This window comes from Lutra lutra, chromosome 4 (genome assembly GCF_902655055.1).
Source record: "Lutra lutra chromosome 4, mLutLut1.2, whole genome shotgun sequence".
Taxonomy (NCBI): Eukaryota; Metazoa; Chordata; class Mammalia; order Carnivora; family Mustelidae; genus Lutra; species Lutra lutra.
The window spans coordinates 30,826,759-31,115,116 of NC_062281.1; the positions used below are offsets into that span (position 1 = coordinate 30,826,759).

The 288,358-nt window shown below is 39.3% G+C and overlaps 1 protein-coding gene across 1 annotated transcript; it reads left to right on the top strand.

Annotated features, from left to right (window-relative positions):
- The first annotated feature begins 9,507 nt into the window (after positions 1–9,507).
- Positions 9,508–164,612, top strand: RSPO2 (R-spondin 2). The gene is made up of 6 exons (XM_047728753.1): positions 9,508–9,938; positions 10,318–10,592; positions 94,708–94,896; positions 114,124–114,267; positions 116,274–116,462; positions 162,744–164,612. Exons 2-6 carry the CDS (start codon positions 10,499–10,501, stop codon positions 162,857–162,859), a joined length of 732 nt encoding a protein of 243 aa, XP_047584709.1. The 5' UTR covers positions 9,508–9,938; positions 10,318–10,498; the 3' UTR covers positions 162,860–164,612.
- Positions 164,613–288,358: the final 123,746 nt, after the last annotated feature.

The following is a 288,358-nucleotide window of genomic DNA, read 5'->3' on the forward strand; positions in this document are numbered from 1 at the left end:
TCTTGTTTTCCTTTTTCACTACTGTATCTTCAGCATCCTTTATAGTGTGAGTATATAGGACTTCAATGATTATTTGTTGAGTGAATAAAAGAATATTTGGAAACAAATAACAGTAGAACACTTCTATATCTTAATTTTGCACTCTTCAGAAAACTTACTAAATCTAAGGTAAAATATTTTTTCTAAAAAAGGGAAAAATTCTCAAAGTAGGAGGACTGCTGTCTAACCCCCAAACTTCCATCTTGGCAGAATATGAGGGAACTTTTCTCTGGGAAACCTAGTGAGAATAACTAAATAAATTATATTTTTATTTCTTTCACAGAATGCTGTAGTCAATTTATTTATGGCCCATTTTTCCTGTATAGTAAATCTCAAGTTGACAAGCATCACCCAAATTATGTGGGTTTTTTTTAAACTCTCATTTTAAAATATAAGCAAATAGTCAAGAACGGTCAACTATCAAGAAAATCCTTAAAGATGAAAAAGACCAAAATAAACACAGAGAAAAGCAGCTGGAATAAATAAGAGTAGGTACCATAGAGAAAATTTAAAAGAAAAAAAAGAGAGTTCTTATAATTTATAAAAATGAGAAGGGTGGGGCGCCTGGGTGGCTCAGTGGGTTAAGCCGCTGCCTTAGGCTCAGGTCATGATCTCAGAGTCCTGGGATCGAGCCCCGCATGGGGCTCTCTGCTCAGCAGGGAGCCTGCTTCCTCCTCTCTCTGCCTGCCTCTCTGCCTGCTTGTGATCTCTCTGTCAAATAAATAAATAAAATCTTTAAAAAAAATGAGAAGGGTGATGGAAAATTCTTTATTATGACTTGAAGGGTAAAGTTGAGGCCATATTACAAAAAGGAGAGAAAAAAGACAGAGAGATGAAAAATAGGAGAAGAAATACAGGAAAATTAAAAGACCTCTCAGACAGATGGGGCGCCTGGGTGGCTCAGTGGGTTAAGCCGCTGCCTTCGGCTCAGGTCATGATCCCAGGTCCTGGGTTCAAGCCCCACATCGGGCTTTCTGCTCAGCAGGGAGCCTGCTTCCTCCTCTCTCTCTGCCTGCCTCTCTGCCTACTTGTGATTTCTCTCTGTCAAATAAATAAATAAAATCTTTAAAAAAAAAAAAAGACTTCTCAGACGTTCAATATTTGAACAACAGGTATTCAAAAAAAGAAAAAAGAGGGGAGCAAACATGTGTGGGGGGAGAGAGATCATCCAACAAAATAACCAAAGATCAATTACAGAACTGAAGGACATGAATTTGCAGGTTTAAAGGGCCATTAAACCTCCAGCAAGAATAATGAAAAAAGATCACAATGAAGTACTGACAGTGGTATTTTAGACTTCCAAGCTTCTGGGAGGGGAGTACAGACAGGAACATAAAAAAGAATCAGTGATTAGAATGGCTTTGACCTTGTCAAAGTGATATCGGAGGGTAAAAGACAGCAGGGTAATGTCTTCAAACTACTAAAGAAAAATAATCTCAATCTAAAATTTTTTTTAAGATTTTATTTTTATTTATTTGACAGAGAGAGATCACAAGTAGACGGAGAGGCAGGCAGAGAGAGAGAGAGAGGGAAGCAGGATCTCTGCCGAGCAGAGAACCCAATGCGGGACTCGATCCCAGGACCCTGAGATCATGACCTGAGCCGAAGGCAGCGGCTTAATCCACTGAGCCACCCAGGCGTCCCTCAATCTAAAATTTTATATTCACCCAAGTAACCAGTTGTGAGGGTAGACTAGGGACATTTTTAGATCACAGAGTCTCAAAAAAATGTCCTCCTATACAAAATTTTTCTTTTCTTTCTTTCTTTTTTTTTTTTAAGATTTTATTTATTTCTTTGTCAGAGAGAGAGAGAGAGAGAGCAGAAGCAGGGGGATCTGCATGCAGAGGGAGAAGCAGGGTCCCTGTTGAGCAAGGAGCCCAATGCAGGAGTTGATCCCAGGATCTTAGGGTGACCTAATGCAGCTGAATGCAGATCCCAGGATCTTAGGGTGACCTGAGCTGAAGGCAGATGCTTAACCAACTGAGCCACCCAGGAGTCCCTATAAATTTTCAAGAAACTCTTGGAGAATGTTCCTCACCACAGTGAAGGACTCACTAGGAAAGAGGAAGATGTGGGACACAGGAAACAAAATCCACCAGAATTAAGAGGGAAAGGAATTCCTAGGAAGATAGTGAGAGGACATCCCAGAATGACAACTGCGTATCTGGCCCAAAGGGTAACCAGTTCAGATGAAACATGCCAGAGCCCTCAAGAGGAACTTCAAGAAGATGAAATTGGTGGTCTACTTGGTATGAATAAACATATTCAGAGGTGATTAAGAACACCAGAAGAATGTTTGCACAGAATTTCTGGGAAGTCACAGAAAACTCTACAGAAGAGAAAACAAGGTACTGATAATTCCAGAGAAAACAAGAAGTTACACAGGAAAGTAACTGTAGTAAAATTTACTACACGACACAGCTCTGAATAACACCAGTCATAATAATGTGACTACTCGACTGATCTAACCATAGGTGAAAGGTGGGGGTGGTGGATGGTGTATAGGGAAGAAAACCAGAGAAAAGGGGAATACATTCTCATTTTTTTGTGTGTGGAAAATTAGTAGATAATATTAATGTTGGCCATGGTTCAGTCAAGAGAACAGATTCACTGGGTGTTACAGATGGTGTTATTACAGAAGTTAGATCTCACACAATTATGAGAGAAACTGAGGAAATAAAGATCTGGAAGGGGAATTGGAGGATCAGGGGAGTCACTAATGTGTCTGACAAGCCAAGCATGCCCAACCACCACAGTACTATGGCAAAGGAGTATTTGAGGAGAGGTCTCTGGAAATCTGTTGTCTTACAGCCTAGTTGTGTAATCGTGGTCCTGGGGTCTTTGAGTCAGCAGGGCCACCAGCAGGAAGAAGAGTAGATGGCTATAGGTAGAAAAGTGAGCTTTACGCTGGTACCCACTGTGTACCTCAGCTTCTGTCCATTATCACATCTTACAACAAAAAGACCTTCTGAAAGTCTTGACCACTGTTTTACTTCTGTCCCCTAAATCTTACAAGATTCCTCTTTTCACCAGCTCTAACTCAAAATCATTACATGACAGGGGATTTGGGGAATACTGTTCCCAACTTAACCCCAGAGACAGAGCAACCCACAAGCACCCATCCTCTTCGTAATCTGGCATCCAATACACACTTCTGTTGACCACATTTAACGTCCAGAGAAAGACAGAAGCAAATACATATTTCCACAGAAGGTGGCACACCTATCCACACAGAAACATACTGACCTTCCCAAAAGAGGATACACAAAGTCTCATATGTTCCTTGATTCATCTTGGGGTGATATTCATTCTTTTAGCTAAGTCACACTCACTATTTCATATTTTGTGGTTTAATACTGTGATAGAAGGTTGACACAACTTACACATATTAGATAGAGGAATAAGAGATGACAAAATGTTGATGTTTGATATTCATATCCAACCAAGGAAGAAATGCTTCTTATCTATTTCTGCAACTAGTTATGTGATTGTAGCTGGCATTTATACCTTCATTTTTCGCTAGGATTGAAATAAATAGGCTGCCCAAGAAAGTCTTATTTGATTTGTGTAATGCAGAATCTTTAGGTCTGGCTTACAGAAACGGAACTTGAGTCACCCAATGCAGAGGTACAGCCCCTTCACCAATCCCAGACTTGAGCCAGCTCACAGCCCCAGAGCTCCATGAATGTAGAGGAGGTCAGGACTCTGGAGCAAGTATCCTCACTGTGAGTCTTTCTCTTTTCCTTCCTCAACAGGACCTGGGGCCATTTACTCAGATGACTGTGTTTTAGGGAAGTGGAAATAACCCAATTTGGGGGGACTGACATTAAATGATTAACACCTAAAATGTCAAGAGATAATGATACATGATATGTTAACTAGTTGAATTTAAACAAAATAAAATTTAAAGTAAAATATCAAGAGAAGGGGTTTATGAAGACTGGTAATGAATGGCATTTTGGCTTGGGTACGTCTCCCAATGGGCCTAGTGCATGCCCAAATTCAAACATGGATGTTTCCTGTTCTGGAATAAATAGTTAAAGCAGACATACTCAACAACTAGAAGCATCCGCATGTTGGTTCTCTGACCTGTGTATCTATTTTTGTATTATCATGTATAAAATGTATGTATTACTATTTTTAAATTTTCTATATTGTTTCAAAGTTTCAGTGGCTTATTAAGGGGAGGGGGTCTGGTTGGCTCAGTTGGTTGGTTAAGCATCTGCCTTCTGCTCAGGTCATGATTGTGGGGTCCTGGGATGGAGCCCCACGTAGTTGTAGTTGGGCCCCCTGCTCAGTGGGAAGCCTGTTTCTCCCTCTCCCTCTGCCTACTGCTTCCCTTGCTTGTGCTCTCTCTGTCAAATAAGTAAATAAAGTCTTAAAGAAATAAAGTGGCTTATAAAAATGCATATAATACTATGAATTAAGTACATTAAATTGAGAAAAACACAGCAAAAGGAAAATAAGACTAGAAACATAAAATGGAGCAAGAAATGAGACTAGTACATAAAGTGCCTTCCTGTCTTATACACTGGCTGATGGTAAGCCACAAATTTGTTCTTGAACAGTAATGCATTTTATTATAACTATAAGTTAAAGACAAACCAATTGTCTAGAAGAGGCATATCTGTTTTGGATACTTGTTCTGAAAAGAGTTCTGGGAAAGGCCTTTCCTGCTCTCAGAGATTACCTGTTCTATTGTTTATCCCAATTAGTATGGCTAATTGAGTGTCAAATAAAACATTCCCTTCATATTTATGAAACTGAGTCTAATTCTTAAAATAGCTAGGAATAATTTTGTGTCTCTAGTCATTAACCAAGGGTAGTAACACTTCATTCTAGCAACCACATTCGCACAGAAAAGAATGGAATCAACACATACTACTTTAGTTCAAAAGAGTTCAGAGCACACAAGATTAAATAAAGGAAATAATTGTAAAATGTCAGGTCAAATCTTGAGTTTTCTCTTATAAGCTGGTCTGACTTGGACTTCCTTTGAAGAGAGCCTCCTGGATCTCTTCCATGAGGATGGAGAACAAAATGAGAAAGAAGCCTTATCACATCAGTCTACAGAAGAGTTCTCAAGTGGGAGAACACAGTATTATTAACGTTTGGAGAAGTCAAATATTTACACATTTTTCAAATGTTAAATAAGTGATTATGGTGTGGCTTTTAAAAACAACAAATTAGCTTAGATAAGGACTGGTCAGTGAACTTGCTGAAGATCTTTCATATTAATTAATTTAATTATTTCATACACAGTATAATACATGAACACAGGCTATCACATACAATTAGCGAAATAAATACTCAGCTTATATTTAATAGAAAAAAATACTATCCATATTGATGCAATAGCAAAAACGCCATAATTTGTTTTGAGGTGATGGATAAATTCTAGACTGGAAGGGCAGGAACAATATCAACACATTTCAACAGTGAGTAACAAAATAGTGGGAAACTTTAAATCTGAGAATATGAACATCTCATAGCATAAAAGATAAGAGAACTCTAAAGCCATTAGCTAATGAAAATGAGAGTTGGGGCCAAAGTCTACCAAATCTGTGAATATCAATAGTTAAGAAAGGTTCAGAAAAATTTAAATCCATTATAGTGTAGTCATATCATGCACTCATAAAATCGCTAATATCTTATGGTTTTTAACATCAAAAAATGTATTAGAAAATTCCCAAATGAAAATTTAAGAAAAATGGCATGGTTAAGAGCTTTTACAAGTATGACACAAACAAGTCTATACAAGACAACAGTGACAAATTTAACTAGCTAAAAATATTTAAAATTTGCAGCACAGTAATTATACACATTAAAAACAAAGAAAAATCATGAAGTTAACAAATTATTTGCAAAAAAATAAAAATACTATGTGTATGTGTGTGTGCACCTATGTACACATATACATATTCTGTATGTTTATATATATATATATATATATATATTCTATAAAACAATATAAAACAATAGTAAATGACCAACAACATAGAGAAAAAGGTAAATAATACCATTGGAGAGTTCATGGAAAAGGAAATAGCTTGAGCATATTAAAAGCAAATAATTTATTTAAAAGAAATAAAAAACTGAAACTGTTGAGGTATCACTGTTTGCCTAGGAGTATCGAGAATGAGAACATGTTGGCCAGTATTTAAGGAGATGGGCACTCTTTTATGCTGTGGTTTGACGAACTTATGTGGGAGGCAAGTTTTAAGAATGCACACACATGAATATCCAACTGTTTGATCCAACTTTGCTACTTTTAGGAATCTATGACACAAAAGTAAAATGAGCCATGAAAAGGTTAACTGAAGCATTGCTTATAACAGGAAAAGATGAAGACAACCTAAATGTTTTTGGTAGTGAGCTGCCTGAAAACAACCATGCAGTGAAATGATATACGATTGTATAAAAAGAACAGCAAAGTTTTTTATGAGCTGATACCAAATGAACTTTAAGATGCATGAAAACAAAATCAAGATGCAGATTAGATTCCACTAGTTGCATAAAAGTGGGGAGAATACACACACACACACACACACACACAAACACACACACACACACATATTCACACACACATTTTCTTCATAAGCACAACATATTTCCGGAAGTATATTCAAAACCTGGAAGGTTATACCCAAATAACTGGTTGTCTCAGAGGCGAATTGACTGGCTGGGGAAGAGCCTTTTCCCTCTATCTTCTTTGTTAAGGATTGAATTTTAGCTGTATCATTGAGTTACAAGTCAGGAAAGTAAAGTACACAAGTTGCCTTCCATCTATAACATCATTCCTCAACTGCCCTCACTTGACCTTCTCTATACCCAATGAGTGGTATGAAGTCAATCTCACCAGTATGTTTCTCTGTAAACAGACACCAGGCACATCTCTATTTATAAAGCTACTTTAATGAAACCACCATCTAAACTCAGTTTGAAGAAAAAAAGCCCACTGAGTCTCCAAGATAGAGAAACTGTGAGCTGTGAGGTTCAACAACAACACATTCAGAGTTTAGAAATGAAAGGAAGCAGAAATATGGGATTAAAGTTAATGATAGTTTAGGATCTGCTTGGGTTGTATTTCTTAGTAGCAAGAACATTCCTGGGTTCTTGAAATCAGGAAAAATATTCAGTGACTGGCAAAAAAAAAAAAAAAAAAGTCTGCATTATCAACAAAGTAGCCCGTAAGAGATTAAGAGTGAGTCTCTCAGTACCCCAAGAACTAAGTGTGACAGATTTTTGAGGTTCAATGGTATCCTCTAAAAAGCACAGACAGACCAGGAGCAAGCACAAGGACAAAGGAATTAAGACTCTTCTTTCTCTCAGAGCCCATTCTCATCTTAAGAGCACCAACCAATCTTCAACAGAAGTTGCACTGTTAAAATTCTTCTTCTTCTTTTTTTTAACAGGAAATTAATCTAGGAGTTCACTAAACTGAAAAGGCTCTCTGGCTTAAAAAAAATTCCAACTGTGCAACCTAAATGATTGAAATTATGGAAAGTAATCTTTGAAGACAGTAGGTTGAAAGTGGTCTGTAATTTAACTATGATTGACATCTTTCTACATTGATTTCTATCAATGAGTTTGTCCTCACACTAGTTAGACCCCACTGAAACAGAAACTTCTTGATAGAAATGGAAAACTGATTGCGAACCAGAGCACGGCAAGGCTAGAAGAGATCTTGTTCCAATTTTCTAAGAATACTGCCAAGGAAACTGAGATTCGGAAAATTACCAAAAGTGATCAAGGGGGTTAATGGTAGAGCTAGATCTACTTGATTTTGTGCTCATTTTGCCTTTATATATTTTAAAATAAGTAAATAAATATTCCAAAAGACACTGATAACCACTGATCTTGAAGGGGTCTCAGTGCTGTATAGAAAGGCCGAGGGCTTATTTAGAGAAGTCTTTATGCTACCATGGACTTGACTTCTTTAGAAGTGCAATAAATTTGGTGTGTGCATTATGTGGGTGGTGTATTTATATATATATTTAAGATGATGGGGGGATATCTACTGGAATATCCAGCCATCATGCTAAATGCTAGGCCACTCCCTAAGCTGAAAATTTCCAGTTGCTTCCAATTCCGTGATAAAAATCAAAGACTCTGAAAACTGAGAAACAGATCCACTGTTCCTGCAGTGTGTTTTGTCAACTCTATTTGTGCCCTGTGGGCCAGTCTCAGGGGCTGAATTTTCTTATCTACGAAATGGGACCAGTGACCTCAACTCAGATTTATCTTGGATGTTCTCAAGCATGCATAAAGGAAATAACACTGAAGTTCTTAGCACATGAATTTTGTTATGTAATAGTGATGTCTGTAAAAATAGTTATGGATAGACAATAATGGAACAGTTCATAAACACTATTCTAATAGTCATATTGTTTCAACACGATTGTGTCAAGTTTCTAAATTTCTGAACATCTGAAACTGAAGACATAGAAAATGAAATTTAAGCCATATGATATGGTAGCATATGGTCATATCTACAAACATTCATACTGTCATGGTTGGCAGTAAAAAAAAAAAAAAATCTTTTGCCTAAGGAGTAAATACATTCATTCCTACAGCAGTGAGGGCAGGACAGAAGATTTCAACAGAAAGAAATTAGGTACCATCAAAAAAAAAAAAAAATCAGGTAGCATCAAGTGTATGTCATGTAACCCTTCATTAAACAGTAGTCCCCAAACCCAGGCACCCAGAAGTTTAGGTCAGGGGTCTTTGAGGGAGGAGGGAAAGGGAAGGATTATGACTGAGAAATACTTCAGTGGAAAGTGAACTTTTCTTTAAAGAAGCAAGGTCCCAATTTCTTGAATCCTGCAAGCAAGGGACCACAAGATTTTGCAATTTTTTTTTTTCCAGAGAAGAAACAAAGTCAAGAAAGAACCCTTGTGAGGACATGCAAAAGCTATTGGAAAACCTCGTTCACTCCCTACACGGAGGGCGCATTTTAATTTCAGCCTTGATAACATCTTCTGTATAACAAAGCCGAGACATAAATTAACAAGTGGCTGGGGTGTATCTTTCGGGATGTAGCTCAAGTTCAAACTCAGTCTGCCAGAAGCCGCAGTCCCGGCAGGGAGCTCTGGAAGGGTGGGCTAGGACGGGTCAGTCAGATCCTCCTGGCCCGGAGGTCAGGGCAAGGGTTGGAACCCACCCGGGGAGCGCCCGAAATAGACGCCTTGCGGGTGAAGTCGGCGGGAATCCCCCTGCCAGTCGGTCCAGGGGCACCCCCACCCCCAGCTTCCTTTTGGTTTAGCCGTGCACTCCAGGAAAGCCCGGAGGGAATTTGCCTGGGGTTGGGCTCGCTGGAAGCTGTCAGCGCTCTTTAGGACCTCAGGGAAACCGGAGAGTTTCTGGCTTTAGGACCCAGGAACTCCGAGGCAGCCTGACATTGATGCCTTGGACCACAGCACCACCTACTTATAGAAGCATCCCGAGCCTCGCCTCCGCCGGGCTGCATCTCTGTCGGAAAGTGCGCTCGCCACATCCCTGCGGCCTCGCGGGAGCGTTCTGTCTGCCATAGCTTGGAAAGGGAGAAATCCTAGCTGTGAAGTGGCTGTGAAGTAGAGCCCGGGAAACCGCACAGTTGGACAGGGACCTAGAGAGTGAGAGCCGGTGGTGCCGGTCGCCCGAGGACCGCACTCACCGGCGGGGACGCAGCATCCCCGAGGCTGCAGACGTGCCTTCCCGCCGCGCTCCTGCTTAGGCACCGCCGGCCCAGAGGACCGTGAGAGCACTGCGGACCCGCGGTGGCCGCCGGAATCCCGGACCTGCCGGGCGCTCCCCGCACCTCTCGGCAAACTTTCCCCCGGCCCACGTGCTAGCGAGGCGCCTCGCTTCCCCTGCCCGGGATGGAGCGCCGCGCCTAGGCTCGCCGCACGGTCCGAGACGTAAGTGCCACGGTGGGCGACCCACGTCCGGCCACCGCGGCCACGGCGCTGGGTAACCCCGCCGTGGGACCTGAGGGCGAGGGGCGCTCCTTGAACCCTGCGCCCTTGGTGCCTTTGGAGCCCTTTCCTTTCCCTGGACTGGCCGCCCCACGCCCTTCCCCGGGTCCGAGCCTGGAGTTCGGCAGGGGTTGCTAATTCACTGATAGTAAATCACCTTTCTCTCCAAGTCGCCCGCAGCTGTGGGCTCGGGGTTAGACTGCCCCGCGGCTCGTGCCAAGCGGTGGGTTCACGCCCCGCTCCCCTCCTTTTAAATTGGGACGCGCTAAGAGGCTGTCTCCTCGGGGCTCTCTCCACTCTGTTTTTCCTCCTCGTCTCTCAGGTTCAAGGTTTGAGAGATGCTGGCCGCTCCGAACTGACCAGTGCGGGAGGCCCCTCTCCCCCGGACTAGTGGCCACTCGCCCTCGGCATCTCTCCTGGCAGCGCGGTGGGCGCCGGCTCCTCTCAGGAGCTATCCCGTTCCCCGACTTTGAGAGGCGCCTCTCCCCCGCCCGACCGCCCAGATGCAGTTTCGCCTCTTCTCCTTTGCCCTCATCATCCTGAATTGTATGGATTACAGCCACTGCCAAGGCAATCGATGGAGACGCAGTAAACGAGGTGAGTCCTGCTCTGCCCGAGGTGCGTGGGGTCGGAGTGGGGGCGGGTCGCGGCGCTAGTGCCGGGGCGCCCCGGGCTCCGCTGGGCCTGCAGTGCCCTCCACCCCGCTCGCGCGCGCCACCGCTCTGCACTTTCTGGGCCCCTGAGCTCGGCCGAACGCTCTTTTCTGTCTTCGGAAGGCGCTGCGAGCCGGAGCGAGACGTGCTGGAGAGCCGGGTGAGCCCGGCGGGCGCTCGGGGCTCAGTGGTGTGGTTTGTGCCCGGTTCGCTGCCCCGCTTCTACTCCTGAACTCTGTTTCGCTCTTCCTGCTTATCCAGCATACACTGTTTCTTGTTCTTCTCTTTGTCCTTCTCTCTTTTTAGTCCTCTTAACCGTCTCCCCGGCAGCTCATCTCTGTCTACCTTCCCCATCCATGTGCGCCCCAGATAACTTTGAACACGGCCTAGATGTGTCTATGTGTGTGTGTGTGATAGCGAGAGAGAGAGCGAGCGCGAGAGAGAGCGAGCAAGCTGAGAAGGGGTACTAAGTCAAGGCGGGGGACCTACATTTACAGGGAAGGGCAAAACTGATTTCTTTTTCTGGAACCCAAGACTATGTGGGATGATTTATTGAACTTTTTGCATTGAGAGCAACTGTACCCGGGTTTTCTGGGGGAGTGCTGGCGTGCGGAGTGATTGTTTTGGGGACAGGCCTGAGTTGCGCTCTCTATATACGTTCCTAAAACTAGCTGGTTCTGTTCTCAATGAAGTTCCCTTGTGGTTTTTAACCGCTCCCTCAATCTCCATCACTTGTGTGCGCTCCGGGGAAGACAAGTGGAAGTCTCCAGAAAGATAACACAGAACTAGCTTTCAGGCAGATTTACTGTGCGCCTATTTCTGAGTCCTGCTGGGGCTGCAGCTAATCCAGCTGCATTTAGGGAAAGGGCCGCTACACACAATGAAGTCTTCTAGGAGGATTTGAACACAACCCCAACACACACACACACACACACACACACACACACACACAACCAGTCCTTGCATTACTGGGAGCATGGAAGGTGCCCAGCAGCCCCTTAGAACTGTCTTCATCTAGCAATTTGGACTTCTGCACCAGTAGAATTTGTCTGGAAGTTAACAGAACTTGTCCCCCCGCCCCCCCCCCCGCCCCCATATAAATGTCGCGCTCGATCTGTGATAGGGTATGCTTAGAACTCATTTTATGGAATCTCCGGTCCTGCACCCAGATTTTGGAGAACGCTCTTCTCGCCCTAACTTTTCACCGCCTTTTAGGACGTCCTTAAGCTGTTGCCACTACCCGGAGGGCTGGAGGTCGGCGGGGCCGGAGGGCCGAGCTCGGGTGACTAGTGGTGTGCGACTTCCGTAACCTCTGCTCTCCAATTGACGCTACGGATCTTTTTTTTTTTTTTTTTTTTTTTTTTTTTTAAAGAAAACAGTCCGTCCTTTCTCTTTTTCTCATTCCTGGCATTCGGAAAATTCTTATTTTCAGAAATCGTTTCGCAGAAAAACACTACAGAGAAATTTCTTTCCAGAGGCCACGAAAGTTTAATGCTAATGGTCGTCCTGAAAAGGTCCCTTTCCATCCTCTCCTCCACTCCTCCTCCCCGCTGGCTCCTTTCTCCGCCTGGTATTTTCTTTTGAGGTATTACTCGCAGATCTGGCAAATTTTGGTTACACTGTAGTCGAAAGTGTTTGGAAAGGCTTTATCACCTCTTACCAGCACAAGGTGCTGTCTACTTGGTTGGGGAAAAACGGAGATGCTTAAAGTTCGTGCAAATAGAGAAATTCCCAAGACGCCTTGTCAGCTGGTTCTTTATTATGACTGACCAATTCCGTAAGGTCTTTCTGATTCCCATTGCCCGTCCCATTGTGGCGGATCGAGGAGGAATCTAACTAACCTAGTGTGGCCCGAGAACTTCACACCGCGGAGCTGTGTCGTAGAGGACATGACAGCACCCCTGCGGCCAGAAGCGGCATTGCAGGCCCTTCCCGGCAGTGCCATTTCCAGAGTTGGCCCTGGGCCTTCTTAGGTATCTAACCCAAAACCTATTCATTTCAAAGCTGCTTTGGCAAAATCTCCTAGCAATTACCCTTCACAGCCCCAAGTGCTGACACTTAGAAACCCAGTCCTAAAGTGTGCAGTGGTCACTTTTGCCAAACCAACGTTTTGATGTAATAAAATTCAACTACTTTCGCTCTATGTAAATTGGTAAAGAAATGGTGTAAAGAAAAAATTTTTTATCAAAAGTTTGCATCCCCCGACCCGCCTTTAACGGACGTCCCTTCCCAAATTTCACGTTTCTGGCTAAAATAACTATGGTTTTTAAAAGTGACCACACTATCTGTGCCAACAAAGGGTGTACTGTGTTTTTAATTAAAAGTGGAACTCCTTGAAGGCCTGGCTAGACAGCACAGGGTGATAGTAGCTTTTCTGCTTTGCAAGGAAGCTTAAGGCTTGCATTGTGAGAGTATTGAAATGAATAGAGATCTAACTCAGGTTGTGTGAATTGCCCCTCTTCACAAACTTAAGCTGGTTTTAATTGATCTCATGTCCACTGATTGGTATGCGCAACAATTGATGTAGAATCAAACAATTGACTTTCCCAAAGGAGGTTGATTTAAATTAGTTCCTTGGTGAATGCTTGACCACTAGCCAAATCATGTCAGCAGTGACCGTTGACATACTAGAGCCTATTGTGGTACCAACATTTCCCCCTTTCCCTTTGTTTTGGATAGTGGCAGTTAAATATTACTTTCTAGGGAGGAAAGTGATTAGGACCTTAAAAAAAGAGTGTTGTGGCTTCGAAGATCAGTTATTTCCTTGGCTTTGTGCTACTGTGTAGGCAGCAGTGATACCAGGATTGGTTAGGCTGATGCCTGTGAGCTGATTTTTTTTTTCTTCTATATTCCATCTGTAAATAATCAAACCTTCACTGTGGAACATTCTCAGAACTCCTTTGGCATTATGTTTAGTCTGCTCTATGATCTCAGATGCTCTATAATATCATTTTCTTAATGAAATAAAATTCTTGGCAGAGATTAGATCATTTAGTCAGTTAAAATCAATTGTATCCAGTTTGGAATAGAGAGCAAATATATCATTTAACTGTATGTTCTATTTCAAAATAGAGCCAGAGGATTGAGAGAGCAGAACGTCAACCTTCCCTAATTTCGGGCAAATCTGGTATGGGGAAGACCAACCTAAACAACAACACGTACATTCTTTCTTCCCCTTCTTTAGAAAACAAAATCCTAAAATAAAAATGTATTTGAGGGGCGCCTGGGTGGCTCACTTGGTTAAACGTCTGTCTTCGGCTTAGGTCATGGTCCCAGGGTCCTGGGATCGAGTCCCACATTGGGCTCCCTGCTCAGCAGGGAGTCTGCTTCTCCCTCTCCCTCTGCTTCTCACCCTGATTGTTCTCTCTCAAATAAATAAAATCTTAAAAGAAAAAAAGCGCGCATGGTCATTATTAGCTACTGTTAACTCCCACTGCCTGTACTAGTCTTGGAACTACGTAGGATTTATCTGTGTGGTACACCGGGTAGATTTGCTTCATTTATTTGAATAGTTGTAAGCCACATTTCAGGTTGAATTACTGAAAGGTGGATAGACAAATCATAACTTTATTATGGTTTTTGGGATTTCTTGAGCTTGGTATGCAGTGACTTAATTTTCTATCTTCCTCCTGTTTATGTGCCTAGTCACATTTTAACCAGGGATCTCTGAAAACTTCTTGATAAAACTCCTTAAGATGCAGTAAGTCTCCCAGATACATAATTGGTGTTTCTGGTTTTGGATGATAGGGGGCATAGTATGACAAATGTTTCCTGCCTAGCCTTTTCCATAGTAAAGCCTTAGCTTCTCCGTCTATAACCTCTCATTTTCTTTAAGATTAGATTTGGCTTCTTCCATGAAACTGAAGTGTTTATCATAAACAGTGTGGTTTGTTTCTGGTAACTGAGGTTGGTGAGAAACCCAAATGTCTTCTCTTAAATGCTATAGGGTTAAATTAAAATTTAATGCAGAGATGTGGAGGTATTTGGCTTTTTGAGTACTGTTAATGATCGCCTATTTCTCATTGGTATTCTTTCAAAAATGCAGATGATAACGTCACATGGAACATATTTACCTACACTTAAATGAGAACGTTTTAAAATACATCTTGTGTATTACATTTTTTAAGTTCCAGAGCATTTCTGAAAATCTCCTCTGGTGTTTAACTTTGCATGTAAATACACTCTTTTCCTCTCTTCTGTTAATAGGCTGTTTTGTCCTTCTAGCATAATTCTGAGTTTTTCTGCTTAGTATCTTACCAGCACACAAAGGTTAAAAAACTGCTGTGTCTCAACCAACCTTTTATTAAGCTACTGAAATTTGGAAGTGATTCAGAATAGGTGATGTTCTCCCAGGCCTCCATTTAATTCTGGTTTTATCTGCTTATAAATCCAGCTTGGGAAGAGTCCAATATTTGCAGAAATCACAAGTTGGAAATGACACTTCTAATTCCTTAATGCAAAACTTTCTCTTGATTTACTAAGAGACTAACTGGTCAGTGTAGGGCTTATCCAGGATACTTTTTACTTCGTTCCTTCTAACTGCCTGCCTTTTAAACCTTCTGCCCTACCCCCCACCTCTTGGGGGTAAGCACTTCTACCCCTCCTAAGTGCAGAAAATAAATGACAGATCATTTGGTATAGTGCTTGATAACCACTCTGCTAAAAGGGGGTGATAAGCCCTGGGATGAAAATAGTTTTAAACTTCCTATTTTTCTGCCCCAAATGTCATCATTTATTGCATTATCTGCGGCAGTCAAGGATTGATCAAAGGTACAGTGTTGCATGTCCATATTTATACATTTTCATAATTTTAGCTGGAATAAATATGGCAGGTGCTAAAGATGGGAATTTATGGAATAAATATGGAAGATGTTAATTAATGCTGAAGAGAACACACAATGCATATAATTAGATCTATGCTCAGGAAGGGATATATAGGTGTATGTGTATTCGTGGGTGTTGAGAGAAAGGGGTTGGGGATGGTATGACTATGCAAATCAGATCTTTGAAACTAAAAAGGATCTTCACTCCCCTTTCCCAGTCACTCTCTTGTCCTCTTTCCCAGACTGGTTGGTGGGACCAGGAAGGCGAGAGGGAATGAGTGAGGGAAGTGTGCTTTTATTTTTCCCAAGGCCTGCCCCCTACCTGTTCTGCTCTTCTCTAGGACCTCTCCAAGCCAGTCCCCCGCTTTTAGAGCATACTGCTTTCCCCCAATCCTAAAATTCTTAATTTCCTTCTTTTTCACATTGCTTTCCAATCTCTTCTATTGTTCTTCACTTGCACCCTTCCTATCGATTAACAATCCTGTTCCATTCACCCTTTAATCAGCTACAATCTGCCTTCTGCAGCCACCACTTTACTAAAGATTTTCTTAACGGTCCTCCTTATATTCACCTCCTTGGGAGGCCACCAGTGTCGAGACAGCCCTCTGGGACTCCTTCCTCTGGAGAGATCTCTCCTTTCCAAAGAAAGTCTTCCTCTGGCTAGTGACGTCCTACTCTAGTTTTGCCCCCCATATTCTGCCCATTTTTATTTGGTCCCCTCATTCAGAGATATAGACTGCTGTTATTTTCTGTTATTTTTTTTTCCTTCAGGGGATTTTATCCATCCCTGTATCTTCAACTGTTACTTCCATGTAAAGTCCTTCAACTCCAGCTTCAAATTATTTTTTTTTTCTCTTTAACTTCAGATTCTCTTCCCCTCTTGACTTCTTAACTACTGCTATATGGATAGATACTCTCTTCCCTGCACACACAAACTTGACAACTCCTTCTGTGCCCTCTCCCCAGTGTGTTCTCTGCATGTGTTTCTTATTCTATTCATGAGGTTTGTATGAGTCAAGGCTAAACATCTCTCTGTAGCTTCATCTTCCCCATTGCCTCTTTCATTGGTTCATTTGGTCTTAGTCTATCTCAGAAAGGTTTAGCTCCACCCCGTCCTTTCCATTCCTAAAGGTACTTCCTCTCTCAGAACTTATGGGCTCCTCATCTCCCAGCACCATCTTCTTCACTCCTACCTTTATGATGCCGCCATGTTGAAGGTTTCTCAACCTCAGATCTGATCACATGACTTGTGTTGCTAAGCCCCAACCCTCCAGGTCTCCACATTGACTGCAGAATTCATGCCAGCCTCTTTCACACAGCATTCACAGCTGTCCCCACCACCTATGGCAGCTCATTTCCAACTTTCCACCATGCTGGAAGCACTACATGCTGAAGTTTACCTGGTTACTTAATTTCCAGGCACATCCCATTTTTTGAGGTTTTTAAGTTGTTGAGCATCTGAATGCCCAGCTGAAGTCCCTGCCTTTGGAAAACACCCCCACCCCCCAACTGGAATTTTCTGCCTTTTTTTTGAAGGCAGAGTCTGTTTTCCCCTCACAGCTCTCTCAGCTTTCTGTGTGATTCTTCAGACACACTCTTATTTTTCCCTTTATTCCAGTTATTTGCCAAATGTCTTCTCCTTCCCCTACTTCACACTCCTCTCATCTCTGTATCCCCAAAGCAGGCCTAACAGGGTGCTTCTCCATGAATGGTGGCTGAACAAAAAGTCATTGACTATGAGATTTTGTTCACCCTGAAAATAATTCTGCTCAGTTCTTTGTACATAGTCAAAGTTTGAATGCATTCTTAGATAATAGGTATAATCTCACTATTTGTTATTATTTAAAGAAAAAAAATTATTGAGATATAAAAGCCTCTCCCACCCAGCTCTCACTTGAAGTCTCTTCTGACAATCTCCAGAATTTCTAGAGCGCCCTAGTGCCCATCGGTGTATCTGTATGCCAGTTTATTATTGGAATGATAGAGCCCTCCACATGGCAGGGGAGTTTGGGGCAGGGAAGGGGAAACTCTGGGGTGGGGTAATCTATATTTTAAAAGCGTTTCTTCTACAGAAAAGATCCACTAGGGATTTTTTTTTCACCCCAAACTTTCTCCAGAGGAATAACCATTTAGGGGAAAAGGAAAGTGGTATTTGTCTTCCTAAAAGGCAGTGATATTAATAACATACATAGTGCAGGAAATGTGTTCAACCTGCATTGCTGTTTTTGTGACTTGAGTATACCAGAACTATGCAGACCAATCAGTGAGAGATGCAGGGCTGGGGGTGGGGTCGTGGTGCATGAGACAGTAAGCTCTTCTGTAGGGGTCAGTAGAGGACCTAGTTGTTTTTGTACAGTACCTTCTAGGATGGCACTGACCTTTCACTATTTGGATGAGGTGCAACGAGTTTGACAGAATTGGAAAGTGAAATTTGATTTTAAAAACTAATAGTTAAGTGTAAAGTAGCTAGAACTAGAACGCAGTTCTGAGTTCCCTAGCTTTTCCTGAACAGAGGACATGTCCAGCATAACTGCTCATTTAAAAAAAAAATCACTTTTGAACCCATTTAGGAGTGTTTTTGTTTTTGTTTTGTTTTTGTTTTTTAAAGATTTTTATTTACTTATTTGACAGAGATCACGATGTAGGCAGAGAGGCAGGCAGAGCGAGAAAGAAGAGAGCCTGATGTGGGGCTCGATCCCAGGACCCTGGGATCATGACCTGAGCCGAAGGCAGAGGCTTAACCCACTGAGCCACCCAGGCATCCCCATTGAGGAGTTTTTTGAAATGCAGACTTTTATTGAGCCTCAGAACTTCTACAACTTCCAAATCATGCTAATAAAATAATATTAAGTATCTGAAGGCTGAGTAGGGGGGTAGCTGAAGTATAGGACCACAAAGGGGATCTGGTTACAAAATTCTTTTTGCATACTCGTATTGCTCATTTTTTGAACATTCTTTTTTTTTTTTAAGATAATTATTTTTGTAAGAATTTTAGGAATCTCTTATTTCTTGTATTCCTGAATTGGAATTTTGTATTGCCAGAATAGGTGTGTCTGTAGGTGTGTGCCCATGTCCACCTGTCAATGTGTGTGTGTGTATTTTTTTGTGTGTACTCACATGCTGTACCATCTTAATAAGAATAACCAATCAAGGTTTGAGAAAAGCTATTAAATATTCCTTTACTCTGAAAATGTAGAGAAACTAATTATAGGTAGCTTTCCTTTTTACCTGGTTGCTTGGGGAAAACCCTTACAATTTATGTAAAAGCTTTCAGTTCTCCTCACTTGAAGGCTCTTCGGGTCACTTACAGAGTTTAGCTTTCTTAGCACATTTCTTTTGAGCAGGGGTTTCCTAACTTAGGGTCCAGATATGGAGCCAGGGTTTTTGTGAGCCCCCTGAAACTAGAAGCTAAAGCCCTTCTTTTTAGTGCATAGAGAGAGGATCTTAAGCTTTCTCTGAAGTCTCAAAATGGCTTTGGTTCATCAGTTTCCTTCAATAGGTTAAGCAGCATTGGTTAAGGTAATAGGAGGTAGACCTTCTTAATTGGCCTGATGCCAAAGGACTGCTTCAAATTGATATACACATTGGTTTTCTAAAATTTTATTTTCCAGGTGTCCGTTTCCAGCCATTTGCCCTGTATATATTACACAGTATGAGGGAAGAGATCAGAAGCACAATCTCAAGACTTCTCTCAGTAAATAATTACTTGGCTAATGAACCCTTGCTCGAGGACAATGGGTGCTTAATTCTCTCCACTCCTCTAAAAAGTCTGTAGAAGTACAAAATACACAGAATAATGGGTTTTTGTTAAAATCCTTTTCTCATATGGTCTAATTTTATCTTAATAATAGAATATAAAATTTTTAGAAATTGCCGTTGCCGTGTACCCGCTGATGACCTATGCTGGCGTTGACAGGACTCCCTTGGATCGTGCCGCTGGCTCACATTGATCAGATCCAGGCTGAACACTCCTCAGTTCAGGTCAAGGGGTCTTCTGCTAGGTGTTTGCTGCTGGGTCAGCACATCTTATAATTTTTCTACCAGGATGGCCTTCGTGTCTCACCTATTGCTGGATGCAACTTGCTAACCAGCCCTTTGGCTATTAAAACTCAGACACCGATAGAGGGCACACTTTGCATTCTTTTCCTTGTACTTTGTTATGATCTGTAGGATGTGTGCTTACTTTGCTTTGTCCCCTTGGTTCCGGTGAGAAAACTACTGCGCTTTCTCCAGTAAGAGTGGTGCTGCGATCATCTTTAAATCCACACAGAAGGAGAAAAAAGGAACAAATAAAGAGCTTTTGGCCTTACTGTTTTGGACCCCTAATCTTTTTGACAAAGCCTCACGGAAAGGCAAACTTAACCAACTTCACCGTCTTAAGATCTGAGAGATAAAGTTTGTGTCCACTTACCAGTGGATTCCAGCTTCTACGTTCACTTTGGAAAACATGTTTTATGAAAAAAAGAATGTTTTCCATGAGGTGAACTCCTGAAAATTCAAACAACTGGTAAAATTTGGAGTTGTCCAGAACAACTGCAAATTGATGCTTACCAATTGTTTGCCAAATTCTTTAATCTTTATCAAGAATATCCTTTTCTTTTAATGAATCTCTCACCTTTTTGTCTGAAAATAATGAAACTTGTCTGATCTTATTTTGAAAATCCAGTTTTTTCTTAAAAGGTTCTCTTTCCTCCTCATGTAATGAGGTCTAATAGAGGATTTTTAAAAAAAATTCTCTGGCTCCTCATTGTTCACTTTTGATCTGCTGTGTTCTAATGCCTCCCTGTAGATAAAATCTGGCTTTAAATGGTGAGGGATTTGCTAGATTATTATGACCTTGCATATTTATCACGCTTTCTCCCCTCCCTCCCCCCACGCCCATCCCAGACCAGTTTTCAGTTGAGTTGAATCTTAGTAGAGTTACTATCCCTGGGACCAGGAGGTGGATCATGTACCCATTGTGCCTCCCCTACCATAGCCTTTTGGAGTAATTATGTTTTGTTTGGTTTCTTTTGTTTTGTTCTTTTCTACCACCATCCCTGGTCCTTGGAGACGGCACTGAATGAAAAACACTTGGCAGCCCAGTGGGTTGAGAAGAATTACACCAGGGCTCCAAGTTTACCATCAGGAAATACAAATTAAGGCAGTTCTGGTCTTTGACTTGTCAAGCCCTCTGTGTAGTCCTTGAAGGTAGAAGAACACTTTGTTAAAATGTAAATTTTTGATACTTGAGTCTTGATGTTCTAGAGGTTTTTTTGTTTTGTTTTTTGGTTTTTTTTTTTTTTTTTTTTTTGGTTTTGGAAGTTGTGTGTGTGTGTGTGTGTGTGTGTGTTTAAGAAGGTCAGGTTATAGGGAGTTTGAGGAACTCTTGTGTGTTCTTGGCTCTTCTAAATAGATAAAAGGAAGTGGCAGAGAACACCTGTAGGTTGGGTGAGCAGAATGAGCAAACTAGCTTAAAATTTCCTGTTTAAGGATCTGGAGTCTTATTAACGTTTTGCGAGAAATTAGGGCTGTCTTATCCATAGCATTCCTTTACTGGTGAAAGATACCTTGTGGTCACTGTCCTTCCATCAGGTTAATATACTAGAGAAACTTTGTTAAAGTTAGGAGACAAAGTAATTTAAAAACTCAAATATTGTTTGATAATGGACGGCTGTGGTTCCCAGGAGCATGATTAGTGGCTTGAGGTTGGTTGGTTATGGAGTTTGGGAAGCCATTTACCACAACTTCTGGTCCATAAATTATGCAGTGGCTGATATGTGACTCTTGACTGAATCCTGTCAGTTATGAGTGATGTTTTTTGTTCTGCCTTTAAATAATACTATTCTATAAAGTGACCTAGGGCTTGGAAATTCTCCCTTGAAAATCATCCAAAATTATGAATTTGATGCAGTGTAGTTATTCCCTTATGTAGAAATAAAATAGTCCTTTGCAACTGCTGCGGGTGATGAACATGATTTGGATTTGGAAATGTCTCAGTGCTAACTGTTGTAAAGTCTTTTGCAAGCTTCAAGTAGTCCTTTTAATTGAATATTGAGACCAAGTTTTGAAGAGATGGGAGAGCCTGGACTTACGGAAAGAAAGAACAGGAACAGGTCGCTCCTGTTTGAGACTTGTGGCCTGGCATGTGGAAAAAAGATATGATAAATCATATTAACTTTTGGAATTAGGGGCAAAATGAAGGAGGCTCATAGGAAAATTCCAGGTGTATACAGGAAACTAATAATAGAAGAGACCCTTGCTTGATAATCACTAGAAATGGCCTTTTTCCAACAACAAGGTCTTTTCTTTTTTCTTGTTTTCTTTCCTCTTTTATTCTTTCTTACAAAGGGTGTTTCTTAAGAGTGTTGTAAAACCAGGGACTGTACTGACTGTAGAGGGACCTCTAAAGACCATTCTCACCACAATGAGCACATCTGTAGCGCATCTGGCATCTACTAGATACTAAAATAGAAATTCTTGTCGACAACTGTTGACTCAAATTACAAGACTGGTTGTAGGCAGAATACTAAACAAAATTACTTCATTAGATTTTTGCATCATATGCCTCTGAGTCATTTTAAATGTTTGTAATAAATAATACTATAGATACTGAAGTTTAATCTGAATTCCTAACAAAGAAAAGAAGACCTATTTCTCAATTCTTACATGAGCATGTCATATAAGTCAATTTCTAGAATGCTTCATTATAGGAAAGCCAGATTTGGGGCGCTTGGGTAGCTCAGTGGGTGAAAGCCTCTGCCTTTGGCTCAGGTCATGTCATGATCCCAGGGTCCTGGGATCGAGCCCTGCATCGGGCTTTCTGCTTACCAGGGAGGCTGCTTCCCTTCCTCTCTCTCTGCCTGCCTCTCTGCCTACTTTGTGATCTCTGTCAAATAAATAAAATCTTAAAACAAAAAAAAAGGCTAGATTTCAATGGCAGCTGTAGCCAGCATGGGTTATACTATACAAATAGTTTATACTTTTTTGAATAGGTCTACTAGACTGGAAGATAAATAAATGCATGATGAAAATTTGTTAATAATAGCTTACACTTAGAAAAACACAATAGGCTTTAAAAATCCTATTGGGAAAGGTAGAGAAATGCAAGTATATCCTCAAATGTTACTTACGGAATTATATTTGACAGAGTGGGGAGTAATGGATTGTCCACTTTGAGGAACATCTCTGGTCTCCCATCCAAGTACTAACCAGGCCAGACCCTGCTTAGCTTCCGAGTTCAGACGAGATCAGGTGTGTTCAGGGTGGTATGGCTGTAGATGAGGAACATCTCTGGTATAGTAAAGTACTCTTCGTCAGCTTTGGAACAATATGTTTTTTTCTTTCTGTTTTAAGATTTTTATTTATTTGTCAGAGCAAGAGAGATAGAGCACGTACAAGCAGGCAGAGTAGCGGGCAGAGGCAGAGAGAGAAGCAGGCTCCCTACTGGACAAGGAGCCTCATGTGGGACTTGATTCCAGGCCCCTGGGATCATGACCTGAGCCAAAGGCAGTCGCTTAAGGTACTGAGCCACCCAGGCATCCCTGGAACAATATTTTCTTAATGATTAGGTTGAAGATGGTTGGTATTACCAGCCACACTTCTGATGATATGAAGTTGTATAGGACATTTAAATGTTGGTTGATGGTTTATAAAAAGATGCTGATGGCTGGGCATAACAAAATGAACTTATAATGAAATTTTAACAGGAAATAAATGTAAGAGCTTTTCTGTTAAGATAAAAAAAAAACCACAATGGAGGACTAGGATGTTGGAGACAAGGGGTTATCGTTGATTTTTGGCTCCTCCTGAGGTTATGATGGAATAGAGTTGCAAAAAGCAATGTGCTACATTAAGAGGAATATTTACCTAGGTTGAAGAGTGAGGCAGCTGGAGGTTCCCAGCCCACACCAGTGTTCTAGATGTCATGACTTTTAAGAGTGCATTGGCAGCACACACTAGAATACTCTATTGGTTTCCTGGGGCTGCTCTAAGTACCACAAACTAGGTGGCTGCAAAGACCAGACTTTAATTTCCACACGTTTCTGGAGGTTAGAAGCCTAGCATTAAGGGGTCAGCAGCTCCATGTACCATCTGAGACTGCAGAGGGGGGAAATCCTTTCTGGCCTCTTGTATCTTCTGGAAGCCCCAGACATTGTTTAGCTCGTGGCTAACTCCAGTCTCTGTTCCATCTTCACATGGCTGTCTCCCCTCTGCTCTTACAAGAATACCAGTTGCATTGGATTCCGGCCCACTCAGATGACCTCATGTTAACTTGATTAGAGTTGCAAAGGCCTTATTTCCAAATATGTCTACACTCCTAGGTTTTGGCGATTAAGACTTCATCTCTTCTGGCGGGGGGACACATTTCAGTCCATAGCAAGCCCTAACCTGTGCCAGACATGTAGGTTCTTAATGTGCTTATTTTCATAACAACCCTGTGGAATAAGTACTATTAATTATACCTTAATAGTATGCATGGCAACAGAAGTGTAATGATTGTGTGCGGCCATCCCGCCTCTCCTAGACCATGTCTTGTACATACAGGAGGACAGTAGTGATATCCCTGGCCTTGGGCACAAAGGGATCCTAGAGGGTGAAGCTGCTTTAGACATGGTTTATAGGGTTTGGACTAGGAAACTTCAAATTCTTTCCCACCTCTGAAGTTCTATGAAATTGTATGAATCCAAAGAATCACTTCAGTGTGTTGCTTTTTCAAATAACCATGACTCACTCATATTGGCTTCTTATTGTTAGGCTGAAGTTGAAGAATCTATTTTACTGATTTCCTATTGAAGTTGACTGAACTCCAAGAGCCGGGAGTGCCCTTGACAGAACATTACTACAGTCTCCATATTGTCTGTGGTATATTGCTTTTGGTGTTAGAGGTGTTTTAAATTAGTTCTCTTTGATTTTGATTGGCATCCAGTATTGTTTTATTCATACTCCTTTGCTATGTATAAAGAGCTAGTAGAACATTATTTTTAATATTCTTGCATTTTGTTTTATTTTAAGATTTTGAGAGCATGTGTGTGCATGAGAGCGAGAGGGCACAGAAGCAGAGCGTGAGGCAGATTCCCCGCCAAGTAGAGACCCTGATACGGGTCTCGATCCTATGACCCAGGGATCATGACCTGAGCCAAAGGCAGATGTTTAACGGACTGAGCCACCCAGTCGCCCCAAAGCATTTCTTACAGGAAAAGCAGGCAATATGCTGAACTCTTCCCCTTGAATTGCTGGAGTTCAGAGAGAGGAGTGGGTGTGTGTTTGGCCAGTGGGTTAACATCGCTGCAAGCAAATAAAAGGCTTTGATTTGTGTCAGGCCATTGCCTGACAGATGGAAGAGGCAAAATAGTTTCTGCCTACTGGAACATTAGTGGTCAAATGACATCAAAACAATCCTTTTGGCTTCTGCTAACAGGAATGAAATGCAAGCCTTCTGCAAACCTGAATTCTATTAGACATCTTCTGATAATGTTTTCTGTTAACAGCTTTCAGAGACACTCCTGAGTGAACATACAGTAGCTTCAGCCTGGTGTAATCTGAGGCTCATTGGGTAGAAAAACAGTACTTTGTGCTACTTAAACACTCTCTGGAAGGCTTAGAAAGGGAGGAAGGAAAATATTTGAGGAGATCAGCTGGATGTTGTATTCTACAAGTAACGTCACCTGAGAAGGATTAAAGTTTCCCCAAAGCTTGACCTGAATGGCTGCTAGCCACTTTGAATGCACTCTCCAAGGCTGTCAATAAATAGTGTGTTTTTGGCTGTGTAGCCTTGAATTTGCAGGCATTATCAAGAAAGGGTCTAGAGTCTTCCGTGGGTAAGTGGCAGTAAAGTTTAAAAAAAAAAATAACATTCCTACTTAGGAGCTACAGCTGGCTCTAATTATGGAATCTTTCCTATATCCATTTAAAAACTTAGCTTATTGCTACCAGTCATGTTACCATTGGTGTCCCTTGTATATTACCCAGAAAAGGATACCTGTAATATGTACACTTAACAGTTTAGTGAAGTTGAAAATTTAATTCACACATGTCTGTGAGAAAGATTATATCAAAGAGTCTGCTAGAGGGGTACCTGGGTGGCTCAGTGGGTTAAAGCCTCTGCCTTGGGCTCAGGTCATGATTTCAATGTCCTGGGATGGAGCCCCATATCAGGCTCTCTGCTCAGTGAAGAGCCTGCTCCCCCCCCCCCCCCGTCTGCCTGACTCTCTACCTACTTGTGATCTCTTTCTGTCCAAATAAATAAATAAATAAATAAAATCTTAAAAAAAAAAAGCCTGCTAGAAATCTTGAACATAAACACCTTTAATACGTGGCTCCCAAGAACAAGCCTGTTGCTGGAGAAAGAGAACACTGTAGATCCCCGCCTCTCTTCCAAGTCAAGTGCCTTTAGGGTGCTTTGAAGAGCAAGGACAGTATCGTGAGCCTACACTGCAAGCCAGGAGAACAGAACTGGAATACACCTGCTGCTTTTACTAATGAAAGATTAAGAATTTTTTTTTTTTTAACCCCTTCAACCTGTATGTTTTCGAGAGAACAAATGAGCCATATCTGCTCATTAGGGCTAGTAGTTCCTGTCCTTCAGACCCCATTTTTCTTTCAGTTGGTTTTGAAAGTTACTTTGGTAATAAACCCCACCTTGTTGGAACACTCAAGTGTTTTGTCCTGGAAGCAAATGGTAAAGACTTGACAGTGTAACAATCACTAACTGGGGAGGGTTTCTTTTTTATGGAGTATAATCAATACAAAATGTCCTATTAGTTTCAGGTGTCCATCATAGTGAGTAGCTATTTTTATACATCATGAAGTGATCCCCACAATAAATGCAGAATTTTTTTATGACTATAAATCCAGTGTCTGTTCATTGTTGGAAATTTGGAAAATAGAGCAATGAAAAAACAAAATGGCCAATAATCCTTCTATTCAGTGATTAACATTTTGTTCTTTTTATCCTTCTAGAAGTTTCCTTCCCATCTATATAAATACAACATTTAAAATCTATATCATAAGCACCTACTTATTCCTTACTATTTCAATGACCTTCTTTATAACATCTGTATTGTCAGTTGTCCACCATGAAACTTAAAACTCCATTTCTTTTGGGCAGTCAGTACTGAAAACTTTTAATGTTGAAGTGTTAACGTTGATATGAACATCCTTTACATCTTTTTCCCTTAGGAATCACATACAGAACTGGATACAATAATATACTATAATCATTACATTTATTGAGCACTTTCTTTGTGCCAAGCATAGTTCTTTATTCTGCATGTTATTTAGTCCTTAAATGATCGTGTAAGGTAGGCTCTATTTTTTTCTAGCCCCTTTACAGAGGAAGACTCTGAGGCCTAGAGGGTAAATAACATGCACAAGGTCACAGAACTAGTAAATGTCAGAGCTAGAATTCCAGTCTAGGCATTTGGATTCCACCATGCTCTTCACCACGAGGATGGAAAGCTAAATCTTTTTTTTTTTTTTTTAAAGATTTTACTTATTTATTTGACAGAGATCACAAGTAGGCAGAGAGGCAGGCAGAGGGAGAGGAGAAAGCAGCCCCCCCCACTGGGTAGAGAGCCCGATGTGGGGCTCAATCCCAGGACCCTGGGATCATGACCTGAGCTGAACAGACGCTTTAATCCACTGAGCCACCCAGGTGCCTCGAAAGCTGTCTTTTGATGCTACTGCCAGTTCTCCAGAATATTGCACAGATGCTAACTTTTTTAGGTGGGAGATGGGATGCTTACTGCCTTGAACTTTAGATTTTGTTTTCATATATATATATGTGTGTGTGTGTGTGCGTGCACGCATATACATATATATACACACATGTATATATACACGTGTATGTAATTACATATATGTACATAAATATCAGGTCATGATCTCAGGGTTGTAGGATCGAACCCCACATCTGGCTCTGTGATCAGCAGGGAGTGTGGCTGAGAGGCTCTCCCCTCTCTTCTGTGCCCCTCCCCGTGCTCGTATGTGTGTGCTTGTTCGCTTACTCTTTCAACTACATCTTTACAACTCCTTTGTTGGATTATTTTTGAGAAGAGAAAGAAGCCTCTCCTTTCCGCCCAAGAAGCTCACTGTTGAAATAGAATATTCTTTTCTTGGCTCCACAAAACATTAACATCCACTTGGTTGCTTAAACCTTTATTTCTCCTTTCCGTGTAATACCTTGGATTTCTCTATGACCCTTCTGTATATTTCGAATCCCTCTTCCGAGTCTGTTGGCATTTTCTTGACCGTTTTATCCCTGTCTCCCTCCCAAAACATGTCGGTAGGCTTCCAGCTGCTTTTCTTGTGGTCCCTTCTCCACTGGGAGCTCAGAGGGATTGCTTATACGACAGAAGTCAGAACTTTTTTTTTTTTTTTTAAGATTTATTTATTTATTTATTTGACAGACCGAGATCACAAGTATGCAGAGAGGCAGGCAGAGAGAGATGGAGAAGCAGGTTCCCTGCCGAGCATGAGAGCCCGATGCGGGACTCGATCCCAGAACCCTGAGATCATGACCCGAGCTGAAGGCAGAGGCCTTAACCCACTGAGCCACCCAGGCGCCCCAGAAGTCAGAACTTTTGGTTCTACCTTTTGTTAATACCTGAAAGAACATCCAAACTCCTGCTCAGATCTGAAGGCTCCGTGTGACCTGGTTTCTGCTTATATCTCCAACTCTCCTTTTGACATCGCAGGCCTTTTGGTCTCTTTCTGTTTCTCAAACCCTCTAACCAATTTTCCTGCCTCAGGACCTTTGCATTTGTTGCTTACTCTGTTTAGAAAGATCTTTCTCCCTCCTTTTCATAACCAGCTCCTTTTCTAGTCCCTGTATCTAAAGCAGCACATTGCCCTCTTTGTTTTCTGCGGTTAAACTGTCCCACTGGGGCCAGGAAAGGGTGAGGCAAGGCGGAGGCGGTCTGTGAGGAGCACAGATCCAAGGTGTGCTCGCCTAAGCCCGAGCAGGAGTGACTCTTTGCATTTTGCACTGTAGGACCCTCACTCATTTCCCCTAGTCCCAGCCCCCTCTATTCTATCACATCCTAGAATTTGTTCTTCTAGCAGAGAACAAAATCCATTTCAAAACCCATTTCTTTTCCCTCTTGAGCTTGTAGCTAGAGTACATTTCCCTTATACCTGCGTGTGACTCTGGGCCTGGGGTTTGTGGTGGGAAGTGTGCAGAAGTGACATATTTACTTCTAAACCCAGTCCCAGTTAGCCTCCTGTGGGAAAGTCTCTATTCTTAAGTCAGCCAGCTCTGTTCAGAGGCTCCCGCCCCACTTCTCTGCCCACCCCCCAACCCCTGTCCCAGGGGATGGCAGGACCACCAGGTAAACAAATGGCCTGTGGAAATCTCCCAGCTTCCCATCCACACCAGACTCTGAGCAAGAAACAGACTTCTTTTGTGTAAAACCTTGGAGACTTGGGCATTTGCATAGCGGGGGTGAATCTGGAGGATATTATGCTAAGTGAAATAAGCCAGACAGAGAAAGACAAATACTGCCTAGCATCACTTATATGTGGCATCTAACAGAAAAGTCAAATTCCGAGAATAGGGTAGAAAAGTGGTTGCCAGGGTGCTGAGGTGTAGGGTAACTAGGGAGAGTTTGGTAAAAGGTCATAAAGTTTCAGTTAAGAGTAAGAGCTAAGGATCTAATGTGGAACATGGGACTATAGTTGATAGCAAACTTCTGTTATAAAAATAGTGTTAAGAGAGTAGAATGTGTTCTCAGCCAAGCAAGAGTAGATAGGCGATGGGTGTGTTAATGAATGTGGTGGGGAGGGTCTTTTCACAATGTAGATGTCTCTCCAGTCGTGTACACTTCAGTAATATTACATATTTATCTGCCCATTACACCTCAGTAAAGCTGAGGGGAAAGCTTGCATGGCCCTCTCCAATTCTGTCCAATCCAAAGCTCCATGTGGCTTTCAGAACAGAAGGTCCAAAGCCGTGGGAGCTTTTCCACACATCGTCAGTGCTCAGTACAATGCTTAGTCTGTGGCAGTTAGGAAAGATTATTTTGAACAAATTATTATTATTGAACAAATTACTAATATTTTGAACAAATTATTTTGATTATTATTTTGAACAAATAAATGCAGGCTATCAATAGTGGTCTGCCAAAAAATCTAAGAATGGCCAAAGAATAATGCAGAGAAGAAATGTCTTCTGGGTTCAGAGGGGAAGAAGTGAATGATTATCTAGAAAAAGAGTTTATGAAAATGGGGACATAAATTAACGCTTAAACATGGGGGCCACGTGGGGGGCTCTGTCGGTTGAGCATCCCACTCCTGATTTTTGGCTCAGGTCATGATCTCAGGGTCTTGAGATTGAGCCCCTTGATGGGCTCTATGCTCAGCAGGGAGTCCGCTTGAGGATTCTCTCCTTCTGTTCCTCCCCCTGCTCACAGGTTCTCTTTCTCTCTCTCTCTTCTTTCTCATCCTCGCTCTCACTCTTTCACTCTTCCTCTTTTGCTTTCTCTTTTTTCTTGCTCTTCTTTCCTGCCTTTTTTTCTCTTTTTTCTTTCTCTCTCCATCTCTTTCTCTCTCCATCTCTCTCTCTCTCCATCTCTTTCTCTCTCTCTTTTTTTAAGATTTTATTTATTTATTTGATAGAGACCACAAGTAGGCAGAGAGGCAGGCAGAGAGAGAGGGGAAAGCAGGCTCCCCGCTGAGCAGAGAGCCCGATGCGGGGCTTGATCCCAGGACTCTGGGATCATGACCTGAGCCGAAGGCAGAGGCTTTAACCCACTGAACCACCCAGGAACCCCTTTCTTTCTCTCTCTGTTCTTTCTCCCTCTCTCAAATAAATCTGGGGCACCTGGGTAGCTCAGTTGGTTAAATGTCTGACTCTTGACTTCAGCTCAGGTCATGATCTCATGAGTTGTGGGATAGTGTGTAGGGCTCTGCACTCAACAGGGAATCCCCTTGAAGATTCTCTCCTTCTACCCCTCCCGAGCTGTGCCCTGTGCTCTCTAAAATCTTTAAAATTAAAAAAAAAGAAAAAGAAAAAGAAAAAAACCTGGACTACTTATAAAGTGGTCTTTACATTTCTTTTCTTTCTTTCTTTTTTTTTTTTTTTTTTTAGACTTTATTTATTTGAGAGAGACAGAGACCACAAGTAGGCAGAGAGGCAGGCAGGCGAAGAGGGGTAAGAGGCTCCTGGCTGAGCAGAGAGCCCAATGCGGGGCTCGATCCCAGGACCCTGAGATCATGACCTGAGCTGAAGGCAGAGGCCTAACCCCCTGAGTCACCCAGGCGCCCCGGTCCTTACATTTCTTACAAATGTTTTGAAAGCCTATACCAAAGGTAAAGCGCAGCATTTTACACTAAAATTTTATTTACTAACAGGGTGTTAGGCTATATCCAATCATTTTTTTAGTTACGTGATTTTAACAAGAAAATACTGAAAATTTTCTTATTGATTATGCCCAATGTATTTGAACTTTTAAGAATTTATTAGTTGATGCAGAGAAGTAATGTCTGCTTTAATTACTGGTAAAGTAAAATTCCTTCACATTCACGTTTGATAGATTATTTTGCTTTCGTAGTGAAGGAAACGTTAGTTTGAGGTTAGGACCTAGTGTATTCTTTCTAGAGATGTCTATAGGCCCTGAGGGGAGAGCATTGTCTGGAATTGTACTGTTGATGATGGGAAGGATTTTTGGTTAAGATGGTTAGGGATTTTTAACCCTTTGATGAGCAGGTTAAGGTCTTTAATTTTTTTGGAAGTCTGGAGATTCTGGGTGTGGAGGAGGATGGTAAGAGGAAAGTGCGGATTGCTGCTAGGGAAGGCCTCACTAGGTTGTGGTGAGGGTAGAGGAGTGAGCGGCTGCTAGCCTCGGTGCCCTCCCGCCTACAAGAACACGAGAACAGGAGGGACTGGAGCAGCGGCTGGTCCAGGTTCTATGATCTATCGGAGGATCCACATAGACAGGCTCAGTACCCAGTTGAGAGTAGAAAGTATAAAATCTGCATTCTCGATTCCTGTTGAGATTCTAAGTCACTGGTAAGTGACCTGACGTGCGTGCTCGTGACTGGTGAGTGTGTGTGCTCTGGCCAGAGGGGCCATGGCAGCTCTCTGCCCCGTCCCCACCGCCCCCCACCAACCCTGACAAGTAACCTTCACTGGCTCTGTGGCAAACTGTGTGAGTGTGTGCATGTGTGTGTGAGAGAGAAAGAGACATGGTGGGAGAAACGTCCTCACACCACACACACACACACCACACATGGAGAGAGACATGCACACCGCACACAAGAGATACTCTCACATACACACTCAGAGAGGCATTCAGGTACATGCGGACAGAGAGGCACAGACACAAACACATACAGAGGCATTCGCAGAGACAGAGCAGCACTCACCACACCCTCAGAAGGAGATACACTCAGACACACAGAGACACATATACAGACACACACATACAGAAGCACTCAGACACAGACACACAGATACACAGCCAAACTCAGACTCACACACATATACAAATACACAAACACACATGGGAAGAGAGACACTCACCCAGAGAGCGAGAGACATACACACACACACACACACGCAGACACGTACACACTCACCTGGGGAGAGAGAATCTCACATGAGTGTATACGCACACAAACTCTCACATACACACACACAGACACAGATACACATGGGTAGAAAGACTCACACATACATTCACACACACACGTGGAGAAAGAGACTCATATGTTCTATCTCACACATATACACAGATTCACAGAGAGACTCAGAGAGACTCACAGAGAGACACTTGGAGAAGAGAGAGAGACTCATGCACACAGACTCACATGCACAGAGACACTCTCACACAGACATTCTCAGAGAGACCCTCACACAGAGGACACTCTCATGCACAGAGAAACTCACATAGAGACTCGTACACAGACTCACACGCAGAGACTCACTCAGAGATACACACACACACAGACTCACAGAGAGACTCACACAGAGACAGACTCAGAGACTCATGTACACATAGACACACAGATACACACAGACTCACAGAGGCTCTCACACAGAGGCTCTTACACACACACACACACACACACACTCAGGCTCTCTCACACACAGAGGTGCTCTCTCACTCTCTCCTTCACACACACACACACACACACACACACACACAGAAGCTCTCACACAGAAACAGTCACTCAGAGACCCCCCCACAGAGACCCCCTCCACATACACACACAGAGACACAGAGAGAGAGACAGACTCAGACTCAAACTCAAAGAGCGAGAGACTCAGAGATAGACTCACAGAGGGAAACAGAGACTCACACACAGAAAGAGAAACGGACTCTCTCTCTCTCTGTCTCTGTCTCTCTCTGTCTCTGTGTCTCTCTCTCTCTCTCTCTCTCACACACACACACACACACACACACACGGAGTGAGAGAATCACAGAGGGACAGAGACACACAGAGATAAACATACACAGAAACACACACACAGACTCAGAGAGACTCGCACACAGGGAGAGACTCGCGGGCTCGCTCACTCGCGGGCTCGCTCACGGACTCACAGGCACAGATACTCTCAAGTGCACACATAGACTCACAGAGACACAGAGTCTCACTCATACACAGGCTCACACAGACACAGAGGCTTACACATGCTTACATACACAGACTCTCACACAAAGAGACCCATCCCCCTTACATACACACACAGACTCACACAGTGACTCACAGAGAGAGACTCACATACAGAGACTCAGAGAGAGAGAGAATCACATACACACCCAGAGACTCAAACAGAGAGAGACACACAGACACACACACACAGACTCAGGGAGAGGGGGAGAGAGACAGACTCACAAACACAGACACGCACACATACAGACTCAGAGACTCACACACAGAGACACATACAAACACAGACAGACCCACACACAGAGACTCACAAAGGGACACAGAGAGACAGAGACTTAGACACACAGAGACTCAGACACAGAAGCTTAGAAAAATGCTTCTACACAGAGACACACAGAGGCTCACAAAAATGCTCCTACACAGAGACACACAGAGGCTCACACAGACTCAGACTTACACAGGCTTACACACATACACAGACACACATAGAGACCTACCCCTACACATAGACTCACAGACTCGCACACACAGAGACTCACACAGAGACAGAGAGACACACGCAGACTCACAAAGAGAGAGACTCACATAGACACACAGACTCACATATGGAGAGAGAGACACACACACAGACTCACACACAGAGACACACACAGACTCAGAGTGATTCACAGACACACACACACACCTGGAATCATACAGAGACTCACACACAGACACACACACATGCACAATGAGAGAGACTGATAGAGAGAGACTGACAGGGAGAGAGAGAGACTCACACACACAGAAACTCAAACACACAGAGAGACTCACACATAGAGACACAGAGAGAAACTCACACAGGGAGACTCAGACACACACACAGACTCACTCTCTAACTCTCTCTCTCTCACACACACACATGTAGACTCTTTCATACAGAGAGACTCTTATACAGAGAGAGACACTTGGACTCAGATATACACATGGACTCCTACACAGACTCACACACACACAGAGACTCACAGACATACACACAGACTCACAGACACAGGTGGACGCAGACTCACACACACATAGAGACACACACACACACACACAGATGGACATAGCGAGAGAGAGAGAGAGAGAGAGAGAGAGACGGACCCATAGAGAGGGGGAGAGAGCGGGAGATGGACCCCAAGAGCGACCAAGAGTGAGCAAGAGAGAGAGAGATGGATCTGGAAAGAGAGACTGCGAGAGAGAGAGAGAGTTGGATTGAGAGAGAGAGAGAGAGAGATGGACTGAGATGGACTGAGAGGGAGAGAGAGATGGACAGAGAGGGAGGGAGATGGATACATGGGGGGAGACACAAACAGATTGGGGGTGAGGGGGGAGAGACAGATGAGGGAGGGGAGAGAGATGGAGTGAGAGAGTGAGGGACAGGGACAGGGAGGGATGGAGATGGACAGGGACAGACAGGGACAGAGGGAGATGGGCAGGGAGAGGGACAGAGGGGGGCCAGGCAGGGACACAAGGATGGGCTAGGACAGGGATGGATGGGATGGAGAGGGACAAACAGAGTGAGGGACAGGGACAGAGAGGGACAGACAAGGACGGAGAAGGAGGGGAATAGGCAGGGACAGAGGAGGATGGACAGGGATGGGGGAGGGGCAGGGAGATGGAGAGGGATGGGACGGGGGACAGGCAGGGAGAGGGGCAGAGAAAGGGACAGAGGGGGACAGACCAGGACAGGGACACAAGGATGGACAGGACAGGGATGGACTGGGATGAACAGGGATAGACAGAGTGAGGGACAGGGACAGACACAGGGAGAGGGACAGAGTGACAGAAATAGGGAGAGAAAGAGAGCCTATTTAAAATAAAGGGTTGGAGTAGGGACACCTGGGTGGCTCAGTGGGTTAAACCTCTGCCTTCGACTCAGGTCATGATCTCAGGGTGCTGGGATCGAGTTCCGCATTGGGCTCTCTGCCCAGCAGAGAGCCTGCTTCCTCCTGTCTCTCTGCCTACTTGTGAACTCTGTCTGTCAAATAAATAAAATCTTAAAAATAAATAAATAAAGGGTTGGACTAAATGGCCCCAAGAATCCTTTCAATGGTAAATTCATATTTCTATTCACTTGGTCCAAACCTTTTTGCCAAAAATTCTACAGCCTCTTAATTACTCCGGAACACTGGTTAGCTCATTTCCCATCTCCGTGACTCTGTTCCACTCTGGCGTAGTGCGGGCGTTGGTGCTCACCTGCTAGGTTCTGTCATGAGACTCAGAGGCTGCACAGCAACCCGCCCCCCCCGCCCGCCCGCCCGCCCGCCTGCCTGCCTGCATTGACCCCCACAAGCTGCGCCAGGCACCGAGGGAGCACAGTGGCCGTTAGCCGCTGCTAATTAGATTTTCCACTGGCTTGCTCTGGATGTCTTCTTGCTCAGAGCTGCAACCACAAGCAAGCCTCTAAGAAATTGTCCATTCACGATTTTGGAAGAGTCCCTGAAATAGTGTCTTTTAAAAATGCATTCTAATTCCAGCGAGCCCCTAAGGTACTTCTGAACTACCTAGGAATTCGAGAAAACATGTGATTTTATTGATCTGGCATCATTGAGTGTGGTGCTGACGAATACAGCTCTGGTAGAAGTTTGCTCAAAATTGTAGGTAAGTTTGAATTTCTCAAACAAAGGAGCTTTTTCCTTCAAACTAGCTGCTTGTGGGGAAGAACGGAAAATGTGTGTGCTTAGAGAAACCAGCATGCTGCTTGCAAAGGTGCAAAATGCACCTTATAGTAAAAAAGTAATGAGTTCGTGGAAACATGTTGATCTAGAGCTCTGAGTCAGCATATGTTCAGTTTCCTAGCTCTCTATGTTACCCAGTTTTACATAAATAGGTTTATTTCCCTGTGAAAAGGAGTTACATTAGAAATATTCCACCTGCTGAAAATCTAAAAGTTTCCTTTATAAATTACAGCATTTTTACTTTTTAAAAATTATACATCAAAAACTAATGATGTTGTATGGTGACAAAATAATGTAATAAAAATTTTTTAAAATTAAAAATAAATAAAAATTACACAAACTGCTACTTTAACATGTACATGGCTTAGTTTAGTAGAAGTTTCCAAACTTAAATTTACTTAACCCTGCTTGTACAATCTGTATGTGTTTAATGTATATGATTTGATGAATTCAGGGATATGTCTACCCCTGTGAAACCATCACCTTTGTCACGGCCACAGACCTATTCATCACCTGCACAAGTTTTCCCCTGCCTTTCTTTGTTATTTATTTTGTGGTACAAAAAGTGGGCATAAGATCTATCCTCTTAGCAAATTTTGAGTGAATTAAATTACATCTTAATTTTAATGCAGTGTTGTTAGCTATGGGCATTATGCTGCTAACAGTAGATTTCCAGAACTTTTGTGCATGTGACTTGAGTACTTAGGTGAGAATCTAGTAGAAACTGCTGACTTCTGAGGCAGGAGTCCTGGGTTCGAGATCCCTCTGGATGGGCTCCACCTCTCACTGTGACTACAGTCCTTGAATCTTTCTAGGCCTCGTGTCAAAAGAATGAATTTGACTCTGTGATTTTTACTCCTCCTTTTGTCTGTCTCTGAAGAGCAAAGTCCCCATGTGATTTCTTCACTTCCTAGGAGGAAATTCACAATTACTTTGTCCTGTCCTCTCAACATACTGGCCCTGATGTGCCTGGGCCCTTCTGTCCTACCCTCCAAACAGTCATGCATTTTCTCTGTGCGTAACTATTTTTACTGATGAGCCTTTTAGGCAATAGGTAGTATATGAAATACTTCTTTTTCAATCATTGGGCATTTCTTAGTACCCATATTTTTTTGTATACAGAAGCAGTAGCCCGTTTAAAAGAAAACAAATTTCTCTGTGCCTTTTTTTTTTTCCTTGCTGCCGGAGCCCCCAACCCCAAACTTCAACTGTACTAAATTTAGAGTGTTGATTTCTACCCCCACAAACTGCCTCTGTGACAGTTCTCAAGTCCACGATTGCCAGTGACACCCTGTCTAGATGATAGTTATAGGCATCCTCTTTTAAGATTCAGGGGCACTTTCAAAATACTAGCTCCCAGTGTTTATTCTCTCAACGTTTCCATGAGTCTTTCTCTGCCAAGTGTGTTATTGGTGGGATCGGGGTACAGTGAGGGGAGCAGCTTTGGCCATTGCTGAAAGCCCTGCAGCATTCTCTAGCTCTTACACACATCCTTACATGTGGTTTTGATTTTATGGTGTAAGAGGGTTCCTCACTTCTCGATTCATTTGCGGCACGTTGCTGGAGCCATCACTGTAATTCATCTCCTGGGGAGAAATCGGAAAGTTCATGCTGGCAAAGGAGAGCCCAGGAGAAAGCAAAGGAGAAACGTTTTCTTTCCCCCAAGCGATTCTGCCATCCTTGTAGGTGTGGGTAACTTTTCTTCCGGTTCTCCTGAAGCATATCGAGCTGCCTTTTTTTTTTTTTCTTCTTTTCCCCCAATGCAGAGGTTGTGAGCTAGGAACAGAAGATCCAGCCCAATCAGGCATTAGGTCCTGTTCACCATTTCCCAGGTAGCTGCTGCTGTTTTCCCGGAGACCGGAGACCGTTTCTTGTATTCATGCTTGCACTCTGTTTCTTGGTTCATTCCAAATGGGATTTGATTAATACCACCTTGCCTTCTTTTGTTATTTAAAAATTCCCCCCCCCCTTCTAATTTTGCTGAACTGGAAATAATCAGAAACATAAATATCCTAAAATAAACAGTCACATACTCACAGCTGAGAATAAAAATTTCACATTTTATGATATTTGCTCCATCGGTCTGCATGTTCATGCTCTCGTTACTCATTTTTTAACAGTTAAACGATAGCTACTTAATAGGATCCTGTGATAGGAGTGACAAATTATTCAAAATGATGAATCTTATTCTTCTGTTTAAAATGAAGCTCTGTAAAATTCAACTATTTTTAAAATTAAGCAGTATTATAATGAAGTGATCTATATCTCAAGTTCAGAATCTTATGAAAGCTAACATTTTAGCACTTGAATATATGTGAGCAAAAAGCAGTTTGTTTTCACTTGGAAGGCTCTTCCTGGCTGTGGAAATTCTATTTGAAAATGCACTAGGTAGAAAACAAATATATCCTGGAAACACAAGTGGTTTGGACAGTGCTAATGATTTCTCAATGTTGACTGAGCATAGTGGAAAAAGTAGGTGGCCTAGTGTTTTTGTTATTTGTTTTCCTGAGATTATAGAATTAGGTACAAGATAGAAAACTTCTTTCAAGTTTTGTAATTCCCAGCTTGGGCTAAAAAGAAAGAAAGAAATTAAAAAAAAAAAAAAGGAATGGAAATTGCTGCTTGTGTTTCCTCTAAATGTCAGGGATTTAAAGGTACAGTAAAGTTTAAGCTATCCCTAACTCTGAAAAATGAGTCCTTTTGGAAAGTCAAGATTCCAGGTAGGTGAAAATGATTGTTTGAAATGTTGGAACTTAGAAAAATATTTTCCCTGACTCTAGTAGATTTTCTAAAATTTCAGTTTCTTTGTGACTTTGATATTCCTAATTTTAACTATCAAGTTCTCATGTAGCCTCGAGGGAGATGTAAAGTTGGATATTGAAAGGGGAGATCCACTTCCCGTCCCAGCCCTAGAGTTTGCTTCCTAGAAGCCCCTCAGGATTTTTTTTTTTTAAGATTTTATTTATTTATTTGACAGATAGAGATCACAAGTAGGCAGAGAGGCAGGCAGAGAGAAAGAGAGAGAGAGAGAGGAGGAAGCAGGCTCCCTGTGGAGCAAAGAGCCTGATGTGGGGCTCGATCCCAGGACCCCAGGATCATGACCCCAGCTGAAGGCAGAGACTTTAACCCACTGAACCACCCAGGCATCCCTCAGGACTTCTCTTATAAGTTGCCTTGAGGCACATAGAGAAAGGCAGGCTGGTGAAGGGGTAGCCTCTCAGGTCTAAGCTGTATGTCCTTGGCAAGTCACTCAGCCTTTCCTGGCCTCCGTTTTCCTGTTAGGTGGATGTGAACAGTTCCTGCCTCCTTACGGTAGTTGTAGGGGTTCGAGTGTGATCCCTCAAGAATGTTTAACATATTACTTAGCAAATAATAAGAACAAAAAAATTCTAGCTGTCCTCCGTTTTCTGCAGAATTATTTAGCAAATACACATAAGCATGTCCCTTATATGTAGATAGTTTCTCTTTTTAATAAAGGCAAATCTTGATGGGGTCAATCCCTTAACTTATCCCATGACTTTAGGTGAGTATTATAAATAGAGTGGACCACAGGCTTCCCCTTAAATTGCATCAGCTTTACCAAGTTATTCTCTGTGAAGCAGCACACTGCCCAGCAGCCTTTCCGGAATTTTCCTTGAGGTGTTTTGAGGGGCATGTATGGTGAAGTGTGCAAATTCTCATTTTAAGAAGATAGAACTTCTGCAACAACACATGAGATCACAGGTTGCCCTGTTTTCCCCTTAATATACTTGGCACGGCCTCTGTCAAAAGCATTAAAAGATTAAAAGGATCAAAGATTGCTATTTAAATATTTTTATTAATATTGAAAGCTTTGAATAGGGTTTTTTGGCATGTGATTAACCTCCACAATCGTTAATAATATTTTGTATCCTGGATAAGGCACACAGGTTATATTAAATGATATTGAAGGGCAGGAAGGTGATAAAAATATTTCTTTTTTTGGGGGGGGGAAGATTTTATTTATTTTATTTGACAGAGGGAGAGATCATAAGTAGGCAGAGGTGGAGGGAGCAGGCTCCCCACCGAGCAGAGAGCCCGATGCGGGGCTCCATCCCAGGACCCTGAGATCATGACCTGAGCTGAAGGCAGAGGCTTTAACCCACTGAGCCACCCAGGCGCCCCAATAAAAATATTTCTAAGTGCTAGTCCTGCTCCCACAAGGTGACCATTGTCCAAGGAACAGCTTCCTGCTTCCTGTGTCCCAAACGTGCATGTTTCTCTCTAGGTGCTGACTCCTGACCTTTTCGTCTTCTTTTCTCTTTACCTGCTTTGACTTTTTTTTCTCTCTAGACACTTGGAATCAATAGTATCCTTGCAAATGACCCGGATTTTTTTTTTTTTTTAATTAAGACTGCGGACTCGGTAAAAATGTAGTGTTTTGTCTGCACACCCAAATGGTTTATTTCTAGAAAGCCTGTATATAATATAGATTGCCCTTGACAATTACATTGGAAAAGGGAATTTGTAGGGTGAATGTTTAAATTTTTGCCTGCTCCATGTGTAATTTGGCAGAACTGCATCAATGCACTGGGTCAGACTTGAATTATGGATCTGAAGTCTGAACCATTTCAGAATATGGGTGTGCCCGTGTGGTTAGTAGTGTAGTATTTCACAACAATGCTTTTGTCTCCTAGGTGCCAATTTTAACCCAAAGGAAAAGTTGACATGGCTGGATAGGAGAGAAGATTGTTCCTTCCTTAGACTAATGGTCTAAAAAATGACCCATGACCATTTTCATTGCCAGTCTGAGTTCTCTTTGTTTTTCCTCTATATATTGTATCCTGTTCACATCTTAATGGTTTTGTCTCCCACTGAATGGACAATTTTCTTCCTTTCTAATCTTCTGAACAGTCTGAAGAAGTACTTGTTAAGTGTTTCATGGTGTATAGCATGAGAAAAATCTGTAATTGTTCTGGATTTGGACATTTCACAAGGCAATCAAACCCCAGATATTATAATCCAAGATAAATGATAACACATTATCTTTGCATTTGTGAAATCATATTATACTGTTCTGCAAATGTACAAACGTTTTCTTTTGCATAAGGCCCCAGGTCGAAATTATGGCTGCTCATTAACAAATGGCTTCCATACTCCGTGAGATGTGTGCAGGCGAGTCTCCCCCAGAGTGGCTGCCGCTGCTATGGCCACTGTCCGGAATAGGGGTCATTCACCCTTTAACTCTCCCTGTCTTGGCTTTTTCCCTCTTCAGGGTAAGAGGTGTTTCACCTTTATTGAGTGTTTACTGTTGTGAACCTGAGATACAGGGGTCCTCTAGGTCGATGAATAAAGATGGCAAGGTAGGAAGGAGGTTTAAAATGGAGCTGTTTTATATTACACAGTTTTATCTCCTGGGGTGCCGACTCTATGGCAATCTGAATGGAGTAAGCAGTTAGCAAATTGTTCACATATTTTCCCCCTGCAACTCACTTAGGTAGATGTAGGGAAGAAAATCTTTTACCATTTAAGATGTATATATCAGTGCGACATACACAGACAAGATGGCTATCTTTTTAATGTCTAGAAAAGGTAACTATACTTCCGCTAAGCTTGTGTGGCAGCTGTGTGTAGAACAGACATGTCTCCCCCGCACTTCATGCCTCACCCCCTAAAGTGTTAATATTTATAAGTTTCAGTATTTGCAAATAGTGAATGAACTTACTTCTTTATAAGCTTGAATGTATCATTCTATATATATAATAAAAGAAAAAAGGAATGAATATTCTGAGAGCATTCAGATTTTGAATCCAGGGATCTAATACACGGGCTTTGTAATCAAGAGAGAAACTTGGGTTTAATTTCTGTTTAAAAAAAAATTGTGTAGGGTTTTTTGTGTGTGTGTAAAACGGGGCTTTTATATGTTCTCAAGATGCTATTGATAATGATTCAAATGTGCTTTTATCCGTATAACATCCCTTAAGTTTTTGGTCATGACAATAATGTTTCCTACAAGTGGTTCTTTGGTTTACTTTTCTCTGGCGCTGACTCACCACGCAGAGACCCCTCTCCTCACCCCTGCATGGACAGCCCTGACCACGCCCCAGCTCTCATGTTCCTCTGCTTAGTGCCTGGCTGTCACAATGAGAGCGTTCAGCCAAGTTGTCATGGTTAGCTCTTTAATTTTCTTTCATATGAAACGTGGGTTGAGAGAATGTTGGCAGGTTTCAGGGTGAGAGGTGCTAAGTCTATTCGTTGGTTGTTGTTTTTTTCCCCCCTCAAGATACTACTTTCCCCCCAAAGTACATTGGTAAAAATTCTAAGCAAACTAAAATAACCATTTCCCTGTAGTCCTTTAGCAGAAAGAACAATGCAATGTTTTAGATAGAGTTTTGAAACCATTTATTTTGTTCCTTATTAGGAACAAAATATGCTGCCTTGTTTGCCAGCATTAGAGAAACAAGGCAGTGAAACAAGATCGTGGGGTTTGGCAAGCAAGAAACGCCACAGCGGGGCTCTGTCTACCAGCCAGCCCAGCCCCTGCCTCTCGGAGGCTTCGACAGGATCTTAGAGTGACAGAGCATTACTGTTCCGTGTAAATAGTGCAAGGATTTTAATCAAAACGAACCTCCCTCTGCAGAGTGAGTACAGATTCTTAAGGTTTGAAGGTGGTCCCGTTGATCAGACACTTGCTGCGGAGTAGCCACTCCTGTCCAACCGCCCTCCCCCCACTCCCCCATCTCCTCACCCCCATCTCCCCACCCCCGCTTCCCTGCGCTGCCCCCGCTCTCCACAGCCTCTGTCTGAGCCGCCTCCGTGCCTCCTCGTGCCGCGCCATGCTAGCTACCGTTTATTTTTCCTGTAGTTTGTGTGTACTTAGTGTGTCCCAGCCCCTGCTTGACCAGTACCCAGTCGTTCACTGCTCCTGGCATCAGCCACTTGCTATGCATTTGGAAGGTCCTAGGCAGTGCTTTAAGGGAGTGAAGGGGTGAAGTCAGTCCTTAGAGCTCGCATGTGACGGGACCAGGATCTCGAACTGGGCCTGACTCCAAGCAAAGCCCTGATGCTCCAGCTGCCTGGTTTTGTTCTGTTTCCCAGGCTGCCGGTCCTTCCCTCATCTGTTACCCATCACTGTTGCCCGGGATGCAGACTAATCCTCCTTAAGAACAGGGCTCCTTACTGCCCCAGGTTTCCCACTTTGTCATTTCCATTCCCTAGGTGTCAGGAGAAAGCACGGTCAGTGGCAAAGTCACTCCTATTTCTGTACAATGACTTTTTCCATCTGTTCGCCATCCATTAACCACACATTTAAGGAACACCAGTACTGAGCCAGCAGGAAATCTGGTTGTAGGCCATAATGCCTCTTTTCTGGAATCCTCTCCTTGTGAAGTCCTTCCTCCCTTCATTTCTCCAGATTTCCTTGGAAAAGGAAAGATTCCTTCTCCTTTCTCTGTGCTCTGTCTTCCCCATTATTTCCCACCACCATTATTGGCCCATCTCCTCCTTTGTGGTCTATGTTCACTACTTCTGCCTTCTGCATGTTGGCACCATGCACGGACCTTCAGGGCATCCCTTCACCATCCTCTGTGAGCCTCTTCTCATGGGTCATAGCATTCCTCTGAACTCAGCACCCATCGGTACCATGTTGGTGACCTTTGAGAACTTGGCTTTGGTCTCCTTATCTCTTCAGTTATTGAAATGACCCTGAACACCCTTCTCATTCTCAGTTCTCAAATTTGCATCTTCTTCTCTTGAATGCAATTTATATGGCTCAACCCTTCTTTACAATTCCTTAATTGACTTCCTTCGTTGAGCTCTTTGTAACCACAGGTCCCTACTTTTTTCTTTTTTTCCTGTCAGCATATCGTATTGGTAGACATTATGTTAGTCCATTTGGGCTCCTATAACAGAATCTCATAGGTGGCTTATAAGCAATAGAAACTTACTTCTCACAGTTCTAGAGGCTGGAAATCTGAGATCGGTGTGCCAGCGTGGTCCTTTTCAGTGAGGATCTCCTTCCTTATGGCAGCCAGCCATTTCTGCCATGTCCTTGTAGCTTTACATGTTAGAGAGAGGGCTAGCCAGGTCAGTGGTCCCTTCTTAGAAGGGCTCCAATCCTATTCACAAGGGTTTCACTCTCATGACTTAATTACCTCCCAAAGGCCCCACCTCCAAATATTATCATATTGGGATTAGAGCATCAACATGAATTTTGGAGGGGGGGTGACAAATTTGCTCCCTAAAAATCACCTTCCAGGCTGTGCTCTTTATTATCTTTTTTTAAAATTTAAATTCTATTAACCTATACTGTATAATTAGTTTCCGATGTAGAGGTCCGTGATTGATCATTGTATGTAATACCCAGTGCTCATTACATCACATGCCCTCTTTAATGTCCATCACCTAATTACCCCATCCCCCCACCCACATCCCCTCCAGCAACCTTCAGTTTGTTTCCTATGATTAAGAGTCTCATGGTTTGTCTCCCTCCCTGATATTGTCTTATTTTATTTTTTTCTTCTCTTTCCCTATGATCCTGTTTTGTTTCTTAAATTCCACATATGAGTGAGATCATGTAATTCTTTCTCTGATGGACTTATTTTGCTTAACATAATCCCCTCTAGTTCCATCCACATCATTGCAAATGGCAAGACTTTATTTTTCAATGACTTAGTAATATTCCATTATATATATATATATATATATATATACACACACACACACACACACACACACACACACACACACACACCACATCTTCTTTATCCTTTCATCTGTTGATAGACATCTGGACTCTTTCCATAGTTTGCCTGTTGTGGACATTGCTGCTATAAACAATACAGGGTTTGTATTGTTTACAGGTACAGGTGCCCAGGTCTTTATTATCTTATTGCTTTCCCCTTTGACCTTTTGGTGATGCAAATCTCAAACTGCTAAGGGGTGTTGCCCACAAGTGGGATTTACTACTTTTTGGAGATCTTTCCATCATTGGTTTTGGACTCTACTGCGTCCTCCTCCCATACCTTCCATATGGTTCTCTCCTGTCTTGGTCTTTATTCCATACTCTCATCCCTCAGATGACAAGCTTGCCACACTTACTTTACCAAGAGGAACAAAGCTGTACACTTAGTGCTCACTAATCTTTTTTTATTTTAACTACACATGTACTTTCCTGATGCCATATGCTGTTCAACTTAAAAACTTCTTGGTTTAGTTACCCATTCTTTTCAATTCACTTTTTCCTACTAGTTCACATGAAATGAAGCCCGTTGTTCTTACCTGTACTTTTGGTCTTCTCTCCTAGCTTTATTCAGATGTGATCTGTTCTGTTTTATCTTCTGCTTCTTATTCCCTGGCACTGCCCCCTTTGACTTTGAGAAGATTTTAAATATCTTCAATATTACATAGAAAATAAAAACATCCTTTGACCTTGCAACCCTTAAAATACAATTTTTGTTCTTGCCATTCCTTTCATTGTCCAACTTTTTGGAAAAAAAAAAATTCCCATCCCCACAAAGTTCTTTTTTCCCATGCATTCATTCTTTAATGTCTTCTAAAATGTGGCAAAGAGAAGAAACCTGATTTCAGTTCATGTTTTGGGGCTTTCCAATATTGCTTGATAACTTTAACATCTCTCCAACAAGCCCTGTATTTTCATTTGTATGCTGGAGAGCTCCACTGTCTTGGCCAACTTGTCTTAAAAGTGAATACTCTGAACGATCTCCCCCAGCAAGAGCTAAACAGGTGGGACCCACAACTCCACACTGTTATCTTGCTCAATGCTGATTTTAATGATAACTCAATTCTCTTCCCCAGGTTGGAAATTCTGACTACATCTTAAAATACTGTCTCTCTTTCAGATCCTGTATACTCTGTATTATCAACACTTGATAGTTTTTGGTTCACAATCAAATCCACCCTTTGTCAAATTTCTCCTCACCAGTGCTCTGGCCCAGATCAATATTTTAGTTGTAATTATTGCACACTTAAGTGATCTTTCTCGATTTATTACCCCCCTCTTTCCATTAGTTTTACACTTCAGATTAGTCTTCCTATGGTTACTCTTTGGTGCTGTCATAATGTTGCTCAGATTTTAGAAACTAATGCCTGGAGACTAGTTTTCTTAGTGTGATATTTCATGCACTGTTTGATCTGGACTCAACCTGCCTTTACGGCCGTCTGAGACCATCAAGTGTTTACTCTATACTCCAACTGAACTTCAGGGTTTATGGTTCCAAAGCATTTGCTTTTGTAAGGTTTTTTCTTTATTTTGTTTTTTGTTTCCTCCCTTCTAAAATGCCTTTACTACTTACGTTCCTTTCTTTTGAAACCTAGCCCACTGGACCCAATTCAGATGCCTTCAGTGATCATACAAGTTGAGAAGTTAATGGATTAAAGCAGGAAATTTTAATTTGTATATTTTCTAATACTTACCCTGCCTGTTAGTGTAGGTGTTTTAATGCCTGTTCATACAGCCCTTCTAATTGAATTCTTTTTAAGGATGCCAGTCATGACTTCTGTTTTTCTATTTTTCAGAAGCTTCTAGCAATAGGCACTCAGTATTACTTTCTTGATTAATCCCTTATTTCTGCTATTTCATATCTGACCAACAGTGAGAAAAGGTAGATATGTTTGGCAGCTCAGTAGGGCCTGGGACCCTCTTGGCTTTGAGGGCAGAGCTGGGCCAGCCCAGTGGAGGCTGGATGGGTGAATTCAGTGCCTCTTCACCATCCAGGTCTTTGTTCTCCTCTTGAAAGGAACTATATGGTAAACCATCTTTCAAACATTTTCCCCCCTCTCAAGCACAGGGAAAACACCTATGAAGCATTCTTTTATCCTAAGCACTAAAGCCAGACTGCTTGGGTTTGAATCCTGGCTTTGTCACTTAAGAGCTGAATAATGTTGGACAAGGTACCTAACCCCTCTGTGCTTCAATTTTACCCTCAGTATAACTGGAATACCAGTACCTCATAAGGTTTCATAAACATTAAATGAGTGAATACCTGAAAAGCATATGAAACATATGCTTTGTTTATGGCATAGATTGCCGTCTCAAATGCAAAGTTATTACTACTAAGCAATGAGGAATTGCTGCAAGAAGAGATATTAGAATTTACGATTTTTACTTTACTTGCCAGATTGTTAAAATGCTATGGTGTTAATACATGAAGTTAAGATCTAGAATCTGTTGGAAAAAAAAAAATCGAGAAACTCTTAAAATAGGAGACCTAGTGAGAGAGAAAATGAAGGAAAATGTCCCAGAAAGTTACAGAAGCTAGTCTCAAGCTTCTTTCGTTGTCCTCTACACCAGTGGGCTCATCAATTGAATGAAGCCGCTCAAGGATAGAGATGGTCGGGGCGCCTGGGTGGCTCAGTGGGTTAAAGCTTCTGCCTTCTGCTCAGGTCATGATCTCAGGGTCCTGGGATCAAGCCCCATGTCTGGCTCTCTGCTCAGCGGGGAGCCTGCTTCCCTTCCTCTCTCTCCCTGCCTGCCTCTCTGCCAACTGTGATCTTTGTCAAATAAATAAATAAAATCTTTAAAAAAAAAATAGAGATGGTTATTGTGATACCCAGTAGACACAGAACACAGAATTTTATCACATACTAGGTACCGGTAATTGAAAACAAAGAACACATGGTCTTGTTTGGGGGATGCTCAGATTGGTAGAATAAACTGGTAAATACAGACCAACATAAAAACCCTGTTGACCAGGTCCAGAGGCTGTGACCTGGGCCTTGCTGCCAAGGGCAGAGGAGGCATCCTAGCAGCTCCATCTGGAAATAGAGCTGGACTTTTACAGAGAAGACAGAACATCTTTTTTGCTGTGGATTTGAGCACATTTTAGTAATAAGAGGTGGATTTGTTTTGTTCGTGGCACAATCTGTGAGGACAGCAAAGCTCCAGTGGTGGTTTACTTGGTATGAAGGGACTGCTAATTGTATCAAGTTGTGTTGTGTTTTGTTTGTTTGTTTGTTTTTTTAATAAATTTGGATTTTAATACAAATTCTTAAAGGTGCTTTTTAATGCTTGGAGGACAGTTTGTACAGATTCACAGGATACCTTTGTCTTCCAAATATATTTAACAATATCAAGAAAAATGTTCACACTAGTGAGTACATGGATAGACTTTGTGGTTCTGAAATCTGAAAATGGTGAGAATTTTCTGGGGAGCATTTAATGACATGGGAGCCTGGGCTCCAGTCTAGAGAAACTGAAACAGATTGTCTGAAGGGGGAGCTCAGATTCTGTGTCTAGGAATCCCAGGTGTGGAAGAACTGTGGAGAAACCAGTGCTTGCTGGAACTTTGGGCTGTTGATGGGGAAATGACTAACTGTCTGTGGTACCAATTAATACTCAAAGTGAGATGAAACAGCAAGAAAACACAAAGTGAGTTGAAACTCAATGGGAAGTATCCCCAAATCTTTGACTTGTACTTATCTGGTCCCTTACTTATCTGAAGAAGCAGCTATGAGAAGCAGTAATTTGAAGCTAACCTAACCATGTAACTCAGAAAAGCTCTCCAGATTAAAGTTCCCTTTCCACTGCTGGATACTCATTTGGTCTTTGTTTCCATTGTTTGTTTGGAGAAGGATCCAGTGTTCTTGTCCCTAACTCCGCCCCCCCCCCCTGCCCCCATTGAGTAATGGGCAAGACATGTGTGGTAGGATTGGTTGCCTGGTGGGAATCTTCAGTAGGTTTCAGTTATTTAATGTAAAATGGGTAGTGTTCGTGGGGGAGTGGAGGAAGCAAAACAGCCTTTGGGGGAAAAGTTGATAATTTCAGTCAAAACATGAAGAAAATAAAACTTAGCTTCTGACTAGGAGTCTGCTTTGTCCTGTCAAGGTTATCTCAAGAAAAAATGTACATATTTTCTAGACCTTATATTTAGGATGCTTTCTGGACTGATTTTCACATAGCTTTGGTCATAGTCTGGTTGCAGCAAATCTTTCTGTACTTCGATGCTGCTGTGGCCCCAATACCATCTCAGCGAGGCTACTGCAACCATTATTAGTGCTCTATGTAAAGAATATGTAGACGTTAAGAACTATTTTAGGGGCATGTGGGTGGCTCAGTCAGTTAAGTGTCTGTCTTCAGGTCATGGTCCCAGGGTCCTGGGACTGAGCCAGTTTGGGCTCTCTGCCCAGTGGGGAGCATGCCTGCTGCTCCCCTTGCTTGTGCTCTCTCTGTCAAATAAATAAATTCTTAAAAAAAAACTTTTTTATTGTGAAGAATTTCAAATAGAAGATCTCTCCATATCCATCACTCAGACTCAACATTTATTATGCTCCCTCTATCCTTTATCTTTTGTTCCTGCCGAAGATTTATTTTATTTTTTTTTAGAGAGTGTGCCCCAGTGGGAGGGAGGGACAGAAGCTTAAGCAGGATCCATACCCAGTGTGGAGCCCCCTGCGAGGCTCGATCTCATGACTCTGAGATCATGACCTGAGCCAAAATCAAGTGTTGCACACTTAAGTGACCACCCAGGTGCCCCCATGCTGACATATTTTAAAGCAAATCACAGATGTTCTATTTTTACCAAGTTACTTCCTTATCTATAAAATAGATTTAGATATATAAAATAGGTTTAGAATCACATTATATTAGATATATAAAATAGGTTTAGAATCACAATGCCATCAGCACATTTAACAAAATTAACAGTAATTCCGCATCCTTTAATATCTATTATAACCAAATTTCTCAGATTGTCTCTGAAAACGGCTTTTAATCGTTTGTTTGAATAGGGATCCTACTTTGGGAAAAGGGCATTTTTAAGGGTGGTACCAAAGATACGTTTAAGGAAACACTTTATTCCAGATATAATTAGAACAAGTGAGGAAAAAATGCAGAACCTCATGGGATTTCTTAAATATTTTGTGGAAGGAACTAACACTTTCTCTCAGTTTTCTGTCCTTGAGGAGCACCATGATCTAGCCCCTGAGAATGAACAATGTGATGCATGTTGTAAACAACGGAAACCGCAGTTTCTGGTTTAATGAGAGATTACTTTTCACATCGCATCCCATGCCCGTGCAGACACAGTGATTTCATGTGCTAAAGTTAGTCCTACAATTACCATTTTGATTGCTCTTAGAAAAATGTACACAAAGAATACAGTGACTCAGCGCAGGGTGTTGCCAGTGGGTTGTAGTTTTTAGCTTTCTGATTATAATGGAACTGCATAGAGAAAGTACAACTTGGTGTTGCCTCTCTCTGCTCCCCATGCCTTTCCACCTACCAGCATCAAGAGTACACCCGCCTGTTTTTTCATCTGTTTTTTTTATCCCCATTTAAAAAATGGCAGCTTTTTGTTACCTTACTTTTTTAAAAATTATTTTTAAAGATTAACAAGGGTCTAGAAAGCCTGGAATATAGTGAATTGCAAAACTCCATACAAGGCCTTGTTCTTAGTAAGTAAGCTTTCCGTTCCTTTGTGACTACAAAGATTCCTAAAGTTATTATTTAAGGAAAATAATGCAGAAGAGGCCAGAGAAATCTAATTTTGAACATAAATTGAGATTCCTGGCCCCTCAGTCTGGGGTAACTAAGTGCTTGTATTGCAAACACGTGAATGGATGCTCAGAGTTGAGTAAGACCTGGCCCCTGCAGTGGAGGCATGCCCCCATCCTCTGAGGGAGAGGGAAGTGTGGCCTGGGGAAGGTGAGTGGTTTGGAGGGGAAGAGGCTGGAGTCAGGGAAGCCACCTAGAAGTTTTCGCAGTAATCTTGGCACAGTTAATTAACAGCTGGACTAGGGTCCTCGTATTGGGAGACAAGAAGAGATGCTTGAGCAATTTAGAAGTATCCTCCCAACTAGGTGACTTACTGGATCTGGGGAATGAAAACATAGTGACCGAGAACTTGTGCTGCAGTATACAATTGAAGATACTGTGTTTTTTTTGTTTTTTTGTTTTTTTTTTTTTAATTTTTTTTTTATTTTTTCAGCATAACAGTATTCATTATTTTTGCACCACACCCAGTGCTCCATGCAATCCGTGCCCTCTACAATACCCACCACCTGGTGCCCCCAACCTCCCACCCCCCACCCCTTCAAAATTCTCAGATCGTTTTTCAGAGTCCATAGTCTCTCATGGTTCACCTCCCCTTCCAATTTCCCTCAACTCCCTTCTCCTCTCTAACTCCCCTTGTCCTCCATGCTATTTGTTATGCTCCACAAATAAGTGAAACCATATGATAATTGACTCTCTCTGCTTGACTTATTTCACTCAGCATAATCTCTTCCAGTCCCGCCCATGTTGCTACAAAACTTGGGTATTCATCCTTTCTTTTTTCTTTTTCTTTTTTTTTTTTTTTTACAGCTTTATAAACATATATTTTTATCTCCAGGGGTACAGGTCTGCGAATCGCCAGGTTTACACACTTCACAGCACTCACCATAGCACATACCCTCCCTAATATCCATAACCCCACCCCCCTCTCCCAACCCCCTCCCCCCATCAACCCTCAGTTTGTTTTGTGAGATTAAGAGTCACTTATGGTTTGTCTCCCTCCCAATCCCATCTTGTTTCATTTACTCTTCTCCTACCCCCTCAACCCCCCAATGTTGCATCTACTCTCCCTCATATCAGGGAGATCATATGATAGTTGTCTTTCTCTGATTGACTTATTTCGCTAAGCATGATACCCTCTAGTTCCATCCACGTCGTCGCAAATGGCAAGATTTCATTTCTTTTGATGGCTGCATAGTATTCCATTGTGTATATATTCCACATCTTCTTTATCCATTCGTCTGTAGATGGACATCTAGGTTCTTTCCATAGTTTGGCGATTGTAGACATTGCTGCTATAAACATTCGGGTGCACGTGCCCCTTCGGATCACTACGTTTGTATCTTTAGGGTAAATACCCAGCAGTGCAATTGCTGGGTCATAGGGTAGTTCTATTTTCAACATTTTGAGGAACCTCCATGCTGTTTTCCAGAGTGGTTGCACCAGCTTGCATTCCCACCAACAGTGTAGGAGGGTTCCCCTTTCTCCGCATCCTCGCCAGCATCTGTCATTTCCTGACTTGTTAATTTTAACCATTCTGACTGGTGTGAGGTGATATCTCATTGTGGTTTTGATTTGTATTTCCCTGATGCCGAGTGATATGGAGCACTTTTTCATGTGTCTGTTGGCCATCTGGATGTCTTCTTTGCAGAAATGTCTGTTCATGTCCTCTGCCCATTTCTTGATTGGATTATTTGTTCTTTGGGTGTTGAGTTTGCTAAGTTCTTTATAGATTTTGGACACTAGCCCTTTATCTGATATGTCATTTGCAAATATCTTCTCCCATTCTGTCAGTTGTCTTTTGGTTTTGTTAACTGTTTCCTTTGCTGTGCAAAAGCTTTTGATCTTGATAAAATCCCAAAAGTTCATTTTTGCCCTTGCTTCCCTTGCCTTTGGTGATGTTCCTAGGAAGATGTTGCTGCGGCTGAGGTCGAAGAGGTTGCTGCCTGTGTTCTCCTCGAGGATTTTGATGGATTCCTTTCTCACATTGAGATCCTTCATCCATTTTGAGTCTATTTTCGTGTGTGGTGTAAGGAAATGATCCAATTTCATTTTTCTGCATGTGGCTGTCCAATTTTCCCAACACCATTTATTGAAGAGGCTGTCTTTGTTCCATTGGACATTCTTTCCTGCTTTGTCAAAGATGAGTTGACCATAGAGTTGAGGGTCCATTTCTGGGCTCTCTATTCTGTTCCATTGATCTATGTGTCTGTTTTTGTGCCAGTACCATGCTGTCTTGATGATGACAGCTTTGTAATAGAGCTTGAAGTCCGGAATTGTGATGCCACCGACTTTGGCTTTCTTTTTCAATATTCCTTTGGCTATTCGAGGTCTTTTCTGGTTCCATATAAATTTTAGGATTATTTGTTCCATTTCTTTGAAAAAAATGGATGGTACTTTGATAGGAATTGCATTAAATGTGTAGATTGCTTTAGGTAGCATAGACATTTTCACAATATTTATTCTTCCAATCCAGGAGTATGGAACATTTTTCCATTTCTTTGTGTCTTCCTCAATTTCTTTCATGAGTACTTTATAGTTTTCTGAGTATAGATTCTTAGTCTCTTTGGTTAGGTTTATTCCTAGGTATCTTATAGTTTTGGGTGCAATTGTAAATGGGATGGACTCCTTAATTTCTCTTTCTTCTGTCTTGTTGTTGGAGGAATGCAACTGATTTCTGTGCATTGATTTTATAGAAGATACTGTGTTTTTGAAAAGAAACAGGAAAATTCATTGGGTGTGTGTGTGTGTGTGTGTGTTTTAATTTTAGTATCTTCACTTTGGAATCCTAGGCAGCCAAGGGAAAATACTCACTGAATATCTAGGATATGTGGCCAGGATACAGGGTAGAAAGGGGAACTATTGATTTGGAAGATAAAGTCATTTATTCATCTATATATAAAATACAACAACCCTAATATGCTAGAAACTACATTAAGGTGGCAGTGATTAAATTTGAGAGTGCCCTCAAGGCGTTAGTTCATGATTTAGTAGGAATGAAGATAAATGAGTAGATTTTCAGTTCACATTTGGTCCATTCCTCTACGTATGTTATTACATGTTTATGATTATGTACAATTTGGCCTATATTTGGTAGAACCAATAGATTTTCCCCCCTCCGTAACTTTCTCTCCTTTCCTATTCTCATTTTCCTTTTTTTTTTTTTTTTCTTAAAGATCTTAATTTTGGAATTAGGACAAGGGTTTGCTAGGTGTTTTACTTGAATTTTCTTAAAGAGGCAGGGTTGGAGTGAGAACATATATTTGCCTTGTATGCGTGTGGCCTGGTTCCTGGAAGAGCACTATATCCAGTACAAGCTGTCGATTGGTATAAGAGGTGACCACCTCCCCACTGTTCCCTCTCCTTCACTAGTCCTGCCAATCTAAGCCACCATTGTAGTTGCTGATCCACTGTTATGAGCAAAGTGTGGGGGCACCAATCCTATTTTATTCTCTCTCCTTACTCTTCTTTTCTACTTGAGCCAGAGATGAGGGAAGCTACTCACTGTCTACAAAAGATTGCAGATAATCTTGTCAGCTTAATGGATCTCCTAGTTCAAGGTCACTCCTGATTCAAGGTTCCTTTTCCATTTATAGGATAGAAGAAGTGGAGAGGGAGAGAGCAAAGATGGAAACAAAGTCTACTTATTACCCCAAGCTTCAATTTTTAGCATTCCCACTGTCAGTACAGATTGTTTTTACATTTTCATTCATGGCTGATCTTGAATTTTGAAGATAGAAGGTTATGATCTTTCCTTCTCTGATTTATATGTCATTTCTTATTCTCACCAGGTGATACTTAATACTTGTATTCATCTTGTTCTGAAAGAGCTTTTGCAGAACCAGAATGGGTTTGGCCTTTTCTTTTAAAATGTATTGATAATCTACTCTGTAGTTTACAAAGTGTTTTTAATAATAAGTAATAAACATAATTTTTTTAAGTTGGTAGCATAATAAGGTCATTTAGTTACACCACAAGAAAGGAAAGCTTATAATGGACTCCTTATGTTTATTCTTATAACTTCCTGAGTCAAGTTTTCTGCACCATATAATGATGATCCATTAGTGATGCAAGATCTTTGGGTTATTTTAAGTACCCTCTTTATAGCCATCATTTGAAGAGAGATTAAGCTGGTGGTAGATTCAAAGCCTATAACCCCATGACTTATAAATAGACTGTTTCAAGTTATGCCTGTCCCAGTTTGAAAATGTAACTTGGATGCATATTCTGTGATATAAAAGAATAATTTAACAATGAAACTGAATTCAGTCCATAGGAGAGTAATTTTTCTTTGGTAGCATGAAAAAGCCATCTTAATCCTTAAAGAATATTGCTATGTTCATAGCAGAATGCTTGCCAGTTCTTCAGGAATGACCTAAGATGATTTCAGTGAATGTTAGATACACTTGAAATATATCCCATTATTATATCTTCAGAAGGAAAACTGGATAGCTGCCAGAAATGTAAAAAAGAGAACCATTTCCTAACAAGGGATGTCTTTCCTTGTTACATTCCTAAGAACAGAACTGATCTTCCTCAGAATTCTCTCTGACTTGCCTCCACTGGTTGGTTTTGGAGCTTCTCCTCTGGTTTTCCATAGGATCTGGTACATGCTTATAGCATTTACCAAAATGTATTGGTTTTAATTTTGTGTGTATCCTTTGTAAATGGAGCATATTTAAAACAGCAGAGGAATGATAAAAGGATTGTGGGTTCCACTCTCTGTCAATTTCTCCAGTTATTTCTGGGCATGTTACCACATGCAGTTACCCTCTGGCATCCATCATGGCTGTCCTCCCTTACTTAGCCACTAGTCAATATCTGCAGCTCATGAAGTCATTTGGGGGCACCTCATCATGGCCACTGCTCATGGCAATGCAAGCACCAGGTGAGACCAAAGTCTACCACTTCCGAAACTTCTCAAGTTACTAACCATCAGGGTATCAGAGCTAGGCTGCTTCCACGCAGAGGTAAAGGCACCCTTCCAAAGTCTACTCCGCTCTACTTATATGAGCCAGTTCTGCTTGGGTGTCTCCACTGTATCCTCCACCAACTCACCCAGCTCTGCTCCCTCACCTTTTGAACTTCAGGAACTGAAATCCAGTTCAAGGGGCTGGACAACATCACAATCTTCCTTGTTTCATCTTTTTATCTGTCCTAGAATCCTCCCTTGCAGAACCCTTCCTCCATCCCATCTACCAAGCAAAACAGACTTGGAGCCGAGTAAAGGAGAGAAGGGTCTTCTTTTGAAAAGTTTGAACTTCAGCTGGGAGAGTTCAGATAACCCTGTTAAATGCATGTTTGTGTTTCTCACTGAACTCTGAACTCTACAAGGACAGGGACTGTCTCTATTTTGGATCCCTGGCACTTAACATAATGTTAAAGGAGTCAGTTAAGTGGAGAAAATTATTGCAGTGTCTTGATGAGACATAATAGTTTTTACAACTCCTTTCAAGCTGGAATAGCTCCCATAACTACCCTCTGCTTCTTACCCATTGAAGAATATTAAATATGTAAATATACTTACGCATGTTGTTTAGGTTCTATTTCAAGTTTTCTTTTAGTGGGAAAAAATTTTGAGTGTTAACCTTTATTTCTCTGGAGTCCTCATCATTCTAGGGAAGACTGATGAATGTTGTCTTGTAGATATTTTGCATTGTAAGAGTTTTGTGGTAGGTAATGCTTCCTTTAAATTTATAGCAAATTAAAAATGATGATTTTTGTGGGATTTTTTTTCCACTCCAGGTGTGGAATATTTGAGTATAGGGTAGTTGAGGTGCTAATTTTGTATGTCCACAGAAATTTTCTTCTTAAAAATACTACTTTAAATGTTACTATGGATTTAAATTAATAATAGCCAGAAATATGCTAGGCACTAGCAATAAATAGCATCTGATCTGTAATCCTCACAAGAATCCTTAGAAGAGACACTGGCAAATTTTGTCCATAAAGGGCCAGAGAGTTTTGGGCTTTGTGGATCCCAGGTCTCTGTAGCAACTCTACATCTGGGGGAAAAAATAAGACTCAGGTGTTAGGAGACTTACCCAAGATGACCCTGATTGTAAACACCAGCTGTAGGATTTGAACAGACTCCATTCTGTTATGATTGAAAAAATATCAATAGACTCCATTCTGTTATGATTCAAAAGAATATCAATAGTAAAATATTTGTATTTACTCATTGGATTAGGAAGAAACACATAGTGTGCTGTGGAGACAATACGGTCAGTTATAGGGCCCTACAGTATAGATGGGGGTGGTAGTCAATAAATAGCATTCCTTTTATCTACCCAGGTTGTGAATGGTGACAAGAAGTCAGGATTTTTATTTTATTTTATTATTTTTTTAAGAGTTTATTTATTTTATTTGACAGATAGAGATCACAAGTAGGCAGAGCGCCTACAGGCACCCCAGAAGTCAGGATTTTTAGATGACAAATCATTTTTGTTACTGGGAAAGCTGATACTAGAGAACACGGTTTTGATCGAGAGTAAAAATGAGCTTCCTAATTTCATTCCTTGGATTCAGACTGCCTAGCCAGCCAGGCATAGACCATGTGTGTGACCACAGGACTCTTGCTTCTGTAACACTTCAGGAATGGGAACAGGAAACAAATCCAGACAGGGAAAGAGGGAGGAGGGTGCTGGTCTTCAATGAGGAGTTCCTTGTCCCTAAATCCTCATACAGAGAACTCCCTTCCCCTTTCCTGCAGAAGACTTAGTGAGAGGGAGGAGAATGTGCGTAGTATCATGTGAATAGATAGCTCTCTGTGAAGAAGGAAATATCAGGAGTGGGGAGTAAGTATCTGTCCTCTTTCTGCCTAACAGAGAACAATTGGCATGAAAGAAAGAATAATTGAGTTGCTTTGGAATTTCCAGTGGAGAGAAATTACTTCCAGGATTGGGGAAAAGGAAATGTTCGAGTAGGTGACATTTGGACAAGTCCTTGCATAATTTTCACTTGGATATATGGACATAAAGGGGGCAGCATGAGCCAAAGAATAGGAGCATCAGAAGCAGGTGCATTTGGAAGGTCAAGCAGTCAGTTACTAGGTTACAGAGCTAGGGTTACAAAATGTCCCAGTATGCCTGAAACCATCATTAGGTTCAGCGCTGAAATTCTTGCATCCTGTGAAATCCCTCAGTCCTGGACAATCTGGGTGGTTGGTTTCTTGAGTGTCAGGTGAGGAACTTGAAACAAAGTTTCAAGTTGTTTGATGGTAGATTATACAGAATGGGTCCATGTATGGCAGGTCACCAGACTTTTGCCATATATAATTATGAGTCTATATGGAAATAGAGGGTTAAGAGGCTGTTGTAGACATTGGGAACCATTGAAGTACTTTTGAAGGATATGAGGGTTACAGTGAATCTTACAGTATATAAATATGTAGAAAGGAGCTTGTATACTATTGAACATAAAACCAGATAAGAATATATTAGGGAGTGAATAAAAAAATCCAGGAGAAGGGCGCCTGGGTGGCTCAGTGGGTTAAGCCTCTGCCTTTGTTCGGCTCAGGTCATGATCTCAGGGTCCTGGGATCGAGCCCCGTGTCGGGCTCTCTGCTCATTGGGGAGCCTGCTTCCTCCTCTCTCTCTGCCTGCCTCTCTGCCTACTTGTGATCTCTGTCTGTCAAATAAATAAATAAAGTCTTAAAAAAAAATCCAGGAAAAAAACCCCAAAGAAATAGGATCCCTCCTTGTTTCTATTCAGCCCTGAGGACAGCTAGTTGGAATTCACTCCCCCAAAACTACGCCTATCCTGATCCATCTCTTCTAATGAGTAGTGGTCTATGTGTTGTATGGAGGTATTAGTGATGCTATAGTGATAGTCACGTTATAATATATAAATGTATCAAATTACATACCTTAAACTTATACAATGCTTTATGCCAATTATATCTCAATCTAAAAAATCCAATGGATAGCAGTGATTGTAATGAATTGTTATAACTGAACTCATGGATTTTTTTTTTTTTAATGTAAGCTCTCTACTCTTTTTCCCCAGATAAAAATGCCTTTGTAGTGGAAGTATACTCAAAGTTTTTTGAAATTATTATTCAAGAATGGTTTTCATTACCTTGATGGTATTGAATGTTCTACCTGCATATGGGAATCCATGCAAATTGACAAGATTGGTAATTCATTTGGCAAAGCCCATTGGGTAAAGTTTGTATGGTGGTTTTTTGTTGGCACTGAATAAACTGGATAAGCCAGATATAGAAGTTATTTGTTTAACAGATAGTTTTTCAATGAAAAACATTGTCTAGATGTTTAATTAGATGTTTTCTCTACTGAGAAATCTAAGAGGAAAATGTAGCATATTTGAGCATGTTGGTCTCTCAAGTAATTAGACTTACAAGAAATATCAGAGGTTTTCATGATTTACTTCAAAGCTCTAGAAAATATAGAAGTGACCAAAACATTTGGTTCTTTAGAAAAACTACTAGCTTCACAAAACTACTTTATTAATTGTTATAGTTTTTATAGGTAATGTTAATTTTGAAATGGATTGTGTATTGCTTCTGCTTTAAGTTTTTATATTTAACTTTTTATTTTAAAATAATTTCAGACTTACAGAAGAGTTGCAAAATAGGACAAAGAATTAAATGCCTTTTACCTAGATTCTTCAAATGGTGTTATTTTACCAAATTTCACACTTGCTATATTATGATACCTATTTTTCTTGAAATTTTGTGAGTAAATTGGTGTCAGGCTTCTTAAAAATTCAACATGTCCTTCCTAAAAACAAAACCTAACTTATAACTACATTCTTTAAAACAAGAAAACTAACACTGATATAATACTGTTATGTTATGTAATCTATATGATTTACTCAAATGTTCTCATTAATGTGTTATATAGTAAGAGGGAAAAATAATCTGTTTCAGATCTAATCTGGGATCATACACTGCTTTAGTTTTCATGATTCTTTATTGTCCTTTAATCTGGACCAAGTTTGCAGTCTTTGTCCTTCATGATCTTAACTTTTTTTTTTTTTTTTAAAGTCTGGTTAGTCTGTGTATAGTATTCGCAATTTGAATTTGTCTAGTTCCTTGTATTAGATTGAAGTTTTGTATTTTTCCTAGGAATAGGACAGAAATGTGTTTTTCTTTTCTTTTTTTTTTTTTTTTTTTTTTTCCAGTGTATCCTATCAGGAAGCACATGATATGTTCTAGTTCTGGTGATATTACTTTCAATTATTTCTTTTTGAGATTAGTAAGTATCTTGTGGGGAAAACTTATATACACATTGATTTTTATGGTATATTCATTCAGTAGCTTTATCTAGTGCCTGAAATGATTATCACTATGGCAATTTTCAAGAGGGAAAACTCCCAATTCCTCACTTATTCTGTATTCATCAGTTGGAATTCTGCAAATAAGTTTCTCTTTTTCAATTACTCATTTATAGCCATACAGATTCATGGTTTATTGTTCTATGGATTATGATCTCTTACTGTTATTTATTCTGTTCAAATTGTCCCAGATTGAGCAACTGGGAGCTCTTCTGGTGTTTTTGACATGTTCCCATCGTTTTTTGAAGACTTCTCTGCTTTCTGGCGTAAGATGTCTCAGGCTGATTTTTTTACTTTCTCTGACCCAGTCTTGGAATTAATAATTTCACCAAGGAGACGTGGCTCCTTTTAATTGAGAATGGTGTTTAGAAAACAAAATCTGGATGCTAGATATGCTTATTGCTATTAGGATGTCATGCTTCTAGAGTTTCTCAGCAAAGCTAGGAAATAGATGTGTGTTTGTGTGTGTGTATATACATATGTGTTTATATACATGTGTGTATATATTAAAAATAATGTCTTCTAACCCAACACTACAGGGGTCATTCTAGTGTTCCCCTCTTTCCATATTTTTAAGTCTCTTTTCTAACTACAAGAAACCTGTCATCCACAATATACTTAACCCTATTTGTTCAGTTCTAAAATAGAACACTTTTAGAGAAGTTGAAACGTACAAGTGTGGAAAACACACCTACTAAGAATCAGTATTTGTTTAGTATTTGTCATTAGCTTAAGGATACATAGTAAAAAATGTTGCGTCCACAATTTACTTGGGTTAGTTCCCCTCCCACTTCAAGGTGGTTCTTTTATTCATTTGAAATTTAGTTAGATTAATTTGTTTGTTTTTGGCTTTTGGAGGGGATGGTGGTGGGAGGGGGTGGTTTCCTCTTATCCTTGTTGTTTTCAACTTACTTTTTGAGTATGAAAAGAAGTGTATGTGCTTGCACACCCTGTCCTTTCTATACTGTTTATGTTCCACTAACTTTTCCATTCCCTTTCACCTGTAGACTGCAGGTAACCAGTCTCACTAGTTTCTGGTTTATTCATCTTCTGTATTTTGTTGCACAAATGAGCAGACATGTATGTTCTTATTTCTCGTTTTTTACCAAGATGTAAAACTGTTACACTTGTTTGGGAGCTTGGGGATGAAGTGGAAGTGTTTCTCCTCCCCAAAGGCAAGGGTGGGAACTTCAAGAAAATCACTTCCAAATACATTAGATCTTCTTTTTGCACTTTGCTTTTTTTTTTTTTAACCTAGCAGTGTATACTGGAAATCTATCAGATTAGAGATCTTCCTCATTATTGTTTATGGCTGCATTGTAGCTTGTTGTGTGGTTATATTATAATTTATTGACTTGCACTCCTGCATATTGACATTTAGGTTGCTTCCAGTATTTTGCAGGGACAAAGAGTGCTGCAAAAAATAACTCTGTGCATGTCTTCAGATTAGTATGAATTTTATTTCATCGAAGTGACTTAATCCAGATTTTCTCCAAAGTTGGAGAAAGTTCTGGAGTGGGAATTTTCTTCAAAGTGGGAGAGAATTCTCTAGTTAAGTATGTGTCGACTTGTTTTCTTCCTTCAAAAGCATCCTAAGTGTATAAAGTTATTAAGTTCTTACTCTTAAACACAGCAACCAACCATATTGGGGCTATACACCATGAAATTTCAGTAATTTAATTCATGTTTAATGTGTGGTCAAAGAGCCCTATGCTTCCTGGCTTTTTATTATCTTGGGTAATCTGAGTAGCTTCTAACGAGAGGTTCTAAAAGAATTTGGGTAACCGGTTTTATAGCCGTAATTGAGACACAGGTCTGCATAACTCCTTCCATCTACCACTTCCTCCTCCCTGTAGAGTATACAGGCTCTCAAGACCACTTGCAGGGCCATGTGCTTTTCCAGACTCATAGTTCTTTTAATACCCGTAGTCTCCTAAACAATGTGTTTTCTAAACACTTGGTTATTAACACCTACTGTCTGTGACTTTAACACAATGTCCTGTTCAGATGGAAGCACACATATTGTGGATTTACAAATAACGAGGTTTATAGGGCTGTTCTGCAACACCTTTAATGTTCCCACTCTTCTGTTCAGCTGTCACCACCTGAGAGGAAGCCAATCTTAATTTTATTTGTACATCCTTTCTCTTAAGTGTTTGCATTCTGCTGGTTTCTTAACTTTTAATCTAAAATCAAAGCATATCATTTTGGTTCAGATGCCATGTGTTGTGCTTTATCTGATCCTCATGCACTTGAACTCAGGTTTCCTTGACAAAGACTCTGTTGTTTCTGGGTTGATTGAGTTTAACCAGAAGCTGGTGTTTTCTAAGCTTCGTTTTTAGAATGGGCTCTGGGGGCAATGTGGCATGCTCCTCAGGGATGTTTAGGTACTATGATGTTTTTCTCTATTCTGAATTTGCTGTATTTGATTAAAGGGATATAATTTTATTCTTTAGCACTGACCATGAAGAGAAGCTCTTCTCACTGTTTCTGAAGGATAAATTAATAAATGGTAATATGAGTACTAAGACTCTGAAAACTTGATGATTGAGTCATTTCATTATAAGGGATCGGTCTACCTCCCTCACTTCCTCTCTCCATCTTTCTCTACTTTCATTCTCATTTTAGTTACACTCGTTATATTCAAATATATCTTCATGAAAGAAAAAGAAAAGCCTGTCCCCTTTCATTACTCTTCTCCAGGCACAGCCGCTCTTATATCAATTTCTGATTCTTTATATGTGTTTACACCTTCATACAAATGGTCATACTTGTTTGGGAGCTTGGGAATGAAGGGGAGGTGTTTCTCCTCCTCAAACGCAGGGGTGGGAACTTCAAGAAAATCACTTCCAAATTTTGTTGCTAAGACAGAAAGGGGAGACGGCCTTTCCTGCCATCATGGGAAATTTGCTTAGGTAGTGCACTGCTCTCTCTGCTATCTAAAGAGAGAGGAGATGAAGATGGAGCCCACCTCTAGAAGGCACTGAAGACAGAGCCTCTGTGTTTGATTATAGGGTGGACGAGGTTAAGGATTATGGTCTCCACAGGACTCTTGCAGCTTGGTGGCAAGGGGGCTGGCTGATGGTTGTACTGGGGGATGCAGTGTGAAACCCGTGTTAGCTGGAAGATGTGGTGTGATCTCTATAAGGAGCACTGAAGCCTAGGGAAGTTGATATGGGTGTTAGCCCTTGCACAACAATGTTCCTTTTGATGATAGTGATGAAGTCATCACTTTTCTTCCTGAGACCATTAGGACCAACCAAAGAAGAGGGATAGAACTGTGTCTTTTAAGTGGAAGATGTAGCCCTTTTTCCTTTGTAGCACACTAGGGAGTTAATGGATCCAACCCCAAGCTGTTGGGGAATTTTCCTGCTTGGGTGTGGGGAGGGGAGAAAAGTATTTATATTCAGTTCAAGTTGATGTTTTAAAGAGGAATGCAAGAACTATAATAAATTTTGACGTTCATTTGTAGAATCTGTGAAGTATTCCTTAAGAGCTGATACCTAGCTAGAGAGTAGAGAGTCAGGAGTGGAAGGGGCAGGTTTGGGGAGCGATGGGAGTTTATTTACATATCCAGGTGAGTCAGGCTGTCTCAGTAAATTGGTTAATGATTTGTTTGGCAAAGGGATACAATGGATTTGCCTTCCAAACCCATGATCTATAAAACATTGTCATAAATTTGCTCAAAAAGATATAGACCAAACTTTACAGAATTTTTCTTCCCTTTAATACTTAATGTTACATTAAATTTGACATATCATGAATACACCTCTTGTTAAATTAGACTGTTTGTTTTGGGAAATTAGGAACCTTATTTTCTAACAAGCCAAGTAAAAGGTATGTGGGCTACAGCTTGTTAGTTGAGAGGCACTGATTGTAGCAATATAGTCCTACCTAATACCAAACATCTATACTAGATGTGAAGCACTGAGGTGGGCTGTGGGCACGTCAGAATGTAGAGGAGATGATACTTGCATTTGAGGAGGTTACTGGGGCAGATGCCAAAAGCTGGTTAATTTCATAATGTGACAAATATAGTAAAAGACAGTTCAGGGACATCTGGGTGACTCAGTCAGTTAAGAGTCTGTCTTTGGCTCAGGTCATGCTTCCAGGATCCTGGGATCAAGTCGTGAATCTGGCTCCTTGCTCAACGGGAAGCCTTCTTCTCCCTCTGCCTGCCCCTCCCCTTGCTTGTCTACTTGCTCTCTCTCTTTTTCAAATAGATAAAATCTTAAAAGACAATCCAGCAAGTCTTGGGGCATATTATAGTAGCCCTTAAACCTTTCAAAGTGATTAAGAGTATCAGAAACAGCTTCCTGGAGATTTCACGTTCCTTTTTAAGTCAGGGAATGATGATACGTAACAGACACAGTTTCCTATGTCCTATATAGTAGAGACAGAATTCATAACTGTTTGTTGAATGAATAAATGAATGAGTGAAATAAAGTCTGAGATGAACCTTGAATTATGAATATAGAGTAATTAGAAAATAAGGTCAAATGGAGGTTGAAGGTATTCTAGGGATTAATGGTGAAGCGTGGAAGCAGAAGCTCATGAGTTTAGGGCTAGTGTTTTGTGTGCGGATGAAATACCAATCAGAGTTGAGATTGGGCTTGGTTTTGGAGTAGTGGAGACTAGAGTGGATTTTTAAAACAAGGGGAGTAATAATATTTTCGTTGAATTTTTATATCCCTCTGGAAGTATAGTGGAGGAAGGATCAGGTGGAGGGGGACAGTTGGAAGCATGAACGTGTATAGGCTTGTGGAAAGCCCAAATTCTGCAGTGAGAAAGAGGGTCATAGAAATGCAGAAGAGGGACTGAAGGGGACATAAGAGAGTGACAGTTGTAGATGTTGGTAACTTACTGTGATGAGGAATGGAAGTCCAGGATGGTAGGAGGAAGAGGTAAGTCCAGGAGGTAAGATGTTAATCTCAGAGATATAAGCAGGAATCTCAGAGATATAAGCAGGAATCTCTTGGATAGGACTTCTGGAAAAGCTATTGGTTTCTTGCAAAAGATGAGAGACCCAGCTGGCATATACCCTTGTATATGGCCAACAGTGCCACACAGTGAATGCCTCCTAACTACCAGAGAGTCTGAGAAATCAGTTTTTTAGCCAAGCATATGGCCTCCTTGAAGAAGAATGGGATCCTCAAAGAAGGGTAGGCAACTAGTAAAGTCTGACACATGGTAGTAGGGTAAGTTACCTATTAGTCTTTCTACCACTAGTGTTAAAGAGCACCAAAATCTATTCTTTTTAAGAACAATTTGAGGAGCACCTGGGTGGATCAGTCAGCTAAGCATCTGCTTTTGGCTCAGGTCATGATCCTAGGGTCCTGGGATTCAGCCCTGCATCAGGATCCCTGCTCAGAGGGGAGCCTGCTTCTTCCTCTCCCTCTACTGCTCCCCTTGCTTGTGCATGCATAGCATGCTGTCTCTCTCTCAAATAAATCTTAAAAAAAATTTTCGAGAAGAACATTACATACCAATAGGGAATTAATTAACCATGTTTGCAAAAAAAATATGATCTATCCTAAACATGCACTCAATCAGCATGTACTTCAGAACTTCTAAGTACTTCAGTAATTCTAAGATGGATGCTGTCCCCATTACCGAGAATAACAAAAAATAAATAAATAAAAGGAGGTGATTGTGGTCTTTGTCACCTAGCTTGATTTGAATGAAAAATATAAGAAGTAGAAACCCTCAAAGGGAAGTTGAAAAGCAGCATGTAAACACATGACTCTAATGTGACTCAGACTAAAAGACTAAGGGAAGCCCACAAAAAGGAAGGGCTACCCTGGAGTGTGGGTCAGCTCTGCAGAAGATCCAATAAAGATGTAAGTTGGAAAGAATTGAGTTTTATTAGTAACAAGAATCAGTGTCAGGTAGTTCATTACAGCACTGTGAGTTGAATCATTTTGATAAGCTTGAAAATATTAGTGACAGTGAGTTTCTCAGTCCAGAAATAACATAATCAAACTTCTATCAAGTTGATAGAAGTTGATACAGCTCTTGGATTTATATTTAAAATGATCTGTATTGCATTGCTTACGTGTAAATATACTACCCTAATCAGTTTTCAGAACCATTTATTTATTTACTTACTTATTTAAATATATTTATTTGACAGAGAGAGAGATCATAAGTAGGCAGAGAGGCAGGCAGAGAGAGAGAGAGGGGGAAGCAGGCTTCCCTCGAGGAGAGAGCCTGATGTGGGGCTCAATCCCAGGACCCTGGGATCATGACCTGAGCCGAAGGCAGAGGCTTAACCCACTGAGCCACCCAGATGCCCCTTTACAACCATTTTAAGCACACATGTGCAATTCTTGGGCTGGCATAAAGTCTGTTTTCTTAAAGTATGAATTGTTAAATATAAAAGCCAAATTCCCTAAATGATAATGTAGGCATGAAATTCAAGGTACTCACACTGATACCCTGTGTCTTTGACACAGTAGCCTGACACAGTGTACTGGCACTGTAGATTCTTCATGTTTTACAGAACAAAAAATCTTCATGTTTGGTAATACATGAACTTACGGTTAATGCTTTATCTGGATTTTCTATCCTGTCCCTACCTCCTTTTCCATTCTTTTTTAAGACTTTGAGACATCTTGGCAAAGAGGAACAAAGAGATTTAATTCTTATTGAACATGAAACTTTTCAGGCCTGGATAATGTCCGTATTTTTGCTAAGTCTGGAAAGTTGTATGTGTCAGCCAACATTGGAACAGCTTGAGAAACTGTCGAAATCATACATGTATTGTTTTGTCTCTTATGTAGGAAAGTACTTCTGTGTGGCCTGGTTTTGCTTGATGTGGTCCTGGTTAATCTGGTTGGCTGCTTGAGGTCTCTTGTGTTGACCTAAGAGAAGTTTGGGAAGTATTGGTTAATATGCCACAGTGTGAGAAGGATTTATAACAAATGCCATGTATCATTAATACAGGCATTCTTTCCATGTAAACCCAATATTTTTTATAAGAATGCATCATGAAAACTGAGATTGATTCCCTCATTTCCCCCTCGAGGAAAATACAAGAACTCCCTCACCACGTGGTAAGGGAGCTCTTGTATTTTATGGTTCATCATAAAATAAGGTGAGCTGTGGTCTGCCTTGAGACTGATTTTCTGCTAATATATAAGCAAAGTCCCCTTTCAGTAGGAAAATATAAATATGAATTCAGAGTATGACTTTATCCACAATTAAGTAAATAAAACCATTATGGCAAATGCTGTATTGTTTTTCTCTATATCAAATATGTTTTGTTCAATTATTGAATGAAGCAAGATACTCTCAAATGAGTCTTCAAATTCTAAAGGTTTTTTGTTACTTTTCTAATTGGTAGCAATTAGAAAAAATCTGGAATTTGCATATAGTGGTATTAACTGCTGACAGTCCATGGAAAATTAACATTTGGCTGTGTATTTCTCTGCCTTTAACTTTGTAAATGCTGTGCAATAGGATCTTAAGTTTTAAATTTCTTCTAATTCATCCCATAAAAGAAAATTTCCTAAGTGTAGGTAAATCACTACAAATAAAAGAATAAGCAGATTTTTGTTTTAAATATTTTTAAATATTTTAAATATTTAAACCACACCTATGGTTTAGAGTCAAAGAATTCTACCAGGCTTGTTTTGAAAAACTGTCCTTTTGAAAAACAAGGACACTCCTGCCACTTCTTCCCCAAGTGGCTTTAATCTCTTTCACTTCTTTTAATTGAAGTATGGTTGACACATAATGTTACATTAGTTTTAGGTGTAGAAGATAGTGATTCAACAATACAATACCTTAGGTTATGCTCACCATAAGTATAGCTACCAGGGGTCACTATACACCCTTGTTACAATACCATTGGCTATACTCCCTATGTTGTACCTTTTATCCCTGTGATTTACTGTATTCCAAACTTTGAACTCTTCTAGAATCTTGGGGGTGTTTATGTTCATAATTCTCCATAACATGCTTTTATTATTCCTCCTCTACTTTCTAGTTTGGAGCATTATGTATTCAGTTTTCACTATGGGTGATAAGAATTTAGCCCACTTATGCTACTTTTCTTGCTCACTGCACACAGTCATATCCGCTAACCGCCATCTTCCCAGCATAGTTAGAGTATAATTTTGGAAGGATGGATACCTCATGTTTATACTCTTAAAACTGTGCAAACACAGCTGAACTACATAGTGCTTATACATCTGTTGCATTTTCTATGCTGTATTACTTGTTTTCTCTAGAGATGGTTTTTTTTTCTCTATATAGGCATCCCTCATTTAACTATAAACTTTCTTCAGTTTGCCTAAATCTCTTACTAGTACCTGAGAAGATACTATTTTATTAATTATATCCTTTTGAAGGAACTTCTTGGGAGAGTTTGATCTTCTCCAATCTGCACTGATTGCCTTACAGCCTCCTTCTTGGGGCTCATCCTGCCATTTCCCTTCACCATCCTCTTAGGTATTCCTTTTGTCTCTTACTTGGGTTTGATGCCCTGTGTCCTGGATTCCATCTTTTATTTTTTTTCCTTCTATAATTTCCTGTTTTTGTGGAACATATCCTTTGTACTCTTTCTGAGTTACTGAAGGATATATATTTTTGAGACCTACATGTCAGAAAAATGTCTTAATTCTACTTTGCAGATGACCATTTTGGATGTTCTTGGATACTTCCTGGAGATCTTCTATAGCCATCTTATCCCTCCCAGATTTCAAACCTGAGGATGAACCTCCCCTCTAACTCTCTTAATTTCCTCTCTGGTTCTTGGGCACCCAAGTGGGTGGTGGAAGTTAGAAGAATGTGCTTCTCCAGAAGAGTACCTTCCCTTTTTGGCAGCTGCACTTCAAAAGTTATCATGGATGCTGATAGTTGGTTTGTGGTTGTCAAAGAGAACTAGAATGGGACAATAGTTATAGTTGTAAAAGTACATTGTATTCAGGAATCCCTGGAATTGAAAAGAGACTTTGGTATAGCACTGACTTCATACAACAAGGAGAAGTGGGTTTTCACAGTTGAGGATTAGGGTAGGAGAGAGGGGTAAGTGGAGACAAATTTAGTAAAAGAGAGATAAGGGTAGGGCAATATTCTTGATAACTTAAAGGATTCTTGCTGAAGGCAGCCCAAGGGGATCAGATATTAAGGGTAGAGGTTGGAGGAATGTGATCAAGTATCAAGGATTGATGAGAATTCTCTCTAAGCTGACTTAGCAGGATTCTTGCCAACACAGGTCAAAGGTCAAGGCCTACTCAAAAAGAGGGCTCAAAGGTGCCTGACTAAACCAAGGGAAAACCTTGGTTGTGGTTGAAGTTTTTGAGACTTTACCATATGGGTTCAGATAGTGGAGAGTAAAAAAAATTCTCAAGGTTAGTCCTTGCAGCACACCAAGTAGTGTCACTTGTTTTTTTGTGTGTGACAGAATATTCGCTTTTCAGCCTCTGGGGGAAGGTCAAGTGTAGAAGTTTAGAATGTGAAACAAAGAATAGTGCTAAGGACATCTAAATAACCTGTTGGGAAGAATACTTTTTTTCCTAAAGAATTTAATTAAATATGTATGTATTTCAGAAGAGGGTGATACAACTTTATATCAAGAAACTATAATTAAAGAGTGTCTTTAGGCTGCTTCTATTGTGGTTCACAAACTAATTTAGGGGTAATGTGGGGCATTTTTCGACAAAGGAGATCTGTAGCAAGCTGGACATCCTGAAGATTTTAATCAGTTTAATTTTAAAGTAGTTTACTGTTTTGTAAGAGTGCACAGGTTCTACTTTTGGCTGTTAATACTGATCTCTACCAGATAGTAGAAGGCCAAGCCAATGGGGAGAAATTTAGGGCAAGCTCTCAAACTTACCTGAGTAAACAGACCTAGAAACAGGCAGATGAATTCATGTTCACAGTGGTGGACAAATATAAGGAAGAAGGCAAAACAAATTAAAAAAAGGTGAATTATAAGTGTGGGAAATGAAGTTTCTAGCTTATATTGAAGTTACTAGTGTTGATGAAGGTTTACAGGTTCCCCAAGAATTTTGACTGAGGTTTTAAATCATCAGGAAATGAATTTTGGAATCAAGCAGAGAGCATTCTCTTATCTTTAAACAAATTCATAGCATACCCACTCCTTGTTACAGACTGATAATCCCCCCCCGAAAGATCCTGTTATTAGAGGAGATGCAAAAAAGATTCTGAAAAGGTCAAGATAGGTGGTGCCTGTGCATGGGGAGAAAAAAAAAACAATTGGAATCTATAGACATGAGTGCTTGAAAGAGATATGGCCATGTTTTTTGATGTTGTGGATATGATAGTATTGATAATAGGAACAATGCCTTGTTCCAAGATTGGGTGAGCAGTGGGAATAGAAACTATCACCTTACCCAACTAGTTATAAACTTATGGAACTGATTACTTTAAGAGGAAGTAGGGGTGGAAAATATAAATAACCTCAAAAATGATTTAACTAAATTTGTGGATTACAGATTCATAATGGGTTATTACAAGGAACTGGGATGTTTTGGGTATACTCCTAACCTTTGAGGTTGACATCAAAGAGCAGCCATTCTCCCCACAGCATGTCCCCTGGTGCCATCATCAGAATCCTGGACAGGAAGGATTGTGAGTCTGATCCAATGTGGCAAGACCCATAGACGCTGATCGGTGCCAGATATGTGTGGGTTGTAAATTTAGGGTAAATTCCAATAGGGTTATAAATTTCAATGAGTGAAAACTTGAAAACCTTAACTTTTATATTTCCTAATCTTTGTTAATTCTCCCTTCTTTAATGTACTCCTAAAGCACATTTTTCAGCTCTTTGGAAGATCTTTTTATTATGTAGACTGTACTTGACTATGATTACCCTTTATGAACTAGTAGTTTCCGACACTGTAGGTTGAATAGGGTCAACTAATAATCCTAGGAAATAAATCTTCTGGCCTTGGGATTTCTCTTGTACACCAACCCATTTTCAATTTGCAGTTTAAGATTAAGAGAATAAAATCGATTCTGCTTCAGTTACGACTTTTGGTTTTTCGATAGAAGGATATATAAAATGGGACACCTGGGTGGCTCCGCTGGTTAAACGTCTGCCTTCAGCTCAGGTCATGGTCTTGGGGTCCCGTGATCAAGCTCCCTGTTGAGGGGGGTGGTCCCTGCTCAGGGGGAGTCTGCTTCTCCCTCTACCACTCTCCTTGCTTGTGCACACGCACGTGCTCTCTCTCTCTCTCTCTGCCAAATAAATCTTTAAAAAATATAAAATTCCAATTAGAATAAATTTTAATCTATTTATAGGGATGCACAAAAATAATTTTAGTCTTTTCAGGTACAGAGATTTATTTTCCACATTACTTTGTGGGGGGCACATAGGGATGTTATATTCAGAACCTTGATCTGAATGCCTTAAAGCAAATGTGTAGGAATCAACAAGGGGCCTCGTTTTAGCATGGATTTGGATTCACCTAGGTGTGGAGTGAGGTCTGAGATTCTGCTGCTTGGTGATAAAGCTGCTGCACATTCTGCAAACAAGCTTGAAGTATTTCTTGCTAATGTAGCACTGAAGCTCGCAAAACCAATCTTGGTTTCAGCTTTCCCTTGAAATATGTTTTTGGGAAGTTTAAGGGATAATTAAAACAAATAATTTGTGTGGATGGGAACCAAATACTCTGTTTGGATGTTGAACTAATCCAGAAATACTTACTTTTTCACCTATTCCGATTTCTTCCATCTCTCTTCCTTTTCCATCTTAAATATTTCCATTCTGCTTTGAAAATGGTGACTAAATGACACAAACATTTCTTGATTCCATTAAATTTAAACACACACATGCCCACACTTTCAGTTCTGTGTACTTTGCCTAATTATTGGAAATAAACTCAATGAAGGGATTTAAGGCTTACAAATGTTCTACTTGGAGGAAATTGTAATTAAGGTTAGTAAGGCCTTCGGGTTCCTGTGTGTATTTTAAGCAAATTAGGATTTTATGTGTCTTTTAAAGAGACAGTAACTCCTCCCTGTCCAATTAGTTCCTCAGCATGGAGGAGCATGCGCATTCAGTGCAAGTGGTTGAAATGGTACATGTCCTTTGTTCTTTTTTTTTTTTTTTTTGGTGTTCCAAAATTCATTGTTTATGCACCACACCCAGTGCTCCATGCAATATGTGCCCTCCTTATCCTTTGTTCTTTAATGTAAATCGCTGATCTAAGTAAGGGATTTGGTTTTTCTCAATTCACATGTGAAACTCTGGATAAATTAAAGTAAAAACTAAGAAATGGTGAGAAGGGGTCCATTGTAATTTGGTATCAGAATTATTTTGAAAACCAAGTTCTTTAAATTCTTTAAAAACCTTTTAAGGCAGAATAATTGCCATTAACCTTTTATTTCCAAAATAGCATCGTTTCCACTGAAAAAGCATTGCTGAAGTGTATAAAGAAGATGGACTTATTTTACCTATTCTTATTGACCATGTTAACATTTTAAGATTTTTGTGTCTATTTTTCTTTTTTTCCCCTTTTTAAAAAAATTTAACATATACTATTTGCCCCAGGGATACAGGTCTGTGAATCATCAGGCTTACACATTTCACTGCACTCACCATAGCACATACCCTCCCCAATGTCCATAACCCAACCACCCTATCCCTACCCATCCCACCCTCCAGCAACCCTCTGTTTGTTTATGTGATTAAGAGTCTCTTATGGTTTGTCTCCCTCTGGATCCCATCTTGTTTCATTTTTTCCCTCCCTACCCCACAACACCCCCACCTTACCTCTCAAATTCCTCATATCAGAGAGATCATGTGATAATTGTCTTTCTCTGATTTGACTTATTTCGCTCAGCATAATACCCTCTAGTTCTATCCATGTCATCGCAAATGGCAAGATTGCATGGTTTTTTGATGGCTGTATAGTATTCCATCGTGTGTGTATGTGTGTGTGTGTGTGTGTGTGTGTGTGTGTAAACCACAGCTTCTTTATCCATTCATCTGTTGATGGACATCTAGGTTCTTTCCATAGTTTAGCTATGTGGACATTGCTGCTATAAACATTCAGGTGAACACACCTTTTTAGATCACTACATTGTATCTTTAGGGTAAATACATAGTAGTGTGATTGCTGGGTCATAGGGTAGCTCTATTTTCAACTTTTTGAGGCACCTCCATACTGCCTTCCAGAGTGGTTGCACCAGCTTGCATTCCCACCAACAGTGTAGGAGGGTTCCCCTTTCTCTGCATCCTCACCAACATCAGTCGTTTCCTGACTTGTTAATTTTAGCCATTCTGACTGGTATGAGGTGGTATCTCATTGTGGTTTTGATTTGTATTTCTATGATGGCGAGTGATGCTGAGTACTTTTTCATGTGTCTGTTGGCCATTTGGATGTCTTCTTTGCAAAAATATCTGTTCATGTCTTCTGCCCATTTCTTGATTGGATTATTTGTTCTTTGGGTGTTGAGTTTGATAAGTTCTTTATAGATTTTGGATACTGGCCCTTTATCTGATACGTCATTTGCAATATCTTCTCCCATTCTGTCAGTTGTCTTTTGGTTTTGTTGACTGTTTCCTTTGCTGTGCAAAAGCTTTTGATCTTGATAAGGTTCCAATAGTTCATTTTTGCCCTTGTTTCCCTTGCTTTTGGTGATGTTTCTAGGAAGAAGTTGCTGCAGCTGAGGTTGAAGAGGTTGCTGCCTGTGTTCTCCTCAAGGATTTTAATGGATTCCTGTCTCACATTGAGGTCTTTCATCCATTTGGAGTCTATTTTTATGTGTGGTGCAAGGAAATGGTCCAGTTTCATTCTTCTGCATCTGGCTGTCTGATTTTCCCCAATACCATTTGTTAAAGAGACTGCCTTTTTTCCATTGGACATTCTTTCCTGCTTTGTCGAAGATTAGTTGGCTGTAGAGTTCAGGGTCCATTTCTGGGCTCTCTATTCTGTTCCATTAATCTCTGTGTCTGTGTTTTGTGCTATTACCACACTGTCTCTTTCTCTCTCTTTTTTTCCCTTTGCTCATTTTTTTGTCTCTTAAATTTCACATATGAGTGAAATCATAGGGTATTTGTTTTTCTCTGATGTATTTCTCTTAGCATTGTATTCTCTAGCTCCATCTATGTCATGGCAAATGTCAAAATTCATGGCACATGGCAAAATTTCATTCTTTTTTGTGGCTGAATAATAATCCATTATAAATGTACACACACAGAAACACACACACACACACACACACACACACACACACACACACACACCTTATCCATTCATCAATTGGAGGACACTTGGGTTGCTTCTATAACTTGACTATTTGTAAATATTGCAGCTATGAACATAGAGGTGCATGTATCTCTTGGATAGTGTTTTATATTTGGGTAAATATCCAGTAGTTTGATTGCTGAATGATAGGGTAGTTCAGTTTTCAACTTTCTGAGGACTTTCTATACTGTTTTCCACAGTGACTGCCCCAGCTTACATTCCCGCCAACAGTGCAGAAGTTTTCCCATTTCTCCACCTCACCAACATCTGTTGTTTCTTGTGTTCTTGAGTATAGCAGTTCTGACAGGTGTGAGGGGATATCTCATTGTAGTTCTGATTTTTATCTCCCTGATGATGAGTGATGTTGAGCATCTTTTCATGCATCTGTTGGTCATCTGTCTTTGAAGAAATGTTTTTCATGTCTTCCTATTTTTAAATTGGTTATTTTGGGTGTTGAGTAGTTTTATAAATGGTAAGTTTTTATTTAAATTCTGATTAATATACAGTGTAATATTCAGGTGTATAATGTAGTCATTCCACACTTCCCATAAAGCATCTCTGCTCCTCACAAGTACACTCCTTAATCTCCATCACCTATTTAACCCGTCCCACCACTCACCTCCTCTCTGGCAACTATCAGTTTCTTCTCTATAATTAAGAGTTTGTTTCTTGGTTTTTCTCTCTTTTTTTCCTTCTATGATCATTTGTTTTGTTTGTTAAATTGCACCAAAAAAAATAGTAAGATCCAAATAAACCTAGGCAAAGAGCTGAAAGGCCTGTATTCTGAAAATTGTAAAACATAGATGAAAAAAATTGAAGATGACACAAAGAAATGGAAAGACATTCCATGCTCATGGATTGGAAGAACAAATATTGTTAAAATGTCACATTACTACCCAAGGAAATCTACTCATTTAATGCAGTCCTTATCAAAATACCAACAGCATTTTTCACAGAACTAGAAAGAAGAATCCTAAAATTTGTGTGGAATCACAGAAGACCCCAAATAGCCAAAGCAATCTTGAAAAGAAAAGCAAAGTTGGAGGCATCAAAATTCCAGACTTCAAGCTTTATTGCAAAACTGTAGTCATCAAAACAGTATGGTACCAGCATAAAAATAGACACATAGAACAGAAAATCCAGAAATAAACCCACAACTATATGGCCAGTTAATCTTTGACAAAGCAGGAAAGAATCAAGGAATCTGCAATGGGAAAAATACCGTCTTTTCAACAAATTGTGTTGAGAAAACTGGATAGCAATATGCAAAAGAAAGAAACTTGATTGCTCTTACACCATACACAAAAATAAATTCAAAATAGACTAAATACCTAAATGTGAGACCTGAAACCATAAAAATCCTAGAAGAGAATACAGATAGTAACTTATTTGGTATCAGCTAAAGCAACATTTTTCTAGATATGTCCTCTCAGGCAAGGGGGGGAAAGGCAAAATGAAACTATTAAGATTATATCAAAATAAAGCTTCTGCATAGTGAAGGAAATTACACACACACACACACACACACACACACACACACACACACACATATACATGTAATGGAATATTACTCAGCCATAAAAAAGAATGGAATCTAGCCATTTGCAATGACATGGTTGGAGCTAGAGAGTATTATGTTAAGCTAAGTCAGTCAGAGAAAGACAAATACCACCTGTCAGAATGGCTAAACTCAACACAAGAAACAACAGGTGTTGGTGAGTAGGTGGAGAAAGGGTGATGTATAGTATTGTTGAATCACTATCTTGCACTTCTGAAACAAATATAACACTGTATGTTAACTATACTGGAATTTAAAGTAAAGTTAAATTTAAAAAAACCCTACTTTCTATGTACACACAGAAAAAATCTTAGAAAAAGACACAAATTTGTAAATAGGATTGTTTTCTTAATTTCTCTTTCTGCTGCTTCATTATTGGTGTATAGAATTGCAACAGATTTCTGTATGTTGATTTTGTATCCTGTGACTTCACTGACTTTATCAGTTTTAGCAATATTTTGGGTGGTCTTTTGGGTTTGGTTTGGTTTTCTTTTTTTTTTTTTAAGATTTTATTTATTTGACAGATAGAGATCACAAATAGGCAGAGAAGCAGGCAGAGGGGTAGAGGGGCTGAGCAGAGAGCCCAATGCAGGGCTTGATCCCAGGACTCTGGGATCATAGACCTGAGCTGAAGGCAGAGGCTTAACTCACTGAGCCACCCAGGCATCCCTTGGGTTTTCTATATATATTATCATGTCATCTGCAAATAGTGAAAGTTAGACTTCTTCCTGGTCAATTTGGGTGCTTTTTAATTTCTTTCTGTTTGGTGAGGCTGGAACTTTCAATAGTATGTTAAATAACAATGGTGAGAGTGAATATCCTTGTCTTATTCCTGACCTTGGGAGAAAAGCTCTTGGTTTTTCCCCATTGAGTCTGATGTTAGCTGTGGGTTTTTCATATATGGCCTTTGCTATGTTTCCTCTAACCCTACTTTGTTGAGTGTTTTTATCATGAGTGGATGCTGTGCTTTGTCAAATGCTTTTTCTGCATCTATTGAAATGATCATATTGTTCTTATCCTTTCTTTTATTAATGTGGTATATCACACTGATTGACTTGCAAATATAGAACCATCCTTGCAACCTGGGAATAAATCCCACTTCATCATGGTGAATGATTTTTTTTTCAGGTATTGTTGGATTTAATCTGCTAATATTTTGTTGAGGATTTTTGCATCTACATTCATCAGAGATACTGGTCTTTAGTTCTCCTTTTTTGTAGTCTTTATTTGGTTTTGTTTTCAGGGTAATGCTGATCTCATATGATGAATTTGGAAGTTTCTGTCCTAGGTTTTGGAATAGTTCGAATAGAATAGGTATTAACTCCTTTAAATGTTTGGTAGAATTCACCTGTGGTGCCATTTGGGCCTGGACTTTTCTTTTTTGGGAGTTTATTTGATGGTAATTGGTCTGTTGATATTTTCTGTTTCTTCCCTCTCAGTTTTGGTAGGTTGAATGCATCTAGGAATTTACTCATCTGTTCTGGGTTGTCCAATTTGTTGGTATACAGTTCTTAATATTCTCTTATAATTGTTTGTAGTTCTGTGGTGGTCCTTATTTCTCCTTTCTCATTTGTAATTTTGAGTCCTTTCTCTCTCTCTCTCTTTTGAAAAATCTTGCTAGAGGTTTATCAATTTTGTTTTTTTGTTTTGTTTTAACTAGTTCCTTGTTTCAATGACATATTCTATTTTTCTAGCTTCTATATCAGTTCTGCTCTAATCTTTATTTCCTTCCTTCTGCAGGTTTTACATTTTGTTTGTTCTTTTTCTAGCTCTTTTGGGAGTAAGGTTAGGTTGTTTGAGATTTTTCTTGCTTCTTGAAGTAGGCCTGTATTGCTATAAAGTTCCCTCTTAGAACAGTTGTTGCTGCATCCCAGAGGTTTTGAATAATTGTTTTTTTATTTTTATTTGTTTCCATGTATTTTCTGATTTTATTTCCTGGTTGACCCATGTGTTGTTTAGTAACATGTTATTTAACCTCCACATATTTGTGGTCTTTCCAGAATTTTTTCCTGTGGTTGACTTGTAGTTTCATGATGTTGTGTTCAGAAAAGATGCACGGTATGACTTGGATCTTTTTGAATTTGTCAAGGCATGTTTTGTGGCCTAATATGTGATCTATTCTGGAGCATGTTCATGTGCACTTGAAAATAATGTGTATTCTGCTGTCTTAGGATGGAATGTTCTGAATATATCTGTTGAATCCATCTGGTTCTGTGTGTGAAAGCTATTGTTTCCTTGTTTTTCTGTTTCGATGATCTTTTGGTATAAGTGGGGTGTTCAAGTCCACTGCTATTATTGTATTGCCAATTAGTTACTTTATGTTATTACCTGTTGTATGTATTTGGGTGCTCTCATATTGGGTCCATAAATATTTGTAATTTTTATAGCTTGCTGGATTGTCCCCATTATTATTTTATAGCGTCCTTCTTTGTTTCTTGTTATAGTCTCTTGTTTTAAAGTCTACTTTGTTGGGGTGCCTGGGTGGCTCCTTTGGTTAAGCATCAGATTCCCGATTTCAGTTTGGGTCATGATCAAGCCCAGTGTGGTGCCTGCTTAAAATTTTCTCTCTCCCTCTCCTTCTGCCCCTGACCCCTCAAAAAAAAAAAAAAAAAAAAAAAAAAAAAATCAGTCTGCTACTAAGTATCGCTACCCTGGCTTTCTTTACACTTCTATTTGCCTAATAGATGTTTCTCCATACCCTCACTTTCAATCTACAAGTGTCTTTAGTTCTCAACAGTGTTTCTTGTAGGCAACATATAGATGGGTCTTGGCTTTTTAATCCATTCTGTCATCCTTTCTCTTTTGAATGGAGCATTTAGTTCATTTACATTAAAAGTAGTTATTAGGGGCGCCTGGGTGTCTCAGTGGGTTAAAGCCTCTGCCTTCGGCTCGGGTCATGATCCCCCGCATTGGGCTCTCTGCTCCGCAGAGGGCCTGCTTCCCCCTCTCTCTCTGCCTGCCTCCCTGCCTACTTGTGATCTCTCTTTCTCTGTCAAATTAATAAATAAAATCTTTTAAAAAATCTTTAAAATCTTTTTTAAAAAGTAGTTATTAATAGATATATGTGTATTGCCATTTTGTTACTTGTTTTGTGGGGTTTTTTTCGTAGCTTTTCTCTTGTCCTTAATTTAAGTTTGAACCCATTTTTTACTCCTCTCCTCTCCACATTTTAGGTATATGGTGTCATACTTTACATCCTTTAATTTTGTGAGTCTCTTGACTGAGTTTTAGATATACTTATTTTTACTGGCTTTTGTGCTTCCTTCTTTTCTTTCTCTTATTGTCTTTCCCTTTCCATTCTATTCTATTTCCCATCCCCTTCTATTCTGAATGATAGCTTTACTGGATAGAATATTCTTGGCTGCACCTATTTCCCATTCAGCACTTTGTCTGTATCATGCTACTCCCTTCTGGCTTGGAAAGTTTCTGCTGAAAAATTATGTGATAGCATTATGGGGTTTCCCACATATGTAACTGTTATTTGGCTGCTATTAATATTTCTTCTTTATCACTCTATTTTGCCATTTTAATTTTATCTTGCTGTGTATCTGCTTTGGTTGATTTTTCTGGAGATTCTCTGTGCTTCCTGCATTTGGATATGTGTTTCCTTCTTCCAAATTAGGGAAGTTTTCAACTATTATTTCTTCAAATAAATTTTCTGCCCCCTTTTCTCTCTCTCCTTCTTGGACTCCTGTAATGTGAATGTTACTATGTTTGATGGAATCACTGAGATCCTTTAAGTCTCTTTTTGTTTTGTCTAATTCTTTTTTCTCTTTCTTGTTCAGCTTGATTACTCTCCATTACTCTGTTTTCTAGGTCAGTTTGTTCCTACTCTTCTTCAGCCTGCTGTTTATTCCATCAAGTGTGTTTCTCATTTTAGTTATTGAACCCTTTATCTGTGCTGTGTTATTCCTTATCTGTTAAGAGTCTCACTGATGTCCTCCATCCTTTTCTCCAGTGCAGTGAGTATCTTTATGATCATCACTTTAATTTCCCTATCAGGTATGTTATTTATATCTGTTTCACTTAGATCTTTGGCTGTGGCCTTGTCCTGTTCTTTCATTTGGTACAAATTCTTCTATCTTATTTTGTCTGAGTCTCTATGCCTATTTCTCTGTGTTAGGAAAGTCAGCTGCATCTCTTATTGTTGAGAATAATGAACTTACAAAGAAGAGGTCCTGTTCCCAGAGCCCAGCACTTCAGGGAGCATCTCCAGTGTGTACTGCATGCACTCTGCTGTTTGTCCTGGCCACTTTATTCTTTAGGCCATATGTCTGTAGCAGCTTTCTTTGTCTGTTGTGGGCAGTGTTTGGTCCCTGGCCTGAATGTGGCAAGTTTTAACTAGGTGTGCTCTGGTCTGCTTATGAAATAAAAGCATACTTCCCCCTTTGGAATTAAGTAACCTTCTGGGCAAAATTTTTCCCAATAAACTTTCACATAATGGTGTTAGGATGGTAAAGATCCTTGCCTGAATTAAATTATTATATTAATGATGGCAAAATGGTAAATCTAATTATGTGACACAGTCATTCAAATGCAAGATTGTAAGATATTGTATGAGACAACTGGGCTAGACTCTAAAAGATCTCAATGTCTAGAAAGATGAAGACTAGTGGATGAAGTATTCCTAATTGAAAGGACTAAGGAAAGAAACTAAGCTCATGGTCTTTGGTTTCTTTCTTTCTTTCTTTCTTTCTTTCTTTCTTTCTTCCTTTTCCTTTCAAGACTTTATTTGAGAGAGCACAAAAGTGAGAGAGATCACAGATGGAGAAGGAGAAGCAGACTGTCTGCTATGGGGGCTCGATTCCAGGACCCTGAGAACATGACCTGAGCCAAAGTCTCAGCCTTTGACTGAGCCACCTCTTTGATTAGTTTCTGGATAGAGGGGGGAAAACAGAACAGTTTTGGAATAGCTGAGGAAATACGAATATAGACAGTATACTAGTAATATTACTTTACCCATGTTAAATTTCTGAGGTCCTACAATTGACCTATTGTATTATTGTGATTACATAAGAGAATGTTATGTTCTATCTTATCAGTTATTAGGGGTGTATGCTAAATTTCATGTAAAGTATTGTTATGCTTGCAACTTACTTTCAAATAATTTATCAAAAATATGTATGTGTGCATTTCCATACTTTTTCCTCTATCCATAGATCTTTGTATGCATAGAGGTAATGATATAATTAGGAAAGAAAGGGAAAATAATGTTTTTTTTTTTAATAATGAGGTTAGTTTTGATAGGACTTACTTTTAGTGACCTATAAATACCAGCATTGATGTTTATAATAATTGTTTTAAATTGTAAGTGTTCACAACCTTTTTGTCCTAAAGACTATTCTAGAATTTGAAGATTTTGAAGTTCAGTTTTCTAATTTACTGAAAATCTAACATTTATCCATCTCTCTTCTTTAAATTCCTATTTCAGGGGGTACCTGGGTAGTTCAGTTGGTTGAATTTTGGCTCAGGTCATGCTCTGGGTCATGAGATTGAGCCCTGTGTTGGTCTCTGCCCTGGGCATGAAGCCTGCTTATGATTCTCTCTCTTCCTCTTACTCTGTCCCTCTTCCTGCCTGCCTGCATGCTTTCTGTCTCTCTGTTTAAAAAACAAAAAAAGTAAAAAAAAACAATATTCAGGAACCAATTTATCAATACTTTTTTAAAAGATTTTATTTATTTATTTGACACAGAGAGAGATCACAAGTAGGGCAGAGAGGCTGGCAGAGAGAAGGGGGGAAACAGGCTCCCTGCTGAGCAGAGAGCCCGATGTGGGGCTTGATCCCAGGACCCTGAGATCATGACCTGAGCCGAAAGCAGAGATTTAACCCACTGAGCTCTGCAGGCATCCCCACTTTCTCAACACTTAAGAATATAATAATTCATTAACCTCTTCCTGCCTGTCTTATATTTCAATATTTAAGCAATACCTGATTTTCCTTCACTTTGAAGGCCTTTAAGTATTACAAAAATGAAAGCAGAAAATAAAAATGTGTCTCTCTTTCATGTAATATTACCCATATCTTAATAGTTAGGTTAACTTTTCCTTTTTATTAATTTTGCTTTAAAAATTTTTCACAAACCCAACTTTTGCTGCCTTTACATTTCTTTTTTGATTATTTTTTCCTTAATGTATCCATGTATCCTTTTGTACATGTTGCTTAAAATGTTTGAAATTACCAGAGAGCTTGCTAAAAAACCATATTGAATTTATAGAACGTTAGTAATTTTCCCCCCCTTTGGAGTTATATAAGTAGATTTTTATTTATTTATTTTTTTTAGTAGGCTCCATGCTCACTGTGGAGCCCAATGTGGGGCTCAAACTCACGACCATAAGATCAAGACCTGAGCTGAAATTGAGTCAGGTGCTTAACCAACTAAGCCACCCAGATGCCACAGTAGATTTCTCTTTTTGAAAAATACCTTCTTAACACCTATTCTAATTTAGAAAAATTGGCTGCAAATCTAAACTTGTTTCCTTTCAAACTTAAAAAACAAAAACAAACAAACAAAAAAAAACAAAAACAACCTTCTTAAAGTCTTCAATTATATTTCTAGAGTCACAGTTCTGTATTCTGCTGTTATAAACTCCATGGTAACATCATACTTCCTGTGTTCTCCACACAATTTTCCTTGAGTCCAAGTTAAGTCCTGAGTGGCTCCTTTTGTTATTTTTGCTGTTGGCTGAAAGATAAATTGTGAATAAAATAAGCCAAGATTTATCAAACCTATTAAACAGTTTTTTCCTCGCATTCCCCAACCCTGTGCATACATCTGGCACATACTTGACTTCCTCTTTTTGGGATCTCCTCCTCCGGTGTGCAAACTTCTGCTTTCTCTTTAACACCCAGCTCCTATTATCACCTGTTTTTTAGCTCTTCCAGAATAAATTAATCTTCCCCTCTACCCACAAATACTTGGTGTCATGCAAATAAAATTCAATTTAAAAACCACAGCACCTTCTTGAAGAGCTCATATTGAACAAATCTAGAATAGGATGAGCATTAAATATAGTTAACAAATGATAGTCCACTGAGTAAAATCCATGATTCCCTACTGATACAAACACGCAGGGAAACAACTGCAGGAGAAGGGCAAGCTCCTCCTGACAATTGAATACACCCTAATCGGTGGAGAAGGAATGACGGAGTTAGAAAATCACCTTTGAGAGCCATCAGAATGAGAGTTGATTTAGGCAAGAATAAAACACTGGGGGGCACCTGGATGGCTCAGTGGGTTGGGCCTCTGCCTTCGGCTCGGGTCGTGATCTTGGGGTCCTGGGATTGAGCCCTGCATCAGGCTCTCTGCTTGGTAGGGAGGCTGCTTCTCTCCCCTGCCCCCTCCCTCGCCCCACCTGCCTCTCTACTTGTGATCTCTGTCAAATAAATAAAATCTTTTTTTAAAAGATTGATACTATAACTAGTATGTCGATTTGTGATGAAAAAACAGGATATTTATCCAAGTTATTGTATTTTTTCCAAAAATTAATATAGAGGGGATAATAGTAACTTTGCAGTGTAGAAAGCTGGGAGACACCATCTTAAGGCATCAAAGTTAATGTTGTGAGTAATACAACCAAATTCATCAGGTACCACTTGGCATGCACAAGAAAGGACATAATACCACTTCATACATTATCCCAAGACTGTGTGGCCAATCATGAGGGAGTATCAGACAAACCCAAATAAACATTCTATAATAACTAACCTATTATTTTCCAAACGCAAGCTCATGAAAGAGGAACTGTTCCAGATTAAAGGAGGCTAAAGAGATGAAAACCTAATGTGTTGCATAAACTTGGATGAGATTCTATTCTAGGGGAAAAATAGATACAAAGGACATTATGGAATAATTGAGTATAGACTATGGATTAGAAAATAGTATTGTATTGATATGGCTGATACAAGACAATGTCTTTGCTTTTGGAAATACATACTGAATGCTGAGAAAATGTAGAGATAAAAGAGTATAATATCTGCTACTTGTACTCAAATGGTTCAGAAAATGTATATGCATATCTGTGTATGTGTGTGTGTGTGTGTGTGTGTATAGATATATAGATATACGTATAGCCCCAGACATGAATACACACATACACATACACACACGTATATATATATATATATATATATATACACATATACATATATATATATATATATATATGTATATATGTGTGTTATTTATTCATATCTGGGGCTATACGTATATCTATGTCTGTAAACACATACACATATAGTTTTGCCACCTTGAGAGTTGCCAAATATTCTTTACAGTTTTCCATTAATAGACAATTTGCTTTTGGCTTTCAAGGCCTGGAGTTTTGGAGAACTGTGGTCAGAGAGCAGTGGCACATGCTCTCCAGATCCATCTAGAACAGAAGTTTCTTTTCTGTGTCAGAATGTTAGTCCATATCTCTCCACTTCAGCACACCTTTAAAGGCTAGTTTTGATCATTTGAGTGGCATCCCCAGCCTTTCTAATTACACAGGTATGCCTGCTTTTTACTTCAAAGGCCCCCTGGCCAGGAGGGCATCTGTCTTCAAAGTCATTGAGGGGAGTGGCCCATTTGCAGGAAATTGTATGGTTTGGGTAGGTTGGTTTTTTTTTTTTTTTCCTTTGAACTTGTCAAGTAGAGATCCCTATTGAAAAAGTGCTGGCCTTTTTCTGTATGCCCAAATACTTTCCATTTGTAATTCTGAAGATCCTCTAACCTCTGCCAGAAGAAACCTGTAAATCAGTTTCCCCATTATCCTTTTCATTGTATCAACAGTGTTCCTCTGAAATCTTTCTGTAGATGACATCTTAATTTTGTTGGTTTATGAGATTTAATATGTTCTCAGATATGTTAGGAAAGACTCCTATGTTAGGAAAGTATAGTGCTCTTAGTGACTAATCATCAAAAGAAACTGGTTATTTTGCTGGAGCTAAAAACAGAGCAAAGGCACAGTGAGCAATTACAAGGGTATAGCCTAATTTGAAAGAACTCTGTTTCAATCATGCTATCATGCATTTTTTTTCTCCTAGGTGCTGTACATGTATCTCTTAATGGGGGGGAAAAAGCATGGCTTTTGAGAGAGCTGGATTCAGATTTGTCACTAACAAACTCTATGACCTTGGAAAGGTTTCTTAAACTCTCTGATCTGTTTATTCACTTTGATAAACAGAAATTATGAGTAATAAGCATGACTTTCAAAAAGTATGAAAGCATGTAGCCTACAATTTATCATATACCGTGTTCTCTTTTTCCCCCCATTTAGACTTTCCTCTTTTTCATTGCTTGCTTCTTTTCTGAATAGACAGAACTTTCTTAGAATGAAAGACTGGTGAACCAGATTTCAAACTGGGTCTAAGGTAAGGATTGCTGTGAGGCATGTTGACAAAGTATTTTAAAATAGAGTGTTTATAAATCTTAAATGCAGGCAATTTAACAATTCAGGACCATATCTTGTGTAGGTCTGGAGATTAAGTAGTGAATCATTCAGATTTTTGTTCATGAATGTGATTTTACCAAGAGTGACCTACATTGAATATAATAAAGCTTTCATTGTTTTTTTTTTTTTTTTGGTTTTTTTTTTTGCATCACAGTGAAGTCTTGAATAATTATTGCATAATGTTTGTCAACCCTAAGGGTTTGCTAGTGTGTTTTTCATTAATGCAACTTAAAAAAATTTTATTATCTTTGTTTGAAGAAACCTTTCTCCAGGACAGTGTAGCTAATAGAGTGTTCATTCTCAAATTTAAAACACAGTGGTATGACCCATGGACGTTTCCACATCTAAAACACATGGAGTCTTTAATCTGGTTAGTTATGACACAGATTCTTCTTGAGGGCTGTGTTTATGACACCAAATGAGCCATCCAGTTTGCTTTCCAATTATTGCTTTAAATTAAAAGTGGAATAAGCAGAAGTTACCAAACTAGTTTCTATTCTAGGATGCAGAATAGTATATGAGGGATTACTCATATACGATGAGAATGGGAACATATATTGAATAGACTTCATCCTACCTCTCCTCCCCTTTTTAAAAACAATTTAATTTATGTATAGCCGGAGTGGGGGAGATTTTTCTACAGGCAATTAGGTCAGATACTATGGCACTCACAGTACTTATGAAGTATGCAAAACTATTTTGAAATAGTGTTAGTATAAGATATACTTAAGTACTTTATGGAATAAAATTCTGGCTCTCTTTGTGAGCAGTTTGTTTTTCTCTATTTAAATGATTGCATTATCTTCTTATGTAAACATGGAACCCTGTAAGAGTGGTGGTTTCACAATCTTCATAAATGTATATAGTTAGATCTCTTGTTGGAGTTACCATTAGCACCAACAGTCTGTCAGCATTTCCATGGAGTTGCTTAAGTATGTCGTGAAAGCCCAAGCCAACACTTGGCACGAGTAATCTGTGCTACACAGCAGTTTCGAGCTTATAGGATCACACACATTCTAACTTCAAGCTTGCTTTTCTTTTAGCCTGAGAATCATTTTATACAGTATGGTTTTGTTTTGTTTTTCCTCTCACAGATTCAAGCAGGTGGCTTATTTTATACAACATATGACTCTTCCCTTGTTTCAAAAACATCATGTATCTTTGAAAAAATGAGCAATCTCAAACCATCTTCTATTTTTCTCTGATTTCATCAACTCATTTAAGTTCTTGGCGTTAGCAGTAGTGGAAGCTGAAGAGCTTGTGATTCTGGTGGGTGGTATCTGTCCACTGTGGTAGCTGAGTTTTGTGATGAGTATCTTCTGGGCCTTAATTGTACACACCCCCATTATCTGTCAGAATTAACATCTAGTATAGGGATATACATTATGATTTTTGCGTCAGAGTTTTAGGGGGTGAAAAGGAATAGTTCTTTTTTTTTTAATGATTTTATTTATTCATTTGAGAGAGAGAGAGAGCACACAAGCAGGGGGAGAGGAAGAGGGAAAGGGAGAAGCAGGCTCCCCAGTGAGCCAGCTGGGAGCTCCATGTTGGGCTTAATCCTAGGACCCAGAGATCATGACCTGAGCTGAAGGTGATGCCCAACCATCTGAGCCATCCAGGTTCCCTGAAAAGGAATAATTCTTATAGGCTTGGCTTCAATTATGGGAAATATTTCATTTGGGGAATTGCATATGCTAAACCGAGGGCTTATGATTTTTTTTTTAATCCAAATCTATATATACATAGCTGCCCCCCCCCATATGTATGGCTTGTCTTTTTACTTAGGGTATTCATGACCATTTTGGAAACATGTTTTTGGAGAATTTTTAAATTCTATTTAATTCTTTTGGGATTTTTCTGTTCTACCTGAGTAGCTCACTCCTCTGCTTTGGGCAGACTGTTTTAACTGCTAGTGATGTCTGTGGCTTGTGAAGTTCCAGATAGGTTTGTTGTGCTCTCAGACACACACATGTAAGGCTCCACATGTATTTTGCAACTGTGTCTTGGTTCATCGTCTTTCCTTGACCCACATTTACTGACTGTTCTGGGCTTCCCTGTGACATCTTAGTTGTCCCACTTAAAGCATGCATGACACACGCCTCATAGGGGCTTTCTCCTTCCCTGCTCCATTGGGGTGGGGGGAGGGAAATTCCTGCCCAGTGAACCACACTATGGCCACAGTTAACTGTGGTAGTAAATGTACTTCTGAGGTCCCAATTTATGAGGATTGTGGCTCCAGTGGCACTGGCGAGTAATGAGATTATAACTGTGGTCATTTTCTTCATTTTTTTCCCAAGTTATTAGCACTTTATGTGTTAATATAAATCTGTGACTCCATTTAGCTCTCTCCCTCCATATTTTAAAGTCTCCTGGTAGCCTTGAGTTTTGGTACAGTGAGATACGTACTTTTGTAAGAGAAACAAGATCATCTCATTAAAGACCTTTAATCCTAACATCATTAAAATACTCGTCTCTAAAGATGATTTCCATATTTGGGTGTGGCCTTATAACTTTTTAGAAATATTATTTTCCCAAGAATTACTGGTAGAGATAAAATCCTAGTGAGTCTTTCATTCTTAGTTATCCTATTTTAGGTGGGTAAAATGGAATTATTAATTATCAAATAATTATCAAACTTTTAGGTAGCCAGTTAATATGGATTTCCCAAAGCTAGTAGTTCAGGAAGTTCATTTTTTAAGCCTTTTACTTAAAAATGTTGTTATCTATTGAAGTCATAAGAGACACAGATATTCTGAGAAATATGGTTTAATTCTAGAAATTATAGAATTTAGGGATTTTGGGTAGAAGTTTGCCTTTTATTCTCAAATTCTTTTCTAGAATAAATTCATGTTAAGTGGACATTTTAGAAATTTATCTCTGTCTAAGCTTTATTCACATTGTTAATTTTAACATCTGTTTTCTTTCTAAGGCATGAGAACTATAATCATCTAGGGTTTAAAATTACTTGTCTTTACATCAAAGATCAGATTACATGTTCCATGATGTTATTTTCTATGAATATTCACAACTTACCATAAAACTAAGTACCCTGAGATAGTCCTTTTTCATCTTGGTGAAATCTTCTGTAACTCCTAAATTCATGACCTTGAGTGCTTAGTTGGGTTTGAGCTTGGTATAGTACCCATGATTAAAGGATTTTTCTCCTAATGCTGCCAAGCCTCCAGTGGGAGGATCTATGCCCAGCTAGATGTGTATACAATACAACAGGCAGGTTTCTCGTTATTGGTGCCATAAGTTTGATCAATGAAGTTGATAGTAATTGTTTATCTTTAGAAATCTTTTGAACTCTTAACCAGCAAATACGGAGTGAGACTAGGGAGCCAACAGTCCATTGTTTAGTCCCATTATTTTAAAATTCAAAATTTGTACCTTTTGTCAGGAATGGATGCCTTCACCAAGAAGGAATTTAGATTTCTTCTTGCTTGGCAAGGGCTAAATCCCAAAACAGGGGAACACTTTTTAAAAGTGTTAGGAGAATATTAGAAACAGATGGGCATTCAACACCTACATAAAAGGCACTATGGGATAAAATGTGGATAACTGGATTTAATTTAACAAAAGATCAAACTTAAAATACCAGGATTCATAAAAAACTTTGCAATTTAAGAGGAACACAAATAATTAGAATTAAGAAATAATATTTATGCTGTTTGTAATCTATATGCTTGTTAGTAATATAGGTATTCTTACTTGGGTTCTGCCTGATAATTTTTCTTGTTCTCTATATCCACTTGTTCCTTTCTGTGTCAAGGAGGTATGTGTAGATTTGTGTTGATACTACTGCCAACACCTTTTGAAGATTTTTAATGTTTTATGTGATATATTTAATCTTTAGAGTTTTGGGTGGGTCTAGATTTAGAAAAAGTGTTTTGGTTGGAATGATGAGGCTCTGGATCTCAGCAGACTTTAGAGTTGGAAAAGTTGAAGCTTACAGAGAGAGCAAATAAACATGGTCATCAAAGCTGGGAATTAAGATCTGTTTATTCACCTGCACACTTGAATTAGATCTCATAGCAATAGGCAGAGCCATTTAACTTATTAAGATCCTAACCAAATAAATTACTATAGTCATGTTTAAAAGTCCATTTTTGCCTGGCTTTAGATACTGAGCTTGGTATAGTCATCATATAATGGATGAAGAAGTTCATGTTGAATCAAGTTATTGATTTACAACTTAGCACTAGCATAGTTGACACTGGACAGTGGTTAATTAAAAGTCTACTTGAGATTTGGGACATGAAGCTTCACATTGCAAAAAAATTACATGTGCTCTTGTCCTTCAGTGTTGACAAGAATTATTAATGGCTAGAGAAGTTTGGGGGATGGGAAGAGCTCTTAGTTTGGATGTGGCTCACATCATTTTTGCTTTAAGAGAATTCCTCATTTGTAGGGTTATAAAGATATCTGATGTGGACTAAGATAAGTATTCCCTGATTCATTTCCATTAAGCCAGTCAATGTTCATGTAAATAAGACCTAGCTTTTAATGATTTTAAGAAAACCTTTAAAAAAAATGTGGAGCATAATTTGTTGACTCTGAAATCTTCCTGGTCAAGATGAAAGTTAGCTTCTGATACATCAAAACAAAACAAAAAGTCTTTAACTTATGTTGATCCTCTTAGTTCTGTAATTCTCTTTTCTCCATACCTGTGACCACAGGGTGTGATTTATGGTGATAAAGAACTCTTGGTTTAACTTTGGAACTAAAATATAGCGTCAGCTTTTACTTATGATGACAGACAGCCTTTTTAAACCATTCTGCTATGTATGTAACTCTTCCAGATTCTGTCTTTACTGATGAAGCTAATTTGGGATTTGGATAACCTCGATAGAATTCTTCAAATCTATAGTTAAATTGAAGAGCAGAAGGCAGCCAGCCGACCCTTCATTGACCTGCTGCAGAGAGTGCTGCCCTGTGGGGCTCCCACGGATGCAGCCCCAGCCAACAACCTCTGCCCTCACCTTTGCCCCTGGTTGCTCCTCTTTAAGACTCGCTCTTTCATGAGAGACCTCAGTTGCTTCCCAAGTATTATACCAGAGGGTCTTTGTTTTTAAGGTGGGTTATGCTCTTAGACAACCCTGAAAATATTAAAACGAGTTTTCCCTAGCTACTGCTCCTCCATGCCAAAGCCATTTTGTCCATCATACAGCTTCCAAGGACTCCAGCTCTTTTCCTCTCACCCAAGTCTTTGCACCCTACCCACCCTCTTTCCAGTTTTTACCCCTTTTTTACACAGAGAAGTTGAGCTGTACCCCAGTTTTTGAAACTTACCTATTCCTTACACCCTGCTCAGGGAACCAAAAATAATGTCAGCATAGAACCTCTTTAGAAGGCAGCTGGGGCAATTATAAATAGTATAGGCTTATTTTCATCGATAATGAAAATGCTTTATAAATCAATGTTATCGTGTCAGAATAAACTATAACCGAAGTCCTACAATGAGCATAATCTCCGTAAAATCAACCCAACACCAGAGTGTGGAGTGAAAAAGAGAGAGGTGGGTAAGGGATTGGGGGCATCATAACTGCCTTAGTGAGAAGAAATAAGGGCCTGAGTTATGAGAGGATTTAGTGGAAAGCAGAAAAGTGAGAGTTGGAACTAACAGTATAGGAGGAGACATTATCATGGAAGCCAGAGGAGGAATAAAACATTCTGAAATGACCCCGGGTACAGGAGTTGTGAGGACCAGAAACCAAGAATGAGGGCTTGAATTAAGGATTAGAAAACTGGTTGTGGTCTTCAGAAAAAGTAGTGTTGAAGATAATGGAATGGGTGGTTGGAGTAAATAGAGGCAGAAGATAGAACTGACACTAAAGCTCACCACTTGACAGAAATTGGGCAAGTTATGATACATTCAAAGTATGGCCAGTTGTGAAAAATACCAATTATGTTATGTATGTATGTATGTATACGTGTTTAGAAAGTGGTCTCCCAAAATTTTATTAGGAATCCTATCTGAGGAAGTATTTTTTCATCTGTATTGATTCTTTTTTTCCTTCACAGTTTCAGATTTTAGAAAATATGGTAGTAAATAAGGAACTGTTTTGGGAAGCATCAATAGGTTTGCAAGCAGGAGAATGTCCATGAAATGGATTCAGCAGGCAGGTAAAAACCATTGAACTTTTGATAGAACAGAGTCCTGGGATAGCCAGGAAGAAGTGGATCTTTTTTTTTTTAATATTTTTAAAATATATTTTTATTTATTTATTTGACAGACAGAGATCACAAGGAGGCAGAAAGGCAAGCAGAGAGAGAGAGGAGGAGGAGGAAGCAAGCTCCCTGCTGAGCACAGAGCCCAATGCAGGGCTTGAACTCAGGACCCTGGCTGGGATCATGTCCTGAGCTGAAAGCAGAGGCTTTAACCCACTGAACCACCCAGGTGCCACCAAGAGGTGGATCTTAAAGACCAGATCAAAGAGCAGTCTTGGCTCTAATTCCTGGGTCTGAGTGCCTTGGCGATTCTTTGTTTTAACTTTTGAAAAGGAGCCAAACTCCTGTTTTGGGATCTCCCTACAAAAAAGCGGGGTTGTGGGTGGGAGCCCAGGAGAAGCAGGGAGAGCATCTTGTGGGACTAAAACCTATATAGATGTGCTACAGTAGCTGTACATATATCAGTGGTTGAATCATTGTAAGGAAAGTTGTGGTATACAGTGTTCTTTGTTGTGTAGCTGCTAGTCTGAATACTTAGGGCTTGATACTGATTTTATATGCAGAAAAATTCTATGGAGGGCAAATAGGATGTGGCCTCAAAGCTAAGTGTTTCAATAAATTGCTGAGTTTTCTATTCTCTAATTTCTTTCTTCTGTGGGTTAGCTTAATAAAATGAAGTCCATGTGACTTAATATATATCTTGTTATCAGTATACCAAGCAAGGTCATAAATATAACTAAAAGTTAAATGAGATTTCATACTTTAGAAATTATATTGGGATGTCAGATTGTATCATTAATTTTATGCCAGGGCTGGAAACAGTATTTTCTTGAAATTACTCTTTTTATCATTAGATGTAGTAAACTCCATAAGGCTCATATATCCATTTTCAGAACCTGTTTCAACATTTACTTAGTATTATCCCACCTTGTACTTCCAATGGATATTTCTGTTATTTCAAATGAAACACAAGCCATAAGAGTAAAGCATATCATAGGGTGAGCATCCAATACAATTTGTGGAATCTTCGAAAGATATGTAATTACAAGTAACGATTACATTATCCTGAAGTTAGAGTATGGCCTTCCTACCCATTTTTTTTAATTCAGATACAATTTGCTTGTAAATTATGCAGATTACTTAAGAAACGCATGGCTTGGTAAGTTTTGTGAATATATATATGTTGTATATCCAATATCTAGTCAAGGTTAGAGCATTTCTGTCACCTTCTAGAATGGGTTAACCGGGGTCTGCACACCCTATACCTGTTTCCATTCATGTCCACTTGGAGCCTCAGAGTATGACCTTGTTTGAAAATAGGGCTTTGCAAATGAAATTAAGGTAAGGATGGATAGGAGATCCTACTGGATTAAGGTGAGCCCTAAATGCAAAGACTGTGTCTTTATGAGAGGCAGAAAGGACACACAGAGATACATAGAGAAGATGGAGTCAGATGGGAGATACACTCCCACAAGGTAAGGAACACTTGGGGCCAGAGAGAAGGTTTCTTCCCTATGGCTATCAAAGGACACATGGCTCTGCAGACACCTTGATTTCAGACTTCAGTCCACAGAACTTAGAAAATGAAATCGTGGTGTGTAAGCCACCACATTGTGGTAATTTGTTAAGGCAACAAATACACCTGCCAAAAATTCCTGCGTACCCCTTTCCAGTCAGTCCCAAACCCTCAGAGGCATTTAATGTTCTAATTTCGGTCACCACAGATAAGGTTCACACGTCCTCGACATCAATTAAATAGAATTATACAAAGTGTGTGTGTGTGTGTGTGTGTGTGTGTGTGTGTGTGTGTGTGTGTGTGTGTGTGTGTGGTTTCCTTTGTTCAATATAACGTCTGTAAGTTTCATTCCTTTTCAGGTATGTGCCAGTAGTTTAATTCTTTTATCATTAAAATACACCATAATTTATCCATTCTCCTAGTCAAAGACATTTGGATGTTTACCTCCTACTCCTATTTTATACATTTACTACATCTGTGGTTGTCATGGGTTTAGAAGTGATACATTACTGTTTCTGTGGTTGCTAACAAGAATTTTAACAAGTACATGTAACTTAAGGAAGTTTCATCTATATTGGTCTTCCTCACTCAAAATGTAGAAACTTTGAATTCTTTGCCTTTGTTTTCCCTCCTTGAGTCTTCCATGTTACTGCTCTTAAATACAAAATATGTATTATTTTTAAATTTTGGAAATTGATTCTTCTTAAAAACTGATAACTTTTCATAGGCATACCAACATATTTCTCATATTTGATCACTGTTGCTTATTACATTCTACTTCTTTGAGTTCCATTTTATTTTCCCTGAATATGCAGTTTATTCTTTTGGTGAATGATTAATAATTTCCTTGCCTTTATTTTGGCTGGAAATATCTTTATTTTGCCCTCTTTCTTTATCATTTAGTTACTTATAGAATTATAGTTTGATAATTTTCCCTTAACAGGTTGCAGGTAATATCCACCATCTGACAGACATTATTTCTGATGAGATGTCTGCTAGAGATAAAAATTCCTTCCTAGGTGATCTGTTTCTCTCTGGTTTGTCTTCATTCTTTAGTACAAATATGCTGTGTTCAGATGCAGACTTGTCTTTACTGATCTACTCAGATCTCTGAAGTTTTCATCTAAAGAATTCATCTCTTTCTGATTAGATCTCTATTATATCTCTTATATGCTCTCTTTGGATATTATGTCTTATGTCTTACTCATGCTATTTTTTTTTTTTTTACTCTGTAGCACTTAATAATCATGTATTAAAACTTTCATTTTTTTTTTTACATGCTTCTTTTCCACATTTTCATCTTTATTGTGTTTGGTGTTACAGTTATTTAAACCTGTTTTCTAGTTAAGTACCTTTCTTCTATTCAATTGTTCATAGATTTTTTTTTTCAGTTTTGGAATTTTTATTTCTTTCTAATTGCACAGTCATTAGGTGATACTGCCCCTCTTCCCTTGTGATTTCTAGTCCTTTCTTTATCTCTTTTAAGTATTCTGAAGATAATCACTTTTAAGACTCTTTCAGATTGTTCTATTATTTCTGACTCTTTAGGTGTGAGATCGGTCTCTCTAAGGCTGGTGATTCTTCCTCATGGAGGTTTGCTTTTCCCTGTGATTGGTTCATTTTGATGTGAAGGTGGCTTTCCATGTAAGTTCCACGTCTCAGGGTTGTAGAACATTTCTTTAGGGTAGTTTCATATTATTTTCTTTGTGGGTTTTCATGGATTGATGTTTTTATGTTAGAATCTTGATTTAATGATTTGATTCTACACTGATACTTTGAACTTGGATCTCATACTTGGATGTATTGCAAATTGGGTTTCTTGTGTCTCATGGATTATAATTTCTCTCTACCTGCTCATCCACCCTATGCTCCTAATCTGTGGTTGAAATCTTCATCCCTGGTAAATTGGGGTGGAGGCTTCTAGTACTCATTTCATGTGCAAACAGCCCTCACAACTCCAGTCTCCATGAAGAGACCCAAGGGTCTGGTGTTCATATGCATATTTCTTGGTCTGGATATAAGACCCTGCCATTCCATCTGCCTCTGTCTGGTCTAACATCTCTGTGAGCCATTCAGTTTCAGCTCGAACTCTGACTTTCCTCTTTGTTTCTAAGTTTGGTTGTGTATTAACTTTATTGGGGGGTGGAGTGGGGGAATATTTAGCATTTCTATGTGATTTGAGTAGGACAAGAGACACTTGTTTTCTCACCATGTTATATTGACCTGACATCTTGATCGTACTCCTATTTGAACATGTGTTTTGTGTTTTTCTCTTACAGCTAGTTATGTATCAAATCCCATTTGCAAGGGTTGTTTGTCTTGTTCAAAGGACAATGGGTGCAGCCGATGTCAACAGAAGTTGTTCTTCTTTCTTCGGAGAGAAGGCATGCGCCAGTATGGAGAGTGCCTGCATTCCTGTCCATCCGGGTACTATGGACACCGAGCCCCAGATATGAACAGATGTGCAAGTGAGCAGTTGATTTTTGTCTATTATTTACTGTTTATGCAACTTAGGGGAACTAAGTTTCAAATTTTGAGTGGGGAAAAAAAGTTGTTTTTTTTATATGCTACAGAAATAGTCTAAGCTTAAACTTCAGTGGGGTAGGATAAGAACATTTTTATCTTTTGTCTAGAAGTATATTGCACCACACTTTTAGGGGCACCTGGGTGGCTCAGTGGGTTAAGCCTCTGCCTTTGGCTTGGGTCATGATCTCAGGGTCTTGGGATGGAGCCCTGCATTGGGCTCTCTGCTCAGCAGGGAGCCTTGCTTCCCCCCCTCTCTCTGCCTGCCTCTCTGCCTACTTGTGATCTCTCTTTGTCAAATAAATAAATAAAATCTTTAAAAAAAAGTATATTGCACACACACTTTTAAAAATATTATTTAAGTGTTTTTCACATAACAAGCGTCTCAAACACAAGCTTGTTAGCAGAACTTTGTAAAGCATATGTAGCACCCCCCCCCCAAAAAAAATCCCCAAGGAATTTAAATATCCTTATATTGGGAACATTCTTGCTACTTCACTACAGAGTCTGTGGCCTCTTTTGCCTTATTTTTTTTTAAATCTGAGTTTGTAATCTCTTGTTTAGTTTAATCTAGAATTTCATACATTCAGGGTTCTGTAAAGCACCATTACTAATAAAAGATGTAACTAAAATATTTAGTTTACCTTAGAGTATTTGGAACTCTAAGTTTAACAACTACAAAAAAGTTATTAAGGAATAGCATTCTGTTCATAGGCATGCAGGGATGATTTTTATCTTTTAATCTAAAAAATCATTTCTAGAATTATTCTCAACTTGTAGGTTAACAGTCGTAATTGGAGTTTTAAAAAAAAGTGAGATGCCATAGAAACATCCCTTTCTTTAAGGAGCTTAAATGTTAGGGCTTAGAGAGGATAAGGAAAAAAAAAATTGACATGGAGTGAAATGACTAATGGGTAAGAAGTTTAACCTTAATTCAGTACACTAGGCTATGTCAGCAGGCAAGCAGTGTGTTATGGGAGTAAGTTAATCATCTCCCATTACTACTGTGTATATGGTAATGAAATCACCCAAAGTCTTTAGATAAGAGGAGAGTTTGAATGGAATCATCCAAAGACAATATTATTTTGGAAGGAGGTAGAACTAACAGATTCTAGAAAGAAGGAACCACACATATCTAAAAATACTGTGATTGGGAGCAAGAAGTCTCATCTAGGCGCTAATGGTATTTTGACAAGACAATTTAATCTACGTTGTTGAACACTTAGGGTCCTCAGTCCCTGCCTATGAAATGTCCTTTGCGCCCGCAAGTCACTGAAACAAGAAAAAATGTCTTCAAACATTTTCGAACACCTCCTAGAGGAGAAATACTATCCTTGGATGAGAACCATTGAGTCGTGTGTGCTTAGTAAGAGGGGTGGTTGGAACTGAGAACTGAGAAAGGTCTTGACTGCTCGGCCAGGGAGTCTGGTTAAGACCTACAGGTTTTGAGCAGGGGAGGACTGCAGAGGTTGCTTTGTTCTGGATGATTGTAGCAGCAGTGGGGGAGGTAAATTGGAGAAGGATAGGAAAGGAAAGAGTGGAAGGCTCCTATAATAACTGCAGGTTAGAAATCGTGTTCTGATGAAAGGTTTGTGGGTAATGAATTCCAGAGCTTTAAATAATAGTATCGGTGGGTCTTAGTAACTAGTTTCAGAGAGTGAAGAGAGAGCATCAGCTTTGATCCTAAGGTTTTAAGGTGAATAGTAGTTTTGCCATCAGCAGAGATAGAAATAGATAGGCTCAGAGGAAATTCAGATCTACTTGTCCTCATGGAATTGATTGGATTAATAATTACAGAGACAGAACTCCAACATATATTAATAGGCTGGCTAATTTTTGCAAATACGTACCTTATCCTTAAGTTGTGTGATTTGGGAGCTATCTAGGAAAGTGTCTCCCATAATTTTTTAACTTTCTTTTTTTTTAATTGAAAAAAAATTTTTTTTAACTTTCATGGAAGGCTAGGTCTACTTGAAATGGATTTCTATTCAGATTGCTTTAGACCACCTGGTTGAGGGGGGTGTGTTAAGGGATCTGAGTCCGTGACTCTTTGGTGCATTTTTTTATTCCACACTATCTGTGCACAAGAAAGAGGAGGTTAGAGTGTAGATGGCTCCAGGCAGTTATTCCAAGTTCTAAGCCTAACATTATATGTCCTGTGTATGGATGGTAGGCTAGCTATATCATGCATTGCTCAACCCTAGGATGTTGATGAATCAAAGGGTTGGCTATTAATAACTATTCAGGGACACTGGTGTAAACTGGGACTGTCCCAGGCAAACTGGTATGGGTAGTTGCCTCCACATTACTGCGTAGTGTCTTTGGAGATCTGTCCAGGCAAGGGTTCACAGACCCATCTTTGGCTAAGTTTACCCATTTTCTTAGAAAGGAGAGCAGTGACTGTAAATCAGCCTTGAAAAGTGACTTTACAAGTGAGAATGAATGGGTTTGCTCTGGTTATACTTACTGTAAGTGAACACAATCAATGTTGGCAGTTTACTGACTTAGAGGAAATCACGACTTCTCCGGTACAAGCAGGAAGGGCTTATTAACAAGACTCCTGTGAATCAAAGTGAAAATGGAAAATTATTTAATTCTCAGTATGACTTTGGATGGCTGTGGTTCTTTCATACAAATGATTTGCTTCCCCCTACGCCCCCCTCCCCGTACTTTGTATATATCCCATTGTTTGTATTCTATTCAGAGGCAAGGAGGCAGAATTAAATTGGAAAAGCTCTCACAGACTTGGAAATTGAAATCCTACTCACTTTCTTAAGAGATTCTTGTTCTATTGTAGAGAAGAAAATTATACCTCAAGCAACAGTAGTTTGACAAAAATTCCTAGAAATGAAACTTGCTCATCTGTTTTCTAATCATTGGAGTAATATTTCAGTTGCAAAACAACATCTTTCTTCTGAAGGAAGACTTGCTCTAGGAAGTGGCTAGGTTTGGCTTCTTGGTGCACATAGTGTGGAGCTTAAAAATCAGACAGGCTTGTGAAAACCAATTCATTAGCCGTTTGAAGCATATTATGAAAAATACATACATGAATGGACAGTAAGAGCCGCCATAGTCTCTGATTCTGTTAGGTGATATTTCTCTCATATTTTTTCCTCATTTATTGACAAACTCATTTACATCATTTACATGAAAAACCTTTATTCCTTTGTTATAAATATTCCATGTAGAAAACTTGGCACATAGACCTTAAAAGCCAAAGGCAAAAATAAAAAAAACACTCAAAGATTACAAAGGTTAACATTTTGGCTTCTATTCCCAACCATTTGTTTCTATATGTATTTATGTCTTTCTCCCCTTACAAATGTATCATTGTTCTGTTTTGTGACTTGCTTTAACTTACTGGATTATGAACATTTTGTTAATGTCATTAAATATGGCTGCACATATCCTACTGAATGGATATATCCTAATATATTTAATTACCCATTACAATTTTTCTTTAGTTTTCCACTAATATAAGCAGTCATATGAAGAATATCCTCATACAGTCCCTCTCACATACACACATGTAGTTTTATACAGTTGTCTGATTTATTTGCATAATAAGCAAAGCTTTAAACGCATTACATTTTCCAGCTTTTCTGAGATAGGTTGACACGTAACCATAATACACATTTTGTAAACTTTGGATATATATGTTGTCAAGTGGCCTTCTAGAAAGTTGTAACAGGTCGCATCTTAACTAGTAGACCTTTTCCCTTGCATCTTACTAACAATGGGTGCTATTGACAAAAAAGTACAAAAATGCGTTTTCTGTTTAATATGCTTTTTCTTTGATGGGTTCATTTATTTTTCACACGAATATTTGCATGGTACAGTATTTACCAGAATCGCTGGCTTTTCCCCCCTCTATTCAAAAAACTGTCTCATTCTTATTGATTAAAAAAGAAAAAAACTTTAAAAGAAAAATCACAAGAACTCCATGTTCAAGATGATAAATGGAGAGTTCAGTGAATTATCACAAAGTGAACACACACTGGCAATCACTAATACAGGTCAAGAGGACTGTTAGCCCCCCAGGAACACTTGTGTTCTCCCTTTCTAGTTACTCCCCTCTCTCCTCCTCCAACAAAACTACCATCTTGACTTGTAACCAAAACAAATATAAAAGAATATTCCTGGGGCACCTGGGTGGCTCAGTGGGTTAAGCCTCTGCCTTCCGCACAGGTCATGATCTCAGGATCCTGAGATCGAGCCCCGCATCGAGCTCTCTACTCAGTGGGGAGCCTGCTTCCCCTTCTCTCTCTCTGCCTGCCTCTCTGCCTACTCGTGATCTCTCTCTGTCCAATAAATAAATCTTAAAAAAAAAAAGAGTATTCATGATGACATTGCCCATATCAACTATAAAATGGAAATAACCCAAATGTCCAAATAATAGAACATTGGAAAAAGCATCATGAATTAAAAAAAAAGTGGAAATGAACTACCACAACATATAGCAACATAGATAAATCTCACAATGTAATGTTGAATGAAGGAAGCCATAAAAATATATATACTTTTACATACATTGTGAAAAGAATTAAAACTACTCTGTGGTACTAGAAGTCAGGATTATAGCTCTTACGTGCATTTAATAAACACCTACTATGTACTGGCTTTTGTACTTGATACCTGGAGATACAATAATGAGGAGTCCTAGTTAGTTTCCGCCCTTGGGTTGTTTGTGGTATAGAGCAGTGATTCTCTGCCAGGCCTGATTTCTCCCTTGGGGGACATTGGGTAAAGTTTGCAGACGTTTTTGGTTATTAAAGCTTGAAGGCTGCTACCAGTATCTAGTTGATAGAGGCTATAAATACTACTACACATTGTACAGTGCACAGAACAGCCCCCTGCAACCAAGAACTATCTGGCCCAAAATGTCGGTAGTCTTGAGGTTGAGAAGTCCTGCTCGAGTGAAGCAGACAGGTAATTAACTCAATGTAGTGTGTGATAAAGGGCGCTATAATTCACTTTTATCCTGTGCCAGATCCTCTGTGAGAGATACATTTTCTCAGTTTTCAAAGAAGAGTGCAAAGTGGGTTGTGGGATTTTTATTTTATGAAGTTACCTAAGCTGGGTGATATTTAGAAGCCCATGGGTGTTTTTAGAATTTTTAGAATTTTTAGATTTATTAGGATTAAGCATTATAGGTAGGAAAAGAAAAGCCCCACGTGAAGGCATGGAGACACAGAAACAGTCATCCGTCATTAAGTCAAAAGCCAAGGGTTAGTCCTGTTGCACTCCTTAACCAGAAACTGCGCTAGTCCCAGTGACGGCCACCAGGGCACAACAGACCTTACGTGCTAAGTTGAGGTGGTTCAACTTGCAGAAGCCACAAGTAGTCCAGGAAGGATGTCAAGAAAGGGAATGATAAAGTCAGGAACTACTTTCCTTTTGGTAGCACTAAAGAAGAGTTTAAGAGAAGTCAGCAGTGAAGGTTGCAAGAGGGATCAAGGTTAAAAAAAAAAATGAGGGGTGCCTGGGTGGCTCTGCTGTCAGCTCAGGTCATGATCCCAGAGTCCCAGAATCGAGCTCCACATCAGGCTGCCTGCTCAGCAGGGAGTCTGCTTCTCCTTCTCCCACTCCCCCTGCTCTTGCTCTCTCTCTCACTCTCTCAAATAAATAAATAAAAATCTTTAAAAAAAATGAAATGAGAAGAGCTTTTTCCTCATCAGACCTTCCCTGGCTGATTTGTCTAAAATGTTAACTTTCCTTATCCCACTATTTCTTTCCTTCCTTCTTTATTCCTTCTTCCTTTCCTCTTTCTCTCACTCCCTCCTTCCCTCCCTTCTTTCCTTAGCACTATGGGTAACTAATATACTGTATATTTTTCTTCTGTTTTATCCTTCTCTCCCACTAGAATGTAAGCTCCAAGAGGAAAGGGATTTGGGGCTGTCATCTTTAGGCTGATACTATGCAGAATAGTGTGACACTCAGTGGGGCTCAACACATATTTGTTGAATGAATGAATGGATGAATGAAGATAGTCAAAGATAGTCATAGTGGAAGCAGGGAGATGGAGAGAGTGAGTGAGGAAGAATCAATAGGACTTGGTAATTTGATGTTGGATAAAGATGAAAGGAGAAATTGAGGTTACTCCTACAATTTTGGCTTGGGAGCTGTGCTGTGAAATTTATCCAGGTGCAGAATATAGGAGGAGTGGCATATGTGGTGGTGAGAAAGGCTATTATGGTGGAGAATGGTTGATTTGGGGACATGTTGAGCTCAAGGTGGTATGAGATGTCCTAGGGAAGGTACCCAATGAGCAATTAGATGTAAGTGTTCAAAGATCTCAAGGGAGGTCTAATCTCAATCCTTGGCGAGAAGAAGAGGATATTAACTGAGAGGGTTGGGGAGTGCTGAGGATTAAAGCCTGAAGAATGTTGACATTTAAGAGCAGGCAAAGAACAGCCTATGGCAGAGTCATCAGGAAAATAGAAAATCAGAGACTGATATCCCAGAAGAAAGAAGCAGGAAGGCTTGAGAACTAGCAAGGGGTCAATGTCAGAGTTGGACTGTTTAAACAATAGAACTGTTGACCTGAATGGGAGTAATTCATTGTTTTTGTTGGAGCACTATCCTGATAGCTGTGGTTGGAGGGAGCATGTGGAGTCTTAGGCAAGCAGACACTATGATTGTAGATAGTCGTCGTCTTTTCCTTCATTGATGCACTGGTTGAAAGTTTCTAATGCTAGCAAGAAGGCTCTTGGATTAGGAGATCAGCGTGTGTGTGTGTGTAGTTGTAGTGTTTGTGTGTGTGAGAGAGAGAGAGAGAGAGATGGAAGAAGACTGGATTGGAAAAGAGCCAGATGAGGTGGAGCAAGAGAGGGACAGTTGAGGAAAAGAGGTCACTGAAGAGAAGAACATAAAATCCAAAACCTAAGCGGGAAAACTAGCCTTGAACAGAATGCTTGTTGAATCAGCAACCTGTGAAGTATCATCTGGCTCCCATCAGTCAAGGCTTCATTTATTCATTTACCAGGAAGAGGGTCAGAAAGAAGCTGAAGTGACCGAAAAAGAACCAGCTCATTTTTTATAAGAAAATAATATATACTTTTGTTGCCAGTGTATTTGCAAAAACCATTTGTAAACAAAACATTACAGAAATGAGCTCAGAATCCAGAGAATTTGCTACTTTTGTTTTTAGTTCTTTCTGCCGTATTTTATGATTCTGCTTCATTTAGGCAGTTTGTAAAAATGTGTTCTAGGCTAAGAGAATGTTGACATGTTTTTGAAATGACATAGGCTTAAAAACTAGTAATTTTGAACATATGAGAAAACTCGTAGTTAAATATAACCATCTCTTAATTTGTGAACTCCAAGACCAGTGTTTAGGTGCTTTTAAAGAATTACTACATGTTAAATTCATAGTGCTGTTAGAAACACCTGCCATTTCTGAATCATGAAGTTTAATGATGCATTTGGGAAAAGGTCTCAGTATTTAAAATTAACAAATGTTTAAAATATTTTTAATCAAATCTAAACAACTGTGAACTAAGAGAAGGAGGTGTATAATTACTCTGAGAACTATAAAGTCTGTATGATATGTGTTTAAAGATCTATACAGATGCAGACCACCAACAAATATGTTGCTATGATATCTGTATTGGTGGGATTGTATGAGAAATAAGAATGTCTTTACTTAGAAGATGCTTATGGATGCCCTGAAGACCCAATTGGGTTGCAGGTGAAACTTATGAGAATCAGACCATGGATATGTTGGCTAATTGAATTTAAATAAAAAATATAGGCATTCTAAAAAAAAAATCAGACAATAGTGTTTTAAAATTACTATTACCCAAAGTACTGCTAAAGCACAAGAGACAATTAGGGCAGGTGTATTACAGATTCATAAAAGGGGTCAGAGAAGGGACATGCTAGCAGTTAGGTGAGAACAGTAATTGAAAGATTTTGGAAATTGTGTAACTTAGCTTTATTTTCTCCTGTCTTCACCCCACCTGGATGGCTAGATAGCAAAAGGTTAGGGGGCATTTGGTGTTTAACACCTGTGAAAACACTGAGGGGTACCTCTTATGCCCCGAGTCTCTGATCTGAGATGCTGCCCAAGAACTTACCGTTTTCAACAAGTGCCCAGGTGATGCTGAGGGGCTGGGTCAGAAACTCCACTTTGAGAATTGCTACAGTGTAATAATTATGTTTCTCCACCTGTTGCTGATTACCGAATAGGACACTTTGTGTTTAGTAAAAGTCAAGTTTTAGTACCACCTAAGCATATGAGGATATTTTGAGGAAGTATGTGTCCTTCCCACATCCCTCATTAATCATCAGTGTGATCAGTAATCCTGTATCTGTGTGCCCTGCTGACCTGATCACAATAGAATAGAAAACACTGGAGGCTTCCAGTAATCCTGAATCCCCTCCCACCCCCAGCTCCCATCTTTGCTTTCTCCACTTTCTCGTGACTTGCTCTTCTTTGAGATTGCCATTACTTTGTGTATCCTGGCGCATTTCATACTCTAATTTACAATTGTGTGTGGTATCTTAGAGTCTAATTCTCTTTTGTTTTGACTTTGCTGATAAAGATTCTGACTGAAATATGGCTTCCACGTGAACTGAAGCTTTGTAAACCATGATCTGGGGCCATGTTTTGACAGGAAGAGCAGGGGAGTGTTTATGGGCAGGAGACAAGGGATCATGGTGACTACACAGACTGAGAAGATCCTTCAGCTTTCTCTGTCCACAGCTGGCTCCTGGGCTAGACACCAGTCAGGTGTCCTGACATACTCTGACATTGAGTGAAGCTCATATTCTCTGAGTACCAGTGTCCTTATCTGTAAAAAGTAAGGGAGGCTGTGAGGTCATTGCTCTAATATTCGATGATTCTACAACCGTCTCCAAAAATGACCAGCTTTTTGCTGATCCAGACCAGCTCCTCTCCTCAAATTCCTGGTGGGAATGGCTCTTCTAATGCTCTCTCGACAACGCTGTGATGTAGTTAGTCAAATTTATCACTGAAGAAACAAGCTCAGAGAGCATCAGAAACCTACCCAAGGACACCTAAGCAGACCTAAGAATGAGATCTAGGATTTTCTCTGATGCTAACACCTGTGTTTCTTTTTGTTTTTTTTTGTTTGTTTGTTTGTTTGTTTTAACCCATTTTTATTGAACTATAATTGACATATAGCACTATGGATGTTTAAGTGTATAGCATAATTATACTTACATATTTTATGAGACAGTTACCACAGTACATTTTGTTATATCCATCATCTCACTTAAATACAAAGAATAAAAGAAATGAGATGTGAGATCTTTGGTATTTATTCTCTTAACACCTTTCAAATACACCAAGAAACAGTACTGATGATAGTTCATCTTGTTGGAACTTATATCCCTAGTACTCACTTATCCTACAACTGGAGGTTTGTATGTTTTGACCACCTTCTGTCAATTCCCCCCTCACCCTACCTTCAGCCTCGGGATCACAAACCTGTTTTTTTTTTTTTCCTGAGTTTTTTTTCTTTCTTCTTCTTCTTCTCTCTCTCTCTCTCTCTTTTTTTAGATGCCACATGTAAGTGAGATTATGCAATATTTGCCTTTCTCTGTCTGATTTATTTCACTTAGTTATGTTTCTTTAACCATACCATGCTGCTTCTTGTGGAAAATAAATTAACCAAACATATTATTAAACTACAGAATTTCTTTTTCGAATGGGGTGGGGGGTAGGTCCTCACTTTAATTTGACACTTTTTGAGAGAGCATTCTCTTAAGCTGGTTTCTTTCCCAAAGAGGGACATGGCCCTTGTTGTCTCAGGTATCTGTATGCTGGGAGGACATGGGGAGTTTGGAGGAAACTTTACCCTGGCCAGTGTACAGGTGCCCCTGGGGATGAGACTAGGGAATTAGAAGGATAGAAGAAAGTAGAAGGAAAGTAGGAGGATAGTAGAAAATTCTTCTGCTCAAAAGGATCTTGGGCTCTCAAATCAAGGGTTTGAGAAGGATCTTGGGCTCTCAAATCAAGCTTATCAGAGATGGCATGGCCCACAAGACCTAAAATACTCACTACCTGGCCCTTTAGAGGAAAAGTTTGCCAGTTGGGAGTGTGAAGGGATTAAGAGATTGTTCTTGTCTTCCTTGCATGAGGGTTGAGTGGCAAGCAAGACCTGTATTAGTTTCCATATACTCTCCTATTTCGTTGGGTGGAGAGAGATGCATTTTCCAGTATTTGGAGAAATTCAGCAAAGTCCCATGTCTGAAGTTTATTAAGCTGCTCTGGTTCTACCTTCATATGAAAGGTTGACAAGCTTCCAAAAAAAAGGAAAAGCACAAAGAGTAACCAAGATGAGCAATCTGCTGCTTGGTAGGAAAATAAAATTTGATAGGAGACATTAATTGGCTTTATGATTTTTTTTAAACTGTTATCACATTCCTTCCCTATTTTATTTTGAGGTAATTGCCCTCCCCTCTGATCTGCTTTAAGTGGGTAAAAAAGTCCCTTTAAACACCTAGTTTTGTATTCAAGGCAAATGTGTCTATGTTTTAATTTCAGTTATCTTGAGAATGGCTTCAAATATGCATTACTTGAATATACGAAAAATGGAGCCAACATTTTTATAGTTCCTCATTGTTTGACCACATGATTTTATACACAAACCTCAGTGTTTCTTCATATTTTTTTTGTGTGTGTGTGTGTGGGTGGGCAAGATATAGTTGTGGCTTTTTTTTTTTTCCCTTGGCAAGATACAATTCTTAAACATTCGGTTATTACAGTGCATCTACTAACATATTTCACAAATTTGAGTTTGGGGTATTTTTAAAAAATGAACTGTTGCAACACTGTAAAATGAGTTGGGAGAAAAGAGGTATTTTTGATAGTATATGTATGTTCCAAAGTTGAAATAAAGGACACTTTGACATATAAGATAGAAGTCTTAGAGCCACTTGAAAAACAATATGCAAATTTCTGGCTGGATTCCATTCATCCTACCTAATTGCAACTTGATTAAAATTACAACCAAGGTGAGAATTTTACTGCCCTTGTGGTCATTACCCTAATGGCTATGATAGACCACCCTAGTGTACTTCAAAAATTGAACATTTTCATTGTACTTAAAAAGGGGCACTGCACTTTTCAAGCAATATCCGGTGAATATTTTGTGATACCCAGTATAACAATATTTTGGGTGGGTTTATTTAGCTTTAGGGAGCAATACAGTTTTTATGTGGTACTTTTCACCTGTTCTTTTTGTTCTCATCTTAAATTTGGTACTCCAAACAATCATCTGATATGGTTAGGTCTAGTATTTTCTCCCTCCTCTCTGTTGCTGAAGGGAGTAGGGCACAGAGAGGATGTAATTTCCCCTACTAAGGTCAAAATTACATTTGGAGCTCTGTTTTGCTAAGTCCTGGTTCCTAATGTTTGAAGTAGATCACTTTCTATGTAGGTAACCAATGAATAATTATATTCCATTTCTTTAGGTGCATGACCTCAACAAGGCTAAAGCCATTATATTGACTACAGGTGTTGGTGTTTGGGTAATATCTTTCATTTGAGTAGTGCACATACATAAAAATTTATTTAAATGATTATATATACATATATACCTACCTATCCACTACCATGGAGTATTGTATCTTGTTTGTGCTTCCTTTCATCCACCATCTTGGACTGTCCTAGTTGGTAAATGTCTACACTCATGATAGCTCACATTCTTTGATGACTAATTACACAGTAGAAACTATATTGAAATCATTGCTTTTGTCAACCCTTCTGAATTCTCTCAACAACTCTGAGATAGGAACTAATGTTATCTCTTCTTATAGATGATGATACTGAGGCAGAGAGTTTTGCTGACTTGCCCACAGTCCTATGATAGTAAGTGAGCCAAGATTCTTACTCCAGATCTGCTAACCACTGTGCTATTTGAAAGGCCACTATATTCTCAACATAGTTCTTATTTTCTGCCTTTGGCTCCTATTCTGCCCTTGACATAGTTGAATTTCACTCTCTGCTAATTCTCCTAACTAATAAGGACAATCTTGACTTAACCCCATTCCAGTAGGTTTTACAAAGATTTCTACTCCTGGGTCTTCTTTTAACTTAGTAGTGCTGGTTTTCTATGTCATCCAAAAATTGTTCAGTTGTAAGTATGAAACACTGAGTCCTAAAACCTCTGAATATGTCCTTTATTATTATTATTTTTTGGTTGAAACATAATGAAGCTTCTAAAGAGCTATGTGTAACTTAGACCATACTACAAAAAATATAATTTTAAATTTTAGGTCATAGTTTTCAATAGTCCCTAGTCTAATGGGATTGTTGCAATAGTATATATTGGAAATGCATGATTTTGGTAGCATAAAGCTTAAAAACTTTAGTTAGGGATACATAAGCCATTGCAAGTTTTGAGAAGGAATGTTAAACAGCAGTATTTGAAGTTGTTAGAGAAGCCTAAAAATATTTAAACAATTAAAAACTCCCATATTAAGTTACACAGGTTAGTACTTCCCATGTGAAAAATTGCTAACACTCTAATTTTGAATGTCTTTTGAAATAACCTGTCCCATGAATATCTGTTAAAGCTTTAGCATACACTGAGTGGAGACGCTCTAGGGTTTTCCAGGGGCTGCCTTAATGCTCTTTGATACTTACAACTCCAGTCCAGAGACCAAATTCTCCTAGTGGGCGTCAGTGTCTGTTACATTCTGAATGGAATGCTGAATGGAGATACCCACTAAAGGGCAGATGGACAGTAAGCAGTCAGATTTTCATGGTGTGCTGAGGTTGCTTATACCCACCCAACAGCCCTGATTATGAAGAATAAATAGAAAAGGATGTGTCTGTATGTGTCTGAGATCCTCTCTACCTCACTGATTGTTTCCCTTTCTCCAGTATTTAATCGCAATATAGATTACATTATCACAATTGAGCTTAACAAAGGCTGGTCTTTCTCTACTTTTAATTTAAGGTTTAATTCTTTTGTTTCTATTATTGGCCCTTCTGAGCTATTCAGTTAACAGATGGTTCTTGTCTCCTAGATTTTGGCGGGAAGATAAAACTCTCTTTGGTGTGCCAAATCCTGGAGAGAGCAGAGGCACCAAAGGAGAAGTGGGTAACAGGATCTTTGGCTTCTCTTTGTTTTTCATCTCTTCCACACAGTTTGTCAGTTGTATTGATGGGTTGTAACTCCCTTTCCCGTGACATTTACCACTTAGTGTTGAACCTCTTGGTGGTTTTTCTTACCCCACTCTCTTCCTTCTTTCAGGAAACTTAATTTCCTGAAAGGATGCACTCCCCCGCTTACTCTGTATATACCAAAGAGTAATCACATTACTATCTCATTGCCTCCCTGTGTACTTTTGCTTCTAGTAGACCAAGATCCTGAGGTGTGGGAACCTTGCTTTTTCATCTGTGCCTCTTAGCTCCCCAGCATGATGTTTGGCCTCCTGGCACTTCTATCTGTTGAAATCAGGGAACAAACCAGGTACCATCTTAGTCATGTTTCTCTCCTGCTCAAGAATCTATGAAGAGGGGCGCCTGGGTGGCTCAGTGGGTTAAAGCCTCTGCCTTTCGCTCAGGTCATGATGCCAGGGTCCTGGGATAGAGCCCTGCATCCGGCTCTCTGCTCAGCGGGGAGCCTGCTTCCTCCTCTCTCTCTCTGCCTGCCTCTCTGCCTACTTGTGATCTCTGTCTGTCAAATAAATAAACTCTTTAAAAAAAATCTATGAAGAGGAGCACCTGGGTGACTCAGGTCATGATCCCAGGTTCTTGGGATCGAGCCCCGAGTAGGGCTCTCTGCTCAGCCAGAAGCCTGCTTCCCCGCACCCCCACCCCCGGCCTACCTCTCTGCCTACTTTTGATCTCTCTCTGTCAAATAAATAAAATCTTAAAAAAAAAAAATCTATAAAGACCTCTCACTGCTAGTCAGACCAGCCCTAAGCTTGAACCAATCTTCATTTTTATTAATTATTACTTAAATACTTGAAATCATACAAATTTATAAGTTAACTTCTTTGTTTGAAATGAAGTAAAATAAGAAGTGGAATTCCCTACCTACAGCAGTCTACACCCAAGTAGCCATTCCCGATTCTAATCTCCCACTCACAGAAGCCCCTTTTCGTTGGGTCCATCATGTGCCCTGTGAGTTTTCTCTGTTGCAGAATTCTGAATGGAGTCACGCCGGCCAAGGCTCGACTCTTCCCACTGTCTCTCTCAAACCTGCTCAGCTGATGTTCCAACTTCCGTGACATATATTCCCAGCCATGCTCCGGTACTTACGTTCTCAATGATGATTGTTTTCAGGTGTTGCATTATTTGTTCTTCCAGTAAGATTTGCAGTCCCTTCCAGCAACCATGGCTTTTCTTTCTGTATTAAAGATATTTACAGGGTATGTGCAAGCGATCTCCTACTAGACATCCAGGTGAATTTTTAAATATAAAGGAATTGAGTTTTTAAATGGCACTTATGTTAGTTCACATGGTAAGCATGAAAATTCCACCAAGTGTCCGGCACTATGTTAGAAATAAAGAATTTACAGACTGAAAGAAAAAAAAAAAACTGTAATGGCAGAACAGAAATGGGTCTGTTTTTTCTGTCTCTAATGTACACAGCACATGCCTTTAATATCTACTACGCTGTGTTGCAATGCTGTGTGAGTGCCTCGTGGCCCCCTCCCTGTAGCTTTTGCTCCTCTAGCCCAGGGAGTGGATATTATAATTTTAGGTTTTCAGGGTATGGTACAATACCTGGCACATGCTCCATTTTTGGAGAATGTTTAGAATGAACTGTTGAACTGAACATTCAGTATAATTTGAAGAATGCTATAATGGAAACTTTATGGATACCATGGAAGGACAGGAGAAGGATACCTACCCTATTTTGTTTCTTGGCCACAGTAAGTTCCCTTTGCCAAATGACAGCCCCATCCGATTGCATTTGGACACAGTTTCACTTGGACAGTAATTTTACTTAAACCGACATTGGCAGTGCTCGCTTGGATTACATTTTTGAGGAGGTGCTGTAATTTAGAAGCATGTAAGTTGGCTGAACCAGGGTCTTATTTCTGAATAAGGCCTTAAAGATTTTTTACAGAGACCCATATTTAGCAAACTTTGGTATTCTTTTTTTCTTAAGCCATATAGAGTTTTCTGAAGTTCATCAGTCTACTGAATCATCCTGTTGGTGTTTTAAAACTCACTTATTGGTAAGATTAGCAGAAAGATTTTCCCAGACTGTTAATAGAATGTCTAATTCTGGAAAGCAGGCGTGATGTACCATTCAGGTAAATAAGAGTTATATCTGTATCTTCTGCACCTGTTTTGAATTTTTATTTATAATGAGAATGTTTCACTTTTCTATAAAGGAATTAATCAAGTTGATGTGAATCTCACTTATTTAAGGATAACAAGTTGAAGAAGTTTCTGGGAGCATGGGTATGGCTAGAGGGGAAAGCCCAGAACTGTGAGGCCATACAGAATGGTTTTCTCCAAAACAGAAGAGTTAGTTCTAGAAGTAGCTGAACAGGGTAGGGGGTTGTGCATGGGGCTGGAGCTGATGAGGAAAGGTTTCTAGGAACCCTGTCAAGAGACAGATTGTCAGGGTAGGTGGCTTATGCTGTTGTTTTAAGAAGCTTTCAGTTCAAAGGTGTTGGTGATTAGATGAGTTGTGTCCGTTTAGGCTGCTGAGTGTGTGGGCCGTCTGCACTGGTTTTGTTTGTGATCGAGTCGCTGAGACCACGAAGGTCAGCGGATGATGTTAGAACTTGGTGCCAATCAAAGCTTTTGTTTAAATGCTTTGTTGAACAAGTAATATTTAGGGATTTTTCCCCTAATGACTTGAATGAAGGAAAAGCACCCTGGAACATATAGAAACAAAGAATACTGGACCAGAGATGGTCAAACAGTTGTGTGTTTCGAAGGCTAAGATAGGTTCAGCATTATAAGGGGTATAATGTGATGCACATAATTTTTCAGAATTTCTAATTCTGAAGAAATTGGGGATAGAATACTATTCCTTGATTCATTCTTACCAGTTGGAATCAAAAGATTTTATTTCAGAACATTCATACAGCATTATTTTCTGTAAATTTAAGCAGGTCACAGCGTTCATGGAAATAACTTCTGTTTTACTTTTTTTTTTTTTAAGATTTTATTTATTTATTTGGCAGACAGAGATCACAAGTAGACAGAGAGGCAGGCAGGGGGTGGGGGGAGCAGGCTCCCTGCTAAGCAGAGAGCCCGATGTGGGGCTCGATCCCAGGACCCTGGGATCATGACCTGAGCTGAAGGCAGAGGCTTTAACCCACTGAACCACCCAGGTGCCCCCTGTTTTACTTTTAATACATAAAAATGTATTACAATTACAAAAGATTCATATGATTCTGAAATAGGTAATTTTTAACCTATTTCAAAATTCCACCACCTTTCCCAAATTAATTTCTCGAAGCTCCTACACACACACACACACACACACACACCCATGTGCACACGCACACCCATGTGCGCACACACACCCAAGCACATTTTTCTGGTACCACACTCTCTATATCTTGCAACTTGCCTTTTTCACTTAATGGTGGAACTTAGAGCTTATTCTCAGTCATTGCTCATAATTCACCTCATGCTTTTTCATGGCTGAAGTAGTCTACAATTTAAATGTGTCGGATATTTATTCTACTTAAATTTGAGGACAAATAATCAAGCTTTCTTTAAGCAGGATTTATGCCTGAAGAAGTCCTAAGAGACTTTACAGAGAATGATAGGCATTTCAGAAATTCCACATTCTATGAACTGGTATTAGGGGCATAGAATGAAATGAGGAAGGTGAGCTACAATTAACAGTTCAAAAGTAGCAGAGGACCTTGTAACATTATTTCCAAATGCTCATTGCTGCAACTTTTAGGCCAAAGAGCTTATTGGTGTAATCCGTGTTTTAAAGAAAACGCAGACTTTGTAGATAAGAGCTGATTTATGAAGTGTATAGTCCTCTTTTCTTAATGTAAATGCTTTGTTCTCTTCACCCCTCAGTTCTGTTTTATCTTCGGAATGTTTATCATTTCTTGGAAAATAATTCAGCTGATAGGAAAGGCTGCTTGCTTTTTAAAAAAGCAAGAAAACTAACAATTTGTGGACTGAAGTCCTGGGTTTTGACCATGGTTAAGAAGCTACTGGCCAGCTGTAGACCACCGTCTCATTAAAATACAAGCTACAGCATTTAAGATTACAAATGCACATTTTATGGGGTGATAAACTCTTCTTCTTTATCCACCATCTCCGGAAAAGAGCAGTAGTGTAATTGGACTACAGACTTTCACCCACACATAGTTGGTTTTCCAACTGTAAATTTGGTTACATCTTACAGATTTGAGTTAGCTGCTTCACGGCGGTCATTTAATCCATGAAGACCTGTTAAACCCCAAATTGAGAGGTGAAGAGTTGCCATTTTCTTTTTATAGGTCCAGAACCTTGTCATTATTTAAAATGCAATCTATTTCAACCAATTTTTTGTCTTTAAATTCTACTTTTTGACTTTATTTTCTTGATTTTCAAATTATTCAGTGCTTTCCTCTTTGTTATATTTTCTATCCCATAATCTCTTTGCTTACAGGAACTGTCCATTTTAAAGTTTTTTTCTGAATCCTTAAGGGACCAGATCCGGTAGTGGCATTCAGGGGCTTGTTAAGTGAGTAACCGTGATGCCATGGAGTTTTCATAGAGCTTTATGTATTGTTAATTGCCATCCATTAAGTCTGTTCTAAGTAATATGTACTATAATCTGTCAAAAATCTGAGCTTTTAATGAATCCTCCAAGCTGCTTTTCTTTCCTCTCCTTGAAGAGTCAGGTATATTTATTTTCACCTGTGCAAGCCAATTATCTCTGGTCCAGATGTCCCAGGCCTACCAGGGAATCTGAACTAGGATACTTAGCCTGTAAAGTAGTTCTTCTTTTTACGCTTTGTTGCAATGTGTGTGAGTTAGTGGGAAAACACGTGTTTCTAATCTATTGTTTCTGTGTGCAGAGCATCTATTATAAGCCAGTCGATTTGCATATGCTATTACAAATCTTTGCAACAGCCTCATAAAGTCAGTGATGTCCCTGTTTTATACAGAAGGAAATAGACAACCAGAGGCCTGTTGCTGTCCTGAGTCACAGAGCTGCTAAGAGCAGAGCTGTGATTCAAACCCAGACCTAGCAGACTTAAAACAAAACTTCTTTTTTTTTTTTTTTTTTTTTTTTTTTTTTTTTTTTAAGATTTTACTTATTTATGACAGAAAGTGAGCGAAGGAACATAAGCAGGGGGAACTGGAGAGGGAGAAGTAGGCTACCTGCCGAGCAGGGAGCCAGGTGAGCCAGGTGTGGGGCTCCGATGTGGGGCTCGAGCCCAGCGTCCTGGGATCATGACCTGAGCCAAAGGCAGATGCTTAATGACTGAGCCACCCAGGTGCCCCCTAAAAAGCACTTCTTTTTCACAATCTGTAACTAGTAAAATTCTGTTAGTGCATTATAGAGAAAAGATTACAGAGTTAGAAGGCAATCAATTTGGAGGCCTCTCAGAACCAGCTCAGCCACTGTTAGCTATGTGACTTCTCTTAATCTCAGGTTCCTTTTTTGCAAAATAGGATTACTACTGCCCACCTTGTAGGATTATTATAAAGACTAAAGGGAAATGTGAAGCCTTTGGCATGTTGTAGGTTTGCAAACTAGTGACCCACACTACCCTTCCAAGTTAAGATACCTTCTGCTAGAAGTAAATGCCAGCACTGACCAGCATTAAACAGAATTTTAATTTACTGTCCCGAAACAGAAGATACTGGTTAGCGTGTTCCCGTTGTTTTTCACTGTAGGTCTTTTGAAGAGTAGAACAGATTTCAGTCCTAGCAGCAATGCAATTTGTAGTGGGCATGTTTTCTTTTTCTTTTCAATCCTTTGTTTTAATCTCATTTGGAGTTGCAAAATTTTCTGAAGGGTCTTATGCTGTCTAGGGCCCTAGGCTGGAATGCTGTCTTAGCCCATTGATGTGGTGAGCTGTTGGAAGAGGTAGGAGTGATTAAGAATGCGATGGCATTAGAAAACAAATGAGTTGAACACATATTTCTCTGACCACTAGAATTTCGATGGAGCTAACTGGTAAGTTTGTGAGTGTTCTTTGCAAAACAGTCAATTTCACTTGACTGAAATTTTCTTTTTCTCTTTAAAATTGTTTTTTAGGATGCAGAATAGAAAACTGTGATTCTTGCTTTAGCAAAGACTTTTGTACCAAGTGCAAAGTCGGCTTTTATTTGCATAGAGGCCGCTGCTTTGATGAATGTCCAGATGGTTTTGCACCATTAGATGAATCCATGGAATGCGTGGGTGAGTAGTTTTCGTGTAACTTTTAGACTTTTAACACCTGATTCTTGAAAAATAATGCATGCTGGATATATTCAACTCAAAAACAAATTGGTTCTCTTGTTGTTAATTAGAACTGACTATTACTTAAGGTCTTTGCTGACTTCCTGAATTTTTTAGGCATCAAGACATGGGTAGTCTCCTGCTAAATCTTACTATAAAATTTGCTAGTTGTGTGTTAGCTAGTTCAACTGTTCAAGTGCTGATATGGTTTTATCATCTGTAACTCCTATATTTCTTACCTTAAATTATTAATAACTGTTAGAGAAAAACATTTTGTGTAAAAGAAAAATAATTTTCAAGTAGCACCATGTAGTCATCTGTTCTGTCACTTTGGTTCTGTAGATTAATTATAGAGTTTCTTGTTTAGAAAAAAAAAATTTAAAAAAAACTGGGAAGAAATTTTTGTGCAAAATGGATTTTGTTGATGATTGCATGTTGCAAAAGTACATTAAAACAATGTTACTTTTACTAAATTTAGATATCTAGGATGCATAACTTAATATACACCTACACCCTGTTCATGAATAATTAGGAGTACACATTTTATAAGTTTTAAACTTTCAGAGTGTTGGAAAAACACTGACGTTTTTATACAGCTGATGAAAAGGTAAAGATCTATAGTGCCTACACTTTGGTGAATGCCTAATCGAATGACTCTAATCTTCAGGTGTAATGGCATTGTCCCCACACTCACTTACACCCCCACTGGCAAATTTTATTTGACATATTATACATCTGATATGATCTATAACAGAATTATGTATTATAAGCGAGATTTTCCATCCCCTTAAGATGGAGACTTAAAAAAAAAAAAAAAGAACTTCTTTTCTGCAGAAATACTGTTGAAAGAGTCTGTAATTACATATTTGAAGGTTTGCAGAGAACACATTTAAATAACAGGTTTTTGAAGAAATGTGTACTTATGTTCCTGTTTACGTGTGGGTTCATACATTCGTACAGGTGACACACTATTAAAAAAGTCACTAGAACAGGATATTCAGAATGTTGGATTTGCTTTTGAGAGACAAGACTCACACCCGTTACACATGTTAAGTGGAAACTCTTATGAAATCCTTAAATATAAAAAATTACAAATAGAGTCCTATGCACTTCCCTAAATAAAAATCTTAAACAGCTTTGAAAAATCTCAGAGTAACCACGATGCCTGCTGAGATCTGAAATGTTAAAATACTGTGTGTGGACTCCAGGCCCAGGTCCTTAATCTGCTAGTTCGAAGGGGCATTTTAATGGTGAATTTGGTGAGGAGGTTTAACTTTACGTATTTTTATCCTTTTATCCGTCAATCCAGGGGTTTGGACAGTAGCTGACATTTCTAGTTTATGAATTTACAAAAGGAGATGCTGAAAGCTTTTACGTATAAACAAACATTTTTAAATATCTGACTGTTCCCGATTATATGAGATAGAGCACCAATTTAGGAAGTAAGAAATATATACTGTGGTTTTTAGATACCTGTTAAAAGAATTCAGATAACTGGAAAATGCAAAATAAAATCCCTGTCCTTTTCAGAAACTGACTTCCCAAATAAAACTAACATACTTGCGAATTACTATGGGGGCATCCAGAATTAACATGTAATATTTTGTCTTCTGTCCTGGTTTGAAAAGAGGATCTTCTGTAGATTTTAGCTGTTGACTCTTTTAAAGAGTATATATTTCTGTGTCTTTAGAATGAACTAATAGTTCTTCAAAAAATGAACTAAGATTCAAAGTAATAGTTTTTAAATTACTTATGTGGTAGTTGCTTCTTATAGCTGAAAGTAACCCTATGGTTCAAAAAAATTGAAGCATCCAAAAGGGGAATACAGATCTTTGTGGGCTGTACAACTGAAATTATCTGAAGGGGGTTTGTGTAGAAACCAGCTATATAATTTGATGGTAGCAGAGCAAATGGATACCAAATCGTTATCTGTGTTTTTTGTTTTTTTGCTTTTTTTTCTCTATTAGAAGGATGTGAAGTTGGTCATTGGAGTGAATGGGGAACTTGTAGCAGAAATAATCGCACATGTGGATTTAAATGGGGTCTGGAAACCAGAACACGGCAAATTGTTAAAAAGCCAGCAAAGGATACGATACCGTGTCCAACCATTGCCGAATCCAGGAGGTGTAAGATGGCCCTGAGGCATTGTCCAGGAGGTGAGTTTAGAGAATTCCTGTCCTGCGTGGGCTGTGTGCTTTCTGAGTTCTTCTCCCCGCAGAGCAGCACAAAGGAAACTTGGTAATAACATCGGAGACGGGGGAAAATGTCCCACTGTACTCACTTACAAGACAAGTGCTTAAATTGTGAAGAATATAAAGTGAGTATTTCATTTCCACAATGCCTCAAAATGATTTAGAAGAGTGCGTGACAAATGAGCTTACTAAAGTGAGATTTCTAGGGGCGGGGAGGGGGAAAGAGAGAGAGAGAGTGTGTGTGTGTGTGTGTGTGTGTGTGTGTGTGTTTTGCTGATGGACCGTAAAAGCGGGAAAATCAGGCCTTTATAGATGTTGCTCTGAGGGAAGTGGCCAACTTTCAGCTGAGAAGAGTTTAGATTAGAAAGGTTTATGAAATCTGTAAAATCATCTGTATCGTTACTAGTTGAAGATGACAACTTAAAATAAACTTGCCCAAACACTGGGAAGAATAAATGTTGTCTTAATGTTACCATAATTAGCCGATTCCCTGTGTTTGGATAATAATTTGTAGAAAACAGCTACTGGTATGTGTGTGTTTATTCATGTCTTTGTAGTAATTGTGCTGATTTGCTGTAATTATTCTGTAATAACAGGATTCGGCCCATTTACAAATTAGGAGAAGCTTAGGTGCTGGAGGGAGCCCAGTTAGTACAGGGAAATGCAGTTTTTAGCATTGTTGCTGTGGTTCTGAGAACATAATCTCTTGTTCCCGTTTTCACACTAGCAAACGCTACATTGCCAGAGATGAAGTGGGGGTTTTTCTAGTGTGCAAAATAGAAAAGCAAAAAAGAAAGTGGTGTTTGGAAAATCGCCCTTGAAAATAATCAAAACATTTGTTTTGCCTTCATTCTCGCTGTTGGTGCATTGCTTTCCAGCTCTGCGGCTATAGCCCAGAAAGAGAATATATATCTGCTCAAATGGGTTTTATATCCCTAGTATGCTTCCACCTAGGGATGTCTATGGCCCATGGAGGACAAAACTTTGAAGACTCGAAGACTCCGGTCGGCTTTTGAGAACTATTAGATCCAGATTCAGAAGCTACTATTAGGAAGGCAGCTTTTCCTCTTGAATTAGTTTTGCTTTTCTTTGCTGGGTCTTTGAAACAAAGTTTTTTTGGGTCTGCTTTTCACTAACAAGGATGGTTTTGTTCAGTTAAACTGAGTATTTTTCAGTCAAAATAAAAGAAAATATTTTCTTACAAAACTAATAAGCCACTTCTTGGATAGCTGAGAGCATTTAACCTGCAACCTTGTGCCTAAAAACAAACCTGATGTATTCAGGTATTGGAAAGAAAGACTTTCTTTGTTGTATATTGTTTATGTAACTACCCCCCACCATTCCTCTTCCAGCAATGTGGTCCCCCAATTGTGGTTTACGTTAATAACAAAAATTAACCCGAAAATGCTCCTATAATGAACATGCTTATGTGTAACAAGAAGCAGCATGTTCCCCTCCTCTCCAAAATTATTTTGACCTAGCCCCAGTCTTGCTTGAAAATTTTGTAGATAACAGCAACATTGTTAACTTATGATGTTTATTGAATTTGTGTGTGTGTGTGTGTGTGTATTTTTTTTTTTGCTTCTAGCAACAGTATACTGTCTTCACAGAATATAACCTGACACCATCAGCAGTTGAAATTATGTCAAAACAAATGTTTGTGTGTCATCTGCTAATAATCTTTTTGAAAAGTGAACCAGTAATGAACTCTGATTTAGTTCATATTTAGGTTGTACCAAATATTAGGTGAGAGAGAGCAGCTATCACTCTAATCCCTGTATCGACATTCTCAGTTAAATAAATTGAATTTTTATATGACCTTTAAGTTTAGTAAGTTCAGAAAGTTGAATCAGAACTTGTTCTATGTTTTGTAAAAGGAAAACTAAAATAGAATTGTTGATAGATATGGAAAGTTACTCTCCAATTAAAAAAAAAAAGCTTCTATTTACAAATGTAGGAAATGAAAAGTAAAAAAATAAAATTTTGCAATTTGAGCACCAGTTGATAAAATGGGCATAACTTTCAGCAGAGTATCCCACCTTGCCTCAGGTGAGAGAGGGAAAATTTCCTTTCTTCCATAGGTCATGGTGATTAATGGAAGAATGGAGAAGAAAACCACTTTATCCTATTTTACATCTTGACTTGATTTCAGTGATCTGCTTTGACAAACCATGCAAAAATGTAGTCGTAATCAGGTTGGGAATACAGGCATTTTTCAGATCTTTTCAACATATGTATGGATTTCTCTCCTGTTGGAGCCAATCTTAACCTGATTGCACACAAATGCAGCCTTAACCTCCTTCACACTAAAGCGCTGGCACATTAAAGTCAGCTGCTTTTGATTACTGGAAGGCATGAGTTAGAGGTCAGCGAAATGGAATAGTCACTAAGTGTATAAGATATTACACTGAAATCTATTAAAAATGAGACAACAAATGGCTACAAGGTAAAAACCAGTATAATATTTTAGCTTATTTTTTTTCTCAATTATTGCCTGCTTATCTGCTTTTCCAAAAAAGAGTATACCTGGCAATACCTTAAGTCATGGACTGATTTATACTTGAAGTCACTCTGTTCCTTCCCAGCCTTTTCTTCTAGATTAGTTACCTTTTCCTTTTATTTCTGATGACATACTTGTAGAGTTTTTTGGGCTTTTCTGACACTCGTTCTGGTGTGGAGATCACGAGGTCTGGGTCTCTGCACCCTGTCAACTCATTAATTCTATGACCCTTGGGAAGTCACTTAACCTCTCTTGGCCTCTATTTCCTCATTTGTAAATTGAGGGTATGGGGGGGTGAATTTCTAAGATCCAGTCAACTCTAAAATCCAATGGTTCTACGACAAATTGCCGAAAGATACTGGCAAGTTCTGTGGTTGTCACAGAAACCCAAGAGTGTTGTTCATGACGGAAGAACTGAATGCTTTTCCAGTAGCTATACCGTGCGTTTGCCAAGCCTTTGCTTTTGGTAGCTTTTCACCCCCATCCTGCCTCTACTTAGGTAGTCAGCCCTTATAGACTAATCAAGACTCCTTAAATCTGCCTGTGACCTGTGGTTTAAAGAAATTCATTCTGGAGGGACTAAATTTTCTGTTCCTATATAACCTGGAGCTTCAAATGGGAGGGATTTCTAGTTTGGACCATGTCGTACATTAGATAATCTATTAATAGAAAAATTTAAACATGCCATTATATCTAAATGACAAATGGAGAACAAAAGCATTGGAGGTGAGACATGGAGTTTGTTCCCATGCAGGGGGAATAGTCATTTGGGTAACTGTAATCTTCAGGATTGGCCAATGTAACCTCAGCCTAGAATATTTTGTCCCAGGTGTATGGCATTCTTTGTCACATTTTAAGATCCCATGGTAACTAATTTTAATTTATCAGATACTATGGAGCACTGCTATGTAGCAATCACTGGTCTAGGCACAAGAGTACTCAGAGTCTTTAGAGAACATTTTCTGCTGGGAATCATGGCAATAAAGAAGTGGGTGGGTGAATTCACAGTTTCATGTAGAGATGGAGACTGGTGACAGACATGAAGCAGAATAATCAAGTAAACGATTGAGATAGAAGTGTATTATTTTATATAGGGTATTCAGGGAAATCAAGGGAGTCCCATTTGATCAGAGATCTGAATGAAGGAGACCTTCTGCAGAGCTAAAGAAAGGATTCGTTTTTTAAGCTATTGACCCAACGGTTGGTTGTGATTCTCCCAAGTTACATTAGGGAGGAGGAAGGATCTGCAGTCTGGGGAGGTTCTGACTGGTCCAAGGCGATACATAGCAAGTTTCTAGTGGTAGGGCCAAGAGCAGAACCTGCTGCCTAGGAAACCCAAGTGTTCCTTGTTCCTATAAAATAAAAGAGAAAGCTAGAGTTGTCCATTAAAGAAGCCAACTTTAAACTGTTTCTCCCTGAAACTAGACACATCCTCTTAGTTTTTCTCTACAAATACTCTTAAAAAACATGGTGCCTGTATTACTACCCCCCTCTTAATATCTTCCAGCTTGAAAGAGGAAAACAGACGCTGAAGGTCATTTCATAAACACCAAAGTATTGAACCCCTGGCTTGGCTTTGATTCAGCTGTTCCTACAAAGACCTTCTTTAACTTTGGTGTTATTGGTCATTTTGTTGTTGCGGTGGGGGGGGCGGGGAAGTGTGACTTCCAGATTATTCTTTCCATCATTATTGTTTTGGAATCACCCTCTGGGCTAGCACCTGAGACTACCTTGTGTTGAGTCATACTCAGCACTCACCTCTGCCCCCTCACTTTCCAGCCTGCGCAGCCCCCCTCTGGGGGATCTGAGTCCCACCCTCACATTTCGAGCTCTGTGCCCAGCATGGCTTTTCTTTCTGACCCAGTCAAGCAGTCAGGCTGATAGTGTAATTTAGGTGATGCTTTGACATACACTCAGATAGCTTTGTCTCTCTTGCTTGTGGTTATGCCCACTCAGCGTGCCATGGTTATTAGTAATACTATGATGCAATTCTTTAAGCCCTCATCAGATTTTCTCAGAACTGTGCTGAAATTTAAACATGGAATGTGCTACTATAAACTATTTCAATTTGAAAATAACTCCTTTCTCTTATGAGGCATTACTTGACCCTCATCTACCTTTCTTTTTTAAAGCGGCTTTTAATGTGATAGGAAACAAAAGAAGATATTATTTAGCAACTTAGAAACTTAATCTCTGCAAACATCTTTTTAAGAGGCAATATTAAAAGACCCCTCTAATCTTCGTTTTCTGTATATAAACTGACTGCAATATGGGGACTAGGTATTAGATAAAAGAACTAAAGATGGTTGTGGATCGTGATGGATTGAACTGAGAGCAGGAAATAAAGCACATTTGCAGGAGGATAGGGTCAAGAAAATATGTTTTAGACATGTGTTCTTTATTTCTCTACATTTTGTTTACATTTGAGTTGCAATTTATGTGGTCTGTTTTATACATGCCAACCTTAAGAGTAGTTTGGAAGGCAACGGATAAGAGAAAAACCTCTTTTGAGACTTTCAGAGCTGTCAGGAATGTGGGCACTGGGATTATTCTACAAAGAAGAGAGATTCTAAAGAGGGAATTCTTGTTGCCTCTCTGTTATGCTAAATACCTTATTTGTGTTACTCATGTTAAGCAAATCGTACTATATTTTCCAGGTACTCTGGATACATGGCAGCTGATAGTAACGTTTATGGAGATCATAAACTGGGACAGTCATGCAGAAACAGCCCCATTTTAAATGTAGATGTATACCTATATAAAATTGACATTTAACAAAGATCCACCTGACTCTAAACGTTTCTCTTAGTAGTTACAGTGTCCAAAATTCCTGTTTCAGTGGTCTGAACCATGAGCCTTTAAGCAGTGTCTTGGGAAGTGCTCCCACCCTCTTTGCCCCCTTCCCTATCCTTTTATAATTTTTTTAATTTGTTTCCTTGAAGGTGGATGGGGTATCACCATGGGGACCTGTTGGTACTGGTGGTGGTGATTTTGTGTTTGTTGCTTTTTAGCAGTGATTTCCTTCAGATTTACTCATTCTCACATTTCAGAGGGTAATTGTCTTAAGGCGGGGGGAGAACAGAGAAGTGGGCTTTAAAGCAATGTGCACCAGAGAAGATGAGAATTTACGAGGGCAAAATTAATTACAATCTTGGACATAGACCTAAAAATCTAAGACCTGATGACTTGGAGTCAGGGAAGGACTAGAAGACTGGCTCCCTGCCAGTTTCATTTTGAGCCCTTCTCAGTGCCAGCCTTGCTTGCCAGAGGGGCCGGGGAGGGCCCAGGGAGCAGGCGAGAGAAAGAAGCCACACCTTTGTGCGGCTCTCTTCAGCTTCCCATCTGGGAGCTCTACTACTCTCATTTAATAAGGTCTGGAGCAACATGTCCTCATCTCTTTTATGGGTACTTGTAATAAGGATTTCTCAACTGCACATGCCACCAAAGCCCTGATGTTCTACGCGTAACAAGGCAAGGACAGGAAAATTCCAAAGGGGCTTTTCTCTTACGAATTTTACACAGCAGTAAGCTACTCTGTTCTTAATGTAAAATATATAAAGTAATTTTTACAACACTAAAATAAAAACGTTAATAGGTCACACATGTTGTCAGTAGTTAAGTTTTCCCCCATTCCCCTTTCAGGGGACTTTTTTTTTTTTTTTTTTTTCCGTTATGAGATAAGAAAGCCTGAAGTATAAATCCCCTAATGGTTTCTTAGAACAACTTACTTTCCTCATCAGACACCTCTTTAGAATCTTTAAATAATGTTGATAAGGAGGGCGCAGGCGGTTTACTCATGGAGATTTCCTGTAAATACTTAGCCAGCTACTAGACCGACCTAGAGCTGTAGTTGTAGATATCGTCCAGGATCAGGAGGCACAAAGAAATCTTTTAATGGAAATAATGACAGAGTTTTACTAAAATCTCAGCATGACTCATGTTGTCATCATACAGAAGTGGTTAAGATGATAAAATTACTCTGCAATGCAGTGGGGCAAAAAGGTTCAGGTGGCAAAAGTTATTACTATTAATTTAAACTAAAAATGTAAAGGCAGTAGGTTTTGCTTTACAACTGACCTGTTTATATAGTACTTGGACTTCCAGTTTCTGTGTGTCAGTATTATTTTCTTCTATTTGAGGATGTCGGAAACTAGGAGTAAGATATTTGAACTTGTATAGTCAGGAGACATTTAATGATTGATGTTATGCCCTCATGTCTATTAGTCAAAGGATTTAATAATAACAATGTAAACAGATATTTAATAACATGTTATCTTAACAAAATTTAAGCATCAGAACTAGGAAAAACTTCTAAGAGGAGCTCAGGACTGATAAAGGCAAGAGACCATATGAATATATGTTGGTTCACACAATCGAGCCAAACTTTTGACCTTGGGTTTGCTACCCAAGGCAAAGGGGAAAATAGATATGGCTCTTTCTATCTTAATTTCAAATAAATGGCTAATTATAAAATACAATATAATTTAATAATATCTCCAGGGGGAAAATCTGTATACATATATATGCACATAACATATATACATAAATGTATTAATATATACATCTACATATGACATATATGTGGATATGAACATGTACATATATCTGTACACACAAATATAAGTACTCCTTCCAATTTCCAACACATGAAAGTGTGTGCATCCGTGTAGGAGGGGTGGGACTTGCATCATAGAATTAAAGAAACTAACGATTCTCACAGGAAACATTACTGTTCCGTAGAGAGACAAACACTAAACAGTTTTCTCAAATGAGAAATCACACCCAGAATAATGAGCAGTACGGTGGACAGTGTCTTTACCAATATCCTCATCCCCAGCATATGTTTTCAGAAGAGAAAAGGCAGCTTGGGAGTGTTTGTTCTTCAATGGAAGCTGAAGACATAATTGCAAAAGTCGACTCTCTCCTGGCCTGGGCAATATGGAATCAGGATTTGTTGACTTACCAGTTGTATTTGAGTACAGTTGTCCTGTAGGTTCTTTTAGTAAACATTGAATACATTTAGAACTTCATGGAATTGAGAGAATCCAGAAAATGTGTATTTGTATTGAGGGTCAGTTAGCCTTTGAACTTGACAATAACTGTGGTGTCTTCTCTGTATAGTAAGATGTACTCAGTAAGATCAGGAGTTGCAGGGGCGCCTGGGTGGCTCAGTTGGTTAGGTGTCTGACTTGGTTTCGGCGAGGTTCATCATCTTGGGTTCCTGAGATCAAACCCCAGTTCAGGCTCCTCACTCAGTAGGGAGTCTGCTTGAGATTCTCGCTTGTGTGTGCTCGCTTGCTGACTTGCTCTCCCTCTCGCTCTATATCAAAATCAATCTTAAAAAAAAATCAGGAATTGCATATTTAGATGAGTTATTTATTTCCTGTGATTATCTCAAGGCTTGTATCAATATTTTTAATAAACTTTTGGGGTTTTGTTTCTTCAAGGCTAGCCTTCAGTTATTTTCATCTGTGAAAACTATTTGATTTGCGAGAAGCTCATAGGTTCTGAATGAATGCTTACTGAGTGTAATTAACTTTATTAAAAAGTGTTTCCAGGTGCTTTCTGATTTCTCTTCTGAGTCAACTTCCCCAGTATAATTCAGGTACTAAGTTTGGGGTTGAGTTTCTAATTAACCCATGAATTTTCCATTGCCATGTCTGTAAGTTCATCAGATCAGTTACTGAAGCATCTGTTAACTCCCATGTTCTAAAGAAATGGGCAGACTGAGTGATATAAACAAGAATTTACCGTCTCCTTAAGGAAGAAGAAAATGTGTATTATGAAATAACAAAGGAATCAAAATTGAATTTGTAAATGTAAGCATGGTTATAGGCTCTGATATTATAGAAATTACTCATTTTTAGCTGTTGCGGCCATGAAATGCTTCCTGAAGAACAAAATTTACATTATATTAAGAGGGGATGGGAAACACATTTTTATTTTTTAAATTTTTATTTATTTTTTTAAAGATCTTATTTATTTGACAGACAGAGATCACAAGTAGGCAAAGAGGCAGGCAGAGAGAGAGGAGGAAGCATGCTCCCTGCTGAGCAGAAAGCCTGATGCAAGACTCGATCCCAGGACCCTGGGATTATGACCTGAGCCAAAGGCAGAGGCTTTACCACTGAGACACCCAGGCGCCCCCAGAAACACATTTTTTAAAAAAGGGAGGAAACAATTAAAAATTTTTTTTATTTATTTGAGAGAGAGCACAGAGGGAGAGGGAAAAACAGACTCCATGCTGAGCAGGGAGCCTGAAGTGGGCTCAATTCCAGGACCCTGAGGTCATGACCTGAGCTGAAGGTAGATGCTTAATCTACTGAGCCACTGAGGTGCCCCAAGGGAGGAGATCATTTTAGACTGAGAGAACATTATGGGGAAAGACATAGATGCCAGTGTACCTTCTGTGTCCCAGAGAGGGTAACCAGAGGAGCCTGACTGTAGCTGAGTTTGTCAGCAGCAGTTACAACAGTTCACAGAAAAAATATCAGATGCGTACTGATTGTGAAGTGCTTTCATCTTACCTGGTCCACCAACGAGAGCCATAGGGCACTTGAGCATAGAGATACTTTATCAGAATTCTGGTTGAAATGGAAGTGGCTGAGGTTGTGTTGATGGTGGAAAGAAGTAGTCTTCACATCCCAAACTTGGGGCAGGACACTCAGAAGAGTCTGAATTTGGGAGAATTATCAGAGAATGCTTATAGGTTCTGATGTTTTTGCATTTTTCTGTCCTGCTTGCTTTTCTAAAGAGTACAGGATTTTGTCTTGACTTGCAGTCCACTGTGACTCTCATATCTTTTTCTGCCAAATTTCTAAGCCAAGCTATTCCTCAGTTTGTATTAATGCAGTCTATTTTTGTAGAATCTAGGCACATTTTGCATTCACCCTAACATACTTACTTTCTGCTATTTTCATTTGCCATTTACCAAGACCCTTGGATGTATTATTCACTATTTTCTAGCTTACGATGTTAACCTCCTCATGGATTTCCCTTACAAGCCAGCTTGAAGTGCTCTGAAAATTTAAAGTATACCCATTAAATATTATTCAAATCAAAGACAAAAATGTTCGTACGAGGCCCAAATTCAATTGTATAATCTAAGGTGGTTTTATCTACATGTTGTTTACTAGCTGCTGCATGGAATATTGAGAAGGATTCTGAGTTAAATTCTGGGGTCAGGGAAAACTGTATAGTTATCAGTTTGTGGCGTTTGCAGCGTAGGAAACAATATATCCTGTATTTTCTCTAATAATAATCCTTTGATGATTCCTGCTCTTGGCTTTCTCCTTTCTTCCTTCCAACCCCCAACACATACTTGGATGTCTTTGAGAAAAATTAATCTAACTTCTGTTTTATACCTGTTGTGATGTGGAAGATTGTATATTGGTTGGGGGGGGCGGATACAAAAATAGAGGAGAGAGCTTTAAATTTGATACAGCCTGATTTTCATCACTTACTAGTTGAATGACAGGGATTAATTTCCCAAAGCTTAGTCTTCTATGAAATGGGGATAATGTGTCGCAGGATCTTTGCAAGGAGTAAATCAGCACATACGCAAATGGGTTTTATTCTACATTTTGCTGTAGTTCTCTTAATTCTTTATTTTCCAGTCTTCCCATAGCTGGATTACTCTTGCCTCTTTACTGTCCTTTGGTTTCTACCCATCTCATGGCTTCAGCTGTGAAATCCTCTTCCCTTTGTGCCCCAACCCATCAGTTTGGCTACTGATGGGCATCTTTCTCTAGATATCTTGCCAGCATGTCCAACCAGGTGTAGCTAAAGTGTTCTTTGCTGTCTTTCCAAAACCTAGTTTCTCCTGCAATGGCTAGCCCTCCTAAAGGAATCTCTTGCCTACCAGGTACCCGGGCCCTCAGCCCCATGTTTGTGCCTCCTCTTTACATTCAGACAGCTTAGTACCCAGATCTTTCTTCAGCCACCTGAAAGTATGCAAATTTGAGAAATTTACTTACTCTCTCTAAGGCTTTAGCATCTATATTATGGGGATAATAGCAGATGCCTGCCTCCTAGGATTGTCAGGAGGATTAAATAATATTTAAAGCAGTCCAGGCTCAGAAAATGTGGATTGTTATTTATTTTTGTTAATAACCACCCATCCGGCTCTGTTTCTCCATTGTCCATTCATCTTTATTTCTGTGGTCTCCACTCGAAGCCTTTCTATTTATGTAGAAGATTGCAATAGCCTTTCATGGGCAGAGAGAGTATAGGTTAATTTATGTTCCAGCCAACAGCTGTGACAGCACATTCTAAGTGGAACTGGTCTTCATTTATAGTCAGTCTAGGTGGTGAGATGGAAACATTAAATTCTAGAAATGGCTGGAACAGCCAATGAGTATCCTGATGAGCACAGGACCTAGTACAAAGCAAGCCCCCAGTGTTGAAAAGGATGAAGTTGGCAGGATGACTTAAGTTCCTGTTGACTGAGGAGGTGTGACTTCACAATATAGACCTGGAATCATGGGAGGATTTGAATAATTAAAAAGGAGTCAAGGGTGACAGGGGAAGATAAGATGAGGAAAAGGATAACAAGATGCGAAGTGTATAGGCTTTCATTTATATAAACACGGAGAATCTGTTGAAACATACAACACATGTATTAGGAAGCAAAGGAGAAGAATTGGGGGGTAAAGTGTAGAAATGAGAAGGAATGAGCTCAGCAGATACTTCAGAATCAGGAAGAATAGGTTGCCAAATTAAGCTTCTTGGATTGACCGGTGCCAGAAGAATCTGAGACTGAAAAATTATCACAGGCAAGAGGAAATCTCTGCCCACTTGTGGTGATTCATTTAGAAACAGCAAGTTGGGTAAGCGTGTATTCAAAAAGAAATGAAAGCTTGTGTATCACATATGATACATAGTTGATAACTAGGCACCCGAGAGATAAGAAAGGAATGAGCCCAAATTTAGGAACATGGGTACAGATGTTTAACAAATTCAGTGACGTGTGTTGCCTCACTATACCTAAAGACATTTTTGCTTTGGAAAGCAATTTCTTAAACCCATTTTGAGTGTGATTTAATCTTGAGCAAGCTTCTAGAAGGGATAGAAGGGCTAGATCTAGATTCAAAAGTAGTCACACTCGGATCCTTGCAGGAAGAAGTGGTGAGGGTTGACCCTTAACAATGCAGGGGTTAGGGGCACTGACCCTCCACTCAGTCAGAACTCCATGTTTAACTTCAACTCCCTAAAAATGTAACTACCAGTAGCTTACTGGTGACTGGAGGCCTTACTGGTAGCATAGTTGATTAATACATATTTTGTATGTTAAATGTACTATATACTGTATTTTTACAGCAAAGTAAGCTCCAGAAAATAAAATGTTAAGAAAATTGTTAAGAATGAGAAAATACATTTACAGGGCTGTACTGTACTTATTTTTAAATGTCCTCATGTAAGTGGACTAGTGCAGTTCCAGATCTGTGTTGTTCAAGTGTCAGCCATGTGTGGTGGTTTCTCACAGCTTTGTACGGAGGCCCCGCAGGTCAGGGATCTGGCCTCTCAGCCCTGGTAGAATGAGAGTCGCTTTACTTTTTTCTCTGTTGCATTTTGGGGATTCAGCATGGGTTTTCTTTGAAATAGAGCACATCTTCCTGTGAAACAAAACTTGAAGACACGCTCCTTCATATCCCTTCCTTTATGCGTTTGAAGCCAAGGTGCAGAGATGCCCAGAGAATTACCCAGGCTCATGGTAAATGGCAAAGTCAAAGCTCAGTTCTTGCTTAGACGTCAAACTTAGAGCTCTTTCTCCCACACAGCCTCACTGTCTCTCAGCCCATCATAATCTCTGGGAATTCCTCAGAGGTAATACGGCTAAGATTATTCATATTACCATGTACATGTCCTCCGTGGTGACTGGCCTCACTTTTTTCAATATTTTCTCTCGGAATGGTAGTATAACAGTTAGCATGGACTGAACTCAACAACATACCTACTGTTTTCAGGGAACTGTGCAAGGCCAGGGATTGTCCGATAAAACCAAAAAGCCTCTCTTCAATTACTTTATAATTTTTCATTTGGATTTACAAACTGTATACAGTAAAACAGGTACAGGGTGTGTAAGCACATGGTACGCTCCAAGCACAACTTTATTGCATCTTCAGCTGCCTGTTTAACATTTTGTTCAATAGATACTCTCTTCTAGGAGAAAATTCTGGCACGTCTCACATCTTTTCTGCTCAATTTTGGTGATAAAGTTCTATGGTCACTTTAAAAAAAAAAAGATTTTATTTATTTGACAGAGATCACAAGTAGGCAGAGAGAGAGGGGGAAGCAGGCTCCCCGCTGAGCAGAGAGCCCGATGCAGGGCTCCATCCTAGGACCCTGGAATCATGACCTGAGCTGAAGGCAGAGGCTTAACCCACTGAACCACCCAGGAGCCCCTTATGGTCACTTCTAGTCATTGATATAGTCTTGCTTAAGTTATTAGAATGTCTAGTCTGAGATAATAACCACAATTAGAAACTTGAAGTAGTAATAACTAGACTACAAATAGAAAATGTATAACAGACTTTGGCTGACATGAAGTCTCTTTTCCAAAATACCTTTGGATAGAAGAATCTATTTTCTAAACAAACACCTTCTTTCCTGAAAATTCTAAATTAAATGACCCTCTGATGAAATAAAATAGTAAAAAAACAACTAAATGCTAATCCTGGGAAGAGGTATATTATGTCAACTTCCGTCCCTTTCTGTCTCTCTCTTTCTCTCTCCTTTTCATTTTATGTCCGAACCTGGAGAAGGAAACCACATGCCTCTGTCTTGCATGTATGCAAAGATTTCTTGTAGTATTCCTGTATCTTAATGTTGAGAGCAGCATTGCTAGCTTGAGTAATTTAATGTAATTTCTGCCTCAAATGTCAAGTGTCTGTTGCATTTCAGATCTTCCTCTATTTCAGTATGATCGTCAACTCTGCGTTCACAGATTGACCTAATACAGTCATCAAATATGCTTCGAATTAAGAGTGATTTGGCTAGCTCCTGTAGCACTGTTTGAAGCAGCGCCCTCGATGGCTGTTACCAGTTTGCTTCTCCTTTATCAGAAACATAAGACTTGGATATCCCGAGAATGACTACGTGAAACTTTCCACCAGGTGGATGACATGTGAGCGTATCTAGTTGCAGAACTGTAACATTGCTAGTAGCCTAATTTGAACCATTCCTTTTATAATAGCTTACATTTATTAAGAACTTGCTTAAAGGAGTTCAAACAAGGGTGGTGACCTCTTAAGCACCCATATTTTAAAACTATTTTTAAAAAAACAGACAGCCCTCCAATTGCCTATCTTTCATGCAACTTTTAGTACTTAGTAACAAATGATTCCACAATCAGTATTATGCAATGAATACATAATTAAAGAGGATTGAAAATGTAAAATATGTGGTCATTTGTTCTCTTTATATACATTTGCGTGTGAGGGTGTGTGTGTGTGTATGTGTGTGTGTAGGGGGAAGGGGGATGAGAATTAGCAGTTTCAGCACTGCATTTAGGGAAATGTTCAATGTTGCGCTCGGCATTTTGTTTGACAGTTGTCACATTGTTTTCATTGTCTCTCCACTTTTGTTTATTTCCCTGCTTCTTAAGCAGCCTGATGAAATCTCATCAGCTAACTGAGATTGAATTTTGATGAGTGCCAAGTTGCTTTGATGAAATCTAGTGTAATTATATTAAACCCGACTTTATTTGGCTTTAATGCTGGCATTTTCCATATTGAGAAAATCAGTGCATTTGTCCGCTACTGGAGATAGAAGCCCAGTGAGAAACAAAGATAGCTCAAATCCAAAAAGCAACCACAATTTAAGTTCATTTTATACCTTTGTTTAAAAACTAGCTTGTCCATGCATTCAAACTTTTTATGTTTCAGCATCTGTTCCTTTTAACAACAACAGAATCAGAATTAGCTATAAACCCAAACTACCCTAGTTCCGTGAACTAGAAAATCTTTCGTTCTTGGTGACCAGAAAAGAAAAAAAAAAACTTTTGTGTCCTATTATCTCAATTTTTCTTGGGTGGTTGGGGAGGAAGAAGGTAGGGCAAAAAAGATTTCAGTAATTTAGGTACAAAATAGTGTTTATCAACAAAGGAAAAAATTGAGTTTTTAAATTGCACTTCCTAGTGTTATCTCAGGCTACAAATTTAATACTGTACAGGAGTCAAAGAATTTTAGAATCCAAAGACTCTGAAATTTAGGTCTCAATTTTTGACACTTAAGATGTAGAGGAAACTAAACTGGCTGATGTTTTACATAATTAAGTAATAACATTGTATCTCATAGGAGATCATTATGATGCCAGAATTTTAAGAAATTTGGGCAGTAGGTCAGGGTATTGCAATAGGGTTTTCAGAATGTTCCCGTAGGCTAAAATAAGACCTTGAACTGCTCAGCCAGTACATTTCCCCCTCCTAACAGGAGGCCAGCAACCTTCTGTCACCAGCGCTTCTAAAACCGGATCTGGAATTGGAAGAGACATCCCACTGTTATTCAGTAACCATGAAGAGCCCAACCACCCTGGATGAGTCTTGGGGAAACTGGGTTGTTCTGGGGACACTTAGAGATTATTCTCTATTTTTTGCTCTGAGTTGTTCCCTAAAGTTGCTATAGAATTCTGACCTCTAAAGCCTGGGGCAAAACATCCCTACCCGAAAATTCTTACAGATGGTGACAGTTTAATTGAAGTCAGATAATTGGTGGCAGGTCATCGAAGGCAGTTCTGTGGCCCTGGGATAAAGTTATGTATGTTACAGTTCTTAAAAATCCCGTGTTTTGTGCCTTTAGATAACCGAATTCAAATGTCTTTTCCTTTTTGTGTTTTTCCTTGGTCAGTTTTCAGTGGACATCATTTACCAGATTCATTAATCACTAACTCTAAAGCATTTACTTCTTTAATACATTGTATATAGTGTGTTCAGTTAACGATTGCTTTAGAATTCAGCATTACTGAGTTCTACAAACTGTGAAACCAAGCCGGTTTCTGTGTGTCAGCAGAATGGGCGCAAAAAAATGCCGACTCCTCACTGGTTGGATTTATTTGTGTCCTGATGCCCATATCCACTGGAAATGAACAATGTCGGAATAGTATCTATGATGATGTAAATATAAGTGTATCTTGTATTTTCACTAATCCATGAAATATCTGGCAGGGGCTATGTTAATGGATTTTATAGATGAAGCCCAAAACACAAAATATAGATGGTCTGCATTTATTATTTGTAGTGTAGAAACTACCTTTATGTAAATGACTTCAGAATCTACTTGTTATAGTGATGTGTGTGTGTGCTCACCATTAGGGCATCGGAGCTGTTAGAATATGTCATTGTCATAATCCAGACCAAAGATCTGGCAAGACTTTTTGTACACCCAAGTTCTAGACTTTTATGCAGATTGATTTAGAGTAAGGCTACCACAGAAGGTCATTTCTAGATAAAGAACGTAGGAGAGTAGCTTCCAGCAGCTCTGTTCTCAGCTTCCTTTTTAGATTCTGACTGTGACCTCTGTCACAACCCCAGATGAATTGCAGATTCCAGGGTCTGGTTATAATTGCTGTCTTCTTGGTCTAAGGAATCCCTGACCCACAGTCCTGAAAGGGACTCCTAAAATTCACATTTTCTGCATGGCTTTTCATTATAATAGGTATTTTACAAACCATGATGCCATGATGAAATGACTCAAGATTTGAAAAAGTTCAAAAGCCACTGAAATTAAAGCCAGAATTAAATGCCAAAGGCAGGGAACACAGACGCCATAAAAAAAGCGTTGATGCCAGTTACTCAAGACGTTAATCAAGATGTATATTAAGGCTTAAAAAACAACTTTCTCAGAAAGGAGTTTTAATTTGTTTCATCAATGGCTGACACAGTTCAGTGCATTTGATTCTGTCTCATTTCATCTCTTTGTCAAAACTTTTCAAATTGCTTTTTCTATACAATGAATTTTTTTTTAATTGTGCTGGTTTCTTCAGCTTTCAGTGTCCTGTAATTTTTTAATTTTTTTTTTTAACTTTTGAGTGTGGCTGACACATGGTGTTCTAGTAGTTTTAGGTATACAACATAGTGGTGGACAACTCTGTGCATTATGCTTTGCTTCTCACAGGCGTAGCGACCAGCTGTCACCAAATGATGCTGGTAGATGCTGTTACAATAGCATTGACTATATTCTTTATGCCATGCCTTTTATTCCTGTGACTTACTCATTTGGTAACTGGGAGCCTGTATTTTTTTAAATAAAAATTGCACCTCCTTAAGGTGTATAGGCTCCTTTTAATTTGGTATCCTGCTCTCCATTGCTCACTAGACCCTACTTCAGAAAGGGGTTGTGGAGGCCAATCCTGAATGGCTTTGGGCCAAGATGCTGTGAGCCAAAGCCTCCAATGTGCAGACACTGAGAGTTAAAGCTTTTCTAAGAGAAACAGACCATCTGACTTTTTAATTAGAAAACCGCTCAAATCCACACCTCAGTGTCATCTCCTGAGGCTCCTAAACCAGAATCTAGGGTATCTTTACTAATGTTTTTCTTTTTTAAAAACATGCAATAAAGTGTCAAACCATAGCCAGGGGAGAGATGAAAGGGTAAGGGGGTGTGTCTCAAGGGATTGATAACAGAATTAGAACTTTGTAGAAATCATTTGCATTTCTGGCTAGCATCAGTTACAAAACACATGTACTTAACTTAGATGGAGCTATGAAACCTGGTGTGTTCTATTTCAGGTTCCTTTTAGGCAAAATCCAATACTTTATCTGCTAAGCAGAAATGACCATCTCTGTTAAAATTTAAGAACCAGCCCCAAATGCAGGAAGGAGTAGACTAGCCTAAGAGGAAGTCCATGCAAGACAAGGCCCTCTCTAGTCCTTTCAGTGGCAAAAAGGCAGGCCTTCTGTCAGTTGTTTGTAGATGACATTGAAGATGATGTTACAAAGTGAAATTAAAAGGTTCTCAGGTGACTACAAACTAAAACACTGAGGAAGCTGTGTTCTCTGCTGACTTATAGGATGCCAGTTTGGATCTGTTGGCAGGAGAGCTCTCAAAGTTGGCTCTGGTTCGATGAGAGTAAGCAATTACCATTTTTTAGGACAGATACGATTTAGGGGAAAGCACATAAAATCAGCATTTTGTTTATAAAACAGCCACAGAAAAATCAAGGATTGATTTTACTACCAACCTGGTAGCAAGCATTGCACACTGAGATTCTAGATGGTTTTGATTTTTTTTTGGCTATGTTAATAGAATGTGGACTAAATACTTGGCCGTTAACTTCATTGGCATCTTTTGCTGCATGTTTGTGTAGGACTGGGTAGTTCCTTCACGGGGATCAGTAACACAAAGATTACAATAAGTTTCGAAAGGTTCCCTTTAACATTTCAGGCAATGCTCTTGCAAACGTTCTCCCGTTTGAGTGACTGAACAGCAAAACAGAGGCAAAGGTACAGCGACAGCCTCACCATGATTGTTAATTAGAATTGCTCTTCTGTATAACTCTCCCATAATGAATTTCTTAATCATTGTGGCATTTGGTCTAGTAACTTCTTCAGCCCCACCCCCCTCCCCACGGTTTGTGATGGATCAGCTGTACAACCAGGCCATCAAATGTATTCAATTTTGGAAGCAAACACTTCATGGTTGTTTAAAAATCCAGAGTATTCACATGGGGAAAGTGTGGGAGGTTTCAAGTTTCTGAAACATTCTGCAGAAAATGAAGTGATAACAATTCCCGCCGGTGGCCGTATGACTCAATCACAACTGGAAGAAAAAAAAAATGTTTGTTTAGGCTTGGCCAGAGTTAGTAATAAGCCAGAATTACAATCTTATTTTTGCTTGCAAACATGTTTCTTTTCTCCATGACCCCTTTCCTTATCTCCTGTAGACACACTGGGCTTTCCTGAGACCTGCCTTCGCTCTTGGAGTGATGTTCAAATATGTATTTTGTGCTGGTTCAAGGCTTTGTCCCCCCACCCCCTGATCATTAAGAACATAATATCGGCATAATCTCAACTCTGTGGCCACAGTCCAGTTTCAGCCTGCGTGGTGGCAAAATGTGGGCAGTGTCTGAGGTGTAGGCAGAGGTAGATTCTGGAAGTCGCTCATTTCAATTCTACGACTTACTGCCTCAGTTCATCAAAATTCTTTACCCCCAAGGATTGTAGGCTCCATTTGGCACCAGCATGTGCTCATATGAGTCTTTGTGGTGTTTAAATTCCTTTGCAGCTTGGCTGGCCAGATCTTTATTTTATTTTGGTCTGTAGACACATCTGTCACCTGTCTTTTCAGAGGTTATGTGCCTCTGGGGAAGGACTCCTTTTTCCTGAACCCATGCTTTGTGCTTAGCTTCCAAATACTTTTCACATTTCTATAGCCACAATCAGGTGAGCCACCCAATTTTTAATCCATTGGGTTGAGGGGCTTGGGAGTTATGGACTGTTTTATTGTATTTATTTATTTTCACTAAGTGGGTGGGATATTGTAGCTTTAATAAATGACCTTTTGTGCTGATAGTGTTGTGGGCAGAGAGACTGTGTATTTTGAAAAGAAAACCTTTCATTTCAATATGTTAGGTAATTCTGCAGGAATTTATAAATGAAAAGTTTAAGATAATATATTTTAAGGAAGCAGTTGCCTAGGAAAAATGGGGGATAGTTGTAAACTGTCATAAGAATGAACTTATATGAACATTTATGGGTTAAACTAATTTCTTAGTTTCTAAGCTCTGAATTCATAAAGGCTTTACTATAAACCAAAGCAAAAAATTTGAATTAGTAAACATGCCAAGAAATGTAGCCAAACCAAAATTTTTAATCTGTTGACAATAAAACTCCTGAGCCTGTTAAATGTTTTTTCTCTTCTAACTTGAAGTTTAAACGATAAATGACACTAAATTTAATGTTATAAGAATGTGTTTGGTATATCACTATAGTGCAGTTTCATTTCAAGTATCCTGGATTCTAAGTGGGCACAAGAAATACCGGTCTTCACATACCTCAGTCATATTCCCTCTGTATACATGCGTATGACCATAATATATGTTTTCTTAACTGACCTGATGACTATACAGAGGAGGCGTGCTCCATGTGATATGGATCAAATCCATTTGGTGAAATACCGAGTTGCTAAAAGGCTTGGTGAGAATAACATTGCAGAAAGCTTACAGTGTAGAATTGCCAAGTTTAGCTATCTAGGGGTAAATATTTTGGTGTCTTGCATGTGGATTGCCTTTAGTTCCTGGATGACTTGGCATCTCCTGTTGATGTCAACCTGTTCCAACCTGGATGCCACCACAGCCTGGGACACAATAGCTGGCCACCTGTTCCGTCTGTTTCCATTTTTCTCAGCCCTCAAATGATGGCAGGAAGAATAGCAAGAGTAAAGAGAGCCAGCGCTTCCCAGTTGGACAGTCCTGAGATGATCTTTGCAAGGCTGCTACTCATTAAGTATTGGCTCTTACACACGTCTCTGATACAGTTCTTCCTTTCTGTGAAGTGAGGCAAATGACAGACTCGACCTTGCAGTGTGGGGCTTGGAGTGTGAGGGTGCCAACAGCTTCAGCTGACCCTGGGAGGCTTGCTAGGACACTGGAGCTCTTCAGGTTCACAAGGTGGTAGAATTGTTCCAGATTCCCAGCTCTTTCTGTTAAACAGATAATCCTAGGTTCTTTACTCATGAGGTGCAAAGGGCACCCATTCTGATTCAGTAGAGCGTTACTCTCTGGAGCTGGTATATCAGTCCCATGCCTTTCTGTCTTCTGATTCTTGCCACTTGCTTGTGTTACTGCTTGCACTTGCTTGGGCATTTGTCTCTAAGTGCCATTTCTGGAGACCCGGTCATGGTTTCCACAAATCTTGATAATCCTCCCAGGGGTAGGACTTTTCACGAATTCAGGACCCAATAGGAAGCCATGAGATTGTAAAACTTAAAAGGTGAATGTTTAGAGTACATCCATTTTGAGCTTATCTGATAATGGGTATCTTTTGTATTATTAATGTACATTTTTTTCTGAAATAAGCATTAAAAATGATTAGCTTAAAGATTTACCATAGAATATAATTTTTGTATATCTGAACATTTTTAGGCATAGTCAAGTCTGAGTATTGTATAAAATATGTATTAAATTATATACATGTAATCTTTCATATATATATATTACACATGTATGTATATGTTATGTAAATATATATATATTATATGTATAACCATTTTATAGAAATGAGAAGATGCCTTGCATGTAATAAGCCTATGGCCTTTTTTTTTTTTTAACCATGCCTAAATTATAAAGTTGAGCACTTAAGGTTTTTCTGCATTTGAGGAGTTGTTTCTTTTTCTCAGTAAGTCTCCTGAGCAAAAAAGGATCACGTTGGAAATAATCAATAGCATTCCTAGTCGTAAGTATCAGCCAGCTAAAAAATGTGGTAAATGTATTAAACAGGAAAATAAACTGGAAATCATCAAGATTTTAAGAGTCGTTTCCTGGTGGCAGAATTAAGGTTTCTGACAGGAAGGACTATCACACTGACTGTTTAGTCTTCAGTGTTTAATAGTTCCTTCCATGGAACTAGGTAGTTGGTATCTGAATGAATGTGGATGTATGAAAATATGCTTCTTTTGTAAATTTTTAAATTTTGTGTGGTATAATAAGGAAAAAATTCTGAAGTTATTTTGTAAGAAAATATTTTTGTGATTATCATTATAATTATAATCTGTATTTTGGACTATTTTCTTAGGATAGGTTGAGTAGAATTACTGTATAAAAAACCATGAATTTTTTGGCTAAAAGTTACATTGCCAAATGGCTTTCCAAAGGATTTGTATGTGTCCTTCGGTATCAGCAAAGTGTCTCAGCCTTATCACACCTTTCCAGGACTATGTTTTATATTTTAAAGCATAATTTTATTACATTTTTAAAAATATTTCATCTGTTTTCAGTTGTATTTACTTGTTTATTAATGAGGGGTTCCCTCGTCCATTTCTTTGCCAGTGTCCTTTCCTCTTTTCTGAAATGTCTTTGTAACCTTTGCTTATGATAGGCAAAGAGTATGTGAATTACTTTAAAAGCTTAGAAAAAAGGAATATAAAAAATTATGTGGTAATTTTATTTTTTAAGATGAGGGTCCAAGAATTTCACAATGGCAGAGTTTTGAAATTATCACAGTTGGATACTTACAACTACATTATCAGGTCCAAGTATAAGGTCTTTAATTTTTAGATGGATTGAAATGAGTACAAAGTTGCACTAAAAATGCTGAATTTATAACCTGTTGCATTGTACAATGATAGTTTTAGCTTCTGTTCTAAACTTTCTGAGTCTTAAGTGGCGCCAGCTAAGACAAATAGAATTAAGGACAAGTTAGCTTTTTTTTTTTTGAAAAAATGTTTTATGAAAACGAATTTAAAATATCCCTTTGAGGTAAAACTTTTTTAAAGAGTTGTTAATGTGGTAGTACTTAAATTTTTTACATAAATATATATCTTTTACATGGGTGATAAATTTGAGAACAGCATTTTTATGAGCATGGAAGTAAATAAAAGAGAATGAATAAGTTAAATACCTGTATATTTCGTATAAGTATATATGCAATTTCTTTGGCCAGTGCTTTTCAAAATTTGATTATTTTATGTGAGCCTATATTTACTTTGATAGCAGGCCCAACATGTGTATGGAGTAGGTTGTAATACAGGAAAAACTATGCTGTTTGATTTTTCATATTGATAGTGACAAGATTCGTATAAACTCTGCATCAGCTCAGAACTGCGTGTACCTCTAAGTGAAGATGCCATTAGGCCGTGTTCACGAGGCAGTTGCTTCATGACTATTTGTCTTTCTCTGACTGAATGACATACACAGGCTTTGGAAGAGAGGCTGCAACTCAGCCCCTCATCTCCAACCTGCTTCCCTCTCAGGTTGAAGAAATCACAGACCGTGGGGACAGGTGTCATCATAATCGTAGCTAATTCCCCAGCCTAGCTTCAGGATCCCATTACCTCTCTATCATTTGGCACAGTTGGTATCCCTAACCTTGACTGTTCTTCCCAGAAGAGAATGTCTCCTTGTGGCTTACAGCTGAGGTGACTGCCTCACCTTTCTTCCTGCCTGTTTATCTTCAGACCCTGTACCTACTTTACTCGTATTTTCTCATGGGAAGAACACATCTCTTTCTTTCAAGGTGACACCAGTATTCCTGACTTGTACCACGTTTCCAGGAGGACTTTATTGATCTCTTATTACTTTTTCTTTATTATGTTTTCCTCCCTATCTACGCCCTCTCAGCTGCCTTTAGGATCCAGCCCCGGACCGACCTTCCTACTTCCAGCTGGTTTTCCCACATGTCCCCCAAATTAAAGACACCAGAAATGACTCCTAATTCTCTTCTCAAACAGGCTTTCCCACCTGCTGTGCCCTATTTCAGAGGCTGGCATCACGTCCCTGCTCATTTTAGCCACAACCTGCAAATCATTGCAAAGTCCTCTATTCTTACTTGCCTGGCCATTTGGTCGCCGATTCCACTTGATTCTACCTTCACAACTGGTTGCCTGCTGCTTCTGCTTACCTGGTGCTGCTCTTCTCTTTCCACTTTGACTCATGTAGTGGTCTTTTGCCTGGTCTTCTTTTTTTTTCCCCCCTCTTTCTCTCTCTCTCTCTCTCTCTCTCTTTTTTTTTTTTTTTTTTTTTTTTTGAGACCAATTCTAGAAGAGTATCTCTTAAGTATGTAAGACTAGAATTTTTTTAAATATTTATTTATTCACCAGAGAAAGAGAGAGAGAGAAAGGAGGGAGGGGCAGAGGTAGAGAATATCAAGCAGACTCCACACTGAGCACAAAACCTTGACATGGGACTCCATCTCAGGACCCTGCGATCATGACCTGACTCGAAATCAAGAGTCAGACTGAGTAACCCAGGCACCCCAAAACTAGAATCTATTACCTCACTTTGGTATTATTACTTTGAAATAAATGTGCAACTTTATGAAATGTTATTTAAATTTTTAGGTTAACCATTTAGTGATACAGTCCTTTTTTAAGCACATGTTGCATTCATTCTGAGTGCGGTTACTTTAAATTTTCAGCTAATTGCTTATTTCATATTCGTTGTTAGTCCCTAGTTTTGTGTAATTGGACTTCTGCAAATTTTATTGTATTTTACTTTTCTATTTTTAGTACAATATTTCTGCGACTGGATACAAATGATCCAATTAATTTTGTAAGTGCCAAGCATCCACACATAAAGTAATATGGAGTGATAACATTCATGTGCTTTGACAGCATTTAAAGGGAAAATAAAGGAGGCTTGTGTCCCAAGTGTACTACAGATCTCAGATTACCAAGGGCATTACCAGACTTTGGGTGTCTTGGAACCATAAGTACTGTAAAGCTATGACTTGGAGGATATGTGAAGAATAAAGACCTACTTTATATCAACTTTTCTTTTTTACCATAAAGGAAATAATACTAATTTGAAGAGAGTTTATACAAAGTAACTCTTGTTCATTGTTGGTTTCAATTTTTTAGTGCAAGATTAATAAGAATTATTGAGTGGTTTAAACCTTAAATTTGTGTCTTGTAATTAGCTTAATTTCATGTCACAGGTTTTTATGGGAGCCATCTAAACTTTTTTATTCACTGGGAAAGTGCTATTATGTTTCCAGCCTGAGTAGAGGAATGCTGGATTTTATGTATGTCCTGAAACAAATTAGCACAGTTTGGTTAAAAGAGCTGCCTAAATGATGAGAAACAAATTGGATTATAAAATCCTACTTGGTAGTTTAGCATGTCAATTAGTTCAGTTAGGATTTGAACCATATCATACCGTCATGAGATGAAAAACAACACACGGCGGTCAAGCCAAGTGTCTGGTACTCGGGCCAGCCTCTAGCCCTGGCTCTGAAATTGATCCAGGGAATCGTGCATGTCCCCTTCTGACAATAATCCAGGTTCTCCAAGTGTGGGATCAAAATTGTTACATTTAATAGGGCTTGACTGAGTACCCATGGTGAGCTAGACGACTTACTTAGAGAGGAATCAACATCCTTGGAAATCATTACAACTGGCAAGTCTAATTTCAGTGCCCTGCTGCTTTGTTATTCAGTGTTCTGGGTCAGAATGCATCTGCCTATCCTGAAAAGTCCTGGTGGTAGCGTGGTGTAATGCAGGAAATTGGCTGCGTCAGATACCTGAGCAGACTTATACAGTTCAGCAGCAGAAAGTTCAGAGTTGTGGGATCTCTGCGACTCCAAAACTGGGGGGCAGTGGGAAAGGTCTACAGCAAGAGGGCCTGAGGTCTGGCCAAGAGAACCTCCTCTTGTATCTTATTCTTCTTTCAAACTTGGTTTCCTATACTCCGCTCCTACTTCTAACTCTTGAAGCTCTTACATCACCAGGCACTACAACATACTGGTTTAAGAGTAAAAGCCTTGGAGTTCACGTTCTGGCTCCTTGACATAGGAGCCTGGCGACCTTTGCAGTTCCTCACCTTCATGACCCTTAGTTCCCCCATTTGTAAAATGATAATACCTACCTTCAGTGTTATCATGAACACTGAATGGGTCAACCCATTCAAAATGCACAGTCCTGAGTACATGTTAACTGATAATGACGTTGATAACATTAGTCCACTTAAAGAATATAGGGGAGGAAATCCTAATGGTACTAGAGAAGTGGTTCCCAAGCCAAAGAGAATAGCCAAATCACCAGAATACTCAAAATAGGAAAGAAGATACATGGATTCTTTCTATGAATAGTATTGTAGGTGAATCGGGCCTTGTAATCCCCACTGGCAACATTTTTCCTCTCCAGCAGATATTTTGCCCAATAGCTCCTTTCAAAAGAGTTAATAGTCTAGACAGAATTGCTTTGCCTTTCTCTTCATAGTGGGAAAACTGTTTGGGTAGGCGGAAAAAAAAAATAGAAGAAGCAAAGCAGCTATCGAAAAGATAAAACTCACAGTTTTCTACAACTTAGCCTAGATCATGGTGAGGTGACCGAAAGTGGGGGTTTTAGGTGTCCTTCAGAGATTTGGGGATCTTAAATGTTTTCTTCCTTACCAAAGCTAAACCCAGTTATCTGCATAATCTCTTCAAGCTTATAGTTATTGAAAACTTTCTGTCTTCTCTCTCCCTATTCTTAGCCGAGAGTAGCTTGCACAGTATTTGCTCACTTGGGTCCATTCTGCAAACTTGTCTATTTCAAGCCTGTGAGGCAGCCAAGCCACAGGATTTGGCTGGCTTTCAGCTGCTGAACAGGGGGCATGTAACTTGCCACGGGTCCCCAACTGAGAGAACTGTGGGTGTAATTTCTTTTCTGGTAAACATCCATCCTGAAGTGAATTTAACTCCTCCACACATTTGTTTTCCTTCGGGTGTTTTCCTTTTGTTGCGTTATCCTCACTTCATTGGACAGGAGTCCTTCTGTAGTGTTACTTATCCTCTCCAAACAACAAAAAATTACTTTCACGAAGCTGTTTAAATAAGAGGATGTAAAGCCAGTCCCATCCAAAGCGGCAGTTACCATTCATCAGTGGCAGGAGGAGCAATTTCAAGTTGCTCTTGAAGTCAGAAAAGGAGCAGTGTGCAGTGGCCGGAGCTCGGATGGCACAGCCAGGATCCAGGCTTAGGACAGTGTCAGGGCGTGTGCTCACACCTCCTCTGTGGTCTGGCTCTCTGGTAGATTGTTTTATGTGGCTGGTTTCAGGAAGGCTAAGAAGATCTGTTCCTTCTCTCTCAGTGTCATTGATGGTCTTCTGTTACCACCGGTGAGATGACAACATCCTTTCTGCCAATGCCGCCAACATACATTCAGTGTTACTGTGTGCTATAAACTGGGCTAGAACTTCACTTCATTCTCTGGTTTAATTATAACACAATTTTTTTTTTTTTTTTAATGTGGTAGGAACCCTTTCTCACATATTACAGATGAGAAACTGAGGCTTAGGGAAGAGACCAGCTGGGAGGCTTTGGATTCAAAGTGGCAGAGGCTTAGTCAGTCCGGGGTTGTCAGTCCCCAAAGAGCATGTTCTTAACCTCTGTGCTATATTGCTTTCATGAACTAAGATGATTGTTGGACAGTATCCATGGTAGGAACTCACCACTTTTAAATGTTCCATACATAAAAATGTGGAATGGCATTTCTCCCGGTTCCGTTACTTTTATATAATGTAAGTACCTCTAGTAAAGAGAATCAAAAGGTTAGGCTAGAGAGCTTTATATAATTTGGCAAGACTAAATTTTTAGTTTCTTGTTTAAAATAAATATGACATTTCAAAAGAAGAATAGGCAGTATGTGTTTATATAAAACCAATTATTTATGCAAACTTTGTCAGCTAAGCAGTACATCTGTGAACTATATACTTTTAAAAAGGGTAGTAAAGGATGATCTAATAAGGTAAAAAGATCATAAAGATTATATGGAACCTGGTGGCCAATGATTTTTATTTTTCTCTTTGAGAAACCATACTTAACCGCAGAAGAGGGTTTGGGGTTCAAATAATTAAGAGCTCCTTGGTACTTAAAGTTGTTAAAAATACTTAAGTATTCTCTTGGGACTCTAAAATACTTTGCCCAGGGTAAATGGATGTAGACAGATTTTAAGGCAGATAGATGAAGTAGATGAGCCCTCAGAGTCCTGTCCAGCACTGAGATATTTTTTTGGTCTGCATTTAAATGATTATGTAGGAGATTTTTAGAATTTGACACTTAGCATTGGTGTAAATAAAACAGAATTGGACTTGAGAGCTGTTCTCAGTCATGTAAACCTAGGTTTTTATATTTGAACATACTTAGGATTAATGTTCAATGGCCTCTGAATGGTGTCTAGATGGACTTGTCCCTAAAATCTTAGGGGATGGAAGGGATAACACTGTCACTTGTTACCAGAGTCCGGAGGAAGTCCCAAGAAATAAAAAACCAAAGGACTGAATTGAAAAACCTAAGTCGGGTGTTATTTATGTGATGTTACCAATGATCATTTCTCTTTGAGAGCTAGAAACGACTTCACTCCCAACCAGCTGGCCCCAGGGTCAGAAATGAAAGTTCTCTGCCGATGAGAGAACTGGACAGTTGTTCTTTTGTTGCATGGCCTCTGTTCTATAACAACAGAATGATAATTATACATAATAGTCAATGCTTACAATGTGCAGATACTGTATTTAACATATTAACTCACTTAATGACTGCGGTTATTTTATAGGTTAGATACTGTTGTTATTCCTGATTTCCAGATGAGGAAGCAGAGGCACAGAGATGACCCATATTAGCTCTGTGATTTGAGCAAGTTCAATCATGAAGCCAGAATTTGATCCAGACTGTCTGGCTTCGGGGCTGGTGCTCCTAATGATGAGGGTAAACCATCCATGAAGCCAGACTCCTCTTTCTTACATCTTTCTCCCTAAAACCTCTCTCTTACACATTTATTTTCTGGGAGTTGATGAACATTTGTAGGAAAATGTAAGAAGTAGGCGGCACATTGTGTCCCAGAAAGTGTGGTTCCTTTACATGCTTTAAGCCGGGGGGATGATGGAAAGAACCCTGATGGGAATGACTGTTAAAGATTATAAGTGAACCTATTTCCCTCCGGCATGATAGAAATCCAGACAGTAAGTAAGAGAAGGTTCCATGCTAGTTGAGCATGTCTCAACAGAGAAGAGTTTTCTAAACATGGTAGGTTGGGGAATGGGCAAATCAAATGCTATTCATAAGTTGGGAGGAAAATGGAATTTAATCAAAACCCAGAGGCACAGAGACAGGGTCCTAAGGCAGCCCTCACAATTTAACTCCTTGTTCTGAGTAGACTTTCCCTTTTTTGAGGGGGGAAAAAAGGAATTTGTGGAATAATTATTTTAGAAGAAAGGAAAATCATTCAAACACTGAAAAATTCTAATTCCTGATATTTCTGCATAAGAACAGAACAGAACAGAAGAACAAACTTCTAGGAAAGAAGTTTGTCCTCAGTAGGATGCAGGCAAGACCTCTTCATAAATTAGGTTAGAAAGCAGTAGGGCATGGGCTTGAGATCAAGGGACAATGAGATCCCATGAAAAATGAGGTCAGGTGAGATGAGGGACTGATGGTAAGCTAAGCCTAGAGCAGCCCATTATAGTGTTCACTGGGGAACGCCCAGTCCAGCATTGATCATTTGGAAAATAGAATAATGATACCAAGGAAAATCTTGAGAAACTAGTAACATTTTAGAAGACAAAGATAAGTTGATGAAAATGATGGTGGAAAAGTTGATAGAAATTAACAATAAAAAGTTTCAGTTGAAAAATGAAGAGCCGGGTTTATAGAGCCAGAGATGATCATCTCAGCTTGGCAAAAACATTTGAATAAAAGGGATAACAAGAAAATTCCACAAACATCTATAGTAAAGTACTTTACCACCAAAGGACAAAAATAAAAAGCAAGCTGACTTAACAGTTTTGGTGTCAAAAGAGGGGGGGAGAGTGAATTACCATCTACCTTTTGAAAAATGAAGGTTGTAACTAGATAATCTTGTAACCCAGCCAAGTTATATTTACTGATGCACCAGGCTACCTGAATTGCCACTGTTGCACGATTTGCTATAATTACATGCAAAAAATTTGACTCCAGATTTTTGAAAAAAAAAACCCTATCATAATGGGTCCACAGGGTGTGAGTCTGGACAAGAAAGATGTGCAGAACATTGTCACCTCCGTGGTTTTCCTAATAGGAAAATGCCTATTCTGGTTATCTATTTTGCATAACAAACATTCCAAACTTTGTAGCTTAAATTTAGTAAGTTAGTAGCTTAAAATAACAACTTCTCATGAAAGAAATTTTATTATTTCTCATGATCTGAGGGTTGACAGGTTAGAGGCTTTCACTACAGTTAGAGGCTCTCACTTAGGGGCATTCATTCTGCTGTGTCCTTTGACTGCTGAGGAAGAAATCCTTCTGGAGGCTTCTTACTCTCCTGTGTGGCTTCTGGGTTGCCATGGCTGGCCGAGTCAGTGCTGGGTAAGCCTCACTCTCTGCTCCTTCCTCCATGTGCTTTGCTCGGGTTTCCTCACAGTTGGGTGAACCCAGAATAAAGCTGCAGGGACTCTTAGGAAAGAAGTCCCCAGAACATCACCTCTGTCATGCAAGTTTGTCAGGGCCAGCCCAGATTCAAAGGGAGCAGAGAAACACACTCACCCCTGGAGGAAGGAGTGGCATATGCATACAAGGAAGGAGGAACAGGGTGCCATGGGGTCCTACTACAGAGTGTCACCGTTCACTTTATTTCTGAAGTGTGGAAGCTTTCTGATACTGCAGAGTTCCATTGCTTGGTTAGCACAAACACCCCTAACAAAGGGGTTGTTCAGTTTTAATAAATAGGTAATTTGGCTATTTAAATGAATTTTATTCAGAAATCCTTGGCTGGATTGTTATTAGATGTTTACTAAGGATTTTCGTGTTATTCTGGGAAATTAGTTGGGATAGTTTCATAAACTGGAGATAAAATACCTTTTCCATTTCAAAATGGAAGACAGGCTCCACTATCCAAAAATTTGTTCTTCAGTAAGTTTTCAGGAATGGATTAGATCCAGATACTGAGGATTCCTATAGTGAAAGGACAGGGAGATACTCAAATATGCAACAGTTACAAAGTGTGATGCCAATGTACTCATTTCTTAAAAAGAAAACTTTGTAAGATATCCTAAGATACCAAGTAGTTGATTAGCTTTCATGATGATGAAAATTTCTTTTTAAAACATACACATGAGGGGCGCCTCGGTGGCTCAGTGGGTTAAAGCCTCTACCTTCAGCTAGGTCATGATCCCGGGGTCCTGGGATCGAGCCCCACATCGGGCTCTCTGTGAAACAGGGATTCTGCTTCCCTTCCTCTCTCTCTGCCTGCCTTTCTGCCTATTTGTGATCTCTTTCTGTCGAATAAATAAATAAAATCTTAAAAAAAAAAAATACACATGAGTGCCCACACACATAGGTATGTCTTGGTTAACAATGGTTAATTCTAGGTCTTTTTAAAAAAATTAACATATAATGTATTGTTTGTTTCAGGGGTACAGGTCTCTGAATCATCAGTCTTACACAATTCACAGCACTCACCATAGCGCATACCCTCCCCAGAGTCCATCACCCAGCCACCCCAACCCTCCCACACCCCTCCACTCCAGCAATACTCAGTTTGTTTCCTGAGATTATCTAGGAGTTGTGGTTTTTTTTTTTTAACATTTTATAGTGATTTTGTATTTTTTAAATATCACAGCTGCCAAGAAGTACATATAATTTATAGGTACAGTTTAAAGAACAAGGATAGAAGAAAAATTCCTGGACCCACCATCCAGTTTATAAAATAGACCATTATTGGTGGCATCGTCAAGATGGCAGAGAAGGAGATTCCAGTCTTAAGTTCTCCATAAGGATCTGTAAATAAAAACAGCTCTGGGAGAGCTCTGGAGCCCACTTAAGAAACTTCAGCAACCCCATGCAACAAAAAACTTGAAAGTAAATGACCAAAAGGGGAAGGAAGTATTTCATTTTGCACTTAGCATTCCATGTCCCATGACTGCATTGCTCAGAGCCAAGAGAGAAGACCCAGCTAAGAAGAGTTCTCCTCTCAGCTTCCCCAGCCTTTCAGAGCACTGCGTGAAGGAGCCACTTTCATCACCCCACCCAGAGACGAGCAAAGCTGAGATTATAAAGATGGTTAGGAACAAGGCAGAAAAGCAGGGGCTACCATGGTCAGCCACACAGGAGGAGGAACCAGACTTCCCAGGGACCCGCTCTACAGAGGACACTAGAAGCTTTCACCACTGAAGAAACCAAGGGTCACCAAGACCCCCCCGCAAATTTTGCCAGTATTTGCCCCACAGGTATTGGTGTTTGCTGATACCAGCTGCCTGAGTCCCTACCCACTCCCTGCTCCCACCCTTGCCCAAAGCCCAGGACCCACACAGAAAGGGACTCCAAGCCTCTGAAGTTATGTGAGTACAAGACAGCAGCTTAGAATATCCCCAGGGGACCCTCACTGCTGTGTGCTCTTAGGGCTGGCCCCTCCACGCCACCTGTGCGCTTCAATGCTGCTGGGCTGATGCCCATCTTCAGCCTCTGTTGCCATGTGTACACCCATGGTTAAGGCCCGCCCAGCTGTTTGTGGCCCCCGATCTGGCCCTGTCTCCTGTCATTGGTCTGCACCACTGGGTTCATTTGCAGCTAGCACCTCTAGCTGCATCCCTGCTTGCCTCCAGCCTGACCCTGTCACTGCCTCCACTGCCATATGCACACCTCTGGAGGGACCATTCAGCCTCAGGAGGGTTGCACATCGCTAGGCCCTTGCATCAGCCTGCGGACCCAGATCTAGTCCTGGCTCCTATCACTGGCCCATACCACTAGCTCACCTGCAGCTTGCTCCCACAGCTGTGTACCCCACCTCTCCCCCGAGATTGACTCTTGACACTGGCCTCTACTGCTGTGCACCAGAACCAGCAGTCACAGCAGCAAACACTGACAGCTGGGGCTCCCAAAGCTTCCAGGGCATCTGCAGTTGGCCTTAGCCTTCGCTGCTTGGCCTGGCTCCCACTACTGTGTATGTGTTTGCAACTGGCCTCTGCCACTAACCAGACACCTGCTGCTGGTTCCCAGCAGCCAAACGCATACATGCCACCGGCTCTGGCCACCACTGCCCCCTGCGTTGGTCCCTAGCCTCTGAACCTGGTCTTGGTCCTAAGGTCCCCAGCAGCTTCTGCAGACCCCTGCAGCAGTCACCAAGGACATATGGTTGTTGAGTTGAGAGGGTGCCCACTCTGACCACTCCTGTGCTTTCTGTATGTGTGATGAGTGCCTGAAGTCTCTTAGCAAATTTCCAGCATTCGGTGCAATATTAACTATAGTCATCAGACTGTCTCTTACCTTAACTTTAAGGCTTAGAACAAAATGGCATATGATCCAAATGTTGCTGTGTTGTTTTTGTAAGAGCTCCATTTGGAGACTTCCCCTAGAGGATTATGTTTTCGGAAACTCTTTATGATTAGTCTCTGGTATTTCCACAGTGCAAATCCTTAGAATAGGATCTATGACAAAGTTATCGTTGTATCAGCTTCTAAGTTCTAACAAGTAGTGTCATGGTAAGGCTTTGAAAATCCTATCCTATCATGAATAAAATGCTTACCTGTCATTTGGATGACCTTAGAGATTGATATCTAAATGAGATACTTGTGAAATGCTCTCCTAGACCAATGTGTATTTGAGTTGAATGGAAGCCATAAAAATGATTTCTCCCTCCCCCCTGCCATACAAGACTTTTGGTTCTTTCCATTTTTTGTTTGTTTGTACTTATAGGAATTGGGAAAGAGATCTTAAGTCATGCTCTGTCCTTAATTAATAGGAATTATTTTTCTGTATTCTATGGCATAAAAACTGGACCCTTAGAAGAATTTGCTGTTCAGTGCAAAATATTTTTTTATCAGAGCCAGAAAAAGAATGCTGATTAGTTATGACTCCAAGCCATAAACTTTTACCATAGAAATGCTGCTACTTTTTTTGAGTTTGCAATTTGTAATTCCCCAGAATTTTTAATCTCATACTTAATTTGGCTATAATCTTAAAAATCTTAAAAATGTAATTTTATGTTCTGAGATATACACATATATATTTAAGGGTAAATAAACAGTCTTCTCAACCAGTATATCTAGGTGTAGTTTATGGAAGGATATGTTTTAGATACACTTGTGCTTATGAATATACACACACACGCGTGTGCCTCAGACAAACTGTGCACAGTCATTTTTAGGACAGACTATTTCATTGCTGTTGAAACTGCCAGTGACCTAGAATTTAAGATTAAATTGAAGGTTCATTAAAATATGGCTGCAGTTGTCTTTCAAGAAAGACTTGATTTATGCTACAATGAATTTAGCTTTTAATAAAACATTTAAGTGATGAGCCCTGGGCATTATTTTGGTGGGGTTTAGAGTTTTTCTATAGAAAGACTTAGAAAATGCTTATTGAAAGCAGTTTAAATACTTTTTAAAAATTTTTAAATTTTTTTATTAACATATAATAATGTACTATTAGCCCCGGGTTACAGGTCTGTGAATCGCCATTAAAATACTTTTTAATGAAGTGATAAGTATATCAAAATATAAGTATTAACCCCTAACATTTATCACTCGTGCATTTTTTTCACTTTTATATTAGGATCATATACTGAATTGGAAGCAATTTCCAGAAATTTCTTATTCCTTCCTTATCTTCTGAGGTCTTTATGAACTGCTATCAGAAAACTGGTTACCTAATCTTTGAAAATGGTAAAGCAGGAAAGCTTTTTTACATCTGTTTTGGGTAACTCAGTCTCTGACTTTCCTAATAAAGGAGTTATTACAATGATGTTATAGCTTTGTAGCTGTGGTTTCATCAAATTTTGATAAGCAACACAGTGAAAGGTAGAATGCAGTTCCGTTTTTTAAAACATTTTTTATGTGCTCTGTGAGCCTTGGCATCTTTTTTGTCCTCGTCTTTTCTCAAAGTCTCCTTCCTTTTTTTTTTTTTTTTTTTTTTAACATTTTCATTGTATTCCTCTCATCTGGTGATGCTGGCTTAAATTACTGAAAGCCAGGTAGGATGTGGTATCTGAGTATAGTAAATGTGCAGTGCTCTGCCCACCCTACTCCAGTTTCAGTGTCCCTGACTTTCAACCATTAACAGGCATCTTTATAAAAAGATTATTTTTATTTTTATTCAGAGAAAGAAAGAAGAAAGAGCAGGGGGAGGGCAGAGGGAGAGGGAACCATCTCCAGCAGACTCCATGTTGAGTGTGGAGCCCAAGGTGGAGCTCGATCCCAGGACCCAGTGATCATGACCTGAACTGAAATCAAGAGTCTGATGGCTAACTGAGCTACCCAGGTGCCCCTCAACCTTTAATGGTCATTTTAAACTCAGCTGCACTGATGGGTTTAGCTCATGTTTCAGCAGGGGTTCTGAGCCTGCTGCCCAGCTAAGATGATGAATAAGTTGTCCTTTTCAACATAATTACTCACTGATATTCTTTATATGGTTTTTATGGTGGGGCTCCAGGTGATATCCTTACTACAAGTATAGAAGTTTGGAATGTAGATCTCTGCTTGGATCTCTGATTCAGTGGTTATTCATTTAAAAATGTTTTGCGGTACAGTCAGTTAAAGAGCATTGGATTCTGGGTTTCGGCTCTGGCAGTGATCTCAGGGTCATGAGATTGAGCCCGGTTCCAAGTCTACTTAAGACTGCCCCCCACTCTCTCCCATTCTCTCTCTCTCTCTCTCTCTGTGCCCCACTCAGATAAATAAATAAATCTTTAAAATTTTTTCCACTAGGTCTTACATTTTTCATGTTAATTGTAAACTTTTGGTTTCTCATATTTTCCTTTGACACCTCAGTTAAATAAAACTGATTTGAATATAGTGATAGAACGCAATGCTTCGGGAAATACTGCAGATGGTTATTGGGTCGATATGTGTGTGGACACGAGCAGTAGCTTCCTTTGATTTTTAGTTTGTATTATATACATCACAGTCAATATACATTTCCTGGAGAGTAAAATACCATTTTTTAAATTAAACATTAGGATGTTTATAAAAATAATTACCCATGTTCTGCTCTCTTAATATCTGGCAATCAGAGACAAAGATATGAGGATTCTAGATAACTCAGCAAGGTCTTAGACTTTGTGAAACCTTAGAAATGTGATGTGTCTAATAATCATTAGGTGTGTTGAACATGTTATTTAGAGTTCCTTGTCCAGTATTTTCCCTCTAATTGAACTCCATGGCTGCTCCTTGAGTGGTTGACAAGGGTTCTACAGTGACTATACCTTTTGTTTAGTCTTTGCTTGTAGACAGAGACTATTCATTTTGGCAAATACTGGTTTACTTTCAGTATCCTGCAAAAATAACAGAGAAAAAAAAAATGCCCTTTTTCGTCCTGGTCTTGTATCAAAACAATGATGGGCCCAGCCTTCATTTTATGACTTTAATGAACAAGCTATTTCCCTGTTAGTGACCTGTTCATAGGGTGTGTGGGAGTCTCTGATTAGAGGGAAGAGTGTTGGAACACTGAACTTCTCCTTCACGGGACATCACATTTATACCACAGAAATGATGAGAGAGAGAATGGCATGATGGGTAGGACGGTAGGCTTAGGGACCAAACTACCTGAGTCCAAGTCAGAACTCTGCCATATACTGACTCTCTCATCTTGGGTTACCTTACCTCTATGATCTTTAGTTTTCTTTTCTGCAAAGTAGGACTGAACATAGTATCTATTTCAAAGGAGCATTTTTAGTATAAAATGAATTATACGTAAAACAGTGCCTGGCACAGAGCCTACACCATATCATGATGATGATTTAATAGTTTGGAAGAAGCTCAGAGTACCTTTCTGAAAAGAAAAAAAAAAAAAAAAGACTTGGAATATGCCTCCTCCCTGTTATACAGCTAATATTTTTATACCTCTGGTATTAAATATTTGACACAATACTTGCATCACCTGCTCTGAAGAGTACTTTTCCCAATTTTTGAAATGCCACCTCTATATCCTAGTTTGGAAGAAACCCCTACTTGACAAAAGTAACATTTTTTTCAATCACAATTTTTTTCTTTTTTTGTCCAACTCTTTAGAATTTCTGTCAACTAGTGGGTCTTTCAGAATAGAATCTTGTTAATTGAGTGAATTGAGCCATTCAGTAGAATAAAGCAAGTTTCTGGAATATAACCACAGAAGAAATGGGTCTGCAGGAACGTCAGTGATGTACGCCTTCGCTCGAGCTTAAAGATAAGGGAGCCTTTTCTTGGGTCTGGGTACCTACCTTCCTCTTGACATGGGGGCAGCTTGATGTGGAAGGAAGTGGCCATTTATTTTTGAAATGCTCTCACGTCCTCTTCCAAAGTTGGTCCTCTCTCCTGCCCACATGCTTTTCTGCAGAGTTTGATGCTCTAGACTGCATATAATCTTAATTTCGTGCTCAGTCACCTCTGCTGCCTAGCAACAATTCTGGGTTTTCCATCCTGAACGTTTCACTCAGGAGTCTGGGTATGACTAGGGAAGCTATATTTAAAAAAAAAAAAAAACAAAACAAAAACAAACAAACAAAAACCCTCCCTGGAGGATTCTATGTCTGGCCCATGAACTGGCTTTTGGAACCACAGGTCTAAACTTCCAAGTCCCAGCTGAAAGAGAAACATCCTGTGTTTTCTTCCCTTGGGCTTTGCCATGGGCACACTGTTGATACTGAGCTGGGAATGCTAAATGTGTTGCTTGACCTCAGGAAACTGAGGCTTTGAATGCCTTAGCTCCAGGGAATAATTAATATGAGAAATATACGTTATAGGGCAGGCCCATTGGGAAACTTAATGTGGCCCAAGGGAACACTGGGGACTGGTTGGGAAGGTTGATGCCTTTTCTTCAGCCTGGTATTTACTTATTAATTTGTTTGTTCAGCAGCTATTTAAATGATTATGAGATCAAAGACCTTTTGCTGGGCACAAGGGATCCAAAGAGTATAGTGGAAAGAGAACAGGTTTTAGAACCTGCCAGATATTGGTTTGAATCATTGCCGAGCTATGTGATTTTGAGCTATTAACTTCTCTAAACTTATTTCCTTGTTGGTAAAATGGAAATAATGCCTACCTTGCAGGCTGTCAGGAGGATTAGAAATAATACATGTGAGGCACCTTCTGGTGCTATAATTAGCATTCATGTGTCAGGTATAGTATCTGGAAATGGATACACTGTTTTTTTTTTGCCCCTCAGAGATGGTAACTTTGATATTAGCTGTTTAGAAATGAGTAAACCAAGCCTGAGAAAAGTAACTCATCCAAGATCACTAGCTTCTGAGAGGAAGAGTTCTGCTTTGAATCTAGGGCTGTCGGACACCCAAAGTGATGTTCCTCACCATGTCTCCCAGATGACTTGGTCTAGTGTCACATGGCCCCTTCCCTCACCCCCTCTCCAGATCTAGCTGGGGAGTGATCTGTCCTGTGGGCTGGCCAGGCTTCCATGACTCTGTGGCGAGGCATGTTGAATCCCTGTCTGGGGAATGTGCAATCAAGCCAAGAGATGGAGGTGGTTCTGAGAGAGAGGTAAGCTGAGAGAAAGGTCACGGGGTTTACTAGGGGGACAGGGGTCCCTTCGCAGATCGCATGTAAGCTGGAGTTGAGGACCGAAGCCATGTGGATGGAATCCAGGAAAAGTAAGAGAGTTCGCTCTATGATGGATGATAAAGTCCAGGTGGGTTTGGCTCATCACCATGTTCAGTGTTTAGATGGAGCCCATTTATCTGCTCCAATTCCTCTTTCAGTTAAGCTTGAAATGAATATCTGCAACTTGATTTTTAGAAAGACCCAGAGTTAAACCAGGCATGAAAGTATAGTTATTTGCATAGTAGCCATGATATGCAAAAAAAAAAATTGCAACAGAAGGTAACACATGTTTTGATGAGGGAGGTCTGAAGTGCTGAGGGGCAGAGGAGGGGAGGCACTTACGATCCCCCACGGAATGTGCATCACTCTAAGTTATCCCATGCTGGCTGTCTTCATGTGAGTCTTGCGACTTAGGTGAGTGGGTTGGACTGATAGCTGGTTCTCGGATTTACCTAATATATAAAAATCACTAATTCATTTCACTTGTAAGTATGTCTTTTTAAGTTCCACAGAAATCGTGTGGAATCCAAATTAAATAAATGCTTTCCATATCATGCTAGTCCTAGATATAATAGCTTGAACTTTTTTATTTAATGGTTATTGATTGAAGACCAAGAAGAGGGTATTAAGTCCTCTTACTCTAATGGAATTATCTTAAAAGGTATCTTCTGGTATAGTATGAAGTCAGCGATGAAGGAACTTGAAATTCTTCTCTGGTTTTCCCGTTGGTCCTAATCGAATGAAATCAATTGTATCATTTTTTTCTGCACAAAGGGATGTTTTGTCACTGAAGAGTGCCAAATGAGCTTCATCGTTTTCTGCAAATTTTGAGTAAGTTTAGGGTAGGTAGCTATGAAACATTCCAGCAGAATGGTTTGAGTACTGAAATTTTTCACAATATTCAGCTAACTAAGAAGGTATGTGAAGCTCTTACAATGCATGGTACATTTTAGGAATGCCCACCAAATCAACTCCCCCACCTAGGAAACTTCTAGATGGCACCTTGTTAAAAAGTATTGAATCAATGCTGTGTACATTTATGGAAAGTCTTAGGTTACAGATGATATTGATGCAATTCATAAAAGTTTTCAGTTATGACAAGGCTCAGAGAAAGATTAGTTGTCTTCTAATACTTTTCTGTCTCTCTTGAAAAATAACTAAACTATGTCTTGATCCAGTTGACATTTAAAGCTTTAAATGTGAGAAAGAGACCTCGGAACCTGCTTGCCCGTCCAGCTCAGCTGGACACATCTTCACCATTTTGGGAAGTTGGACTAAAAACAGGGGTAGTAAATACCTACCATACTCTTTGTCTCTGCACCCTCCCCAACACAACCACCTGATTCTGGGTCTGTGGGCTCTCCCCTGACCCAGAAGCTAATGAAGATCATTTTTAGTTTGACAGCCCTCTTCTTACCAATAAGAGATCCAAGAAAAGGATTTTGTTCTCGGCCAGTAGTTTATATTCACTTCCCCATAAAATGGCAACCTGAATGTGTGAAGAATGTTCTTTCCCTAAATCACTATTTGAAAAGCAAGATACATCTGACTTTTGTTCTCTCATTCACTCCCTAGACCCTGACATCTTTAACAGCAGAGCAATTGTTACTTTTCATTGTGCTGCATTTGGACTTTGCTATCTGTTCTGTAGTCCACTGTACAGCTTACCTTCGGCTTTTAAGGAAAAAGAAATAAGGCCTCTAACTGTGGTTAAAACACAGTATTAAAGAAGTGAGAGCTCCAGAGCTCCCCTGCTTCCTTTTTACACCAGAGATATGTAGAGTAAAAGTGAATTATTGCCCCCTTGTGGTCGAGTTATATGTTCAGTTTCTCACATAAGTGAAGTTGTGAAGTATAATGTGTCTCTGCTACCATGAAACTGCCCTACAGTAAAGTCAGTTATTATGAAAAGAACTGTAGGTAGGTGGCTTTAAAACCACCTCTCCTTGTTGGTTTTTTCTCACCTATCTTAAACCCCACAGAATCTTGGCTCTCAACTGATTTTTCTTTTTCTAAGATACCAGATATCTAAGAACTTAAATCAAATGGCATGATCCAAGTTATATGGAAGAAACCCAAATCTCGTTCATATTACTTTTTTGTAGTCCTTGCCACTTCAAATGAGTTTGTAGGGTGTTGGGAATGTCTTTTTGTCCCTTTAGAAGTCTGTATCCGAAGATTTTTTCTTCAGAGCTATAAAATGGGGAAATTTTGAATGACTGTGTCCAGGAATCCTTATTTGTAAAAGATCAAGTGAGCTTTAGGATTAGCTTTTCTTTCAATTTCATAATACTGAACATGAAACAAGATTTTAAAACCAAATAGAGCTTCCTTTAAAAAAAAATAGACATCATGCCTAATAAAATGCTTCATAGAGGAAGAGTGGAGAGGTCTTACACACACACACACACACACACACACACACAAAGCCATTTCATACTATTCTTTTTACAGTAAAAACGTGGCAGACTTTTACAATTAGAACAGTTATGCACAGTCATAATTGGCTTATTGAATTAGTTCTTTACAAATCATAAGTTTACATGGGAATTCTGAGTGATTTTCACACTTGCATATTTAGAGAAGTCCCATTTTGTCAACTATTTTTTATTTTGGATGTTGTCACTCCCCACTAATAACTTCCAAGTAGTTCCGCTTATTAGGCTACCTCCAGGTTATGTGTAAATTTTTGAAGCACACGTTCTTTTATAAACATGAAATGACTGGGGGCCCCTTGGAAGACTTTCCCATTATGACTTGAAGTTCAAGATGGCCTGGTAAAATCTCTTCAGTATATGGTTGTTATTTTTCAACACTTCAAAAATTTGTTGGGTTGTCTCTAGATTATTTTGTTCTCAAAGACCAATCAAAATTTGATCACAGTCGGGAAACAGTCATAGAAGGATTTGCCAGTCCTTTCTAAAGACCTCTCTCTCTGCAATATTTTTTTTTCTCTCTGCAATATTTTTAGTGGAAAAGATGTTATTTCTTTTTTTTTTTAATTTTTATTTTTTTATTTTTTAATTTTTTTTATTTTTTTATTTTATTTTTTTATTTTATTTATTTTTTATTTTTTTTTAATTTTTTTTAAGATGTTATTTCTTAAAAGCCAGATAAATGTCACTAAAAACACCAATTAAAGAACTTTGTACTATAAATAAGGAGATAGAGTGGATTTATTTGCTTAAGGTACTCAGACTCTTTCCATTGAGGCTCAGCTGATGTAAAATAACCATTAATATATTATTCGGAACTATTACAGATAAGGGAAGAGTTTTCTCTTAGACTAGGTAGAATATACTGTGGTAGATGCTGGTCGCGCTCATCATATTTGCCTACTTGGATGCCTTTCTCGATGAAAGCAGTTTTGTGAACTAACATCCGTTCTTAATGCCAGAAGTGTTCAGGCAGTTCAGTAGTTCTTAAGCTTTTATATCTTACATCCAATTATGATCAACCATTCCACCCAAAAACCTGCTTACCACCAGAAGAGGAATGTTTTGTACCACAGTCTTTTTCTTATACCTATTTATGATAAATTTTAGGGACAGGTAATTTCTCTTGGGAACAAATGTAATTCCTGGGCCTTAAGATACAAATACTTCATAATTGAAAGGACACTTACTGTTTTAGTAATCATAAAAAGAGGTCATGAAAAATTGTGTAGGAGGACATTTTGGTAATTTATAATTTTTTTCAGAGTTCTACAGTAAACATCTCTGTGCATAATCTCTGTCCACGTTTATTTTCCTAGGATGGGTTCCTAGATCAGAGTTGAAAGTTATGAATATTTTAATGCTTTTTTACACATTGCCAGATGGCTTTTAGAAAGACTGTATCAATTTTATATTCTCATAATGCATCCTGATGCCTGTCTCACCACATTCTCACTTTTTTACTTTTAAGAATCTTGGCAATGGCAACTCATTTTATTTGGCACTTTTAATTGTGAGATTTGATTGTTTCATATATTTACTAGTTGTTTTTATTTCCCTTATGAATTATATTTAAGTCTTTTGTCTATTTTTATATGAGCTTTTAAAATATTTAGGAGCCAACTGGCATTTTTCCAGAGAATCATCAATCACTCTTAAATAAATAAATCTCTGTTTCTACTCATTCTTGGGCAGACTCAGGTTGCCCATATGAGAAAGAAATAGCTCAATTGCTATTCATTGTCTACAGCTCAGTCCTTGTGAAGGTGTGGAAGCAACTTTCTCCCTTCTACCTCTAGTGTGTCCTCTGAAGTATGACAAAGTTCCCCAGCCTGGTGGTTGTCAGACTTTTTGTCCCTCGGTTTCAGCTGCTTTGAAGAATGGCTCAATTTCTGAGGTGATCTCCAAATCTCCCTGGTGAATTTCATAAATACAGGAAGCCCAGGTTTCAAGTTAACATCACAAATTTATCATTGAAATTTGATAGAAATTAGTCCTGGTTTCCGATGATCACCTTTGTCATCACAGTTGTGGTTCTAACAGTGGAAATTATATTTGTCATAATTGTGGCTTACTTTCCCGTCTGTGTGTGTGTGTGTGTGTGTGTGTGTGTGTGTGCAGAGATACTTTTTTTTTTCATAGTCACAGCTACTGAATTTTTTCTCAATTTTCTTTCATCTCATTTACCATTAGAAAGTCTTCCTCAAAACATTTAGTAATCTCAACGGAAATCCTACACAACCTTTGTGCCTTACTAATGGATATACCGGAACCATTGTTCCAATTATGAAAAAAACTCTTACCTAAACCTAGTGAGAGGAAAAACCTTTTGAAGACTTCCCTAGACTTTGGGGCTTAGGAAAGAATGAAATTCATGCCTCCTGGCAGTAGAATTCCTATTTTCACAGCTTCATGTAATTTGTGAGTCTGCCTGATATCATGGTTGAAAAGAATCTATTTTATTTCTGATTCTAATAGCAGTAATCTACAGCTGGAGGTTAGGAGTATTTCCATAAGGGGCTGTTCACCTTTCTCTGTAGAGGAGTTGATAGGTTATCCTGTTGGACCATTTCCACATGTGTGCAAATCAATATAATTATGTTGGTTAGAGTGTGGTTTTGATGGTATTTTTCTAACTTTGTTCATTTGGATGATCTTGTCTTGCTTGTGATATTTTGTGCAACTTTCTGGTGAAAGAGGATCATAGTGTCTTCATTCCATAAATGTAAAAACTGAGAGTCACAAGTATGATGTATAATGAAACGTCTTCATTATAAGACCATGCTTACTTACTGGCTCCCTTTCCCTCTGCCTTTCTCTGTTAAGCCCCATTGCTTTCCTTAACAGCTTTAATACCCGAGCCGGTCTTCTTGCATCTTTAGAATGGGGCTGAAGAGACTCACTGAGCAGTGATTTGTCAAGGCCACTGTATTCTTAAAGTACTCAGGACAAAGATATGCAAATGTGTCATTAGAGTTGGACGTAGCTAGAGGCTCAAACCTTTTCTGCTGATCTTGGGCAGTATATTTTCCAGGTTGCTGCTCATAAACTAAAAAGAAAATTAATTCCATGACTTGAATTTCTCTTTGGGTGACTGGCATCATACTTGCCTTTAAATGCTTTGTACAGGGTGAATGTACATAATTGAAAGTCTAGAAGACATTCTCCAAATCTAATCTAGCCACAGGTGTAAAGAAATGGAAACATAAATTAGCACACTTGTATATCCAATATAACTTATTTTCAAATATATAGATCAAAACAGGGATATGTATTTTCTGTTAGCTTTAATCTTACCGATTTCTTATGTTTGGAAATCTTAGCGGAGTTCAGAAGAAAATATGTATAAGGCCTTTTTTATACCTTAGTTAGATTATATTTTAATATTTTTTGCTTCTTTGAGTTGGGCTTTAAGTCAGAATAGCCCACAATGGACCACAAAATATTTTCAGGTAATTTAGGCCTATCTGTGGTCAAATCTTGGCTAACCATCTTAATTCTTCAGTATTTTCAGTATATACTACATGAGAAATGGGGCTGACCAGAAACAAAATGAAGCAATGAACTGATAGCACAGAGATGTCATTAAACAAGAGACTTCTGAGGGAAAATTTTAGGGTTGTAATTTGGTCTCCCAAACATCTTTAGTTGAAATCAGTACCCTATAACTTATTGCCAGTGGAGTAATTGTACAACTTGAAAACTTACATAAGTATCCAGAAGCACTGCTGAAATTTTGGCCACACTATGGACTATTTTATGCAAATATTGAATAACTTTCCTATCACGCAATATTATATCAGCCAGGAAACCCAAAGACCATTTGATACTGACAATTATATCAGAATGACATATTAGGTAAGTGGCATGAAATTGACCCTTTCTTAAAATAAGAATTTCCAGTCATTTAGCATAGATATTCTGTTAGGGAATGTACTGCACCTTTTTCATTTGAAAAATTGAAGTGGTGAATGGGAAAAGATTTCTTGAACAAATACCCAGTATATTTTTATCGTAACACATTTAAATATCTAGCAATATTATTTTTCCATTTATTCAATTTCAGTTCGCTTTTAAAAGAAACTTTGGGTTTTAAACAAATTAAACATGAGCTCATTTTTTCAATGTAGTCAGCAATGATTTTAACTAAGGTTTTTGTTGTTTAAAGAAAATCTAAAACTAAGGAAATCTTCAAAAACTTTATAATTGAAACTTCTTTTTGAATATGCAATTTTACGTTGTTTCATCTCTCTGCCCTCGTTAGGTGTGTCTCATCATTAGATATAATGTTACTCAAATAGTTTTAACTTTACAACTTCTTTGATTAATGATGGTTTGAACTAAGGTTTCATTGGGTAGGATTAACTATGTTTAAAGATGGCAAGATGCCATTATAAATTAATGTCAGAATTTAATAAGAACCAGAAATTAACTTCGGGGAACTTTATAATTTAATGTGAGAGCACGATCATATTCTGATTATTTTACTGCCGTGTCCTATTAAAAATAAATTATTCTTTATCTTGTGATAAAGTTTTACTCAGCAAACATTTGTTGACTGTCAGCTATGTGCCAACCACATGACTCTTTTCCATCCTCAAATAAAATGAAAAATCCCTCCCTTGTTTAGAAATCTCCCAGGCTCCTGTAATCTAGTATGACTCTGCTTTCCTAGGGCAGAGTCTGTTTCTTTCACATTCCCTACACAGCTGCCCCTCCCCGCATTGTCTCAAATGAAGAGCTGGCCAGATACATCCCTGTAATCAATGGTCTTGGAAGGTGGGAAAGTGTGCGTTAGAACAGAATGTCCAATTTGTGGTACTGATTGCTACAGTGTCAAAGAGCTACACCTCACATACAAGTTTTGTAGGACTGCACAAGTAACATGGAAGTAGGGTGGGTAGGAGACGAGATTTGAGTCTGGTAAGGAAAGAATCTTTCTGTTCTGAAGGTGTATGTTGAGGACTTAATTTCTGCAAACTTCAGTGACCTTTGAGTTCCTTTCTGTTCTAAAAATCCCACAGTTCTTCTGTGTTTAGAGCCCAAAGAGGGCAATGGACTTAAAGCAAATGCCTGTTACTCTTCTCTCAAGATCTTACGTGGATTTACTTGCAAAGAGATGTTGAAACATTGTAAAAACCGCGAACCATAACCAGGAGGGGCAAAAAGTTAAATAGAGCAGAGGCATAGGGTGCCTGGGTGGCTCAGTGGGTTAAGCCGCTGCCTTCGGCTCAGGTCATGATCTCAGAGTCCTGGGATCGAGCCCCGCATCGGGCTCTCTGCTCAGCGGGGAGCCTGCTTCCTCCTCTCTCTCTGCCTGCTTGTGATCTCTCTGTCAAATAAATAAAAAAATCTTAAAAAAAAATAAATAAATAGAGAAGAGGCAAAGGGGAGACTATATTCAACAACTCTGATGGAGACAAGCCTCAACTATTTAGCTAGTGATCTGGGGCTTCCAGGTGGCAAAGGCAAAGAGGAGAAATAGGATTACTAGGTGGCTGTGTGATCTTCTGGTAGGAAGACACCTCTCCCCAGTTCTTCAGGAACAAACCAGCATTTTTCTTGCTCACAATAACTGGTCTAGGGAATTTGGGTAAGAAGCCCTAAGCCACATAATGAACGATGTCCTCATGAATTTTTATAGAAAATGAAGAACTCCACCTATGTCATTTCATATGCTGGTCTTTGGAGAACAGGGAGGGAATAATGTTAAAAGCAAGACTTTTCTTTCGCCTGGGGAAGAGGAGGGCCAGGGAGATGGAAACTTCTGGTATATTTACTGTAGATAGCTGCTTATTTTCTTTTGACCCACCGACATGTGGAGCTGTAGAAAGATGTAAAGATGTCTAGTAAAGGGTAGCATTGTTAAAAGTCGGAGGGGATAAATGGAATTTTTGTGGCAGGATGATATTTGCAAGACTGATCAGGCCACTGGGAGGTTTTTAAATATGCCAGTTCCCTATAACAGGAAGATCAGTCTCTGTTTTAGACAGCATATCCAATTTAGTAAATTATTATTATTCCGTCAAAATTAATGTGAACAATTTTCTCTTTGAGGCTGCTTTTTCCGTAGGTGATGTTTTCCAGATGGGCTTTGTGTAAAACTCTTAATGTTTTGTGTTTTCTTTCCTAGAGAAAGCGCCGTTTCTGACATGTCTTCATTTCTTTCTCTTTCCCCTGGTGTAGGAAAGAGAACCCCGAAGGCAAAGGAGAAGAAGAACAAGAAAAAGAAGAGGAAGCTGATAGAAAGAGCCCAGGAGCAACACAGTGTCTTCCTAGCTACAGACAGGGCTAACCAGTAAAATAAAAGACACGTAGGGTAGATTTTGGGGGAGGGGGTCGTTTTTGCAAAAGTGCACAAAACTCCTCTCCACTCGTGGACCCTGGCATGCAGCTTTTGCGCTGCTTTGACCAGTATCTGTTCCCAGTAACATTGTGAACGGAGGAGCCACGAGCGTGGTCTCTGTTATTTATGCTTTGATTTGCATCTGGAGACTGTGAAGGCAGGAGCTCCCGACCTGAATCACCAGAAGCAGGAGTTAGGGGTCCAGCACGTGCCTCGGCTCCACGTGCACTGAGAGATCGTGGCACCCTGAAGGGGCAAGACCTGTGAGGCCACGGGCCACCCCTGGAGCCCAGACTTGTGCATATTTATGGGAAAGAAGACCCTCAGCTGGCAAAGAGCTATTTCACTGGTGACCTTGATTTCTCACGTTGTGCGTTCGCAAGGATAACTGTGTGCAGAGATCTGCTTAGAGCTGGGGTGGGGGACGTGGGGGGTGTTCCAGGAGTTCCTGCTCAGCTTCACAGCAGCTCCAACTTGTACATAACTCTGTGGGGCTACATAGGAACCTCTTCCTTACTGTATATTTATGCTTTCTGAAGTGTAACAAGTCATACCTGATTAATATTATGTCGGATTGTTTCTAGTGGTTCCTAACCATTGTCTGGTAAATGGCTATTCTATATTTGAGAATTGACCAATGTTTTGTTGCCCCTTGACTTTTTTTTTTTTTTTTCGGGCTTATTTCTCACTGTAAGAATAGGATAAGCTAGTTTGTACATAGGCTCAAAGGACCAGTGTCAAAGAATTTTAATATCTGTAGACCTTCCCCACTCCGTGTTGTCTCCTGCAGATAAAGCAGCAGGTGACAGGCAGAAGCTAAAACTCTTTACGCCTAAGATGTGATGCCTTTATGAAACACAACTGAGGAATGACATGCAGTCCCTTCTAGTACTCCTCATGCTATTCTACTGGCTAGCTAGAGAATTTTTCGAACTTTTGTTTCAAGCTTCAGTATATATATACATATGCATTTATATTTATTAAAGCCATCCCTGACTTAACCAAGACAGGGTACCTACCAATACTCTTGGGTCACTATAGAAATTACCATCATGAGACCATGATGCAGAATTTGAGGAGAAAAACAGCATGAGTCCCTGTAACTCCTGGTGGAACCTTAACAGGTCTCCTTGGAGCCGGAATCCATATGCTTTCTAAGAAGAAAACTATGGAGAACCCCCCCCCGCCCACCACACACACACACACACCCCAGGGAATTTCAGAGCAGTTGTTTCAAAAACATCATTGTGTAGTTGTGGGAATCCATTCTTAGAGGGTTTTGAATTGGCTTCTTCTAAAAGCATCATTATCTTCCTGGCTAATCCAGAAGAAAATTAGAACAAAGGGAAATGGTTACAGATGTTTAAGGAAAAAAAGCAAGGTAAAGCCTTTATTTTTAATCACCTTGCATTGGCAAAACTACCTCTCCAGTATTTTTGTTTAAACTTTTGAGTCAAAAGCATCCTACCAGTACGTATAAATGTCATATACATCGTTATGAGAATATTACTGCCATGAAATAATAAGCCATATATGAATGTTGTATACAACTTTAGGGTTTGCATTTAATCCTAAAGTGTTCACCTCCTTTCACATCTATTTACACTATATTCCTATTTACTAAGTGGGGAGGGGGCGTCTTTATATAGTGCTTCATCGTTAATAAGTCAATACCTGTTCTGTTTCTAAGATGTTCTTTTCGTGCATTAAAAAACTTCAAAATTATTCGTTGTGGAAGTTTTCTTTAGAGGTACATTTAGGGGAAAAACAATATTTTAACAACTCTACCCCTAATTCTTTAAAAAAGGCAGAAAATTTTAGTAACTATATCTAGGAATGAGCTAGGTATAAATTACACTAGAGTGGAGTGGTTAGGAGGCTTTTTAAAAATTTTTTTTTTAAAGATTTTATTTATTTATTTGACAGACAGAGATCACAAGTAGGCAGAGAGGCAGGCAGAGAGAGAGAGAGAGAGGAGGAAGCAGGCTCCCTGCAGAGCAGAGAGCCTGATGCGGGGCTCGATCCCAGGACCCTGGGATCATGACCTGAGCCGAAGGCAGAGGCTTTAACCCACTGAGCCACCCAGGCGCCCCTAAAAATATTTTTAAGACTGTTTTGAGAGAGGGCATGTACAAGCCAGGGCAGGGGCAGAGGAAGAGAGAAAAATCTCAAGCAGGCTCCATGATGAGCACCGAGTCTAATGGAGGGTTCGATCCCATGACCCTGAGATCGTGACCTGAACAAAAATCAAGAGCCCGACACTTGTGTGAGCCACCCAGGGGACCCAGGAGTAAAGACTTGAGAGCCACACTGCCTGCGTTCCAGAGTAGCCTGGGACAAATTCTCTTCTAGGGCTCTCTTCCTCCTCTGTGAAATGGAGGTAACACTACTGTCTACTTGTAGGGATGTTTTAAGGATTAAATTAAGTAAAATGTGTAAAGTATGGTCAGCACAGGGTATAAAATTGTTATGTAAATGACCTGTTATTAATTGCCTCTCTTCTTGGCATTTAAATTATTTAGAAGACCTTCCTTTCTTGTTAACAAAACAATGTATTTATGGAAACATCAGTTCCCTTCAATCTATTGCTGGATGCCTGGACATTATTTGCCCCAATTTTTTTTTTCTTGTGGGAATTGATTTACAGCTGCTTGATTTCTAAGCCTCCCAGTTATAAGCAAATACACAACAGAGACACACACATACTGCAGTATAATTTATAGCTTCAGGATAATACAAAAAAAAGCGGATGTATATAAATAAAGAATATATGAAACTGGTTTCCCCCAATATTTTCAGGAAGTAAGTAAGTAAGTAGAAGTAATGTAGAAGTAAGTGATGGGGTCACAACTTTGTCAAGAAGTGTGGGTTGGGGAAATGCGTGCAGGTGGTCAAAAGGTACAAACTTGGTTATACAATAAATATATCATGGAGAAGGCAAGGTACAGAATAGGGACTATAGTTAATAGTATTCTCTTAGCAATTTTCAAATATGTAATACAAAATATCCTCATCACAAAAGTTTGACAGATTAGCACTTAGGAAAAGCCAATTCTATGAATGTCTCTGTTTTTTAAGATGCTAATAGCAATCACTGTGTACACTAAATTTTCATCTTTTGCTAGAAACATTGGGAGAAAAGCTAGAATTTAGCCTCAAGTGTGTGATTCCTCCTCTCGCCTTTTTGTTTTAAGGAGAGCTATGAATAAGGAAAAGGTGCATACCTCTGTTCATGTTAGAAGTTTGTGCATAGTAGATATTACTTGATAGTATCATTAGAAAAGGTAGAATCAGTAACCCTATAAATATATATCTTGACCAATCACATTATCCTCTCCCTTCTTTTAAAAGGAATAACCATTCCACTCAAGCATCTGGCCTCATCCCCTTACTTTTGTGGAGTCTTCAGTATCCACTTATGTCATTTCTTTAGCTCTTCCTCTCCTCTGACTTAGGTACTATTTCTCTCAAGGTCTTCATTGTCCACTCTCCTGATAAAGGAATTTATGGTCATTGATGGCTTTGACTTTTTTCCCTTATCTTTTTCTTCGCCACCATTGCATTGTCCTTGTTCTCACAAAGGGAGCGATGACATTCACCTTGCTAATATGAGAACATTTGCCTTACATGCCTTGATCCTTTTTTTGTGTGCCCTCTCTGCTATTTCACCAAGTTTGATTTTATTGTGCTCTTTCCTTCAGAAATTTCATTTCTCATTTCTCATCTTCTATGACACTCCTAACCTGGGTTTTCTACTTCCGTACTTCTTTTGGTCTTTTCAAGTTCTTCCTTGGCCTAAATTCAAAATACTGTTATGTCATAAGTGAGCCCACTATTTAATCTTTCAGATTTAATCTCTTCATCTCCTCAACTTGGGAAATATGACCTATGGCTTCAGATACGAACTATATGCTATTGATTTCCCAACCCAGCTCTCTGTCTCCAAGCCTTTGGTAATGATTTCCAAGCCTACTGGAGTTCTTGACTAGGAAGTCACACACTTAAGCTCAATGTATTTAAAACTGAATTTATTATATCAGTTGGGTTCCAGTCAAAGAAATAAACCAGTTGAGGTATTTCAGTAGATAAATCCATCTTTTTTTTTTTTTTTCTTTTTTAAAGAGAGAGAGAGAGCGAGCACAGGCAGACAGAGTGGCAGGCAGAGGCAGAGGGAGAAGCAGGCTCCCCACAGAACAAGGAGCCCGATGTGGGACTCAATCCCAGGATGCTGGGATCATGACCTGAGCCGAAGGCAGCTGCTTAACCAACTGAGCCACCCAGGTGTCCCCAGTTGAGATATTTCAAATGGGGAGTTTAACACTGAGAACCGGTTACACAGGTAATAAAGGAGACAAGAAGCTGAAGTGGGGATGACAAGATCACTCAGATTAACAAAAGCAGGAAGCCACTCCCTTAGGGCAAGAGGATAACAGGAAGAGGTTGAGTTTCTGGAATCCAGAAGCCACCCAGCTAGAGCTAGAATTATAGTTGAGGCTAGAGCTATGACCAAAGAGAAAGCCAGAACCAAAGACAGAAAGCTTATCTGGTGGGAACTAAAACCTTGGAAAAGATCCGGTCACACTGAGAAATGTTGCCTGGCTTCTCCCTGCCTTCCAACCTCTACTCTTCTGCCCACACCTGCCATTGCCCAAACCTGACTGGAAACCAGGGAGCCTCAGTAATGTAGTTCCCTCTGTAGGGAAGAATACAGACCTAGGAGCAAACAAGCAAATAATCAATGTAGTCACTGACATCTTCCCACAGAATAACTCCTTTTCCTGCCTTCCCCATTTAATAGTTAATAAAATCTTTACTCACATAGTTGGTTACATGAACACTCTTGTAATCATTTACTCCTATTGTTCCCTCCATCTAATCAGTTCCTAGATTCTAGTGAGTCTACCTCAAAAGTGTCTCCTGAATTTCTCCCCACATCTTTACTTTCTTGGTGTTGTGGTTGTGCTAAGTTTCTCTTTGTCTCTCTTCTAGACTGCTTCATTATCCTAAATATTCTTGCCCAAAGCTTCACTCCAATGATTATTAATATTTCTACTATTTCTTTTTCCTGTTAACATATTGATAGTCCTATTATTTAAATAACTTCTTGTTTCTTACCGAATAAGATCCTGTAATTTTTTTACATGGAACACAGTACCCTTTTAACTTTCTCTTTACCCATATAGCTTGTGAGGATCAAGAAAAGGCTAAATGGGGGCACCTGGGTGGCTCAATGGATTAAAGCCTCTGCCTTCGGCTCAGGTCATGATCCCAGGGTCCTGGAATCGAGCCCTGCATCGGGCTCTCTGCTCAGCAAGAAGCCTGCTTCCCCCCCTCTCTCTGCCTGCCTCTCTGCCTACTTGTGATCTCTGTCTGTCAGATAAATAATTAAAATTTAAAAAAAAAAAGACTAAATGCACTGGGATTATCACTGTCAAATTTTCAAGGATTCCTTTCAGATATACTTGGATGTGCTTCCCATAATGATTAATATCCTTGAATCGTGAAGGCAGAAATGTAAGGGTAACTATGACTTTGAAAGAAAGTGATAAACATAAAATCTGAGAGGTCAAGCAGTTTGAAAAATGTGCCAAAGATTTAGACAATTTCCTATGTTAATCTATGATGAATCATTTACAACAAACTGCCATGTGCCACTCCCGCCTGCATTAGAAGACACTGATAACCACTGCTGAGATAAACACAAGTCTCAGAATCCTTCCCAACCAAGGTGCTCCAAGGAAACACTACCAAGAGATTGAAGTTGACAGGGGAGTTACAGCCTTCTGGATTCCCAGGTCAACTTCATGCCCAAGAGGGTGAATTCTGTCTTCTCCCAGAAACACTCTGGAGTGTATCATGAACTACTTTTCAAACCTTGCCCTCTAGGGGTATGCTTTAAGACAGAAAAGTGAAGTTTTAAGTCTGGGATTGTATCCTTTCTTAGCCGACTGACACCTCAGGTTTTCTCACCTCAGTCTCTGTGGCAGCATACTACCCAGGTGCACATTCAACTTTTTATTTGATTCTCTGCTACTGGCTTCCTTCTTTCCTCTTGCTAATTTAGTTCTAAGACTCAAGAACGAATCTAGTTCCAAGATCTGTTTTTGAGAAGAAGGGTTAGCAAACTTTTTCCATGAAGAGCCCAAGGGTAAACACTCTAGGCTTTACAGGACATGTGGTCTTGGTCACAGCAACTCAGCCATGCCACTGTGGTACAAAAGCCACCATACACAGGATGTAAACAAGTGGGTATGACTGTATTGTAATAAAAATTTATTTGCAGACACTTAAATAGGAATCTCATACACTTTTCATGTGTTTCACCATAGTATTCTTTTGATTTTTTTTTTCAACCTTTTCATAAAATGTGGTTTACCAGCCACACAAAAAGAGGTGGCAGCCTGGATATAGTGGGTAACCTGCTAGTTGGTGGACTGTCCTGGCAAACTCAGAGGCTGCCTCCAAGCCTACTTCAGCTCTGCATCCTCTGCCTCTGCAGGAGTCCAGTAACTGTACAGAAAGCATAGACCATTTTTCAAATGACCTTTTGTGTGACTAAGTCTCAAAGTTCCATTTCCACTCTTGATCTCTAACTCCAATTCTAGCTTTCTCTATTTGCCATAGGATATTCTATGTACTTCAGGCCCAAACCTAAAGTAAAAGAGTAAAAACTCAAAAAACAAAAATTTTTCCAAGTTTTCCCCTACCTAATTTTTTTACCAGTATAAGTAGTACCACTCTCCTCTCACATATCCAAACCCCTGCATTCTGATTAGACAACCTTATACTTTCTCTTTATTCTCTGTCTCTCCAATATCAAGACCTTTTTGTCCTTTATCTGTGGTGTGCGTCAGTGATGTACTCTTCCTGTGTCCTAATGTGTGAATTAATGCAGTGGACTCATTTTAAATGTAACCAAAAAAACCTCTTTTTAAAAATGGTTATTTGTTTATACTTACTGGTGTCTTTATTGTACTTCTGAGATCCATAATTCCTCAATTATGCTCCCTGTTATCTTGGTATTTTTTCTTTCCATTAGAGTTTGGTTTCCATTTCCTGCCTTAGCCTATGAAAAGTGAGTATGCAACGAATGCCTACTCTTTACAAAGAGTAAAACTGCAGGCAATGATTGCAGTGCCTCTGTTCTTGGCTGGTTCACTTTGAATGAAAGATGATTTTCAGACTAACATTGCATGTCCTCTCAATCTCCTCCACTTCAGAGACAACAGAACGGGTTATGTGATAATGGCAGGAGTGTCAGGAAAGGCCTCTCTGGGAACCTTGGCATGAAGCCTAGATGCTAGGTGTATGGAGATCTGGGAAAGAAGTATCTCAGACCCTGACAACAGCCAGTGCAAAGACCCTAATGTGCAAACAGAGCCAGTGAGATCAAAGTACAGACAAAGGGGAAGAGTTGCTAAAGTATAGTCATTGGACTAACATGAGATATTAGGAGTATTCAAAAGCTAGGTCATGAAGGGTCATGAAAGCTATGGCAAAAGCTTTATTCTAAGTGCTTAGGAAATCATTGGAGGATTTAAGCAAGGGAATGATAGGATTTGAGTCCTCTAACCTATTCACTTGAGCTCCTGTGTGGAAAGTGGGTTTTCAGATTAAAAGCAGAAAGACAAATTATCAGGTTATTTTAGTAATCAGATGAGAATTAATGTGACCTAGGCTGGGAGGTGCAGTAAAGAAGGAGAGAAGTGGTTGGAGCTTAGGGAAAAGTTCATCTCTAGAGATGCAATTGTGGTGTATATCATTGTATAAATGGCACTGAGCACCAAGCTTATGGGCTGATGCCAAGAGGGAATGTCCAAGGAGGAGAGAAGAGCTTTAAAATCACCCAACTCGGGGCGCCTGGGTGGCTCGGTGGGTTGGGCCGCTGCCTTCGGCTCAGGTCATGATCCCAGGTCCTGGGTTCGAGCCCCACGTCGGGCTTTCTGCTCAGCGGGGAGCCTGCTTCCTCCTCTCTCTCTGCCTGCCTCTCTGCCTACTTGTGATTTCTGTCAAATAAATAAATAAAATCTTTAAAAAAAAAATAAATAAATAAAATCACCCAACTCTTGGACATGAACCAGTAAAGAGACTTGGAAAAGTGTCCAGTAAGAAGAACTAGGAGCAGGTAGTTTCTAACAGTGACTAAGAGCTGGCATTTAAAGTTTACATTGTTTCCTTCCCCCTCATTTTAGAATAAAAATTTCAAGAGAAGTAAAGGACAATTAGGAAAAATTTGTAATAATTGAGGAGTTTGGTCTTCTCAAATTATTTTCCTCACTGTACACTCAAAGAGTGAAACTAACCAATACTTTATAATCTCCTTGAACATGTTTTCAGTGTAGAAAGAACTTAAAATAAGTCAATGCTCAAAAAACTTTGGAAACTACTCTTTACACAAATGTGATAATGATACTTAATTTCAGGTTACCATATCACCTACCAATTTCATCTACATTTATGATGAAATAATTATCTCAATGACCCAAGAAAGAATTTTCCTTTATTTCTTTCAAATTTAATAAACTATATCAAGTGAACAACAAAACAAGCATTTTGTGAATTATAGGTCCTTGGGTTTGTAATTTTCAACAATGAAGATTTTTTAAAACTTGTAATTATTGAGGTACTTTTGTAACAGCCCTCTGATGTAGGACCATGCATGTTTGAACAGAGTTAGGTATTACACACACATACACAATAGTGGTATTTAACTGGAAAGCAGAATAAGTGTTAAAATACTTTTTTCAGTGTTTACTGTGTAAAATAGTATAAAGTTTTGAGGACTTTCATTACATTTTTAAATTTGATAAGTACATTTCTAACCTTATTTCCCATCACACACACTTCTCCCAAATTTGTTCTTTCCTACATATACTATCTGGAAAATATAAATGGCAGAAACACTGATACCCATAACCAGTTCCCTCTTTTCTGATCAATAAGGAGCATCCCATTTCTCAATCGTCTTGCAGTTGGGTGAGGCCTCATCATTGATTTTAACCAGTGGAATTTTGGCTGGAAGTTATATGTGTCACTTCCAGCATTTAAAAGGGCATTTATGAGCACGTGTCTGTTCTGCATTTCTTTTCTCTTGGGGCTGGGACTATAAAGGTAGGGCCACAAGATGAAAACAACCTAGACCTCTGAATCAATTCATGGAAAACAATTTTCTTGGGTAATTGTTAAATCTAACTCGGACTTTGGATGAATAAGAAATAAACCCTTATTGTATTAAGCTCTTGAAATTTGGGGTTATTCGTGACCTTAGCATGGACTGGCATTACTCTGTAATGCAGTTTTTCAACTTACTTTTTCTTGGGATCAAGAAACTATCTTACTTATTAGTTGAAACCTTGTCAGTACATATAGAAAAGGAAAAAAAAAAGTCAAAAGAATATTTGAACTAAATAATCAACTTGCTTAGATTTAGAACACTGATATGTACTTCTAATGAAGTGTCTCATTTTGATGGCAGAGACTGACATCCTGATGATGGTAGTACAATAATTTGTTCTCAAATTTCCAAAGATTCATATAATATCATTAGATAATCAAGGTAGCACCTAATCCCTATAGGTTTTCTTCACACACCTACTCTATGCAACAAGAATAGGCAATCTATAAAATCTAATAGTGGGCAGTCAACCAGATGGTTAAATAGGAGGATCCTGCACTCTCCTCCTTCCATAGATACACTGAATGTACAGCTAGAGAGTAATGACCTCAGAAAGAGATCTAGAAACTACATGAGTGACTCCTACACATTGGAAAAATGAGAAAATACCCACAATGGAATGGGTAAGAAAGACCGAGACATACATTCACCATAAATCCCACTCCCTGCATAGCACCATATCCAGCGGGAATTCCAAACTTCAGCTTCTCCATGAAGAGGGGAGGGTTTCAACCAATACAAATTTTAAGACTTCTGTTGAGGAACAGGACCTCTAAACACTCAGCTCTTGTGTTCACAAGACCCTAGCAAGCAAAGAAACAACTGTTAACTGGTGTGAATACCCACTGTGGCTATGTCCCTATGGTTCAGTGCAGAGGGAGCCGGCAAAATTGCTTATCTCCCTGAAAGACATCCACTGTTTATGTTAAAAGCTGCTTACTGAGGGTTAAACTTCTAATTTAGCACATGTTTAGAAGCTACCTGTAATCCTACCTGGAGACCACAGGAACCATGGACACCTCCCTTGCCACCTTCCTGTAGCCAGCTACAAGTCAACAGTGTCCCCCTGGAAGGAGCCTGTATACATGTCTGCACCCCAGGTTTTGTGCTGCCACTTGAAGGACAGGTTCCTGGATTGCCTGAGTTTGCTAACCAATGGAAATTCCATTCATAAATCCCACAGGACTGTGGCAAACAAGAAAGGAGTTCTTAACTACCTGAGCCACTCAGGCACCCCAAAAAAGAGTTCCTAAATGACTATTCTCCCAGGGCTCTGTGCAAAGGAAATGGCAAAAATGCCCATCTCACAGTCTTTCCCAGAAAAGGGTTTATCTACATACTTTAAAAGCTTATGCCTGATGGACAGGCTTCTAATTTAGCATGCATTTAGGAGCTGGCAATCCTTCAGGGAGACCAGAGGAGCTCATGGACACCGCCTCCACCTTCTTCCTCCATCCCACTCCAAGTTACCAGTATCTCTGTATGTATGTCTGTGACCACAGCTTTCATGGCTACTGCATGAAGGATGAGCCTCCCAGGTCTCTGGGCATTGACAGCTAATGGACCTTGTATTTGTGACCCCTACAGAAATGTAGCAAAGAAGCAGTTCTTAATGGGTGCAGAAACACTGCCTTCTCCCATCATGGCTATAATTACCAGCACAGAGGGAGGAGGCAAAATGACCATCCCTCAATTTTTTCCTGGAGACAACATACTTTCCCAGCTGTTCCCTGAGGATCCAGCTTCCAGTTAGCCTCCATTTAGATGATGAATGTGAGCCTCCCCTTTGGGACACTGATGGGCCTTAGCATACATCTTACCTTCTGAGGGAGACTAAGAACAAAGAAGCCAACTTTGACAATCACAAATGATTGAGAGACAACCAAAATTTGGAGCTAAGATATTTTTTTTTAAAGATTTTATTTATTTGACAGAGAGAGATCACAAGTAGACGGAGAGGAAGGCAGAGAGAGAGAGAGGGAAGCAGGCTTCTTGCTGAGCAGAGAGCCCGATGTGGGACTCGATCCCAGGACCCTGAGATCATGACCTGAGCCAAAGGCAGCGGCTTAACCCACTGAGCCACCCAGGCACCCCTGGAGCTAAGATATTTGATGAAGTTCATGTCCTACACAAGACCATTCTGTCAAAACTGGGAGAAGTGGCTATTTTATCTAACGTACAGAAGCCAACACAAAGAGTCAAGGAAAATGAAGAAACAGGACTATGTTCCAAATAAGAGAGCAAGATAAATCACCAGAAACAAATTTTAATAAAATGGAGATAAGTGATTTACCTGATAGTTTAAAATAATAGTATAAATATGCTCACTGAGGAGTGCAATTAATGAACAAAGTGAGAAATTTCCACAACTAGAAAATATAAAAACATACCAAATAAATCAAAGAACCAAAAAATACAATGATTGAACTGAAAAGTTCAATAGAGGGGCTTAATAGAAGATTAGATCAAACAGAAGAAATGATAGGTAAGCTCAAAGACAGGGCAATAGAATTTATCTAATGAGGGAGCAAAAAGAAAAAAAGAATGAAAGAGTGAAGATAGCTTGAGGGACTTATAAGATACAACCAAGTATGGCAAAATATGCATTATAAGGTTCCTAAAAGGGCGCCTGGGTGGCTCAGTGGGTTAAAACCTCTCTCTTCAGCTCGGGTCATGATCCCAGAGTCCTGGGATCAGATCCTGCATCGGGCTCTCTGCTCGGCAGGGAGCCTGCTTCTCCATCTCTCTCTGCCTGTCTCTCTGCCTACTTGTGATCTCTCTCTGTCAAATAAATAGATAAATAAAATCTTAAAAAAAGAAAAGTTTCCTAGAAGGAGAAGAGAGAGAGGAAGGGCAAAACACTTATTCAGAGAAATAATGGCTAAAAACTTCCATAACCTGAAGGAAAAAAACAGACATCTAGATCCAGGAAGCTCAGAAAGAACAAAATAAGATGAATTTAAAGAGACCCATACTAAGAAACATTATAATTAAACAGTCAAAAGTTATAGATAAGGAGAGAATCTTAAAACCATTAAGATACAAGCAACATGTTATGTACAAGGGAACCACCATAAGACTATGAGAAGATTTTCAGCGTAAACTTTGTAGGCCAGGAGGGAGTGGGATGGTATATTTAAAGTACTGAAGGAAAAACAAAAGCTGAAACAAAATCCTGCCAACCAAAAATACTCTACCCAGCAAAGTTGTCCTTTAGCATTGAAGAAGAGAGTTTTTCAGAAAAACAGAAACGGCAGGAGTTCATCACTACTAGTCTGACCTTATAAGAAATTTTAAAGGACTTCTTCAAGCTGAAATAAAAGAATGCTAATTAGTAACAGGAAAACATATGAAAGTATAAAACTCACTGGCAAAGATAAATATATAGTTAAATTCAAAACACTATCAAGTAACATGGGTATGTAAATGACATAACTACTTTAAAATTGAAAGAAAAGGGACGCCTGGGTGGCTCAGTTGGTTAAGCAGCTGCCTTCGGCTCAGGTCATGATCCCAGCGTCCTGGGATCGAGTCCCACATCGGGCTCCTTGCTTGGCGGGGAGTCTGCTTCTCTCTCTGCCTCTGCCTGCCATTCTGTCTGCCTGTGCTTGCTCTCTCTCCCTCTCTCTCTGACAAAAAAAAAAAAAAAATGAAAGAAAAGTATTAAAAATAACCATAACTACAATAATTTGTTACTAGATTCACAGTATAAAAAGACATAAATTGTGACATTAAAAACATAAGATGTTGGGGGGAATATCAAAATATAAAGTTTCTGTATGAAGTTATCAGCTTAAAGCAGACTGTTATAAGACATTTTATGTAAGCCTTAGTAATGACAAAGCAAAAATTTACAGTAGATATACAAAAAATAGAGAATGGTATCAAAACATAACATTACAGAAAACCACCAAATCACAGAGAAAGAGAGAAAGAAACAAATGAAGGAATTATAAAACAGAAAACAATGAACAAATGGCAATAGGAAGTTCATACCTAACAACAATGCTTTAAATGTGAATGGACTAAATTTTACAATCAAAAGACATAAAAGGACCAAATGGATAAGAGTTTGTTGTTGTTGTTGTTGTTTATAAAGACCCACTATATTCTGCCTACAAGAGATTCAGTGTATCTTTAAGGACACACGTAGACTGAAAGAGAAGGGATGGAAAAACATATTCCATGTAAATGGAAACCAGAAGAAAGCAGGAGTAGCTGTCGTTTATAGAACAAAATAGACTGTAATAGGAGACAAAGAAGGTCATGATATAATGATAAAAGGGTCAATCCAATAATATACCTATTACATACAGAAACACCTAAATATATAAAGCAAATTTTAATAGATCTGAAAGGAGAAATAAAAAGCAATACAATAAGAGTAGAGGATTTTAGGGGCGCCTGGGTGGCTCAGTGGGTTAAGCCGCTGCCTTCGGCTCAGGTCATGATCTCAGGGTCCTGGGATCGAACCCCGCATCGGGCTCTCTGTTTGGCAGGGAGCCTGCTTCCTCCTCTCTCTCTGCCTGCCTCTCTGCCTGCTTGTGATCTCTGTCAAATAAATAAATAAAATCTTTAAAAAAAAAAAAGAGTAGAGGATTTTATTTTTTTTAAGATTTTATTTATTTATTTGACAGACAGAGATCACAAGCAGGCAGAGAGGCAGGCAGAGAGAGAGGAGGAAGCAGGCTCCCTGCCAAACAGAGAGCCCGATGCGGGGCTCGATCCCAGGACCCTGAGATCATGACCTGAGCCGAAGGCAGCGGCTTAACCCACTGAGCCACCCAGGCGCCCGAGTAGAGGATTTTAAAACCCCACTTTCAACAATGGATAGACTGTCCAGATAGAAAATCAATATGGAATCACTGGACTTAAACTACATGTTAGACTATTTACAGAAAATTCTATCCAACAGCAACAGAAAACACATTCTTTTCAAGTATACATGGAGCATTCTGTAGAAAGATCATATGTTAGGCCACAAAATAATTCGTTATAAATTCAAGAAGACTGAAAATCACGTCAAGCATATTTCCCCACCACAAAGGTTTGAAACTGGAAACCAATTACAAGAAGAAAGCTGGCAAGTTCACAAATATGCAGAAATTAAACAATATGCTCCTGAACAACCAATGGATCAATGAAGAAATCAAAAGATTTCTTGAAACATATGAAAATGAAATACAAAGGACTCATAAGAAACTACTATTAACGACTGCATGCCAACCACTTCAATAACCTTGAAGAAACAGCTAAATTCCTAGGAATATACAATCTACCAGATCTGAGTCATGTAGAAAAATAAAATTTAAATAGACCAATTACTAGTAAGCAGATTGAATTGGCAATCAAAAACCTCCCAACAAACAAAAATCTAAAGCCAGATGACCTCACTGGTGAATTCTTTTTTTTTTTTCTTTTTAAAAGATTATATTTATTTATTTATTTGACAGAGAGAGATAGTAAGAGAGAGGGAACACAAGCAAGGGAAGTGGGAGGAGGAGAAGCAGGCTCCCCACTGAGCAGGGAGCCTGATGTGGTGCTCCATCTTAGCACCCTGGGATCATGACCTGAGCTGAAGACAGATACTTAACAAATGAGCCACCCAGGTGCCCCCACTGGTGAATACTATCAAACATTTAAAAAATACCAATACTTTCAAACTCTACAGATAATAGAAGAGGATGAAGAATTTTCAAACTCATTTTATGAGAACATTACTGTGCTACCAAAATCAGACAAGCATGCTGCAAGAAAAGGGAACTAGAAGCCAATATTCCTGATGAATGCAGATGCAAAAATTCTCAGCAAAATATTAGCAAACTGAATTTAACAGTATATTAAAAAGATCATGCACCATGACCAAGTAGAATTTATTTTAAAGATGCAAGATTGTTCAATATTTGGAAATCAATGTGATACACCCCATTAACAAAATGAAGATTACAAATCATATGATCATCTCCATAAATGAAAAAAGGCTTTTGACAAAATACAACATCCTTTCATGATAAAAACCCTCAGCAAAGTTGGTAGAGGAAATGTACTCAACTTAATAAAGGCCATATATGGCAAACCCACAGCTAACATCATATTCGACAGTGAAATGCTTGAAGTTTTTCCTTTAAGACCAAGAATAAGACAAAGATGCTTACTCTCCTAACTTCTATTCAACACAGTATTAGCTGTCCTAACCAGAATATTTAGGCAAGAAAAAAATAAAAAATAAAAGACATCCAAATCAGACAAAAAGTAAAATTATCTCTGTTTGTGGATGACATGTTATATATATAGAAAATCTGAAATACCCCACCAAAAAAACCCTGTTTTACCTAATAAACAAATTTAATAAAATGGCAGGATATAAAATCAATATGCAAAAATTGTGTTTCTATACACTAACAATGAAAAATAAGTAATAGAAATGAAGAAGATGGGGTACACCTGGGTGACTTAGTCGGTTAAATATCTGACTCTTGATTTTGACTCAGGTCATGATCTCAGGGTGGTGAGATAGAGCCCCCCCTGGTCAACCTTTGCTCTGGGTGTGAAGCCTGCTTAAGATTCTCTCTCTCCCTCTTCCCCTTTCCCTGCTTTCCATCTCTCTCTTTCGAAAGAGAGAGAGAGAGAGAGAGATAGAAATGAAGAAAACAATCCCATTAATAATAGCATCAAAAAAGAATAAAATATTTAGGTATATAAGGATGTGATTGATTTGTACACTGAAAATTGTAGGACACTGATAAAAGAAACTGAAGAAGACACAAATAAATGGAAAGATCTCCCATATTCATGAAACAGAAAAATTAATAATGTTAAAATGTCCATACTACTAAAGTGATCTGCAGATGTAATGCAATCTCTATAAAATTCCAATGGCATTTTTCATAGAAATAGAACAAACAATCCTAAAATGTGTATGGTATCACAAAAGATGTCAAATAGCCAAAGAAATCTTGAGAAAAAAGAACAATACTGGGGGTGTACTTACTGATTTCAAACTTTATTACAAAACTATAGTAATTAAAACAGTATTATACTGGCATGAAAACAGACATGTAGACCAATGGAACAGGATAGAGAGCATAGAAATAAACCTGTGCATATATGGTTAATTAATTTACAACAAAGGAGCCAATAATATGCAATGGGAAATTGTCTTTCCAATAAACGGTGCTGGGAAACTGGATTGCCATATGAAAAGAAATAAAACTGATTCCCCTTATACCATACATGAAAAAAAAAAACCTGAAAATGGATTAGAGACTTAAATATAATATCTGTAACTGTTAAACTCCTAGAAAAAATATATAAGGAAGAAAAAAGAAAATATATGGGGTAAGCTCCTTGAAATTGGTCTTAGCAGTAATTGGATTTTACACCAAAAGCAAAAGCAACTGAAACAAACAAACAAACAAAAAACCAAATAAGAGTACTTCAAGCTAAAAACTTCTTCTCAGTAACGGAAAATATCAACAGCATGAAAAAGCAATCTATGGGACAGGAAAATATTTGCAAAACTCATATCCAATAAGAAATTTATATCCAAAATATATATTTGAAACACATACAACTCAACAACAGAAGTAGGATAATTAAAAAATGAATAAAGGATGTAAATAGACATTTTTTCCAAAGATGGCCAACAGGTACATGAGAAAATGCTCACCATAACTAATCATAAGGAAAATGCAGATGAAAACCACAAGGAGATATCACCTCACATCTGCTAGGATGGCTATCGTCAAAACTTACTAACAAACAAGAGATAAATTCTGGTGAAGATATGGAAAGAAGGGAACCTCCCTGTACTGTTGATGAGAGTAGAAACTGGTTCAACCACTATGGAAAACTCTAGGGAGGTTTGCCCCCAAATTAAAAATAGAACAATCACATGATACAGCGATCTCACTTCTGGGTATACATTTGAATGAAATAAAACCACTACTGAAAGAGAGGTCTTCAGCTCCATGTTCACTGCAGCATTATTTACAATAGCCATAACATGGAAACAATGTAAGTGTCCACTGAAGGATGAATAAAGAAAATGTTTATTATACATACAATGGAATAATTTTCAGTCATAAAGAAGAAAGAAATCCTGCCATTTGTGACTACATGAATGGAACTTAAGTACACTATTGTAAGTGAAGTAAGTCAGAAAGAAAGACAGATATTTACTATCTTACTTACATGTGGAACCTAAAAAAACTGAACTCTAAGAAACAGAGAATGGGTTGGTGGTTGCTAGAGGCAGGGGGTGAGGTAGGGGTAGAGAAAATGAATGAAAGTGGTCAAAAGGTACAAAATTCCAACCATATAGTTCTGGGGATGTAATGTACAGAATGACGACTAGTTAATAATATTGTACCATATATTTACATGTCACTATAGGAGATTTTAAAGGTCTCATTATGAGAAAAAAAGTTATAACTGTAAGTTAATGGCTATTAACTAAATTCATTGTTGTAGTCATTTCACAATATAGACATATATCTAACCACTACTCTGTATACTTTAAACTAATATAATCCGTATGTCCATTATAATGCAATAAAGCTAGAAACAAAATAAATGTTGAATAATGAAGTTAATCCCAAGTCAATTTTTAAAATCCTTCACACTCAATTTTAACTAATATTAACTTACTCCAAAACCTAATCTCTCCACAATCTCCATTAAAATGGTTCTTGTCATCCCCCCAAACCCCCAGAAGGCCCATGATGAACCTCATGCCTCCTAGGACAGCTATTATAAAAAGGACACAAGGTAACAAACACTGGCAAGCATGTGGAGGAAGGGAACCCTGTGCCCCTGTTGGTGGGAATGTAAACTGGTGCAGCCAATCTGGAAAACTATATGGAGCTTCCTTGATAAATTAAAAATAGATCTACCATATGATCCGGAAATCCCACTTCTAGGTACATATCTGAAGGAAACAAAACTATTCTCTCAAAAAGATATCTGTACTCCCATGTTTATTGCAGCATTATTCATAACAGCCAAGACATGGAAACAAACTCAGCTTTCATCAACAGAGGAGTGGACCAAGAAAATCTGTATGTATATAAAATGAAATATTCAGCTTCAAAAAAAAAAAAGAAATCCTAACATAGATGAATTTGGATAGCATTATGCTAAGTAATAAAAGCTTAGGAAAAGCTTATATTCCACTTATATGTGGAATAAAAAAATTAAACTCATAAAAACAGAGTAGAAAAGTGATCGCCCCAAGGGTAGGGAAAATAGGGAGTGGTTGATAAAAAGGGACAAATTTTCAGTTATAAGACTGTTAAGATCTGAGGAGTTAATGTATTTCATCTTGATAATAGTTGATAACCCTATACTGTATAGTTGAAATTTACAAAGAGAGTAGAACTTAAATTTTCTCACCAAAAAAGGGGGGCACTAAGTATGTGAGATGAATTTGTTAATTAACTGTGAGGGGAACCCTTTTATAACATATATGTATACCAAATCCTCATGTTGCACTCTCTAAATATCTTAACATTTTGTCAGTTATAAGCTAAAAACTTCTATTAATGATAGCTTATAATTATTCTTTGTTAAGGAGACTAATCTTTGACTGCCATATCATATCACATCACTGACCACCCACCCCACAGTATATATCCACATCTAAATCCCATCTATTATGGACTGAATTATGTCCTCTAAAAATCAGTATGTTGAAGGCATAACCTACAGTGAGACTGTATTGGAGATAAGGACCTCAAGGAGGTGATGAAGGTTAAATGAAGTCATAAGGGAGGGGCTGTAGTCCAGTAGCACTAATGTCCTTATAAGAAGAGGAAAAGAGGGGTACCTGGGTGGATCACTTGGTTGAATGTCCAACTCTTCATTTTGGCTCAGGTCATGATTTCAGGGTAGTGGAATGGAGCCCCGCACAGGGCTCCGTCATGACTGTGGAGTTTTCTTGAGAGTTTTTCCTCTCCCTCTGCTCCACACCCCCAACCCTACCTGGTTCTCTCTTTCAAATAAATACATAAAATCTTTAAAAAAAAGAAGAAGAGGAGGAGAAACACTAGAAGCATGTGTGCAAGAGGAGAGGCAATGTGAGGGTATGGTGAGAAGACTGCCATCTGCAAACCAGGGAGAGTGGCCTTAAGAGAAACCAAACCTCCCAACACCTTGATCTTAGACTTTTCAGCCACCTGAACTATAAGAAATAGATTTCTGTGGTTAAACATCTAGTCTATCATATTTTGTTATGGCAGCTCTACAAGACTAATACACCATTCTTTTTTTTTTTTTTTAAGATTTCATTCATTTAATTGACAGACAGAGATCACAAGTAGGCAGAGAGGCAGGCAGAGAGAGAGAGAGAGGAGGAAGCAGGCTCCCTGCTGAGCAGAGAGCCCGACATGGGGCTCAATCCCAGGACCCTGGGATCATGACCTGAGCCGAAGGCAGAGGCTTTAACCTACTGAGCCACCCAGGCACCCCCTAATACACCATTCTTTACCAGGTTTCCCTTGGCCATCATCTCCTTCGTGGAGCTTTACCTCCCTGACTTATCATTGATACTCTCCTCTGAATTTCTACTGTAAATGTAATTAATATCACTTTTAAATATAATGCTATAACTTTTTCCAATAAGTGAATTATTCTTATTTCACCAACTGGTTGTAAATCCCTTGAGATAAGATTCTGTGTCTGTATACCATCTTTGTATTCAAAATTCCATTTATAGGAGCTATTCAGTAAAGGATTCTATTAATGATCCAATATTTTCTTTCTGAGTTTTTGATTATTAAAAATTGAATCAGCCCAGAATCCCAACAATAAAGTGTTTATGAGAGTCAGGAGTGAGAATTTTTATGTTATTTGTATAATTTTTAGTTACATTAAATTTCTCTTATGGATATAATTATTAAAGTACTTCCTATCCTATATCTAAGATAATTGTCTAGGATTTTGCTCAATGTTTAAAGGGGAATCAGGGCAATTTATCTGTTTTAATTAACTCATAATGTATCAGATTAGTTCTCAATTCCATGTAATTTGCAAAGTGACGCTGGGTCAGTTAAAGTTTTAATTAAAAACATCTGTTTTAAGTGTGACACCTTTATTTTGTGGTAAGTGACTTGGGATGAATAGCTATGGGTTTCCCTTACAACAAAGAGCAAAAGTGGACTCAACCATTTTCAATCATGAGCTATGCTCAGAAATTATATTGAAACAGTCTGAACTCTCTTATAGATGTATCATTAAAAAATAAAAAGGATAGGACTCTGTATGTATTTCTGACCCTGTTTATGTCTTTCTGTGTATCTCTTTGCCTTTTTCCCTTCTTCTCTCTGATCCTACTCCTGACAGCCATGTTCTGTTGGTCTGTGTCTGTCTGTGAAAACACAAATCATTTTCCCATGGATATGTAGGCAAAAGACTCCTGAAAGTTCTTGGTGTTCTCTAGCTTGTTCTGAAATTACATTATTAAGAGCTTACTGAGCAAAACTCAACATTGATCAAATGGAAAAAAGGAAGCACCACTAAGTTACAGCTCCAAGCAAAACCACTTTATGAGTGTGTGGCAGGACTGCACGTTAATGACACCAGTGCCCAGGTGGCCAAATTTATGTCCACCCTCTTGATCTGATAATACAGAGCAGGGGATGAATTGGTAATGAACCAGGCTAAAAACAGATGGTGACTCCATGTGTGTTTGCTGCTGAAAACCTACAAAGGGGAAACATTAAATATGTGTCTTTAAATTTAAATTAGTGCATTTCAAAAACACAGACTGTTGAGCTTTTGAAAACAGGCTGGCTGAATGTGTTTCATCTTATAGTTTTGAACTCTGATGCGTTTTGTGGAAAAGCAACAGGCAAAATGGATGGTATGTTAGTTACCCTTTCTTTAGCTCTTCCATATCAGTGGTGCTCCACTGTAATTAGGGGCTTGTGTGCAGTTCTTTGTCATTAAATTTGCTACACCCTAATTAGGAAATTTAGAAAATTCAAAAGACCACCATCTAAAAATTGGCATCAATTATTAAATATATTTTCTCAGATTATATGATTTCTGTCTTATGCTGATTGAGTGTAGTACTAACATGATTTGTTTTAAAACATTTTCTTGATGTACTAAACAGCATTTTATAAAAATGTATCAAAACATATAACGTTCCCCTGACTGTATATATACTTGGGCTGTATTGAGATATTCGGGTCGGAATCTGTCCTGAAATGATTATTTCTTTGATTTATATTCTGAGACAAGCAAAACTGGTTTTTAAACGCCAATCCAAACACATCCCAGAATAATTTGGGGAAAAGCTACCACAAACTCACCCTATGATTCTGTGAGGGCCTTGGATGATTTAATATAAAACTACATAAAAATGAGTACAGTTGAAGGTTGGGTAAAGTTTATAGCAAGTCCAGAATTTGGTGTGGTCTCCCTAGACAGTGAAGTCACAGGAAATGGGAGCCCAGATAAAAGAGGGATAGGAGTGGTTTACTCCCCACCTCACATCCCACATCTGCTCTGCATAAATCTCGGGGCTATTATTACCTGAGCAATTTCTTCTGTGTTCTTCCAGGTAAAACTCAAACTGTCCAAGTTCAAGGTGGATTTGATTTATATTTTGGACATGCCTGAATTTATCCAAAGTGGCAGAATTTCTTAGTAGTGCTGATTTTATACTACTGGATGAACTTACTTCTGAAATACAATCTCTCCCTTCCTTTTGGTTTGGTGGTGGTGGTGGTGATGATGATTTTGGGGGCGGGGGGCTAATTATACTTTTTAAAGTTTTTATACAAAGATATTAAAATCTTTATCAAGTATCCTTACCGAGGAAATAAGTTGAGTGGAGTATTTTCACAAGCCTAGGAGATGCTAATGGAGCCTTCCCAGAGGGTCCTGATTCCTTTCTCTCTCTCTCTTCCAGCTTCCCACCCTCCCTTCCTGCCCTTCAGGCTCTCTCTTCCTTTTTTACTGCTCCCACCTCTGTTTTCCCTTCATCTGTCTCAATTTGAGAAATACAATTTAGGGAAATTTATGGTCCATGGTTTTTCTTGGAAATTATATGTTATTCAAAGTAAAACAAACTCAAAAAGAACAATAAGAATCTTTGCCTCTTGTCACTGTTTCAAATGTGCAAATTTACCAAAATTAAGGTTCTAAACTGTCTGAAAGTCTGAGTGGCTGGAAGTACAGGTTCCTGAAGTCTATACTAGGAATAGAAGGACCTCATGGTTTGATTCTTCATGATGGTCCTTCTGCTTGGTGTTCCAAAAAACCATTGGTTACTCCCATTACTAGGCTGAACAATTCAAGCTTGTAATGGTATCATAAATTCCCTGAAGACAGAGATCTTGGGTTTAAATCACTGTTTCCAGATCACTTAGCATATGTTTTTGCATATAACAAGTAATATTTCTACACTGATTCAGAATGTTTATATATACAATGTGTATAAATTTGAATATATGTTCTATAATATAAAGATTAAAATACATACAAGAATACATTTTTTAAAATTTGGTTCATATAAAAATTGTGAGGTATAACAAACAAGTAGTGATATTCCCATTTGACACACCAGGAAACTAAGACTGCATGAGTGAATTTATTTAAGTCCCTTGGTTCTTTTTATTCCAGGCCATCAGCTAGTATTTGTTTAGTAATAATTGAATATGAAATTGGCATCTGAATGGTCTATGAAAATGTCTGACAAAAGTGTTTCTTCCTGGACTAAATGTCTATCATAACTAAACTGAAGGCATGTCTCTATCCTCTCATTCAAAATTTTGACCCCCAAACTTGGTTCTATATAATTTGCATAAGTTCATAAAAAGCACTTATAGGGGCATCTGGGTGACTCAGTGGGTTAAGCCTCTGCCTTTGGCTCAGGTCATGATCTCAGGGTCCTGGGATCGAGCCTCACATCGGGCTCTCGGCTCGGCAGGGAGCCTGCTTCCCCTCTCTCTCTGCTTGCCTCTCTGCCTACTTGTGGTCTCTCTCTTGCTTTGTCAAATAAATAAATAAAATCTTTTTTAAAAAAGCACTTATAAAGCATATTTCACATGAAATACTGAACATCAAATGTCAAGTAATATTACCTGCCTTAAGATTAATAAAAGACCCAACTTTGCACACTCCTTTTTCATTCCCAAAACAGATGTGGTGTCTTACTATATGCCAGTGTCTGTGCATTAGGAGGGAGCGCACATGAAGAATATATGCTCCATGCCCTCAAGCAGCATGGATTTTAGTAATGGAAACATTACCTGTGAAGAGATACTCGGGCGCACTAATACAAAGTGCTAAAACGGGGCTAGGAACAAAATATTCTGCTAAAACACAGAAAGGTTCTGCCACCATTTAGAGAGAGACCAGTTTCTGTCAATTCAATAGTTGCAGTCATACACATTTACTTTGGGATTTGTCACTCTGAAGTCCTCCCCCAAATCCGGGAAAATTTGCTGTTTTCCTGTACCCTTAAGGTGGTGTGGCATGATTTGCAAGGTTGGACAGCTGGTGTTTGTCCACGATGCTGATTTCCAAGTAATGGTTTTTGAAAAACTGGTATAAAGAAGCACTTCCCATGCTCAACATCTTTGCTTTTAAGGATTAATTAGGGTTTCCAGCTCTTGGAAAATTCAAATACAACCTAAGGGTTTTTAAATTCTAGTTATAATCTTTGAAATACATGTACATAATTTTAGGTTAGTATTTTTAACAAAGATGGAGGTAAACTCAAACATTGAAAACTGATATTTTAAAATGTTTAAAAATCATTTTTTTTAATTTTAAAGGTATTTATTTATTTGAGAGAGAGAGAGGGCATGAGCAGAGGGAGGGACAGAGGGAAAAGAAGACTCCTCACTGAGTGGAGAGCCCGACTCAGGGAGGGGGCCCCATTTGAGGACCCCAGGATCATGATCTGAGCCGAAGGCATATGCTTAACTGACTGAACCATGCAGGTGCCTCTAAAATCATTTTAAAAGAAAAATGTAAAAAAAAAAAATCTAGAATCCCTTCTCCCAAAATAACATAACTTTTAGTATTTTGGTATGTTTATTTCTACTTCTTAATGCATTTATACATGAAAAATTAAATTAGAATTGTACTGATTTTTAAGTATGATTTCATAATTATTATATATTTCATTTTTATTGTAAATAGTTACCCTATATTATTAAATAATACAGGTATTTTCTAGGTAATTTTAAAATAATTTATTTATTAGACATTTATTCCAATGTTTTGCTGTTACAGATATAGTGTGCTTCAGGAGAAAATCTTAGAATAGAAATGCTGGGTCAATAGGTTTGCATACTTCTGGATTTTTTAACTATGATTTCAAGTTACCATATAGAAAGTTTATCATAATTTCTATTCCTACCAATAGTGCATGAAGGTATCCCAAAGAAGCAGATTTTTAGATCTAATTAAAAGGAAAAACTTAATGAAGACAAGCATTATTTATAAGTAGAACAAAGAGAATGATGGTAGCTAATGGCCGCTGCTTGCTAGATGAACCCATTATTCAGTAAGAAATTTTCCTAACTTAATAACGATACGGGATTTTAAAAATTTAATCATACAACCTTTCTATTCTCAGATGTTAATTTTATTATTACACTTAACTCTAAGCTCCTTCTTGAGAACAACTGTGTCTTTCATCCTTAATTTTTCATGCCTTAGTACCCAAAGCATTCCAGGGACATTACTGATATACTTAAAATACACTGACTGAATCATGTAGACACAAATTCCAGCTAAAAAAAACCAAGTTTCTGCTCAAAGCTTGAGGCAAAATAATAATGTATTATCAGGTTGTATTACGAGTAATCAAAACTTTTTGCTTTCCATGAGGCTAACTTAATCAGTTCCTACCACATGCACTGAATTGATCAAGAAGTATAATCCCTTCCCTCAAATAGTTCATCTCCAGTAGAGAGGACAGACATATAAGCAGGGTCAGCTATATACATGAACCCAGTACAAAATGCAAATGCAGAGCCTCTTCTTCAAAAATTAAGAATTTTAAGAGAGCCACAGTGCAGCATTAAACCAGGATGGGGCACTGCCAAGTGTGGGCACCGCATGGCGGCACAGGTCATACACCCACAAAGTCGGCCCTGGAAGTCATCATGATTGGATGGTACAGGATGATAAGGGTCTAAATGGAAGTGTGTAGTAAGGTATAATAGGATGACAATGGAAGAGGTCCTCTCATTCTGAATAGCTCTAGTAGCCTCACCAGTTAGCATATAGTAATCAAGATAAATCAGATTGCTTTAGCAAAATATTGCAGCCAATGCAATCAACCCTGCAGAAAAAGAAATAGATTTATTTGAGCCTACTGCATCTATTAATTGGATATTAGATAGTATATATTATTTAAATACTGAATCCAACATTTGGAGGAGAGATGAGAATCATTTTCGCATATGAAGCACAGTAAGGCCAACATATGAGATGAATACCAAATATGTTTGTGATTTTGTTCATTAATCTATGGGAGCCAAGGAAACTCACATTTTACCCTTTTTTTCCTATCCCAGTCAAGACAATATAATTCTAAGAAAGCAAATGAAAAATATTCCAGGATAGGACATCAATCGTTTTTTACAATAAGAGTGAACAGACCAACAGACCTTTTGGCTTTTCTTATTTGGATTAACTTCAATGTCTAAAAGTTGCTAAGTAACACTTTTAATAATAAGAGATTTCAAGGCCAGGGAATTAATGATCCATGACCCTATTTAAGAGAAATATTAGTGCATCGTAAGGCGAGATGGCTGAATACAGTAATGGGAACTTCGGGTAATACACTTAACCACTTTCATGTGCTACTTTTTCATTGCTGCTCTCGGTCAATTTGGCATGACACTATTTTTTTATTAGACCATTTACCAAGATTATTTCATCATTATCTCAAGTCAGCTAATAATTACATGGGAAAATAATGATATGGAGAGAATAACCATTGTATAATCATTACCATTTTGAAACAAAGTTATTTCTAGATCTGATAAATGTAAATGTGTAGAACATACTAAGAGCAATTTAACTTTTCAATATACATCTCACAGACTCATTTCAGCAAAACCAAACCAACACACAGAGACATGCACGCATACACATACACGATCCTCTCAAAAACCTCTCCCTGTGCTGGAAACACTTATCCGCTCTGCCTTGGACTTCAACAACTTGGTCCTCCCTGTGACATTTAAGCCAAAGTCTAAACCACCACACAGAGAAGACTCAACCTGGGCAGAGAACAATCGCCCAAGGTCTCCTGAAGCCAAACTTGGCTAAAATTCTGTCAGCTCCGAGTGAAAGGAAACTTCAAAGGGAGTAAACAGCTTCTGTGGATTCATGGCCATGGGAGTTTTAAAGTTGAATAAAATCCCCCCAAATTGGCCTAGACTCATTCTGCTGAAAGCACAAAGAGTTTCAGGGGAACACATCACCTTTTAAAACAATAATTTCTCTATAAAAGACATTGTATTTTTTGTTTGGGAAACTTCTTCAAGTAGCCATTTACCTTCTAGTACCCACAGTTAGACCCCTAGAGCTCACACTAGATTACATCCCAGGGCCTCCGAGAATGGGGAGCTTGGGACAGTTGGGAATGTTTTAGGGAGCTCTGGAAACAAATCCTAGAGGCATTCATTTTGGCTAACATATGAAAGCCTGGGATCCTAGGGCTAGGGTTTTTTGCCTTTTTTTCTTTTTTCACCTTCAGAAAGGAAAATTGCTCACAAATTGCCTCAATCTAAGGCTCTGTCATTTTATGATAAACCCAGAAGGTTGCTACAAAGGAGTGACATTTTCTCCTTACCAGTATTCAGGGGGAAATGATTGAGGATGACAACACTGCATGTTTAGAAATGTTCACCTGTTTGGATTTCTAGTCAGAGCTTTCTCAGGTGATAACCTGGTATCCCTTTCCAGAGATTTATATATACGAGACACATAACTTCATCGTAAAGAAATATCACGTGAAGTATGGTGTGAAATAACCTTGACATTTCCCGATAACCAGTAACTCTATTTTTAGGTGGGTAATTATACAGTTTGAACTTGAGAATACCTAACTAAACTCTCATTCCCATCAATTTCAGTTAATTCTACAGCTTCATTACAAGACAAGCAATATCCAAGATCTGTAACATATCAGCTAGAACTATGGATAAACTTTTCCCCAGTATAAACCCCAGGTTCCTCATCTATGAAAGGTTTAAAAACCTGTTAGGAGTGTTGAGAGATCCAATGACCTAATATGTAAAGTATTTTCCATATAGCAGACAATAAATACAAGTCATAGGCATACTATTCATTATAATGTCAGAGAACCTTGAAACAATATCCAGCAGGATTTCACAGGCTTCATGAAAAAACTTTGGTTACCAGATGCTGACTCTCTCATCTCCGTACAACTTGGTGTTCATCACCCTGTATGAGGATAGACATGTTCATACATAAGTCATTGGTTCCTGGGACTGCTATATTGAAGGATAGTCCTGGCCTGAGCTCTCTTATGATATGAGACCTTCCATCCTCAATTTTCTCTGTGACCTCCAAGCACCAGTGATCAGTCTCTCTCTTTTATCTTCATTCTATCTCTCTGCTAAAGGGTAATGAAAGCTTCTTGACTGGTTATGGTCTCTCTAGTCCTTTAAAAATTGCCACAAGACTCTAAATTTTACTCTACTTACTATATTCCTTCTTCTCAGTGCACAGACAGAACTAAGGAAACAATAATCCCTATGCATGTTCATATTTCAGATCTGAAAAAGTTAATTGCAAAGAGGAAAATTGGGTGGTTGGGGACAAGGATGGTAAGGAGGATCTTACTCTTTTTTTTTTTTTTTAATATTCCAAAAGGTTCAAGGGCATTCTAGAAAAACTTCAACAAATTGAAAGTGGGAGAAGATGAAAGTGTGAATTATTCTGCTGTGAATGTACTTTGAGAAAATGGGCAAAAAATACTCATACCAAAAGCAGCCCAGATGATCACTAAGCATATGAAAGGATGCTCAACTCCAGTAGCAAAAAGGAAAACATAAATTGAAACCATATTGAAGCACCAATTCACACCCTTTCATTTGAAAACAGTTTTTATATATGGCTATGCCAGGAATTAGTTAGAATGTAGGAAAGCATGAATTCTTACTACTGCTGGTGGGATTTTACGATAGAAGCTATGCACATTTCATGAGCCAACAATTTCATTTCCATGTACACCCCTTAGAAATGCCCATTCAATTGCATGGGGCACCTTGCATAGCTATGAACAGTGTTGAAGCAGCATTGTTAAGTCTACCAACCAGAGTAAAAATAAATAAATCATGAAATGTTCATATGATAAAAGAGTATGAGCAGAGAATTGACTGAACTAGCTCTATACAGATCCATGAGGATGCATCTTACAAAGACATTTGCAAGAAAGCCTGGTTTTCAGAATACCTAGAGTATGATGTTATCTATATAAACCTTAAACACACACAAAACACCTCTGTATACATGCATAGCATGTATGAATACATATGTGTAAAATGCAAAGAAATGCATAAGATTAATAGCAAATTCAGGATAGAAGTTACATCCTTTGGAGAAGGTACTACTGGGAGGTAAGGGGGTCTGGCACACAGGATGTATCATCTTGGATTAAGTTTTACTTCTGAAGCTAAGTTTGTTGTGTTATTCCTTAAACCCTTCTGTATATGAAATATTTTATAATATTTTTTAAAGCTTTGAAATATAAAATCAGACTTGGTTTTTTGGGTGAATAAAACATAGGAGAAAGGAACTAACATTAGTTAGACGTCTAATCTGTTAGACACTTTATAATTTTTATATCCATTAATCCTTTTTGTCATCTTTGCCATTTCAGGTGAACAGCTGGAGAAAGTTCAAGTGCTGGGAAGATATTTGAGGCTCTAACAGAGATTTCACCAAGTCTAGTTGATGCCAAAGAACTAGATACAGGATGTTGTAGGAAGAGGGGAGAAGGTCAAGCTCATGGAAAGATCACCAAGGACACCACATAATTGTTGAGCCTGACAAGTTGCCATCCTCCTTATCTTTTATCTTGTAAGTCAATACCTGACAATTTCATTTCTCCTTTATCTGCATGGAATTATCCTGAGCAGACAATAAGTTACTCAAGTTCAAGTTTTATATGTGATTCACAGTCACAGTCACATGCTGCTGTTAGTGCTCAGAGCATAGTGGGTGCTTAGTACATGCTGGATGGATGAGTGAATGATAAATTACAACACATATGTGTCAATATGATCATATAGAGGATATCATCCTTCATCGTGATGAACTTTGATTCTGACATGTAAAAATCGGTACAGGCAAGAACAGGTAAATAAAAAACAGAGTAGACTCTGTTAGACTCAGCTGCAAAATGAAAGGGAGCTACATGTTCTATTATGGGGGCAAGGTAATTCCCTTCAAAGTGGTAATTAAGGGAGATGATTCTAATTTGAAACTGGTTTCCTAATTGATGTTTGGCTTTTAGAAATCTCACAGGCCTTTAAATTATATGTATTTTGTTTAACTCTATAGCTTACCTCCACTGTCAACAAACCCCAAAAATGCTTTCTTAAGATCGAGAACATGAGTCCCATAAAGGGTCAAAGAATTACCAGTTACTATCCAGGATATCCATTTGCTATCTAAAGTCTCAAAAATTAGAAAATACGAAATAATGAAAATTTAGGAATCAAAAGCATTAATATTATAAAAAGCTTTTTAAGCTCAAATGTCACCAGTCAGATCTTTGCTGACCATCCAAGCTAAAATAGCATCCCTTCTCTCCATCATTCCTGTCAACTTCCTCTGCATCACTATTTCGGGCAATGACATAGAACCTATTTGTATGTTAAGCATGTTGCTCCCTTTATCCCTTAAGATGTAGTCTCCAAGAGGGCAGGAACTTCACTTGCATTATTCACACATATATCCCTGGCACCTGAAAGACTGTCTAAAAGGTAATAACTCCTAAATAAAGATAGGTTAAATGAATAAATGATTGAGTCCATCTTGCATTTGCAGCAATAATCTTCAGAGATTTTCACTTAATAAAGGCAGGTCTTCTTCTATGATTATATTTGACCACATGATAGGGATCTTCAATATTGTGAAAAGCAGGGGTTTTTTCTTCTTTATTTTCTTTCTTCTTTTTTTTTAGATTTATCAAGATTAATTAATAAATAACTGCATACTTTTAAAAGTGTACAACACATCCAAAAGTTTCCTTGTGCCCCTTTGTAATCTCCCTTTGCACCCCTCTGTATCCTCAGGCAATTAATTACCCCTTCTTGTCATTGTAGATTAAATTTTCTAGAATCTTATACAAATGGTATAGTACAATGTGCACTCTTTTTATCCCTGGCTTCTTTCATTCAGTATAATTCTTTTGAGATTTATTTATATTGTTATATGTATCATTAGTTCATCCCTTTTATTGCTGAGTATTTCATTTTATGAATACACCATAATTCATTAATTCATTAAATAGTTCATGGGTATTTGGGTCATTTCCAGTTTTTGGCTATTACAAAGAACAGTCGTGAACATTCATAGGCAAGTCTTTATAAAGACACATGGCTTCTTTTCCCCTGAGTAGATTTCTATGAGTGAAATGACTAGGTAATACCATAGATGTATGTTTAAGATTTAAAAATCTGATAGCCTGGGGCACCTGGGTGGCACAGTTGGTTAAGAGGCTGCCTGGGCACCTGGGTGGCTCAGTGGGTTAAGCCTCTGCCTTCAGCTCAGGTCATGATCTCAGGGTCCTGGGATCGAGTCCCGCATCTCTGCCGAGCAGAGAGCCTGTTTCCCCCTCTCTCTCTGTCTGCCTCTCTGCCTACTTGTGATCTCTCTCTCTGTGTCAAATATTAAAAAAAAAAAAAAAAAAAAAAAAAAAAAAAAAAAGAGGCTGCCTTCCGCTCAGTCATGATTCCAGTGTGCTGGGATCCAGCCCCATGTCATGCTCCTTTCTCAGCAGGAAGCTTGCTTTTCTTTCTGCCTGCTGCTCTCTCTGATTGGGCTTGCTCTCCCTACCCCCACTGTGTCAAATAAATAAAATCGTAAAAAAAATGAAAATCTGACAACCTATTTTCCAAAGTCATTGTACTATTCATTCCCACAAAAATGGATGAGAATTCCAGTTGATTCACATATTCATCAACACTTGGTCAGTCTTTTTCACTTTTTATATTCTAGTAAGTGTATAGTAGTATATCATTGTGTTCCTACTTGTATGCTGCTAGCATATTTTTGTGTGCTTATTTGCTATCATCTCTTCTCTGGTAAAGCATCTGTTCAAATATTTTGTCCATTTTTTAAAAACTGGATTTTTATTATTTTCTTGTTACTGAGTTTTAAGAGTTTTTTTATATATTCCAGATAGAGTTGCTTAGTGAGCAAGGTCATTTGTCCCTATTTTCTCCCAGTCTGTGGTTTGTATTCTTGTTTTATTAACAATGTCTTCAAAAAGCAAAATAATAATAATAAATAATAATAATTATAAGGGTTTCTTTACTGAACAGATTTATAAAAAGCCACACTCTGCTAGGATCTAAGAATTCAGATGCTTACTTTAAAACAAAGTTCCTGCCTAAAGGGTGCTTACAATTTAGTATAATGAAGTGCAACTACAGATCAATGCAGGGAGATGAGATTACTACGAGCCACATGTCAATCTATATAAATCCTAGAGGTGGCTATTGTGCATCCAGGAAAGACTGTGGCCCATCCTTTGCAGAACAAGCTCCTAAAAAGAGTTTCATAGGTGCAATGATATTGTAAGTTGGTCTAGTTTGACTTGTCATGTGTAAAAACAAGAAACATTGAAATAAGACACTCATCTAGAATTTTTCAAATTTCAAATGACTTGAGTATTTTAGTAATGTACTTTCATTCTTCTATTCTATAAAATACCTACTGAATATTTTGTGTTGCCTGAGGTTGAGAGAAATGAATGATTTTTATTTATAGTGCCTATAGAGAAATATGGTCCAAATCCATTTATATTTTGATAAATGCTAGAGTTAATAAGCAATAAAATCTTAAAAAGAGTACATGTGCTTATTTATTTTGAGGAATGGCAAGAAAGACAGAGATTTGATAGTGTGTCCTACTCCTTAGCCTAAGGAATAGAGAGTCATGAACTTGGAAGGGTAGGTGGAACATTTTTTTTTAATTTAATTTTTTTTAATTTTCAGCATAACAGTATTCCTTGTTTTTGCACCACACCTAGTGCTCCATGAAATCCGTGCCCTCTCTAATACCCACCACCTGGTTCCCCCAACCTCCCACCCCCCACCCCTTCAAAACCCTCAGATTGTTTTTCAGAGTCCATAGTCTCTCATTGTTCACCTCCCCTTCCAATTTCCCCCAACTCCCTTCTCCTCTCTAACTCCCCATGTCCTCCATGCTATTTGTTATGCTCCACAAATGAGTGAAACCATATGATAATTGACTCTCTCTGCTTGACTTATTTCACTCAGCATAATCTCTTCCAGTCCCGTCCATGTTGCTACAAAAGTTGGGTATTCATCCTTTCTGACGGAGGCATAATACTCCATAGTGTATATGGACCACATCTTCCTTATCCATTTGTCCACTGAAGGGCATCTTGGTTCTTTCCACAGTTTGGCGACCGTGGCCATTGCTGCTATAAACATTGGGGTACAGATGGCCCTTCTTTTCACTACATCTGTATCTTTGGGGTAAATACCCAGTAGTGCAATTTCAGGGTCATAGGGAAGCTCTATTTTTAATTTCTTGAGGAATCTCCACACTGTTCTCCAAAGTGGCTACACCAACTTGCATTCCCACCAACAGTGTAAGAAGGTTCCCCTTTCTCCACATCCCCTCCAACACATGTTGTTTCCTGTCTTGCTAATTTTGGCCATTCTAACTGGTGTAAGGTGATATCTCAATGTGGTTTTAATTTGAATCTCCCTGATAGCTAGTGATGATGAACATTTTTTCATATGTCTGATAGCCATTTGTATGTCTTCATTGGAGAAGTGTCTGTTCATATCTTCTGCCCATTTTTTGATATGATTATCTATTTTGTGTGTGTTGAGTTTGAGGAGTTCTTTATAGATCCTGGATATCAACCTTTTGTCTGTACAGACAAACGGTGGAACATTTTTTTAAAAAAGTGGTGAAAGAACATTAGAAATACTGAGCCAACATGATTGATTACCAATTCTAAGGCCTAGGGATGTAGTACCTCAATGGTCACTATAAGATTTTGTGCCAAAATTACTGAAAAAATAAAATGATGCTATTGATAGAAATGTATATTTCAGAAAGAGGACTGAGTTTTGAGCTAAGGATAAGTTTGATTAAATACTTTAATTTTGGACAGAGAGAAAAACATCCAAATGGAAATGCCCAGTAGAAGAACCAAGTATGACTGGTGCTTAAGGATTTCTTAGGACTAGAGAAAACCAATTATGAGTCATCAGCAAAAAGATAAACCTGAGAGTAGATACATTTTTAAATGAATGTGGAAATAAAAAGAGTGCTGGGTAGAAAATGAGTACTGGGCAGGAAAAGGGCCTAGAATTATCATTCCATAGAAGCATTGAGCTAAAAGTAACTGAATATTTTTGATCTCTTCTGTGATGGGAAAAAATAAAACTTTTTATAATATTTGATGTGGTCAGTAGGTATTTGGTTGACAAATGGAATATTTATAGGTTTTTAAGATAGCCTACTCTGTTGCCCAACAATTTAAACAACTGGAAAAAGCCTTTCTTGTATTGAGCCCCATATGACCAAACTATTATCTTTGACTTTGGTTACAGTTCCTGGCACAGAGTAGGCATTCAAGCAATGTTTGTTAGATGACCAGATGGTTCTCCTTTTGTTCTCAGCCAATTCAGTAAGTCTACTCTCTTCCATGTGTAAGCCAGATGGCTGAAAATTTATATGAATTTTTAGCTGTATAAACCAAAGTAACTCAAATTATTGTGATTGTCTATTGTGCATCTCTACTTGTCTTTTTATTTTTAAGGTAAATATTCTGAATTTACAAAGAAAATTCTCTTAAGGGGCGCCTGGATGGCTCAATGGGTTAATACCTCTGCCTTCAGCTCAGGTCATGATCTCAGGGTCCTGGGATGGAGCCCTGCATCGGGTTCTCTGCTCAGTGGGGAGCCTGCTTCCTCCTCTCTCTCTGCCTGCCTCTCTGCCTACTTGGATCTCTGTCTATCAAATAAATAAATAAAATCTTAAAAAAAAAAAGAAAATTCTCTTAAGAGATCCAGACAGTTTAAAGAAGATAAAGGAAGAAATATGTCACATGGCTTCCTTCTCAATAAAAGTAGATGGTGTTATTTGTCTTGAGTGGAGATATTTGAAGAGACAAAGTTTTGTACAGTGGCTTTGGAAGAGGGTATTTAAGATGTATTAGAAGATTGTGGAATACCAAATAAATTATATAGATCACAAATTTTCAACGGGCCATGTAAGTCCTATATCTTATTGAAAAATAGCTATCATTATGGAAATTGTGGAGAAAAAAGACATGAGAATACTGCATAATGCAGAAGACAAAGTAGAGACCATGTAAAATGTGACACTAATATGTTAGACCATTGAAAACTCTCTCTTCTCAGATTTTTTCCATATCAGAATCCTACTTGTTCTTTTATTCCATCAGTCCACCATGAGTTGTGTTAGCCTTGTATGGATCACTGGACCAGGTGAAGCCAGGAACTGCATCTCTGGTGAGGAATTATGCCTTAGGGTACACCCAAGTTTAGGTTTCTATAAACAGGAAGAGGTTTGATTTATGGAATCCTTAACCCTTATTTAGGAATGGCCACAGATAAACTACCTCTCTTTCTTGGGTAGTTTCTGCTACTCAGAGTTGACAGATGGTGGACAAAAGATGATGACTATTGTTTGAGTTTCCCTTCCACTAATTGCTACTATAATATAATGATTAAGAGCATGGATTTGGGAGTCAAAGAGATCTGTGTTTAAATTCTGGTTTTGTTGCTTACTAGTTTGTGTAAGCAGTACTATGTTACTTAACATCTCTGGTTACCATTTTTCATCTAAAGTGGGAATACAATATGTAGGTTGGTACAAGTTTTTAAATGGTTGTTTTAAGGGTTAAATGAGGAGATACCTAAAGTGCCTTGCTTAATGGCTATAACAATTTAAAAAATATATATTATTGGGTTCCTGCCCTTCCAGAATCCTTGACTTTCCTATTACAAGGGAAATTTATATTCTCCAATTTCATACTAAGAGATATTCATGATCTTAAAACTTAGGGATCATATACACACAATTTGTAATAATAGACCCTTTAGGTATTACAGGAGAAGTCTTAGATTGGTTCCAGGGTGTCCTGAAATGTAGCAGAGGTTTAGGAGAGGGAAGTCAGTGAATAAACAATGATGTTTGCAAAAGGATTGATGATACTAAAGAAGAAGCTAAACTTACCCACCAGTTACAAGCAAAACTGCAGACTTCCCTATCTTCACAACTACCTGCCCTTGCAAAGTCTGACCTCCCAATAAACTTACTCCATAGAGGAGATCAGGTCAGTACAGAGTATATATGGAGGAATATACAGGTATGAAACTTTCTCAAAGAAAGGGCTCGATGGAAACCAACACACACTTGTACAGTGCTCACTCATTCTTCAAGTCCTGAGAGAAGTAGACATGAAAAATTGGCAAGGAAATCATAGAGTTCTTCCTAACACTTCTCTAAGGGTTGGAATTCCTGTTTTATTATCCCAGAAAGGAACAGGGAGAATTTGAAAGGATATCTGCTCTTATATGTATCAAATGGGGATGACTCCAAAGGAGAAAGAGACCCTTTCCTTTTATTGGTTCTGTGCCTTGATCCTGCTTGGTAAGGATGCGGCCATGCTCATTCATTTAAGTATGGACTGTGGCTGCTTTCATACCACAGCAGCTGACTTGAGTAATTGTGACAGAAAACATATGACCCACAAAACCAAAAAGTATATATTGTCTATCCCTTTATGGAAAAGCATGCAGACCCCTGATCTGGATCAATCCAGGAAGCCCAGGGGTACATTTCCTGTTTGTCAAGTAGTATAAGAAGCTTAAAATGGCAAAGGGAGAGTCTCAACTCAAATTCAATGCAACAGTTGCTATGTCCCATGGTGGAAGAATGTTTCTCTTGGGTGCTAAATCCTCCAACCAGAAAAGTTCATAGTTCTAGAGACAATAAAAAAAAATGTTTTATAAGTCGGTAATAAAGTACTATAATGGAAGGTGCCACACCTACGTCCACTCCTGGTTTCCAGCCCCACGTATTCTAACATTGGGAGAAACAGCAGTTCATCTCAGTCACAGGCTCAGAATATATGCCATAGCCCAACCTTGCAAGGTGTTAATTGCCAACTGGTGCTGTAACTACATCTTTGATAAACCTTAGTTTATATGGGTAATGAGGTCCATGGTAAGACTGGTGAGCTCCATGAGGATCAGCCCAACATCACGTGGCATTAGGGAAATACAAATCAAAACCACAATGAGATATCACCTCACACCAGTCAGAATGGCTTAAATTAACAAGTCAGGAAACAACAAATGTTTGAGAGGATGTGGAGAAAGGGGAATCCTCTTACACTGTTGGTGGGAATACAAGCTGGTATAGCCACTCTGGAAAACAGTATGGAGGTTCCTCAAGAAGGTAAAAATAGAGCTACCCAAGGACCCAGGAATTGCACTGCTGGGTATTTACCTCAAAGATATAAATGTAGTGATCCACGGGATGACTGTACCCCATGTTTATAGTGGCAATTGTCCATAATAGCCAAACTGTGGAAAGAGCTGAGATGTCCATTTACAGAAGAATGGATAAAAAAGATATGGTGTACATACACACTCACGCATGTGTGCAAAATGGAATATTAGTCATTAAAAAAGATGAAATCTTACCGTTACACTGACATGGATGGAACTGGAAGGTATTACGCTGAGTTAAATAAGTCAATCAGAGAAAGACAATTATCATATGGTTTCATTCACAAGTGGAATATAGGAAACAACACAAAGGACCATAGGGGAATGGAGGGAAAACTGAATGGGAAGAAATTAAAGAGTGAGACAAACCATGAGAGACTAGTAATAGGAAACAAGCTGATGGTTACAGGAGGGAAAGTGGGTGGGTGATGAGATAACTGGGTGATGGGCATTAAGGAGGACACATGATGTGATGAGCACTGGGTATTCTATGCAACTGATGAATTACTTACTGAACTCTATATCTGAAACTAATGATGTACTATTTGTTGGTTAATTGAATTAAAAAAACAAAGCCTCCTTGACACTAGTCTTCAAAAATTCTCCCTTCTGAGTCTCTGACCAAATAGCCAAATCATGCCTGAAGATCAGTATAGACCCATGCCCTAGGCCATCTGTCCTTCAACACAGTGAATTACCAATATACCAGCAGTTATTACTTTGTATGGTTCTGATATGCACGAATATCACTTGTCATGGTTTACTTAAGTAAATATCATGGTTTAGTCTTAACACCATTCAAATTTTAGTTACCATGGCATATTAACTATGAGAAATTGCCTAATGTATAAACTTCACTGCCAACTCTTCAATCCACAAATCACTATGTAAACAACAGATGCACATAATGATCAGTGACGAACTGTGTCACTTCTTCCAAAGACTACTAGTGACTGGTCACTGCTCATCTGTTATTTGGTTCATACACAGCAAAGTCTATCATTTTAATGCTTCTCTGTCTCCCAATGATAAACCCATTTGAATTTTACAAAAATGTAAAAGAGAGTTAACCCACAAAGATAGACATGTGACAGAGAAGTGAAAACTGTTAAGGCTGGAAGTGAAATTCAAATCAAATGTAAAACGAGTTATAGAAGAAACAGCTGACCTTGGGAATGTTGACATTTTTGTCATTTGAGAGACTCCAGATATGTAGCAAAGGCAAACTTACTGATATAAAGGAAGAAGGTGGTTGTGACAAGAAGTGAAGATATTCCAAGGAAGTGATGCTGACTCCCCCCAAAAGTACATAAGAAACATTAAAAGAACTCTCAGAGACACTTCATGATACTAACTGTGGTAAGTGCAAAGGGTAAAATGTTCAATGGGTATAAAAGAGTATAGCAATTCACTAAGGCATAGAAAAGAAAGCTCTCTCCATTTTTTAATTTATACAACAATAAGATAATCACTTTTTAAATTACTTTTGATGAGCTTTTCCTTTTTAAAGAAATAAAATAATTTTCAATGTTTCTAATGTTTTAAATTACAGCGTGTTACATAAATATTAGTTTTACTATCTTTCATTTCCCTATACATTTTTAATTGATAGTGAGGAAGTTTTTAATGTTTGACAAAAAAATTAAAGGTCACAGAACAACACAAAACAAAAACAACAAGAGCTTTTCCCACTGAATATTAAGATTGTTTTCCAAAGTTATATCTCACATGGCCATTTTTAGTCTCACACTACTGTACAAAGTGAGGCATATTAAGAGGATTCTGTTTATTAGGATGGCCATTCCCATGTCTCATCCAATGATATTTCTGGTCATTTCAAGCTGATGCCAGCATATGAAGCAGGACAATTTTCAAAATAAGCTCAATTTCTTTCTTTCTTGGTCATCCATCTTGCAGAATTCCCCATGAAGCCATAATAGACAGCAGTGCCACAGAAGTAATTTCAGTGAAAATGCAAGCTAACTATTCAAGCAGTTTATAATTTCAAAGCCCTGCCCAGTTACATTTCCACTTGAAGTTGGAGTGGTGTGGGCATGACCAACTTCATCTGATGATTTAACAGTTAATGCCCAGTCCTCCGTGGATAGCTCAGGTTGCATATACTTCTTGTTTTCCACAATCACTCTCTGTCAGTGTCCAATGGCAAACTGAGAGCTGTTTTTCTTCAAAAGGGGAACAGTTGTAGAAGAGCATAATTTTTCTCTATAAGTTCTACTGTGATTGTCTTATTGGGGCTTACCTGAAACTTCAAACAACAATCTGGTCTTCCAAAAATGCTTTAATTCAATTGGTTCCACTGAGTTCTCCTGATCTATATTTTGACAAACAGGAGAGCTTTCTCAGGTTCTATTCAAAACTGGTAGACCTTTGGGTCACTTAGTACATCGTTCAGAATACTAACCAAAATATGTTAAAAGTGGTCTCAAAAGTTAAAGAGGTCTAGCAAATGACATCACCAGCTTTGACATACAGTGAATACACGCTAGGTATAACAACTTATTTTTCTCTTTGGAAAGAAAAATTTCTGCATCCCCCAGACTACTGGATCCCCAGAAACTTAACCAATGTGAAAAACCCCTGTATTTTGGGGGGTTTTACTTCCTACCTTCTGTCCTACAAAAACATTTATAATATCTGCCACTTCCTGTTTTCTAGAGCCCATGAAAATGGTGTCAAAAATGTAGAGCATTGATGGGGTTTCCTGGAGACTGCTAAGACAACCAAGTTTCCTGGGAATTCAATTATGGATCAGGGTTAGAGAGGCTACCTAATTCTAGGCAAAATAGGAATAGTTACTGCTACCCTGATGAGTGAAAGCAAATGGCCTTTGGTGATTCCTGGTTTTGAGCTAGAGAGAAAGCATTTGTTTTGCTCTATCGTCAGGGGTGGTAGGGTTCTATGCCCATAGAATCATCTGAACCAGCGATTGCAAATGGACTTGCTCACTTTAATTATATCTTTCTAATATTTATGCCTTTTATTTCTCTTTCTTGTCTTCCTGGGCTGGCTAAGACATCCACTATAATATTGAAGAAAAGTGGCAAGAGTGTACATCACTGATTTGTTCCTAAACTTAGAGGAAAAGTGCTCAGTCTTTTCCTTTAAGTCCAGTCTTAGGTAGCCATATTTTGTACATGTCCTTAGAAGGTTGAGGAAATACTCTTCTATTTCCAGTTTGCTAAATTTCTTTTTTTCTGAGTGGGTGTGGAATTCTGTCAAATATTTTATGCATCCATTGAAATAATCATGTGTTCTTCCCCCCCCCCTTTTTTTTTCTGAGAAGATAGTAGATTACTTTGATTTTTTTTTTTTTAATGCAAAACCAACTTTAAGTACCTGGATTAAAACTCTTTTGGTCAAGATGTATTATTCTTTCACATATTGCTAAGTTTGATTTGTCAATATACTGCTAAATATTTTTAGATCTATGTTCATGAGGGAGACTAGTCTGTAATCCTCATTTCTTGTAATGGCCTTGCCTGAGAACACTCTGTAAATATTTGCTGAATAAATGAATCCAGTACAAAGATAAAACACAAAAATCCAGTTTACTATCACAGTTACACACTAAAATACATGCAATACACATGCACATTTGGGAGAAGACTAGGACCTCCCCGCTTCCAGATATATCAACTTTAGCCCATTCCCCATACTATATACAATGCAAACTTTCTAAAAGGTAAATTTTATTTTGCTAATTCCTTCTTAAAAACCTGTCATTGATCACTTGGCATTAGGGATATACAAATCAAAACCACAATGACATACCAACTCACACCAGTCAGAATGGCTAAAATTAACAAGTCAGGAAATGACAGATATTGGCGAGGATGAGAAGAAAGGGGAACCCTCCTACACTGATGGTGGGAATGCAAGCTGGTGCAGTCACTCTGAAAAACAATATGGAGGTGTCTCAAAACGTTGAAAATAGAGCTACCCTACAACCTAGCAATAGCACTACTGGGTATTTATCCTAAAGGTACAAATGTAGTGATCTGAAGCAGCACACACACCCAAATATTTGTAGCAGCAAGGTCCGTAATAGCCAAACTATGGAAAGAACCTAGATGTCCATCAACAAATGAATGGACAAAGCAGCTGTGGTATACATTTACAATGGAATACTATGCAGCAATCAAAACCCATGAAATCTTGCCATTGGCAACATTGTGGGTGGAACTAGAGAGTATTATGCTAAGCAAAATAAGTCAATTAGAGAAAGACAATTATCATATGATCTCCCTGATATGAGGAATTTGAGAGGCAGGACAGGGGTTCATGGCGGGTCATGGGAGGTAGGGAAGGAGAAAATGAAATAAGATGGGATCAGGAGGAAGACAAGCCATAAGAGACTCTTAATCTCATGAAACAAACTGAGGATTGCTGGGGGGGGTGGGGGGGTGCAGATAGGGTGGTTGGGTTATGGACATTGGGGAGGGTCGTGCTGTGGTGAGTGCTGTGAATCATGTAAGCCTGATAATTCACGGACCTGTACCCCTGGGGCAAATATTACATGTTAATAGAAAATTAAAAAAAAAAAAAAAAAACCTTGGAAATTAAAATCAAAAAACAAAAAGAAAAAAAACTATCATTGGTTCCTATTACCCTCAGAGCAGTTTAAGTGTGTTTTTGAAGTTCCCCACCTTTTATATCTCTAAAGTACCAGCAGACAGCACTAGTAATGAATAACGTACTTTGTTGACTCAGAGGACTTTTGCACTTACTTGCTAGTCTCTCTATTGGGAACCCTTTATCTCCCCTCTCCACTGCCAATGTACACACACACACACACACACACACACAGCTACACACTTGTTATTTTGCCTGGCTAATTCCTAAATATTCTTTTGGTCTCCTCATAAATATAATTTTCATCCTTTCCATGAGGGAGCTCTCCCTAGGCCCCTAGACTGAATACAACACTTTGTTATGTGCCTGTGGTGGGATGGGAATGGGGATAAGATGAAGTAGGTTTTGTCAGCAGATCTGGATTCAAATCTTAGTACTGATGCTTATTATCTGAAGACACTGTAGAAGTTACTTAACCTCTGTTTCTCATAAGCTTCAAAATGTACCTAAAACAGTTTGTTATGAAGAATAAATGAAAGAGGTATATACTACATAAGTGGACATCCTTGGATCAATGCCAAGAAGATAGTAAATTCTCAGAATGGAGTGTGTCCCAAAAATGGACACTACTATTTTTTGACATATTAATTTTACCATGACAAAACTTAGTGCCATGTGTTATAATTCTCCATGTATTTTCTGTTTTTTAATTAGATGGTAAGTTCTTTAATATTATATTCACTGTCACTTTAATTTTCACCATAGTACTGGGAATGAAATTGTTCATAAAATGTAAACTATTGCTATTCTTAATATTATTATCATGAAAACTTACAGCTGGATTTTACTAAATCAGGTGTCTTAAGGGTTGAACAGAGAAGAATGATTCTCTTTAAAGGGTGAATGAAATCACACTGGAGAAAGAGGGGTGTAGCACATGGGACCCTCAAGGTGACAGGAAGTCAGGTAAAGTGACCATGTACTAGGGAACTGGTATTAAGAACTATGGCATTGAGTACCATGGCTTTAGAAGCCTGGTTGGAAGGTCCTAGAGACCAGATTTGCTACAGGAAAGTGTTCTTAAATGAGCCACAAGGGACTAGTTTCTTGGAAATGGCAGAATAGAATTCTTAGACTTGGAGACTTCTTTTACTGGAAGTTCCAGGGCTCTTAGACAGCCGTTGGAAGGGAAGAAAATGCAAAAAAAGGAGTTGGAGTTAGATTTCCTACAGGTAGTGTAGGGCTGAGCTGGATTGAATAGATACAGAAAAATAAATATCAGCATCAATAGTTTATCACAAACTCCCTGATATCATGCACTGTGGGATTGATAATTCACAGAGCATTCTGCAGTGGAGGCACAGGAGATAGTGATAGAGATGAAAAGTTCAGATGTGAAGACAGACTGCTGAGGGGCAGACTTCATACCATAGACTGTTGGTGATCAGTTCTGTCAGCTAAGTTGCAGTGGACAAGAAGGATCTGGGCAAGAACTTGGTGTTCTCCTTTGGCCAGCCCACCTAGGATTCCTAGCCCTTCTTCCTGCTTCCTCATCCGTGGTCCTATGGAGTGAGGGAGGTGGGGGAAGGTAGGAAGCTTTATGGTGGCCACTCTTATATTTTCTAAGTCATGGAGAAAATTCATACTGACTCAGGAGTATGCTACACTTTTCCAACTCCGTTTTTTTAATTTACTATTAATGGACTTTTAGGTCACTTTGAATGCCCTGAGTTTTACTGGAAAAATTTATAGAGTTCACAAATAAAGTTCTCTGAATTTCTATCAAATTACCCACATGGCTAGTTGTGGCTGCCAATGATTTACTCTTACTATTGTCCCTCTCCAGCACCCTTGCCTTGGCCCTGAAGCTACTGGCCCATTCATGAGGTTATGGCTTCACTAGGTTAAGCTGGCATGCACACTCGTATTGGCATTGATGTGAACAAGGACACTGTAAATCACCACAAAGTCAAGAAGTACCAACATAAAACTATGCTAAAGCCATTCTGTTAAAGCAAGGAGGATAACTTTCCTTCATTTCTATGATACTTTTTGTTTAAGTTCCAGAGTAAACTTACGGTCCCAGTGACTCCTGGGACTTCCACATTTCCACACCCAACAGCCCTTCGTTAAAAGCCTCTGGGGAAAAGCACAGAAAAATGGTATATAGGGGTCCTAGGGGATCTGGGGGGAGCACCAAAATGGTCTACTACAATCGTCATCATCATGCATCACCATGCGCTAGATCTCATGGTAATCTTTACATGCTTTTTTTTTAAATTTTTTATCATCACAACTGCTCTCATTTTACGGATGAGGAAAATGAGGGTTGCATTGATTAAAAGGTTGCCCAAAGTCACTCAGTTAGAGCTTAGCGTTTTCTGATAGTTCAGAGGTGATGGCCACCGTCCTGAACAGAATGCAGTGTTGGAAACGCAGTGGATTTCCTCCACAATGCAGTGGAGGAAAATGCTGTGGATGATCCACGGGACTACATCAGACTTAGCTGGAAGGCTACCTGCACTGAACAATCCCTGTTAAGCCTGGAGAAAAACAAACCAAGGAAAAGTCTCCCATTTGCCCTCTGGGTAGTCCTCCATGTCTAGATCCTGCCTGTGGATGTCTGTGAGCAGGGCTGTGAGTATAATTAGCTTAGAGGGTCAGGGAGGCACTGAACTTAGTGAGAAACTAAGCAGCATTGATGATCAGCAGCTGCAGTTAACTAGATCGCCCAGCACAGCCTCTTGTCATTAGAGAAGGCAGATCTTAGAACCGTAGTTTTTCTATCTTCAGGGACAGGCAATTTAAATCACGAATTTTCAACAATATTTTGACAAAAGAGCTCACTTGATGAGGAAATTTTATTTAACAAGAAAGAAAATACTTCTGTCCAGAGGGTTTTATTCTGAAAACTGACAGGAAAGGATTTTATAGCAATTGTCAAACTTTGTAGCCCATCCAGGAACGCCATTTAGTCAGTTGGGACCTGAGACCCAGGGGCCATGATCGGATTAATCCCCTTTCCCTAAGAGCCAAGGAACCTTCCCCCTTCTCTCCGAGAAGCATGGAGTTGTGCCAGAGGCCAGTAGACAACTGAGCAACTGCCGGGTATCCTAGTTGTAACAGGAGACTTTAAGACGATGGCTTATTGACCCTTGAAATTCTATTGACTTGGCATGATGGGCTATTATATTTGCCTCTTGGAGTTTGAGTAGGCTTGTCTGTAAGAATAGTGGAATGGCCCAGTGTGCACAAGAAGCATGCTTGAGGGACACTTTTTCTCTTGATTACCTCCCACATACTCCACCAGCCCCAATTGTCCTCCCAGTGGGGTTGGGAGTTTTGATACCAGGCTAATCCTGACGTAGTTTTGCCCTGTATATCATAGCTACGCTGGGTGTTGCAATTTGCCTCAGGAAGAAGACCCAGATCGTGCCAGATCAGCTACAGGGCTTCCCAAACTCACTGTAATTTTCCCAGGTGGAGCTCACCTGCATTTGTGGAAAGGTTCCACTATGTTGCCCCACTGCCCTCCATCAGAAAGCCAGGGTTCTCCTCCTCGGCGACTGGCACGATGTTCCTGGAGCTGGAGTTGGAGCTGCTTCCTCTTGCACAAACCAGGATGTTACAAATCACCTGGTGTGCTGAGCTGTAGACTCGAGATTCTATAAGATCCGGCCTGGATGGGGATCACCTGGTGAGCTGTTCGATCCCAGACCAACAGGCCCAGGCTCAGAATTTCTAATTCAGTCATTCTGGAATGGGGGCCCAAGGATCTGCATTTCTCACACGTCCCAACAGAATGCTGATGTTGCTAGTTTAAGGACTGAACTTTGAGAACACCTGAAGATACAAAAGTTTAGACACAAGCGGCAAGCTACCATGCGGCACACTGAAAGTTGCACTCGGATAGCGCAGGTTGCAGGGAGGGAATGAATAATCGATTGCTGGCCAAGCGTCAGCCAGATCAGGTAAGGACAATGAGGATTCTGGCTCTACCTCTTGTTTTTCACATTCTCCAGGATGACGTCAATATGAAACATTCCCAAACTAGGAACACAGGCATCAGCCAAGACTTGTAGCTCATGCATGAAATCCAAATCCAGTCAATTCTCCTAAATATCTCGCAAATCTACCAGCTTCCTTTACCCAGCCCCTGCTTCCTAGCTCATCCTCTCTCATCACCTTCCACAAGGATGGCCTCTTCCCCACTCTGCTGCCTCTTCTTAACAATCAGTTCTCCACGCAGCTATGGAAACCATGATCTTATATGAAACCTTGATCACCTGTTCATGTTACGTTCAAATGAATAAATAATTTGTTATAATCAAATTAAATTCAAGAACTGTGCTTCTCACACTCTCTGGTGCATTCCCATTCTCAGCAAACTATTTGCTTGTATTTTATTCTTGCCAACTAAATGTTAAGCATCTCATAAGCAGGGACAATGTCTTTCTCTCTTGGCATTCTTAGCACATAGGTAGCGATCATAATTGAACTGATAATAAAAATGGTGTACCAAGGGCGCCTGGGTGGCTCAGTGGGTTGAAGCCTCTGCCTTCAGCTCGGGTCATGATCCCAGGGTCCTGGGATCGAGCCCCACATCGGGCTCTCTGCTCGGCGGGGAGCCTGCTTCCCTTCCTCTCTCTACCTGCCTCTCTGTCTACTTGTAATCTCTGTCTGTCAAATAAATAAATAAAATCTTTAAAAAAAAAATGGTGTACCAGCACTTTAAACTCATTATTTTCCAACTTTAAACTACTGGCAAAATAGGCATCATTTACCCCACTTTTCAGAAGAGGAATTGGAGGCTTGGAGAGGTTAAGGACCTTACTCAGAATCACACAGCTACGAGGTTGAGACTTGAAGTCAGTTCTGTTAGCTTCAAGGTCTTAACACCCCAGATACGTCTGTCACATGGTGCCCAGAGGAGACAAAATCATTCTTTGTTGCGTGAATAGATCTGCTGATAATCTATATTACCACACCGGGCAGGTAAGCCCCCTTTCTCCTGGATCTGTGCCTTAGCACAAGCCAGCCGCCCTTCTCACTCAGTGTGTTTCCTCGTTTTTCAGGAATTAGTTCAAGCTCCCCTCTCCTGAAGCTGTGCTATCCCTCCCCAGTGTTTCACCATAGCATCTTAAATAAATGTTTTGAAACTCATCACAAATTTACTAGTCTGATACTCTTTTCCTCTATCCTGAGTCTTTGAGCTTTCTGGAAAAACTCATTTAAACCTGCAGTGCCTAGAATAGAATATGTGAATTACCTAGGGTATTTTTGGTTGCAAGGAACAAAACCTCAACTCAACATGGATTAAATAAAAAGGAAACTAACAGGGGTGCCTTGATGGCCCTGTGGGTTAAGCGTCCCACTCTTGATTTTGGCTCAAATCATGATCTCAGTGTTGTGAGGTCGAGCCCCGTGTCAGGCTCCACACCTAAGATGGATTAAGATTCTCCCTCTCTCTCACCCTCACCTCCCCTGTCTTCTAAAAAAAATGAGGTGGGAATTAAAAGGGTCACATCAACTGCAGGGATTTTTGTGAAAACTGAGTATTTTATACACATACACATCAAATATCTCATATTTATTGCATGCATGGTATAGAGTATGTGCTCAGTAAATAGAAGCTGTCATTACCTTGGATATTTTATTTTCTATTTATTTATTTTTTAGTAGGATATTTCATTTTTATCCATATCTGGATCACATATATAAGGATTATTTGCAAAAACTACAATTCTAGACTTGATTTTTTTTTTCTGTATTACCTAGGACAATGTTTCTCAAAGAATGGGGATAGCAAACATCAAAATCATAGGAGGTACTTATTAAAATGCTGGTTTTTATGTCTCTTTTTAGACTTACTAAATTGGTGGGAAGGGGGTTTAGGAATCTTGGGAGTTGGATCAAACCTTATTAAAAGCTTTGCAAGTAATTCTTATTCCCATGTCTCTCCTCTCCTTTCCCATTCTATAATAGAATTTTAGATCTTTAGTGTATCTGGAAGAAATGTCTGAAATTTCCAGTCCACTCAACAGTCTTTCTTCTACAGGTGAGGAAGCTGAGGCCCAGGGAAATATAGTGAATTGTGCAAGGTCAGCAAATTACTAGCAGAGCTAAGCTTTAAAGACGTTTTTCCTCTACTTTAATTTGGTTCATTCTTACCATTGCTCCTCCTCTGCTGCTATGTCAGAGCTCATTCTGGATTCAGCCAATCAGGAAGAACAAGGTTAGACTGCCTCATAGAAATACATAGCTTTTATTCCATGTTAGGAAGTGTTTTGAGCACATTTCAGTGAAATCCCATGTAATACTTGGAAAAATCTTCAGAGGCAGGTGCTATAATTATCTTCATTTTACAGATAAACAGAAGCACAGAAAAGTTGGGTAACTCAGTCTAGGTCGAACAGCGAGTGGGTGATGGTGGGATTTGAACCACAGCGTCTGACTCTGTGCTTCTCTCCTGCCGGTCCTGCCCCTTCTGGAAGAACACCTCAGCTTCCCCCAGCAGCTCATTCATTCTTACCCGTTCTCTGACAATAGAGTTTTTGCAGGGTTGAAAAGGCACACTCCGTTTCCTACGCTCTGGTATTCAAGGACGGCAACAGATGTGGTGTGACCTCAGTTCTAGCCAGGATAGGACCATCCTAAGAGACAATTGTTGAACTCCAGTTTTAATCATTACTGCCTCTATGTCTGTATTTTATAATCTCATAGACTTACTGCTTGAGGAAGAAAGAGTAAAGGATTTATAGCCAGTCTGTTCCTGGAACCTGAGCTTTTTTTTTTTTTTTTTTTTTAAGATTTTATTTTTCAGTAATCTCTACATCAAACATGAGGATAGATCTCACAATCCCAAAATCAAGAGCCACATGCTCTACTGACTGAGCCAGCTGCGGGCCCCTTCTGAGCTCGTTCTTTCTCTTTTCTTTTCTTTTCCTTTCCTTTCTTTCTTTCTTCTTTCTTTCTTTTTTTTTATTAGCTCCATGTTATTGATTAACTTGCTGATCCTCTCTGATTCTCAGTAGCCTCTGACATGTTCATCACATTTAATTGATTGAAATCCTCACTGTCCCTCTAAGTCCTTGCTCTTCGCAGTGTGTTTGGAAGGTCAGTAGCATGAACATTAAGGGGAGCTTGTTAAAAATGCAGACTCTCAGGGGCACCTGGGTGGCTCAGTGGGTTAAGCCTCTGCCTTCGGCTCAGATCATGACCCAGGGTCCTGGGATCGAGCCCTGAATCAGTCTCTCTGCTCAGCAGTGAGCTTGCTTCCCTCTCTCTCTCTCTGCCTGCCTCTCTGCCTACTTGTGATCCATCTCTGTCAAATAAATAAATAAAATCTTAAAAAAAAAAAGACCTAAAAATTTGAAAAAAAAAAAATGCAGACTCTCAGACCCTACTCATGACCCACTTAGTTAGAATCTGCAGTTTCACCATATTCCCTGGGGATTCCTCTAGACACCTTTGGGAAGGACCTCTTTATTGTACATCTGCCATGCTTAAGACTTTCTTGGTTCAAATCTCGAATCTGCAGCCTGTCGTCTCTGACCATGCCCAGTTAGCCCTTCTTTGTCTCTGTTGTCTTACCTACAAATTGAGGGTGATTTTTTTTTTTTTAAGATACATTTATTTACCTTAGAGAGAGGGTCGCAGGGTCGGGGAGACAGAGGAGAGAGAGAGTCCCAGACTTCTGGCTGAGCGTGGAGCAGGACTTGGGGCTGTATCCCAGGACCCTGAAAATGAGGATGATTTTGGTTGTAGAATTCTTGTGAGCACTAAAGGAGACAGAGTGCAGAAGGTATCTGATACACAGTTACTAGTCAAAAAAATATTTTTCTCAATCCACCATCAGAGATTATAATTTGGCTTCTTCGGAATTTGGCACTTTGGTTTGAAGTATTCATCTTCAGCTCTGTTCTCTGAAGGCCCAGTACTTTATCCCCACGGTGGACAGCTCAATGCCCTTCTAAGTTGTTCAATATATAATTATTGAATTTGATAGTTGTCAACTGATTCCCATTATTTCCTACAAGTTCAAAGTCTTCTCATGTCAGAGAACCAGACTAATTCTTTGTATTTTAATAAAGTTCCTACATTGTGAATAATCTTCAAAAGAGCACAACATATGGGCAAAGGCCCTAATTAAACACTTGTTGAAAGTAAATTAGTTAATTAGAGTTGACCGCTACTTCCCACAGAGGGTAATCAACACGAGGTCTGTGGAAAGCACCAACATCCTGTGGGGGCAGAAACAGGGCTTGTTTTCAGGCAAAAAATATGTCCTTTAATAAATGCTTTTATGTGCTTCATCCTGTCTATATTAGGGAAAAAAGTCACCAAGTCTACAAACAAATAAAATGGTTACTTGTCAGTGAATTTCTGACTCTTTCACTTCTAACATTAAAGTAAGACTTACAAAAAGGGGCTACCATATTTTCCCCAAGAGCAAGTAATTTGGGGAGTAGAGACTCAGGGTTTTCTTTCATTATATGATTATAGGTTATCATTATATTGTTTATATTATTATAAAGAAGAGTCAATTCCTAGTTGGAGCCCCTCACCAGGAATAACTGGAGAAATCACTGTGATATGTCATCAGTCACTGGAATCTGCCTGACATTTAATGGAGTAGGCTAAATTTCTGGATATTTCTTCTTGGAGGGATGCTATAACAACTTTATTTGTATAAAAATAAAGGATATAAACCAGCAAGGAATAAAAAGAAATCCTGATCTAGCCAGTTCAAAAAAGAAAAGAAGGGAAAAGAAAAATCAAGGACCTACTTCAGATAAAATATAAGCTAACCTAAGTCATCATTCATTCACTCTTCACACGAGGCTCAGACCATTCCTGGGGTTTTCTGATTTATGTTTATTTTCATCTGGGTATGTAGTTTGGGTTTTGGCTAGCACAGCAATGGAAATACCATGAGGGAAAAAAAAAAAAAAAAAAGGTACTCTCAAAGCATTTTGGCCTTGAACAAACCTGTTGTTTCATGAAATTGAAGTTTTGACGTTACATTTTTTGGAAAGTAACTGCCCAATAATGTTGGCTTCAGTCATAATAGAGCAATAAATAAACACTTTCTCTCTTCTACATGGCCTCATGGGAGATGGCTGGAACAAGAGCCCCAAAGTTGATACTTGGGTTTTGGTTTTGTTTCAGTCACTGAATGAGTCTGCCTTGAATTAAAAGAACCCCCTTTAAAGCTAGAAATACCTAGAAGGGTGTTCTGTAGGGTAGCCCAATATTTCTCTCTCTTTTTTCTTTCTTTTAAAGATTTTATTTACTTATTTGACAGATAGAGATCACAAGTAGGCAGAGAGGCAGGCAGAGAGAGAGGAGGAAACAGGCTCCCTGCTGAGCAGAGAGCCTAATGCAGGGCTGGATCCCAGGACTCTGGGAGCATGACCTGAGCCGAAGGCAGAGGCTTTAACCCACTGAGCCACCCAAGCGCCCCTCAATATTTCTCTTTACCATCCCATTGAAGAGCCCTCCTTTTTTTCTTGTCTCTTTCCTTCCTTCCCCTTTCTCTCCTTCTTTCCTTTCTCCTCTCTTTTTTCTTCTTCCTTTCTTCTTTTTTCTTTTTTTAAAAGGACTTTTCAGTGAGCTCAGAGGCACAACAAGAGCTTAGACTAGGGCTGGGTCTGCCGGAGAGTTGCATGTGTATGTGTGTATGTGCGTGATATTTCACACTTTGCATAAAATGTCGAATTCAGGTTGGTCTTATGATGATAGAGGACTCCATTCTGAATTGAAGAAACTGACCAGGTGAGCAAGGAATGAAGACGGGGACACTCTGTGGCAAAACAGAAGCATGGCAGTCCTCTTACCTGATAGTCTTTGGTGGGTTTTGAGAATGTTTACACATTTCCTGCTTGTCAGAACAGCTACACAAAGTTTGATTTGAGTCCTTGTTCACTGAACCCAGCCACAGAGACTCCCTGTTTGAAACCACAAATGCTATTTGTACTGGAAAAGCAGTCCCAGGGCTTATGAAACCCAGCTATTTTATTGGTGCCTTTTCAGTTCATGTTCTTCCATTAGAAACTGGCTCTTCAATTAGAGGTGGAAAATGCAAATGAAATGTGCCTCCTTTTTAATTTAATTAAATTACTTAATTTATTTTTTTACTCTAATGTAGAGAAATTTCAGGATTTGGAGAAAGCTCATTATGTGTCTCATGTATTCTATCCACTTGGTTGTCCCTCTGAATATCTAACCTAGACAAATCACAGTCAATTTAGATAAGAACAAATACATTTATTTTAAATATTTTATTTATTTGACAGAGAGAGAGATCACAAGTAGGCAGAGAGACAGGCAGGGGAGGGGGAAGCAAAGAGCAGACAGCCCAATGAGGGGCTCGATCCCAGGACCCCTGAGACCATGACCGAGCTGAAGGCAGAGGCTTAACCCACTGAACCACCCAGGCACCCCAAGAACAAATACATTTTTTAAAAGCTTTTTTTATTATTAGCATTACTATTTTAAAAACCTTTTATTATTTTATGTGCATGAGTGGAGGGGAGAGGAGCTGCAGAAAGAAAAGGAGAAAGAGACTCCCCACTGAGCAGGGAGCCCGCTGTAGGACTTGATCCCGAGACTCTGGGATCATGACCTGAGCCAAAGGCAGACCCTTAACTGACTGAGCCACCCAGGTGCCCAGAACAAATACATTTTGATTTAAGGAAAAGATCTCTTCTTTTTATGAAGAATAGGAGAAAAAGTGAAATATCAAAGATTATTCCCTATTAGATTCAGGCTATTCAGTAGTTGTGTGCACTTTGCTGAGTTTAAATTTTATTATTTTCTAGGATGACCCAGCATGGAATATTTATTGTTTCAAGCTATTGTAGCTACCTAACCTATTTTTTTTTTAATTCTTAATTCTTTTAATTCAGTTATACCTTTCTTTTGGAGCTCCTCTTATAGACTGTTCTTGACAGATTTCTGATTGACTGAGTCAGGGCTTTGTTGAACTTTGGGAGGGATCCATTCGTGGGGAACCAGGGTGTACGTGGCCTCTAGCAGTATCTCTGAGGTTCCAGAGGAATGTTAAGTGTTTGAACATGTAAGAGAGAGATTTCCATTAGCGCTGATCTTCCTCCAGCTTACTGTTGACTGTTAGCTATGATTGTAATATAATAGTTTGCAAGAAACCCTGAATAATGGTAAGTACACTAGCTTTACAACTCTTAACCTAGAATATCCCCACCCCAGGGCAAACTAAGTGCTAAAGCTTAGAACTGTGTACCTGGCTTTTTGGTAGGTCAGAGTTCTGGCATATTGCACAAGTAGCTTCTATGGCAGTGTAAATCTTGGTTCCACATCAGAGAGATTTGATTTTTCTTCTTGCCTTAACATTTGCCAACATACTGCTGCGTGATCTGTGTTGGTTAATTGAGGGATTTCTCTTCAGCTGGTGTACTTGTTATAGAATACCATTTCTATAGAAAGGAATCATTAGATTCAGACAGTAGCTATTACAAACTGGAACAAATTTTATGAGAGTATTTCAAGAAATAGTTTCTGAAACTAGACGATAAACAACTTCACCAGAGTGTATGAAACTCTGGGGAAGAAACCTGGCCTTAGATATCTTGAAATACTCAGCACTTAGTGCTTGACACATAGAGGCATTCAGGAATTGTTTATTGACCTTGGTTTCTGTCAATTAGGCCAACAGCGCATTTTTCTATGTTACTTACTATAGTCAGGTATTATGACACTGTCGTGAACCAGTCATATCTATTATAGATATTTTCAAATTTCAGCATGTATGGAGCTGGCCTAACGAATTTTTTAAAGTGTGTATTCCTGGATCCATACCCTCACATTCCTGGTTCTATACCCTTACCCTCAACAGGATGGCATGGGCATGTTCATCTCCACCTTTACAAGCACCAGAGGTATTTTGATGTGGGTGGTCAGTTGGAGAAATTCTACAGAGTACTCAGGAATATTTCTGAAAATGAATGAGATTTTTAAATACTCTGTATGCACTGGTCCTCAATTACATAACCGTTTGAAAATACGTGTTCAATATGCAATCTGAGCACAATGACTTAACATCGTAATATTTTCAGATAAAGTCACTATAAGTAGTGATTACTACTTATGGCTCTAGATAGTTTTGTGTGTGTGTATGTGTGTGTGTGTGTGTGTGTGTGTGTCCGTGTGTAGCACATCCACTTAGCACTTTTAAAGTAGCAAATGTTCATTAAATTCTTATGAGGTGCCAGATACTTTCTACATGGCTCACATGAATGAACATATTTAATGATTAGGACAACCCTAGATGATAACTTCTTTTATCATTCCCATGTAAAAGTTAAGAAAACTAGGCACAAAGAGGTTAAATAATTTAAAGTCACAATCTTCATAAGTTGTTACGATGTTAACAATTCAAAATGTTATTACTTTTGGATCAAGGCAAGATTTACATAGAACAAAAGTAGATACAAAGTACTCTCAAAATAAATCAAGACCAAGGTAAAACAAAGTTTGTAAGTCCCTGAGTGTAATATTAGGTAGACTTTTTAGAACTAATTTTGTAAATAGTCAGTAAACCAATATATTATTTTATACTGTAGTTTCTAGAATAATTTTGAGTCTGATTTTTAAAAAATCATCAGGAAAATATAGAGGAGTTTCAGATTACCTGATATTGTTATAGAGGGAGTATTAAATCAAGTGACCCCAAACATCTGATGCACTCATGGCGAGTGACACTCTGAGCCTTCTCACCTTTAAACAGCCTGTGCCACCGGGAAAGCTTCCATCCAAAATTGGTATCGCTGTTTATTTTATTTTATTTTTTTTTCAAATTCAGATTCAACAAGGATTCACTGAGGACTGATCCTGTTCCAGAAATGCTGCTAGCTTTTAAATTATATATCCTCTTTTTTTAATTTTTTTAAAGATTTTATTTATTTATTTGACAGAGAGAAATCACAAGTAAGCAGAGAGGCAGGCAGAGAGAGAGGAGGAAGCAGGCTCCCTGCTGAGCAGAAAGCCCGATGTGGGGCTCGAACCCAGGACCTGGGATCATGACCTGAGCCGAAGGCAGCGGCTTAACCCACTGAGCCACCCAGGCGCCCCAAATTATATATCCTCTTATTCCATCCTTACAACCATGGTCTGTGGTATGTTATTCATTATTGTCATTAATGCTTGCCATTTTATGTATGTGAAAATCAAGGCTCTATGAAATTAGGTAAAAGGCTAGCAAGGGGCAGATTCAAGATCCTGGCCCAAGTCTGACTCCAAGTTTATGCAGCCCTTCTATAACCATCTTAAAAAGCGGTTTCTGATTTTGTAACAATGGCATAAAGTTTGAATAGTCTGTGGGTTTTATAAAGCAGGACTTCACAAGGGTTTTAATATGAGTATATTCTTTACTACTCTTGGCAAATATGTAAAATCGCTGAAACAAGATGTGAGTGTAGAGAGGGAGAGAGGTATTGGTGGGAAGAAGCATATTCATTCATTCAACAAAAATTTATGCAACAAGACGGGACCAGGTGCTGTATTAAGTACTGCGGTACTGGAAACAGAATAATACACACATGGAGCTTAACATCTAGCAGGACAAATACATTAAGCAAATATAGTTGTCCTAAGAGCCATGCAGGAAAACCTTTAAAAACGAATAACATAATGCAGAGATCACAACTGATGTGGGAAGTACTGAGGAACTCTCAGAACAGGGAGCTGTAAGGTGGGACTGAATGAGAAATGTGAAGTAATCAAAACAAGAAATGGGTTGCAGAATTCTTACAGAGTCTTTTGTCTTTCATGCCGCCATCTTTTGGACTAGCATCGTCGACCGTTCTGCCTGGGATGTGATCAAATTCACCCCGCTTGTTAGCGTATCTCCCTAAGACCTTCCCAACTAGCTCAGAGTGAGTTCTACAGTACAAGGGAGGTTTAGGAACCAATATTTTGAATACAAATAAAATAAAGGAATCCTTGGAAAGTTTAAATTCTTTTCCTTCAAACTAAACATTGGCAAGCACATCCAATGTAGCACCTCTACCTTTAAGAAAATTTCAACATTTAGCTTAATTTTTATTATGTTTCTGAAGCCTATAAATCCCCATTGTACATTTCCCACAGAATGCATTTTAATTCCATTGATATTAAAGAAAGTACATGGAGCACTCTGGCCCACTAGATGGGGAAATCAGAATGGGACGGAAGTGTGGCCAAGACTCAGAGTTTCCATTCTCTTCTAAGGGAAACCAAATGAGAAAAATAATACATCATAAAAGTCAGAGTTCTGAGTACAATTCTGGAAATAGGGAAGAAATAGGATAGCTCGTTTTTAAGTGTGCCTTGAATTCCCAGATGAATCTGAAAGGTTATGCAGAGTACATCCTCTCACCTTTCTCATCTGGTTTTCTAATCAATGGCTCCTCCTGGGGTTCAAAAAACACCCAAGTAGGCATGTAGAGAAACCATGTTGGGTGCCTTTACAGGGGTCATGAGTTAGTTTCATCAGTCAGCTGTTAAACATGGACCCTCCTCTACCTGAAATTTTATCTTCACAAAGTTTATTCACCTAAATTGCCCACAACAAATATTTCTCCTGCAGTGAAGTCTCCCACATAACTGTGGTGTGGTGTTGTCAATACGAAGTAGGAACATGGGCGTCCTGCCTTATCCAGCAATAGGTTCTACTGGAAAATCTTTTACAAGTCCTGCACCTTAGAATTACATGAGCAGCCTTTAAAGCATCTCCATGTCCATGTCCCAGGGGCAGAGACTCTGATTTTACTTGTCTGGGGTGGGGGGGGGAGAGACACCTGAACAGTAGTAGTTTTTTAAAACTCTCCCAGCTAATTCTAATGTATAGCTGGGCTTTGCCAGTTCTGGGTCTCAGTTTCCCCATTTGTTCAAATGAAATTATTTCTAAGGCATTTTATTTTATTTTATTTTTATTTTTAAGATAAGTGGATAAAATTTACAGGCATGGTTATGGTTTGGACCTTTTCATGTTTCTTTCAAGTTTAATGAATGCTTATTGTTCATCAACCGATGACAGTGAGCTTGAGTGAATGTGGGTACCACTCCACGTTCTGTCTGCTTTTTCTGCTAGGGCTTGAGCCACATAATAGTTGCTACCATTGCGTGTGTGATTGTGCTCGGTACCATGTAACGCAGTGCTACTCAACAGGTGACCAGCAGACCAGAGCATGCAAACTGTCACCGGTGATGATGAGATAAATACAAGAATTAAAGTGGCCAGAAGTTTTGCAATAATCTGAGCTGCTATTGTGTATATATTTGCCTTTGTATATAAAGAAAAAAAGAGAGAAAAGTGTTGTGTATGTATATTGCCCGTATTGCCTGTGTATATGTGATTTCTAATAATTCATTTTATTGTGTTTTTAAAAATATTCTATTTATTCATTTGACAGAAGAGAGAGAGAGAGAGAGACAGAGAAAGCACAAGCAGGGGGAGAGGGAGAAGAAGACTCCCCGCCAAGCAGAGAGATGGATGTAGGGCTCGGATCTAGGACTCGATCCTAGGACCCTGGGATGACCTGAGCTTAAGGCAGATGCTTAACTATCTGAGCCACACAGATGCCCCTGCATTTTTTAAAAAAGTAAGTTCCAGGGACGCCTGGGTGGCTCAGTTGGTTAAGCAGCTGCCTTCGGCTCAGGTCATGATCCCAGAGTCCTGGGATCGAGTCCCACATCGGGCTCCTTGTTTGGCGGGGAGTCTGCTTCTCCCTCTGCCTCTGCCTGCCATTCTGTCTGCCTGTGCTCGCTCGCTCTCCTCTCTCTCTGACAAATAGATGAAATCTTAAAAAAAAAAAAAAAAAAGTAAGTTCCACAGTTGTTTGGGAATTTTAAAATCCTCTAGAACTTCACCATAGATGGTTTGAGAGGCAGTGGCGTTAAATCCCTTATGAATGATATTTAATTTAATCCTTGCCTCTAACTTCTAAGAACAGTTGACCATTTTACAAATGAGGAGGTCGAGGATTGAAATAACTTGCTTAAGTTTGCTTTGTTAGTAAGATTTGCAGAACGTGAGCCCAGGAAGTGTGACTCTAGAGCCCAGAGCTAGGGGATGGAAGAGTGTAGAAGTGAGCTCCATTCGACTAGGCTGCGGAAGTGTGGCTGTAGGAGAGTCCCAGTGCTAGGGAGGGCCCCTTTCACATTGGGTGACCCTAAGTGTCCTCTGGGTTGATATTCTCCTTCACGCATAATGAAAATCTCCCCAGGCTTGTGAACAATAGTTAAGCTCCTATAATAAGTTTGAAATTTGAATTGCCTCAATATTTATAAAACTAAACCAGAGCAAAATAAAAGAGCCTTTTTTATCTTTTTATTTTTTTAAAAGATTTTATTTATTATTTGACAGAGAGATAGATAGCAAGAGTGGGAACACAAGCAGGGGGAGTGGGAGAGGGAGAAGCAGTCTTCCCACCCAGCAGGGAGCCTATGGAGGGTTCTCGGTGGGGCTCTCAGTGGGGGGCTCGATCCCAAGACCCTGGGATCATGACCTGAGCTGAAGGCAGATGCTTAAAGACTGAACCACCCAGGTGCCCCAGAAAGAGCCTTTTTTAAACTGGGAGAGTGGCCTTTTGGTGGCAGGTTTGAGGGTTGTTTTCCTGCCGTCAGCAAGATAAGATGAGTTAAAGAAAGTAAAGAAGCTATTTTTCAGCATACTTTGCTCATCTGTATGCTAAGTTTTAAGCCTGTTCAAGCTCTGTGGTAGACCTCTTTTATCCTCTCCTCATGAGCTATACAGAAAGAAATAGCTTTTTGGAAAAGTTTCTGAGACTCCTACCCCAGGAAAAAACAGACTTTTTATCCTAAGATTATTGTCCTATTTTCCCTCCAAAACTTTACTTTCTATTCAAAAGATGTAAGATAAAAATGATTGAATTTCCTCTTTTAAAATTTATCTTAATATAGTTAATTTAATATTCACTATATTTAATTTACTCAAATATATTGAATATTTAACTAACATGCTTACTATCATAAGTGGTAATAAAGTGAGAAAAGTTAAATCCAGCCATTTTTGTCTTACATCTGTTGGATCCTTGCTTTAAATCAAGTGTTCTCTCCTAGAGCATAAAATAGTATAGATTTGGTTTACATACACATTTTTTTAGAGACATACCTATTATGCAGAGTGATTTGTTTTGTTTTGTTTTGTTTTTGGAATACTAAGAGCATTGAAAGAGGGAAGATTAGAAATGTTAGGTGGCATTTGAGTACTCTTATGAAACTATGGAATGCAAGTGGAATTTTAGAACCAGGAGAGCTGACCTCTGCATTTCTCCTAGGTGTGAGATGCAAGTATGAATATCCCCTTGTCTTGATATCTAGGGTCCTAGTGACCCTCTGCAAGGAGTGTTGCCACTCAGCACACAGGCAGCCCCCCCCCCCCAAATCTCAACAAGTAACTGTTTTAGGTTTGAGTATTATCTCTTGATTACTAAATGATGAAAAGCCCACTTAATTTTATTATAAACCCTTGCTAGTTCCTGGTTGTGCGAAGACTGGGAAGTGAACCTGGCGATGGGGAAACTGGTTCTGTAAAGGGCACGAGAAAGAGCATCTGCAGAGAACAGGAAGCGGAAGTGCTTGGGTGAGCGGCGCGGGGCCAGCTCCGGGCGTCAGCCACAGGAGCTCTGGGTGTGGGATGAAGGGACTTCAGTTCCCTCCTCAGTTATTTACTAAGCATCTTCTTAGAAGTCTGTTACATAATTTATTGCTAGTGATCAAAGAGGGCCTAAGACATGTTTCTCACCTCCATGTGAGGCAGAATCTTTTCTCTGTGAAGAAAGAATTCTAAAAACCCCTGGACAGCATGAAGCCCACTTACCTATAAATGCCAGGAGAAGTGACCCACTGCCATGGCCTTGGGCAAATCAAGCTAAAAATGGGAGAATTCCATTTACCACCCCGTTGTACGACAAAGCAAATGAGCTAGGAAATGTGTAGGAACTGCTTTTAATCTGTAAAGCAGTAGTTTTATGTTTATTAATCACCTGAAAACATCTGAAGACTACAACATTCCCACGAGAATCCACAATTAATCATGGCCAGGGGAAGCAGAAGATTGTGCTTCCATTAGGATGGTTTATATTGTATTGGGGTGGGTGGCCCTTGACATCCCCACACTCTGCTGTGGTGCAGCAGCCTAAGGGGTTGCACCATTGCAAATCCCTGCACCTTCAAATGCTGAACTGTTCCCTCCATGAGGAGTGCCATTCCTCTTACCATTTGTCTTGGGCAGCTTGGGCCGCCATAACAAAATGCCACGGGTGGTGTGGCTTAAACAACACATTTATTTCTCACGGTCCTGGTAGCAGGAAGTCCAAGATACGATGCTGGCAGATTTAATTCCTGGTGAGAACCATCTTCCTGGCTTGCAGCTGGCCATCTTCTTACTATGTCCTCACATGACAATGAGGGAGAGAGAGAGAGCTCTCATCTCTCTTCCTCTTCTTATAATGAGGGCACGAATACCCTCATGAGAGTCTATTCTCATAATGTCATCTAAACCTGTTTTCCAAAGGTCCTGCCTTTAAATACCATCATGTTGGAGAAATGCTAGGGCTTCAACATTTGAATTTTGAAGGAACACAAACACTTAGTCCATAACACATTTCTAGGTGTTACACCTGTCCTTCAAGCCTGGCAAGCATCTTATTTCTAAAAACATTCTTTACCTGTTCAAATAGAACTGATCGTTCTCATGTTGCCCCACCAGTGAAATGGCTACAATTGCTACATGCTACAAAATATGATAGTTATTGACTCACTAAATATTTATTGTGATCATCTTGTACAAAATCCTCATGCTTTGTATATCTTGGTATTCGCTGCTCCAACACCATAATTGCACATACAGGCCTAGCAGATAATACATGTTTATGGAATAAATATTTAAATAAATGAAAATAAAATGGCTTACTAGGTAGTAGCCAAAAGGAGTGAAGAAGAAGCCTATTGAATAGGATAGGGGGTCCATAATCTTTTTATCAACCATAACAACCCATGAAAATAGGATTGGGAGGAAAATCTCAGTTACTTCTCTTGAAGAATAAATCTTGGAAATATATCAGGAGAAAATTCTGGGAGGTAACGGTATAGTAGCATTTGGACCTTGGGAATGACAGCACTATGGATATTTAGCTGGATTTTGAACAGAAATGCAGATTGCCTTTCAGTACCAGGCGCTCTTGCTAAATAAGTATAGTTTTATTTCAAATTCCAATCTGGGCTACATTTGGAGGCATTTTGATTCTCTGGGTGTTCAGTTTACAAATACCTCAAGAGATGGTTTGCTAAATTTGCCCAAAGCTGCTTTTTGTGTTTTTCCACCTGCAATTTGTATCACTGAGATAAATACGACCACGAGTTTAAGCTCTATTTGGTGTGGTCCCAGCGTTTAACTGCTCTAACAGGGCCCTGTTGGACTGCCTATAATCCCACACTTATTATTGGCAGCTAAAGGAAAGAATGTAATAGTCTACCTCTTGCCCACACCCCACTTTTCACCCTATCCAACAATCAGCCTGCTGTCACAGTTCAGTGCTGGAATAGGAATATATTGCAACATATCCAGGACATCTTATGAAGAAGTGAGAACCACTGTGTGAGATGTGAAAGGGATAATGCCTCAAACCCTGACATGAGAAAGATCAAGCCAAGAGGAGATTTTGCCAATGAGGAAGTTGCTCTCTTGGAACATACTCGAATTTCCAAGAAACAAATTAAATGTGATTTAAGGAAAATGGGTATGTTCCTCTAATCTAGACATAAAAAGAAAATTGCAACCAAGGTTAAAGGCTGTGGATGGGCCTCATGGTGAGCTCCACACAAGTCATCACTTTTCCCATCAAGATTGCAGGATGTCATTCTGGTGTTTTTGTTTATTTGTTCAGGGTTCCCCCCACACACAATTTTTCCTTTTTTTTTTTTTTTTTTTTTTTTTTTTTTGTCTGTTTTCTCTATAGCTTGAGACCTTTAGGACATGGATTTCAAGTTCTAGTATCCAGTGAATGAATGTGCACAATATAGGCAAAATGAATAGATTACCTTTTTCTAAAATTCTAAATTAATGTCAGTAGCTGGTTGACATTGACCCCACTTGTGACTTGTGCTATATTGTCCTAAACTGGCCCTCACCCCCCCACCTTGGTTGACAAAATTATTGATTAGCCTGGCTTCCAAGTTTCCCCCTCTCTCAGTATTTGGCCCACTTGATGTATAGACTCAATCTCATTTCAGGCAGTGGGATGGCCCATGCTTCCCTGGTGTGGAGGGATTAAAAGGTGTCTGAGTCTGGCCATTGAGGCAGCCCTATTATTATGGCCTCTCTGAGCCTGTGCTTTGTTTCTGATAACAGACCCCCACCCCCATCTTTTTCTTAATAATCAGCCAAGATGGTAGCTTTTCTGAGCCCAGAGTCCCCTGGCTGCAGCACAGGATCCGTGTGCCAATCTTCCATGATCCTGACTTCCTGGCACCACTCATCCTACTTTGGTCAATCACTGTCCAAACTGCTGTCACCACAGCCCCTGGAGGGCCTGCTCTGTTTGCTTACTCCTTTCAGTAGTCTCTGCTTTCATTCTGCTCGGATCAGTCCTTAAGTTTCAACCTCTCCGCTGGTCGAGACTCTTGGACGCCTGGTTTCAGATGGTCTGCTCGCCAGCTCCTGGGGTAATCTTTCTGATACATTAGAGAAGGCAGAGGAAATGGCCTCTGCTTCTCCCCTGAATGGGTTCATGGATCAAGAGTGGGGCATTGATAGAAACTGATTTGTGAAGTTCATCTTTATGGCATAAAGGGAGGGAAAATTATAAGAATCAGCCATTAGGAAGGTGACGGGGTGACACCTTCAGAGTAGAATGAATGCTATGTCCTAAAATTTGAAGGTTTATCTAAATGTACAGCAGATCAAGGAGATGCACACCTCAGCATTTACCAACAGTAGATGGAACTACTGACCTGGGGGGAAAAAGCAAAAATTCTTAGTCTATGTCCAGCCTTACCATGACATAACCACTTCTCCTCCAATTAATATCAGTATTATTGTTAATTCTTTTTTTTTTTAAATGCATGCTCATGGTACAAACTCAAGGACATCAAAATTTATAAAACAAAAACTTAAATTTTCTGTCCTACACGTGGCCATCTGAGATATGTACTTTTTTGAATTTTTTCCATGAATATGTATTCCTTTTATGATTAACATGTATATTTTAACATAAATTAGATAAAAATGTAATATAAGTTACTTCCTTTTCTTGCAACTCCCTTCATTTTATAACTCCACTATATCTTGGGCATTTTTCTACATTAGTACCCACACTGTTTTCTGAACACATTCTTTTTAATAACTGCGTAGTATCCCAAGATCTGGATAATCCAGTCTACCAACATACTTCAGATTCTAAAATCAGAAAACCACAGAAGAAAATAGAAACCATAATTTGTCTGGAGAAAAGCTGTAAAAGGCTAGAGCAGCTGTGTCAACCTGCAACTTTGGCCTGCCCCTTAGAAGGACACATGCTTGGGAGAATGGTTCAAGAAAGGGCCAAAGACTTTTAATAAAGCTAAGGAAGGAGAGGGGGGTATACTTGACATAAAGACCAGAGGGAAAGGTGTGATAGATTCACATGGCTTGTTTGTTCACGAAGGAAGGGTCTAGCTTCTTTTTGAGTAGTCTGGAGGTTGGGAACAGAGTTCAGCCCCCTGAGGACAGCTTTGAGTTCAAAAGCCAGGGAAGGCGTTGGTGGTTTAGAGGTTAGCATAGCTGCCTTCCAAAAACCAGGGAAGGATGATGATGACATGGCTAAGGACCATGGGATTTTAAGTCATGACCAAAATGATGCCATCCTTTATAGGAAAAATCAAGACTAGACTTCATAGATGCACCAGCAAGGCATTATCATTTCTCCAGACACCAAAACCCTGAGTTCGTCTATTAGGCAAGGTCTTTGAAGGGCACAACTGTAGCATTGTGTGTTTAGAAACCTTAAAGAAGGGTACTGCGTTGAAAGGAGCAGAGAGCCTGTGGTGCCTTTTGGGTTTTACAGCAATCCTGCATGAATAGGAGTGTGATGGGTGCTCCAGGGCACTGGAAAGCCTGGAGCTTGGCTGTTGGCAGAGAACTCTGGAGAGTTCTGCCGGTTATCAGCGTGGATGTGGACTGTGAGAGGGGAACAGCTGGTTCTGGCAGGGAAACAGCCAACAACGTTGTGTTTCATCACCGCTCCATGCCTTCAGATCTGAGTTGTGTTGGCTGCGTATTGTCACGGGTGACCTTCTGGCTGGAAGAGAATGTCTAAATGTGCCTTGTATGGGACCTTCTAAGAGAGAAAGGCTGCCAGGCGAGCACTCACAGAGAAGTCATTTCATTCGGAAATCTGAGGAAGAAGGGAAATGGTTTCAAAAGAGTTGAAGTCCAGGGTGAGCAGCTTGCCAAAAGATAGACGTCGTGGATGAAGTAAGAGCTTTGCTCCCATAAGGATGGGGAAACGGATGCTTCGTCAGGAAATAAGAAGTTGCTGACGGGGAGAGATGTTGTCAACTGCAAGCCGATTCCTTTTATACGTCCCCGTTTCTCGTGATAATTCTGAGGAAGGGCCCTGAAATCACTTTCACCTTGCCACTGTTCTGCAAGCCCTGGCTCCGTGGAGAGCTTGAGACTTGCCAATTTGCGCTCAGCTATCTCTAAATACGGGGAAACCTTCATCGGGAATCCTGGGAGGCCACAAAAATGGGTATTTCATCAAATAGACTTTTCCTCCATGTTGATTTCAGGTTCTGATGGTTCTAGGCTGGTTATTGAACACACATGTGTAGTTCATTGGTAGCATTCCATGTAAGGAGAAGGAGCTTCAAACCTGAGCTTTATTCGTATATATATATTTTTAAGATTATTTATTTGACAGAGAGAGAGAGAGACAGCGAGAGAGGGAACATAAGCGGGGTGCGGTGTGGGGGAGGTGGGAGAGGGAAAAGCAGCCTTCCCGCTGAGCAGGAAGCCCAATGTGGGCCTTGATGTGGGGCTCGATGTGAGGCTCAATGGGGGCTCTTTGGGGGCTCAATCCCAGGACTCTGGGATCATGACCTGAGCCGAAGGCAGACATCCAACAACTGGGCCACCCAGGCACCCCTTCAAAGCTGGGCTTTAAAAAAGGAATTTGACTGAGTGGGAACCAGTTGTTGACTTCTAGGTAAAACTGCCACAGGAAACTGGCTTGATTTGTTTTATAAAAGAGAAGATGGCTCATGTTTTATATGGCCTCAGGGAAAAACAAATTCCTTAATTGCCTGGGAGATTCAAAATTGCATCGACTGCTGAGCACTGTCCAGCCTTTTGGCTTGTTTCTGGTGAGCCTGTTGAAGTAATGTGGCTTTATTTAATTTGGCTTAACTTTCTGTTATTACTGAACAAGAGGGAAGTTAGGTTTTTGATAAAGAAATATCATATTATATACTGGGAATATTCGGATATCAGTGAAAAAGAAGAAATGTAGGTGGTGTTGACAGTAAAACTCTTCACATTTTACTTTTAAGAACATGGCTACCACTCATTAAGCAAGTGGTGCCATGGAAAATTTATGGACTTTGGGTTTATGTAGAATAACCAAGTCCAAGTTGTGTGTATTTCTTCACTCTCCAGATCTCTATTTCTTCATCTGTACAGTGATGTTTGTCACAAATGGTGTGGACTTTAATCACTATAACACTTACAACATGCTTCACAAATGTCAGGGGCTCAAAATGCCTTAGTTTACATTCTCTCCTCTTTTCCCTGTCTTCCTTAGCAGGTTTTCTTAATAAAAGAAAAGTTCTATGACAATCTAAAATATTTAAGTCCTCTTCCCTTCAGACCCAGAATAAGACATGGGAGTGAGATGTTTTCCTTTATATCAATTTTTCCAGTCAGTTATTGCTGAAATGAGAGTGGGGTAGAATTGTTCAGTTTTTACACATAATAGAGATATGATAACTTCATATTAGGTTGGCACAGGTATTAAAAGCATGGGATTTAGACTTGGGGAGTCTTGAGTTCAAACTGGGGATAAGTGGCTTGTCCAATATCAAACTCACTATCTGTGTGATTGTGGATAAATTACTTAGCACAAACATGCCTCCATTATTTGGGAGAAAACTAACACTACTGACATCACTAAATATTATTTTAGTCAAAAATATTTACTGTTTTGGGGCACCTGGGTGGCTCAGTGGGTTAAAGCCTCTACCTTCGGCTCAGGTCATGATCCCAGAGTCCTGGGATCATGTCCCGCATCATGCTCTCTGCTCAGCGGGGATCCTCCTTCCCTCTCTCTCTCTCTGCCTGCCTCTCTGCCTGCTTGTGATCTGTCTCTCTGTCAAATAAATAAATAAAATCATATATATATATATATATATATATATATATTCACTGTTTTAGTTTGGAGGATGGAGTTATGAAGAGGACAGAAACCTTTGCTGGGGCTAACATGGGAGTGCGGATGAACAAACAGAAGCATGTGAACAAATGAATACAAAAGATAAATTCTAATAGTGCTCTGTTTGGTGAAGGACATAAACCAGAGCTGTGGGGTGGAGAGTGAGTGAGAGGGGTAGACGGCGTGATACTTTAGTTAGGATGCTTCAAGAATGTCTCTCTAGAGACAATACACTTGAGCTAAAACCCGAGTGGTGCACAGGAGGGAGGCAGTCTCCCAAGAAAGTCTGCAGTAGAGGGTTTGCAGAACCCCAGGAGGAACAGCAGTGAGTTGGGAATGAGGTTGGGAACTGCAGGGAAAGAAAGCTAATGTGAACAAGGGAGGTGAGGAAATTGGAGAGATGAGAAAAGGGAAGATTAGGAAGGACTTCATAGGTCATGGTAAGGAGGTTAGAATTTACCCTAAAAAATTATTTTAAGCAGGTTGATTGACCCGATTTACACATTTAAAAGATGACTCTAGATAGTGAACAAGAGAATTTTTCCATGGCCAAATCAACTAGGAGCACACCATATCCTATAGTAACTTTTAGTATATTCGTAATACCCATGTCTCAGTTGGCATCAGAGTGTCCCTGAAGGGCTAGGGAATATTAGCTCAGCACCCCATTCCATGGCTTATGGAAAGTCTAATGCTCACTCTAAGTCTTTGGTGACTTCACAAATGGTTCACATTTTCAAGGTCATTTTTGGTAAAAGTCCTCTTATCAAAAGTAGAGACAATTTCTCTGCCCTTTGCACTTGTGCTGTACTTGTAACTTGCACTGGCCAAGAGAAATCAAACAGAAGTGGTAGAGTGCCCATTTCAAGTTTAGGCTTCAAGAGATATTGAGTGTTTTTTCCTTCAGAGCCCTGCTGATACCAGGTGAATGAATAAGACTGGTCTAGTGAGCTGGAGAATGAGAGACCGCACGCAGCAGAGATGAGCCAACCCAATGGAAGCCACCCTAGATGAGCCAACCTCCAGCTGACCGAGCACCTGACTGATACAGAAGTTAATTGATAAGGCAGATGCACAAAATTGATGCACAAGGATTTGGTATAGCACGGGTTTTACTCAACTTCCAGGAGAGGTGAATCTTACACATCGCATTAACTCAAACAACTGTTCTTGAAACTGTTATGCTGCCTGTTCATCACCCCCACCAGCTCCTCATTCTCAGGAAGCCACCCCGCCAACCTTCCTTTTCTCCAAAGTCCTTGAATGCAGAGCAATCCAGCCCTCTCCAACCCTGGCCACCGAATTCAAATCAGGATTTCACTCTGTTTATCGGAAGATTCATTTCTGTGCCCCATTAGTCTGGTTCTTCTATTCTGAATCTCATGTTTTCTCCCTCACTACAAGCTCCTTCAAGGAGAAGAGAGAAGCTCATACCATGTATTTCATAAGCGCATCACCATGATGGGATTTATGACCCTTAGGGCACAAGGGAATGCATTACCCTTAAACACTATAGTCAGTTACTTGTCTATTATACATTGTAGCATTTTAAAGTCTCCCTTAAGTTCTACAAGGAAGAGTGGATTTCACTTTGTTTGGCCCAACATCTCACAGTCTTTTGCCCAAGAAATACCCTTTTCTTTGTGTGTGTGTTGGGGGGAGACTTTTGATTATGCTCTTCAGCCACCTTTTCCTAGAAACATTCTGGAAAATGCTGTCCCTCGCAAGCTGACCCTCCCTTCCTACCAGCATGAATACTGCCATGGTGAAGCTGCATATTCCTTCAAATAGGCCATGCTTGTTTCTGTCACCTTTCCATCACTCCATGTGGAGAGGGCCCACTCTCCAAGACACCTTGTAATTCCATTATCTTCCATGAGGTAAAACTTCCTGTTTCCACTCAGCCTAGACTCTTCTTTTTCTGGTCCCTTGTACTCTTGTTTTCCCCCTGCTAAATTAGACACATCCTCATGGACTAACACACTACCTTTTCCAGGCTTCCTCCATAATTAAAACAGACAACCAGATGAAAAGCTTCTTCAGGACAGCCAGGAGCACTGAGTGTGTTCTGCGGTGCTGGACATGTAGCGGGCCGTAAAAATCTATTTGCTGCATTGAGCTGATAATAAAACAATGAGAATAACTGTTTTATTGGGCACCTTCTATGTGCCTGGCTTTATAGAAGCACACAATATACATGATGATATTTAATTTTTTTAAAAAACCTTATGAAATATTATCCTGATGTTACAGATGAGAACATTAATATTCAAAAAGTGAATGACCAAGTCACAAATTGGACCCAGAGTTGACTCCACAGCCAGCGTACTATTAACTACTATGCCATATTTCCCCCAGTTATGTTTATCCTTCTGTTAACCAAATTTGACCGCATTGCACAAAGCCATGGATGTCTGAGCTTACTTTCACAGATATGATAAATGTGTGTACTGCTTATTGAATTATCAGAAGTTCCAGGTCTGAGATTTTTGCCTACATTTCTCCTCCAGTCACCATAACCATGTCCTTGTCACAGCAGACTGGCCTAGAAGCAAGGTCACTGTGAGATGACAAGGGAAGCAAAAAAATACCAGGACAGAATTAGGGCAATCATTAAAATCATTTAAAAAAGCATTAGGAGTTGGTGATGGGCTCTATCAAGGAGATTCACAGCCCACAAGCCCAGCACACTGAGCTATATTTGCTATAATTATATTAGGGATGGTTACAGTTTGCACATTTATTGTATTATACTTTGAGATCATGTACATCATTTAAGTAAGGAAAGTTTTTTAGGAATATTAGTTTCAGTCTAAATTTAATTTTTGAAAAGTAAATAAAGCACAGTACATCTAAGCCGCAGTTAAAGCGAAAGTCTTAGCTTTGTACCTAACAACATATCTTCTTTGGACGCTTAAAAATCCAACCTTCCAACAACCCCCCACCCCCGCCGCCAACCCCCAGAAACTGATCTTGATTCAACTGTGGCTCTGACACGCAGCTCTTTAATTTAGTTTTTGCTGACAGCTGACTTCAATTTTTGCCTGTTTATGGAAGTAAATTAAAAGAACACACTGTCTGTGATCCAGTGGCTCTTTGCGGTGGAGTCCTATTCAGTCCCCAAATCAAAACCCAGATAGTTGTCAGGAGAACTAATCCTTATGTAAACATGATTGCATTTGCAGGGGGAGCACGCAGAGGCTCCGAGAGCCCCATAGGAAGTATGCCGCTTTCCCAGGTACTTCAAGGGTCAATGTTTTTGCTATTTCAGTTTCTAAATAATGAGTTTAGGACAATTCACATCGAGTTCAGAAGCTTCTGATGGTTTGAGTCCTGGCCTCTCTCTATGCACACCTGAGAGTCCCCATTATTTGGTGATGTCAAGAGCAACCCTCTGGCGTCCATACTTACAGAACGCTGGGACGTATACCTGGAAAGAAACCTCCAATAGCCTTTAACTCCTATAACTTCCCTCCAATTCAAGAATGCGTTGGTAAAAGATGGCATTAAGTCTCATGAAAGAAGATCTGATTTTAAGTATAAATAAATGGACAGTATTGCCTATGCTATTTCTAGATTTTCTAAGCAAGTGGGAAAAAACCCCAAATCTCATGTTATTGGCAGTGGAAAGACACTTATTAAAGCTGGGTAACTGATTGTAGTTCTTGAAATCTTCAGATCTAGAAAGGGCCAGGCCATAGTGATTGTTTCTTCTCTTTGGGATGTTACTTTTTTGAAAATATTTGAAATAATCACTGAGAAATTTCCCCATGAATGTCATGCTGCTTTATGGGCTGTGAACAAGGCTGCATGTTGCTATACAGTCTGTTGTTAGAAGTAGAATATGATCGGGGCGCCTGGGTGGCTCAGTGGGTTAAGCCACTGCCTTCAGCTCAGGTCATGATCTCAGGGTCCTGGGATCGAGTCCCGCTTCGGGCTCTCTGCTCAGCAAGAAGCCTGCTTCCCTCTCTCTCTCTCTCTCTCTGCCTGCCTCTCCGTCTACTTGTGATCTCTCTCTGTCAAATAAATAAATAAAATCTTTAAAAAAAAAAAAAGAAGTAGAATATGATCTTGTAGGCCGATTAAAGGGAAGAAGGATATCTTATGATTTCTAAAAAGAACAGCAGTGACAACCTTTGGGTGTTTTTCATGGGTAATTCTAATCTCAGTGTAAAGCATAATAAAATGTTTAAGCACTGTGATATTTCATCCCAAACATGGTTGCATTTCAGTGGAAGTGGACCATAATTTTGCTTCAGGCTTGAAAGATTTTTTATCTTTCCCTCAGCTAACTGCAAATACACTCCCTAAGTGCAAAATACTTCTTTTTAGAAAAGAAATTCTGAGTATTTTAGCTTAAGAAGGGTTAACACATTACTTAAGATGATGTTATGCAATAATACTCAAGGTGTAAGAGAAAGACCTTCCCAGACTTGCAATGGTTTGACTTGCAGTGTTGGGACTTTTTGATGGTGTGAAAGTGATATGCTTTCAACCCATACCATACTTTAAATTTTGCATTTGGATTTTTTCCTGAGCCATAGATATGAAGTGTGACCCTCTCTTGTGAGGCTGGGCTGTGGCAGTGAACCCCAGCTCCTAGTCAGCCACACAGTCCCCAGGGTGAACCATCCCATCCCCTGACCCTCATTCTGTACCCAGATAACCTTTCTGTGTTTCACTTTCAGTACTGTATTCAATAAATCACATGAAATATTCTACACCTTATTACAAAATAGGCCTTGTGTTCAATAATTTTGCCCAACTGTAGGCTTATGCAAATGTTCTGAGCACATTCTAAGTAGGCGAAGCCAAGTGAGAATGTTCAGTTAATCAAGTGTATTAAATGCATTTTCGACTTAACAATATTTCCCACTGGTGATGGGTTTATTGGGACATAACCTCATCATAAGCCCAGGAAGATCTGTATATCTTTTTCTGGGAGAGAACTCCCATGGGTTCTAAGCAAATAGGACAGCATGACCAGAGGTTCTGAAACAGGGAGGAGGAAAAGAGGCTGGTGTGTTGGGAAAAGATGAGTAAAGGCAAGAGTAGCATCAGCTGAGACTGGACAGGTAGGCAGTGGCCAGGTATAAAGCTATGAGAAGAACTTCAGAGCCTTTTAAAAATGCAGTGGGAAATAGGAAATACTTTTAGGCACATCACTCTGACTGCTCCATGGAATAGAAGGAGGCACAGCGGGGCAGGATGGGGACGGGAGGGCGGACAGCTAAAGAGGCTTTCTCAGGCATCCTGAAGAGCTGTGAATGTGGCTGAGACTAAGGTGGCCAGTGTGAATGGAGGGATTCAAATGCTTTTTAATCTATTTTGGACAATCTATGTGATAACTGCTATGCTAAGAAGGGGAAATGGAGTCATAAAGGCCTAGTCGGTATGTGTGAATTTTAATTTCCTAAAGTCGCCGCATCTACTTGAAGGGTAAATAACAAATGGAGAGTTGCACTTGAGAATGGTAAATGCTATAATAGAATCAAATACACAACACTTTGGAAAGTGTAGGGAATAGGAAACCAATCTATAGGAACATTACATGTAAGAAGTGTTGGCAACTGATTATCAACTTTGTGTTGAGAGAGCTTTGTGTGAGTACAGTTGCAACATTGTATTAGAGAATCCCAGAATTTGGTCTATAGTCCATATCTGTGAATTTATTGATGAAAAAACTGGCATTTAGAAAGGCTAGGTGTCTTTCCTAAGAAAATACAGGTGAATAATCACAAAATTACTTAAACATTTATCCAGAATGATTTGTTCATGGTGGTAAATAAGAAGCATCATTCTTCTACTTCCCAAGCTTTTCTAATTAAGTTGGAAAAGTTGATGGTGCCTACACTTTCTTGATTGAACACTTGTGTGGAAGGCAGGATCATAGATTTTATAAAATAAGGAATACTGGGAGGAAGAAATTTTGTGGTGTTGGGAGTGCACAGGAAGAACAGAATAGATTCCATTTGGAGGTGTGTGTGGGATGTTCAAGTGGAAATGTTAGTATGAACAATCATTTAATAAAAGGCCAGTATCATACCTAATAGGATAGTTCAATATCCTACCTAACTCAACTCGTTAGTTCAAGGACATCTCACTTAATGCCTGACTCAGTTTAGAGCCAGAGACGATTTGTTTCCAGATAAAAAAGCTATTTTAAATAGTCATATCATAGTAGAAGGATGTGTTTACATTCTCAAATGTACTAAGTACTCCCAAATCAAACTGGTATGGTTTTCTCTCTCCTGGGACCTTAAAGAGAATTTTATTTTTGTTTGTTTTCTTGCTTTAATTAAATTCTTTTTATAGGTCTGAGAAGCAGACACTGTACATTGTTTTAATAATTATGGAGAAACATGCATAGCAGAATTCATCGAGTAAAAAAAACATTAATTATTCCTTCTTGCAGGATTTCTAGGTACTGAAATTTTTCAAAAAGACAAAGTTTTGGATCTGCTGACCCCTCAGGTCAGCCCATTCAACGTTCATGGAACGTGTTCCTGCATGAAGATCCTGCTAGTGGCGAGAGAGGAAAGAAACATGGATCTGCCAGGTGATGAAGCACGTGTCAGGAACTTCACCTTTCAATTTATAACTTTGATTAATTGGTTTGGTATAAATTTGATTGATTAAATAAAACAGTCAAGGAATCTGAAACACACAACCAGATTCTCCACATTCAAATTTTAATTTTCCTAGAAGTGAGGCAAATTGCAAGAAAAATTCATAGCAGAGATCTGTCAAGTGAACACGCCCATAAACCAATATAGCCACCACCATCATGAGAATAATCCTCTTGCTATGTTTTAGAACTAGCATAATTCAAGCATCCTCTGATTTAGAACATCGGGTTTATAAATATTCTGGAATACAAATAAGGGGGAATGGCTCCCTGGGGAGAGTGAAACTTCCTGTGGCTCACTGTGCTTTATTCTCATTGGCGGAAACCCTTGAGGGGAGGAAAGAGGAGGAGCTCCACTTACTAGAAGAAGCCACAAGGACCCTGCACTACTACAACTTCCAAGTCCTTTTGGCCAAGTGAAGAGATTCAGGTCAAAATCAAGGTTATTCCCCACTGTAGAGCTTGGATAGAAAGGAGTACTTGTGAAGGTGTTTCTTTATCTTCTCTTTTTTGAGATCCCCTGGTGGAGAAATACAACTGTTCAAACTGAGGAGAGCTGTGATTGGACCAATCTGGGAAGAGATGGGGGGTAGGGGAACTGGGGGCAGACCAGAAGTCCCCCCACTTTGTTATCTTCCTTGGCATTTGGAATAAACCTATCAGTCTTATCTCACAAGGGGTTTAGGACCAACGCTCTGAAAGGCATCTGGTTATCATTCCCAGGGGAAATTAGCTCATGCTGTGTCATTATCCTGTCAAGAAATCAAAGGGCTCTTCCTGCATCAGAGACTCCCGTTGTCCATTTTTTGTGACCCTCACCTGGGATTGGCTTGCAGTTGCTTCCCAGCTATCTATTCACAACCCTTCTCTGGAGGCTGGCTTTACTATAATCACTTTGTGTTTTAATTGGGGAAGCCCCCCTACAAACATTTTGAATTCACTTTATCATTTAATAATAATTTATAAATTTGTTTATGGAGAAAATACGTTCCAATTTCCAAGCCATCAACCTGAAATGCTATTTCTACCCTTCAACCTCTTTGTGAATGAGTGACTCATGTATGTAGTTAACCTAACTTCCTGTTATCTTCTTCATCAAAAGTGTAATACTTCTATGAGAAAAGTAGTATAGATATTAAATAAGATGACATGAATTAACATAGATTTCTTCTGTAGAGTTATAGGGTTGGAAGTTATCATTAAGTCATGTAGTCAAATTCTCTCATGTTATAATTGAGCAAATTGTGTCCCAGGGACATAGAATTAGATTGATCATGTAATTTATTGTTCACTATTAATACTCTTAGGGTGCTGGAGTTATGGGTTTAAATTGGGCAGTGTGGGTGTACTGAGACACATACCCTACTTGCTATCACAATGGCCCAATGGGCTTTGTAAATGACAGAGCTAATATCATAAGCCTGGGAAGACTGAAGCTTTGTTCTTATATCACACTGAATGGAAAGAAATTCGATTCGGGCAGTTTGGAGAGATTTTTATCAAAAAGTTTCTCTCTCATCCTGCATTAACACAAGAAAAAAATGTATTTTCTTGTTAATTTATGCCAAAGTTAATGCCCAAACATCCCTGTTAATATTTTACTAATGATACAATTCATATGGATGATTATGACATTTATTAATTTTTTATAAGGATTAAGGTATAGGCAGTACATTTATTGGCATAGTTTGAGTTGTTCTGAGAGTCATATGGATCCGCAAGTTTTTGATAAAATATAGACCCATACAAAAACCAATGAATCACCTTTTATAGAATATGAAATGAAAGTCAACAAAATCAGAGGAAAACTATCATAGAGAAACACCTAGTGAATCTTAGCCATAGAGCTTTCAAAACATATTCATTTTATGAGAAAATATATTAAAAAGTGATAAAGCAAAAAAAAAGATGGTAAAGCAAATTTAACTTAGAGAATAACTTTATTGAGAGATTCTAACATAAACAGGGATAAGATTCTACATGATCACATGCATTAATTACATAAATTCTATCACATACTCCCAGTAGGTCACCTTTATTTTTTTTTTAATTTTATTTATTTATTTGACAGACAGAGATCACAAGCAGGCAGAGAGGCAGACAGAGAGAGAGGAGGAAGCAGGTTCCCTGCTGAGCAGAGAGCCCCACGTGGGACTCGATCCCAGGACCCTGAGATCATGACCTGAGCCGAAGGCAGCGGCTTAACCCACTGAGCCACCCAGGCGCCCAGTAGGTCACCTTTAAAGCCAAAAAATTTGAAGTGAACTGACTGGTGGAAACTGGAAGAATAAGAATTCCAGGATCACAGTCCCACTTCTTGAGATCCCATGTCATAGACTCAAACCATTGACTTTTAGTAATCAAATCCCAGCATTAGTTTTCCTTCTTTTCAATTCACTGGCCAATGGTGGCCAACCAAAAATAAGTATTCCACTTCCTTATTAAAAAGACAATGTCTTGGGGCACCTGGGTGGGTTAAAGCCTCTGCCTTCGGCTCAGGTCATGATCCCAGGGTCCTGGGATCGAGCCCCACGTTGGGCTCTCTGCTCTGCAGGGAGCCTGCTCCGCCGCCCCCGCCCCAACCTACCTGCCTCTCTGCCTACTTGTGATCTCTGTCTGTCAAATAAATAAATAAAATCTTTTAAAAAAAAAGAGATGTCCCTAACATCTTAAAAAAAAAAAAAATACAATGTCTTACATTCTAGTTCACTACAGAGAAGAGATCAAATTCACTGCAATGTGAGGTACGAACTTGGCCAAGTAAGTGAATTATAAACGAAATGGTGGAATTTGCCTTATATCAACATCTAAAAATAAATCTAGTCTCTGGGAGATCAAAGCACCTTATAGATCCCTAGCAACACAATTAAATTCTCTGTCCACAATAATCAGGTTGCTAACTAGACGGGTGTTTGCTGGTTAGGAAACATACCTTTTACATCTTTTACAATTACTGTTCAGAAAGCAACTTAAACAAATCTCTGTACTTCTACAAAAGAAAATAAGAGAAAAGAAAAGACAGAAAAAGAAAAGAAATTGCTGCACCAAGTGAAAAGACCAAAGCTTAATAGAAGTGTCCCTTGAAACTGAAATCTTCGTAAGAATCATCTGGGTTGTACGCCAATTCTGGACCCTGCTTCTAGAGATTCTAATTCTGTAAGTCTGGGAAGGAGACCAAGAATCAGCACTCCTAATAAGTACTGTTGAAATACCTTCTACAAGGTGATTGTGATGGAGGAGGTTCATAGGTAACAGTTTGATTTAGAAATACACAAGTCCATAGCTGGAAAATTTATCTGTGTGTTCCCAACAGTACTTGCCCACAGGTTTTCTGAGTTTTCCTAGGCTTTAACAGATTCTTTGAATTCAGGTCCATGAATTCAGGGTAAAGAAATCTTTCAATAGTTTATTTCATTAAATATTATTAAATGGGAAATATATTATGTTTGTTTTTTCATAGCATAGGAAGTATGTGTGTGTGCATGTGTGTGCGTGTGTGTGCGTGTGTGTTGGGGGATTGAGAAATCTGGATGCAATAATTGTTTTATTCTTTAAAAAAGCAAAGTTCATGATAAAATTGGTTTGTATGTAAAAAAGTGGTTGTTTAGACAAAACTACTTTTTTCCATGGGCTTCACTATATGTTTTCTCCTTAAAAAGATAGAAATTTCATCTGGTTTCTCTTTTAACTGTATAAATATCTCTTCAAATAAGGATAACATTTAAAAGGATAATGAAAAGCAATAGAATATAATCTCAAATAACTCTGACTTTTAAGAAAGAAATCAGAATTAGTATAGATAGACCCCAAAACAATTAATGCAAGTCCCGAGGGAAAGTTTTAGGAGCTGGGATTGTTTAGTCTAGAGAAGAGATGATTAGGGATTTTTTTTTTTATATAATGGCCAAGCCTAAAGCATTTCTATGAGAAGTTGACATTTCTTCATCTCAGCTGGACAAAGAAACTATGCTTCTTAGTGATTTTACAAACATTTTTTTTATAGCTTCTCAATAGATCCATCTTTTCCTGCATCTCCCTACATATTCCCGTCTATCTCTCACTTTCCTTCCTCTCTTCATTTATGGGCAGATAGAGCATCTGTTATGTGCCAGGCACAAAGGAAATGAGGCTAGTTAAAGTTAGGTACATTTGGTTGGGGAAGAGTTCGCGAAACATGTTGTTTGGCTAGTTCAGCATTTTGAAAGGTATCAACATATAAAATGACAATTGGTATGAATTGCACAGGTGGTTTCTCAGAAAGATCCCTTACTTTGGGAAATTTCAGGCTGAATTTCATTTTGTTAATCTCCAACAAGAGAGTCTAGTAACATGATTCGATTTCAGAGTATAGAGTATTGTAAAAAAGTATTAAGTCCAGAACAGGGGAGAAGTTACCAGATAACTTTTCTTCTATTTAAAAAAAATGGTTTCACTGATAACACTCAGAAGAGATTATTAGGTCTGCTTGGCAGGCATTTCCCCCCACGGCCTGTCCCCGCCAAATTGCTATTCTGTTCTTTCATTTAACGATCAAAGAAAGATACGATTGACCAAAAGGAGGGTCCAGTCAGGTGTCAGGAGTATCTGATTCTACTTTTAGCAGTTATTATTATTTTTTAAAGGATTTGTTTATTTAAGAGGGAGAGGAGGAGGGAAGGAAAGAGGGAGGGAGAGTCTTAAGCAGACTCCTCACTGAGCGTAGAGCCCAGAATGGGCTCTATTTCACGACCCTGGGATTCTGACCTGAGCTAAAACCTAGAATCTGAGGCTCAACTGACTGCACCACTCAGGTACCCCTTAGCAATTATTGGTAAGAAATTTGAATAAGTGGGGTGCCTGGGTGCCTCAGTGGATTAAAACCTCTGCCTTCGGCTCAGGTCATGATCTCAGGGTCCTGGGATTGAGCCCCACATCTGGCTCTCTGCTCAGTGGGGGGCCTGCTTCCTCCCTCTCTCTCTGCCTGCTTCTCTGCCTACTTGTGATCTCTGTCTGTCAAATAAATAAAATCTTTAAAAAAAATTTTGAATAAGCTATTTAACTGATCTGAATTTCATCTCTTTCTTCTTCTCCATCAGCCTTCCTGAGACATTTATGTGACCCATTTTTGAGAAACAGTCATCTTGAATCTTGGGGCTTGTTTGGGTTCAGGCTAGGACCTGGAAATAGAGTATCCCACTAGATGCACTTTTTGAGAAATTGGGTTCATGAGGCTCAAAACGTCAAAAGAGTGACGGCAGCTGAACTTAGTCCAAGCAAATATGCAAGGATGAATGGTGGAGGATGGTGACGGCAAGCCAAGAAGACTGATGGAGAACGTGGCAGAAGATAATTGTAATTAGGGCCCAGGCAAAGCGGGGGTTGGTGCTGAGAGATACTAAACAGTGAGGCTCTGGGCAGGAGACTGGCAGAGGTGGTAAACACAGGTGCAGGGAAACACCCTTGCAGGCAACTGGTCTAGCCTTAGGACTTCTAGGAAAGAATTTGAATGAATTACTAAGTTTTTAATTAGAAGTGACACGCACACCTTAAGAATGACTACATTATACCTCTTTATGAGTATAGTGCAATTAGAGGTTTTCACTAACTGAACTTCACTTCTTTGGTCTTAGAGTCCCCAGCGTCCATTTCATGTTGTATTTCGCCATCTAGTGGCTGATTATGGTATAAGGCAAAACCTACTCAAACCCAAACTACGTTTTGCTAAAAACCTGAGGCATTCAACTTTGAAAAACACTGGAGATTCTATTTGTTGTCTTTACATCCCATCTTTCTCTAAAGAGAATAAATTGTGGGTGTGTACCTTGGGGTTGAAATTTCAGGGCTGAGCAAGTTTGGGAACAAAAATCTAACAGAATTATAAATAAAGTTACACTTACTATTTTTTTCAGGGTTAAAAATTCACATTTTTGGTATTTCTCTGTCACTCAAAATTTACATAAATTGGAATCCAATAGATTTCTCCAACTGAATCATTCTGGTTGGCTCATTTTAGTATATGTGCTGCCGAAGCGAGCACCTGGTTGGCTCATTTTATTTTGTATGTTGAAACCAATCTAACTTTCATTTAATTACAACAGTGTAGGTCATTTTCCCCATACTTCGCCCAGCTTTCCTTTTCCCTTTGTGTCCCCTGTTTGTGAAAGAGATATCACTTGACATCCTTGCATCATTTAAAATTTTTAAGGCCGTGGCTCAATTTCTTATTTCCTCATGTGAGACATGACACTGATTATTATTCAATTACCTTGTAATTTATGTATTTATTTTTTAAAAAGATTTATTTATTTGAGAGAGAGAGCAAGCAGTGGGGAGGGGCAGAGGGAGAGGGAGAGAGAGTATCCTTAAGCAGACTCCCTGCAGAGCTTGGAGCCCAGTAGGGGGTTGGATCCTAGGACCCAGAGATCATGACCTGAGCAGAAATCAGGAGTCAGATGCTTAACCAACTAAGCCAAACAGACACCCCCAAAATCAGCTTGTAATTTAAATTAAATATTCTTGAATTCTTTGTTCTATTCAGCACCAAGTTCTTAGGACTGCTTGTGTGTGCGGGGTGTGTGTTGGTGGGGGGCACGTGTGAGAGACAGTCCACATGCACCATTCAGCTATGTCGATGGTCAGACAAATGAAGGAGGAAGGCCTTGTGATGAACAGTTTACACGGTGCTCTAAGAAGAGCACAGCAGACTTTGAAATCCCATTTGGAGAAATTGTTGAATGCACAGGAATTTAGTTCAGTTTGGTGGTTAAGAGCACATTTTGGAGGGAATGGAGAGATATATATTCCAGTTCTGTTAAGCAGTGCTGCCCAGAGGTATTTAACCTGTTTAAGCTTCATTTCCTTGATTTGTCAAATAAGGGAATTGTAAGGATTAAATAAAATATTTTACATATAGGTTTGTCTTAGTACAGTGTCTGGCATCCAGTAAGCATTCAATAAATAGACGTTGTTATGATGACATAACTGATCATTACCAGCAGACAATCCATGTTTTGCCATAAATTTCTAATTCTGCCTAAATAACCTTTTATGACGTAAATGCTTGGCTTCCTCTCCTGGCACTCTGAGATGCTCTTTGGGGCAGCTCTCTCTGTAAGTCTTGCAGCTGGAGGAATGACTGGCATATGATGGTCAGAGATCTTTTACTTGGAAGACAAGAGGAAAGAGGGTCAAAAAGAGAAGAGTCCAAAATCACAGGCCTCATTCATTCCAGCACTGCAGGCCCTGGCTGTATCAAGGGGAATGCTCCGTGGCCAGCACAGGCACAAGGAAAGGAGAAAATCCATGTTTAAATCATTGAAATGTGTTTTCAGTACTTGCGAAAAAATTTGAGCTGGAAAAGGGACTCAGAAAGAAATGAGAGCCACCTGGCTTATGATAATAAAGAAGCTCCTGTCCAAATCTTGCAGGAGAGGAGAAGCGAGGAGGAGAGGGTGAGATCATATGAGCCACTGAAAAGGAGATTAGGGCTCTTGTTCTACCATTTCCCAGTGAGCTTCATTTGGTGGAAATCATTGAGTACTCTGGAGTCTGTTCTTTTGACATCTACACGGAATAATGTGGCCTTCGGGGCAGATCACAGTATACTGTGGCTGTGCCTTTGACATCTACAAGGGATAAAGCAACCAGGAATGTTCATGGGATCACACGGTCCTGCGATGGGGGAAACACCATGACAGCAGGTACCAACCTGTCTTGCTTCTCACCGTGTTCTCTGCACACAGCACGATGCTCAGGACCTTGTAGACATTTGCCTCTTGTTTGTTGAGTGAGCCAATGTACTCATTGCATGTTTCCATCCTAAACCCCAAACCTGTAACTACAACTGACCAAAGGAGATTCTCAATTACACATTTGGAAGGCAGTTCAAAATTGTGGGTAAAACCAATCTCTCAATTTCCACGCCAAAGCTGAGTTCTCTGAATAGAGCTACCAACCCATCATTCATGTCATCCTTATTTCTTCTCTTTTCCTCTCTCCAGGAATTCTGTCACTTCTGACTCTCAATATTCTTTGGAATATTTGCAGCTTTCTTGACCTCCTCTCCTACGTCCCTGTTTCAGAACACTTGGCTTGTCTGAATCACTGCCATGACCTTTACAACTGTTTTCCTTGTGTCAACTCTCATCCCCAGCAATTCATTCATGATGAATGACAGACCTCTGGGAAATGGAGCACTCTAGTGTACAGTCAGAGATGAAGAAAGGAGGTCTGTGTGGTGGTGAACAGAACCCTGGGATGGAAGAGAGGAGACTTAAGGTCTGGTTCCGGCTCTAGTGCTGCCTGAATAAGTGAATTGGGGCATATTTCTGCCTCTCTGCCTATTGGCTTCTATGTCTATAAAATAAAGACCTTGGGTCACAGGATTTCTAAGGAGACTTCGAACTTTAGAATCCAGTGGTTTTGTTAAAGATGTTTCTAATTCTGGAGCATGTGCCTTTTTGTGATGCTTTAAACTTGATTTTAGTAATAGAGTTAAGTCAGATACCATGATTTTTGAAATCTGCAGACTGGAGGCAATGGCCAAATTAAGAAGGATTAAGGACTCAGATTGACGCAGCTGTTGATGCTGGGAAAGAGACTGACCACAGATCAAATATTGACTTTTAACATGATTCAATCTTATTTCAAATTTGAATCACCTGGAACTGATACATGACCTTTCCTAGTCATGAAACTTCTGGTTATTCTGATGCCCACAGTTTCAAAAGAGATAATCAGATTTTATATATGACCTTTTGAAATCTGACGTGAAAAATACAATGCTTACATGTATACTACCAAAATGGTAATAGAAAAGCAGGAAGACCTCAGACCATAGGCTTTCTGAACACAGGGATCATATCTACTTTTGCTCACCATCGTTATCCTGGTGCATATATACATATATAAATATGTACGTATATACATGTGGCACATATATACACCACATATATATATACACATATATGTATATATAATATAGATACACATAATACATATATTATTTGAGATAATAAATATTCTCAAAATATTTTTTAGTTAGTTAAGGCAAATAAAGTGTGACTATTATTTTACCTAGTTAAGACAAATAAAGTGTGACTATTATTTTACCTAGTTGTTTAACAAATTAAAGTTTTATAAAGTGCAGCAGGTGCCTCACTGAAAAGGTATGTGGTAGATTGATTACAAGAACAGTCCCAACTCTCCACCTCACAACCATACCCTTTGCAATGTGAGTCTGAATCTTCTAGAATTGAAGTCTATTCCCCACCCCTTGAATCTGTACTTTCTTTGTAACTTGCTTTGACTAATCCAATGTGGGAGAAGTGATAGTGTGCCATTTTCAAGCATAGACCTCAAGGAGGATTTGTAGCTTCTGCTCTGTCTATGGGACACCTGATTCCGTCATCAGAATAAGCCTGGGCTGGTCTACTGGAGATTGAGAGACCATATGGAGCAGAGATAAGTGGATCCAGCCAGGGTTCTAGACTAGCCACCCCTCCTAATCTGGTGCTGACTACAGATGATGGAAAGCCCGTATGAGCATAAGTGGCCAGAAAACTCATGAGATTCATGAGAAATAATCAATGATTGTTATTTAAGCCACTATCAAGCCACAAATTATATTAAGCCACAAATCAAATGATTTGTTATACAGTGTTATTCTGGCAATGGATAACTAATAAAGGATGAAAAAAAGGCTGAAGTCATCCAGCCCATGATCCTTTTGTTAAGCCAAGAAAGCTGGTGTAGACTTGTGTCTGCTAAGAAGAAAGAAGATCTATTAAAATTATGTTTGAGCTAACAGTAGTCCTGACTATAGCTGCTAGGATAGGGAACACAACTGCCTCTGAAGTTCCCTGACAAAGTGGTCAGAATAATTACTGCTTTTATAAAGACAGCCTTTGATTTCACCAGCCAGGTGGAATTCAATGTTACCCTCTAAAATTAGGGTTTGCAAGGCTGTCATGCAGAAGCTTCTCACCAGGAGCTTAGTCTATAGTCAGAGAACCTTCTACCAGGTGGGCTGCGGCTTGTTGCTGGAGCATACATTGTCACTTGCTGAGAATTCTAAAATATTAACATGCTCTTTACTGGAACAGTTGAGCATAAACACTGAAGGATGAAGTAGATAACTTTAATGATCTCATTATTATTGGAAACAAATATCCAGGGACAATTTGGTAACTTTCCAAAGACATCTTTTAACTGCTATCGATCTGCTTAAACTAGCCATGTTTTTATGCCCAACTATGAGTAACATGTTATTTAAACCTCATTTTGATTTTTCAAACACACATACCCATAAGCTAAATGAAATAACTGAGACAAAGACAAATACTTATATGTTAAATTTAAAAGAACTGAATTCATAGATCCTGAGAACAGACTGGCAGTGGCTAAAGGTAAAGTTTGCTGATATCTGTATGTTATATATCAATAAAAATAAATGTTTAAAAAAAGTTAATAGGGTGGGGCACCTGGGTGGCTCAGTGGGTTAAAGCCTCTGCCTTCAGCTCGGGTCATGATCCCAGGGTCCTGGGATCGAGCCCCACATGGGGCTTTCTGCTTAGCGGGGAGCCTACTTCTTCCTCTCTCTCTCTCTGCCTGCCTCTCTGCCTGCTTGTGATCTCTGTTTGTCAAATAAATAAAATCTTTTTTAAAAAAAAAGTTAATAGGGTGACGTGATAGCCTAAAATGGGAGAACAGGCTTAAGCCATACCAGTAGGGGTAAAGGGATAAGAGAGAGAAAATGATGATCTCATAATGGGATTCACGGCTCAGGCAGTATCAGCTGTTACTAGAGTCAGATTGAGCCTTGTATTTTCGGGGGAATGCTGACAAACTGGAATGAGTCTAAGGAAAGATACCATGCTGTTGTGAAGCCTGAGGACCTTGTGGCATGAAACAAGGCTGAAGAAGCTGGAGATATTTGTGCTAGAAAAGAAGAAACTTATAGGGAACACCAGAGACCTCAACTTCCTGAAGGACTGGCAGGTGGCATTGAGATGTGGTGTCTTCCAATCTTCCTTGGAGAGAATGTGGGATCTTTGAAACATTGTAACTCAAATCACATTGTTTCCCCATGTTACAAATACTCACAAGGCTTCTCATTATTCTTGCCAGGAAATCCAGTTTTCTCAGGTCGACCTTCTCCCCATCTAATATCATATTTCTCACTAGTCCCCTCATTCACTAGGGCCCAACACAAAAAATTTAAATCTACCTGCCTCAGGACTCTTGCACTTGCTATTCTTTGACTACATGGAATGAAATGAACAAGTTCAGGGAACATTAGTACAAATAGGTTAAAGATAGCAGATTTTGCTCAATACGATGAAGAACTGAGAATCAGGGCCCCAAATCCAGAGCCCTGGCAGAAAATGAAGGTTTGTCTATCTGGAATGATCAAAGTGAAGGCTAATAACCTCCCAGCCATGAAGTTGTGGAAGGTGGACAGGTTGCTGTGGGTTGTATGGGTCAGAAGCTCAACATCAGTTGCCTTAGGCACAAAGGGGAATATCCTGGTTTATTTAACTGAAAAGTGACAGCATGGCTGAGTCCAGGTGATTAAATAATGTCCGCGGGAATACTATTTGTTCCACGGCAACCTCTGCTTTTCTCTATCTTGGTCTCATTCTAAGGCAAGCTGTCTCCAAGAGGAAGCAGTGGGGACTCCAGAAGTTTCGGGATTATATCCTGCCTGATTAGCAAACTTAGAAATAAGATGGTTGCTATTTCCTAAAAATTCCAGCAATCGTTCTGGGATTAACTATGTTTCATTTGGCTGGAGCCACGTGTCACCTCACTGAGGCACAGAGATGAACTACTTTCAGTTGCTACACCTCAGTTCACTAAAACCCAAAACAGAATCAGCCTTACTGGAACCACATAAAATGAAATTGGGGGTGGGCTGATTCCCCGAAATAAGATCAGGGAGTAGTTAACAAAAGATAAGAGAAAGGGATGTTGTAAAAGCAACAAACACGAGATTCCTGTTACAGATAACATTCAAGGTTTTTACAACTGGCAGAAAGATCGGATTGCCTGACTTCTACCAGTGTGCCTGACTGTGTTCTATGAGAGAGTGAAAATCGTTCCTTTGTCTTCCCCTGCTCTGGTCCATCTCTCAGGAAGATTCTGTTGTACCTAGTGGCTTGAGCTGAAGGCAAAATAATCCATTCATGGCAGATACAAGACAGGTGTTAGGGAAAGGGACAGGAAAGTGGTACCTGTCCTGAGATCAGACTGTAAGAGTTGGGGGACTGTGACCCAGTTACAGAGCCTGGCTCTGGAGGGTCTGCTGATCGGGCTACCAGAGAACACCATCACCTTCCTCACAGTTCCAGAAATCAATGGAATCAAGCAGTCCGAGGCCTTAGGTTACTCCATGGCAGCCCAGAACCTCTCCCTCAAGCTCAATCTGTTGCTGCCTTCTTTGAACACTGCTACCTGACTTTGGGGTGTGTGGATCCTTTACTCCTATAAAAGCTCTCTCAAGTCCCCGCATGGAAGGACTTCACTGTCTATCTGTTACTCTCCATGTTAAATGGACAGTAGTGTTTTCACACCTTCTCAGTGGCTGCCTTTGCAGAGTCAGACGTTTCTCCGCCTATAGGTGCTCCAGCTGAGTCTAAACTAGAATTCCTAGTTTAGCTGCAAACGGCAAAACCATGAGCGGCTGACTGATCCTTTCCTCACTCAGGCACCAGGAACATCTTCGCACAAAGTAGTTAGAAAGCCTCCTTCAAGAGGGAAGTTTTGGACACATCTCAGGAGAGAGACACAGAAAAGAGAGAGGGCGAGGGCTGCATGGCCTCTGGTCCAGCCCTGCTCCAGGAACTAGATCTGACCCAACAGAGATGAGGGAGGCCTGCAATTTTCATGAAGCAACATGTGAGTTACAGAGATATCTCTCCGTGGTAAATCGCTGAGTCCAGGTGGCAAAGTGAGGTGAGGAGTTGGGGGTAGAGGACAATCTTCACTTCTGAAAGGAAGCCAGCTTGGCTCTGGGGCATTGATGAGATCTTAATTTAAGACAGCTCCATTTGGGGCAGTAAGAAGTGACCAAGGAGGTCTGCACAGACAAGGGCTAGGGGTCAGATGGGCAAAGTCAGAGACAGAGGACCAGGGCTGCTTCCCAATTTTGGTTTGGGTGTTTGTGTTCACAGAGATGGTGGGTACCATTTACCAAGATGGGAAATGGGGGAGGAGCTTAAGGTAAAATCTCATTAATTGAATGTATTTATTGGCAAGTGTCTCCAGGAGATTCTAGTTAGTTTTGGATGTAACTGATATTTACATCTAAGAAGTGTGAGTATATGTCACAGAGGTGTGAGTACTGTGTGTCTGTTCACACGTGCATATGTGGGCTGTGTGTAGGGCTGGTGAGGCTGCAATGAAAGAAGGCTGAGGAAGGTTTCATACCTGAGGTTCAATTGACACAATAACAGTAGCTGGGGGAGCCTATCCCAATCCTCAGTGGGAAGTAAACAGTCACATTTGGGCAGTGATATATTTGTGAAATCAGGAGAAGAGATAGACTGTAAGAGGGATACAGGAAAAAGTACTCCTTAGATGATGTTTCGTTGTTTTAAATTCTACTATGTTGAGAAAAATGCTCAGTCCCAACCTAGATGTAACATTTCTCAGTTTTTCCAAGAATGGCTGTGGCTTTGGCTTCCTTCATGACCGCTTCATTTATGTTACATTTCATAAGCTAAAAATAAAAGCCTCCTTTTTTATTGTACTTGATAAAGCTATTTTATACCTGACACAATTCTTAATATAATGCTAGCTAAATCTCACTGCATGCCTGCGGGTGCCAGGCATTAGTCTAGATGTTTATTGTTTGTTACATATTTAATCCATGTTGGCTTCTTGAGATCAGTAGGTACCAGGAGTAGCTCCATTTTGCAGATGAGAACCATTAGAATCAAAGCAGCTGAATAACTTATTGGAGATCCACATAGCTAGCAAGTAATAAAGCCAAGACCGGAACTCAGGTTGCCCAGCAGGCAATCACAGCGACACATGTGGGTGGGCAGCCTCTATGATGGCTCAGTGATTAGCCCTTATTCCTGTATTCACACTTTTGTGTAATTCCCTCCCCTTGCATGTGGGTTGGGCCTAGAGATTTGCTCCTAAAGACCAAAGTATAGTAAAAATAATAGGATGTCACTTCCAAGATTTGATTATGCTTTGGTCTAAATGCGTGTGTCCTTCTCTCTCTCCCCCCAGATTCATGTGCTGAAATCCTAAAGATGATAGCAGGAATAGGTGGGACCTTTGGGGGGGCGGTGCTTAAATCATAAAAGTGGAGCTCTCCTGATAGGGATCAAAAGAGGCTCCAGAAAGTTCCCCAGCCCCTTCTGCCATATGAGGATGGAGAGAAGTCTGCGACCTGGAAGCAAGCCCTCCCCTGACCATGCTGGCAGCCCGACCTCAGACTTCCAGCCCAGAACTTCGAGTAATAAATTTCTATTCTAAGCTGCTCAGTATCTGATATTTATTTATAGCAGCCCAAATGGATTAAGACAGGTTACAAAAGGACTATGGATCCAATCTCACATACTCTCTCTACGCTTCTTTCTCTTACTCTCTCTCTCTCTCTCTCTCACTCACTTGACAGAAGCCAGATGTCTACTTGGGAGCCGCATTATGGAAAAGCTTCTGAGGCATGATGAACAACTGAAGCCCTCAGCCCTGCAACCCAGGAGGAACAGAGTCTGACCAGAAGGCATGTGTCAACAAGGAAGAGCCTCCGCCTCAGTGTCGCGATGACTATCCCCCTTCACAAGACAGCCTGAGGAGGAGGCACCCAGTTACCTCTGGGTTTCTGACCCGCAGAGTGTGCGATGCCAATATTTGTTGTCTTAAGCCATTAAGTTTTCAGTAATTTGCTACCCAGGTATATATACAATGAATAAAACACATGTCCATAAATTGAGATTCTGGTCCCTTTCTCTCTCCTTTAGCTGTGCTCTTTATCTTAATGTAAACAAACAAACAAAAAGTGGTCTGTAATCAGTTTATCTTGCCATCAGCATCAGCATCTGCCTATTAACGGGCTACTTTCTTAAGAACCTAATTTCTTTTCTTTTTTAAAGATTTTATTTATTTATTTGTCAGAGAGAGACACAGAGAAAGAGAGAGCGCATGCGTGTGCACAAGTAGGGGGAGCAGCAGGCTCCCTGCTGAGCAAGGAGCCCAATGGGAATGCTGATCTCAGGATCCGGGATCCTGACCTGAGCTAAGGGCAGACCCTCAACTGACTGAGCCACCCAGGCGTCCCTTTTTTTTTTTCTTTTTTTTAATTAAATGAATATTTTCTTATGAGTTACCTTCTATAATGCTGACTTTTCTGCCTCTGACAGAAGAAGTTTTTTTTTTTTTTTTAAAGATTTTATTTATTTGACAGAGAGAAATCACAAGTAAGCAGAGAGGCAGGCAGAGAGAGAGGAGGAAGCAGGCTCCCTGCTGAGCAGAAAGCCCGATGTGGGGCTCGAACCCAGGACCTGGGATCATGACCCGAGCCGAAGGCAGCGGCTTAACCCACTGAGCCACCCAGGCGCCCCCAGAAGAAGTTTTAAAAGCATGGCTTTGGATTTAGACTAACCTGGGTTTAACCACACAACATCATCACTTAGGGGAAGTTAGTAAACATGGGTGAGCCTTAATTTCTTCATCTGTTAAATGGAATAATAATAATAATAATAATGTTAACCTTTTTAATAGATTTTATTTATTTATTTGACAGAGAGAGAGAGAGCAGAAGTAGGGAGAGCAGCAGGCAGAGGAAGAGAAAAAAACAGGCTTTCTGCTGAGCAGAGAGCCCTATACAGGGCTTGATCCTAGAACCCTGGGATCATGACCTGAGCCGAAGGCAGCTGCTTAACCAACAGAGCCAGCCAGACACCCCTAATGTTAACTTTTTTTAAACTAAAGGGTGTGTGTGTAAGTGTGTGTGTGAGCGAGAGGGAGAGAGAGAGACACAGAGAAAGAGTGAGAGAAAGAGAGAGAGAGAGAGATCTTTCTTTTTTGGAAAAGGTAATGGGTACCACTGTGTTTCCTATCCTTTGGGAGTTCAATCTAAGAGGGAGCTCTAAAAGACAATTCTTTTTCAATCTTTTCTTAGAAGTTGGTCTGTTTAGAGCTGCCTCTGTCTCTGAAGAGAGAGGGGGAGCAGAGGCCCCAGACACGGAAAGATATGGAAAAGGTGTATGCACCCTTGGAAGTTCTCGGAGGAGGTTCCCTGTGTGACCCGGGAAGCTGATCCAGCCAGGTACACACAAAAACTCTCTGCTGAGCGGTGGGTGCCCAGGAGAGGGCCCTCAAGTAGTGGGATCAACAGGTTCCCACCAGGCATCTCAGCTGTAACCAGTGTGGCCTTCTCTGGATTCTTTGCTCTGTAAATGAAATTCAGAAACTTTGATCACTTGGAGTCAGGTAAATGCATGAGAGTGTAAATAATGATAGAGCCTTAATTCCTTGTCATTCATGCTGCATGGGATCTTAGAGATGGATGTCTGAAAATGATTTAAGTAGTAAAGTAACGAGATACTCCTTATGCCCCCTAGCAGTGGTTAAAAGTTCACACCCACAGGTCTGTAGAGAGGCATAGAATGTTCTCCCTGTTGGTGCCTAGGGCCTTGGAAGTTCCCTCGGAGTGGCTTGCATTGATGGAGTACTGTGATTGCCCAGGACATGCATTTTCATGGACGAACTGCTCTAATCCACTGTGCAAAAGGCTGAGCACTTTCTCCCTAGAGCATGAGCCCTTTCCAGGCTTTATTTTTCCCTAGCCTGATAGTGGAGTGAGATATGCTTGTTCAGATAAGACCAACGTGACCTTGTTCCAGAACGTCAGAACTTGTGATTTTCATCACTCTGGCTTACCATCTTTTAGGGGGAAGATTTTTCCAAAAGGCCAAGTTATCATTTCTGACTTATGATGACTCCCTAGAGAGCGATCACTGATTCCAAATAGAGACATTTATTTTGCTTGGGGGAACTGTTGGCAAAGCAGTTTTAATTAGGTGCTGAGCTCTTTATCAGTCCTCAGAAACCCAAATTAGCTATCATATCCCCTGAGAGCTCCTCAGTTCTGAGTTCTCAGCCTCCTTCCTCTTCCCCACCCTGAAGAGATGGCCCTGTCTGCGGACCAATATTGCTTTCTGCTTCTAAGTCATGTTGCAATCTGCAAGCTCAACGATGTTAATGACCTGATTTTTATAATATTTAACAGGCTTTAAGGGAGTTTAGCTATTTGGAGTTGAATCTGGAAGCACTTCAACTCAGCTATTTTTCAAAGCTGTTTATTTTCTGTATCTCTGGCAGTGTTTTGCTAAGAAATGCTGCTGACACGCTCTCTCAGTAGTGGCATTCCAGACCTCTGCAGGAACTCCTTAGATGAGAGAAATAAAGGCCACTTTGCACAGAGGTCAGACTTGAACAGAACGCTGGGAATTTAAATCAATGTAGGCATGTCGGACTATAACAAACGAGTGTCCCTTCTTTGCAGTGCCGGAAAATGCTTTGTAATTCTAGGAATAAATTATCAATGTTTCTTTATGAAAAACAGCCATGACTTTCTCAAAGGAAAGGTGAAAGGAATTCTTGTAATAAAACGTGTACAAGTTGGACCACAGGACTCTCACCTTAAGAAAAGCTTTGAGGGGGGCGCCTGGGTGGCTCAGTGGGTTAAAGCCTCTGCCTTCGGCTCAGGTCATGATCCCAGGGTCCTGGGATCGAGCCCCACATCAGGCTCTCTGCTCAGTGGCAATCCTGCTTCCCTTCTTCTCTCTCTGCCTGCCTCTCTGCTTACTTGTGATCTCTGTCTGTCTAATAAATTTAAAAAAAGAAAAGAAAAGCTTTGAGGACTGCTACCTAAAAGAATTAGCAGAGGGAAGGGGAATGGTTTCGAGATCTAACCCTGAAGGACAAATTAAGGGAAAAAAAAAATGCTGGTGTTAAAGTCAGCTTTCAATATCATGCAGTAAGTGATTCCTGGATTGAAAAATATTTTCTTAGTTTCCACCTTTTCCTTTGCAAGGAGATGGTATCTTTGCTGGTATCTGCATACATACTGTATATCTTGAGTGAAGACTTTTTATTTTTTATCTTATTCGACTGAAATCCATAGCCCTGTGTTCGTTCAAGTTTCAACACTCATCTTGTTTCTTACTAGCTATTTGAACTTGACACAATACTAAAATAAATCTATATACATTCTTTGGTAAGCTAAGACAAAAAGTTTCCACTGATTGCATTTTGAATTGTTTTCTCTCCAAACGTCATTTTCGAATTTGTTACTATGATCATCAGCCATACATATCTTATTTCCCTTGAATTTGTTGGTGTACAAGAAAATTAGCTTCTCTCCTGAAAATTTGCCCTTTTGAACTGATTTGGGGAATTTTCAGGAAAAAGGATTTAGAGACCAAGGCTGTTAAAATATTATTTGTTTCATCATTGGTCATTTACTGGGGTCATATTACCTATTACATATTTTTGAAAACAATAATTATATTTAATAATTCTTTATGGCTTAAACTATTCTGAATTATTTTATATTATTTGCACAATTACACATGCACAAAAGCTACACACAGAATTAGCAGACTCTCCTAAGAGCCCTCAAAAATCTTATAACAAAGTCAAGACTTGGACCAAATATCTCATTCCTCAACCCTGACTCTACTTCTGAATTCCCCATATGGGTAAACAGCCCTGCCATTCCCCCTGTAACCTAAGCAGGAAGATGGCATGAACACTGAGACCTCCTTTCCCACTATCCAGCCTGCAGAAGACACACTGTCTTTGTCTGGATGCTCTCTCCAGCTCTACCACCTCTGGACTGAATTTTCCTAGTTCAAGAAGCTAGTCTTCCCAGTTTTTCTGTCTTCCCACCATACAACAGCCACAGCCACCTTTCACAATTACAGTCTGGTCAAGGTTTTGTTTTGTTTTCTGTTTGATGTCCTTTAATATTTCTCTATTAGCCAAACCCTGATCATCAGTGCCTAATGGAGGAATACTTTGATATTAACTGGTCTTCCCCCTTTATGAAAATCTTTACAATATGAAAGTATTCCAACAATCAAAACACAGAGGAAATGGTAGTAAGGTAGTGGAGAGAAGAGTGTGATGAACCCCTTGGGCTATGATCTAGTGTCAACGGTTGATCACATGTGGCTAATCTTCTTTTATCTATACTGCCCCATCCTCCAACCCCAGTTCCCTTCGCAGATTGGTTTAAAGCAAAATCAGGCCACCTGTTGTGCATTCTGTGAGCCATGTCCGCCTTTTCCTTGATTTCAGACAGGAACCCAGGTAGCCCAGAGTCCCCGCCTCAGGGGATGGGACCTGCTGAGCCATGTCAAGTCCATTTTAAGTTTCCAGCTTCAAAGTGGGCTTTCAGAACTCTCACCAGAGACAAGGGTTTTAGTGTGAAAAGACAAAGAGAATGTGAAGGAATATCTGGGAGGAAGTGGAGGTGGTGAAGTCCCTCTGCTACACAGGCTTCTGAGGAGAGAGGCGGTCAGAGAGCAGCAAGCCTGCCAGGTGGGTGAGCCCTGCCGTGGCCCTGTGGCAGAAAAGGCCACAGCTTGATGGGGGGGGGTAGTGGGAGGAGTTGAAGCAGAGAGGACACCTGTGACATTAGGGCCATTTAAGCCCCAGGTGGCACTCTATGACACCATGGTGTGCCAGCGGAGGGACAAAGGTGATTTGGCATGGTGGGGCCGACTTGGGGATTGTCAAGGGAGAGCTGGACCCTCCAGGGGGAAGGCATGGTGGAAACAAGGAAGCCAGAGAGCCAAAGCCCATGGTGTCCTGGACTTCTCAGAGAGGTTGGCCAGAGGGAGACTGGGTGGCATCTGTGGACCCTCCCTGCTGTGGAACTTTCCATCAACCTCAGGGGAAGGGGAGTAGCCAGGCCCTGAGTTGGCTGATACATGGAGTTGTCTCAGATTCCTGGTTTTCCCACCAGGTAAAATGAGAGTTTAAGACAGAAATTACATTTGCTTCTGGGAAGTGGTGTACACTTCTGTCCCCCATGAGCTTGTGCTCCTTCCATAGAGAAGACATCAGCACACAGACTTCCTCTTTCCCTCGTTTGCTTTCTTTTTCTTCCTTTCTTCCCTCTTTTCTTTTCTTTTCTTTTCTTTTCTTTCTTTCTTTCTTTCTTTCTTTCTTTCTTTCTTTCTTTCTTTCTCTCTCTCTCTCTCTCTCTTTCTTTCTTTCTTTTCTTGAGAGAGAGCCAGAATCTTAAACAGGCTCCAGGCCCAGCATAGACCCTTATGTGGGGCTCGATCTCACAACCCTGAGATCATGACCTGAGCTGAAATCAAGAGTAGGAGGCTTAACTGACTGAGCCACCCAGGTGCCCCTTGTCCTCTCTTTTTCTTTAGAGTCACACTCCATGTCCTAGTTGGCAAGCTCTGGGTGGCCGGTGGCTGATGGAAGCTTCAGGTCAACCTGCCCCTGAATGGCAACTCAAGGGGAAAAAAAAAAAAAAATCTCTTTGCCAATAGCCCCGCCAAAGCACCAGGGGTGACTCACAGGATTGTTTTTGCACCATGTCCTTGAACCAAGCAGGGTGGCCATTGAGATGTGTGTAGCACAGGCTGGTCACAGGGCAGACCCTCAGCAGGTACTTACTGAGTGCCTGAAGGAAATAAGGGAGTAAGAGCAGTGGTTTAGATGAACAAGTACAGGCACACTCAGTCGCCCACAGAATATTACACAGCAAGTTATTTTTCAGTTGGATTTTTTTTTTCATACTTTATGTGGGTTCCTATTACCATCACATCACATCCTGAATTTCTCTTCTCATGCAGTTATCCTGCTTGTTAATAATAACATCTTATTATTGAATCTTACCATGGAGCAGACACTCTCGTAAGGACGGTTCACTTAATCCCGGCAACAACCCTAGGAGGTTCTGTTATTATGCACATTTTTTTTTATTACAAAACTTGTTGCTTGTAGAGTGCTGGGATTTGATCCTGCCAGTGGGATTTCTGTGTGTATTCTAGCCAGTAGGCTTACAGGGTCTTTTGTAAATACCATTTGACGTCTGTTTCTGTCTTGGAATGCTGGCTTTAGGGTACTGTCTTATCGCCCCCACTGAGCCCAGGGCTTTGCGCATGTGAACGTGTGCACCAAAGGAAAGAAGGAATTAAGGAGCTGATTTCTTCAGCACACAGTGATCGAAGGGAAAGAAGAGTTAAGTGCTTGCCTGGCGGCACATATACTAAAATTGGAAAGAGGGGTTAAAAAGTGTGATAGGTGTCAGAGAGTTTGCAAATTTCTTAGAAGATATAGGGAGCCTGTAACCAATAAGAAGAACTGAATATTTAATGGAGATAGACAGAGATACAGATACAGATATTCAGCATTTACAGACTGCTTTTAGTTAGACTCACGTCTTTTCAGCCCCAAATTTGGATAAGAAAATCATCATATTTGTGGTGTGGGTTGGTACATGTGTCACAATTGATAAAAATTTACAGAGGAAAACTACTTTTACAAGAGTGGCGTTTTTGAATGATTTCTTGTATCCTTGTAGACAATGAAATAGAAGAAATATTTCTAGGCCTGAAATACGAAGGTCTATTATAATGCACATTTTATTCTGAATCACCAGCACTCTACACTTGAAACGAATGATGTAATAAGTTGTGAGGAATATTGATATCAAACTCTTTTAAATATTCACGTTTATAGGCCACTGAGAGCAACAGTCTGCAGCATTTCCCTAATTGTGCCAAGTATACTGAGAAATACAAACATAAATCATGGCAAGGAGCATACTAATCATGTATTTCATAATTGCCTTAAGATTTCAGTTGGGTTTTAGAATTTTATTTATGTATTTATTTATGTGAGAGAGAGAGAGAGAGTGAGTGCTCAAGCATGGGTTGGGGCATGGGTAGAGGGAGAAGCAGACTCTGCACTGAGCAGGGAGATCGATGACCTAGGATTTGATCCCAGGACCCCAGGATCATGACATGAGCCAAAGGCAGATGTTTAACCAACTGAGCCACGTAGGTGCCCCTTTCCTTAGAATTTTAGTCTGCCGAACAGGTGTTTCTAGCTCTCCTGTGTCCCTCTAGCTATCCATCTATTTTACTTAATTTTTTATTGTAGGGCTAAGCACGGATTATCTTTGGAGGTCCAAAACAAACTCTAGATTTAATTTGGATGAAACATTCAAGTTGATGATGGCTATTCATAAAATTAAGTACTTAGTTTGTGAAATAAAAAATTGAATCTGCAATCTCAAGAAACTCCTCTGAGATGGCAGAAGCTAGAAGGGAGATATAACTATGGGATTTAATTTTCCAGTACCTGCTAGCATCTTCTCCTCCAAGGTAGCAATCTCAAACTATATCCTGATGAATTTCATAACTTCTCAGTCACTTTGTCTCAGATTAGAACTGTAGGTCCAAGGCTTAAAAGGTATGTCAGAGGGTCTGGTCTGCTAACTTCTACATTCCACTCTCCTTTTCTTTCTATTTGTTTACTTCTCTGGTGCTTCCCTGAGGAGGAGGCAGTGACAAGTGACATTCCCTTAGGTGACGGGTCAGGGAAAAGCAGAGTCCTCCTTATTTTTTGGTCAAAAAAAATCACATCATGGGCTCCCCTTAATATATTTGTGTGTGGACCCTGTCTAACAAACAATTACATTAAAAATATACTATAAAATTTATGGACCAATACAATGTATAATGATTTATCAATGGACATTGAGAATGATGGATGGAGAAGAGGTATGTACATATTTATCTAGTGTTTAATCAGTATAAGTGAAGATTCTTCATAGTGTCCATGCCCCATCTCTTCCTGTTCATGTTCAGGAACCCTCTCTTTGTGTTATTGACAAATGTGCTGTTCCCAGCTAATTTCCTATCTTCCACTGTGAGATAAAGGTAGAAGTGCTATTATTATTCATTATGTCATGGCTCCTTGGAACTTGATTTTATAGAAACAATATTGATCAACTTGCCTCTGCATTTCCCTAATACCACTGACTTAATGCGGGTTGTAGCATGACCTCTGATGCTGCATTATCTTGTGGGCAACGGTTTCCAGGGACCCGCTCAAAGGTTGTTACTTTATTTTATTGACGATAACATAATGCCAGTTTTATCTGGCTTACCCAGGAAGATGGGAACAATAACTTCTTTTCTGGCTTTGTTAAATTTATCATTTGAAATTTTACAGTGGAAGAGCAATTCACCTTCCTTCAACTGTCTTCTCTTGAATTGGTCAGGACCACACCCACTGGGCTCCTGGAACATGAGTCTTCGTTGTGGAAGTTGTGAGCACAGTTTTCTGTTATCTGGAGGGTCCTGCAGGCCCTACAGAATTTCATGGTGCAGAAAGCCTAGCTGAGGCTTCCACATCCCCTCTGAAATGATCAAAGATGGGCTACGTCACAGTCCTGTTGTCAGGACCAGTCACGATGCAAGTAGCCCTTTGGGGACCATACAGTATATTAGGTTCAGAGATGAAGATTTCTTGAAAGTCGTTGGCCAGTCTTCACCATGTAAAGTATATGAAGTCAGGTGGGCCAAGATTTACTTCAAGAACTAGAGCGGAGATGCATCTCAGCTTCTCCCACACCCTCTAGCCTTTCTGGTCTGGTATCTTTTGTGTTCAGTCCTGCTGAAAAGGAGTGGGATCAAGCTTCAGCTTCTTATAAGCCCTCAATCTTGGTCTGTCTCTGAGACCTGGAATGGGAGTGAGGATGACTTAGATCCCATAAGAACACGCTGGTAGACACTCTCTGATGGCACGATCCCCTTTTTTGTTTCCTAATGTTCCTGAAATTAAGAGGAATATAAGGCAGAGCAGACCATGAAGTATTTAGCTGGGGACAGCCTGGGACATTTGGGATATGGGCAGCCTGCTCTGTCGTCTCAGAGTAGGCTTAACTGATTGTAGTGCTTTCCTCGGCACCCAAAGCACACGAAGTGCACATTAACTGAAAACAAATTTAAATGATTTTTATTTGATTATAGACTGGGTGAAAAACTTGGAAAATCCATCTTGTTACTTATGCTATCTGTGCTGAAATTCATTCTGGTGTTGTAAACCTTTATTGGCCACAAAGGTAATTAAAAATCCATTTCCTGGCAGCAGATTCCAAAATAGAAGCTAAGAAAAATAAGGACTTAATAAGGAAAGCACACACTTTTGTACGCAGATAGCTTACTGAAGAAAGTGAAAGCCAGACTCATTGTTTGCATTTCTTCTTAAAATTGTAAAAACACACACATATGGACTGTAGGTTCTTTGTTTTAATTTTTGGTTTTCCTCAATGTATAAAATGATTCACACAATGGGGAATTATAGCTAGCTTTAAAAATACAAATAAGTATACATTTTTATATATACATACTTATACAGGTATTTATATATACACACTTATATATCTCAGATATATAATATGGTATATATCTCAAATGTGTATGACCAAGTTTTGTGAAGCTTAACCAAGTCATCAGAGTAATAATATTGTCATTTAAAATAGACTCCTCTGCATGCTTTGCTTTTTCAGAAAGTTGGAAATCCATCCTCGGAATTGAATTTTGTCATACAACGCCTATGTAACTCTAGCCTACAGTTTATTTCATAAAGAAAAGGAATAGTTCAAAATTGTTATTCTCAACCATGAGCTTATCTCATGGGACATGGAAAAATATTTGACCGTGAACTTTCCAAAGCCATGGTAAATTTATTCATATCAAATCTGGCCTAGTCACAAAATTTGATGCTCTTCAGCCACTTTGTCATGTAATAGCATTCTTTCCACCATCTCCACCATACTGATCCCTCTGGTTTGAAGAGTTTTATCAGAGTAAGGTGCTTTTAGTGTAGTTAATTAATATAAAAGGGCTTGGGAGTGTGTCATATCCCAATATATACATTTATTGAGAAGAGCCCTTCTCTTCGGTCCCATGCTGTTTATGACATATTCATGCTTCTGATCAATCTCGGCTTAAGTCAACAGAAATGGGGGAGAGAAGAATGTGTGGCTATGCAGGGTAGGGGGGAAGGGTGGCTTCAGCCTGACATGGAAGCAGAGAGCAAGGAGGGGCGTTCTGGGGAGGACTGACATTAAGGATGGAAAAGCAACATGGAGCCAGATCATGGAGAGATCCGATTTCAGGATTTCAGATTGTATCATGTTCGATAGAGTTGATCCTCATTATTCATGGATTATGTGTTTGTAGATCTGCTTCTTAGATAGAATTCATTTGTAACCCCCCAAAATCAACACGGGCTTTTGCAGTCATAATGAGACATGCGGGGGAGGGGGGTGGAGACACAAAAAGACACAAAAAACTCTCTTTGGAGTTACCAGCACAAGCCGAAGTTTCGCCTTCTTGTTCCAGCGGTCAGACTGTAAACCAGGATCCCCTCCCAGTATATTTAGTGCCATGCTTTGCATACTTGTTTTGGAGAGTCCCCTGTTTCAAAGGGCCCTGAGAAGAGCACTAGAGTTCTGTCTAGAGTTTGAACAAGCAAGAAAGTTGCAGTGTGACTTCCGGAGAAAACACGTGTGTTAGATGGTGTTCAGTAAACTTTGTTCAGGGATGAGTTACAGGGCTGTTGGTGGGGAGTTTAGTGTTAATGAATTGACAGTGCATATATTGAATAAGATATTTTTAAACAGAGTCATTCATCCAAGGTTATATGTTGGTCAACTGATGAAAATGTCATGACCAGAGGCTAGAAGGACGCTAACCCTGTATATCGCCTAGGAGGAATGGTTCCATTGTCACTAATTCACTCTGCCTGGTTCCTTCATGGAATGTATCTACCTGGCTAGTAAGAATTGCCTGTAACTTTTTGTCTAAATGCAATGGGAAGTCCCCAAAAGGTTGAAAGCAGAAGACATGCTATATGGTGTGCAGGTGCATGTCTGGCCCCACTTTAAAGACAGAGGCCAGGGATGTCTGCCTGCATGTTTTGAATAGCATTTAGATTTAAAGTTTTGTTATGCAGAATACTAGAATCTGTAGCAGGCCCAGTACTTTCCAACTATATAGTTCATGTGCACGGATGTGCACACACATTCCTCCATTCAACTAGACACAGTAGCTTCTCTAGCTACCTTATTATCTCATTCAACAAATAGTCTGAAGCTCCTTTTGTGTGCCAGGCATGGTTTTAAGGACTGAAGATTGAATGCTGGACACAAAAATTTCTCCATGTGGGGAGTTTATAATCTAGTGCAATAGTTCTCAATCCTGGGTGTGCATAAAATTTTGAGAAGTACATTAAAAATCCTGATCCTGTGCTCTACCCACAAATCAATCATCTGTGGGTGAGACCAGGGCATCAAGTAATTTTTTGAGTTCCCCAAGAGATTCTGCTGTATGACCAAGACTGAGAATTGCCATTTTAGTGGAGTAACAACCACTTCCATGGCACTGACTTTGTGTCAGGCAGAATTTTAAGCACTTTACATATAATGTCTCTTTTAATTCCCACAATAAACTCCCCAGCTAGGTACTATTATGTCCCCAGTTGACAGACCAGAAAACTGATACACAGAGAAGTTAAGTAGGTCGTCCAAGGTCTCAGAGTTAGTAAGTATCAGGCAGGATTCAGGGCTCCTGCTGTGAACTGTTGCTCTCTGTTACCTTGGCCTCTGTTGTTCCAGGCTGGGTGCCTGACTCAGGCCAAGCAGTAATCTTCTCTCAGAACTTTAAATGGCAGGAGTGGAGGGCATGAGAAGCTAGAAACCTATTAGAGGGCATAACAGTTCCTTATAAAGGATGGCTTCCAGCGCTGGAGATGAAGCCATTATGGATGGAGAAGCACAGCAAAGGAACATCAGAAGCACCAAGACCCTTATTTTTGCTCTACCTATGGCCCAACCAGACCCTCCTCTTCTTGTGATTTGTCTGTATGAACTTCAGTTGGATTCTGTTAACCACTAAATTTCCATTTTTTTCTAAGCTAGTTCAAGTTAGGAGTTATTTGTAAATAAAAGTGTCCATAGTTCATTGGTTATAGCCTCTGAATCCCATATTTAGTTCCCACAAGTAGCACAGTTAAATGAGCTTGTCATCAGCTCTGCACCCACGACTCTGGGATGATCTCAGAGATCTCTTGGTCTGTTATGTTGAGACAGTTGTCTAACCTACAACACAAACAGCAGTGTCTCCAGTAGCTGCAGATTCCTTCTGAGGAATGGGAAATCTCTCAAGAGTGACGGCTGGTGCTGGTGGGCAGGCAGCCTTCTAGGAGGCCATCCTCTTTGTAAATATTTTAGCCCTTGCTGAATCCAGGGTCAGGAGAAAATTTTCCATAGCCTAGGTTTTTAACTCCATCAGTAATTAAGAACATACAACATGCTTCTATGCAGGATCCTTTGTTTCTTTGTTTTGATTTGAAATAAAAACCTCCTAGTATATTAATTCCAAACTATACACTGATTGACATCAAGGCAATCATGTGCGTTTGGCCTACTGTGTGTAGCGTGGCATCTGCTTAATTTTCAGACTGTAGGATATATTAATTTGTCCCCGGTGGCATTTAAGAATGGGTTTTACACTGCCTACTGTTGTCCAACTTAAAAAAATATTATATTCCATCAATTCTATATGTTGTTGTTGTAGATAAACAGCAAAATGGGCAGGAGATGACCAAGTCTTCAGGGGAACCTGGATTTAGCAGTTCAAATATACTCTGGGATTACTTTATCTTCTATAACTACATAAATAACTACAGGATCTCAGGAGACCTTGTTACAAATATTGAAATACTGCACCCATAACATTTATAAAATCTCTCTATGACTACTGGCAACATTCTAGCTTCAACCTAGTGACCGTTGGTATTATAAAATTACATCCTCATCTCTTTTCTGCTTCTATAGATCTCTCCCTCAGTATGCTATGATTTGATTTGTATTTAAAGCATTGTCAGTATTTACAGCATTGTATTTAAAGCATTTGATTGTATTTAAAGCATTGTTAACCTTTTATGATTATGATTCCCTGAATGGGCTTATCCCTGAACCTTTCAAATCTGTACAGGCTGCAAGGAATTCAAGCGTGAGCTTTCTCCCTATGCACCAGCAGGTGGCAGCACAAATAAATAAAATAAGCTAAACGATGCATTACCATGGCCCAGAGAAATGATGCCCTTTATCTGAATCTTCTTTCCTTTCCCAGCCTCCTATCTTTCTCATTTCATTCCCATTTCCTTCATTTTGCAGAATAATATGTTGAGGGAGCAATACTAATTTTACTCTGATGGCTGTAGAAGACTCAGAAAGGATGGAAACATATTTTTTTAAATTCTCTGAATTGTTCTTCCTGCCTTGATGTTTGTCTCCAGGGAGGTCCTCTGGCAATCCTTCTAACAGAAGTTGTTGAAAGACAATCCTTCATCCTGCCTGTAAAGAAAGGCTGAACTCCTTAAGGAGGTTATGATGGGTGACTCAGAAAAGGTAGGAGAGAGGTGATTAGACGATGGAGAGAGTAGTGATTTGCCAGGACTGGGGGTAGGAGGGCTGTAGGTTCTGGGGGCATTTGCAGTCTCCTCCCCATAGTGTGGCTGGGTGAAGGCAAAATACATGGGTGCGGGTGTTGGGTAAGTGTCAGAGCAATCACAGAGGATGGGTAACTGGAGGTGCCTTTTTTCAGTGTTTCATTCAATGCAAGATTACTGGGATCTTCATCTGAACCTAGGTGAGAAGAATCCCAAGAACAATAATGAGTAAGACTGAATGTTTTGATAACTCAATATGATGTGGGCTCCATCTCAGATTTATTTAGATTCAGAGAAAATAAAATTCAATGGCATTATTTTAGACTTCCAAGTTACAGTACAAGTTCTAGCTTTTGTACAATCTTGGATTTTGATCTGTAGGAACTACTTGCCCCATAATGGGTAGTTGTTCTAGCAACTTCCTCTCTTGATGAAAAGTAAAGATACTTTTCCTCCATCACATGACAGGAGCTAACTACCCTGGGGTGGCCACTGGAGGAAGGTGCTCCTACCAGCCACTGAGTATACTTGGGGCATGAGCTCTTCTGTTTGAGTTCTTGCGACATGTGAACACAGGAGAAAAATGTGTCTGGCCTTAAGATATCTTTACCTAAACTGTTCCCACTCACAATCTCAGTTCACAGGCTAAGAAACTCAGGATACAAGAATTACAGTTTTTCACTTAAGACCTTTAAAAACAAAATCTATATTAACTATCTAAACTTAACTCCCATAACTGGCCCCAAAGTTTTAAGACTTGTCATCTCACTGATATCCCTTGAAAACTTAAAAAAGCAACTTATCAGTTTCCAATAAAAAAATTTTCATAACTCTGTACTTCATTGCTATCAATAAGTGTAGATAAACTGAGATATAAAATGGTAAAATGACATGCAAACCATTAGTTACAAAAGTCATCTCTATATCCTTGTGACGGCCCCTGAACTCAGAAAATTACACTTTTCATTAAATTATAAGAAGAGAAGTTTCTCTCACTGAAGATGGAATATACTGAATTCTTTTATTTGTGGTCATCCCTGAGTGCAATGTTTTTATTAATTATTGAAAATTACATAAAGTGACTGGCACAAATGAAAAATCAAAGATACATATCAGTAGGGCATTTGGTCGCTCAGCCGGTTAAGAGCCCAACTCTTGATTTCAGCTTAGGTCATTACCCCAGGGTCCTGGGATCAAGTCCTGCATCCAGGTCTTCACTCAGCAGGGAGTCCACCTGAGGATTCTCTCCCTTACCCTCTGCCCCTTCTGTTTCACGGCCTGCCAACCTGCTCACGATCTCTCTCTCTCTCGCTCACTCTCAAATAAATAAATAAATCTTTAAAAAAAAAAAAGAAAAAAAGATAGGTATTGACAAGGATTAAAGATAAATGAAAGAAATCACTTCTGGTTGTACAGAGGTGCAGAAAATAGGGATCACACAGCCTTCTGTAAAATTTGAAAACCTATAAAAATTTCACTGCAAGGGGTACCTGGGTGGCTCAGTTGTTAAGTGTCTGCCTTGGGTTCAGGTCATAATCCCAGAGTCCTGGGATCAAGCCCCGCATTGGGCTCCCTGCTCAGCGGAAATCCTGCTTCTCCTTCTCCCACTCCCCCTGCCCTCACTGCTTCTGTTCCCTCTCTCACTATGTCTGTCTCTGTCAGAAAGGATGGAAACACTTTTAAAATCTTTTTAAAAAATCTTTAAAAACCTTTTTAAAAATCTGTTTTTAAATCTTTAAAAAATCTTCAAAATAGGGGCGCCTGGGTGGCTCAGTGGGTTAAAGCCTCTGCCTTCGGCTCAGGTCATGATCCAGGGGTCCTGGGATGGAGCCCCGCATCAGGCTCTCTGCTCCGCGGAGGGCCTGCTTCTTCCTCTCTCTCTGCCTACCTCCCTGCCTACTTGTGATCTCTCTCTCTGTCAAATGAATAAATAAAATCTTTTAAAAAATCTTCAAAATATTTTTTAAATCTTTAAAAATCTTTTTAAAAATTCACTGCAGATGTTTTTACTATATAATCTTAATCCAAGTACTGTACTGATTAGCATTCTGAAATTTAGCCAGTAGGGGGCAGTCAAAGAGTGCCTCATAGAATTTAACTAGTCCAGGTCCTATACCCAGTTTTTGAAGAATTCCTTCAAGTAAACTTTTATAATCCTTTAAAAATTCTGTGTCTTCATTTATCATTTCTGGGTTCTGAATTATAATTATAATAATGCTTTTTTTCTGAAAAAGTATTGGTTTCCTTTATATTATTCAGGATCTCAAGTTTATGAAGTATTGCTAGTATCTTTAATTTAATGTGGCCCACAATATTTTTTAACAGACTCACCATAAAAGAGAAAAGGAAATTTTTTTTCTGTGTCTGAAAAGTCTGAATATAATTTAGAAATGTTGAATGAAGGATTTATCTAGAGTGTGAGGGAGAAGTCAGAGGAGTTGCCAGATACGGAAAGATAAGTCAACCTTCTAATGTTTAGAGTCATATCGAAAAATCCGAACTTTGTTTTAATTTCCCATACTTAATGCCCTTTTGGGGAGGATTTCTGGTACTCTCAGAAGAGAACTGTATGGAAATCGGCATGTTTGTAGCACTGCGGTCTCAAGTGGGTCCTAATTCACATCCAGTCTGCACCCCAGGGAATCAGTAAATATCAGAACCAAGAGCTTCAAATGAAGATGATGTGAACTTTCATTTTAAAAGTGGGTGAAAGTCCAAGACGGACTTCTAAAATTTTTTTCAGAAATTGTTTTCACATGCTGGTTGGAACAGAAATAAAGCAACATATTAATATCTGATTCAACCCAGCAAACAACATGTTGCCACTGTGTGCCAGGCCCTGGTCTTCTTGTCTGGTGTTTACCTGTGTGCCTTCATTACCTGTGTCCTGTTTTCTCAAACTCATTGTGAATAGACAGCATGTTACTCTCCTTTATATTCTCGGTCCTGTAGTAGATGATGCATACATATGGGTTGAGTATAATTTATATTTTTTATGTATCTTTAACCCTTATTTCCAACTATTCAAGAAATGATTCACATTTTATTTATAAAACTCTTATATACATTAGTTATGTAGTTCTTATTCATCCATTGATTTAACTCCATCAATTTGAAAACTTCTTGGGGCACCTGAGTGGCTCAGTCAGTTGAGAGTTCTACTCTTGGTTTCCACTTAGGTCATGATCTCAGGGTTGTGAGATGGAGCCCTGAGTTGGGTTCCCAGCTCAGCGGGGAGTCAGCTTGTCTCCCTCTCCCTCTGCCCCTCCCCCCACTCACACTTCTCACTTTTTCACTCTTTTTCTCTCTCTCTAAAATAAATAAATCTTAAAACACACACACACACACACACACACCAACAAACTTCTTACAGAGACATAGCATAAACTGGTGATTGCCTCTAGCTGGGAGAATTTGGGAAAAAGAATGATTGCTAAAGGAGACAGGGTTTGTCTCTGGGATGACGAAAATCTTCAAAAATTGATTGTGGTAGCAGATGCACAATCATGTAAATATACTAAAAAAGACTGAATTCCACATTTTATATGAATGAGTTATAGGGTATGTGAAATATACTCAACAAAGCTGTTACTGAAAACAATCTCATTTGATAAGGACTAGAGTGATACACATGTGAGACATTCCATTGTTTTGCCATAGATACTGGTAGATTTGTCTCCATGACCTATAACTCACAGAATATAAAGGGAAGTTTGAAGGCGTGAAAATCTTTATGAAAAACTCACAATCGTTTTTCCTCTATTTCCCATGTTCATAGATGTATAGAAACCATGCTCAACCTTGTTCTATTTCTAGGAAGATTTTATTTCTAAATTCCAAACCAGTTCTATATAGAGGAAAGGGAGTTTTCTTAAAAACTGATTTCTCACATAAGATGGAAGGCTTGGTGACCTATTTTAAAATGTGCTGCAGAAATGGAGGCAGCCCACCAGCAGTCCCGAGTCTCTTGCCTCAACAGTGTGGACTCCCCTCCATCTCCCTCTTAGCACCCTCCAACCTTCCAGTCACAACTCTGCTGTTCCTTGCCTCCTGGACCAGCCAACACCATTTTCTGTGATTAGCTCCTTATTGTGCTACCAACCCCAAGCTTCCAGATTTGCCAGTTATCCACCATGGCGGAGGCTGCAGTCAACAACCTGGTCAACCTGCTTCTGCAGGCCTCCTACACTTACCTCTCACTGGGTGTCTGTCTGCACTGCGAGGCGTGGTTCTGGAGGGTGCCCGCCTCTTCTTCAGAGATTTGGTGGAGGAGCAGCAGGAGGGCACTGAGCAACTAGCGGGGTGGCGGCAGATTCTCCGGGATGCGCAGAAGTTCTCCCAAGATAAGTGGGGGTAAAGCCGTGGATGCCACAGAAGCCACCCTGGCGGGGAAGAAGAACCTGAACCAGGCCCTTTGGGATCTGCAGGTCCCGAGTGCTGCCTGCACAGACCCCACCTCTGTGACTTCCTGGAGAACCACTTCCTAGGTGAAGAGGTGAAACTCATCAAGGAGATGAGCAACCACCTGACGAACGTCCCAGGCCGGCCAGTCCCCCAGCTGGGCGAGATGTCTCCTAAAGGCTCACCCTCAAGCCTGACTTGAGCCTCCCATCTCAGTGGCCTCTCAGGGACCCTCTGCATCACCCCTGGTGCCTGGGCTTCTGTCTGAGCCTCTCCCCACAGACAGCTGGCAGCTTTTAACTACCCTGGAGCCCTCTCCCAAGCAGTGGACCAAATGGAAGCCATAAGGCTTTTGTTTGTTTGTTTGTTTTTGTTTTTGTTTTTAAAAAAGAGAAGAAGAAGAAAAAGAAAAAAAATGGAGAAGTTGGATGGTATGTTACTGACAGCCACAGTGGTCTACTCTGTTATTAAAAACTATTGATACTACTTGTTTATTATCTCTGTTTTACATGGAGGAAACTGAGATGTGGAGACATTAAGACAAGGTCGCTCTACCTGTGAATGACAGTCAGTTGTGAACAGTCTATATCCAGAGCCTCAGAGCTTAACCATCAACCTGCTGTGCCTCCTACAGTAGATCCGTATATGAATAAGCCTTCCCTATTGCCAAAGCATGTTCCCTGTGCAGATGGGAAAATAGCACAGCATTGAAGTGTCTGCTGGAATGGAAAAATCAGAAAATAAGAACACTAGATTATGACAGAATATTGGGTTAGACTATTTTCCAAATCTAGCTACTTAATAGGCTCGACCACTATGAGCATTGGTTCTAATCTGGGAACCTGGAAGCATGCTGTCCATTATAGGATCTAATGAAGATTACTCATGATAATGTGTATGAAAGTGTGTATCACCCTGTGGATCCCCAATGACAAATTGGGGTTTTAGTTCGTAGAAACAGTATTGAGGAGGAGCAAATACTAAGTACAAGCAAGAAATCATTCTTATTTTAGTGTTTCAATGTATTCATGCTATTACTAGTGTTAGTACTACACTTTCTATTACTTAATTATTAATTCAGCATTATTTACTATGGGCTTTCCTAAGTGACTCATATTATTTAGGCACTGGACATAGAGCCGGCCATGAGTATGACATACCCGGGCCATCATGGAGTGTACCTTTTGGGAGGGGGAGAGAAAGACAATGAACAAGCGAAATAAACAAATGAACAAGAGAAAGTCCGGGAGTAATGAGTGCTAATGGGTTTACCGAAAGGATTTAGTTTAGAATGGAATGAAGCCAGTCCTCAGGGTTCATGTTGCTAATCCTAAAAGACAACTGGATGCCTGTGAAGTATTGATCTTGCTACAGAAATGTCAGCTGTACTGCTGTAGAGAACCTTGAGGATAGTAAATTCTTTATAGTCAGAGAACAATGTAACAATAATACTTTATTTTTGCAGGAGTATCTGGGTGGCTCAGTTGGTCAAGCGGTGACTCTTGATTTAGGCCGAGATCATGATCTCAGGGTTGTGAGATCTGAGCCCTGCACCAGGCTCTGCGCTGGGCATGGAGGCTACTTAAGACTCTCTCTCTCCCTCTGCCCACCGCCCCCCACTTTAAAGAAAAAAAAAAAAGTCTATTCTTGCAAAGTACTTTGGAGGGCCAAAAGCACCTTCAGGTGTGGGCACTAATAGAATGACTTGATTTTGTTTTTGTTGAAGGCGAAGGTGCTGAGCTCAACCGTACTTTCTCACAGGACCTGTGAGCAGCCACCACTACCTCCGCGGACAAGCTGATCGCTTAAGGAAGCCTGACCAATGACATGAGCAGCTCTCTGTTCTTGCCAGGAAAATATGCTCGTTGTTTTTTTTTTTCCCCCCTTCATCTTTTCTGGACACACTTGTAATTGTCCTTCTGGCAGATTAATCATCTGTTTATCTTCAAATTGTAGGTGCAGGCGAGTAGGTAGACTGTGAGCCTTTCAGTCGGATGTATTTTGGGACTCAGGGGAAGGATGATGTCTTATGAACTTAAAAGGCAAATTCATTTTTGTGCCTGTGTAGAGCTGAGGCTTTGGTCTGTGGCAAGCGACTATTACTGTGTGTGTTTTTGTGTAGTCACTTTTTAGTAGTAATTAAGTTAAGAGGGGATGAATATATGCGCTCAGTTAAAATTTGGCCCGTGAGAGGTGAGAGGTCAGCACACATTGTACATCTATTTTATCCCTTCCTCTGACCCCTTGGACCACAGACAAAGGAAACTCTTCTGAAAGGCAGCTATTAGAAAAATCTTTAGTCATATCGGTAATACCACCTTGCATCTTCGAAAGAGGCTGCTTTCTTCAGTGCCTTCCTTCAGTGGGTTTACATTCACTTTCGAGGAGAATATAACCTCCTTCCTTTTGGGGTGTTATTTTCCATTGTTATGTCTCTTGCTTTTTTTTTTTAATGAAATTTTATTTTAAAGTGATCAAATCGCTGTGTGAATATTCAAATCCCATTGAATTAAATGTAAAAGTTTTCAGGTTACGGTATTAATAAAACCATAAGTTCAAGTTACGAAGCAGAGTCTTGTAGGTCGAACCATACGAAGTTGTTATTTTGTAGGTCAAGAGCTGTTCGGTGCTAGCAATTTAATAACATTCAACATTAATTAGACAATCCAAGGTAAGTTTCCAATTTTATTCAATTTTTATATAGGCTGACACATTTGAAATTGACCAAGTAAAGAAAAATAAACTGAAATCTCTGTAGGCTGTGTTAAAAGTGGAAAATGAATGGACTTCTCCCTCTACTGTCATTTCTAGAGGAAGCATAGCATAGAACTGGGAAATCCTTAGGGTGAAATCCAGACAACAGGGGATTGGTGGGTCATTTCACATAGTAGATTTTCTGCTTCTGATTACCTCACTTTTGTTTGTAAGGAGCCAGCACTACATTTTGCAGACAATGAGGGATTTTTATAGATCCACTCGGTTGATCTGAAGGTGTCCTTTTTTGGTTAAGCATTAACATCTTACCTGTGTTTTCTGCCTTAAGAAAATGCTCCTGGATGCTAACTGTAATAGGGGTTGGGACAACTAAGGGAAACTCGCTGCAATGGATTCAACCTGAAGTTTACTTAGGTCCTATCATGTTACCAGGGTTGTTGGTAAGTTGGGGACTGAAATTATTGCGGCTGTTTTGATAGTCTCTAAAATGAAAACTCAATCTGTGAGCAGGGAACCCTGGCTAGTTTATTCTTATCTCTCCTGGTACCAGCCTTTGAACATAATAGATACTCAGGGCTCATTGAGTTGAACTAATACCGGAGATAATTTGAAGCACGTTCGATAGCCAAGGCAGCACTCAGTAAAGGGACTGATTATCACGCAATATACTAAAGAGTAAGTGAACATAGAAAAAAAATTAATATTCTTCGAAATGTAAAAATTGGCTTCTCTAGCAAACCAGGTAAGAGCTACTCAAACTGAGTTTTATCAGGTTGTTGTATTCTAAAAGTGTATATTTGCATCCTAGGTTGTCTGAAATTTTCTGGAATACCTAAGAGCTAAGCTGAAACTTCATGCAAGGCAGAAGGCTGTGAACAGTCAGTGGAGACGGTATGATAGCTCTTTGTTGGCCTAGCCCACCGAGAAAGCACTGCTATGTTGCTTACAGTTGTTTTTCAGTTCTGCCGGTCGTTGGCACTGCATATGCGAACTTAATCTTTCTTGGCGATTCTATTTGCAGTTAAGTAGTCCTGGCTTTTGCTCGTTCTCTCTTCTCTCTAACGTAATTTTAACTATGTAGTGAAATTTACTAAGATGATATGTAAGCACTGCCTTTAATTAATTGTGCTTACAGCTAGCATCTGGAAAGTATAATAGAACATCTGCTCTGCATAGAGACACCTAAGGATTATTAAAATCTGATATTTTAAGTCTTTTTATATTGTAAGTACCATGTGTTAGCCACACTCAAATACAAATGATTTGAAAAGAAATTAAGCAAAATGGCTGTAGTTCAGTGCTTTAAAAGAAACAATCAGGACATAAGATTATATTTATCTTGTTTTTAGTTCAATCGAGGGAATTTATTCTTTCCTTGGTTTGTCCTGGATAGAGTGGAAAAGGTGGAAGGATTGGGCCAGGGGAACTAGGGCGAGTTAAACAAACGTGAATAATCTGCAGAGTAAATCCTATACAATTTTTCATAGGCACCAAATGAAAGGAGCATTATCATCTAGTTGAAAACAATTTCTAATCCTTGAATTACATTGGTGATCTTTGACCCCAGAGTTCATTTAAGAGTGCACATTTATTAATTGTGTCACATGGCAGTTTTTGTTTCATGTGTATTTCTGCCTTATACCGTCTTCTCACCCTTATTTGACACATGCCTTTAAAAAGTACAATTCCATTAAATTTTACCATTATGTAATTTCTTAATTTTAGTTTGGGCTTATAGCTATCTGTGATATAAAGCCTGAATAGTCTTGTTTCTCCACCCAAGTTCTAGTATTTTCTAGAAACTTTTATTTTACTATATGGTGTGTGCATACACACAGACACACACACACACACACACACACAATCATTCATCCTATATTTATTATGAAAAGCCACAAGGAATGAAAATATTCCCTGTATGGTCTTTTAGAATCATGCGAAGTAAATAAAATAGCCATGATATTCTGTTAATAAAGGTGTTCCGTTGATGAGCAAGACGGGTAGTAATCGAGGGTATGATTTGACCGTTGTTGTACAAAAAGACCCACATAGATTTGGTGTGAATTTCAAGTAGCTAAAACTGACGGAGCAGTTTACTTTGTACCATTAGTTCATTCTGTTTCATTAATGTAGGCTAATTTTCGACCCCGTTCATCCACTTTGCAAATATAGAGACTGCTCAGCTTAAACTCACTTGTACTAAATAACTAGACCAGATGGTGTACAGACAATGGTAAAAGAATATCATTTTTCCATGGGAAAGAGATTAATTTTTAGAACACAGAAACTATAAATGTCTGTGGCAAATAACAATTGCAATAATACTTTGAGTAACAGCCGATATTTACTTAGATCCTATAATGTTCCAGGCACTTGGCTCAGTGCTTGATGGGTGTTTTGTGCCACAACCCTAAATCAAGTATAGGTACTATTCTTACTTTATAGATGGAAAAAAAAAAAAAAAAGAAAGAAAATCTTGAGTGCGGTTAAGTGAGTTTCTCAAGGTCACACAGCTCATATGTTGTAGTGCATAGGCTGCTCCCATATTGTAACAAAGTAACTGGGAGGTTTTTTTTTTTTAATTTTTTAAAAACTCATACCTTTTTAAATAGCAGGCAAAAATGCTCAAAATTTAGAAATTTCAGAATGCAATTTCTGAATGAAATTTCAGAATAAAACTCAGTTGAGTCTTATTTATATAATAAGTTTAATATACCTAAAAAGTTTAATATACCTAAGGTCTAGAGCAAAAGCTAAAGTAAAATTTGAAAAATATGGAAAACAATCCCATATGATCTATAACATTGGATGTCCCTATCCTCCCAGTCACTTACAAAGTGACTTGTTTAAAATTTTTCCTAGCTTAAAATTTGTTTTGACATTAGCTAACTTAGTTCACAAAGCTATAAATTTTGTATAGATTTAAAACAAAAAGGAATGAAGCAAGGAAGGAGAAACAGAGAAAGCAAGCAAGCAGCCCATACAGAGGCAGATATGCCTTTTGATCCCTTCTTTGCAAAATAAGAAGAACCCAGTGTGATATATATATTTTTGGCATATTTTGTTTTAGTCACATTGAGAAGAAAAAAAAAAACAATTGGCTAATATTACATTCTAGTTTTTGAAGAGAAATGTTTCAGTGAACTTAGAATTACTTCCAACAGTCTATCTTCCCCAGTTAAAGATGTAAGCTAATTTCTGATACCCAGTGTATGTTACCTGGCTTTTGTCTAATTAGGAAGAAGGGGATGCTGACATTGGCAAAGAGAATGAGCTAGTCCACAAGAATCCTGTTGTCATGGGCTCCATTGGTGTTAATGAGCATTTGGGCTCAGTAGCAGGTAACAGGGACCTTGAGTCACTGGTTTATGCAAGATAGAAGCTTATGTTTCTCTCACCTAACAGTATGAAGGTAAGTGGTATAGGCTAGGCCTGGAGGCTTAGCTACAGAACTGGACCCAGGCTCCTTTTGTCTTATTACTCTGTCATCCATAGTTCCGGTGCTGTTGCCCCATCTTCCTGGTCCTAGATGGTGTTCTGTCATATCTAAATTCCAGGAAGCAGGATGCAGAAAGTGGGAGAAAGATCATACCCCTCCCATTTAAGGACATATCCTAGAAGTTGCACGTATCATTTTTCCTCACATTCTCTTGACTTGAACTTAGTTGTGCAGCCACAATTAGATAAGAGGAAAAGAGGGTTAGGTGATTGCTATTCCCAGTAGCCATATGGCTAGCTAAAATGTGGAAATTCTGTTATAGTGGAAAGTGGGAAATTGAGTATTAGAGGACAGCTAGCAGTTGCTGTCACATAATCTTTATAAAAGATAACTTAGGAAGAGTAAGGTTGATTTTCATGGCTCATTTGATTTACTTCAGTCTTTTTCTGATCATTTTAATCAACAACAGTTCCTCCTTAAAGCTATTTACTGGACACAACTAAGAATGAATTCCTGACAATTGTGCAGAATTCATAAGAGATTGTATACTGAACTCTTTTCTAAAAGTGAGCTCAGGATTGCTGCATTATGAAATTTTCTTCCCTCTTACTTTTCTTCAGTTTTTTTTTTTTAAAGATTTTATTTATTTATTTGACAGAGAGATTACAAGCAGGCAGAGAGGCAGGCAGAGAGAGAGGAGGAAGCAGGCTCCCTGCTGAGCAGAGAGCCCCATGCGGGGCTTGATCCCAGGACTCTGAGATCATGACCTGAGCCGAAGGCAGCGGCTTAACCCACTGAGCCACCCAGGCGCCCCCTTTTCTTCAGTTTTGATTGACTTTCTCTTCTAAATAATTTGATCTGCCAGATTTGGGAGATAAAAGGATGCCTAAGAAACATGGTATAGATAGAGGAAGCAATCTATTGAAACCCCAAGGTCTCTGATTCCAAAGCTTAAGCTCTTTTACTCTACGTTCTTCCAGAGGAAAGTTCATCACACAATCTCTTTGATGGTTAGTTTTCCTATTGACTTAAACAGGGATGACATAAGGATGTTGCTAGAGTGAAGTTATGGGCATTGATAACTGTATTCGACATGTAACATATTTTCTTTTTTTTTTTTAAGATTTTTTTTAAAGATTTTATTTATTTATTTGACAGACAGAGATCACAAGTAGGCAAAGAGGCAGACAGAGAGAGAGAGAGGAGGAAGCATGCTCCCTGCAGAGCAGAGAGCCCGATGTGGGGCTCGATCCTAGGACTCTGGTATCATGACCTGAGCCGAAGGCAGAGGCTTTAACCCACTGAGCCACCCAGGCACCCCTGTAACATATTTTCTTTACCTCCCACTTTAGCCTCTTTTATTGGACCCTGAAATTGATTGTTTTTGACATAGGAGTTTAGTTCAGAAAATGCCATTGTCGGAAACTTTCTCCCCAAATGACACTGAATAACTATTTTGAGGTCTAGAACAGAGTCTTGATGAACTGATAATAAATCTGAAGAGAAGAAATGGTTGAGATTACTTTAAATGGTGACTCTTGCCTTCTTATCACTAAACACACAAATAGTGCCATGAATGCTTATAAATTTCAAATTCCAAAATAGTGTTTTTCCCTTGAGTTTATTGCTTTGACTTCTTGTAATAGTGGGTGTCTCCAAAGAAAGAGTGTAAATGATACTACAGTTTGGGACATGGTTGGAAATGGAACCTATTAAATGAAATAATGTAACAGTTGTTGAGCTTCTATTATACTTCAGGTACATGCTAGGTGATTTTACATATACAAGCTCATTAGTTCATTGATGTTACCACATAGAGTCTATGTTGATTACTTTTCAAAAATTATAATAAACAAAATATACTTGATATCAAGACTGCAATACATATGTTTTTATCTTTCTCACCTCATACTTTATTTCACCATTATTCACATTATAAATTTACTGTTTTGTCAATTAACATAATTTTAAATGCTAGCATGTTGGACAGTCCATATTTTTGTTTTTGTTTTTTTGTTTTGGGTTGGTTTGCTTTTTATGTTTCTCTCAGCTTCCACTTCTGTTAGATAGAGCTTCCTAAAATGCAAGTCTCCGCTTGAAACTTTTTGATAGTTTTCCATTACCTAATGGAGAAAACTGTTTGTGTGATTTATAATTCCCTCTACAATCTTGTTTCTACTCCCCTGTCCAACCTTATCTTTATCCCTGAGAGCTTCTTTTCCCCACACCTTACCATATACCTCAGCCAAATCTGTGTTCTTTGCAGTTCCGAGAATAAATCATGCTATTTTATTCTTTCTTTCTTTCTTTCTTTCTTTCTTTCTTTCTTTCTTTCTTTCTTTCTTTTTCTTTCTCTCCCTCTCTCTCTTTCTTTCTTTCTTTCTTTCTTTCTTTTTTTTCCCTACAATGATTCTTCTGCCTGGAGGCCTCTCATGATTGCAAAGGCATAATTGAAAACATACAATTTGGTGGGATAAAATTTGGCTCAAAATGCCTTTTCGGTGAAAATGGATTTGAAAATGACCATTCACCATGAGTTTTTCATGTATCACAAATCTCAGTACCCTGCAGAGAAAGTTTGCCATCTACTGTGTTTTTCATCATTTTTGGTTGTTCTTTAAAAAATTGTTTTCAGTTTCTTTTTTCTCTGGGTACAAAATTTGAATTTATTTTTTTAAATGAAATATCCAATATAAAATACATCTTGACCCTTAATATACAAAGATTGGTGGGAAACACTAAACCAAGTAATCTCTCTCTTTCTCTCTCTCTTTTTTTTTTTTAAATGCCGGGCCCTTGGCCCATGTTATTTATTCTGCTAAAACACTGTTCCACCCTCCCCACCACTGTCTTTCTCTATCCTCCTTGTCATTCAAGTCAGCTTCAAAATCAATGCTCTCGAGAGGATTCCCTTGACAACCTCAAGTTAAATTTGGCTTTATGTATCCATTTTTCTTTGGTTTTGTAGATGGAATTTTTCTTTACATCATTCATCACAGTTTAAAGTATTGAAAGTGTTTTCAATTGTATTGTGTAGTATTCACAGCTGAAAAGTATTTGCCGTATATTCGTCAAGAATACAAGCTCTAGAGCCAGGGTGCATGAGTTCAAACCACAGATCTGCCACAAATAGGCTGTAGGACCCTGGCCTATTCCATCACTTCTCGGTACTTCAGTTTCTTCGTGAGTAAAATGGAGCTAAAAACAGTAATGACCTCATGGGTATTGAAGACTGAATGAGAAAATATATTTAAGTACATTGCATATGGCCCTGGCATATCAAATGTTTATCTATTTTGCATTCATGTTTGATTATGGAATCCTTATCTTTCTCATTATAAGTTCTGTCAGTAATACCATGCCTGTTTGTGAACCATTGTACTCAGCTGGTTATAAATACGCCAAAGTCATTTATTGAATGAATGAATGAATGAATGAGCGAACGAACTAACAGTATGGTAATTTGAAGGAAGTTAAGCAGAAGTTTAGTGCCAAGAATATTTTACTCATTTAGTTGTCCCTTTATTATCTGTACCTTCAAGTCATCCTATAGAACATCTGGAATGGTGGTTTTTGATTTTGAGAAAAAGGTTCTTTGGCAAGAATCTTAATTCATTGAAAAGGTGGCTATGACACAATGTGGTGTTTAAAACTCTAGTACTGAATGTGTCACCAAAAGGTACATATATTTTAACAACGTCAGGTTAATTGAACTTATTTGGACATAGTCACTATTGTGGCATTATGTCAGTCTTGTTTTCTTTCATTACAAAAAATGCAATGGCCATTTTACACTTAAAACAGTAAAGTGTGCCTATTCCTAAAGTGAACAATTTTTTAAAAAAATGCTCACATTGAAAGAAAAAAAAAGCAAAGGTAGCATTTTACTGGGCTTTTTCTCTTTTTCTGTTCAATCCGAATGGAAACGATGAAGTCCTGGGTTAATATGCAGGATCATATGACGGTTCTTAATGAATGCTCAACTTACATGCTCATTCTATTGTTCTTCTAAGTAGTTATTTTCACATTAAGTGAGGCTTTATTTTTCTGTATGATACATATCACTTTCAACATAAACCACATGACGTTTGAAGCAGGATCACTTTGACAATTTACATTACATCACAAACTGAATTTTATGCCAAATCTGATCTATACAAGCTGCAACTTTGTTCAGCCAGTATTTGGTCTAGTTTGAATTTAATATCCAACTGGCCTAAATCTGACAGACTTAATTTTATTAATTCAAGAAAGTTTGCTCTGTTCTGCACATGTGCCAGAAATGATTGTGGTTCATTGAGAAGACTGAAGGGAAGATGGCTGAATAAACTTTTAAGGACTGAAATGAAGGGCCACAGTGACAGGAACTGATACATTAAATGTTACAGATGTTGTACTGATAAGAGCATCTAGTGAAAAAATATTTTTACACTCTTTAGAAGTTATTAGTATTTAAACACCAGGACATAATTATAAGAAAATATGCTGTGTTCATCTTATTTAACAGTGTAAAAAAGAATCCATGGATTGGTTTGAGTTATCTGAATATCTTACATATGGCAATGCCCAAATTAATTACATAGTGGCTGAATTATCAAATTGGTTTTCATTTTATGGATCTCGCCTTGCCTTCAGATGGGTGTCATCTTAAGTCAGCTTGGGCTACCGTAACAAAATACCATAGACTGGGTGGCTTAGACAAGTGAAATTTATTTTCTCATGGTTCTAGAGGCTGGAAGTTCAAAATCAAGGTTTTGGGAGGGTTAGTTTTGCCTGAGGCCTCTCCTTAGTTTGCAGGTAGTTCCCCTCTTGCTATCTTTTCACATGGTTATCTCTCTATGATGTATGTGTCCAAATTTCCTCTCCTGACAAGGACACCAGTCAGATCAGACTGGAGCCCACCCTAATGGCCTCATTTAAACTTACCTCTTTAACGGCCTTATCTTTAGATACAGTCACATACTGGAGGTAAGGGCTTGAAACTATGAATACTATGAGGGCACAATTCAGCCCTTATCACCAGAGATGTTTATTTCCCAATACTCTAGCCATCTCTAGTGATAAAAGCTACAGTACAAAATAGCTTTTTTCAAATATAATCACCAGCATACTCTAGCATCATATCCTGGAAGAGCCCTTTTACCTTATAATGGCTGCTTTTTCTGCATTGGGTGTTGGAAGTTAGATTAAAGATGCTGTAAGCAGGCTTTTTTTTTTTTTTTTTTTTTTTTTTTTTTTTGCCAAGGTAATAAAATGGAACCAGGAAAAATAGGACCACATATCTCCTTAAAACCTTTCAATGATTTCCTTTACTTCCACCCCAGCTGGGCTGTAAGGACTTAAGGGGTAGAGTCCATGTTTTTTTGCATCCCCAGTATCTAGCACAAAGCTAGACTCAGAGTAGGTAATTAATACATATTTATTTATTGAATGAATACATTAATGATTTGTCTAGTAATACATAATTATAAATCAAAAAACAAGGACAGAATCTTCTTCAAAGTGCTTTAAAAGCTATTACAAGTATGGTCAATTGGGGGAAGTTTTCTTTTAAGCTTATAAAAAGTGATATCATCGGATATGAAATTTAAATCTACAGAAATTAAAAAGTGATTAATTTTGGATAGATTTATTTCAATGCTTTAAATTATGCTTCCAAAATTCTTCTCAGCAATGACTTGAACAACTATTTGCTTTTTATTGAGTGGAAATTAGTGCTCCAGATCATTTTAGGGATGCAGATGTAAATGTATATGGTGATGTGTACGATTATATGGGATTCTGTAAATGTTACCTTTTGACAAGGAAGTTATGAAATAGTAATACAATTACTCAGGTATAGGAATAATACATGCTCAGTGAAAATCAGAAGTCTCCACTGTTTTATGAGCACTCAAAAGTTCAGTAAAAGTATCCTGGGTACAGTCTTTAGCAAGAAATTTAGAATGTAAATGCAACTAAGAAAGCTAATTTTTAGTTAATGTTCTCTGCAGAGATTATAGGGTGAACAAAATGAAGCAAAGAAAAATGAAACCCAATGAACAAGATGTTGACATGTGTTTTTAGCATACACCAGAGAAAACGGTTAGACCTCCTGGCAAACATATCTATATCATCAAGGTGGTATATAGGCTAGAATAATGTCTATTATCATGAGATAGTATCTATATCATATGAAGCTGTCATAACAGAATACTATAAACTGAGTGACTTAAACAACAGAAATTTATTTCTCATAGTTCTGGAGGCTGGAAGTTCAAGATCAAGGTCAGTAGGCTTGGTTTCTCCTGAGGCTTCTTTTCTTGGCTTATAGATGGCTGTCTTCCCACTGTGTCCTCATATGGTCTTTCCTCTGTGCATGTGCTTTGTTGGTGTCTGGGCGTCCAATTTCCTCTTCTTTTTTTTTTTATTTTTAAAGATTTTTATTTATTTATTTGACAGAGAGAAATCACAAGTAGGCAGAGAGAGAGGAGGAAGCAGGCTCCCTGCTGAGCAGAAAGCCCGATGCGGGGCTTAAACCCAGGACCTGGGATCATGACCTGAGCCGAAGGCAGCGGCTTAACCCACTGAGCCACCCAGGCGCCCCCAATTTCCTCTTCTTACAAGAACACAAATCAGATTGGAATAAGCCCATCCTAATGGCCTCATTGAACTTAATCACCTCTTTAAAGGCCCTATCTCAAAATACAGTCATATTCTGTATCCCAGTAGGGGTTAGGACTTCACCATATAAATTTGGGGAGGAGGGTGGTAGACAAAATTCAGCCCTTACTGTCATATAAAACATAAATAGACCTGCTTGATTTCATGCTTCTAAATGACCTCCTCTTTGTAAATTGACTTTCCACATACATTTTCTTATTGGGATGAACTTGGCTGGCCCAGTATCCTCCAAGCCACATTTCTGCATAGCCATTTCCTCACTGACACTAGGATATTCCACAGATATACTCCTAATTCAACATGTCTTCACCTTGAGTCATTGATGACTCCTCAAAACTTTTACCACGTTTTGTGTTTTCTAACTTTCTTATTGATGCCACTGTTCGTCTATTCACACAAACCTGAAACTTATCCTAGCGATTCCTTTTTCTTCATTACCTCCTTTCCTATCATAAATTTGGCTCACTCAACTTCTATAATCTTTTTCAAATGTGTCCCCTGGCCCATGATCATTTCATTGCTTTGGTGAGGGCTCTTATTTTTGTCTTGCTTCTGTTGCTACAATAACTTCCTTATGATTTCTAATCCATTCAGTTCATACTCTATACATGACCATAAGAGAATTTCCCCTCCAATGTATGTCTGGTGATTTTGTTTTAAGTTTAGTGGCTCCAATTGCCAAAGATCAGCCCCATTAAGAAAGCTCATAGGGTCTCTGTCTACCCTTCAAACCACTCTATTCTCACCGCAAACACTGCATCTTCTCCAGCCAGAACACGGTCTCTGAATATGGCCTCATGTTTCCTTCTTTTTAGCTCAGGCTATGCTTTTATCTCTTCTTAGACTAACCTGTTCTCCCCTAGTTCTTTCTCTCCAAATCATGCTGACTTGGCTAACTCCCATCCATATGACTTGTGGAGATGTTACCTTCCCAGACACTAGATATTTTCTCCTACCTCCTTATAGAGCCTTAATCATCTCTATTCTATCATTTCTGAGGCTCCTGCAATTATTTGTTTTTCTGTGTCTCTCTTACTCTCCTGAGAGTCCTTATGGAAGAAATAGTTTTTTGGCAATTTGTTAATTTTTATTGCTCTAGTGAATATAATGAGATTAGGGATATTGTCCATGGAGTCTAACTGAGTGGGCTTCATTTGATGTTAATAAATGTTGATCTCATTATCGTACTAATTTTTTTATTGACCAAAGAAGGGATCAATACATTTTTAAGAGAAATAAATGTGTTCTACTTTTTTACAAATGATATAAATATATAACCACCAAAAGGCAACAAGATAGAAAACTCTTTAATTGTCTTTCTTGAAAATTTGAGCTGGGAAGGATGTCTGAGGTTATATGTCAGGATTATGAACTCTTCATGCTTTCATGTCATCTTAATTTTACATTGGCATTCCCTTAGCCCTCTTTTTAACAGAATCATATTAACATATTGTTTAGGGCAAATGAGCAAATTACAATTTCATGCTCCACTGCATGCTCAACCATGGTATAGGGAGATAAGAATGCATATTCTTAGAGAAAAGCCTAAAAACACTACTACTACTGCCTCCTATCTATTAGTATTTTATTATTTCCTCTTGGAATTATTCTAAAACATCATTATACCATCATCATTAACATATCAATTAAGAAGATATATAATCTTTCCTTTGCCTTTGGAAACATATCTTTTTTTTTTTAAAGATTTTTTTTATTTATTTGACAGAGAGAGAGATCACAAGTAGGCAGTGAGGCAGTCAGAGAGAGAGAGGAGGAAGCAGGCTCCCCACTGAGCAGAGAGCCCGATGTGGGCCTCGATCCCAGGACCCTGGGACCATGACCTGAGCCGAAGGCAGAGGCTTTAACCCACTGAGCCACCCAGGCGCCCGGAGACATATCTTGAAAGAAGTTGCTGTGGCTGATATTGAAGAGATTACTGCCTATGTTCTCCTCTAGGATTCTGATGGATTCCTGTCTCACGTTGAGGTCTTTTATCCATTTTGAGTTTATCTTTGTGTACGGTGTAAGAGAATGGTCGAGTTTCATTCTTCTTCATATAGCTGCCCAGTTTTCCCAGCACCATTTATTGAAGAGACTGTCTTTTTTCCACTGTATATTTTTCCCTGTTTTGTCGAAGATTAACTGACCATAGAGTTGAGGGTTCATATCTGGGCTCTCTACTCTGTTCCACTGGTCTATGTGTCTGTTTTTATGCCAGTACCATGCTGTATTGGTGATCACAGCTTTGTAGTAAAGCTTGAAATCAGGTAACGTGATGCCCCAGTTTTATTTTTGTTTTTCAACATTTCCTTAGCGATTCGGGGTCTCTTCTGGTCAAAATAAATTTTTGGGACTTCATCAAAATCAAAAGCTTCTGAAAAAAAAAAAATCAAAAGCTTCTGCACAGCAAAGGAAACAGTCAAGAAAACAAAGAGGCAACCCACGGAATGGGAGATGATATTTGCAAATGACAGTACAGACAAAAGATTGATATCCAGGATCTATAAAGAACTCCTCAAACTCAACACACACAAAACAGATAATCATATCAAAAAATGGGCAGAAGATATGAACAGACACTTCTCCAATGAAGACATACATATCAGATACATGAAAAAATGTTCATCATCACTAGCCATCAGGGAGATTCAAATTAAAACCACATTGAGATATCACCTTACACCAGTTAGAATGGCCAAAATTAGCAAGAGAGGAAACAACATGTGTTGGAGGGGATGTGGAGAAAGGGGAACCCTCTTACACTGTTGGTGGGAATGCAAGTTGGTGCAGCCACTTTGGAGAACAGTGTGGAGATTCCTCAAGAAATTAAAAATAGAACTTCCCTATGACCCTGCCATTGCACTACTGGGTATTTACCCTAAAGATACAGATGTAGTGAAAAGAAGGGCCATCTGTACCCCAATGTTTATAGCAGCAATGGCCACGGTTGCCAAACTATGGAAAGAACCAAGATGCCCTTCAGTGGACAAATGGATAAGGAAGATGTGGTCCATATACACTATGGAGTATTATGCCTCCATCAGAAAGGATGAATACCCAACTTTTGTAGCAACATGGACAGGACTGGAAGAGATTATGCTGAGTGAAATAAGTCAAGCAGAGAGAGTCAATTATCATATGGTTTCACTTATTTGTGGAGCATAACAAATAGCATGGAGGACATGGGGAGTTAGGAGAAGGGAGTTGAGGGAAATTGGAAGGGGAGGTGAACAATGAGAGACTATGGACTCTGAAAAACAATCTGAAGGGTTTGAAGAGGTGGAGGGGTGGGAGGTTGGGGGAACCAGGTGGTGGGTATTAGAGAGGGCACAGATTGCATGGAGCACTGGGTGTGGTACAAAAACAATGAATACTGTTACACTGAAAATAAATAAAAAAAATGATTAAAAAAAAGAAGATATATAATCTTTGGTATCAGCTTTTTTTGGCATCAGATATTTCTCTGTTTATTTTAAAGAAAATATTCATTGTATTTCATCCATTTTTTTCCTTCAAAAATGCATTTTTAAAGTCTTTGGGCCTTTATTAATTTCTTTATGTTGGAAATACTACCTTTTGTCTTCATAAGCACAGCATGAAGCTAATAATTAAAACATCATGGAAATGGGACATTATACACATTTGATACATAGTTGTCAGGAGATGTCACATATTATTTATCTTTTAAATATTGATGTCATAATCTACAAATCACATATATGAGAATAGTTTCATATTGTTTTTGATGAGGAGGAATTTCAAATCACCAAAGGAAATCAACTGAATTCTCATATCAGTAGTTGAATTTAGATCTCAGAATATTGTTCATTTCTGTACTTTGGGTTCATGTTACAGATCATAAATCAGATTTTCTTTAATCCTTTAAGTGTCAAACAATTCTGTGAAAATATGCCAAATACTTCCCTCTTTTACATAATGGGATGTGACTTCTGATAAATGTTGAAAAACATAGATAGGAAAGAATGTTTCATTAAAGGAAATACAACAGGGGTTGAACATGTAATATTTTCATAAATTTACTCATCCTCAGAAAGTAGAACACAGCCAAAAAGCAAGACATAAAACTCTTCATGAGTAATAACAAACACATTGCTCCAAAAAAAAGGCATGTCTTTTTCCTACCATAATAAAAATGCAGCATTAAAAATAGTACAACAAAAATGATCACTCATCAACACAAATATGATTTTTTTAAGGACTTATTTATTTCAGAGAGAGAGAGAGTGAGCGAGCACAAGCATGAACAGGGGGAGGGGCAGAGGGAGAAGCAGACTCCCTGCTGAGCAGGGAGCCCCAGTGCAGAGCTCCCAGGACCCTGGGATCATGACCTGAGCTGAAGGCAGATGCTTACCCAACTGAGCCACCCAGGCGCCCCATGAATATGATTTTTTAAAATTAAAAACAACAATGTAATCTTTGTTTATATGTGTATTCTTTTTGTTTGTTTGTTTGTTTGTTTTTTGTTTGTTTGTTTTTTATTTTTTAATTTTTTTATTTTTTCAGCATAACAGTATTCATTATTTTTGCACCGCACCCAGTGCTCCATGCAATCCGTGCCCTCTACAATACCCACCACCTGGTGCCCCCAACCTCCCACCCCCCACCCCTTCAAAATTCTCAGATCGTTTTTCAGAGTCCATAGTCTCTCATGGTTCACCTCCCCTTCCAATTTCCCTCAACTCCCTTCTCCTCTCCATCTCCCCTTGTCCTCCATGCTATTTGTTATGCTCCACAAATAAGTGAAACCATATGATAATTGACTCTCTCTGCTTGACTTATTTCACTCAGCATAATCTCTTCCAGTCCCGTCCATGTTGCTACAAAACTTGGGTATTCATCCTTTCTTTTTTCTTTTTCTTTTTTTTTTTTTTTACAGCTTTATAAACATATATTTTTATCTCCAGGGGTACAGGTCTGCGAATCGCCAGGTTTACACACTTCACAACACTCACCATAGCACATACCCTCCCCGATATCCATAACCCCACCCCCTCTCCCAACCCCCTCCCCCCATCAACCCTCAGTTTCTTTTGTGAGATTAAGAGTCACTTATGGTTTGTCTCCCTCCCAATTCCATCTTGTTTCATTTACTCTTCTCCTACCCCCTCAACCCCCCATGTTGCATCTCCTCTCCCTCATATCAGGGAGATCATATGATAGTTGTCTTTCTCCGATTGACTTATTTCGCTAAGCATGATACCCTCTAGTTCCATCCACGTCGTCGCAAATGGCAAGATTTCATTTCTTTTGATGGCTGCATAGTATTCCATTGTGTATATATACCACATCTTCTTTATCCATTCGTCTGTAGATGGACATCTAGGTTCTTTCCATTATCTGAAGGCATGCTTAGGTATTTAAATTAATATAAGGGTAAACTATAGGTTTTAATCCAAAGTCATGAGCATGAATACATCATTTAAGAGATAAAATTTTAAATTTTAAAATAAATTTAATTCAGATATGATATTATCAGCATGTCAAAGATGTTTCTTTTCATATAAGATTGACTAAGAATACACATATAATTCATATAATAATAGAATTCATATAATAATTCATATAATTCATATATTTGAATATATATTCATATAATTCATATATATGAATATAATATGAATAGAATTCATAAATAATTCATATAAGAATTCATATAATAATAGAATTATATGTGTATTCTTAGTCAATCTTATATGAAAAGAAACATCTTTGACATGCTGATAATATCATATCTGAATTAAATTTATTTTAAAATTTAAAATTTTATCTCTTAAATGATGTATTCATGCTCATGACTTTGGATTAAAACCTATAGTTTACCCTTATATTAATTTAAATACCTAAGCATGCCTTCAGATAATCTACATGTTGATTTAAAATGCAAAAGCCTATACACACATGCTTAACTGTGCTCTCAGATTTAGCATTTTTGTATAGTTGGATTAACGTATTTTGGAAGGAAGATAGTAAACTCGGGCCATTATCAAAATTCTATTACATGCTTCACTGTAAGAAATTGAGATGTTAAAAATACTTATGCTTTTGATTTTATCTCATTAAAATAATGCACCATTAAGAAAGATACAAATAGACCAAGAAAAGCTTTGGGCTTTTTTTCCCTCCAATCTAAGAATAGAAAAGGAGACAGGCCAGTGATGGACTACAATATGCAATGAAATATAATTCTTGGCAATATTTCCTAACCAAAGTTCTTTGGGGGGGTAAATATGCATTTGGACTACAGAAATCGGAGTACCTAATTTACTTAGACTTTTACAAGGCATTTGACAAGGTTCCACACCAAAGATTGATAAAAACAAAACAAAATCAAGTTACCATTGGATTTAAGGAAATATTTGCTTTAAATGTAGAACTGGCTAAAGGACCCAAATGCAAGTTAGAGATAATGGGGAATGCCTGTATGTAAATGTGTGCCTCAAATATCTTCTTATGGAGTATAGTAACTGATATGTAATGAAAAATAATTTAGTAAGTAAAAGCAGAAACTGGAATTCAAAGCAAATGGAGGTAAACTGAAGGGAGTTTTCTAAAAGAACAAAACAAAGAAACAAAACCGCTCCAAAAATACGTGTGAAAGGGAGCATCAGAAAAATAACATCTTTCCATATTCTAAGTACTAATAGCTTAAAATTTGCATAATGGAAGTCCCTCCCCCTTCAAACTCTCATGCGGTTACAAGCTACGAAATCATTTTCTTCCCTCTTTATCTCCATGACAGATAAGAAGCATTTAGGATCTTTTCCTCTAATTCTCCATTTGCATTTCTGTTTCTCAGTTGAGCTCTTGGAGGAAAGGGATAGTGTATGACCGCCCTTACGTCTCCAGCACCTCCAAAGGTATGCACAGCGTAACAACAACACACATATACATGAAAAGTTCCTTAAATGGATTGGAAGAGAACTAAATCCGTTCTGTAGCTTGTTTCACATTGCGCAATACCTCTAGGAGAGAAGGGGCTTTTCCTAACTGCTCAATTTATAGAATAAACTGGCTCTCTCTTTCTTTTTTCATTTTCTAAAAATTGTATTTTAGGAGTAGAATCTCCCATTAAATTCAAAAGCGTTTAGAGGTCTAGTCTTTGATAAAGTCCCA

Excerpts from the sequence above, each read along its gene's own strand:
- RSPO2 (XM_047728753.1), top strand. The coding sequence starts at position 10,499 with ATGCAGTTTCGCCTCTTCTCCTTTGCCCTCATCATCCTGAATTGTATG. Across the intron at positions 10,593-94,707 it reads ATGGAGACGCAGTAAACGAG|CTAGTTATGTATCAAATCCC; the intron begins GTGAGTCCTGCT and ends TTTCTCTTACAG. Across the intron at positions 94,897-114,123 it reads AGATATGAACAGATGTGCAA|GATGCAGAATAGAAAACTGT; the intron begins GTGAGCAGTTGA and ends ATTGTTTTTTAG.